Source organism: Neofelis nebulosa, chromosome 1 (genome assembly GCF_028018385.1).
Source record: "Neofelis nebulosa isolate mNeoNeb1 chromosome 1, mNeoNeb1.pri, whole genome shotgun sequence".
NCBI lineage: Eukaryota > Metazoa > Chordata > Mammalia > Carnivora > Felidae > Neofelis > Neofelis nebulosa.
Window position 1 is genome coordinate 209,889,330 of NC_080782.1, and position 288,358 is coordinate 210,177,687.

Below are 288,358 nucleotides of genomic sequence, written 5' to 3' on the forward strand. Positions count from 1 at the left end.
TATTATATAATAAAACAGCTGAATGGAGCAAAGAATAAAGCAAAGATAACATCAGAGTGTTTCACTATATAAGCCTCAACTTTTTTCTTGAAATTTTCTTTTTGTTGAAATGTGTGCATGTATGCTGGTTCACAAAACAAATATATTTCTAAACTATAGGTCTTAGTTTAAAAAGTTTGAGGGGAGCCTGAGTGGCTCAGTTGATGAAGCCTCTGACCCTTGATTTCTGTTCATTCATGATCTCATAGTTTGTAGGTTCGAGCCTTACATCGGACTCTGCACTGATGGCGAGGAGCCTGCTTGGGATTCTCTGGCTCCCTCTCTCTCAAAAGTAAATAAACATTAAAATTAAAAAGCTTGAAAGCTACAATTCTATAGAACCAAATGCACCATTGATGACCTTATAAAAATTTAGTAAGCACCTGCCATTTGATTGGTTGAAATGACTCCTAACTGATATATACAACATGTACAATCAATCCATGGTAGGAAAGTAGGTCTGGACAAAATAACCATATCGGCACTAAAGCAGTGTACTAAATATAATTTATTTAATTATTTAACAATTGCAAAGGAAGATTTAGGTTACAAATATAATATGACTTACTCAGTATTACTTAAAGGTTCCATCGACCCGGTTTTTAAATTTAATCTCCTCTCTAATGAAAAATCAACTCCAGGTTGTGTATTTGACAAGAACAGGAAGACTAATGAGCTTGTGTTATTTTTTTAAGCAGTAAGTGAGAAACAGATTTAAAGTTGACCTAATATGTTTTAGTTTAATGAGTTTTAGACTTTGGAGCTTTATTTCACCTCACCATAAACACTTGAATTCTAAATCTAATACTTCTCTTCATGGGATTTTCTATAATCTAGGAAGAAGAATAAAAGTTTTGAGCTTTTGGAATTGGTATAGAAAGTGCTAATTTCAGAAATAAGTCACCACTGAAGGCTGAATTAAATGGAATCAGTTTATAATAGAATCTACATCAAGCACATGTTTCACTGGCTTATGTTTTCAGCAGCAAACTTTGAATGAAGCAAAAAAGATGGCAAGAGGATAAAGGCAGGTGTTTATTAACTATTATTTGGTAATATATGGCAAACTATGGAACAGTATCAATCAATAGCTTCTCTGAAACACAAGTGAACGAATTATAATGACTACAAATCTTGTCACAGTTTTCTATTCAAAGTCTTTTTCAGCATTTTTAAAGTGATAGTATTTGCTGGTAATCTTTCCAACTAATGTCAAAACTGTTTTTTTTTTAAGAGAGAAAAAAGAGGGGCTTTGTTGGTTTGGTTTTCTTTTCTTTTGCTTTACAAAGTGAAAAGGGAAGTCAAGGCAACACAGAGCTAACCCAAAAATCGCAAATGCAGCAAACGCGAGTTTTTTGAGAGCAATAATAACTTGTAAAATAATGATGGTATTAAAGTCTACTGAGTCAGGGATGAGAGGAAGTAAGACTAAACAGGGGTGGTGAAGGCATCCACGGTCAGCAAAAAGGTTTTAGATAACCTGGAATGACCAAACACAGGGAAGAGAAAACACGAATCACAGGTCATATTTCACTTGGGAATCTGAGAGTCATAAAGCCTTTGCATTTTAAAGCTGGGAAGGACTTAGTTCAACACTCTCATTTCAGAGAAGAGGAAATTGAATCATGTTCTGCTAAGCTATATGGTATGTATTCTGTGTTTGTAAAAATTGCAAGCAACTTTTCAGAACCAGCCTTACACACTAGATAAAATAGATATTTGTCTCCCTCCCCCACATCCATTTCCACTGTTTACCTGGAAACTCTCTTTATCCTTCTTCCCCTCTTGCTTTCTGTTCCTATATTTTTATTTTATTTTTTTAATACACTGTCTTCAAATTTTCAAGCGGGGTGCTGGGCATTGGAATTATGTGATACCTGCCTTTAGGAAATTCATGATCTAATGGATTAGAAAGATGATAAAGAGACAGTAACACTGCAGAAATACGTTAAATAAAGGGGGACTAATGTATGATTCTATAATTTCCCATTAAGCTAATAATTCAACCATTCTCTAGATACATGGAGAATTTGATGGTTAAGCTGAATTTTAAAGCATTAGTAAGAGTTAATCAGATTTTTATAAAGTATATGTAATGGAACAGTGTTTTGTTTATATTAATATGTATATGAGGTGAAGGAAGGAGAGAAACTGTTTTATGGGTAGTGGTTTAACTATAATATTCTGGGTAAAGTCTACCTTATTAAATAGACTTGTTTTTCTACCTATATTTACTCCTCAAGTGACCCCATCCTGCCTCATGATTTAAATACCATCTACTACTTTTTTGCAATGGGTTTCCCACTAGAACACAGGTGTCATGAAAAGCACCACTAATCCTAAAAAAAAATGGTAAAGGAAAAAAATCGTATCAACATTGTCATCATTGGACACATAGATTTGGGAAAGTCTACAACTAGTAGTCATCGCATCTACAAATTATGGTGGGATAGACAAAAGAACAATGGAAAACTTTGAGAAGAAGGACACTGAGATGGGAAAGGGCTCCTCAAGTATGCCTGAGTCTTGGATAAACCAAAAGCTGATTATGAACATGGTGTCACCATTGATATCTCTGTAGAAGTTCAAGACCAGCAAGCATCCTGTGACTATCACTGTTGTCTCAGGACATAATAACTTTATCAAAAGGAGGATTATAGTACATGTCAGGCTGACTGTGCCATCCTGATTGTTCCTGCTGGTGTTGGTGAATTTGAAGCAGGTTCTCCAAGAAAGGACAGACCCATGAGCATGCCCTTCTGGCTTACACCCTGGGTGTAAAACAACTTATTGTTGGTGTTAACAAAACGGATTCCACTGAGCCACCCTACAGCCAGAAGACATATGAGGAAATTGTTAAGGAAGTGGCACCTACAACCAGAAAATCGGCTACAACCCTGACACAGTAGCATTTGTGCCATTCTCTGGTTGCAATGGTGACAACATGCCGGAGCCAAGTGCAAACACACCTTGGTTCAAGGGATGGAAAGTTAACTGTGAAGACTGCAGTGCCAATGGAACCACACTTCTTGAAGCTCTGGATTGCATTGTGCCACCAACTCATCCATCTGACAAGCCCTCGTGTCTGAGGATGCAAGCCTCCAGGATGTCTACAAAATTGGTGGTATTGGTACTGTCCCTGGGGGCCGGGTGTAGACTAGTGTTCTTAAACCTGACGTGGCAGTCACCTTTGCTCCAGGCAATGTTACAACTGTAGTACAGTGTGTTGAAATGTACCATGAAGCTCTGAGTGAGGCTCTTCCTGGGGACGATGTTGGCTTCGATGTCAAGAACGTATCTGTCAAAGATGTTGGCCAGGGTGAGGTGGCTGGTGACAGCAAAAATGACCCACCAGTGGAAGCAGCTGGCTTCACGACTCAGGGGATTATCCTGAACCATCCAGGCCAAATCAGTGCTGGATATGCACCTGTGCCGGACGGCCACACAGCTCACATTGCCTGCAGGTTCACTGAATGGAAGGAGAAGACTGATCGTCGTTCTGGAAAAACACTGGAAGATGGCCCCAAGTTCTTGAAATCTGGTGATGTTGCCATTGTTAGTGTGGTTCACGGCAAGCCTATGAGTGTTGAGAGCTTCTGTGACTATCCTCCCCCAGGCCATTTTGCTGTTCGTGACATGAGACAGACAACTGGTGTGGGTGTTGTCAAAGCAGTAGACGAGAAGGTAGCTGGAGCTGGTAGGGACACCAAGTCCTCCCAGAAAGCTCAGAAGGCTAAATGAATATCATCACCAGTACCAGCCACCCCAGTCTTTATTTTTCAAGTTTATTTATTTATTTATTTATTTGGAGCATAAATGTGCAGGGGAGGGGCAGAGAGAGAAAGAGAGAGAGAGAGAGAGAGAGAGAGAATCCCAAGCAGGTTCCTTGCTGTCAGCACAGACCCTGATGCAGGCTCAATCTCACGAATCCTTGGGGTCATGACCTGAGCCGAAATTAAGAGTTGGATGCTTGACTGAGCCACCCAGGTGCCCCCTGCCACCTCAGTCTTAATTAGTGGTGGAAGAATAGTCTCAGAACAGTTTGTGTCAATTGGCCATTTAAGTTTAATAGTAAAAGACTGGATGGTGTTAGCAATGCATCATAAAACCTTCAGAAGGAAAGAAGAATGTTTTGTGGACCATGTGTTTTGTGTGTGTGTCATTTTTAGGTTATTGGTTTTTAAAATCAGTACTTTTTAATGGAAAAAAACTTGATGAAAAATCTGCCACAGCATTTTAATACCTATTAAAACAAATCTTAATGAGAAAATAATTAATAAATAAACACAAATACATCACTCTATATCTTAAGCCTATATTTCTTCCGTGATCTTCAGACTTGCGGATACCTAACTGCTTACTCAACATCCCCATTCAAAAGTCTACTAGGAAGTTTTAATACAGTAGTTCCCAAAAGAGCTGTGGTTCCCTTCCAAGCCCTTAATTACTGCAAATTCCCCACTTAGTTGCTGAGATAAACACCTTAGAGTCAGCCTACCTTCTTTTCTCATTCAACCCAGGTATCCTAACTATGTCTTGGCAAGGAATATCACTTGATTTTTATCATCATTGCTGCAACTGTTATCTTCCAAGCCTCCTGGATATCCTATCAAATCCTAATAGGTTTCTCTGTGTCTATTCTTCTCCTTTCCAATCTTTTCTCATTAACAGCCAGGTAGATCCTATTAAAAAAGGGATTCCGTGCATTTCTTTCTTCTCAGATCATCTAGAGTACACAGTTCTTACTGCAACCACAAGGCCCTCTGTAATCTGGCCATTTGTTATTTCTCTGCTGTGATCACCAACTCCTCACTTTTGTCTCACTCAGCTCTAGTCATATGACCCTCACTTTTCCTCCAACACAGCAGCCACACTCATACCACAGGATCTTTGCACTTGTTATTCTCTCTACTGGGAATATTCGGCCCCAGATATTCATAAAGCTCACTCTCTTGCTTCCTTCAAGTCACAACTCAAATGTTACATTGTCAGTAAGATTTCACTATCTATCTTACCTAAAATATATTGATATTTGTTATCTTAGTTTTACTTTTTGGGTTATTTTTGTTTTTGTTTTTGTTTTTTTTTGTTTTTTGCTTTTTGTTTTTTTAGTTGTTATTGATGTGTTGTTACCATGCACTAGAATGTAAGATCCACAGGGACGGTGTTCCTTACCATTAACATTCGGTTCTCATGAGTTGATACAAACCGGTTCCAACACACCATTCCTCATGGGTATCTGTAATGCTAATGGGAGAAAACTTCTCCTGCCCAAAGGCACTTTCTCATCATTGGAAATTCCATTATTCAAAATGCCTTAGAATGAGCATAGGTTTTCCATCTCTCTCTAAATGCTGACCTCTTGGGAAAAGAAACACATCAAGTTACAAGAATTATTAATACATTAGCATAAGATTATTAATTGTGTATTTTGCTTCTATGTCAATTTTTTTCTTAAATCGCTAAAAAATGGGGTTTTGCAGGGGCCCTGGGTGGCTCAGTCAGTAAAGCGGCCGACTTCGACTCATGTTATGCTCTCACGGTTTGTATGTTCAAGACCTGCGTCGAACTCTGTGCTGACAGCTCGGAGCCTGGAGCCTGCTTCAGATTTTGTGTCTCCCTCTCTCTCTGCCCCTCCCCCACTCTCAGTTTGTCTCTGTCTCCCAAAACTGAATAAACGCTAGAAAAAATTTAATGGGGTTTTGCAGATGAGGAGAAGACAAGGATAATTTTGAAAAATGTATCAATACCTGGGTGAAAGATACTGGACTGCCATAGGAATAAGGAAGCCAGGGCATATAGTAATGGGTAAAGAAAGAGTATGGTTGACATGCTGTGTATGGCATTTGACCTCTATGAGTCTAAAATAGCTAGGAAAGTAAGATTGTCAGGGCCTGAAGTGATAAAGAAGAACTTGCTTTGTTCCCGGGGTAAAAATCCTAACTAAAATACAGGCATTCAATTCATGAAGTTTAAGTTGTGTATCAATAAACTGGAGTCAGACTTACCTCATAGGTTTTTGTACTGAAAATGTATTAATCTGAATTAAATAATATTTTAAACATGTGCAGTAACAGGTACAGGCAAGTAGTAAAGGCCAACAGTTACGACGTGGTACCAGCTATCCGGGAACATTGAGAAGTCAGCTATTCATTGATGATATATATCAATACATTTAATTACCATCATCAAAGATACCAGATTACATACAGTTTCTATTTTTAAGCAGAAAGTAATATGGATGCTCCACAATGTGGCAATTTGGTATTACGTGATCGGGAAAGGAATCCCCTTCCATAAAATCACTAAACATTGGTGTAAAATAATTAATGTCTTACACAAATGTAGAGATATGGTCTTGGAAGAAGGAGAGTGTTTTATTTTTCTGTGACTCTTTGAAACTAGATGCCAGAAAAAGTCAATGTGTGATGGATACAAATGATTTCCTTTCCATTTAGTAAATACGTCACCCTTAGTCTAAAATGGCATACAAAACAGATGGACAAAAACTACCACAGATGACAAATACAGTTCAAGAAATAATTTTTAAATGGGAGTATATATATTTATTTTATGTTCTTTTTAGCTCTAGCAATTGACCATAGCAATAAAAGCGAAGTTCTTCCACTTCTCTGAACCTCTAGTCTGCTGTTTGAAAAAATAAATAAATAAATCAGTGGACCTTGTGAATTTCACATTATATGCAAATTTCACATTTTATGGCAAAGAAAAACAAGAAATCAATAATACTTGATGTAAAGAAGTCAAAAACAGCCCAAAGGAAGCAAAAAGGAGAAAGGCAAGTGATGGCAGAGATTGATCCAAATGAGTGGGCAATTATTAAGGAGTCTTGCTTGAGCAAGACAGAATCAGCATTGTAGGGGCATTAGTTGAACTAAGGAATCAGGACTGATTAAGAACAGCTGGCAGAGGGAGGGGCTGAGTACAACATAATCACCCTATGTGAATTCAATATAATTGACTCAGATTATCCCAGTAGCCTCAACTTCATTCTAGCTCCACAAAGCAGCTATTTCTTTTAGAAATAGAATTAACTCTTTCTGTCATTAATTTCTTTAATGTACTACAGAATTATCTTGCAGTAGCTCACAGATGCGTCTTTGCCAGAAAATGTCCAGATTCATCATGAAATACTAGAGCTAGAAATAGTGCAATTCAAAACAACTTGGAAAAAAAAATTCAAAACATTTCACCCCCCCCTTTTCTCCCCAACTTGCCAGAAATTCAAAAGTATCCATTTGAGAAATTCCATTACCATTTTCATATTTATAATACATTTTGTTTCCAAGAACTGTAAATCATTTTTCAGTGAAAATTTCACATTCCTTTCCAAACTCCAGAGTGAATAAGTAACTTTTTCTTTTTTTTGGTGATGTACTTAAGGCATCACTGATACCTAGAAAAATCTAAATTTAACTTGTGAGGATTATACAGCTTAGTACCTTGGCAGAGCATACATACATATACATTTGCTCTCAAAAAGAGAAATGAGCAGTGTGAATACCCACAGGGAATTTCTAAAGGGCCCATGCCAGTTAGAACATGTTAGCAAACCAATAAATAATAATTAGAAATTAAAGAATGCTTGAAAAAATTAAAGCAAATCTATATTTAAAATACAGCAGAAAAGAAAGCCCACACCAAACAACTACCTTCAGCATAGAAAAATGCATTCACAATTGAATAATGAATCGTTATTAAAAATTGTAATATAAAAAATCTTCACGTGCTTCCGAAATAAGAAAAATTGATGGCAGACTCTTTTCATTTAACGTATTTATTTCAAATTTAGATTCACCTGTTATAAAAAAGATTTTGTTTCTGCTTTGATCATTAGAAATATTGTAGAACAAGGTAATAAAAACATGCTGTATGACTTGGGCAAAAACTAGATATTACCACGTTCCTCTAATGAACTAATTACTGCAGTTGAAACATTTCGGTTGCCATACTCCCCTAAGAAATTCCTGCTCGTGTCATAGGATTTATAACTTCCAATCTGAGTACATAACACAAGTCTTCACATGCACTCATATTCTGTTGGCATGCTCCAGCACCTTGTACAATATTTGTGTACTTTGGCTTCTATTATTTTCTCGGCACATACAGAAACAAGCCCTATTGGGTCATAGGTAAACAGGATTTAAGGGCACCTGGGGGGGCTCAGTCAGTTAAGAATCCCACTTCGGCTCAGGTCATGATCTCAAGGTATGTGAGCTCAAGCCCCACATCCGACTCTGTGCAGACAGCTTCAGATTCTGTGTCTCCCTCTCTCTCTGCACCCTCCCCCAAAACAAATAAAACATTAAATATTTTTCTAAAAAATAGTATTCAACATGTGGCAAACTAAGGGTATTTTAGAGAAATGCTTCTCAAACTTGACTAAGAATTCAAATAGCCTGGAGCTTTATTAAAATGCCAACTATGGTTTAGGAGTCCAAGGTGGACTTAATTAGCTGCATGTCTAAGCTGTGCGCAGGTACGTAATGTTGATGCCGTTACTCCACGGCATAGTCTGTACAGCAAGCCTTTAGAATTTAGTTGCTGTTGACCTTATCGCTAAAACTGTTTCGTTTAAAGCATGAAATGCACATTGTCTTCACTTTAAGGCAATGCTCTGAAAAAAATTTAAAGACGACGCTCTGATATCTATGTCAGAAGCAGAGTTAATATGTATACAGAGAGAAGAGATTTGTGGCCAGAATCTTTGCTTCTCTGCCATTCTACTTGTAGATAGTTTATTGCTATTCTTCCTTGAAGCTAGAGAACACTCTTAACAAGAGTGAGCCCATAACAGAAAGTGACATTAATGAAGTTAAGCATGAAGCCTCCACATTACAGACTATTAGCTTGGTCTTTTGATGTCAGTCTCTATCACCTTCTCAATGTATCTGTGGCAAACAAGATTTGGTTCTACACGTCAACTATCATTGCATAATATAAGGCCAACATGGGCATTTTAGCATCAAATTTCAGATTTAGATGTACAAAATATTTTTTAAACTAAATCTACTAATTTTTTGGTTCAGGTTGGCACATGCATTCCTGAGACCCATTACATGTATTATACCTGTGCACTCTGAAAAGTCATATACAGTTGATTAACTTATACAGTAGTAAAAAATTCATGGTATGAACAAACTGTGCTGGTAATCAATGGTTTAGTATATTTTGCATCCTATCCATGGTCACATATAAAATATTGGTGACTGCATATTTCTTGCAATAGTATTTCCCTACAGTGGCATTTGCTAATGGATAAGATAATGTACTATCCTCACTGACCGGATCAACAGTACATTAAAATGGCTGCAGATACTAAGGAAAACCAGGAAGTATTATATATATATATATATATATACACACACATATATAAATATATATATACATATGTGCATATATATATATACATATATAAATATATATACATGTGCATATATATATACACACATATATAAATATATATACATATGTGCATATATATATATTCAGAAAAAATATGGATTATGGAGTAGTGCAGAAAGCAAATTATATGAACTCACATACTGATTGTAATTGCTAGCCCTTCAACAATTCAACCATCATCTTCATGTTTATAACAAAGGCATACTTCTATGTAAATAAGTCTTCTTTCTCCCCTGTCCTCGATTTATCTTTTACTTTGCATTTGAAGCCCTAAGGAGAGCAACATCATTAGATGTGCTAAGATTTTTTTTCACATGGAACAGAAGAGTGCCATTGTAACAAAATGGAAGAATACACAATGCCAACTGTGATCCAGACCATGATCACTTTAAATTAAGTGACCTCTGAAAACCAAAGGCAGGGTCTAGAGAAGTCAAAGTGATTGTTTTAAAGGCTTCATTTACATATCACCAAGAAAAGAGAGATGATCTCTCTAGCTGCTTGCTAAGACTGAACAAATCTCTGACCTTACATAACAGACCTGAGGCACTAACAGTAAATGTTCCAGCTGGAAAGACAGTGGAGGTATGTGCAAGAATATAATAAGTATAATAAAAACTTGAAAATGCTGTTTATCAGGCAGAAAAGATAGAGAAAATTATTGATTATTGTAAATAATGCAACAGAAAATAGTATAATATGAATCAAGGAATTAAATCAAAATTTAAAAAGAAAAGAACAGTTTAAAGCATATTTCCTAAGGATAGCAAAAAAATAGAAAGTTCTGTTTCTTTTTAACTGATATCATCAGAAATTTATACACACAAATCATATATAGCCATTATGTAAGTATATATTTATATGTATGCTATTTTAAATGTATGGAATGATACAAACAATTTAGAGTCTAGTACCTCTAGGATAGCTCAATTCAAAGAATAGAAGTAGCAGTGTAATGGTAAAAGAATTAGTCAAACTTTATACTATGCTCCTAAAAACAGATTTATTTTCACCACAAGCTACAACCTGCTTTGAATTTTGACATTGTCTATATCCCTGCCATAAAAATTGGTCAAGATGTTCCAGACAGGTAGGCACTTTCATGGTAGAAAAAGCACCCGAAACTTAATATTTAATATTGTCCCATCAACCTAAACTTTTTTTCAGCAAGATAAAAATATTAGCCTTAGGTCCAGCAAGGAGCAATACAAAGCCTAGTGTTTATTTAAAATGGAAGTTCATTTTAATGTTGAATTAACAATATTTTTTGCTGAGTTGAGTTGAATGTGGAGAATCTCTTTGTGCTGCATGCTCCTTAATTTTAATTGCCCAATTAGCTGGGGCTGCCTTGTTCATGCTGAACAGGAGCAAGCTGGACCATTCTAGCAAGCAGAACAAAGGTTAGGTCTGGCAGTTTACTCATGTGTAACTAGAAAGCAAATGACCCTGCATTCTTCATAAGCAATATCATAAGAGAACCGATATCTAAAAGTCTAAAAGTAATGAATATAAAAGATTGATTGTAGGATTGCATTACTACTTTACTCATTATTTTGCATTATTTTCTCAAAGAACATTATAAAATAATACATTTCATCACCATAGCCCACCTTGATTAAAAAAGAAGAAGCTGCTTTTTTAAAGAAAGATTTGTGAAAATTACTACCACCTTGGAAAATAGGGCCAACCAAAAGTATTTGACTATTTTTGCGAACATAAGAAGAAATCTTAATCAAACAGTTGGATATAAGCACTTTGGGTAAAATAAATAAATAAGAACAACTCAATTTATAAGATGCTAACTTTTACATTTTGCTATTTCTATTATTATTGTTCATAAATTTTATTATAGTGAAACAAAATTAATTCACAATCATGTGATTTCTTAGCAAATTTAAATATTCACATATACATTTTCCTGGTAATTAAAAAAATATAGCAAGTATTTATTATTTAAGGAGTGATGGGGGCACTGGGTAAGCAACCGACTCTTGACTTCGGTTCACGTCATGATCTCACAGGTTGCTGGTATAAAAAGCCCCTTGCCTCAGGCTCTGTACTGACGGCACAAAGCCCGCTTGGGATCCTCTCTATCCCTCTCTCTCTGCCCTTTTCCTGCTTGCTCTCCTGTGCTCTCTCTGTCTCTTGAAATAAATACATAAACATTCAAAGAAAGAAATGATGGCGAAATGTTCAAATGATACAGTTTCAAATATGAACATAATAGAGTAGATTTTTATCATGGTTAAAAATAAATCATAGAGCATTGAATTATAATACCTTATTTAATGAATCAATATCAAAGTTTTGCAAAGAAAACAACAATAAAATACAAACTTCACAAAGGATTCAATAAAAATTACAAATATCAGGAGCATGTTATCAAAAATCAAGGGAAAAAAACCAGCCACTAAAAACAAAACAACAAAACAAAACAAACAAAAAACAAAACAAACAAATAAAAACTTGAGACAAGAAAACAAAAAACAAAACAAAACAAACTGAGATAGCCCAGGCATTGGAATTAACAGATATTAGCTATAATAAGTTTGTTTAATGACTCAAAAGAAAATGTGATCTTAATGATTTAGCATACAAGGAATCTAAAAAAAAGAATAAAAACTATAGAAGAATAAAACAGAAATCTTAGATCTTAAAAGTATACAATATGAAATGAAAAAATCACTGCATGGACTTAACAGCAGATTGAGGATGATAGAAAAAAAGTTTAGTGATCTCAAAGAGACAATCATAGAAATGATCCAGTCTCAAGAATGAAGAGGAAACAATTAAAAATAAGAGAACAGAGGGGTACCTCCTTGGCTCAGTTGGTAAAGCACGGGACTATTGATCTTGGGGACATAAGTTCCAGCCCTACTTTGGGCACAGAATTTACTTTAAAAAAAAAAAAAAAAAAAAAGGATCTCAAGGACAAAGAGTCTAACATATGTGTGTTTTGGAAAGTATCAAAAGAGGAGAGAGATAAGGTAGCAGAAAAAAATATTTGATGAGTTAATGATTAGAATTTTTCTAACAGTTTTTTTAAAAAGCAACCACTTACATAGATCCAAAAAGCTCATGGGGTGGCTGGGTGGCTCAGTCTGTTGAGCATCTGACTCTTGATTTCAGCTCAAGTCACGATCCCAGGGTTGTGGGATTGATCCCCACACTGAGTGTGGACCCTGCTTGATTCTCTCTCTCTCTCTCTCTCTCTCTCTTTCTCTCTCTCTCTCTCTCTCTGTCTCTCCATTTGCCCCTCTCCCTAGCTTATGCTCTCCCTCTCTGTCTAAAATGAAAAACAAAAAAAAGAAAACTCAATGAAACTAAAGCAGATTAAATATAAAACAAAGTACATTAAGTAACATCATAGTTAAAATATTGAAAATAAAATATAAAGAGAAAACCTTGACTATTTCCAGAGAAAATAACATAATATATACAGAGGAACAATAATACAAATTAAGGCCAACTTTTTGTCAGAACCAATAAAGGTCAGACAAATAATGGCATTTAAATGTTGAAAAGCAAAAGTCTCCTCAGAAATCTATATGCTGTATAAGTATACATGAAAAGAAAGGAAAATATTTTTAGGTAAGCAAAAGAGAGAATTTATTGCCAGAAACCTACCTTATCAGAGATACTCCAGACCTCAGTCTAAAGGAAATGATACCAAATGGAAACTCTGATATACTTAAGGAAGAGATTTAAAAAATGGAAATGTGGATAAATATTAAGGATTATTTTTGTTCCTTTTATAATTTTCTTACATGGCAAGATTTAAAGCAAAAATATCGTTGTATGGTGGCGATTCTGTGTCTGAGGAGGTTTCAACATCAGTGATGTGATATATAAAGTCTCAAAATGGGCATTGGTATAATATTAAATCTTTTTAGATTGCTAAATTAATGTTTCCTGTTTTAGTTTCTGGAGCAATCCCTAAAAAGTCTTGAAATGTTGGTAAAATTCTGTAGCCAGGTTATTTGGCCACACTGTTTATTATCATCATGCATTTTTATATTAACAGAGTCTTCAAGGTTATATAATGTGTGTTTATTTCTATTTATTTAAAGATAGGTAATTGATTGGTAGATAACTGAAGATGATAGATAGATGGATACTATCACACAATTGTGGTAGACTGGTTAAGAACTTGAACTATAGAAGAAGACAGCCTGAGTTCAAATCCATCACTTCCATTTAGTCTTTATATGAACTTGGACACATTATCTAAACTCTCCTTTCCTGAGTTTCCTCATCTACAAAATGAAGCCGATAAAAATACTTCTTTTACGCTTTTTAAAAAAAAAAAGTTATACATATTAATCCATGTCAATTTCTTATACCAGTGCCTGGCATGTGATAAGCATCAGTAAATATCAAAGGTTTGTTTTTTGTTTTTTGTTTTTTGTTTTCAAGCCACATTAAAGAACATCACTGTTTGGCCTTAAATTCATGGCTTGCTTATTTGGTCTTGATTTTGTAGAAATATCATGTCAAACATTTTTAAACATTATAAACTTCTGAGTCCCACAAATCCCAGAGTCACTGAAGCTTTTCCATGTGACTATGGAGGCAGCAGAGAACCTGAGCCTTCCAGACCTGCTTCAACTGTAGCAGCTCATACACTGTACAAAGGGATTCAGGCATGGTCATGGCATTAGAATTGTTAGCTATAGATTAGTTATTAGTTACAGTTAGTTCTAGAAACTCTCTCATCGAAGTAACATTCCTTACATAAACAGAAAACTGTGAAAAAATATTCAGATATTTTAATAAACTGTCCCATTTATTATTTTTGACAAAGATGTGTATTAGAGAGAGTGGATACCCACATAAAGAAGAACATTTTACCTATAGGGCTATAGTGAAAATGTCTCCGTTAGATTTTGCAATATTCATGAGTTCTATATACACTTCTGAAGACTAAAACTGAAAGCAAAAATAAATAAATAAATAAAAATAAAAAGGTAGGGAAAATGCAAACACATGATATTAAAAGCCAAGAAAAATACGCTTTTTCTAAAGTTGAATTTAATTATGACAAATGACATCTATTAAATCACAGTAGATACTTAGTATAAATTTGTTTAATGACTAAGTGAATACTGTTTTTACTACTTCACTTTGAAAGTTAAAGTAGAAGTAAGGAAGAGCTAAAATTAATTAAGCTTTATACATTTAAATGCACTGCAGCAGGACATAAAGACACTGGGGCATTTCTTGCACTCCCCGCACCAAATCCAAGAAGTATCAGGGTAAGAAAAGCTCATGCAAAATCTATGAATATATAAATGATTTGGAAGCTTGAAGTGTAAAAGAAAAATACGATAAGAAAAGGCAAGGTGGCAAATGAAAAGGAGATTGCAGAAGACGTTAACACAAATAATAAGACATTTTTCAAGCATGGAAGGAACAAAAGGTCAGTGACAGAGAGAGTGGAGTTTCTTACAGATGGTCAGAGCAATTTACGGACTGAAAAGACAGGCATTGCTAAAACAAAAATCAAATGAGTTCATTGTCTTCCTATTCTCTCAGAGGGCTTGGGGAACAGAATCAGAAATAGACATAAATCTCAGGGGAATAAGAAACAAAAAAATACCACAGAAGGACTGTTCCGTGCTGAAACAAGTGCCTAAAAATAAGATCAGTTATTTTTTTTTAAACAAGAACTTAAAATCGCTTATATCTTTAACAAATTTATTATAGCTTTTAAGTGGAAACCTATAAGGAATTTTTGAGGCAAAAGTGCCGCAGAATCCTAGCAGTCCCTCTCCCAATTTGTGAGGTAACTGACTCCAAATTGGGACAGACATGAGTCAAATAGGATCTCCACTTGGGATCCATTTCCTAGTAAAACAAACAACACTTGGAACCAGTTTCTGTAGGAATTCCAAAATCTGTATCGACCACAATGAAGAGTAAGTCACAGGCGATGGGGCTTTTCCCTATGATTACCATCACGGCCATACAGCAAGACATGGCACCAGAGAAACAGTTTGCCTCAATAGAAAAGCCTTAAAAAAAAAAAAAGGGCCTAGACTAAATAGAAAATTCCATTTAATACGTGTGTGTGTGTGTGTGTGTGTGTGTGTGTTTATATCTCTGTGTGCATGTGTGCATGTATCTCACATCAGCACTTAAGTTTTACTTAAGTTTTTTAAGTTTTATTAAAAAAATGATGCTAACATAAGGGTATCTTGTTAGATTAGGACCCCAGTTCCCATCGCTCAGCCTTCTAGATCACTAACCTGACCACTGAAATGTCCAACAGGTCTCCAATGTTAAATACTGAGAAGTGGCTGTATAGCACATTCGGGGAGCATGAGAGCCAAAAAGGATTTCACTAATGCTATTTTGGAAACAAGTAATGTAAAATAAGTAAGGATGAGGGGAGATCAGCCTTGTAAGAGGCCTAGGAAGACTATAACCAAAAGATGTAGAAGAATAGACTATCCCAATTGTAGAAAAAAGACATACTTCGGGGTAGGGGGGGAGTGTGTATGGCAGGAAATAGAATACTTTAGGTACTGTTAAACACCATCTGATTTGTGCTTTGAGTGTGATGAATATAGCCATGAAGAACAGCACTACAATATTTTCCTCCCAGAGTCCCTGTATCTGTGGGACCCATATGCAGATAACGTGATTGGCAATTTTACGGGTCAACTTGACTTGGCCTGGGTGCCCAGATATTTTGTCAAGCATTATTCGGCATGTTTCTCTAAAAGTTTTTTTTTTTTTTAATAAAATTAGCATTTAAATCAGTGGACTCAAGTGAAGAGATTACCCTCCACCATGTGGGTGGACTTATGTGGAACAAAGACTGACCTCCCCTGAGCAAGAAGGAATTCTGCCAACAGACTGTCTTTGGACTTGAACTGCTACTCTTTTGTGAGTCTCTAGCCTGTCAACCTACCCCATCTGATTTTGGAATTGCTAAACTTCTACTATCACATGAGCTAATTCCTTAGAATGAATCTCTGGATGAAAGAAGGATGATAGATAGATAGATGAAAGAAAGAAAGAAAGAAAGAAAGAAAGAAAGAAAGAAAGAAAGAAAGAAAGAAAGAAAGAAAGAAAAAGAAAGAAAGAAAGAAAGAAAGAAAGATAGATGCTGATGGTTCTGATACTCTGGAAAACCATCACTAAATACATTGACAAGGTTAGGCAAACATTGTATATTAGTATAAATTTTAAATCCCTTTGAATAAACCTGGCTTCATTAACAGTTATGGTCCAAATGTGACTTATGATATTGCTGCCTGTCCAGGTAAGAGGACCCATTAACTTCTTTATCCTGGATCCCATTCCAGTTACTGCTTAGCCAGGGAATGAGATTCCCTCCAAAATCATAGGCAGCTTTAATAATCTTTTGAAACACTAACGAAGTAAGATTGTAAGAGAAAGTGTATCCAAGAGAGAAACTACAGTTTATTTCAAAGAGTGATGAGCATTCAAAGGGAGAAACAAAGTGATTGTGCAGAAAGAGAGAACTTATAGTCTAGACCATGAGGGTGTAAGAAGCATTAGCCCTTGTGCTTTAGACAGTAAGGTCCAACCCAAAGCATTCATGCAGTTCAATGGTCTTTTTAGTCTTCAATTGATCCATGTTAACCTTTTTCCATAAAGTTTGGAAAGACAGGTGGAGTAAAGGGTTGGGATTCTTCTAGAACATTGGTTCTGAAACAGAAAGGTGTATCTTATTTACTCTGCAAGTTTAACTTAGTAGAGGCTATAGTAAGTCTTAAGTGAGGCCCATGCTTTCATAATAAAAACAAAAAAGAAAAAAAAAAAGAATGTTGCCATAAGATTCTGGTGGTAGGATTTCTTTACAATATAATTTCAGAAAAAGATACTTTATGAAGAAAAAGATTACTAATTTAGGGAAGTAACAACAGATTGAAATTTAAAAAAAAGAGAATGACACAAGAATGGAAAATATATGACACATATTAATGTCATATTAGAAGTAAAATATGGAAGAGAATAATTCTGAGGTCTTAGCCATTAAAAGAAAAAAGGGAAGGGAAGGAAAGGAATAAGCCATAAGTTATGTCCCTCAATCACAAAGCAGAAAAAAGGTAACCATTAACCATTAAATCCACAATGGACTATAAATTATGTAAAGGAGAGAAAAATTTTGAGATATACCCTGAAATTTGAGCATTTATTTATTATGGTATCTAGCATTACTCTCACTAATAAAATCAGGAAGGATAAATAAACACTAAAAAAGTCAAATTATTGATGACTGCATATGGTACAGTATTTTCCTGTTTTTTAACTATGATAAAATAAAATTGTAATTTTAAAATAAAGTTGATCAAAGAAATAAGAATTTAATTACAAATATTCTGAAAATAATTATATTTAATATTTTGCATTTCAAAATGTATAAGTTATGGCCAAAGTTGTATTCATTAGAAAATATTTACTTAAAGGACATTTTAATTTTCAAATAAAATCAAAGTGTAAATAAATTTATCATTTAAACCTAACATAAGAAAAAATAACAAAGAACTTTTAACAATAGGAGGTAAAAGAGCCATAAAGATAAATGTAGAGATAATAAACTATATAATTAAAATATACCTACAACGTAGCACACAGTAACTTTTTTATGAAAATGATCAAAATTATAGTTACAGAAGGAAAACAGAGAAAGTACACAAACATGAAGAGCAAGAAAAATATATTAAAAACTGTAAAACCTTACTTTGGCAAATTTATGCTAACAAATTTTAAAATCATAATAAAATATATTACTTTATATTAAAAATGAATTTAGAAATTTATAATAGAAATACCATAAAACCGGAAACAGATTATTACTCATGAAAGACATCAAAAAGCTATAAAATAAAAAGAAATCCAAATATTCTGGTTCCATAAAGTTTTATATGAGGGCTCTGTTAAATTTTCATAAATATGATAATTCTCACTTTATGTAAATTAATTCAGAGAAAGCGGAACCTATAAAGTTTCCAATAAATTTTGTAAAGCTACTATGTGCAAAAACAAGGAAAAGAAAACAGACTAATCTCACTCATCCTACAAATATTCTAAGTAAACTACATGCAAATCCAGCCAACAGAGACAAACCATAACCAAAAAGAATTGACTTCAAGTGTTCAATTTTATTTCATAAAATTACATCTCTATAATTAATCAGGCTAGTGGGTCAAAGATGGAGAAACCTTATGGTCAACAGACATTCCAAAAATGCATTTGATAAATTTTTAGAAAGTCATAATTCCTATTGAAAACTACCACCATCAACAAATGGGTAGAAAATAATTTAAGTCATGGTAACAAATTGCATGTTACTACTCAAAAAAGAAAAAAAAAAAAGGTAACAGAAAGGGGAGAAGCAGGGAGGGAGACTCTTCAACTTAGTGTGAACTTCCCTGTATTGTAAACCCCCACTACCATTGACTGGTAGTAATACCCTTCCAGTCAATTGTCCTTCCTAAAGCAACTTACCTACTAGGTGATACCAACGCTTAGAACCATCTCACCTATAAACATTTTCCATTTTCCCTGAACCTCTTTCCAGTTTCTTTTAGTTGAAGATTTTACAATAAATGGACACATAAGTATATAAATAATTGGCTACTATAAAGAGGAAAACTATGGGAAAATATCTGTAGCATATTTGCAAAGTATTAATACTTTTAATTTGTAATAAATAACTGTACATCACAAACAAGGTAACAAAATAGATACTTGACAATGGCTGATGTACATTTGAATACCTTTTCAAGATAAGCAAGTAAAAACAATGAAAAATAATTTTTACTGAATCAAATCAGTAATGGCTTAAAAGTCATTTAATTCTCAAAACTGGCAGTGAAATAGGCACTCTGAAGCACTCACGATGGTGTGTAAATGAGTATGGCTTTCATAGAGAGTAAGCCAGCAGTCTAAAAAAAGAGTATATTTTCACATTGTTGTTTATTTATTTTTTTTTAATTTGGCGTAAGGGGCACTTGGGTGGCTCAGTAGGTAAAGCATCGTACTCTTGATTTCAGCCTCAGGTCATGATCTCACGGTTTATGAGTTCGAGCCTGGAGTCGGGTTCTGCACTGACAGTAGAACCTTGGGATTCTCTCTCTCCCTCTGTCTCTGCCCCACCTCCTGCTCTCTTTCTCTCTCTCAAAATAAATAAATAAACTTTAAAAAATAACAAAAATAGGGGCGCCTGGGTGGCGCAGTCGGTTAAGCGTCCGACTTCAGCCAGGTCACGATCTCGCGGTCTGTGAGTTCGAGCCCCGCGTCAGGCTCTGGGCTGATGGCTCGGAGCCTGGAGCCTGTTTCCGATTCTGTGTCTCCCTCTCTCTGCCCCTCCCCCGTTCATGCTCTGTCTCTCTCTGTCCCAAAAATAAATAAAAAACGTTGAAAAAAAAAAATTAAAAAAAAAAAAAAAATAACAAAAATAAATTCTTAACAAATTTTTGACTTAGGAAAATATTCACAAATTGTATTCCTCACAGCTATATTTATATATGAGCCCCCATTTGAAATTAAATCTCAATGATGGGCAAAAGGCTAAATTGTGGAAATATAGCCTAACTCTTTCAGCTAGTGTAAAGACAGTAAAAACTATAATTGGGAATATTTTTAATGCCCCAGTAAAAAGCTAACGCTAAAATGTTAAGCGAAAAACACATAAACACAAATATATATATATATATATATATATATATATATATATAAAGTGTAAATATGATAACTATTTCAAATATACATGCTTACACACATACATTCATGCGTATTTGCATGCCTACAGAAAGAGAGAGAAATATGACTGAGAGGAGGAAATCTATGCTAAAATTCTAACAGTGACTAATTCTGTTTATTCTAATTTGAGGTGATTTTATCTTTATATTTTACGTAGTTTCTCACTGTCTAAAATAACCTTGTAATCTTCTTTATAATCACGAAAATGGTTTAAAGTTGATTTCAATAAAGTACATAGCCTCTGAGTCAGTAATGACTCCTTTGAGATTTCACCCCAATGAAATATCTTCAAGGAAAATTAAATATATATGCAAAAACATGTTCATTAAAATATTATTTAAAAAATGAAAAATGTAATTAATTTTAAGGTCTTGACCATGGAATTGCCAGCATATTATATGATGAACAAAGATGATTTTTCTACAGCATACAGTGGTCAAAAATGGATTGTGCATAAGAGACTCTTAATGATAGAGGGCAAGCTGAGGGTTGCTGGAGAGGAGTGGGGAGTGGGCTAAATATGTGGTGGATATTAAGGAGGGCACTTGGGATGAGCACTGGGTATTTATTATATGTAAGTGATGATCACTAAAATTCCACTCCTGAAACCAATATTACACTATATGTCAACTAGAATTTAAATAAAAACTTGAAACAAAAAAACAAATGGGTTATGGATATGTAGAGCATAAATGTAGACCTTGAGGCTTGTCTATCCTAGCTGTAGTGATACCACTTAGACATTTGCAAAAGGCAAGGTTTCCTCCCCATTGTAGCATCTTTCTGGTTCAGACCACTTTCATTTTGTGCTAAAATCTAGAAGAAGCGTTACTAGGAGATATGGAAGGAGTGAAAACCAAATCCTCATCCAAGCTTTGCATTCATAGATAAAGCAGGAACTAAAATTACTTACATTTTTTATCTCTAACTGTATGTTAATCAAATCAAAGAAGCTGCAACAAGTTTGAAAGTGAAAGAAAAATCTTCTAGCCTGTGGAAATACCCAAAATTATGAAAAAGAAGCTTGTAGGAGTGCCACAAAGTCAAGACTGGGACCAGGAGAAGGGAGGTTGACAAGAGTCGTCTTCTTCCTCAGCTGAACTCAGTAGATCTTCCAAATTTCATTATTAGAGTAACCCCCTTTGAAAACCCTCCTCCTTATAAGTTATAATCATTAATTAAATATAAATCCATTGCAGGAAAAAAGTGAAGAATAGAAACATTTTACATTCCTAAAGACATGGGATGAATTTGCAAAATCTTAGCCTCAGTTGCTTCATCCCTAGAATGAGACAATAAATACTACTCCTCACAGTCTTTGTTTTCTGGGGGTGAAAAGTGATGCAGGACACAAAAACTCAACATTGTCTGCCACATAGTAGTTTTCACACAAATATTTTATTACTATTAATCTATTGCACATGTGCTGTTATAATCAGAGCCATCTTCTTAGGCATGAAATCTGTGCAGTCACGCAAGGAACCAGTCAGAAATTTTTCCATGTGTGGTTTAATGCTTTGCTGCTGCAAACTTCAAACTTTTTTTTTTTAATTTTTTAATGTGTATTCATTTTTGAGAGATGGAGAGAGACAGAGCATGAGTTGGGGAAGTTCAGAGAGAGAGAGACAGAGAGAGACAGAGACAGAATCTGAAGCAGGCTCCAGGCTCTGTGCAACCCCCAGACCACGAGATCATGACCTGAGCCGAAGTTGCACACTTAACCGATTGAGCCACCCAGGTGCCCCACAGACTTCAACTTCTGAATAAATTTTAAAGAATGGGCTTTAAATGTTCATTTTGCATTTAGGGTTTACAATTACAGAGCTGGTGCTGGTCAGAGTAAGGAATACCTCGACTTTATCAACACAATTTGATTATTTTGACTTGTCACAGTACTATTTTATGAGCTATCACTCTTACAGAATCCAGGACATGTGATTTGTCTCCAATTAATGAAATCTAAGGCTACCGCTATTCACAGAATCTCTTTCAGATACGGAAATATGTCGTCTATATAGGGTGTCTTCTGGATTCAATCTATTTTCAGAGGGGCACAGTCTTCACTTAGATCAAAATGATTTGGAATAATACTGAAGATTTTTGTGGCAATTTTAGAATTGCAATTTATTGAATGGAATGATGTATGCTGAAAGTACCTTGTATAGCATACAGCACTATGCCAAAAGTACCTTATTTATCTAATTAGTTAGGACACGAGGAAGGCTTATACGATTTTTTTTTTTACGGTAAAGCAGAACACCTACATATTAGCCATTATGGGAAGTCGTAATTGCGCAAGCTTCTGCAGTCAAAAAATTGGGTTCTAATTAATAATTGAATAATTATCCATCCACTTTTGTCACTTTAAAAAATGTCTACCACTGTATGTGTGTCTTGAAAACACGCCTTGTTTAAAAGCAGAATTCAGTAAAGGGCAGAACTTCTTCTCTGCCTTGTTTAAGTCGTAAAGGATCAGGATCAGAGTTTTGAATTGTATCTGACAAGAAATTGATAGCAAATACAGAAGAGAGGAGTGTTTAGTTCTGTTAGAAATCCATAGTAAATGATTTTTTTAGAGGCTTCTTTCTAGGTCAGCGCTTTACAAACAGTTTTTCAAACTTCTCGTTAAAATGTGCTAACATTAAGATATGAAATGGTATTAATCTGAACATCTTTCAAATAGATTCCAAATTCCATAGCTGTGAGTTGATGTCTATATCTCATAATTTGTTTTTTTTTTTTAATTCCTCAATGCATATAAATTGTAAGCAAGATGTAATGACATTTGGACAAATAACCTGAGTGACAATTCTTTTGGCAATTCCCAGTAATGATCAGTTACAGAAATTAAGCAACAGCTGTTCACTAGTGCTATCATGAAAGGTGCTACTTCCTTAAAAGCAGAAGACAATAGATGAATAAAAATAGTGCCACATACCTTCCAGCATTTTTTGGCCAATCTGCTCAGACAAGTAACTGCAATGGTAAGACATTAGTAAGGTGAATATTCAACCCATGCCTTATGGTGGAAAACCGAATGGGCTAACCAATGTGGTAAAATGAGATAGGAGAGCAGCAAAGAAGGCATAGAATGAGCCTATCTTCACACTTTACAACCAATTTAAAATAGACCCTTCTGTTAAATAGGTGATGGGGATTAAGGAGAGGACTTGTGATGAGCACCGGATGTTGTATGCAAGTATGGAATCACTGTATTGTACACCTGAAATGAACATTACACTGTATGTTAAGTAACTAGAATTTAAATAAAAGGTTAAAAAATAGATCCTTCTGTCTGAAAATTAGTAAATTGGCTTATTTGTTTTTCATATATTTTTGCCTATAAGGGCAAAAAAAACCCCACTGAGATACAGGGATTGATTCAATTTTTTTTCATTAATTTATTTTGAGAGAGAAAGAGAGAGAGTGTGTGTGTATGTGTGTGTATGTGTGTGTGTGAGTGTGTGTGTGTATGTGTGTGTGTGTGTGTGTGTGTGTGTGTGTGTGTGTAAGTGGGCAGGAGCAGAGAGAAGGAGGGAGAGGAAGAATCCCAAGCAGGCATTGCATTGTCAGCTCAGAGCCTGACATGGGACTCAAATTCACAAACTGTGAGATCATGACCTGAGCCTAAATCAAGAGCCAGACCCTTAACCAACGGGCGCCCCAGATTTTTTTTTTTAAGTTTACCATATGGCTGCTCTATTCAAACCACAGTGTAATGCAGTATGGAAGATTAGGATAATGGCTGGGGAAAAAACATGAATATGAAATATCAAAATCTTGAAAGGGTTTAAAAAATAATGTAATATTCCTTCTCTATTTTTTTTCCTATTTTTTGGAGAGAGAGAGTACAAGCAGGGGAGAGGGACAGAGGGACAGAATCTTCAGCAGGCTCCATGCTAAGTGTGGAGCAGGATGCGGGACTCAATCCCACGACCCTGGGATCATGATCTGAGCCAAAATCAAGGGCTTGATGCTCAAATGACTGAGCCGCTCAGGCGATTCTGAAGATGAAGATACTGTTTGACTTACATCTCGCTGATTGTTTAATATACATAAAAGCTGATGGTTTTGCATATTTATTTTATATCCAGCCATCTTACTAAATGGTTTGTATTAATTTAAAAGTCTTTTAATTGAGTTATTGAATATTTTATGTATGCAACCATATTAGCTCTGAGCAAAAACATTATTTTTTATTCAATAGTTACACTTTTTTTCACATCTTACGCCGTTGTCTACAAGATCTGAGACATGAATCGTCTACTTTCAACAGGTAGAGTAAAGGCTCTCTCTGTCTTATTCCTGAATTGAAAGGTAACTTTTTAAACATTTTGTTAGTGCTGTTGTCTTTCTTGTTTGTTCGGTTTGGTTCTGATTTCATCATGTTCAATTAGTTTCTAGCCTTTTCTGTTTTCCTTAGTTTTTGAATCATTAGTGCTTGCTAAAGTATATATCCACTTAAGCGTTCTGCTGATAAATCGTGTGATATTTTCCTCTGAGATATGTTGAATTTTTAGACGATTCTGATTAAAAACCTTGCTCAATTTGTGGGCAAAATAAAGTTGAATCTCTGACTTTCAGTATATACAAAAAGGTAATCTGGATGACTTACACGTTATCTTTGTTATAACCATTTTGGAAATAAATTTGGTAGTGTTTCGAGAAATAAAGTATACATGCATGTTACAATTCAGCAATTTGAAACCTAGCTCTGTCAGGAGAAACTCTTACACAGATTACTAACTATATATATACACAAAGTGGTTCATTGTAGGTTGGTCTACACCAGTTAGGAATTGGAGGGAACTTACTTGTCTGACACTAGGTGAATGGCTAGATAAAGCACTGTGGTTTCTTAGAAATACACTGGAACTATTAAAAGCAGTGAACAGCATGAATATTCATAGGCTTAAAATTAGTGCTGAGTTTTAATAGTATAGAATACTAAAAGGGATTTACAGTAAAATGCAATGAAAACATGCACATTTAGAACAACACTGTTTACTTTTTCTAACATATGCATCCAAACGGGTCACAACACATAAAAGGATTATCAGGTGTGTTAGTGATGAGTAGAAATATCTGGTGAGCTAGAGATCAGGCATGGGGAGTGGATCCCTTCTACAAAGTTTGGAAAGAATTTTTATAAAAAATATTTGGGTCTATTTACTTATGTGGTTGTATATTTGGAGGCATTTAGAAAACTGAGATCAATTTTATAGAAACATTTACAGAACAGGACAAAGAACTCTCATTTTTGCAATCTTCTAATATCTGGAATCCTCAATATTCAGTATTTTGCCATATTTCTCTATTATTCACCAGTCACGATGCCTCATCAACCCTTAGCACTTTTGTATGTATTTCCTAAGAAGAGCACTTTCCCAAAGAACCACAATGCAACCATCAATACCTAGAAATTAACATCAATTTAATACTACCACCTAAGTTACACATTTCGCTGATTGTCCTCACAATGGCCATCATAGAACGAGAATCTAACACAAGATTATTCATTGCATGTAATTATCACAACTCCCTGGCTTCCTTCACCCAAGATGAGTTTCTCAGGTTTTTTTTTTTTTCTTGTCTTTTATAACCTTAACATTTTTTTAAGAATGCAAATCAGTGGTCTTTTGAAAGTCCCTCAGTTTGAGTTGTTCTGCTGTTTTCGGATGAGCATCTTCACAATAGGCAAAATGGTAGAAATACTACAGAAAAGGTGGCTCTGTCCTTCTCCATGCATCAGCAATGCCAAACTTATATCACTTAATTTTGAGGTGTATGCTAGCCTTCTCCACTGCTAAGTGATTATTAGTTGCTATTCCACTGAATGGAAGAACTTAATATTTATACCATCAAGTTATTTGTACATGATTCTTTTACTTATTTGTTCATATCACTAAGTGTTATGGGCAGAATTCTGGCCTCCCCCAAATTTATATGTGGAAGTCCTAACCTCCAGGATTTCAGAATATGATTATATTTGGAGACAGGATCTGTAGAAGTAGATAAATTAAAATAAGGTCAGTATTGTTGGCCTTTAGTCCATTGTGACTGGTTTTTGTATGTGAAGAGGAAATTTGGGCACAGTCCCACCCAGGGAAGAACATGTGAAAACACAGGGAGAAGACGGCCATCCACAAACACACGAGATAAGTGTGAAACAGAGCCTTCCTTCATGGTCCTCGGAAGGAACTATTTGTGCCAACAGCTTAATCTCAGACTGAAGCCTCCAAACTGTGAGAAAATAAATTTAGGTTATTTAAGCCACCCAGTCTTCAGTACTTTGTTATGGCAACTCTAGCAAACTGACGTACTAAATGCACATGGTTTCACTTAGAATATGTTGTCTTTATCTTAATCTTCAAATAGCTCAGGTTTGATCAACAGTAGCCTCTTAAAGCCAGTTCCTGTGTTTTTTAGACACCTTCCTTCATTGAATCTTTCCTTAATTTGTGGCACAATAAGATTTTTTGGGCCCTTCTTGTACTTTACTTGACTTGGACCTGAAAGTCCCAGTTCTTTCTAGTGGAGAAAGTTTTTCAGAAACCATAATCTAATCACTGGTTTATTGGAATATTGCTATTCCTGGGACCTCTTTGTGGATAGAACCACAAAGGGAATATGTTTATGTGTGTGCATTGTCACTTTCTTCTTCTCTGTCTCTCTGTCTACTCTCTCATTCTCTTGTTATACATATGAAAAAATACACGCACATATATATATATGTGTGTTTGATAGATATTATTTTTATATAAGAAATAGTTTTGATTGGCAGCCTCCAAGATGATCGCCAGTGATCCCATCTTGTCTTTGGTCCTTTTTCCCCCTCTCCTGGATCATTTGCCCTGGAGGAAGCTAGTTTACATGTATCAGAAAGCCCCATGCAGAGACCTACCTGAATGAGGTTGGATCCCGTGGATTGCTTCACCTCCTAATGAAGTGTTCAGATGAGCCCTCAGCCTGGACCATCAGCTTGACTATAACTTCACAAGATACCTTGAGCTAGAGGCACCCATCGAAGCCGTAATCAGATTCCTGACCTCCATAAGATAATAAATGCTCATTGTTTAAACCAAAAAGTGTTAGGGCAGTACTCCTATGTAGCAATAGGTAAGCTCACATTATTGATGGTATGGTCACCAGATACCTTTTAATTGCAAATATCTAGTGCATTTTTATTTAATTTGAATGTTCTGAAACATAACATGGAAGAGTTTAAACTTGAAATTGTATAATGATAGGTTGAATCTATGCCCTGCTGTTTATTTGCAATGTTATCTTCTCTTACCGTACCACAATTTGTTAGTGTGTTAAGGATAAAAATAACAGTGCCTATCTCATAATTTTGTGTAGCTATTAAATGAGATGATACTTGTAAGCCGTTTAATAACAATGTCTGGCATACAGCAATTGCACGATAGATAAATATTCATAAATATTCATTGTACCTGCCACCATTATTACTTCTTGCCTGTTAAGGTTGTCCTCACCTTTTGCTTCTATAACATAATTTCTTGGTTTCATTCCTACCTCTGAGTAGCTACTTATCCTTTGAAATGTTCTCCAGGAAGTTTTCCTTGTCCCTTTTAACTTATCACTCAGAAAAAAACTAACCATCTATTGACTCACCGTTGATACTTCGCAAGCCCTTTAAAATTAATAATTTTATACCTTCAAGTCTACTTGTTTTATTATATTTCCTATATTCTCTATCCTCATAAAGAGTTTGCTTATCTACTTGGCAAATCGAAGCATAAAAATGAGTTTTAATTTAGTCCAAGTCAGTTAATCAAATATTTTGATTACCAACTACATATGTAGTTCTAGAATGTTTTTTAAAAGGAAAATCATATAAGTCTTAGTCTCTTGAGAAACATACTGTCTGCTTAGTCTTCAGATCAAGTAAATCATCGGTTCAGGTGATTTCAGTATGTCACAAAGCAAATGGGCAGTGGGTAACAAGAAATGGGAGTATAAAAGCTGGTAAGCCCAACTTAAAATGTCTTGGTTTACCTTTGTAACGTATTCAATGGGAAGACATTGAAAGATTATAATTATGTGATTGCAGAGATTTGATACACCCTCAGCTCTCCTTCGATCATAAATTAAAATGTTGCTAAGTCCCATTAGAAGTATTTTCTCAGTTATTTCTGCAATTGGTCTCTTTCTCTCCACGGCCACTCCTACTTATTTAAATTCACATTTATCACTTATTGCTGGAATTATTGCCATCACCCTCTAATTGAGTCTCATTTTTAATGTACTCATTCCCCTATGGAAGAGCCTTCAATGACTGCAAAGATCCTTCAGGTTAAAATTCCATCTTAGCTTACCTTCCACCTAAGGAAGGCCTTCCCTTGTTCTTCTCCTGCTTACCTCTGAAGATCCATGAACCACTTCACCCACACCAGCAACACAAGCTTTGTCAACTGCAATGAACTGCTTCAAATTTGCTTTAGGGACCATATATTTCTATACTTTCATGGCTAAATATATTCTATTCATTTTTCTTGGATTTTCCCTTTCCCTACTCCACGTTTCATCCAATTTTGTCCTTCAAGACCAGCTCCCACGGTACCTCCCCCTGCCCCCGCTACTTAGTCACCTCTAGTTTTTCTCAGGGGCTTTTGCCTACACTGAAACAACACCCTTCCTGTAATGAGAGTCATGCCTACCTAGTGAAATTTGGGTGTTTGAGGAATATTAAAATCATCTGTAGTTATCTACTGCTCCATAACTAATTACCCAGAAGCATAGCAGCTTAAAATTAAAACAAAAAACAAAAACAAAAACACATTTATTTATCTCATAGTTTCTGTGGGGCAGGAATTCAGGAGCAGCTTAACCAAGTCATTCAAGCCCAGGGTCTCTTATGAGGCTATAGACAAGGTGTCTTTTGGGCTGAAGTTATCTGAAGGCATGACGTGAGTAAGAGGATTCCCTTCCAACATGATTCACTCAATGTCTTCTTTTTAAATTCTTTGCTTCTTTTTTTTTTTAATTTAAATTTTTTTTAATTTAAATTCCAGTTGGTTAACGTACACTGTAATATTATTTTCAGGTGTACAATATAATGATTCAACACTTCCATACAATAAACGGTACTCTGCACTACAAGTGCACTCCTTAATCCCCATCATCCATTTAACCCATCTCCCACTCACCTCCCCTCTGGTAACCACCAGTTTATTCTCTATAGTTAAGAGTCTGTTTCTTGATTTGTGTGTCTCTCTCTCTTTTTCCCTTTGTTCATTTGTTTTGTTTCTTAAACTCCTCATATGAGTAAAATCATATGATATTTGTCTTTCTGTGACTGACTTATTTTGCTTGGTGTATTACTCTCTAGCTCTATCCATGCCATTGCAAATGGCAAGATTTTGTTCTTTTTGATGGCTGAGTAATATTCCATTATATATAAAAATATATATATTTCTTTATCCATTCATCAGTCAGTCAGTGGACATTTGGGCCTGTCTCTATAGTTTGGCTATTATAGACAATATTGCTATAAACATTGGGGTGCATGTATCCCATTGAATTAGTATTTTTTGTGTTCTTTAAGTAAATACCTACTAGTGCAATCACATACCTAGTAGTTCTGTTTTTAACTTTTTGAGAAACCTCCATACTATTTTACAGAGTGGCTGCACCAGTTTGCATTCCCACCAACGACACAAGAGGGTTCCCCTTTCTCCAAATCCTTGCCAACACCCATTGTTTCTTGTGTTGTTGATTTTTGCCATTCTTACAGGTGTGAGGTGATGTCTCATTGTAGTTTTGATTTGTATTACCCTTATTATCAGTGACATTGACCATCTTTTCATGTGTCTGTTAGCCATATAGATGTTTTCTTTGAAAAAAAAATGTCCATCAACAAAACTAAAAGGCAACCTATGGAATGGGAAAAGATATTTGCAAATGATATATCTAATAAAGGGTTAGTATCCAAAATATAGAAAGAGCTTATAAAACTCAACACCCAAAAACAAATAATATAATTAAAAAATGGTTAGAAGTCATTCAATGCCATTTGAAAGGAGACCTCAGTTCCAGTTATAGACAGAAGACTAGCTCCTTGTCCTTGGCCCTCTCCATAGTGATAACTTGAGTATCCTCACTACACATCAGTTGGCTTCTCCCAGAGCAAATAATCTAAGAGTGAAACAACTATTGCAATGTTTTCTATGACCTGAGCTGGAAGTCACATTTTATCTTTTCTGCAATATCATGTTGGTTACACAGGTAATCTCTAGCTGTGGGAGAGAGAACTACACAGGGGTGATGTGGACTATCCTGAAGGGTATAATACTGAAAAACTTTAATGTTATGTAAGGTTGTGTTAATCACGTGATGATATCTTAGACCCCCATAAATTATTCTAACTGTGGAAGAGAGTTTCCCTGAACATTTTTGCCTTCAAGGAGATTCCAATTTAAAATAAAGGGGAATAATTTTAAACATTATTAAGACTTTTATGTGATATATGCCTATATATGTTTTACATGTTTCACCTTTACAACTGTATTTTAACTTGTGAGTAGTCATATATTTAAAGAAAAAAACCTATCATAAAGAAAAAAGTAGTAAGAGGATGACATTTTCTTTCAAGTAGCTGTGTGGCCTTGGATCATCTCTGTAGATGATCTTCATTGTGCTCCAGCTTCACCACTCAGATGAGTAATATAACTAATTGTTTTTGTATCTCATGAGACTATTGTGAGTATGAAGAAGATTACTGATGATAAGCAGCAATGAAAAGTTAAATGACGATGAAAGGTAAGATATTTCCATTAAGTGATTTGCAAACATGCCTCATAACGGTGTTTGAACATTTGTAATTACCTAGCATGCCTTACATACAAATATTAACTAATATTGTACAACGCCAATTACAGGTGACTTACCAAGGCATCTTCTTTTGCTACAGATCAGCTCATCAAGGAGTTAGCTAGATTCACATTGCCACACGTAGAGACAATATTGATCTTCGGGTATAATTTATCTTTATGCAAGCTCAGTGCAGAAATGTAAGTGACATGGGAATAAAATTGGAAATGTATATAAAAATGCTCATCTGTGTGTCTGTAAGTCACAGTATTTTTTAAAGCCTTAATATTTCATTGATATGAATCTAATTAAGAATGTAAAATGGCAGACAGAAGAAAGCCATAGCGTAATTCCTGGTTCTCAATACAGCAAGTTTTTTATTTTTTTAAAAGTTCAATTTATGAATGCTCTCCCAAGAAAAAATAAAGTCAGTGATTGATAAGTTTTAGGGCATCCACAACTGGCACATATCTCAGAGAACAAGGAAGTACCTTTCAGAAGGAGCTCAAAATAGTGGCGTTTGCTACATACAAAATCTTAGTTGTCGTGTGGACCTCGATTGAATTTGTTTTTCTCTCTAAAATCATGTACTAATCTAGAAGCAAGTTTTGAGTCTACAAATCACCCCTTCCATAAAGTATTTTGAATTTATTTCACGAAGTATATAGTGACCTATCATTAAACATCATTTTTAATGATTTATCACCAGTAACTTAATTTGTTCCTCCTTTAATTATGTTTAGAGCAAAAAGTAAGAAACCACTTGAATTATACCCTTAATTTGAGTCATTGTGGTTGTAAGCCTCTGAAATTTTGGAAAATTTTTACTATGGAGTTTGTACACTCTAGTTTGCAAATTTAAAGAAAAAGTTAATTGAAGAAATGCCATATGCTCAAATTTCAGTGTTTTATTCAAATACTGAAGGTTTCTATTTAAAAAAAAAAAAAAAAAGACCTGATGTGACTGATGCAGAAATTGCAACACAGATGAGGAATATTATCAACACAGAAATCCAACACATTGGCTTAGAGGCCCCGTGATGGGTGACAAGGAAACTGATATTAAACATGGAAAGAAAGTGATTCAGTTTATGCAATGGTGAAATAATTATTAACAAGTCCCCCGTCATAAGTTAGAAGGCAGATTATGTTGATGTAGGGGAGGAGGCTGGAAAATAGAATGTTAGTGGCGTGTGCTATGTGTTACGGGGTGGACTCTATAAGACCTTAAAAGAAAGATAATTTCAAGAAGAATAAAACATTTCCAAGTTAAGAGAAGAAAGTGGAGTTAAAAAAACCCAACAATATCCCCATGCCAAACACTGAGCTATAAAATTGAAAATTTTACAGAATTCTGCTTGGAGACAAGAACCAAAACACCGTTTGCCCTTTTATTCATTTTCTTAAACTCTTTGAATGGCGTATAGCCATTTGGACAAAATGGCTCTGGAGAAAGAGAAAAAGGCTATGCCTCTCCCATGAAAGCTTCACAGACCAAAGCACCTGTAATTATTTTCAGAGCATGAGAGTAAGAGCTGTGGGGATGGTGAAAGAGAGAATGTAGGGAAATAGAACAAATTTAAGAAGTATATCCATAAAAGAACAGAATGTAGCTGTTGGCACATGAAGCTGACTGGAATCAAATAGATGAGAAGCCAAGTGTTTTAGGGAGTCATTCTGCCAAAAGGAGCACCAGCCTAAACTAAAAGATTGTGACTTTCCTGGAAAAAAGCCAGTTTCAGGTCTTCAATTTTTTTACAGGCAGAAACCAGTTCAGTTCTCAAGGAAGATATAGTCCATAATACTCAACTCTTTTATTTAAGAACTCTTTATTTTGGGGCGCCTGGGTGGCTCAGTCACTTGAGCGTCCGGCTTCAGCTCAGGCCATGATCTCACAGTTCATGAGCTCGAGCCTCGCGTCAGGCTCTGTGCTGACAGCTCAGAGCCTGGAGCCTGCTTCAGATTCTGTGTCTCCCTCTCTTTCTGCCCCTCCCCTGCTCACGCTCTGTCTCTCTGCCTCTCCTTCAAAAATAAATAAAAACATTTTAAAAAAGAACTCTTTATTTAAAGAACATAAGAAAGGAAAACCCTCCTGAAACAATGAACTGAGGGCCACTCTTTCTAGGGAACAGAACTGAGCTTCCTCAAAAAAGCACCTCTATTCCCCAAAGTGTGAGGCCCTCACCAATGTCTGCCAAAAAGGATATTGGAATTGACATTACTATTACATGTCTCCCACTCTTTTTTCTGTGTGTGAGTGCTTATTGTGACCACCTTGAACCGTTTATCCATTGTAAATTGTGTCTTTGAGATAGATCACTTGTCTTTTTGTTTATTATTCTCAAGAGAATCCTCACAGGGAACTATCCAGAGATTACCATTCATCATCCTTAACAAAGGGATATTAAGAGATCCTGGACATTAAACTTGATGCTATGGCTAGTTGAAACTTTTGGATTGTCTTTCCTGGACAAAAGTGAGAGGGATTTTTGTTTGGAAGTTAGAGTGAACTGAATATCTGGTCAACAAAAGAGGAAACCCTGGTGGTTATTAATACTGCACACAGACACCCTACCTTCCTCACCTCGCCACACAGCAGGATTGAAATTCCAGGCAGTTAAAACTAATCGTTTACAAAGATGCGATCAATTCCCATCTGTGTATACCTGCTTTCAGATTTTTTTTTAAATGCTCATATGTAATAATGCTTTCTGTGATAAAGCCTGTTTCTGTGAGTCACCTTTTTACTTTCCTTCAAATGGTGAAACCTTCAGCGTTCATCTGTGACCCTAAACTCAAGCTACCTACTCTCTGAGTGATCTTTTTTTATTTTGTGGCCTCAGCTATCAACTGCACTTTGGATGAATATTAAATTCCAGTCTAGATTTCTCTACTGAATTTAAAGCTCAAATATCCAATACCTAATAGGTCATTATTGCTACAAATTGAATTGATGGTCTCTATCACTGAAAATATAGTTGTCTTCTTAAATTTATCTTCTCACAGATAGTCACCGAAAGTCAAAAACTATGGAATACTCCTAGATTTTTTTCTCTGTATCTAATTGCTTACCAAATCATGCTATTACAGAATAGATACTTTAGTATCTACAGATACTTTATCTACAGATACTTTAGTATCTCCAGTTAATGTGTAAAGTATGAGTCCCACCCTATTCCAGTTGAACTGTTTGGGTCAATATCACTTTTTAATTTTCATTCTGACGAACGCATTAAAGTGTTATCCTAAGGGAAAGCCACACCTGCCTTAAACTGAAGAGATATGTCTTCTCTGTTTCTGCCATTACTTACTTCACTACCTCATGGCCTTGACATCCACTGAAGTCTCAGACCCAAAGAATTCAGAATATTATTTGAGAGAGAAAAGGAACATCGGTGATTATGGTAAAATATAATAATTCTGTAACAGAGGTTTACACCAAGTAATACTGGAAAAAGATATTTGGAAACCACCCCACTTAGGGAAATCAGGAAACCCTTTTAAGACTATTGTATTATGCTACTTTTCATTCATTTTACAGATATTTATGATGTGACTCCTCAATGACAAGTCATTTTTTTTCTTTTTCAGGCAACTCTGCTCTAGACTGGAATATAACTATGGAAAGGATCATACAGCATCCCTTTTGATTTCACTGAAGCAATAGGTGGGAAATAATAGTGTAGGGTACAATGTTGGGAAAAAAAACAACACCACCATCATTCTCTAGAAGAGTAACAAGACTGAATTGCAAGGTACCTATTGGAAATTGTGGAACATAAATCTGGAAGCATAAATGTTAGACTAGCTTGTAAAAGACCTTTTATACTTTGCCATACTTTTGGACCCTTCTCCTTGTAACAACAGAAACCCTAGGAAAGACAACCACCTTCCAGAGAAGGTGTTATCTGAGTTGGTAACTGAATCTCCCCTGTGTTCCAACCCTCAGGAGCAAACAAGTGTCTTTGGTTCAGTTTAGATAGCAGTGGCTTTCCCTTAAGATAATATTTTAATGTGAAAATTAAACAGTGAAATTAACCCAAAAACTCAACTAAAATAAGGCAGGAGTCAGACTTTACACAGATCAAATTGTGCCTTAGTCAGTTATGCTCAGAACATAGAAATAAGGAGAAAATGGGAAGGAATCAAGAGAGTAGAGCAAGAAAACATAACACTGTTTTAATGTTGGATTTTTTTATAGATAGAATAATCCTTTTATAATTTTTTACATGTCAGTTTTCCCAAATGCACATGTATTATTTTTTAATCAGGAGTAATAAAGATACTAATGAATGTGTTAGTGACCCTCAATGGGCTTTCTGGGAAAACAAGATGAAAAATAAATCATTTATTTGTATTTTACATATCTTAGGAAACAAATAGTCATATTAGAGAAAAATATATGTGCTTGTGGCCTTTAGCCCTCTCTATTGAATCATGAATTACTCACTGGAACAATGCCAGTGGTTGTTCAAATATTCAAATATGATGGGCTATTTGTCATGTTTCACTATTTTTTGTTAAATTAGGAGAATTCTAACAACCAATGGGCAGAGAAAGTTGAAATGAAGAAACAAGCCAAGAAAATGCTAATATTGAATGCTAATATTGAATCCACATGATCTTTTAAAAATTGAAAATGTAAAAAAACATTTCTCTTCAAATCGCTTTTGTTAGGAAAGAAGAAAGAAAGAAAGAAAGAAAGAAAGAAAGAAAGAAAGAAAAAGAAAAGAAAGAAAGAAAAAGAAAAGAAAAAAAGGAGAAGGAGGGAGAAAGGGAGATATAAAGAGAAAGAGAGAAGAGCTTATAACTATTCAGTAAATATAGTGAGTCTATACATACACTTTAAATAAATAATCACTATTTTTTGGCAATCATTTTCCTTGTACAGACAAAAGCAAAATTATAAAAGTTTAAATGTACAGATATTTTAAGTCATTCAAATTGGCTGTTTGCTATAATAAAGCCAAGCTACTTGGCTGATTTTTTGATACTTCAATTTTAACTGTATTCCAAAATACAGTTTTTGCAACACAAAAACCTGCACTTGGCTGGTTATAGCAGCTTTAATTATAATTGCGATTATAATATAATATAATAATGTGAATAGACAAATGAATTGTGATACACCCAGACATTGGAATATTATTCAGTGCTAAATGTATACGAGCTATCAAGCCATGACAAGACATAGAGAACACCTAAATGCATATTACTATGTGAAAGAAGCTAACCTGAAAATAGTTACATAGTGTATGATTTCAACTATATGACAAAACTATGGACACAGTGAGAGGATACAGGTTGCCAGTAGTTGGGAAGGAGGAGGATGGAGAGGAAGAGCACAGATGATTTGTAGGGTGAAATACTCCATAGGACAACATAATGATGGTCACGTGTCATTATACATTTGTCAAAACCCATTGAAAGTGCAACACGAAAAGTGAGCTGCAATTTAAACTTATGGACTTTGGTGATGATGATATGTCAGTGTAGGTTCCTCAGTTGAAAAAAAAAAATGTACCATCTGGTGGTGGAGAGTGGTGGTGGAGAGGATCTACACATGTGGGGGCAGGGAGTGTATGGGGTATCTTTGCAACCCCCCCTCACTTTCGCTGTGAACCTAAAACCTCTTAAAAATAAGTTTTAATTAAAAACCTGTAACTGCATTGGGGCACCTGGGTGGTTCAGTCGGTTAAGCCTCCAACTCTTGGTTTCGGTTCAGGTCATGCTCTCACGGTTCATGGATTCAGCCCCATATTGGGCTCTGTGCTGACAACAGAGTGCCTGCTTGGGCTTCTCTCTCTTCCTCTCTCTCTCTCTCTCTCTCTCTGCCCCTCCCATGTGTGCTCTTTCTCTCCCCACCCCTCTCTCTCAAAAATAAACTTTAAATTTTTTTAAATAGAAAAATAAAAACATAAAGAGCTTTATATTGAGCTCAAGTACTTTTTCTGAAGTCTTTTAATGCATTCTCATGTTAATAGTACAAATAAAATACTCAACATCTCAAAGTCTCTAAATATATTTAAAAAAAAATTTTTTTTTTGAGGATGAATAAAATCTGGACCACTTCTTATTGAAGATTATTTTATACCCTAGACCTGGAAAAAAGGACAACAGAAAGCAAAATGAAACTTGGGGTATACTTTAATCATACCTGTGATACCTTAACGAATATGAGACAATAGTAAGCTGTAAGTCATAGACCTCCTTGCAAGTACTGCACAGGTCCTTAGCATCTAGGAGAGCAAAGCAAAATTTAGCACAGTTACAGATTTCAAGCTCAGCATTATGTTTAAGAATTATCCTTTTTGACACTAGGCTGAAGAAACTAGGTAGAGAAAGTCTCCAAGGAACAGCCCTTATTCAGCCTGTGACAAGCAGGGAGAAAAACGTTATATATGTATCTTTGTATTTGCCCACACTTTGTAGTTCAGATCTAATTTTACTTGCTGCGCCCCAAGATGTAAAAGCAAGCAAACAAAATACACACACACACATGCCTGTGCGTGTGCGCGCACGCACACACACACAGACACAAAAATAAGAGAGAGGGGCGCCTGGGTGGCGCAGTCGGTTAAGCGTCCGACTTCAGCCAGGTCACGATCTCCCGGTCTGTGAGTTCGAGCCCCGCGTCAGGCTCTGGGCTGATGGCTCGGAGCCTGGAGCTTGTTTCCGATTCTGTGTCTCCCTCTCTCTCTGCCCCTCCCCTGTTCATGCTCTCTCTCTGTCCCAAAAATAAATAAAAAACGTTGAAAAAAAATTAAAAAAAAACAAAAACAAAAAAACAAAAATAAGAGAGAAAAGAGCCAAAGGATAGCATATCATGCAATCCTTCATATGTTTGTTCTTTACATTCCTTGTTTTCACTTACACCCTGGTGTCTTTTCAATTTTCCAGATAACAAAATAAGGCTTTTAAATTCTTCTTTTGTAAAGTATAAATGTTCTGTTTCTATTGCTTCCTTTTGCCTCTGTCTCAAGAGACAGCCACAGAGATAGAAATATGAGTTTTTCATCTTTGACTCTTCCTTCCTTCCAAAGAAAATGTTCACCAAGAAAACGTAAGATGAAAAATTCTCCTTATCCATAGTAGCACTGAATAATGATCTCCTGCTAACTTACTGTAGAATAATATGCTAAACTTTATTTTATATATCTATGAATACATTTATTCATTTATCTTTTATATGTGGTGTGTATTTTTAAAATGTGATTAGCAATAATTACTCATATCTAGGTTAATCACAAAAGCAATCATGAAACCAATATCCCTGTGAGCACACACACACACACATTTGTTTGTTTGGAGCTTCAACTATGAGCACAGTGGCTATCATTCCTGATGACCATGTCTTCCTTCCTTATCTGATTGAAAAGGGAACAGTAAGGATTTGCCTAATTTGTTGGCATCCGTGGCATCCTAGTTGCTAAAGGTGAAAACATTCAGTAAATTCATTATTTTGTTTCTGATTTTTTTTTACTTTTGTTTTTTATTTCACTGACCATAGTGATTTAATCAAATGAATTTGAAACTCACTGCTTATATCGCTAGCATGTTAATAAAATTGGATAACTGATAAAAAATGCCAACAAGTGTTGCCTGCTGCTTCTCACTGAGATATGTGTTGCCGTGTCACGGTAACCTTCATTTCATTGCCTCTTGTTCCTCACTTACTGCAGGACCTAACCTGCTATCTCCAGCATCTGGGGATTTAACAGAGTTTTAAATTCACTCCTAAGAAAGTACATTTACTTGTCACCTGTTCACAGAGGGCTCTCTCTCATACATGTGCATCCTCATGGTTTCAGTTTTGTTCGGTTATTATTCTGAGGAAAGGGGAACACTTTCTTTTTTATCTGGTCTGCCAAGGATTCTGAAAGCTATGCTGCTTTCCTCTACACCATTTCTAAATTCCAGTGACAACTGTTTTCTCAGGTCTTACTGGTGGATTCAACTGTGGGCTCAGAGACAAATCTGAGTGCTAGATAAACTATATTGTATTTAAAATTACTCCCTTTTGGGCACCGATGTGGCTCAGTCGGTTGACAGCATCCACCTCTTGATTTCGGCTCTGATCATGATCTCATAGTTCATGAGATCGAGCCCGCGTTGGGCTTTGTGCTGAGTGTGGAAGTTGCTTAAGGGTCTGTCTCTCTCCCTCTGCCCCTCCCCTGCCGCACATGAACTCTCTCTCTCTCTCTCTCTCTCTCTCTCTCAAATGAAATGAAATAAAATAAATATAATAAAATAATTTTTTAAAAAATAGAAAAAAATAAAAATAAAATAATTACTCCTCTTTGATGAACCTACTTCTGCTATTCTGCTAGGTTTTCTAACTTACCTCTTTCCCTTAGGAAGACTTTTCTTTCAGGGAGAGAAATACCAAAATATTTCTAGTTAGTTTATTCCATAAATTCTCAAGATATGAATACATACTTTGAATTTGCTTTGGTGGACACAGATGGGATTCTCTACTACATACAGCTGAGGTGTGAGATTTCTTAAATAAGGATGATGGTCATTTTTTCAAATAAATACGTGGTAATTTACCCTCCTCACATATGTACTCTTTCCTTTGGGAAATGTAGCCTCCCTCCTGAGTATAACCAGAATTGACTGGTTTTGCCTTATTATGTTCTACCTGCATTTTGTCTTTATTTACATTATCTCACTTATATTTAACTTATTTTCTCTGATAGCATTGTATATAATTTAAAGCTTTAAATATAATCCTAGCAAATAAACAGAAGAATGACGAAACAAAATCCTTAATTAATTTAGATAAGTCACATAATAAATAGCTCAATTTACAAACAGACAGTGTGTTGTTATTAATAAGTAGAATATAATTAAAATGTGACAATATTATTGCTTGGGATATAAACTTCCATATATGAACATCTCTCATTATATGATTAAGTTTAGCAGCAATGTGTCAGTAAATGTTTAATAACTGAATTTTAACGGGATAAAAAGCCCTGGTTTATAACATTTGCCTATTTCCGTGGTGTAAATACTTCCGCAGTGACTAATTTCAAACTTCCAGTAGGAAGCCACTGAACATGAAGTTGGGACAAAATGTACCAAATCAACTCTCTCACCAGCTGGTACAAGCCGGCGTGAGCCTGATGCAGAACACTGTTGTTTGTTTTTTACATATCCTATAATAAGTGTTTGTACAATTTCTGTTTCTAGGCTAATGTCTTTTTAATTTTGAAGTAAAATGCAGTATATTTATGGACTAGTGTTATATAATAGCCTTAAAATGTCAATCATTAGGAGCCTGCAGCTGCAGATAATAACAATCCTCTATCCTGGACATCAAAGATAAATATTTCTGTAAGAATAATAAGGAAAAATAATGGGAAAAAAACCTCTGTGAGTACCATAATGCATATCATGATGGAAACACATGGGCAGGGAGATTCTTTAGAAATCCAAATATTTTTCTTAACACATTTAAGAATGGCCTAGATAAAAATTACATTCCTTGGAAAGAATTTAATACTGAACTCAGTTCACTTTACAAGAAAAAATATTTACACTATGTTTGCTAAAGTATTATAAACTTCATTGCTCATCAAATTCTGGCTTTGACTTTTGAAAAATATACATATTTCAATTTTATGATTCAAGTGCAATCTTTCAAATATTTCTGTCAGAAAATCTATAATATATGAGATAAAACAATAAACTATAAACTTTTGTTTCATAGCCCACTCACACTCGCTTCCCTCAAAGAGTCTATTGTATAAGATATACTTGTATGGGATGTAAGGAATCAAAGAAAGACACCCCCAAAATAATGCTGATTCTGTGGTTCCATGGTAGGATCATAGACTCTCAGGCTTAGAAAAGGTCTCAAATTTAATTTATTACATCTCTTCATTCATATTTAAATAAGTTTAACAAAATATCCCTAGTTTAAAACACCTTTGTTGACTGGCAACTTATTCTATCTTCAAATGTCATAAATGTCTCACATACAATAAACAAAATAAGTTTCCATGCATTGTCTTCTTTTTGTTGTTAAGTTTTCCAATGGAGCAACATAAAACAGCGTTCTTCGTCTAAATCCTCCAAATACTGCCAATTGCTTAATGTTTAGTCTCACCTCATCCATCCAAACCTCTTTCTTCAGCCATTGGTCACAAAAGATAGATTTGTATTCTTTTGATATCCTGATTACTTTTCTCTGAGTACTTTTCAATTTTTCATATTATTTTTATTTTTATTTTTTAAAGTTTATTTATTTATTTTTGAGAGAAAGAGAGAGTGAGAGCAAGCAGGAAGGGGCAGAGAGAGACGGAGAGAGACAGAATCCCAAGCAGGCTCCACGTTACTAGTGCAGAGCCCAACAGGGTCTCGGACCCATGAACTGTGAGAGCATGACCAGAGCCAAAATAAAGAGTCAGATGCTTAACCAACAGAGCCACCCTGGACCCCCTTTGTTATTATTTTTAATAACTTATTCCCAGACAGAAAGTAATTTTCCAGATGTAATCCTGCCACTATAGATTTGAAAAGGACATATATATATATATATATATATATATATATATATATATTTATTATGACAAGTTCTAGCGATTCTACTTCAGGAAACGAATAGTGTGCAAAGCATATTTTAAGCCCTCATCATTCAAATACACACACAAACACACACCACATAGAAATTTATATTTGTGTTTCTTTGTGTCTAGGATAGCATGCACACCACACTCTTTTCTCTTGCAATTGAGACTTTCTAACAATAAAAATGGCCATAGTATCAAACCAAAGAGACAGTGGAAACTAGATACAGGAAAAAAAAAAAAAAAGAACAAGAATAAAGGGTTCTTTCCCTTGGATTACTTTGGTTTTTTCAATAATACTTTCTCAAATCTGAATCTTCCAAGAGCCTTCCAAAGAAGGCCAAACATTTTAAGTGGTTACTGTTATACTCATAATTTCCTTTATGCAAGAAAGGAAACAAATTGATGACTTCGCCTCCTCTATCCTAGTTAGCAGTTCTTCTGCTTGCTGCTTATTTGGATATATGAAACTATTTTTGAGGGGCTGTCTGTAGTTAGAGATCGTAAAACAGACGTACACAAAATTCTGGCCATTGGTGTCACAGCATATAATATATTTCAAAAAAACAGAATAATGTTATCACCCTTTTTCCCTCTTTTTCTTCCCTCTCCATGGCTCTGATCCTGAGAGGTCAGCTACGTGATGTGTGATCAAAGGGGAAAATTCCTGCTTCTCTCTCTTTCCTGCATTTCTCCCGTGGGATTCTTTACCATTACACCTTTGCTCTCCATATTTCTGTATTCTGTTTTCTCTTTAGCCAAGAGTATATCACCTCTACATATCCAGCTTCAACACAGTTTAAGTCAGACAAATACTATAATATTTCTCTTACGTGTGGGTGTGAGTGTGCTTAAGAAAATATGGCTGTCCCGTTAATAAGGTTATGTGGGAGATAATTTAAGAACCTTTGAAGGTAACAATTGGGAATAACCTATATACTTTCTTCTACTTGATGATTTCTGCTTAATATATGGACAATATAAGGGTGAGTTTTTCAGTAGGTAAATTAATAATACATGGGAGATACCTAAATTGCAGGATTTGCTAATTATTGCTATAAGATCTCAAATTTCCAACACAAATTCCAGTGGCTTTGATTACATTACAAACCCAGGATTTCCTGATTGAAAAGTGACCCTATGTCATTGACCTATTACTTGTAGCTAAAAGAAAGAAGTCATGGACTATAACTTTTCCTTCCACACATCCTGGAAATGTTTGCTTGTTCTTCCTGCCAATTCTCAGACAAAATTTCACCAAAATATTCCTACACAATTTATACCATGATTTTTAAAATCGTACAAGAGTTGACTGTAGTGTTATTCAATATATTGGTGACACTCTATGTAATGATGGAAATAAAGATGTAAAGGTCAAAGTATATTTTGATCTGTGTTTCTGGCACAATTAATAGTGCCGACTTTTTTAGTTTAAAAATTTTTAATCTAGAATTTTTCTTCATATTCTATTACTCTGTTGCAGTCCTGGTCAGCCAGTTCTCTGCACTGACCCTGGATAGATATCCTTTGAAAACTGGGAGGTTCAAAGAGAGGGTCAAAGACTAGAATTTCAAAAGGACGTCAGAGAAATGGCATGCTTCTAAGTAGTGTTGAATCTCACGCTTGCATTTCTCCCGACCCTTTATGCCAGTTTTTTATTCCTTGACTATTGATCCAGTCTCCTTTCTTTCTTCTCTATTTCTCTTACCTACTATCCAGCCATATTGATTACAAGTGTAAGTTTCAATCCATTTCTTTTCCACATTTCTGGGGTTGACATTCCTCACTGTGTTCCATGTTAAGCTTCCTACTGCCTGTATTTTCTGCCACAGGACACTTCTCTCATCTATACAAAAGCCAGTCATCTGTTCTTATTTAAGGGGACCCAGAAGGGAATAGTTGGGAATGACCGCAGAAAGGAGCAGAAAATGTCCTGTGACTATCCTGCATATTGTTGTGACACACAGTCATAATATACATCTTGCTCATGTTTTGACTTTGTTCATATTTCAACATCTTTACAAAAATGTTAAGATCAATTAAAAGCAAGAGGGAAGAAGTGAGACCATTAGGATAAATCCTATGTGACAGTAATCTTCAACTTTGAATTATTTTATAGGTAAAAATTCAACAACAATCATTGAAAGAATACCTAGAATGTCAGTTGAGTGTTTCACTGTACGTTGTTGTTTGGGGACTTTATATCATTTAATATATATGAGCCTAAACAGCCTTTGGCTAGAAAAGAAATTAAGAGTGAAAAATGGTATTTGTAAACTGAAAAAAAAAAAGAATATCTCTTCTTTATTTTCAGGGAAACACTGGAAAAAAATGTGTACTACGGATTACTCTCTGCTTAATATTTTTTTCTAGCATGATCTGTTAGCCTCAGTTATATAATGTGGTAATTTTTGCTAAAGTGATTCAACTGTTGAAATGTGCAGTCTGGGGGCTTATTTGTTTTTCTTTAAACAGCCTTATGTAGGCAATAGAATTACCTTTACCATCTCCTTACTAGTTTGAAACCTTAAAAAAAAAAAAAAAAAGGAAAGGAAAAGAAATTTTAAGCCATAATGGTAAAATGTGGTAAGGAAACCAAAGCAAAAAGCCAAATGAGGTGTAACATGTGCCGAAAATATAATATTCTTTGAGCCAATGCAACTCAAGCAGACCATAATAACCTGTTGGGGTTAGAAAAGTTCATGCCAAAAACGGATGATTTCCCTAGAGCCAATCAAAATGATGGAAACATTGGTGCAAAATCACAGCTGAGCAGGTTTAGTCCTCTCTTCACTAGCTACAGATGGCATGTAATTTAGGAATGCCCATTTGGTGAAATTTACCAGTTCCTCTAGAGATCACACATATGGGTTTGCATTTAAAAAGCAATTGCACCACGAATAGCTTTTTAAACAACAGATGTAAGTATTGACAGTAAAAGGATGTCCAAAAAGCAAAGTATGTCCACATAAGAAAAAAAGAGAGCTTATGTTATACTTTACAGCACTTTAAACTTTAGTTTGGAAAAACTGAAAGTGGCCTTTTAACATAAAAAAAAAAAGCACAGAAAATAATTATGAAATCAATGCATACAATGTTTGCCAAGCCATGAATTAGATAGGAGATTCTGTCTTGACACTATGTTACTTTATGGTGCTTTACTTTTTTTCCTCCTTCATATATTACAATCCACTCTTAAATCCCCAAAGAATGCACAAGTACCTTAGAGGAATTTGAAATCTGAGTCAATCTGAGCTCTCTGCTCTCCCCACACCATTTTATTGTTGCTGTTGTATGTTTGTTTGTTCGTTTGCTTGTTTTACAGGAAGTTTACAAAGAATCTGTGAAAACTCATTGTCATTTAAATGAATTCATTTATAATATAAATATAAATGAATTTAAAATAAATGAATGAAAGAACGTGTGTAAGCATACAAGAAGGAGGATATTTGCATTTGCAGATGTGTGCACCAGTTAGTAAAGGATGTTAGTTATAAGTTGTAAGGTTTCCAATTGCCTGTCCTTTATTGCTTCCTTTAAAGAAAGAAATTAATTGTGTGAAATTGCCTTGCTGGTAAAGTGATACCAGATTGCAATAGCAGCATTGACCTAATCTAGCAGTAAAACAGGCAATCACATCCTCAGTGAACACTCATAGAAATATTTGATTTCCGGAGTGTGCAGGACCAAAGTTTCCCTGGAGAAACACTCACATAATTTCCATTCTTGTATTCAAAGGTGGTTCTGTGGTGGATTTCTCCTGTATCCTGCAAGCTTTCTTTGTTTTTATTGAAGGATAAGCCTTTGTACCTCACAGTACAATCCCATATGGAAGGAAGCTATAATTAAAAGGTTAGGTTTGGACATCAGGCTTTTGACACTGATTGTTTCTTGATTGAATAAAATATGATGTTACTCCTTCTCTCATTCTCTCATGCAATGATGCACTGGAATACTAATAGCTATGCAGATGATGACATTAACAGGAAGATTTCATTTTTCGGGCTGCTTCATGACTCGCTTTAGGTGAAAAATTGCAGAAGATTGGATTGGTTTGTTTGGAGGTGCAAAGATGGGCGATTGGTACTATCCCAGCAAGCAAAGGAAAATGAAATTGATTGTACAAAGGGATGAAGGGTTCAGAGTAGTACTCAATTATTTATGACACCCTCAAATGGGCGTAGTGAGGATGCTGAATGGGTCCATAAAGTACATATGCAAATAAGAGAACTGTCGTCATCATGCCTTCATATTCAACTTCATCTTCAGTAGTGAACACTTACAAAGAAACTACAACATTACCTAAACTGTATTAAATATGCATATTAAATGAATTCAAGTGTTTTCTTATTTTGCAAAACAGAGTATGTTAGAAGTATAAATGCTTGTATATATTATACACATGACCATCAACTAATTATTATATTCCCACAGTGTACTAACTGCTACTGTGTAATTAGATAACAATTCTGATTTTAGAAATTTACAATCTGGAAAAAACAAAGAAACTAAAGGAGACTTTCACTTTAAATTTTTTTAATGTTTATTTATTTTTGGGAGAGAGAGAGACAGAGCATGAGCGAGGGAGAGGCAGAGAGAGAGGGAGACACAGGGTCAGAAGCAGGCTCCAAGCTCTGAGCTGTCTCAGATGCAGGGCTCGAACTAAGGAGCTGTGATATCATGACCTGGGCGAAAGTCTGGCGCTAAACAGACTGAGCCACCCAGTCGCCCCAGGAGACTTTCACTTTAAATGCAAAATTATCCATTGCTTTCATTAGATGTGAAATAATTTATGCACAATGTCCTGCACAGATGAATGTACATTAAAATCAGTTTTGAAGGAAGAAAGACAAACTGATAATTCCAGGTATATAAAAAGCTCCAAAGGTAAAACACAGCAACTAATGGCCTGAATAATTGGAGAGAGGAAGAATCGAGGGCATAGGTATAATAGAGTTGTTATACTGTGCTGGAAAGGACATTGTGGAATATCTGAAGATCGGATTTTTCCCGTGCTTCTGATTACTCTGGGTTCTATCCATTGCTTAGAGGCAGGCTGTCAAGGTAGACCATATACATTTTCTGACTTTAGACTTAAAAAATTGCACTTCAGATGTAGAAAAAGAGTAGGAAAGAGGCAGAACAAATATTTGCTACCGATCCTCTACCCCTTCCCACACACACGTAAGACACATCTAGGCCATTTGAAAATCATTTCACATAAAAGAGAATTGGAAGGGAAAGGAAAATCACATAGGCAGGTGCTGGGGAGTGTCCCTGAGAAGAGATCATGTCACCACCCACGCATGGAGAAGGGACACCCATGGCACAAGAGGATACAGTGGGCGCAGCACAGCCTCATGGAATCTCCCTGCCTCTTGATGGGGAACAAGAAGAGCCCTCTCTTTTGTGGCTGAATGTTTCCTAAACTAGCAGACTGTCCTTTTGGCTGAGATAAGGAAACCATCAAGTGCCCAGACATCTACTCCTCAGGTCAGATACATATCCCAGAATGGAGACCACTTCCTAGAGACAGGCTCAGAAGGTGTGGGGCTGTTGTTGATCAAATTTATCCTGAAACAACTCGAGAAACTCTCAAGCAGTTGAAATTATCCTGAATGAGTGACATTAATGTTGTCATTACCAGATGTAATGGCTAACTATAAAAATTTACTTGAGTTGGAGGGAAAAAAGATTTTTGCACATCTAAGTGCATGAATGGAGAATTTATACATACTGTATACATTAATCAGTAAATGAGGATTTTAAGAAAGAGCTGCGATTCCTATTTAAGATTTTTTGTGGAGATAAAATGTACATAAGACAATTAGTGAGAACGATCGCCGGTGGTAGAGAAGTAGGTACTGAAGTGATACAATCCACTAGACTGTGGCCACCTGGAGGAGAAAATATTCGTGACTATTGGAGAGGTCACAAATGACTTCCTGGAAATTCTGAAAATATGGATCTAATCTGAGAGACTATTTGAGGACAGAAGAGACAGAAAAAAAAATAACAGAGAAATTAAATTATAATCACCACGAGGAAAAGAGCCCTGCCTTCTCGTTGTAAACCAGAGTACTGTCAATACTCATCTGAGATGTCGTAGACATTCAATATGGAATTATTGATTGATGATAAATATGATCATTTTAAATTTCTAAGTATATGAGATTGACCCAGGGTTTCTCAGTGTGTGTGCTATGGACATTTTGGACCAGATAATTATTTGTTGTGTGCAGATGTCCTGGGTATTGTAGCATATTTAGCATTATCTCTGGCTTCTAGCCACGAGATGCAAGTAACAACCCCTTTCCTCACATCACCACAATCCAAAAATGTTATTACCAAGTGTCCCTTGAGATGCAAAATTGTCCCCCATTGAGAACTGCTACATTGGTCTGACCCTGCCCAGACAAGGAAATGAGGAAATGAGGTATGATAAGTAGGGTAACTGAATGTATTTTCATAGATACAGGTTTACATGTTTTATTTGACTGGGTCACTGCTTTGTGTTCTTCATGTTGCACCATACATTGAGTTCATTGTCTCGTTGAACATCGTATTAAGTACCGTATAGTAATTATTTAAGCTCTGAAATAGATATCACTAACTTTATTTTGTAGACAATGAATTGCCAAAAGTCACACAGTTAAGACTCGAACCCAAATCTTTCTGACTCAAAAGCCATATTCACATTAGGCTATACTATTTTTCCACGGTACTATATGCCTTTGGTATAGTCAGATTCTTAGGTAATATATTTATACACATAAGTATGGACATCTATAGAGAGATAGGTGATACAGACATTCATATATACACACATAAATATATTTGCTCCCCATGTCTTATGACATAGAAAACACTGATTACTTTGAAGAGGAGATTATCTGGAATGAGATGTGTATTTCAATTATTACCTGAGCCGTATTAATCTTGCTTTATTCAATTTGAGTACAGTGTTGACTAACATTTCAATTAGTTCCAGTTTGCTTGATTTCACACCCCATAAAAGTTAATGCTGGCTGTGTCTACACAGGCAAAGTGGAGATGAAGTGATTATTGCAAAATGGTAAGTGGTAAACACACATTCTGTTATTGAAAAAAGGTAGCCTGATAATCCTGAGCTCTTCAGATTTGCTTTCTACATTCCGGACATAATATTAAAAGACAGAGAAATGTTAATGGACCATTTACAAACTTTATTACGTATTATACTTATTTCACCGAAAGAAAAGAGGATAAACTGAAGAGTATTTCCGATCGTACCTACTTCCCAAGTATTTCCGACCCTACTTTACTACTAATTTTAAAGGACCACCACAGCTCTGAATCTCAATTTCAAATGCAAAATACAGTGACTGCAAGGAAAAAAAATTTTTGGAAGTCTCCCCTGAACTGTGAACTCCTGTTTTCCAAAATCTCCATGAAGCAAGATGGCTACCAACTCCTCTGGTTACTTTAGAGACTGCCACCAAGGTCCTCAGGACTCCAAGGTCTGACAGATTTAATCTTCTGATGAGGAGTGACAACAATCTCCTCTTTTGTGTATATGACACACTGGTCCATCACAGTAGAAAGTAGCAAAATGGCACTGGCCATCGCAACTCTCCAACTTGAGTTCAGAGGGCTCAGTTATGCTGCCTGTGGGTTCTTTGCAATTCTCCACTTTTGTTCCTTCAAGCAGAGAATCTGATTGGAATCTGTTCCAAATCCAAACGTGGCCATCTTATTTATCATTTCTCCTTTTTGTGGCCTGTTAGTCTAACCTGGTTATCATAAAGCTAATCCTTTATTGCCTCTCCTTCTATAAAGGTGCTAAAACAGTGGTTCAGAATGTGACGTCCTCAGTTTCACTGGTTAGATTCAAATTGTGCTTTCACCCTTACTATTTATATATCCTTGAGCAAGTTATAGAAGCTCTAAACTATTTTAAAGCTTATTTTATTTGTATCATTTTATTCATTGATGCAGTTAAGGTAATAATCATACATAACTACATAGGAATATTATAAGGAATAAATAGCTGAAAAATTATAAAGCACTTAAAACAGTGCCCAATACACGGTAAACCTTTACTTAGCATTTACTGTTTTATATCATAATATTAGAGAAATAGAATGTTTAGAAAAGAGATGCAGGACAGCTGGAGGGTTAAGAGGACAAACATTCTTATTACAAGAATATTAGGCTTTAAGCACATGCATTCCATGTCTATTCTTCCTATTCTAACAAATATGTTTGTGCAAAACCATTTTATAAACTTTAAATGCTATACAAGTTTATTCAAAAATACCAATTATTTTCAATTCCCTAGAAAGCGTTAACACCTAATGTTCATTTTTAAGTCACCACTTTAGTGGCATAAATAGACCCCCTTCATAGTGTTCCAAATTCCTTTAAAAGATCTATATTTTTTAGGGAAAGTGAATAATATAGGTATTTTGTTAATCATAAACTGTTTTTATTTACCAGGTTGTTGTCTTACTCAATGCACTGTTTCGCTAAGATCCAGTTTTGAAGGAGAAATTACAGCCCTTTTTGCCTTTGTCTGGAAGTTCCCAAGGTTACTGATTTCTATAAAGAAAAAGGAGAGATGTTGTTTATTCATGAAATAAATACAAGAGGAACCTTCATAATGCATGGGAATTCAGGTACTGTGTTGGTAACTCCAAGTCATGGCTCGCTGATATTGTTTGATGACCCTTGTTTCTCATCTCCAGCCTCAATGTCTCCTCTTTTTCCTCCCACTTCAAATCCTAAAATTTTTGAAATAGAAAAAAATTCAAATAATAGTATATGAAACACCACGTCCTTATATTTACTGATTAACATTTTACATTGTTTCACTGATATCTATCTATCTATCTACTATCTATCATCCCTATCTTGAATTTTTCAAAAATAAATTGTCGACATCTTAACATTTAATTCTAAATATACATGAAATCCAAAACATAATCACATTGAATTTGATTATTATGTCTTTTTGGCCTCTCTTTGACAGAAATCCTCACTAAAATTTTTTTTGCAGGGTATTGAATTTTAAAAAGACCAAGCCAGTTACCTTTAAATATCCCACATGCTGAATTTATCTATTTTTTTTTATGGCTTCATTGAATCTGTTTTTATATCCCTGGCATTTTCTGTAAAGTGAGTGTTAGTCTTGAGATCTTATTTTAAATCCAAATAAAGAATTCGGGTAAGAATATATCATACATAATTCTGGACTCTTTATATTATATTTATCAGGAGGCACATGACATCAGATTGTTTCACTAAGTGATGTTAAGTTTGATCACTTCTTTAAGGTTGTGACAAGAAGATCACTATTGAGAATATATTTTTCTCCTTTGCAAGTAGCAACTAATCTGAAAGATGGCGTTTTTCATTGTAGAAATATATTTTATTTTTATTGTTTAATTTAAAGTTTATATTTATTTTGAGAGACAAGAGAGTGCAAGCACAGGGAGGGGCAGAGAGAGGGAGAATCCCAAGCAGTCTCTGTGTGGTCAGCACAGAGCTCAATGCAAGGCTCAAACCCACAAAACAGTGAGATCTTGACCTGAGCCAAAATCAAGAGTCAGATGCTTAACCAACTGAGCTACCCAGGTGCCCCATAGAAGTATCTTTTAATGATTCTTGTTTGAATAAATCATTTCATTGCAAATTGTAGAATTCCTTTAATTTTATCATTTCTTCTCTATCTGTTGGTGTTCTTCTGTAGATACATGTTTCCCTGATACCTTGGGGGTAAACTAGTTACTCATTAAAATTAAAAAAAAATTAAAAAGATGGGAATGGGTAAATGCTTAATTCTTTTAACATAATTACTGATTTTCAAAGCTAGTGTGATAGTTACACCTCTAATAGTAGCTATTTTTTTCTTTCTCTTTTTTTTTTTTTTTCTTCGTATCACTATGGTCTCATGGACTTCATTTACGCAACATGTTACACTAATTACTGGAATCCATGATTCTTTTCAAAAGTTAAATTGTCCTGAAGTTGGTCAAGAGGAATGACTTCACATGGATCTAAATCCTTCATCAAGAAGCTCTGATTCCTTCAAGTAGGAATGGTTTTTTGAAACTAAGATCTAGGATCCAGCGATCTCAGTGCATCAAGTATAGCATAGCATCCAAACTCTTTCAGTTCTTAGAGTTAAGAAAAAAAAAATTTCCATTTGGACTATAGAATTAATGGCTTACATGTTAAAAAAAATAGTAAAAGCATTGGTATTGCATTAAATTTAGTATTAACTTGGTAGAATGGAAATTTTTATGAAACTGAGTTGCCCCATCAAAGAACATGGTATATTCTTTCCAGTTGGTTCAAGTCTTCTTTTATGTCTTTCAAAAGTATTTCTAGTACTCCAAGTATTTTTATATCTTTTAGAAATATTATAAGTATTCCAAGTATTTTTCCCCCTAGAGTTTTCCTACATTTCTTAGTTTATTTTGAAGTATTCTATCCTTTTTTTTACATTTACAAATGAGTTCTCCTGTTATGTCTCCCAATTTTCATTTATTTTATGCATATTTACTCAATGATTTTATTTTGTATATTAATTTTGTTTTTGTTTTTGTTTTAATTTTTTAAAAGTTTATTCATTTTTGAAAGACAGAGAGAGACAGAGCACAAATGGGGGGTAGGGTTGGGGGGGAACACAGAATCTGAAGCAGGCTCCAGGCTCTGAGCTGTCAGCACAGAGCCCGATGTGGGGCTCAAACTCACAAACCAGGAGATCATGACCTGAGCCGAAGTTGGAAGCTCAACTGATAGAGCCACCCAGGCGCCCCCTGTTTTTGTTTTTTTAATGTTTTCTTTTATCTTTTAGTATCTCTAGGTTAGGTATTATGCCCTCTGCAAACACAAACAATTTACCTTTTCCCTTGTAATTCTTATATGTCTAGATGATTATTTTTATGATTGCATTTGATCATACATCAAATATAATTTTAAGTAGGAATGGACATACCGGGATTCTGTTTTGTTGACTTTAGTAGGAAAACTCCCATGGCTCAATTTTAGATTATTAAGTATTCTCCATCCATCATATGAACATTTTAAAATTAGGAATGGATACTAAATTTTGTTGAATATATTTGCAGTTTTTAAGGAGTTGATACTGCTTCTTCTCCTGTATCCATTATGAAAGTAGATTATATTGTGAGGTGCCTGGATGGCTCAGTCGGTTAAGTGTCGGACTCTCGATTTTGGCTCAGGTCATGATCTCATGGTCTTGAGATCGAGCCCCACGTCTGGCTCCATGCTGAGTGTAGAGCCTGCTTGGGGTTCTCTCTCCTCTGCAACTCTCTTGCTTGCATGTGTGTGCACGTGGTCTTTCTCCTAAAATAAATAAGTAAACATTTTAAACAAAAAAAGATTATATTACAGGATCTCCTAATGTTAAATCATCCTCACAATCCTTGAATAAAAACCACTTTTGTGTTTTTTAGTCATTATATCTTATCTTATTGCTTCTCAAGATTTTCTTTGGAATTTCTTTATATGGATATTTATGAGTAAAACTGTAGCCATTTGGGGGTGGGGATTTAGTGATAGGTTTTAATTAGATACTTTTTCAATGTTTCAGAAAATGTTAAATAGCATTCAGAAGTGTAAAGTTTTGTATAATTTAAATAGCAATGGGAAATTCGATGTTATTTTTCCATCTAAATCTGCTGCTATTTGGGGGAGGGTGGCACTCTGATAACATTCTCTACTTCATTATTGAAAATTGGTCTGTTTAAACTGTCTCTACTGGGCTAAATTTAATAATTCAACATGGAATTCAAAAGTAACATGTTGAAAACTCTTACTACCCATGACCTCATCCTGTCTCTTTATTTTCCCCACTGCAGAAAATACAGCAGTCTACTGGTATTCACTAAAAACCTGAAAATTATCTTTGAATCTTTTTGTCTTCTTTGCTTCATGATTTTCTCTTCCTTTCACCCACCTGCCCATCAGTTATATGTTCATAATAGATCTCAAATTTGTCTATGTCTCTCGGTCTATCCAACATTCCTCTAATCTGGGCTATGATCACTTCTCTCATGGATCTCCAGTAGCCTATAGAGCAATGTCTCTATTTATATTCTCAATGCCAAATAAATCATTCACCTCATAAAAGAATGATCTTTTTATAATTTTAATTAAATTAAATTAAAATCATTTTTAAGAATTTGGTCTGGTTACTGTTTCGAAGATTATGTCTTTTATTAGTTGCCTCCTTGCTCACTAACTTCCATTCATTAATTTAATTTGTTTTTTCTAACTTAGCCAATCTTGTTTTCACCTCAAAAGAAACATTCTTGTCTTGGATTATGTCTTAGTTTTTCTTTCTCTTTCCTTTGATTATAGCTCAAATACTGCCTTCTCTGAGAGGCCTGACTTCATCAGTTGTCTAATATAGTAACCCCATCCCCCAAATTATTCTTCATTACATCACCCATTTTATTATCTTCATGGCATATATCACCATCTGAAAGTATCTTCACTGTTTACTTGATTATTTTACCTGGGGCATGTTACAATCTAAACTGCATAAAGAAGGGTTTTGTCTGTGTTGTTCACAGTTTTATCCCAGAGACTTAAAACAGTGTCTGACAATTAGGAGGTTTAATGTAAACAGTGATGGAATAAATGCATGACCTTCTGAATGAAGAAATCTCCACAACTGTACAAAGAGTTGAAAAACTGGAATGAGGAAGGGCCAAAACAGGGGCCTACAAGAAACAAAAGTAGAGCACAATTGTTCCTCAGAATTTTCTGCCTAATTAGTATTTTAATTATAGGCAAGTAAACCCTGAGACTCTTTATGAATTATGTCATATTCTCTCTGTGAGTTTGTTTAGTTTTCAAAAATTAAGGAAAATAAATATATTTTATTATAAAATAAAATAAATATAAAATAAAAAAATATATTGGTTCTGCTTGTTTGTTTTTAGTCCAAATGATGGGCCTGGTGAAATAAAAACAGAGAGTTATTCATGTTGTTCAATATATACATAAATAATTCAAACTCAATATTTTTAAACTAACTCTGTAAAAGAGAAACAAAATTTTAAACGTGTAAGACAAAGAGAGAGCAAGGCAACATCTAAAATTCTGTCTCATAATTGAGATCTAAAGGCACCAAGCCAAAAATGGCAAAGGTTATCATTTTGATAGCACACAAATATTTGGTAGAAACCCTCACGCAGTGTAACACAATGCACTAGCTTGGTATAAATATTTTTTTTCCCTAAAATATTCCCTTAGGGACGACCAGATCTGTTGTTCAAACACTGCCACCCACATCCATATGTATCATCTTTCCTGCCAATGTTTTTCAGTTAGTTTGCTTTGTTTTGTTGTTTTGCTTTTGGCCACCATGTAGACCCTAAACAACCAATGTATGTACATACATATATATCATGAGATATATATGGCACATGTGATAGAACTTCAGAAAACGTATTTGCAATCAAAGTGTATTATCAAATGCTTGCCATACTCAGAACATTTGAATTCATTGCTGGTTACAAAGTTTTTTAGCGATGTGAAATAAGACCTTCTAGAATCTAGATAATTAATACAAATAACGCATTTGGAAACATACCAAATTATCACTTCCTTTTGAAGGAAATCACTGATTTTCCTTGGGAAAAATATCTGTCTTCTTGGAATAATTCTTTTACTCTGGTTTTAGCACATTGTTTTGGCAGTTTATTAAAACTCCAAGTGGGAGTCATACAGATTAGTCTAAATATCTTTTTTGCTTTAACACTGGATTTCTGTTAAAAAAGAACCGATCATTACATTTATTCTTCACCATTTGATTGTGAGGCTGCTGTAAGCCAAAAATAGTCATCACTTGTATAATATATAGTAATTGAGAGCAACAGTAAATTACATTTTAAGGGCTCATCAAGGTGAGAATGAGACACTTCAATGCCACTTCTTGCTGCCTTGTTAGGAACTTTGCCAAAATGGAGAAATTTAAACATTTGTTAAGCAATGCCTTATCTCATTGACCTTTTTCATTTGGGAGGCTATCGTTTCACCTAAACTCATTGCCATGTGGTGGAAATTCCCTGGATGGCTATGATTAGCTTTTTACAAATGAGTTGTGTATAAGGGCATAAACTCTACTTATATTTATAAAATCAATTACTAGTGTTGGACCATGTGTTTCATTATGTTTCTATGGCACATCCTTTTGCCATTTCAAAATCGAATGCATATATTCTGGAGGAAAAAAAAAATATGAGGCCCAAGATAAGGAGAACAAAAAGAATTTGGACTAAAAAGTCTTAGGATAATAAATAAGCACAGTAAAAAAATCTTTCTATAGTAGAAGTTTCTCTTAATCAGGGCCCATATGTTCTCTGCGATATGCAGAGTGTCGGAATATTCTCTACCAGAGCTCTCAAAGTGTACGTTTTCATTTCTTAAATCATAAAAATTTTAGTCATTTAGTTAAGACCTATACCACACTATATTGCAGTAAGCTAAAGAGAAATGAATAGAGACAATTAATATGTAAATAAAGCATTCATTACAAAAGACATCAGGGTATGTGTACTAATGAATGTTTTACAATAGTTCTAGAAGAGGAAAGTGGTAGGAGATTTGTGTCATTATAAGATGCACAGTAGTTTAGCAATGCCTAGCTTGAAACCACCTGCAGTCAGTCCCTAAACAGAGCATTGTGTCATATTCTTATTCACGTTTCAAATGGCAGTTTAGTTTCAACAAAACACAACCATTCACCGTCTTAAATTCATTGTGGTTAACTTGAGTTTTCTTTGATTTGCACTCCTGTTTGGATATAATTTCTAGATTTCCTCTTTTTTATTCAGTCAAGAACTTTCAACGTATGAAATTCATACTAGTTTTGCGTTGATTCTTGGACACAACTAACTAACGCAATGATGCAAATAATTTGTTGACAACTGACGACTTTTAGGTATGTTCTACTTTAAGGAAGTAGAGATATTGCAAGGAAATATTGAGAAAACTTCCTCTACAATGTACTTGCCAAAAACTCATTCAATAGGCTGGTACGTTTTGACAGCATTCAATCATTATAGTGTAAAGTTTCCTACTGATATAATTTTGTAACCAAGTCACAATCTTTCAGTCATCCTGGTTTCGTATGTACTCCTTCCTTTTTCGAGAATTCCCTTCTTAACCAATTTCTCTATCCCTCCATTTATTTACTGACTTCTACTTAAATTTTAAAACAACTAGGTAGTTACTTTCTGTGGCAACTCTTTCGATGAAGATGTTTGGGAGAATCAACTTGTACATGCCTTGGACACAAAATTAATTCAGATTACGTTTCCCAGTCTGGTCCTCAACTGTCCCAAACCTAACTACTAGTAAACAAATTGGTCCTAAGCGTTGATAATATTGTGGTACAACACTTGCATTACTTGGCATTCACTAGCGAACAAATGGGACAGAGACAGATGATGGAGAGATGATAGATACATAGCTAGCACATGGAATTTACACATAAAATTGAATATCGCACCCCTTCGTACATCATTCAAAATAAAAATATTATGAACACAAAGCGTATTTGTGAGGAGATCCAATAATTATTTTATTCTCTTCATAATCAATTTGAGCCTTTAAAAAATACCAAACATAACAATCACTTTGAAACTTTACTTTTAAACCCCTTTTTACTGTGTTCTTAACATAATCTAGTTACTGGGAGATCCAGCATCGAATGGACCATTCACACCTTCAACTGATCTCCCAAATGTGGATTCAGTATATTCTCAGGTATTTAATATTAAATTATGAACTGCATGTCAAATTTAGTTATTATTTCCTGAGATCTCTGAAAGGTGAAAGAGTGATGAAAACTGAACAGGGATAGTTTCCCGAGAAAAAGCTTAAGCCAAGAAACTAAAATGGGATAAAGAAGACAACAAAAGTCTAACTTTTAATGAGATTATAGTATATGAGCTTTCTAGTAAATGACCCTGACGTTACCAAAGTATTCAGTAGAGTTTATTGGTGATATTTAAATGTGCAATAACACACAGTCTGTTTTTGTCATCATGTAAGGTGTGGGAGCTCTGATAATTACTTGTGACACAACCCCTTCTTCCCCTCTCCCAGGGTTCAGCAAGGGTTTTCGGCTGGCAGAGATAAGAGCGTTGTAAGAATTAAAGGGGAATCTTTCCAGGGGATTAGTTTTCTCAGGTGGTCATTTTTAAATTTTTTAAACTTGAGATTCGCCTTACAGGCATATATACATTGAGGCATTTATTTTTTTAAGAATAATTTGATCTTAAATTAAAAGAACTATTTTTATTGAGTAGAGGTATTATTAAAATATGTGTATCTCTTAAACCTAAATATTTTACATTTTCAGAAGATTTTTTTACACGTGATATCCTTTACAAAGTACTATTGAAAGTGCATGGTTACAGTCATGTTCCGTTTGGATTAAGGAATCTTCCACCAACTTTTCATTTTTATTTCAAGTGAGTCAGATATAAATTGTTTCAATGTGGTCTATTACCAAGATTTCTTTTTGTGGAATCCTAAGAGTTCAGGTATATCAAAAATAAGAAATTTCTCATGGAAGTTTTGCTGTTTCTGGATAAGACTGTAAGAATATTTTACTTTTCTTTGAAAAACAATGGGATAAGGCATTAGGTTTCAGGATTTCGGGAAAATCAGAAATTAAATTGCTTTTTCCAGATTAGATACTGATATATTTTTTTTAAATAATGCTGACTTTGCCAGTGGAAATTTAACTTGATCCTATGCCTTTGCTTTATTAGGCATTTATTTTTTTAAAAAATTAATGTTTATTTATTTTTGAGAGAGAGAGACAGAGTGCAAGCTGGGGAGAGGCAGAGAGAGAGGGAGACACAGAATCTGAAGCAGGCTCCTGGCTCTGATCTGTCAGCACAGAGCTCAACGCAGAGCTTGAACCCAGGAACTGCCAGATCACGACACAAGCCCAAGTGGGAGGCTCCACTGGCTGAGCCACCCAGGCGCCCCTTATTAGGCATTTAAAACTCTTTTAATGAGCTTTGAGAGAAGAGGAAGCTAAACACTTGCAAATTTGTTTCTTTGAGTTTTCTCTCCCTTAGCATTATTTATACCTATTTAAAAATTATCGTATTGACCTCTGAGAAAAGTTACGAAGCTCTTTCTTTAGAGTTATTAAAAAAAAACTAAAGAATGATTCCTTTTTCTTCTATTAAATCGCCTCTTCCTTAAGTGTTTTTACCCTCCCCCTTTTCAATTCAAAGCAAGCCTTTTCAAGTTCCTCTCACATTTGCCACCTCATTCAGTTGTGATCCCCTTGGAATTCTCAGGTGCTAGGTTTCATGGGTCGCAGTATGCTATGCAAAGCTGAAATCCCGTAGAATCAAATGCTTCACATCGTACTTTCACTGGAACACACCCATAAAATGATTTGGGGCATAATCTGAGAAAAGGTCAATTCATTATTTTGAATCAGAAATAGCTGCAGTGGTGATACATATTTTTTTCTGAAATTTCAATCAAATATTTTCTGCCTGTCGATTTAACAACGACGACGACAACAACCACCACTGCAGAGTTTTTAACAACCGTCTGAGTTACTAACAAGCCTCAATCACACCAGGTGGTATTGACTGATGTATTTAATAATGTAATAAAGATGCCAACCATGACAGGATTGGTTAGTTTGATATTAGGGCAAAATGCCATTTCTTCCACAAAGTTGTCTAATAAAAAATATTGCTTACAATGTGATGAGACCTGTCAAGGAAATTTATGGTATGCAAAATTCATAAGCTCTCAAGTATTTCTTTGGAGTTTGGCAGTGCGGGCAGTCTGTAGTGTGCTCTCTGTTTGTGTAAGAAACAAACAAATTGAACGCAGGGTGAACTGGCTAGTAAGCTGTCCACATTACAGTTGATTAATTGGAAATATTTCATGTTCTGTATCCATCTTTTATCTAGAATGTTCTTCGTTGGAGAGTTCTATATTTCACATTCAATTTTTATGTTCACTTGCAAGTTTCTCCCATCCCACAATTCAAAGAGAGTCTGTTGAAGGGGAAATTAGAGGCTGTGATTCAGAATTCAGTGAGTCTAGTCTCTGCAGAAACTTGGCAGAGGATAGAATCAGTTCTTGGGATGCCAAATTTAGTGGCCCTGGGCCAGGTGCTAATTTTGAATGCATGGCACACATCACTTTGTGTCTCGATTAAGCCATGTCTGTGAATCCCATGCAAGCCCAGCAACAGATTTTACGCAACGCATGTATTAACGTTCAGCACATCTTAGATTTAATTCTGGCTTTAAACATGTGGCAGAAATGACTTCTTTTACATTATAAATTCCACCTCTTTGAAAACAATTAATAAAGAATGTTAATTGACTTTTTTGTCCACGATTATTTTAAATTTAATAATATCAGTTTGGGTCATTTCTTATAAGGGCGTGTTCAGGAAGAAAAAGCGAATCATACATAAATACAAAAATATGGTAGCAATAGCATAGGATTATCTTCTCTCTCCACTTACTTGCTTCTTCAGTATATATTAGATCACGAATTTGGATTTGTTCGTTAAGCTAATTCAGAAGTCTTAGAGAAGACTAATAAAAATTATGGCATAAAGAAAACTAAATGTCAATGTATAAAACTAGATTCAAAGCTTTTATTTTATTATCAATATTTTACTTTATTTGAATCACACTGCTATTTTATCACCTGGCTACCTGACCAGAATGTTTCCCTTTGTTTTCTATACAGGGAAGCTAAAACTTTCAGGGTAGGTGAACCTGCAGAAACACCATCCTTTGCATAAAAGTTCGTCTGGTATTGTTCTCCTCTGAAATCATTGTAAGTGTATGTAAATATATATGAGTGCTGTCTATATAACATATATACATATGTATATATGAACATATATGTTATATGTGCAACATTCATATATATGTTTTTAAAATCAAACATTTTCTTTTTTTTTAATTTTTTAATCTTTATTTATTTTAAATTTTTTTTTAACGTTTATTTATTTTTGAGACAGAGAGAGACAGAGCATGAACAGGGGAGGGGCAGAGAGAGAGGGAGACACAGAATCTGAAACAGGCTCCAGGCTCTGAGCAGTCAGCACAGAGTCCAACGAGGGGCTCGAACTCACAGACCGTGAAATCATGACCTGGGCTGAAGTCAGATGCACAACCGACCAAGCCACCCAGGAGCCTCTAATCTTTATTTATTTTAAAGAGACAGGTGGGAAGGGGCTGAGAGAGAGAAGGATAGAGACACTGAAGTGGTCTCCCGTCCACATCCATGCTGTTAGCACAGAGCCTGGTGAGGCGCTGGAACTCACAAACCCGGAGATCATGACCTGAGCCAAGTCAGATGCTTAACCGACTGAGCCACCCAGGCATCCCAAACATTTTTTTTTTTACAGTTACTAACGTAGGTGTTTTTTTCATGGGTGTTGGAGCCACTGAGTGATAGAGGATAGATGTGCTGTCTTAATGTGCTGACCTTGAACTGTGCCAACCTGCTCTGTTTTCAGCCCAGATTAAAAAGACCGGGATGAATCAGATACAGCTGGCTCTGTGACGTAGAATAAAACGTAAAGTTCTTGTAAATCTATTGTGTGAGAGATGTACATAAGATGTACACAAGATGTACACATCTATACTAACATATATATATTTTTTATGTCACTCAATATATGAAATCCCTACCTTTTGTTCTGGAGTTGGGGGGGGGGGGAGGAATCCATTAGTTAAATGATGGATTGTGTTCTTTTTTTTTTCTCTACTGCATTTGATTTTGTTTCTGTGCTTCTTTTTAGTGTGTTTTATGCAACTCTGCGTCTTTAGTCACCATTGGATACTTAGAAGAGAAAGGAGAGGAAAAGGCAAGGACTAAATTAGAAACTCCTTTTGAATAGTTGGCTTTTATTCTAGCCATCTTCTGAGTCAGAAAGAATGTTACTTTTTTTTTGGAATTAAGAGGAAAAAAAAAGATCTCAATGTAAATTATATCGTTATTTTACAACACGCTTGCATTAGCCTAAGGGAAACACAAATTGAAACAGAAGAAACTTTTGAAGCACAGTATGAAAAAAACAAATCTTATTTTCATCCCACACTGGTTTGACTGGGAGTGGATCTGGTCTAAATTGTGGGTACCATGGTCATATATAATGGAGATGCGATTGGGGCGTCCTGACATCTCTTAATTTATTTATTCTACCAGTGTAATGCTAGCCACCTCCTGTTTTTATTATACCAATTTAATGCCAGCCATTTCCTGTTTTCATTAGACCATTGTAATGCTAGCCTCCCACTGTTCTCATTAGTGCAGGACTGTGTAATGGCAGCCACCTCATGTTTTCATTATAAGAGAGCTGTATGGTGCCAGCTGCCACTTGTTTAACTTTACTGAGAAGCATTTGACCATGGACTACATACTTCTGAAAGCTCATAGCAAACAAGGTAAAGGAGTCCAGGGTTCTGGTGGAGTAGTGGTGAGTGGTTAAGTGGCTTGTTTGCTATTCATGTGCGAGAAATATGGTCGCCTGTAATGGCGGGGAAACTACAATAAACAGGAAACCCTCGAACTGCTTTGTTATTGTTGTTGTTGTGTTTTGTTTTAGAATAATTCGTCTGACAAAGACCATCAGGAAGATTTTCAGACTCTATTGTGGTTATGCGTGGGTGGATTTATAGTATCAGGAAGAGTCCATTGCAACAATGGGCGGCATTCGTTGAGAGTTTACTATGTGTCCAAAGTGCTTCTAAACTTTCTATGTAACATCTCATTTATTTCTTTACAATTGTCTCATTGATTCCCATTTTACAGATGGAGAAACTGAAATATATAGTGGTTACATAATTCAGGCACAAGCAAATACCCTCTGTAAAGGGCCAGAGAGTAAAGATTTTCTGTTTCGTGGGACATACAGTGTATTCCTAACCACACAACTCTGCTGTTGTACTGCAAAACAGCCATAGACGATACGGAAATGAGTTAGTGTGCCTGGCTTCCAATAAATCTTTATTTACAAAAATAAGCTGGAGGGATGGATTTGGCTCAAAGGCTATTGTTTGCCCACTCCTGATATAAGGTCACATAGCTAGAGTGATGGAAGAGAGTTATGGCTCTAATTGAGGCAGTTCACCTGCTCAGCCTTTGACTTTAACTATCATCCTCTATTCCTTTCTGTACATTTGTAACTGGAAATAGTTCCATTTTCATTCATCTGGGAACCTTTATTATGCAATGATTAAAGTTTTCAAAGAGAAAAACGACTTTGCTTAATTACGTGCTTTAAAATCTTTTTTTTTCTGTTTTATTCTTCATATGTTCATTGTTTTCTCCCTAACGCTTTTATTTATGAAGCACTTAAGGATTCTTCTGAATAATAACATCAATATGAAATTTATTATGGAAAATAAAAGGAGTCTTTTCCTACAGATTAAAAAAATAAGCTATTGAATATATTTTGGCCTACATTTTTCTCTTTATGTAAAAATGTTATGGAATAATTTCTTTTTTAAACCCAGCACTTTGTCACCCTCAGATTGCTATATTATTAACGTTACCAAATAGGGTAATTGACAGATGTGTATAGTTTGCTGAAATGATTAAAAGCTGTTGAGAATTGTAACCTGTCAGTGTTCCCTGGGAAACAAAGTCCTATCCATCTGTTAGGGGACTCTCTAAATGACTGTAATGAGTCACCTTTAAAATGGCAGCTGTCACCCTAGGATATGAACCTTGAAGCATGAAAAAAAGAATATATTTATATACATAAAGATGCGTGTGCTTCAATGAGGAAAGGAAAATATATTCCCAAATTTCATGCTCTGGATCACAGAAGGGGGTCAGAAGGCAGTGCTTTGTTATATTAGGCTGTGGTGTAAGTTTGCATCCCCTGTGTGTCTGAGGCCAATATAAGTCAAACAACCAGGAGCATTGTCGAAGTTTGGAAAGACATTCCACGTCTGCATGTAACTCCTCACTTGTCTTTAACATTTCTCAAAATGAATATAGCCTCACAATGAACTCTGTATGGTTCAGTGTCACCTGTGGAAATTACCTTTATTGAACTGCAGCGGCAAAGACACAGAGAGAGAAGATTGAAACAGAAAGCCAGTACACTAGCTGTGAGGTTAGAAAATATCAGGATTTCTCATGTCCTCTTCTGGCTGCTGGGTTCAGTGTTGCCAAGTAAGGATGGATGAGTGAGACGGCTCTTATATTCATTCTCTCCTTTAACTGTTTCTATTTTATCTCTTGGTTTTGGTGTTTTATCTAAAATAGGGCAGGTGGAGTTATAACATTTGCTGTGAAATAAAATGCAAATTTCACTATGCAAATAGACCATTAGGAAGTAAATTAGCTTGAACAGTAGTGGTATTTCAGCAATTATATTGCTTTTTAATATGGAGAGATTCCAGCATAAATAAAACACAGCAAGTTTGTATACGAGCTGAGTCGGTGACTGAGTCTCCACTGGAAGGAAGTCTCCTGGGTGGTGGGGGGCGGGGGTGTGGTTGTGGTTTTCTGCTCTGTCTATCAAGTGGTTTCCAGCACGTTCCCGGTCCGTTGGTAGTGCCAGCATTCACTACAGTGTATAATAACTGTATTTTTTTTATTTTTAATGTTTATTTATTTATATTGAGGGAGAGAGAGAGGGAGAGGCAGAGAGAGAGAGAGAGAGAGAGAGAGAGAGAGAGAATCCTAAGTAGGCTTTGGGCTGTCAGAGCAGACCTGGATACAGGGCTCGATCTCACAAACCTTGAGATCATGACCTGAGCTGAAACCAAGAGTTGGACGCTTAACCGACTGAGACACCCAGACGCCCCAATAACCTTATTTTTCAACACACGTAAGGCACATCTAGGCAAGTTATACTAAATAATATCTCAAATGTGGATTGGCTATGGTAATTACTATTTACATTAATTGGCCTGTCAATGTGCAGACTTTCAACTTTGCCACTGGAGTTCCTGTCACCCTTTCAACACATTATCATTATTATTTTTAAACCAGAGTCATTTCAAGTTCAAATTCATAAAATGTGCATTGGAACCGCCCACCTTGCATTACAGATGGGTAAAACAGAATGTGTCAAGAGAAATAAAACTTTTAAGGAACCATTTGCTCTAACCTTCCCCTCACCTCATTTAGAAAGTCAGTCTGACATTTTTTGGCATTCCGCATATTACTTTGAAAGAATTAAAATCAGTATTTATGGTAGGAAGATGCCTAAGAGACCAATAGAGACATTCATTCTACAGCATCCAAGCATATTTATGGTCACCCAGCTTCTAGAACCCTGCCATCCCTTGATCTGCCACCCCCTACCATCATCACCTTTTCTAGTACCAGGCTCCGCCAAACTCCCAGTGCCGTGATAGAAGATTCTACATACACATTAAGGACAGGTGACTTGAGGCTAGAGGATAAGTTGATCATGCCAATGGACCTGTAAGGCAACAGTAGACTAGACCCTCAAGATGGTCCCAGAGGCAGACTGTTTCTCTCCTTTCCCAGCTAGGGGATTTTGTTTTGCCTGTCCTTCTTAGGAAATCAGCTTCAGGCTGCTTCAGGAGGAGTAAAGTAAACAGCTATCCCAAGAAACACCTTGCCTTTCATTCCATGGAAATTCTCCCAATATATGTGTTATTGGTATTGATTAGAATCTGAGATAGTTCTTTCATCTGCAAAAAGACACCACTGCTGCCACTCTCCAGAGCAGACTAGACGCACAAAAAGTTGAACGTAAGTCCTTATGCTAAGTAATTCAGAAGACTTTCCAGGATTTTCCTTAAAACTATGGGAGAAGTCTTGTCAATCCATTTAGTTTTCAGTACCCATTATCCAAAGCCTAATGTTGTTCACTCCTCTTTTCTTAACTGCATCCTTTCTCTCTAAGGCAGGAGTTCTCAACCTGGGCATTACTGTCATTTTTTATGGGGTAAATCTTTGTTGTGGAAGTCTGTAATGTGCAAAACAGGATATTGGTGGCTGGTAAGCAACCATAGCAACCCTACTCCCTTACCTCCTGACAACCCAAACCGTATCTAGATATTGCCAAATGTCCATGGGAGACAAAACTGCCCCCAGTTGGGAAGCACTAATCTAAGTCATGATTTCCTATTTCAGTGTCTAAATAATCAATAATTATAAACTCCTCTACTGATATGCATAGAACATTATGGAAGCAATAAGATAGGATACTTAGATCAGCCCTGGGGGTTCCTGGGACAACAGACGTAGACAAAAATTCTTAGGAATAGAATTATTCTGCCTCACGGCATTCATACTGCAGGTGACCAGGAGATGCCTGGAGAATTTGGACATGTGAAAAAACCACTTTTCCGGGGGATGATATCACCCATGTTCTTAATCTTCGTCTTTCTCTTCTGACTCTTTTTGCCTTCCAAACCTTCAAACATGATTACAGATTTCAAAGGAAGAATTATTTCTGGGAAGTTGGAAATATACACATAAATACTCTGCTGAGGGCTTGAAGCTGAGAATTGCAAGATTCAGCAAAGTTGGCATTGCCGCTAAATAGTTGGATGTGCCCCAAGAACAAGGTGCTATTAGGCAGCATCTTATAAAGAATGGATCACCAGGCAGCAGCAAGCTGTCCCAGTGTTATTTTCCTAAATTCGCTTTCTACTTGGCAGGCCTTTCACAGAACTCTCCCAGCTGGTGAACCTAATTCAGGTGGCTTCGAGCCTCTTCTTCCTTGGACTAGGCATTCAAGTGGCATCTCCTAAACTCAGCATTCACTACAATTCTCAGTGCGACCTAACCCACCTTCCCAACACTTCTAACTTTCTAATCAGAAAATCCAGACTTTATTTATGTGTGTTTTTGCACACACTGCAACGAATGGATTTTCCTGTACACCTCCACTGCCAAAAGCCGTTCCCACCTTAAATGCTCAATTCAGAGTTTGCATTTTTTAATTTTTTTTTAATGTTTATTTATTTTTGAGAGAGAGAGAGAGAGAAACAGAGTGGAGCAGCAGAGAGAGACAGAGTTACAGAATCTGAAGCAAGCCCCAGGCTTTGAGCTGTCAGCAGAGAGCCCATCACGGGGCTTGAACTCACGAGATCATGACCTGAGCTGAAGTCAGATGTGCAACCAACTGAGCCACCCAGGTGCCCCTTAAATGCTCAATTCAAATGCTGTTCTCTCCAAGAAGCTTCTCTGATTCCTTCCCCTGACCTCACTCATTTACCAACTAAAATCTGTATTTGTGTAAATATCTTCATTTCCTAGTATATCTTAAATTCCATAGAGGCAGAGACTATCCTTTGTTAGTATCTGTATGCTCGATTGTATTCGAAAACACAATACATGCTCCGCAAATCAGTGTTGAATTGAATTGGGATGTCACATTCTAAGGCGGAAAATCACCAGAGAAGCCACATTTGACCAATTCATTTATTTCCTTTCCTCCTCTTGGACATTGAACAGAAAGTAAATTCTAGTACTTATCCAAAATGAAAGAAATGATGAAATATGTATAATAGTTAAATATCAGAGGTAAGTGGGGAATAAATGCAGATTGAGAAATCATAGGCATATAATCTCAGAGGTAACGGTCTTTTCTTATCTTCAGTCAAAGCCAAACATTTCACATGAGATGTTAAAATGAGGATTTCATAACGTATAGGAATTAATAATAATAGCATAAGATTATTTACTTTCTATCTCTTTTTCAACCTTTCAATGAAATAGCTTGGCAGTCTTGCATAAAGATTTTTAAGTAAGATTCTGCATCCTGTTCATACTTCTGTTATATTTTAGTATGCATTTTGCATTTTGTCAATTTTCACACTCCATGTAGGTTACATCTAAAAAATATTATCAGTTTTCTTATAGGTTAATAAAAGCAGCTTGGACACATTCTACTTGAAGTAGTTATTGGGGGAGACATCACTACCTCCATAATTTAATGGAAAATAGATGAAAAAGACTAAATAATAGATTGAGAGAAAATTACGAAATTATGATGAAAATAAGCGAACGATCACATGTAAGACAGCAGATTAATATTGAATGTTTGATACTACAAATATAGACAAAAATCTAATTTTAAAAAGGAGAGGATGAAAGCTTAACAATCTTATCTCAAAGCAAATTATTACCTTAAAGATGTAGTCTCTCAACTGCAATGCAAGAAAGAATAGTATGAAAATGTGTTTTAATAACGCTAAAGAGGCAATACCGAGATATTCAGCAGATCAATAAAACCAATGAATATTACATCCCATGTATTTGAATTTAGATTTTCAAAACGTAAAATAGCTGATTAGTGGTAAAGAGATGTTAAAATTTATTTCTCGAGGCATGTGGGTGGCTCAGTCGGTTGAGCATCTGACTTCAGCTCAGGTCATGATCTCATGGCTCCTGAGTTTGAGCCCCACATCGGGCTCTCTGCTCTCAACAGTCTGTTTTGGATCTTCTGTCCCTCTCTTTCTCTGCCCTTCCCCTGCTTTCTCTCTCTCAAATAATAAACATTAAAAAATAAAATAAATAAAATAAAAATTTATTTCTGGACCTCTTGAGAATAAAGTTGGTTTTCTGTAAATTGTAAAGAGAGATATGAAACATTTTGATAAGATAATCCAGGCAGAATCAGAACAACTTCACTTTCGATTAACCAGCCTGAAAATGACTCCTTTAGCAATTGCAATCTCACTTTTTCATCTGGTCATCGAAGAAACCAATGATACAATATTCTATCGAATGCGGATGTGGCAAGTCATAAATAAAAAAAAAATATGTGTTCATCGCTTTGCCATACTGTTACCGCTTAAATTCCTTCTCACCTTTGTTTTGTGATACTGGCTTTTTCCATATTCGTGGGTGCTGTATTAAAAATGTCATGTCAAGATTACTAGTTTATGGAATTATTTATAAGAAACCAATAAGTAATCTTATTGGCTTAGCATATACAAAACTTCATGATACAAAGGAATGCAGTAAAGCCTCTATGATTGTTTCTAGGTGAGACTACCAAGTTCGAGAAAAATTAATATTGCATATTTCTCCAGAATATTTTGGAGAACATACCACCAATGTTATGAAACCTTTTTACAGACAGTAACAAAAACTTGAGAGCAATATTAAGAGAGGCATGATTTCTGTGATATCTTTTTGTTTTCTTGGAGACTATAATCCCTATTCCCTACTTTTCAAATTATTTAATACTATTATGAACTATTAACATAGACATCTATTAACGTAGAACTATCTAAATTATATGACTGCCAATTTAAAGGAGAAGGCATATTGCCGGCATAATTTAATTTTTTCAGACAATAACCTTAAGATACTAAAGAGGAAAGATGTTAGATAGGGCAGGATTGCAGCATGCACAAAATCTGGAACAGCAGAACTGTACTTTTGGTTTCAGTGTGGGTTTAAGCCTCTGAGCGAATTGCCATTGGATAAGTCCTTTTACCATTCTGAGTTACAGAATCCTTAATTCCTTAATGTCCTATAGATTTGTGAAAGTGCTCTGTGAATTGGAAACAGAATTTATCAGTATTAATTCAGGCTTGTGTAATTATTCTTTTATTTGCCTTGCTCGATCCTGTAAACCCTTAGGAAAGCAAGCGTGATTTTCACATAAGTAGTGCTGAATACCAATTTTTTAAACAAAATATAATGATAATCTGTATAAGGTAAACAATGAGAGTTCCAAACTTGGTTTTGTTTGTTTTTAGCAATCTTTGAAAATATTATGAAATAATTTGACTGAGTAACATAACTTCAGGAAGTGGATTTTAAAATATAAGTCATAATCACAATGTAGTTGATAAAAATGCTATAGGTAATGTAATATGTATAAGAAAAAAAAGGGAGCGAATGTTTGAGGAAGGAAAGTTTGAGGGAAACATTCCTCTCAAAGTGAAATCTTTTACTTGTTAGACAAAAAGGGGAATACATATCTTGACGAATGAGTGAGAAGTCAACTTCTATGATACAAAATTTGGAAAACATCACTGAAATCTTCCCTTTCTTAATTAGTCCTTGTAAGATACTCATTACCACTTAAAGTAGTTTTAATAAATGAAGTTTTTTTTTCAAATTTTATTGATTTATTTTGAGAGAGAGAGAGAGAGAGAGAGCAGAAGGGGCAGAGAGAGAGTGAGAGAGAATCCCAAGCAGCCTCTGCACTCAGCACAGAGCCCAATGTGGGGCTTGAACCCACGAACTGCGAGATCATGACGAGAGCCAAAACCAAGAGTAGGATGCTTAACTGTCTGAGCCACCCAGGTGCCCCTAAAGTTACTTTTTGATAACTCTCTGAAGTATTTGATTATTCTCTCTGAAACAGTAGAAGAAGCTGCACCCTCTTTTGAGAATACTGAGAATATAATCCCTAATGTCCAATGGGATATTCAGTACTATTCGTGTCTAAAATTAACAGAAAAGGATTGGTGAACCATGTGCAAGCATCTCCCAAGGCATGTAATAGAGAGTTTGAGGATGGTCCATTAACTCGCTGATCAATTTCTGTGTGCTATATTGATGCTATAGTGACCTTTAAGAACTCATTCTCTTTATATCCTACAAAGCATTGTTCTCAACAATTGTCAAATAATTGTATTTTGTGGGCACATTTATTTTAAAAAGCATAACAGTTTGAGGACTTGATACTTTAGCGGCATGGAAGAAGCCTATAATATGTGCCCCATTCCTGACTCTCTTCTGATTGCAGCATATAGCCAGACAGGATTCTTCATCTGAATGACTCTGGTCCCTCAACCCTGGTTAGATTGGTGAGTCAACTGACAGGTTGCTCTCCGCTCACTCTTGAAAGCAATGAATGGCATGGTAGGCGTAGGGATTCTGTTATTCGTTAAAAGAGAAATGATTGTCATTATGAAAAGGTAATGTCAAGGCAACATAAGGTCAATTCCTATGGTAGTCTATGCCACCTAGGCACAAAGTACAAGTACCCTGAAGGCAACATATTGTAATTGGCTTCGTTCTTTGTAACTTAGGGTCCTTGTATAACACTTCAGTGGTGCTCAATGAAAGAAACAGAGAATTCAACAAATAAATGAGCAAAAGAAGGAATAGGTAAGCCATTCAGTCTATCCCAATAAGCCTAAAACCATAAAGATCTTCTGAGATGTGGACAAGCTGTGCACCCTTCTTGATATGTATTACGCTGTCAGAAGAAAATTAAAAGAAAAATCCAATTGGGCAGATTATTGTGTTTTTCTTTTTAATTTAGGAGATGTCATTCACAGAGAATGAGATGGTAGAAATAAGGGATATGTGGAGAAACTAGGGAAAAATGCAAACTACTACATCCAAGTTATAAAGAGCAAGGTGCATTAGAACTTACCCATTTGTTTTAACTCACAAGACTGTGACCCAGGGGCCACTCCTTCGTTTACTGTCTGCTTCTGGGGCGTAGTAGCCCAGGGCAGACACACTGTAGGAACTCAGTCGATGTTTGTTGAATGAGTAGAAAGAGAGGCTTCTTATTTTACAATGCCATGGTAAGAATATATTGACTTTAAAATGCTATTTATAAATATGTGTTTTCACCCATCATGTGAGATTATGAGATGGTTTTTAAAAGGGACTTTTTCTGAAATCCTTTCAGTTCTCGCCCCAAATTAATTTCAAACCAACTGTAAAAATTAGAAGCCACAAGCATCTAGGCTATGACTCTGTGGTAACCATCTGACTAGCCAAAGTATCAAAGTTATCTGAAAGACGGTTAACCCATTCCTGTCGAGAACCCAGTGAGATTACTGTCAAAGAGATTTTTCAAAAATCTTATTTTACCGGCAAACAAATAACTGGCAAAAACAGTTGTGATACCACAGTTGCTTTCCAAAATAATCACGATCAGTGTCCCTGTGGTAACACATCACCTCTGTGTTAATGAATTCAAGGGAAGGCAACACCGCTATTAGTAATAGCTTTTTATTCGGAGTCCTCATTTTCCAGATAGGTCACATTAAACACAGCCATTAAACAATAGCGTTGAGATAAATCCATACAATGTATGCTGCTTTTGTTGTTGTTGTCCTTGTTCACCAATCGCTTGGTGCAGCTAAGAACCTTATGGAGTGATGGGGCTGATGAATGGGAATAGCCAACCTGCAAAACACTGGGGCCAGGAAAGTCAGACTTTAATCAGGTCTCATTCAATTATGTTTCAAATCAACACATCTTGATAGCCAAAACTCTCATTTGAATTAATGCTGTGATAAATGCTGTCTGTTGTCAAAAGAATATAATTAGACAATAATGAGTGGGCATATATTATGCCAGATCTCAGTCTACTTGTTGACCTCAGCAACTTCTACTCCATTAGGCAACAAACAGCTTTTAACCTGGTTCTAATAAAGCATACTGCCCTATTACTACATGACTTTTTTTCTGGTGTCATTTTTTAAATTGAGCACTACCTAAATCCTTTAAAGGGAAGTCATGTTTTACAAAATCTCAGGAAAATGAAACAGAGTCAATTTCCCAACTAGGAATTCAATTAATTCATGGAGTAGTGAGCCAATCTTTGTATATTGACTGCAATAAGGATAAGTATGTAAGGTTAAGAAGTAATATGAAAGCATTCTTTAAAATTGCATGATATGTCTCTTTAATGTTTACTTTGGTATAGGTATAACTAACACTGATTCTCACTACTTTGAACTTTGATGAAAAGATCTTTTATCATTAACATTTAATGAAAAGGTTCTTTCGTTACTGATTTTTTTTAGCTCATCAGTAAACAATTTTTAGAACTTTTTGACTTTCTTACAAAAATTTCTATAAATTCTTAGTCTGTGCTTCACTTCAGTTATTTAAGGACCTAAAAGACAAAGTATTATCAAATTATTCTTTTTGAATGTGTGGGATTTTTTTGAGGGGTTGGTATTTGGAGGATGTGAATTAAGACAAATTTTCCACATTCTGAATTATGCTGAAACCCCTTGAAACATCACTGTTGGATCATGCATCACCCCTTAAAGCAAGTTGCTCTGTAGCGGGGTGATTTTGGCATCTCATTGACTTCCTCGGAAGTGGAGCACCAGAGGTCTGTGATAAAGGCAGCCGCCAGCCAAATGAATAAAGGTGAGATTCCCTCAACTCAACTATAAGAGCTTAGAGTCCTGACTGCTGAAATTACCACCAACTTGTAAATAAATAATCACTACTAAATACAGATAATGTGTTAAACAGCTAACACTAGTAAATCACTGGTGACAGAGAGCCTAAAGGTAAATCCCTCACACATTGGCACAACCAATTCTTAAAATCTTATAGTGTTTTAATGTCTTCAGACATATAATAAATTGAACAACTGGTTACTCAGCGTTAAGAATGTTTTAAAAATAAACCCTACTCTCTTTGTTGATCTCATTTACATACTGCCTTAGATTGAACTACGCGGCTATCTGTCTAGTAAGAGAGAAGCGACACTTGTAAGACTAAATGGAAATTAGTTTTCCATCAAATTTCAGCTATCAAGCTAAATCAACCTGTAGTCTCCTGGCAAAAAATAACATCATATAACAGAGACAACACATTTCAGATACATAAATTGTCCAAAATATAGAGAGTCGATTAGGTTTCACATGTACAAGATCCCTTCTTTGCTAATTTAAACATTTATGAATAATAAAAACCAAGAGTAGAGCTTTGGAAAGGCTGTTACTAGGAACCAAATCCAGTTCTCGAGAGAATAAGGCTGATGGGAGTTGTCCGCTCTTCCCTTTCACAGCGGCTTTGCAAACGAGGTACAGTCTAAAATCTTGACGGCATTTGACGGAAATATTTTCAGTTGAATTTTTCGAGGTTTAAAATTACAAAACTTAATTCAGTTCATTGTTTGTTTTTGCTTTTGTTTTTGTTTTTAATATAATGGTTTTATGACATTTATGCTGTTTCTACACTGGCTTGGTGGCCAGAAAAGAAGGCACAGAATTCTCCACCAGTTTGCAAATAATGCATTTTTCTGCTCCAGTGCACAAACAGCCTTTATTTAACTCAGCACCACATTCTGTAAGGTATGGGCTGGAAACTGTTTGTCATGAAGCTGTAAAATGCCAAAAATTTTCGACGCTGAAGGAAAATGTCAATCAAGGCATTTTCCCATCTGCTGCTACTTCTGCAAGTGCTAATTTTGTTTTTCCCAATTCCTGAAATTTGAGGTTTCCTAGCCTCATATGGAAGTAAGTTTGAAACTTGCTAAATGTCACAAGAAAAGGTGTAACCAAAGGAAGGAATAGAAGGTGTATTGTTCTCGAAGGACGCCAATAAAAGGAGGCAGAAAAGTACTGAGAAAAAGGAAAAAAGCATTTTGCTAAGACCCAGACCTCTTGAAAAACACTACACAATGCAAGTAACCTTTGCTGGTACCACACATGCATTAAAGCATTTTTCATGGTTTTGAAATATAATGGGAACACACATTTTGAACCACGTAAGATACTTTTGAGAACCAATCAACGTTATGATATCTACATAGGCAGAAGCTGTATGTTATTGGAAAAACGTGAACAAGTTTCAGGTATTGGTACACATGTAATTCTTGTGACTTAGCGTGACTTTAATAAAAGCTTCTACAAGGACTTGCACGTAACCATGACTGACGGATGTATTTTTTGACCTTTCAGTTAGCTCCATCAGCTCACTCAAACACATTTTGAACAGATTATGTACTGTAGTACTTGGTAGACTATACATTAAACAAGAGACTTTGCTCTGAGGCACTGCTTCCCACATTCCATGGGGAAAAGGAAGCAGGAAAAAACAAAACTCATAGAGTTCGACAGCTACCGAGGCAACACTTGCCATTTACAATATAAGCCCAAATATTTTTGCAACACAACTATATATTAATTTAATAAAATACACAATATAGCTCTTATACACTCAACAATTTGGCTCATATGCACTGAATCTGCAATAAATCAATAAAAATATGTCATTTGATGTAAACACATTGAATCTTCTTACATTTGCACATTTAAATGGTCATGTGATTTGTGATGTCTAAGACATTTTCACTTTCCTGAGCTATTTTAGTGTCCAGAAACGAATGAAATATATTGATCGTGTTCATTCCCTCTGAATATTATCATTCAATAGTAACTATTCTTCAGGTCAAATTTAAAACATATCCATCATTATTTATATGTTTGTTGGACACTAAAATGCTGAAGAGGCATTTTAAGCTTTTAAAAAAATTTCTTCTCCTTTAATGACGTGAATTAGTCTATGTGTGTGCAGGACAAAATGGACTATATCTTTTTACATTTAACTTTTATACGACATGAAGTGTCTTACAAATGACCAAGTTTTTTTTTTTTAATTTTTTGTGACTGATGATATGGAATGTCCTTTGTGTTTATATGTGTGGCAGGTAACTTTGTACAGAAATGTTTACCACAAATATGTGTTAATGTTTGGGGTAGCTTGGACTACTGCAAGGTCTTTTCGGGACTTTAAGTAGAAGCCTGTGATGACGGCTAGAAATCCACCACAGATCACAAATTATGACCCTGCTTTGTATGGGGTTTATAGGTAAACAGTTAAGTCAGCATAAATCACGGAGGACAGTCTCAGAGTGATCAGAAATACTTCAACTCTCACGCTGCATACCTTCCTAACAGATTGTCAAAAGGTAACTCGCCTCCTCATCCTCCTTTGTCTTCTTTCCTTTTTCTTCTCTCATTTTCTTTTCTCTTTCGGCATCATTAATTCTGTCCTAATATAAGTTTGGTCAAAACAAAACCATTGTTATCTCTGAAAAAGAAACAGCAGTGAAAAGAACATACTTGTGGGCACTTCAGATGTTCACTAAAAGCCTTAAAGCAGCATTGGTCTTTCTTCGTCCCTGTGAAATGGGTTGTCACCAGGAGCGATCATTTTTAAATTAACAGAAGACACAAGAAAATGCCAATGCTTTTTTTTTTTTTTTCCCCTCACTTTCTCACAGCCACAGGGTCATTTCCCCGGCAGTCCTGCAAAAGCTTATCAATCTCTCTCACGACTTCCTCTGCATCCACCGATTCTCTGCCCAGATCCCTGTTGGGGTGGTCAAGCTGTTCAAGAACAGCACCCATCTCGCTGGAATCCCGGCTGGCTCTAGAATGCACATCTGCAAAGACCCTTGCCATCTGATCGGGAGCCATGAATGGAGGGTCTCTCGGTTGCTTACTGGGTGACAGATACTGACTGTCAGTGGGCAAGTACTGGCTGCTTGCTTCGGCCAGGCCTCCTGGTTTCGCTTCGCAACCATCCAGAGAGCCTTTTGTTGAGGTGCAAGGCTCGATGCATGCCTTCGTTGGGCTGCTTGATGCTGAGGGGACCTCTTGGAGGAGAGGGCTCAGGGCACGTTTGGCTTTTAAATAAGGTTTAACATTGGCAATGAGAATAGTGTGCTCTCGCTTGTCTTTTCCAAATGTACAAAAAGTCTTTTTCCCGGTGGGATTCACAGTTTCGTAAGTCTCAGTCTCAACATTAGCTTCAACTGTGGGTACAAAGAGATTTGTGCGGTAATCTGCATTTTCAGCCTGATTGGCTGCAGGGAACTGTGGCATCCAACACCTGTCAGAATGACCAAGCACTCGGCATTCATCTGTGCAATTAACGCACTCTTCTGGTTCTGCAAAACAAAAGAGAAAACAGCAAATCCAATCATTAGGGTTGCTTTTAAATTTCTACTGAGGCTGCGATCAGCTCTCAGTGGGCTTGTTTGACCTCTGGTCTCTTAATTAAAAAGGAAAAGAAAACAATAATTAAAACATTTCAGGATGGTTGCATAAACCTGCTGGTTGAGACAATGGTTTTATTTAAGTCTATTCTCTAGATATTAATGAATTCCCATAGCCTGGGAAGAAGTAAAAAGTGGCCATTGGAGAATCATTCTCAGTGGAATAGAACATCACTGTAAACTAACCTCCTGGAGATATCAGTTAGTCTTTGTTCTGTATAACCCATCCTGGAAACAGTGAACTTCAAAAAGGATTACCAGGATTAATTTTTCAAATCAAATAATGGGGCAAAAACTAGATCACATACTTCCATAACAAGCCCTAAGCTGCTTTTTTTTTCATGTTTTATCCCTATTTTGCTTGTAATTGTTATTTTGGTGACAGTCATGAAATAAAAGGTTTCCTTTAAAAGCCTACCTTTCCTACTGAGAGGAGCAAATGGAATTTTCTATCAGAATATGTTATGAATAAACTTGTCAAAAAGTGCACATTCCTATTTTATTAGATATGGGTATGGATTATGCAATCAGTTTTCTTCACTTCAGCTTTTTTTTTTTTTTTTTTTTTTTGGTGTAAGTAGGTGAAAATGGGTTTAGTCAACAGAGTTCAGATGAATGACAACTCATGATTTCCTGTTTTCCACGATAATGTCTTCCGTGAAAATGTTTGCTTCTCTCTTTTGCCAATAGGCATACAGAGAATCTAAATAAAGCAGTCTTTAATGACCTCTCTTTCAGAGATGCTGAACAGAAAACATGAAAGAAAATTCCTTCATTATGACGATAGCTGCATAATTCCACTGCCCCAATATTTTGAACTATAACTGAACTACCTCTTCCCAGTTGTCACTTTCATCTACAAATGATTGTTTCCCCTTATATTTAATGGTTCTTTTTAAATCAAGGACCTTTTTTTTTTCCAGGAGAGGATATTTACACTTCACCTCTGTGGGATGGGACTAGAATTCCCCACACATTTAGCAACCCTTGGGGCAGCCATTTAATTGATGTGAGAGGATCTCTACAAATTCATAGTGTCCTGTGCAAGGGAAAAAAGGCCACATGGAAGATACTTAAAATAGAAAGCACCATATTTAATAGCCCTGATACATTTATACAGTTACTGTTCAAAGTCATATGTAAAATCTGAGTTCATATTTAAAACATATAAATAATTCCTTATCCAAAAAAGAAAACATAAACTACAACTTGATTTATCTCAAAAGGTTTTAGGATAAAAGAATTTCTTATGAGATTAATTTTTTTCTCGAAAGAAGTTAGAATAGTGTCTTGACAGAATAAAAATATTGTGGTTTTTCATAACACGTGTCATTCATATTGGTGAAATGTTAAAAATGTATTCAGGTAGCTTGCCTGTATTTTAATTTTGTCGTGTTTTCAAAAATATATTTCCATATGAATGAATGAAATATATTAATTGTATTATGTAATGCAGGCAAGAATAGTGAACTCAAGTACTCATACCTATAGACTCAAATACTATCTGTTTCTTGGAAGATTGTTAGACGGACACAAACAGCAGCAGAAAAATCTAGCATTATACATTTTCTAGGAAGCCTTCCTGTATGGATTTAAAGTCAAACAGAAATTTGAAAACAAATGGATATTAGAAAATTTTCATATCAGGTATCTGTTTTCTCTACCTATTCTGCATGAATCATAAAAATCACCTTTACATCTGTGTCTGTTTGTGTTAGAAAGAAAATACGTATGATTTCATTCAACCAATTTTGTCCTCCACAAATATAGTAGAATACTGTCTATTTCATTAGATAATATTTTTGTAGCTTTTAGAGCCATGACTTCTAAAAAATTCATTTACAACCAATGCACTCTCTTCGAAATATGCTAACATAGTTTTATATTCCAATATTGACTGGCCTTCAATTTAAGCAATTTGGATGGCCTAGCACTGAATAAATTCAATATGAATTTAAAAAGGGAGTAAAAGAGACAGAATAATGCAGATGTATGAAAGTATAAATGGACCTTGAATTTGAAACCATCAACATGAAATGATTGTTTGCACTTCACAGCTGAAAAATCTGCAGCTTTTTACTTCACTCCTTCATGTCCCAACCTAAGGAGCAAATTCTAAGTATTGATCATGATACATTATAAGCTGTTCACCTTCTGATTAGACTGTAATTTTGATCACAGCGGTTCCCAGACAGTGAAGAAAATCTAATGGACACTTTTATACAAGCAGCAGAAACCATGAGCAAAAAGTGAACTATAATTGCCAAGGGTCAAATAAGAAAGAATTTATGAGAAAGTGAAATTATTTCTGAAGGAACATAAATAAAAAGATGAATAGGTAGGTACAAACAAAGAGACATAGGTAGTATATAACGAATGACCACATAGACATAGAAAGTGGACAAAATGAAAAACAAAGAAAAAAGGAGAGAAGAAGGAAAGAAAGCTAAGTGGAGGGAGAGAGATGGGAGGGAAGAGGAGCTGTACGGGAGGATTCCTGTCATGTACACCTTCTCCTATGTATTTTTAAGATCCCCTCGGTACACTAAGTATTTTTATTATAAAATAATAGTGTGGGGCATTTTCTCAAGACCTAGAGCTACAAAGGTAAATAATGAAACTTCTGTCTGTACCGTAGGGAAAATGGAACCCAGAATAGATATGTCAAATTATATACAACAGAACTGAAAAAGAAGCAAATTATATAGACAGCCACTATTTGCATAGATTAGATATTTGTATCAGAAACCAAACTCAGAGACCCTGGGTAGAAGTAAAAGTAATTGATCCTAGTCCAAGATTCACTTTTTTTCTTTCGGACTAATGTGAGATTACAAAGAAATTATTTACCCTCATTTAATGATTTCCTCAATATAACATGATTACCCTTTCACAAATGCACCCTTGGCCAAGAAAGATATCATAATCCAAATGGTGTGCAGATGAGAAACTGACAGATAAGCATGCTTATATTACAAAGAGAAAACTATTCTGAAGTCCAACAGCTGGAACTCTGGGCAATTCTGCCTGCAGGGAAGGTTTACAGTGTCACATTTTTAAAATGTATGATTCCTTGAAGGATCATGTGACAACCTGATAAATTTAAGTACTTGTTTAGTATTAAGAATTATTTTCTATGCTCTTATAGACACATCTGAGTATTACACAAGCTCTCAAAAAGAGGAATCTAAACATAGTCATCTTAATTATTTTAATTTTCCATCTTAATTTATATATTTTTGCAAAAGATATAAAGTCACACAAATGATTATAGTACTTGCAATGCAGCTGCACAACAAACCACACACACACACACACACACACACACACGTAGAGATCTTTATCTGTGTGTGTGTGTGTTAAATTTGACCTTTCTCCAGGATATAGTCCAAACAAAATTTTAAAACTGAAATGTATAGCCAATGTATTCCTGAAAGTTTACTAGCAGTTATTGCCAGAAGAGAAATACAGATGAAAAAATGAAATGCACAGAAATGTTCTATATAATTTAGGAGATAACATACATACATATAAAACGCACATATATATGTACACATTTTTATATAAAGCATTACATGTATAATGTACATAGGTAGGTATAAATCAATCTCTAATAACATTTTAATCTTTCCCTTTGCCCTACAACTATCGGTGCAAAATCCGTGATTGGATCAACAACTTGACTACCTCTGATTTTAGAACTTTATATAATTCAAATTGATTTAGACATAAAGATGTCTGAAATCTGCATATTCATATTGGCTGACATGTCTGAAAGCTTTCTTTTTAACCCAGACTAAGCAGTTTAATAACTTAATCTTAGCGATAGTAGGCAAGCAACCGTTTGGTGCGAAAATACACCTTCAAAGGAGCTGTCATTGTGGAAGTTACATCCTGCAAGGAAAAAAAAAATATTTAGGTAAAACATCAAACTACCTGCCCTTAAATTATTGGGTTTTAGCCATCTTCCATAAAGCTTTCCATAACTTCATGTTTACAATGTGATTTAAACATTGTGATGTCACTTTATCAATAGGAGTGCAGAGACATCTCAAGGATAGGTAAAAGGTACCAAACATTACTATGTATAAGATTATAATTTGAAGCCAAAGCACTATTTAAACCAGTAGGAACTAATAAAGATTAAGGGCGCATTCGCTAAACATGATTATTTTGGGAAGAGTCAGGGGAAACAATCCTTGCGTATCATGACTCGGTGGTGTTCATTACTAAGGGAACGTGTCAAGAAGCCAGCCCCCATAAAATTTCCTACTCCAGAGTACATCTACCCCTTTATTCTAGTCTCTTTCACTCTCAGGCCGGAATTTATCACAAACCAGAATCAAGCTTACCTTCCCTGTCTTCAAAGCACTATAGCACACTACCCAAAGAGAGATGCTTGGCAACTGATTTGTAACTACTTAAGGAAATATTAGAAAACATAAAAGGATTTCCTCCCCTCAGTTTCCATGTGACTGCTGCCTCCAGAGCCCAGATACTTGTATGAAAACATGCATATAGTTTCTAGCATAAGAATTTCAGATATGCTTCAGATAATTTTTTTTTAGATTTATTATTTTATAATGAGGAAATAAAGGTGTCACAGAAATCCAAAAACCAAACTCCACATATCAGGGAGTCAATGAGGAAGTTCTAAAATGCTGTGGCCATGGGGGAAGGGCATGTGAGACAGAGTTTTCTCTGCTTTTTGACTGTCAATAAAATGGCTTTATTTCTGCTTTGTAAACAGCTTTAAATAGGAATAGCTTTCTTCCCTTAGAGTGGTGGTTTCTAGCAGCATCTTAAAATTAGAGTTGTTTCCAAGTAGACAACTCTATAAATGGAAGTCCATTTTTTATTTGTTCTCGTTTTTCTTTTTTATTTCTAATTTACCTTCTTTCACCAATGTAAGCTTTCATAACACCTAATTAGCTGTCTGGAAAAGCAGAGAGCAGGGACCCATCTCTATTTATGGCTGGCACTGGTGTTTGGGAGATTAACTCTACGGAATCTAAACTAGGAAGCCATCACAGATTATCTACCAGGAAACAATGACAAACCAAGACCTTTGACTGGCAGTTTCTGTGTATCAGTTTCCTACTGAAAGGTTTTGCTGGTATGAGAACAGCTTGTTTTCGCTGTCTTTTTCTGTTCTTCAGCACACACACTCAATTTCGCACATGCACACACACTTCCTTATGAGTGCAACAAATTCCGATTTAATCCAAATATATTCTAACGTATCAGATAAAAAGTATCAATGCTAAAATAGAAACCTCATCAAAATACAGTCCAACAAATCTGTGATTAAATTTTCCTTTCAGTGAGTTGACATAATTCACAAGATCCTGTGAACTGACACTTTGCTAACATAAACAATTCTTTCTTTTTTTGGCGGTTGATGATTATTCACTTACTTTCCTTTACCATCCTATAAACCCCTTACACTTGTTATCATGATGGGGTGAATCATTCTGTATAAATGGCACCTTATCTATATTCATTCAAATTATTTCCATTTATGATTTCTATGTCTCATTTACTAGCCGATTAATTAAAAATAAACCTTCTGATTTCAGTCTATCTGACTACAAGAGGGGTAAAATTTCACTCTCGATATTATTTCTAGAGACAGTGTTGGAAACTTGTCTCAAAACTTTTTTTTTCTGTGTCAGATAAGAAAGAAAAAGAATATATTACAATTTTATCACACGCTTTTTTTTTCTGCCAGTGCTCACATGACTGCGAGGCTTAATTTTAGCACAATTTTTTAATAAGGTTGGTACATCCCTTGTGCAGGGAAGACAAGGAAGGAGTTAGGGAAAATGTGGCATCAGAGAACCAACCACTAAGATCACTGAGTGATCTTTCATCTACCGCATTGTATGATCCCCGCATTATGCACGGGGATCTAATGTTTTACTGATCAAGGAACTAACACACAAATACACCTGTGGGATGTGCTATTGCTTCTTTTTTTGTTTGTTTGTTTGTTTGTTTTTATTTTTTTAACATCTATGTATTATTTTGAGACAGAGAGAGGCAGCTTCTTTTGTTTTGTTGATGTCAACGGGACCATGAATCGCGTTATGTACGCTGATATGCTCATTTCGTGAGGATGTCTGTTTACACGTTGGCAGTGACACCATGAATAAACTGCAGGTTACAAGTCCAGAAACTTGCATTGTGTCCTAACAACTGGCCATCAGGAAGCAGAATTTGGACACACAGTTCACGTAATAAAAACACTGAGAGAGAAACGCATATATTTTTAGGTTGATCCACTGCCAATCAGGCTTCCAGGTTTTACTTCAGTTGTGAAATGCCATTCTAGCTGCTTTTGATAGGTGGAAAGCACATTTTGAAGTGGAAGTTATTATAATACTATCAAATAGTCAAACCATGGCAGCTTTGAAGCAGCAATCCTCCAGCGTGCACCTGCATTGCACAATGCTTCCTAATGTATTGCCACGGTTGCATTCAGACACCAGAAACCACTGGCCTATATCATAGTCAACCGAATCCAATTGCAGCTGGGTATGTGGGGCACTGGGAGCATTTGCACATACTATTCAGTGCACCTGCATGCCTTCAGGGATGGTTTTAAGTGTTTGTGACCCTTTGGACAAAACAACATGTCTACCAGAGTGAATTTTCTGGCATATATATTGACCACATATAGTAATGATCTAAGATGAAGAAAACTTAAATTAAACGGAAACTTAAAGAATGAGAGCCAAAGGATATAAGGAAATCTGATATAGAAGTAGCAAGAATATCTTATAAGTGAGAATCTAAACCATGCATTGGGAACCTATAGCACAAATATAATTGTGTCCCATAGTGCACTGCCCTGAGATTAACGTTCATATTTTAGCTGTCCCCCCTTCCCCAATCTGTAGGTACAGCCATCATCACCTGGGGCAGCAGCAGATGCTTAAAGTGAAGGCACAGATAAATGGGGCCATCTCTTTCTTTCTTTGCTCCTTTTCTTAATGTTTATTTATTTTTGAGAGAGAGAGAGAGAGAGCACAAGTGGGGGAGGGACAGAGAGAGAGGGAGACAGAGGATCCCAAGTAGCCTCTGCACTGACAGCAAAGAGCCCAACGTGGGGCATGAACTCACGAACTGTCAGGTCATGACCTGAGCTGAAGTCCCAAAAGTTTGCATGCTTAACCCACTGAGCCACTCAGACGCCCCAGGCCATCTCTTTCTTAACTGGTATGTTGATAAGAACTGGCTCTGAAACTTGATACTATACTAATGAAACAAAGTTTGCATTTTTTTTTTTTTTTTTTTTTGTGAGTGAGGGACTCTGACAGAGCTTCTCAAAGAAAAACAATACAACTCAAATGCACCAGGAGAGTAATAACAGCTCAAATTCAGTGACAGCATTAGATATGTACAGTTCGGTGGTTAGTTTGAAGAAGCTATACTCAAGAATTCACAAGGTAAGAACGAATCAAACACAAACTTTGTGCTTAGGCATTGGAGGTTTTCAAGCAAAGTCATCTTGAATAGAATGTTGTAGAACAGTAATGTATCAAGTAAAAGTTTGTCATAAACAAACCTATGTGTATCCACTTCTAAAATTCTCCAGTCTGTAAGAATTTATCTCTTCACTAAGGCATTTCCACTCTGACTGGAAACTAGAAACTAGGTTTAAAATCAGCTAGGGCAAATAACTCCTGATCAATTACATTTTGAACTATGTTACATGAGGGTCAAGCAACAGAAATACAGAGAACAGTGTTGACTACAATATTGTGAAAGGCTTTGTACTAGTCATAGTGCTTGATCTAAAATTCAAAGGACGATGAGTTTCAACAAAAAGAGAGCAGGAAGAGGATGATCCAGGTGAAAGGGTTAGAAAGTGAAACAGTAACCACACAGGACTGTGCATTTCACAAGATAGTAAAAGACCACTTTAGAAGTCAAAGGACATATGTGGCAATACCAAAAAAATAAATTATTAATGTATAGAACATTGACTAGGATTTAAAAGAGAATAGAAAGGCTCTGAATAATAATAATAAAAAATAATGAAGCAGACAATGAACCCTCAAATTATAGGTATTTGAATGTCCTATGTCTCAGAAGATTTTTAAAATATGTGCTTGATCAAAAAGGTATTAGACAGCACTTATTAACATACAAAACTGAGATGAGCCACAGGGCAAGCAGCATTCAAATCAGCATTATTTCTGGAAACAGATATATAGAGTTTTGGTCCCCACCAGGATATCTCCAGCAGAGCACAATAGGACATGACATGATTCACTGGCGTAGTCATTCAGACCCCATTGTGACCCCATTCTGCTAACATCTCATCCTACTCCTTATAAACTAGAGAAAGTCTTAATGCATGTTGACTCAACTGGTATTTTATATTAATAGGATAAATCCTGTATTTTATAATTCTGCATTAGAAAAATATTTCTTCTTCTTACATCTACTTTATCTGTCTTCACTCTTTCTCTAATTTGCTATTACTATTACCCAACCATAAGATTGCATATGAGCACATCTGAAAGATTAAAGGATTCTTTGAGAACACCAGAAGAGGAAAGGTTTGGAAGAAAGAAGATATGTTTGGTGTCTAGGAGAGAGGTAATAAATAATTTTACAAGGTAAGGAGAATGGCCACAAATAAGGTAGATGAGGAATCTCAGAAACTTTTCAAAGTTGGTTCCAGATATGAAGAATAAATTTCTACAGGAAATTCCTGAAAATGTCCAAAATAAGCATTCCTGTTTAGGATGAAGATAATGCCACATTTTTCCACTGAATTATATATACCAGCATTGCTTCGTAACTCATTATTTTTTAATCCATTTGCCTCAATGAGATCCTTACACACCTTGAGGATCAAGGTACCAATACTGTGTTCCATTCTTTCATTCTTTCATGCTCTATTCCTTGAGTACACAGAATACATTCAATATCTACACCTGAAAGCTACCATTGATGTAAAAGAAGAGTAAATTAAAAAGGCATCTAATACTATTGGTAATCTACAATAGAAGAGACTATTCCTTATAATTTACTTATTTCAAAATCATTCAAACTAGAATTTAAATAAAAAATTGAAACAAACAAACAAACAAAAAACCTCATTCATTTATGAGGTAGTGAGCTTAGCTTTCAGAATGATCCCAGGACCTAAACAATGTTATGCAAAATGGCTCTCTTTCACTGTGAATTATACAGGATTTAAAGTTCCATGAGATCTGGGGCACCTGGCTGGCTCAGTCAGTGGAGAATGTGACTCTTGATCTCAGGGTCATGACTTCAAGCCTCACTTTGGCCCTAGAGCTTACTTTAAAAAAAAAAAAAATGAAGTAACATCATATCTGTCTGTTAGATACCATGCTTATATAAAAATCTAAAGTTCTCTATTTATTATTGATAACCTATAGAGTTCCATATTATTATTTATTTATTATAATTTAAAATAAGATAAATAAATCTGCCTGGGATATATATGTAAACACAGAGGTCAGAATATTTCCCCTTAGGGTTTTTTTTTTAAATCAGTGACACCTTTATTGAAATTAAAGTCTAGATTTAAATAATCACCTCTTTATACTTTTAAATTAAAGAAAACAGCAAGTATCCTGAAAACCCACACCTCAGCATCTATAGGTTTTTTTCCTTCACTCCTGGGTTTCTCCTTTTGTCCTTTTTTGATTCTACTTCATTGTTGTGTCAAACGTGCCAGTTTCTCTGTTTTAGTTTAAGTTAGCTGCGTCTATATCTTGTACTTTATCTGATAGCTATCATCACATGTGAATTCATTAATAAGTCCCTGTAATTTTAGAGTCTTGAAAGGGTTAATGCAACTTCCAAAAAGAACCTGATTTATATACGGCGATAAACCTAGCTCTGGCATGAAATAGTGAAAGACGTTTGGTTTACAAGGACAAATTTAAAATTATAACAACTTAAACACTACTATGAATTTCAGGCCCAATACTATTTAAATATGCTACTATTCTTCATCTTTAAAGAGGATGTTTTCTTATGCTTTTATTGCCTCTGTTAGCTAACCCCATCTCAGATAATGACACCATTTTTGATGACATGGATGAATACATCCAAAATTCAAGGCATCCTCCCAGCAAAGTGCTAATCCTGTAAGGAAGGTCAATGAAAACATGCCTGTTAAGCTGAACTCCTTGCAAGAAGCAAGGAAGATAGTCTCATGAGCGTTTTTCTCTCAGGCTTGCTATCTGATTTCTATTGGGATATATATCTGTGTACCAGTTCAAATCCCGTTGTTCATCTCATTTCTAGCACTTGTTTTCAATTGCTAGAGACAAGTACACAGAGCTGGGTGTCATTTTTAACATTCTCAGAAAACAGAGTTAATTCAGATGCAACTAATCCTCTCTAGCTTATTATTTAGTGATCAACACCTGCCAACAGGATTTGGGAGTCCCAAAAGATAATTTTTTTAAGAAAGATTTTTGTGTTCTCATATTTTCAATAACATTCTAGTCTCTGAAAGCTTTTCATAAAATTCATAGGGCTCTACTCTAGAGATAGATCCAAAGTTTCGATTCACTTACCTTAAATTAGTTGGACACGGTTCCAAAAGAGCAGATCAGTTCAGGACTTTTTAAAAACATAATGTTTTTAAAGAAAGACGTAATACAAAATGTATTTATGGACATATATGAATGGGAAATATATATGAAACTATACTTCTCTATAAATGATTCCTCCAAATATTGCTTATATTACAACTTAAAAGTGAACCAAAGGTAAATGTTCTTGATGTTCATGCATACACACACACAAATGATAATAAATATGTATTTTTCACCAAAAATGCCTTCTGTGAAATGAAGTTTGTCTGAAAGTACTATTCAGATTGATAGTAGCCCAAAAGTAACTTTAGATTAATACACCGAGGGGCGCCTGGGTGGCTCAGTTGGATTAGCATCCGACTCTTGGTTTCAGCTCAGGTCATGATCTTGCGGTTAGTGAGCTCAAGTCCCTCATGCTCCATGCTGACAGTGCAGAGCCTGCTTGGGATTCTCTCTCTCTCTCTCTCTCTCTCTCTCTCTCTGTCTGCCCCGCCCCTGCTCATACTCTTTCTCAAAAATAAATAAAATTAAAAAATTAAAAAAAAAGAGTAATATACCAATAGTTTGAACCGAAACAATTTGGCCTTGATTTTATTAAAACAACTCCTACTACCAAGCTGCTCATGTTACCACAATTATTGCTACTATATTATAGATAGTTTTAAAATACATAAAGAGTAGGAAAGGAAAGAGAACTAACAATTTAAATAAAGCCTGTTCTTGGAATTACTTCTCTGAAACCATTCTGTTCTTATTACCTTTAGTGTGCTGTAAGTTTATTGGAAGCTGATGTTTTTTATCCTGTATGATTGGGTCATCCCAAGAATGAAAATTTAAGCAAAATCAATACACTCAATACTATGTTCTAGAGTAAATATACAAAAGTGTTTCTTGTAATGGATTTTACCGGCAATGACAAGCCATTTTTCTGTAACAGCTTTAATATTTTGTAATCATTAAAGCACACTGAAGCAATGGAGAAATTGGGAAAAGAGGTCTGGAAATTCATATATTGTAAGATAGGAGATGTGTCCCTCTATATCACCCTGCTATGTAACCAAACCGAGAGTCAACAGCTATTGGAGAAGGCTATCCTTGAATCACAGCAAAGATAAAAATGTATTTTTAAAGGATATGAAGGCTTATCCATCCATAATACAGTATTAACATCAAAAGGTGTCTACAGTGATGTTTTAAATACTTTCTTATCTTGGAGAGTACTTTCTATGATTTAATTGATAATCAGTCATACCTGGAGCAAAGAACAGATGATAAAAGTGAAGTGTAGTCCCCATGAGTAATATTAACGGGGAAATAAATATAAATATATGAAAACTTATTTTATTTTCAGACTTGCAATCTAAATCTAATCTAATTGGAAATTCATATTGATATCACAAGGAGAATTCATTGAATTCATTGAGACAGTCTTTTTTAAATTCAGGCATGTTATATTTGATTCCCCCCCCCCCTAAGAATATGTATGCTCAATTTCAGAAGAAGTGACCCTTTGTGTTGCCAAAGCTATTTTTGAGGAGCTGCCTAACAATTTCCATGGTCATTCCTGAAAAAGGTTATACAGTCGTCCTCCCTTTCCCATACAGATACGGTCCGAGACCCCCAGTGGATGCCACGAATAGCACCAAGTCCTATATACACTATGTTATTTCCTATACATGCATACCTACAGTAAAGTTTGTTTTTAAAAAGGTTTATTTTATAAATTAGGTACACTAAGAGATTAACAATATCTAATAGTAGTATAATGCAATTATAACAATATACTGTAATAAAAATTGTATTGTATGTACTCTTCTTGCAATAATGTGAAGTGATAGAATACCTATATGATTAGATGAAGTGAGGTGAATGATGTAGGCACTATGACGTGACATAGGCTACTATTGACCATCTGATGAGATGTCAGAGGAGGGTCATCTGTTTCTGGACCATGAGGTTCACTTCAGGTAACTGAAACCATGGGAAATAAAACTGTGGATAAGGGGGACTGCTATAATCTGAACTACTCAGCCTCGTGTTCAAAACCCTCTGAAATCTGCCCCAAATAAATTATTTAGGCAGTTATGTCATTAAAAAAACAAAAAACAAAACAATAAACTTAGATTCTAACAAGTAGAATTTGTATACTTTCTGTTCCAGCAAATATTTCTGTAATCTTTAGGAAAATGGTAGCAATCATCTAACTGAACCCTAAAATTCCTTTAGAAGGCTGTAATTATTACCTAGGTCAATTGGAGGATGTGGAACATGCTGGTGGACATATACTTGGGATCACAATGTGTCTGCTCAAAAGAGAGAACAACTTGAATTTGAGAAAGTGTCACTTTAACCTTAAATTTTTAGGTGACTTGATGGTTATGTTCCTTGATCTAAAATTATCTAATATTAAAACCCAAGGTGCAATGCAAAATGGAATGAAATATAACTATTTGATCTGGCAAATTTCTAATAAAATATGTACTTGTGTTTCTTCATTGAATTGAAAAAAACATGCATGACCACAACAGAAAATTACCTAGTTAATTATTATTGTAAATAAGGTCACTGTGGTAAGTATTATTGCAAAATAGAAAAATTATTAAGTTAGAAGTACTTGGCAAATGAAACTTCTTATCTATTAGGAATGATGCTTTTACGATTAAAAACATATATATCTGCACATAATTCTGCATAAAATTCAAATATAAATGATTCATTGTAAGATTAACCATTTATTTTAAAAGGTCATAGTCTAACACATATAACTCATTGATCTACTTATTATCCATAAACATAAAGGTTGTATCTATACGAACCATATAGTTGAGAGATAACAGTGATTTCAACAAAAAGCTAAAGTTATTATGATTGTTTTACAACACACACATGCATGAAATTATTATATTACATATAATCATTCTAGTATTTTAAAAATCAAAGAAATATATATGTACAAAAATAGGAAAATATTATATTCAATGAGCTCCAGTAACAGAGTTTTAAATTGAAGACTTTTATTGTAGCATATATGTTGATGGAAAATATTCATAAGCTTCACTATCTTGATATTTTAAGTGAAGGCAATATACGTTTTAAAATGACAGCTTCCAATACATCAGGTAACTATCAACAAAGGAATACAACTAAAAAGGCATGCATTCATTTCCTTATATAAGCACCCTTTGTACACATGATGAAAAAATACATTCCCATACCAAATGGAAATGAATGGAAGGAGCCTTGCCTAAGGACAAAAATCCTCTGGAACTATTTAATGGAAATAAAATAAAGACCTAACCTGCCTTACAACAGCTTTTGGGTTTCCTGATGCTCAGTGATAGCTCCCAGAGGGCCCAGTGTTTCAAGTTAACAGACAGTCATGGTGAAGCACAGGTGTGCACATGCACACACATGTACATTCACCAGAAGCATGCATGTGCACATGAGCAGAGTGTCAGTGTCAGATTAAGAGAGAGATTTTTAGGGACGCATAAAATAATGTGCAGACATTTACATTCTAAAGGCCAAAATGCTTTTTTTGCTATAAATTTTACCCTTAAATTTAGTTCTTACATTGAAGTTGAAAATAAGAATTGATAAATAAAACTCTTTTTCCCCCAATCGATTATAATTTAGTAAGTGTGAAATCACAACTATTTAAGGATGACAAGGATGATTTTATATAGATGTGTCAGTATATGTGTATGTACATGCACTCATGCTGTCAAACTTTCCACCTTACTTCCCCAAATTGGAAATAAGTAAAAATTTCCTCACTGAAACACTGTTTGAGGCCTTTTCTTGTATTTTCTCTTCAATTTCCATTCATTTCCATCTAAAAATAATGCAACCTCTTCTCTTTTCTTAGCTTGAGTAAAGCAACACAAATAAATATAACAGTAATAGATTACTGTAACATACATGTGTATTTTTCAGCCACAGCGACAACTTGATATATTAATTTTCTCCATTGGCTTGTTTCCCTCGTGTAGAGATTAAACTACCGACAAACCAATGAAATCTCTCAAAAGCATTCAAATGACTCAGACTTGGACTATATACAACCCAGAGTTAGAAGAATATCATGAAATGAGCTAAAATTTCACCTGAGATATATTCTTCTTTCTGTCTTTCACTTAATCCATCCAGTTATTTCAAATTTCAATGTGTTTTCCTAGATTATGTGAGTCACATGTAGAGCATACTTCCAAATTAAAATATATCGACAAAATTTATCGAGTTCAGGGGATTTTAATTTTGAGCTTCACTAGCTGCTGCAATTGACATGAACTTGGTTCCGCCCTGCCTTTAGGAATCTGTATTAGGGTGATGCGTACTGATTTTACAAAGTAATGTGTAAAGAAGCCTTTAATATATTTCCATAAAATAACACATCTAATTTGGAATGTAATTGCCTGTTCAAAGTGAAAGAAGAATTTATGGACCCAATTTCTCAGGTGAAACAGTTTCTTCTTCAGAATTCAACAGTGATGTACCTTGCTCTATACCAACAACTAACATTCAAGGAAAATAACCAATCCCCTCTCCTATATCAGCCCTTTCTCTATTCCACCAATTTCTTCCTTAGCATTTCCCTAGCACTAACTCTGAAGTGAAATTTGTAAAAGCGGTGATTTTTTACATTAAGCAATTAAGAATTGGACCACTTACACTCATTTAAGAACTATAAATGTGAAAAAAACAAACCCTGATATAAATGAATATGTAGATTCTCTTCTCAACCCTTAACCTTACACAGCTTTTCCTGAAATATTGAAAGTAGCGATGCAAATAAAATAGAATAAATTACTTATTTACTATTCTATTTTCCTTTAAAAGAATAAAGTCTACACATCCCGAATTTATGTGGATAGTCTTATGAGTGTCATCATGTAACAAGTAAAATTCGGATCACAGAGAAGAAAGCCAGCAGATGAAGAAATTGCTCACCTGGAGGAAGTAGGTCAACAGACTGAAGTCTAGTTGTGATGGTGTGTAGGGTGAGGATAGCAAAGGAAAGCAAAGTCGGGAATGCTTGAAAAATAAAATATTTTTAGTTAACAAATAGAAAAACCAAATGGGAAAAAAGGGCCAATTGAATCATGAATCCTTCTCTATTGATTGAAATTTTTATATTAAAATCCTTTAGATTGATCAATCCCTGACAGATACGGTCATTTGTATTTCCCCAGGTGCATAAAACTTAGTGTGACTGGAAGAAAATTACTTTGGGGGCGTATTTCCGTTTAGAGGAGATAGAAACAATGCAAAGTAACTATAAGAATGCCTAGGTCAATGGGAAAAATACTCCTGCGATGATGGATTCATTTATCCTAAATAAAATAAAAAACCTTTCTGTAGTAGTGGGTAGAATATGTAAAAAATCAGGCCACGAAAATCAAAGTTGCAGACTGTCTATTCTTTAATATCCCTAGACAACAAGGCTCTAATAAAAGTTTTCACTGCTAGTGAAATTTTGATGTGTATTGTCTGGAGCTTGAAACAACAAACTGTTTGAAACTTAGCTGTTTACTCAATCCCCTAGAAACCGTTGATTGTTAAAAGCGTATTGATTTTGGTAATAAGAAATATATATATTTCTGAAACAATTTCAACTCTTTTTTTATCCAACACATAACAATAAATGTTATTGTTATAAAGAAATGCTGCATTTTGTTTTTATTTTTGTTTTGCTTTTTAAGCACCTCTAACTTGGGCATATATGGATGTGTATAATTGATCAGTTTCTTAGACAAAAAAAGAATACTTTGTTTGCATCTAAATGCATAGTGAATATATGAAATCAATCGCTATCTAAAAGTCACACCAAAAAAAAAAAAAAGGCCTGTTGGTGAGTAAAGTAGCTTTATTTTTCAAATAGTCTCATTTTCTTATTTTCAACCTTTATTCAACATCTGTTGTTTGCCCCTCCCCTGGAATGTAATTATGCAGGATTCCAATGTAAAACAGGTTGAGTAGTTAATAACAGGCAGCTCAAACATTTTTCCACACTGTTTCCCTGCAGATGTTTACTCTCATTTTTTTTTTCTTTTCTCCCCTGGCTTTGTGTTTAATTTGTGTATGTTTCTCTTCTATTCTTCAAGTATATTCCCACAACAGATGGAAACACCTGAAAATAAGTCTGCCTCATGCACATGTTTAAATGATGTCTATTGTGATATTAGCACAGAAAAGAGAATAGAGAATATTGGTTTACAGAAAAAAATAATCTGTAAGTCACCTTGTTACTATGTTCAATTTAAAATTCTGAAGAGATGATCTAGTTTTTGCCAAAGACATTTGCCAAAGTTTATAGTCTACAACCTTCATTTGTTCTTATTTTGTTACCAAGTTCATTTGTCTTTTTTGCATTTGGCACAATTCTCTTAAATTTTCAGTCCTACCAGAAATTGCACTTTTTTCTATCCACTGACCATTTTACTATGTAAAAGGCACTCTACATTCCCTTGATAATAATTCAAACTCAGCAATCACTAACATAGTTTAGATATATTCAAAGTATATCATATATTTTTAAATAGTATTACCAGAGTCATATAAGGTATAGAATTCTTTTGTTCAGAAAAATATATTTAATTGAAATTGGAGGAAAAAAAAAAAGACAGGTATAGGCTGTGCACTGAGTTGGGTATCGACCCCCATATGTCCACCGGGAACATCAGAATATGACCTTATTTGGAAAGAGGGTCCTTGCAAATCTAATTACTTTAGATGAAGTCATACTGGATTAGAGTGGGCCCTGATCCAATGTATGATGTTCTTGTAAGAAAACTGAGACACAGAGACAGTTGTGTAGAGAAAATGCCATGCAAAGGTGGAAGTAGAGATTGGAGTGTTTTGTCTAGGATTGCTGGCAATGACCAGAAGTAAAGTAGCTAGAGGCAAGGAAAGATCCTCCTCGAGAGCCATTAGAGAGCACATTCCTGCTTATACCTTGATTTTGGACTTCTGGCCTTCAGAACTGGGAGAGAATAAATTCCTGCCATTTTAGGCCACCTAGTATTGCTCTTGTTATGGCAGCCCTCTGATACTGATTTTGGTATCCAGAAGTGATATGCTGTTGGAACAAATATGTAAATATGTGGAAGTGACTGTGGAACTGGGTAATGGGAATAAGCTGGAAGAGTTTTAAGATGCATGGTTTTTAAAAGCCTGGATTGCCTTGAAGGGACTATTGGAAGAAATACAGACATTAAAAAACTTAATTTAATGATTCTCCTCTGAGCTCAGTAAGAAGTAAGGGTAACTATAGAGGAAGTTTCTATCATGTTTGAGGATATACGTGTGGCTTTATCCTCAATAGCAGAATGTAGACAGAAATATGAATGTTAAAGGTGCTTCTCATAAGGTTTCAGGTGGAAATGTTATTGGACACTGGAAGGCAATGCTTGTTATGAAGTGGCAGGAAACTTGGCCAAATTGTTGGGTGAAAAGTAGAACTTGTCCTTGATGAATTTGGATATTTAGCTGAAATGCTTTCCAGCAAAGTGTAGTAGGTGTGAGCTGGTTTCTCCTTTCTGGCTATAGTAAAATGTGAGAGCAAAGAGATCAACTAAGGAATGAACTTTTAAGCAAAAAGAAACCAACAATTGATTTGGAAAATTCACTATCAAATCGCATGTTCTGGAAACAAGGACAAAGGTGTGGCTGGACAGTCTATTGCTGTAGTGATTAGGGTGTTATCTATGACTCCAATCAACCATCATAAGAGAAGTCAGGAGTAGAGATAAGGTTACTGAGGAAAGATCTGTGGAGAACACTCTTGTCTAATGGTGTGGATCCCCTCAAGATCCAGAAGACAAAGTTTTTGAGAATTTTACATCACGCTGCTAATGTGGACTGAAAGAGACAGAGATGAGACAAAATGAAGGAAAAATTACTCTGAAGTACAGCCACAGATACAGGGACCAGGAAGAGTGGGTTACTGCCCCAGAGAGTCAAGAAAGCTTAAAGGAGTGAGCACACAATTACTTTCAGGCCTTGAAACCTAATGGAATTTGCCCCTATGCGTTGCCAACTTCCTTGACTACTAACCCCTTTGTTCCTTCCATTTTCACCCTCTAAGAATAAGAATGTCTACCCTGTGCTTGTTCCATCATTGTATTTTGGAAACAGGTAATTTCTTTTCTAGTGTGATAGGTCTGTGAAAGAAGAGGAAGGTTGCCTAGGAGGGACCATACCCAGATTCTCCCCTACACCTGATTTAGCTGCTGAGATGCGAGACTTTCTTAGTTGATATTTAGATTTGATTTGGGACTTAGAGTCCTGCTAGAAAGGTTTGAGATGCGTGGATGATAGCGGGAGGAGGTGGATGGATTTTGTAAATGGGATGCATGTGAATTTGGGGGTTCAAAGGATAGACTGGGTTGAATACTGCTCCTTCACAATTCATGTCCTCATGGAAAATCAGAATGTGACCTTATTTTCTTTGCAGACATAGTTACTTAAGATGAAGTCAGGTAAGTTAATATTAGGGTGGGTCTAAATCCCATGACTGCTCTCTTCATAAGAAGAGAAACAAGACACAGCGATGGTCATACAAAGGAGAATACCATATGGCCATGGAAGCAGAAATGGGAGTGACATGTCTAGAACTGCGGGCAACCACCAAAAGCTAGGAACAGGCAAAGAAGAATCCTCACCTAGAGCTATGACAGCATGGCCTGGCTAATACTTTAATTTTGGACTTCTAGCCTCTAGAACTGTGACAGAATAAATGCCTGTGTTTTTTGAAGCCACCCAATTAGTAGTGTTTTGTTACAGCAGACCTAGGAAACAAATACAGATTGTCAAAACAAACAAACAAACAAACAAACAAACAAAACGAAACAAAACAACAACAAAACCCCCCCAAAACCCAAAAAACTTCAAAATATAAAATACCCAGATGGCAAAAAATTGCTATGGCGAATGACATGGGGCAAATAAAAAGCAGATTCTGGAAGAGTAAAACAAGATAGATATGAATGAATTAAAATGTTGTCTTCTGTATTATGGTTCATAAATAAACTAAATTTGGGGGGCGCCTGGGTGGCTCAGTCGGTTGAGCGTCCGACTTCGGCTCGGGTCACGATCTCGCGGTTCGTGAGTTCGAGCCCCGCGTCGGGCTCTGGGCTGATGGCTCAGAGCCTGGAGCCTGCTTCCGATTCTGTGTCTCCCTCTCTCTCTGACCCTCCCCCGTTCATGCTCTGTCTCTCTCTGTCCCAAAAATAAATAAACGTTAAAAAAAAAATTTAAAAAAATAAATAAACTAAATTTGGTGTAAGAGATGGGTTCATATGCCAGTAAGATTGAGTATAAGACCTAACTGAAATCATCCAAAAAAAAATATATGTATGCATGTGTGTGTGTAAGATAATTCAATTGTAGCAAGTACTTTGAAATAGAGTATTTTCTTTAAATGCCTGCAAATTAATAGCTCCTTGTGCTTATTTTCTAATTTTCTAAGTTTGCTTAACTACTCTCCTCAGTCTCCATTACTTTGATTTTTATCTCTACTAATCACATCTTCAGTACCATATGTAATGCAAACTTTGCTTAAAGTTTCCATCTATACTAGTAAGCTCTTGAACAAAATGTGACTTATAACTTAAACAAAATGCACATATGTACATATACATGCATAAGTGTTGGATTAACAAAAACAAGATAGTCTCTTATAAGGAGAAAACATCTCCATATATATAAATATGGCTTCAAATACATGCATGTTTTCAGTTAGAAACTTACTCAGCATTACCTGAAGGCATGTATTAATAAATGTTTCCATTTTATGGGAAATGAATGCATAAACATTAAAATAGTCAATTTTTATACTTGTTTTATTTTACTTGATTTTTAATTTAAGTGGGAAAAGTATGGCAGAAATATATTTCCCTTAAGAAACATGATACTAAGGGTGCCTGGGTGGCTCAGTCAGGTGAACGTCTGACTCTTAATTTTGGCTCAGGTCATGATCCCAGGGTTGTGGGATCCAGCCCTAAATCGGGTTCTGTGCTGAGTGTAGACATTGCTTAGGATTCTCTCTCTCTCTCTCTCTCTCTCTCTCTCTCTCTCTCTCTCTCTCTCTCTCTTCAAACACTAAATCTGCAGGTTGCTGGATTTTGGACTTTTTCTCAGCCTCCAGAACTGTAAAAAATAAATTTCTGTTTATAAACATCCAGTCTATCAAAACTTGTTAAAATAGCCCAAAAGGACTAAGGTAAGTATTTACAGAGAAAAGATCATTTAATATTAATATACTGGGACATAAAGTACAAAAGAAACACAATGTGTGTGTGTATGTGTGTGTGTGTGTGTGTGTGTACTAAATTAACTTAAAAAGAAATACTTTTGCTAATGATGCATATAACTATTGTAATATACAGTATATTTTGGTGAAATTTAGTATCACATCATGTTTTTTAATGTTAATTTGTTTTTGAGATAGACTGAGAGAGCATGAGCAGGGAGGTGCAGAAAGAGAAGGAGACAGAGAATCCCAAGCAGGTTCTGCACTGTCAGTGCAAAGCCCAATGCCGGATTTGATCCCACAAACTGTGAAATCATGACCTGAGCTGAAACCAACAGTCAAGATGCTTAACTGACTGAGCCAACCAGGCACCCTCATGAGTCCCATTCTAAAGAGCTCTATTTAGCCTTATGCCCTAGTCTTCTCCCAAAATCATCATACTGAAGAATAGGTTTCAGTCTATGAATTTTGAGAGGAAACAAACATTCAGTCCATAGCAGCATTCCACTGCATGAAGGAAATAAATGCTGTAGGAGGAGAGAAGACTACACGTCAAATAACTCTACGAAAGAAATCCAACCAGATCTCACAACTGGTCTGTTTTGGAAAGACCTAAAAATGAAAAAAAAAAGTGATATATATCAGTATATGTTAGTTATTGAGTATTCATGTGCTCTTTGCAAGTGCAAAGCCTAAGAATCGATCCGAGTTACGCATCTCTCGAAGTGATTGCATCTAATGGTGTGTAAAAACTGACATTAGTATCTTACACATAAATGCAAGAAATGTATCTCTTGCTGTTTTGTTATACTGTTCACAGTAGAATATTTCTTCCATGTTATTTCAGTTTCTTTAAATGAAAAATCAATGCATGCTTTATTGCAGCATAGAAAATTGCTCCCTGTCACTCTGTTCCAAATAATGTCTTCTAAGTACCGTGCCTCCCTCTTAAGTTTCAGTGGGTTCTTGGTAGGGATTTGAGCCACCGAGCTATGCTTTACAATAGCAAAGAGCTATTAAATTAATTTTTCCTTGCTATTTGGCTCTCAATCATTATGCTGACCCAGAAAAAGAATGCAAAATTAAATTTTAAAAACTGATTTATATTATCAGAACTGTAATCAAAAGGAAATAATACTTGATATACTTTGGGTTTTCTACAAAAGTTCAGCTATTATTAGGCTGCTTTAGTGAGCAGATTTTATAATCTGTAATGCTTCCCAAAAAGCCACGAAGGCATTATAGGCCATGTAATCATCATTATCTTTGACGATAGCTACAGAGAAGAGGGAAATCATTTAATCCATGTTACTTTGATGTCAAAACAAAATGGCACACTGACAGGTACAGGCCAGGTTATGATTCAATTTCAGAGATTACAAACCTATGTAGCTGAATTCTTATTCATTTTAGTTTTGATATCAGAGGACAGGTATCTAAGAATATTAAAACATCCAACTATGTCAGAAGAAAATCTTATCTGAAAATTTCTCTGTGAATTTCCTTCATTCAACAATAACAATGGCAGTAAAGAAAAAGATAAGTCAACATTCTTATTGCGACAGAAAGCAAACATCACTAGAGGGCTATGCAGGCAAAAATACTGAGCTTATATATATTCCACAAGTACAAATTAGTTATATTCTGAAAGTTTATTCCTTGTTCTTACTTTGGAATTCAACATGTATTTTATTGCATTAAAAGGCCATAGTAAAATAGATTCTTAGTTTAGTTTACAAAAACCTGCTTAACTCGCAGGGTGGCCAACTATAGTACTAAGAATACTAATTCTGGCTTTATTTTGAAGTCCTAGCAACAAGGAACAATAAAACATAAGAGGAAGTGGAGGAGGAAGGAGCTGGTTCCCTTCAGCCCAGACACCGGAGGGAGTCCATGAGGATATATGAGTAAGAGTTTGTTTTCTTCCAATCTCCTTTGTTCTCGCTTCTGTGTCTTTCCTCCATTTAACACTCTTTCTTCCACCCTTCAATTTATTAGACGTCCCTTCTTTCCCCAACTGAGAAATATCACATTGTCTGACTGACTCCCTCAATAAGTTTGCTATGCTCCCAAATTACCTAAAGGCTTTTCTTCCCTCAAGAAAATGCTCTTTCACGCCAAGCAGTTCATATCTGGTGTACGTTGCGCATACAAACATGAAAGCAAGCTGATTAAGTTTATCCAAATTCATGGGACTGAATAAACCCTTAATTCTCTCAAAATTTAGGGGAAAACACTGCACATCTTTTGAACTTTTTAATGGATTTCTTGGCCAAAGAGTCCATGTCCTTGCAAAACTGGTAACATTTACAAAACTAGGTAACGGTCTCATCTGTGAAAACTGATCAAAGTCAACCGGTGACATATAAACACAATTGGGGCAGCACACACAAATGAGCACGGGCACCTGCGTACACACAGATGCACGCACGCTCGTGCAGAGAGACAGAAAGGCCAGTGTCACATGGAGCCTGCCAGCATCCCTAGCCGGCCCTGCTTCTAATAGCTATTTCCTTTTCCCGCTTTCTGAAGGCACAGCCAGCAGCAGGGGTTCAGAATGTGGCAAAGACAATGAGGAAGGGAGAGTGTTCTGCTGTGTATGTGGGTCATTTATAAATCAGACACCGCTTGTCTTGCGACACGCAGCTGCATATCACACTGCAGAGTTCTTTCAGTACTCCAAGGGCGCGGTGCAGGCAATGAGAGGGCAGCCGTGTCCTAGAGCCTTTGACTCTAGCTGTCCGCTCTGGGTGGGCAGTTGAAAATTTCAGTCTTTAAAACTGTACTCCTACAAATGTAAATAATATTTGGCTTACAAATAATAACAATGAAGAAGGCCAGAGATGGAATCTGGCAAACCCCATAGCTGGGTCTGACGTCTCACGCTCTGTTCTGGGTCAAACCGCTGAACTTCTGCGTTCCGTCACTTCCTCATCTGCAAAATGGGGCTATCCTCATGGGGCTGTTGTGAAGGTTAAATGAGCACATGCATGCAAAGCACTTAGAACAGTTCACAGAAGCCACTCAGGGAATGCTGCCATTAAGTTGCAATGCCAGGGCAGTGCTGGCAAGTCCAAGAAAGTACAATACAACTTGTTCACAGACTGAGTGTGAATGTGGAGCCTGTTGGAAGAGAAAGCCACTCATCTTGGGACTCAGTGGTTTAGCATTCCCCAACAAAACATGCCATTATTGCTGTTGCTTTTATTTTCAATATACTCGGTAGAATACTTCTCACCCCAAATTCAAGCATAAAATGAGTAACATACGTATCTTTTAGGGGCGGTATAAATAACACACAGTTGCAGTGAAAAAGTCATAAATATATGTTTCTTTTCCTCCAGGGCATTTTTGGAATGAATGAAATCAGAACTCCAGAAACACTGAGGTTCTATCTCTATGCTTGGGTATTCAAGATTCACAAAAATAGACGAGGGACATTTTCCTGAAGGATAAAATGACTAGATGGAAAACAATTTAAATCATTACTTCCGTGTTAAAACAAATATTATAAAACAGAAAGCAAAATTATGGGTATTTTACAATTAGAACATGAGAATCCAATAACTCTAGCAGTTGTGAGAAGACTCCTATGTATGCATTTACTGTCCTCTGCCTTTAGGGATACTTTGGTGGAAAAATCTAGAAATGCCAGAAAGGTAAAGGATTTGACTTGGGCCGCACACAAACTAGAAGCAGATTGAAGGTTAGAACTCATGTCCCACATCTACCATACAGGTCTTTTTCCACACTCTACTTCTAGAATTTCTTCAAAAAAATCAGGGAGTCAAAAGAGATAAATACAGTGACAGGTAATTTGGTAAACTGGGAAAAGTGTTGTGCTTTTGTTTTCCTTTGATTTTTTAAATTAAAAATTCTTTTTCCCACCATATCTTAATGGTGGGAGAAAATAATGAGGAAGATTTATTTTTTATTCTTTTTTTTAATATTTCATTTTTAAGTGTTCTCTACATCCATCATGAGGCTTGAACTCACAACCCCAAGATCATGAGTCACATGCTCTAATGCTCTACCAGCTGAGCTAGCCAGACACACCATTTGGCCTTCTATTCGTTATTTACATGTGGTTTACTAACATTCAAAGACATGATGACTCAAAAAAATACATCTTTTTTATTCTTAATTAAACATTGTGGAAAGAACCTCATTTTCAGAATTACTTGGTCTGAACTTTTCTAAGTCAATTTCAGGTTTCCATGTATATGACTGTCTGCTCACATATAGAATAATAGCTACATTGATACAGTTATTTTATATTTTTTCCAAAGGTAGTTAGAAACAGTAAAACTGTTTTTTTGTTTTTTGTTTCCAGTAAAAACTGGAAACAAAAGAAAGCAGTATTTACTCCCACAGTCCCACAATCAGGCCATCTCTTAAATCAAGCATACACTCCAAACTTCTTTCCTTGTAACTATTGTTTATATGCATACATAGTCTTTGTGTAGTTTAAATCTCAAAGGAAATGTAATTATGTGTGGTAATTTAAGTTTTAGGGATGAGAGGCTTAGAGATCATGCAATAAAATGTCTTTATTTTCCAGGTAAGAAAACTGAAGTTCAGAAGAGCTAGTAGCAAATAAATAAATAAATAAATAACTCTACTGATCCTGAGTACAGTTCTTTTCCCACATTCTATGTATCTATATATTTTTCTTTTTATGTTGCTTTTCTGTAGTAGTCACCCATAAATAAAAGGTGACCACATAACATATTGCCCAAGCAAGGGTATTTTTGAAAGTGATAGGGACCACTATTAATGATTATGTCTGGACAACAGGTGTAGACAGAGATTTTTCCTGAGGAAACCATGACAAATGATAGTCTACCCAGAAAGGTCAAGGTTAGCATCCTAGGATTTGTTTCTGAAAAGGTCATTTAAGAAATAAAAGACATACAGATTTTATTTAAGATCAACAATCTTAACATTATTTTTCTAGAAACTAATATGAATTTTAATCCTTTAAAACTGGAAAACAATGATATATTTATTGACTGGATTAAAAGATGTTTCGTCTATATACGTAGAAGAATGCAGTAGGAAATCTTTACTGCTTTTGTGACAAAAATCGGCACCACCACAAACAAAACTAAGGGAATGTTAGGGAAATCCATACAGAATATTAAGCTAATCAAAAACCTTTAAACCAAATTAAGAGCTATAAAAAGTAGTAATAAAAATATGCTTTGTAAAAAAGCCTAATAAATATAGCAGCTAGTAAAACAGCAACATACAAAAATAAAAGAAGAATAAAAAGGCATTAGATCCTTTTTATATAATTGCATTCTACAAGTATATACATTGTCTTGTATATACTTTCATTCTACCCAGCATGAAAATGCAAGTATGTCAAGAGACTGTATGAATTAATCATACAAAACAGAAGGGAGAAATATAATGTGCAAATTTGATGAAGCAAGTCTGGTGGTGCTCACTTGAGTAATCAAAGAATGACAGATCAATAATTAAAATTAGTAAGATAACTGAAAGAATAGTTTCTTTAAAATTCAGGAAATGGATAGAAAGGACACTTGACCTCTTTTTTTAATTTGGGGAAGAAATAAATCAGAGATATGAATTATTTCACACACACACAGACATACACACACAAACTTTAAAAACACAAATCAATGTAACATAACTAAATATAGACTCTCTAATATCTCTTTTGACACAACATCAATGCCTACAAGGGAATGCACACGTTCCAATAATACACGCCGAAACCATTCAGATGTACCATGGCTAGTAATTATCTAGGACACTAAAAGATCCTGGCAAAAGTTAATCTAATAAATCTGTCATTATCCCTAATACTTCAAATCTGTGCCTTGAGCTAAACAGTTGTCAAAACGGAGCTCTGTTTACATAGAACTGAATCCGAGTGGGGAAATAAAGATGTCAAGGATTTTCTATTTTTTTTCCTTTCAGTTGTTGACATGAAATGATTAGCTGGTACATTTTATTCTGACTTTCCTCAAGGTGTCAAAGGTCAGTTTTCCCCCTTATAAATATATGCTACATAACGTGAAGGTGACTGCTCATTTGAGTCCTTCACCTCAGAAAACTGGCTTTGGCAGTGTTTAAGTGTTTAAGGCCATTCTACAAGGCAACATTTCTGATTATTATATCTCTGTGACCTGAATGAATCAGCTTCAGAGTGAGAGACAATGTGTTGGAATATTTTTCTAAAGGGTCACACTATTTAATGATATCTATAAAACAGGTGAATTCATTTCACCACGTAGTACTCAAAATTAGGAATTGCAGTAAACTGTTCAAAACACAACATGGTGCTCTTTGGTGTTTTCAGCTTGCTGTTTCTCTGGAAGATTAAGAGAAAGCAGTATGATATTTATAAAACACCAAAGATCAATGTTAGGACTCCGATTTTCCTTCAAAACTGTGACTGTGCATGTAAATGTTCTGTAACGTCAATTTATCTATTAGGTATTCTATCTATCAAGAAAAGTTTGTCCCTAAGAGTATCTCCCAGTAATGGTAATTAAAATAAGCACATGAATGATCATATGCTATTTAAAAAATAAGCACAACAAATAACTCCAAAACCCCTCTCCTCCTTCTATATGTATCCTTTTATATATTCTTTCAATATATATATGTATGTATATATATGTGTATATATATATATATATACATACATATATACACACACACACACAAAAGTGCAATATATATATAGTATATATATATACTGTGTGTATATATATATACACACACACACACACACACACACACACACAAAAGTGCAATCAATTCAGAACATTTTATAGGTCAATGATGTCACAAAATACATCAGATCAAGATAAAAATCCACCTGCTGAAATCTCTGTGTACACTGTTAACATCAAAATATACATTTTACTGGGGTTCCTGAGAGGCTCAGTCAGTTAAGTGACTGACTCCTGATTTTGGCTCAGGTCATGATCTAGCAGTTGGTGAGTTCAAGTCCCACGTCAGGCTCTGTGCTGACAGTGTGGTGCCTGCTTGGGATTCTCTCTCCTCCCTCTGTCTCTACCTCCCTCCCTGCCCTTCCTCAGTGCCCTCTCTCTCTCTCTCTCTCTTTCTCTCTCTTTCAAAAACAAAATAAGCTTTAAATATATATCTATATATACATTTTACTGCTTTATCAAGATTATGGATATTCACTGTCCTAGAATTTAGATGCTCCACTGTTATGACTTGATTATCCATGGAAGAAACTGAAGCATATCTGAAATGCTAATGTGTTTTAATATATTTGAAAGATTGATGGTGAGGTAAGTAGAATTATGATTTATTTGTTTTCATGTAACAAAGATAAATTCATTTAATGTGCAATATGCCAGACTTATAGTCTTGGTTCCATTTTGTTTCCAACTTTCTTGGTAGACTTAAAAAAAAGCCACTTTTGTTTTGAGCTGTAGGATAAGGATGCTAAACACACAGGCTGTGTTTTACTTCATTGTTAGTATTCTATGATCTTAAAAAACATTCTAGAATATTCTAGATAGAATATAGAGAATATATAAAGACAGTCGTTTTTATTCAAGAGGTATGATTTGGTAACAAGTGCTTCACAGTTCACTTTTGGTAGAAATGTGTTTATAATAAACTTAAATAGCAGATAATATGGTAACAGAGCTATTCATGTTAGATATAGGAGACACTTGGCTTCTTAACAACATTTTCCACATTTCGCTTTTTTTGGCAAAATCTTTGCATTTTTTTCTATATGAGTTGTATATAGTATATGTTATATTAACATAAATCAGATGATAGCTTACAAAACTAATTATCTCATCAGGAATAAAGAAAGTCATCTTAGATTTCTAGCATGAAATACTCATGCAAAAATTTGCTAAATTGCTTTTCTCCAACATGGTTACTCTGCATAAAAAGAATTGTATTTTATGAATAAATAGGAAATACTCTGCATAGCCATGAAAGTCTAGAAAGAGTGGGAAAACAACCTGAATTCACAGGTTTTCAGCTTAATGAAAACAAACTCAATGGAGAGAGGGGTATTTTAAAATATGAGCAGGTGCCTAAATGAACAGAAGATTGCCTTCATAAAAAATGGATCTTCCACTGTAAAAAAAAAAACCCAAAAAAAAGCAGATGATTGCTCTAAAAAAGTAAAGTTTTAATAATGAATAAATAAATAAAGGATAAAAGACCAAAAAAAATCCCACAAATGATTCCACTTGATGTAAGTATTTCCTAACGATTTAAGTCTACTTTAAAAAAAAATGAGAATTATTTAAAACAAATCAAGTGGGCAATTATCAGTTTGTTGAGAGTATGTCAATCAATTATGGACGTGGGAGGAATTTAAGCAGATGAGAGCACTGCCACCCTTCATATTTGACTCCTTTCTTCTACTAACACACATAAAAACTTCAGCAGTTTCACTGCCATTTAGAAGGAAAATGGTTTTTTCCTCGTTGTGAATTTCAATTTATAATTCTTTTCTAATCTCTATTGTTAATGCTTAAAATGTGTAAAATCTTATACCTTGCTTAAAAAAAGAGAACCACTAACTTCTTTTACCCAATGGAAATGATAAAAATAAATTTAAATCTCACTATTAATGCTTTGAAAAATGTAATATATTTTACTGGATACAGTTTAAGACAGTGCAAAGAACTGATTCTAAGACATTTAAAACAGTCCAATTATTTTCCTTATTTTCTTGTTTGCAAAAAATTATTTCTTTTGTTAAAATAATCTATTTGAAGCAACATTGACATTTTCTAATGATATTCTATTTTAACATGTTCTTCTATTCATATAATATGATATTCTTTCTTAAAGTGTCAGGGCTAAATAAATTAGTTTATGTGAAATTTTAAATCCACTCATAAAAATTAACAAAATAAGAAGGATTTAGCTGTCTAAAACTGAGGATTTAAATAATGTTATACTAGCTGCAGTTTCCTTTTTGTATTCTAGAATGAAATAATATTTTCATAAAATGTTGTCTGTTGAAAGTTAAAAATACCGGTTTAGAAAACCCAGGTAATAGTTACAAATAAATATAATTTTATCAACCATCTCTTCTTATTGTTAATAGAACTGTTACAATATCATATATGTATAGAGTTTACAAACTCTATTCACATATAGCAATACATTTGAATTTCATCTCTAAAGAAGATAGGTCATTGTTATTTTTTCAAAAGGGTCCCGAATTTCACAATTAAAAGAACAAGTGGCAAAACTAAATCAGAATCTAGGTTTTCTTCCCTCCTATTTACTGCTACAAGAAACAACATATCCTGAGGAGACTTAAAGTATAAGAATAATTGCAGAGCTATAATCTCTTTTTTAGTAATGTGGAAATAACATCTAAATTACAGAATTACAGGTTGTTGTTTTTTTTTTTAATTTTTTTAATGTTTATTTATTTTTGAGACAGAGAGAGACAGAGCACGAACAGGGGAGGGTGAGAGAGAGGGAGACACAGAATCTGAAACAGGCTCCAGGCTCTGAGCTGTCAGCACAGAGCCCGAGGCGGGGCTCGAACTCATGGACCGCGAGATCATGACCTGAGCGGAAGTCGGACGTTCAACCAACTGAGCCACCCAGGTGCCCCTGTTTGTTTGTTTTTATCTGTGAGGACATCGATGATATATGTAAAGAGTTCAATACAGAGCAGAGATGTGATAACTGGCAAAGAGGTATTCTACTGTATCGGTCCATAATTCTTAAATTTTGCCCAATTTTCCTATCCAAAATTAACTTTACTTCAGAAAAGCATAGTTTGAGGGAAATGAATGATAATCAGCAGGCCATAACTTAAAAATGGGCTGTTTTTTAGTACAATGTTTGGAGTAAATACAACTCCCCCTTAAAGACATAATTTATCTTTAGAAACCAGTCATTTCCCTTCCTTCTTGCTCTCCCTCTTTCCTCCCTCCTTCCTTCCTCCCCTTTTCCTTCCTTCCTTGCTTCCTCTTCACCCTTTCTTTCCTTTCCCTTCCTCCTCTTTCTTTTTCTTTCTTTCTTTCTTTCTTTCTTTCTTTCTTTCTTTCTTTCTTTCTTTCTCCTTTCTCATTTGTAATCTTACCTTTATCTTGTATGTTCGTTATATGACAAACTTGTTTCTAGCATCATCCCCAAAATAAGTTGTTAAGCTAGCACTGATAGTAAGATGCAAAAACTTACAAATAAACATGATCATGCCCCTTCTTTTTGAGAATTACTTGATTTTTTAAGATGAAATTATCAACGTACTTGGAGCCATCGTTTTATACCAGATACCCCACAACACAGAAAATGCAACTCAACGTTCTCTTTTCCATACATGCAATTTTAACTTATTTAGAACAGAAAAACGTAGTTAATTTCATTTCTTGCAGGCATTAAGAGACTGCATTAAAAATTATATTCAGTTGGATAATTGAGGCTTTCACTTCCTGGAACAAAAGTGTGTCCTACTTAGCAGGTATGCTGAGCAGCAATCAACTGGTTAATAACATACAAAACGCTAAAGTCTATATAGCACAAAGGCCAATATCTTTCTACTCCTCATCAGGGAATTATAGAAACATCCTGACCCAGCTCTCTGGACACACAGGAGTTGCCATCCTGATTCGGATCCTTGATTAATATACTCTAGAATGATACATCTGGCAATGGCCTACATAGGATCTCTCTGAGGACTAGGGAAAAAATAGACTCTATTAAAATGGAACAATTATACTACCCTATACTGTGACGGTGTTTCAGTTCACAGCAAAACAAAATGAAAACAAAAAGGGTAAAAATTTTTAAATAATCAAATGATGATCTCAGGAGACTTTAGGATAACATAAAAAGAAGATAAAATTTACCTACGTATGGTTTATTTTAGAGACTAAAACTACTGCTTAGCGTGTTTATTCAACAATAAATAAATTCACACAGACTTCATTTTGAAGGTTAAAAATTTGCTTCTAACTTCTGAATTAGCTAATGCTTCATGACACTTTTCTTAATACAGCGTATTCAGTTCCACAGGACGTACCTGCATGTAAGATGAAGACTGACACCAGGATAGTCCTTCATTCTCCTAGAAACCCTGTCATATTCATCACTTTTTGGACTCTAACAATTGCTTTCTATGATGGTAAGTATGTAAGGCTTGCTGACATAATTTTACAGATAAAAAAAATAGTAGCTATTATACTGTAGGAGTTACATTGTGCTCCACAAATATTGTGGAGAGAACCCTTCTCCAACAGGCATTTTTCTTTTTTCTTTTTTAATTTTTTTTTAACGGTTATTTATTTTTGAGAGACAGAGACAGAGTGCGAGTGGGGGAGGGGCAGAGAGATAGGGAGACACAGCATCCAAAGCAGGCTCCAGGCTCTGAGCTGTCAGCACAGAGCCTGACATGGGGCTCAAACCCACAAACCAGGAGATCATGACCTGAGCTTAAATCGGACTCTTAACCGACTGAGCCACCCAGGAGCCCCTCCAGCAGGCATTGTTAACAATGAACACCTTTGGCTGAGAAAATATAACATAAAGAGTCATACACTTTGGTTTACCTAATTCTAGCTTTTACAAAGTTAATAACTGAGTCAAGATTCAACTTTTGAAACATCAAGGCAGGATTGATTTCATTTCACCTGACTTGACCCAGAAAATAAATACATAAAACTTGACAATGAAATATCCAAGATGTGTTGTTATCAATTATCTGGACCTGATATGCCATTCTTTATGTAGATCGACTAAAAAATATACTTCACTTTATGAAGCTACAGTTTATAAATTGGAAGATTCTTACAAACTACTTTGACTTTAATTGGTCTCTGAAGACAGAGCTTAAATTGATATAAAAGAATATAGAATATGAAACTGTAAAAACAATTTTAATAGGTTTTTAGAATTCCTTCTTAAATCAGGGATTTATAAAACCATGTTCTTCTTTATTTTGCAATATGTATACCATCCAGAGACAATAGAAGATCATAAAATGTGAGAAAAGTAGCATAAAAAGCCTTATAAAATTAAGAAAACAATTATTTGACATATGTGAAGTGCTGTGTAATAATTTAATCCTTCTTATAAAAGATATTTCTGAGTAGTTCAAAATTAAAAATTAAACAATAATCAATGTTAAATTACTTTATCACCACCATACTATTTGAAATAATAAGATCCAAATGATTTTGCACAATTTAATTCACCACTGCCAAATAAAATATATAGGGTCCACCTCTCCTCTGATCAAACCACAATTCCTCTAATAAGGTCAAACTTAAAATACGAAAGAACAATGCACATTTTTTAGTAGGCCTGAATTTGAAACTTAGAGTATTATTTGAGAAAATATATTCTGTGTCCTAAATGCTTGATAGGCTTAATAAAAGTGAACATATCAGGTTCCTGAAAAAAATTTTTTTTCCTTAAGTGCTATTTTAATTCACAATGCGTTTATCACATTGAAGCAGAAAAAAGTGTCGATCTGTGTTCGAGTGTTCACTTGCTCCTTACTTAACAGCAGGAGCTTCCCTGGAATTTGAAAATTGTGGAAATACCTTAAAGAGGAAGTACGGACAACAGTCACATCCCTTGAAATGAAGAGTTAGGAGCGATGACCTCCAATCCAAGCTATGTCATGGGTTTCTTTTTGGCTACGGGAAAGCTGAGAAATTCCATTGCCTCTATTTCTTTAACTGAAAAAATCTTTAAACCTCTTAAGAGTTTATTTATTAGAGAAATGGACATGGAATGCTTTGATTATAAAACAAGTTCAAGTAAATATAAAATCAGATATTGTATCATATAAATCATCTTACTGCTGAGTATGAATATTCCTACATACATGTTTGTTTTTCTTAATTGGAATGGTAATTTGGAAAATGAGATTTACTTTTATAAAATGAGCTGGAAAAGTTAAACAAGCACTTTTTTCCTCTCCTTTGAAAGGGGCAGCATGAACAGGAGATAAAGAGAAACAAAGAAACGAGAAAAGTACTAATCTAGAATAAGTGAATGTGAAAATACAAATTAACTTGTGTTCTTCCCTTCTGCTCCAGATTATATTAGTTCATCCAGCATTGCCACTTTTAGAGCTGCATTCCTATAAGTGGATATGAAATGCATACAGCATTTTAGAATTCCCAGATGTAACTCTTTTATATTAAATAAAATATTTAAATTCCTATAGAAGAAACCAGCTGAACTAGTTTATAGCACATCTTAACTCATTTTAATAAAAGGCTTTCAAAGTTTTATTTCATTGTAAATAAGATTGCCAAATATCAGCCAGGTTAACTTCAAAACATATTAACAATATTACAAAAGTAAAAGTAAACTAATCCAGATAAAATTAAAATTGATAAATGAAGAAAGTAGCTAGTTAAAGTAACAGTCAATCCTTGTATAGAAATGAAAGCTGGCAGTATGCTTCCTGGGCATGGCTGAGAAATGGAGAATTTCTCATTTATTTATCCATAAAATTGCAGACAATTTAATAATAAGCATAGAACTGTTATTCAAAGCATGAAAATGCTAAATATCAATGTCTGGATACCAGAAAGTAGAGGATGAAAAGAAATAGTAACAGAAATTTTTATCAGTCTGCACCATGAAATATTATCAAGTTGAAATTATCTTCCCGAATTTTATAGGCCTTTTAACTTCCTGTTCTCACTGGCATTTATTAAACCATAAGTCACCTTAAATTGGTTTACTTGTATTAAAATTTAATAAGCTCCAGTATACATTCAAAATAGAAAGTCATAGTCTGATATGCCTTTAATTTCAAAATAAATACCTTTATTGGTTGGCATAATATTAAAATGTTCATTGATTTAGGGGAAGGTAAAATATGTAAGGACAATACACTTTCCCTTTGGTAGCAACTAAAATTATTCTAGATAAGCTGTTTTACCTATGAATTAAATTTTAAATGATTTTCTTTCTCATGGATTCTCTTTCAAACTAAACAGTTCCAGTTGTAAATACATAAGGGAGATGAGTAAAGTGATTTGTAAAGTTATTAAACTTTTAATTGATATGTGTACACACTACATCTATGAGAAACAAAAATAGCTTGCATTCTTTTTAAAAATTAAAATGCAAAAGTTAAAACCTTTAACATTAAAAAATAATCACACAGGAGCCAAGTAGACCAATATTAATTTTTATGTTTCACTTTTGAATCTCTCCATTGTTCTTATATTTCAGTTTTCCTGCACAATCACAGTTTATCTTATTATATTAAAAACTTCTATATAGTAAGAGAACCACAGGCTGATTTGCCTCAAAGAAAATATTAAAAGTGTCCCTTTCACTCTAAAATATGAGCCATTTTGGATAATAAATCATATGGTCATCCTACTAAATTCTGTCAGTGGTGTTAAGGTGGTTATGAGTCAATGAGTGAATGAAATTAAAATTAGCGAAATGCTTGTTTTGGTTCTCTATTTTTTTATTTAATAGAATTTTGGCTAACATAATTAAATGTTTATCTATAATTTCTTCATAATCAATTTTGGGAAACACTTTTGACTAATGAATTGGTAAACAGTTACCAAAGAATTAGTAACTTATTATTGAACAAGTGCAATTATTATTTGAACAAGTGCAAATAAAAAAAAAAACAATATTGCAGACATTTTTCAGAAGATATAATTTTTAACTCAAATGCATGTAACTTAAAAGGCTGCAAAGTGATTCTGCCAAAATGTTGATGCTGCATTTAAAAATCACAAGGGATACCATTTTCAAAGGTTATATAGTTATACTGTCAAATGAAGGGCATACAATATAGCTAGTTAGAGTAATGCAATTAGTGAACATGCTGTGGTTAGATTATTTTGAAAATTGTACCTGGCACAAAGTAAAGACTACACAATTTACACATCACACAGCATCAAACATAAATGATACTATAAAGGATTTGTAATATGGCTCATGCATTGAATTGTTTCTTTTTTACCCATGAGAATTTTCAGTTTTATTCAGAAGTCATATTCTCTTATCCTAGCTACATACAAAATATATTATTTCACCTACTAAAAATTCATGATTTTGCTCATTTCTGTCTTTTCCATTCAGTTTATGTTGCATAATTTGATAAAACAAGGTATATTTCTGAGTGAGTTATTATAGTAATAATTTTAGGTTTTCTAAACCACTGTATCTAAAACCTGAACTCTCTTACTTTGTTACATGATATCTTTACATTCTAATTGAATAAAAAATCTTTGAGCACAATCTTGTAAAGTCTTTATTGCATTAAACTGATATTATAGTATTTCTTAAAACTATTTGTGAAACATTTTTGCACAAATAATGTCAATAATATAATAAAAACCAAGAATGAATATGGTTAGGGTGCTGGTCTGAAGATTAGAATTATTTTTCATATATGATTTCTGAAACCTAATTAAGTATGAAACGTGCAAAACGAATTATATTTCCTTTTTAAGAATATTCCCTTTATGGATAGTTTATGGCTAGTTTTCTATGTGAAAAATTTAAGGAATATATAGCCTGTCAATTTTTTAAAATTCCTATGGTATCTGTATGTCTTCTTTGAAAAAAAATGTCTATTTGCAACAACATGGATGCAGCTAGAGAGTATTATGCTAAGCGAAGTAAGTCAGAGAAAGACAAATACCATATGATTTCACTCATATGTGGAATTTAGAAAATAAAACAAATGAGCAAATTGAAAAAAAGAGAGAAACCAAGAAATAGACTCTTTTTAAGTAAGCTCTACACCCAGTGTGGGGCTTGAACTCATGACCCTGAGATCAAGAGTCGCAAGTTCTACCAACTGAGCTAACAAGGCACCCCCCGAGAAACAGACTCCTAACCACAGAGAACAAACTGATGGTTACCAGAGGGGAGGAGGGTATGGGGATGGGATAAATAGGTGATGGGGATTAAGGAGTGCACTTGTGACGAGCACCGGGTATTGTATGAAGAGTTGAATCACTATATTGTACACCTGAAACTAACATTACACTGTATGTTAACTAACTGGAATTTAAATAAAAGCTTCAAAAAATAAAATTCTTATGGAAGTTTAGTTTTTATGAGGAACTTTAAAAAAATCCATGCTCTTTGAAACATTAGTAATTCTGCTTCTAGGATAAATTCTTAGAGAAATAATAAGATATATTATTGTAAATTTAAAAGTACAGTATTTGTAAGAGGAATTAAAATAGCCCATTATTTAGAAAAGTAATTTTGAAGTGTATGTATATGTGTATTATAATTAATTTTCCCCGAATAGAGGTGTGCTTCAATAAAGAATCGCTCAACCACAGTTTTGAATACTGAGTTGAATGCAACTAATGGTTTTGAAGATTTAGGGATCAGGGATTTGCTCAAGATATAATGCTAAGTGTCAAGGGAAATGCACAAATTATATATTTGGGACGAATCCAATTGAAATACATATGTGTGTATACACACATGTAGGTACACACACACATACACACACAATACATTCAAAGACACTAAAGAAACACAAATATGTTTACAAAGGTTGTCTTCAGGGAAGTTTGATTATAATTTAGAATTCCCACAAAGTTGTATATTTTAATGTAAGAGATCCCAATTTAAATGATTCTTTGAATAAACAGACCATAAGCATCATCAGTAAGATAATTAACTAGAAATTGTGTCCTTTCCATTTTCTATGACTGTATGGTGCTATTCTATTTATCTACCCCTTCTCTCTTCCTTAATGCCTCCTTCTACCTCAAACTCACTTCCAATCTTGACTTTGTGCTTTTTATTCAATATGCCAGATAAGCAGGGACTGTACTGGTGGTTCACTGCTTACAACTCTCTTCCCCATAGAGCAATCAGTCTGTACTTTCTCACTACCTTCATGGCTCTCCTCCCTCATGACTTTTATATGTTGACTAGAATGCGTGTTCTTGATGAATGCTCCTGTCTTCCCTTTCTACAATATATCTGGCTTAGTGTACATATTTCATGAAAAATTATTAAGTGAATGAACGTTACTGCCCAGAAATATTATTAATTATTAATAGATCATCATCATCATCCTTATTATTAGCCACAACAGGACTGCTGATAATTTGGGACTTCACAAATGAATTCTCTTTCAATGAAATCTTAGTTATTGATATTACATACATAGAATGAATCATATTTCTATACTGAGAAAATAATTGATGGAATTTGAATAGAGGCTACAAAATCAATCTTACAATGTCGAAACTTTTCAGTCTATCTATCTACCTATCTATCTATCTATCTATCATCTATATATCTTATCTCTACAGCATTATAAAGTGCTAAGGCATGTTAGAGATAATCTAGTTTGGTCCTTTTATATACAGGTAAGGTATTAAAAACACCCACCAAGTTAAAGTCATAGTAAACGACAAAGTATGCAACTAGTATTATTGCTGAGCCAATACCACAAATGAATGTACTAATTCCAGATCTAACATTCATTACAATGATATAAAAAATTTCAAGTCTTCTGTGTATTTGATGCTACATTAAAGCAACTGTATATAATAAATAGCATTTCTACAAATATTCATGCAACCATGGCTGAAACTTAAATGTCAGTAGGCGTTTGTGAAAAATCAAAAACAAAAACAAATCTTGTATTAAAGGGAGAGATCAGCTTCAGATATAATAATCACTAACCTTGCTTCTTTCTGACCAAAAAATAAAACACAATAAAAACTGTATTAGTATGTGCTGATTAGTATAAAACAGAAATTGTGTTATACTTGCTATACAGAAGCCCAATTTTTCATAAAGAATGTTTCAATGCAGTATCTAACGATCCAAAGAGAAAAGCCTATGACCTCTAAAGACTTCAGAGAAAATGGATTGGAGATACAGGGATTATTGTATTCAGCTTTTTTCAGCAGAGAAAAAATTTCCAAAGATGTTTGTACCTCATTGCAGTAAGGGTAATCTCAATGAACGGTCACCCTCTCCACACCTTATCCTGACCAAAATACTCTCACAGGATTCTAACCATGCTGAAAATATTGTACCTCCTGGGAAAAAATAAATCTATCATGTTCCAGGACTTCACTCCTCTAAGGAAGCTTCTTCCTCCTGTCAGCCTTAGACAACAATGACAGTGGAATATGAGAGAACAGTTCATCACAGGAGAGTTTGTGGTATCTGTCCTGGAGTCTGACAAAAATTCCAATATCATTTTCTGGTATCCATGGTCAACTTGGTGGTCAAATATATATACATCTTTATTTTAATCACAAAAATATAGACCACACTTTACTGAATCCAATGAAAGCACTGTACGGATCAACAATAAACGTGAGTTCCCTCTCCCTGACCCAGAGAACTATTTCAAACTATTCTTTTGATGATGCAATGTTAGATTTTTTTTTTAATGAAAAAATGGTTTCTTTAATAAGAATGACCCTAAAGAGCCGGTCACAAGTATAAAATGAAAATTTGAGTCCAATTGAGATTGTGTTTAATCTAATAGTTATTTCTAATTTGAACACTTCAAATTGCCTATAAAAAACATCCTTAGGAACCTCCATTGACTTCCAGGGTAACTGTTCCACACAATGGGAACAAATTCAGTTCTCTTTCTCTCATTACTAGTGTTTTGTGGGTCACTTTCAAATTTGATAATTTCAACCATTTACCCTTCTTTAAAAGTTTCAGAAGTAATTTATTTTGCACTTGTGAGATATGGAACATAAAATTACTTTAATAATCAAGAGTAGAAATGTAAATGAGAATAAAATAAAAGTTAACTACCTAAAATTTCATTTTATCAAGTGAATTTGGAATTGTAGCCATGTGCCATTTTTAGACTTCTATTAAAACCATTAATTAATATTCTGAATACATATTAGAGATTACTGATTAAGTGATAGCCTGGCAGCTAGAAATTTTCCCATTTTACTCCTGATTCTTAGTTTGTGCATTGAGAGTATGACTCACTGGGCACTTAATTTCAAATAAGAATACAATCATCATAACAAAAATTGTGAAACAGACCACAGAGACATTCTAGGCTCAAAAATTCCAAACATTCCTTGTTCACTATTCAAAGAGGATTCAAATTATTTAAACACAGGACATTCCTGGAAGAAATGATTAAACTTTCATTAAGCTTTCAAACTCAAATGTATCTTCTTTTACCCTGCCTAATACCATCAGCAACCAGTTTCTAAGTCTAAAATTATGTTACTTTCCTATCCTATATCCAGTTTATTATGCTATAAATCTCTTTTCTGAATCACCCACATTGCATTTCTCTGATAGACTTCATATCCAATAAATTGCCAAATACTGTTACTTTATTTGTACTGTGTCAAACCTGTGTGTTTCCATTCACACCGACCACCATCATTTCTGGTCTTTACCACTTTGTATGAAAGTTAATGAACCAGATTGGTCTCCTTGAAGCCACCTTTCCCTCTCTACAATCTGTGCTGTCACACAGAAAGTTTCCCTAAGTAGCTGTATTACTTTGGTTATGCTCCTACCCACACATTTTTAACGGTTTCTACTGATCGTTAAAAATGCCCAATTTTTATGTTAACATCAAATGTTCTGCACAATTTTGTCTCATTTTTTTCTACCACATTTAATAATGTTTTAGATAAACTTTTAAATTTTAGAATAATTTTGTTTTTTTAATGTTTATTTATTTAGAGAGAGCATGCACGGTAGGCATGTGCAAGTGGGGGATGGGTGGAGACAGAGAGAGAGAGAGAGAGAGAGAGAGACAGACAGACAGAATCCCAAGCAGGCTCCGTGCTGTCAGAGTAGAGCCCGAGGCAGAGCTTGAACTCACGAACCATGAGTTCATGACCTGAGCTAAAAAATCGAGAGTTGGACACTTAACTATCTGAGCCATTCAGGTGCCTGAGAATAATTTTAAATTTACAGAAAAATTGATACTACAGAGAGCTCCATGAATCTCACACCCAACTGGCCCTATCGTTAACATCTAATATTCATATAGTACATTTGTCACAATTAATGAACCATTACTTATACATTATTGTTAACTAAAGTTCATGCTATATTCAAATCTCCTGAGTTTTCACTGTATGTCCTCATTCTGTTCAAGAATTTCATGCAGGATATAGTTCGCCAATAATTTTATCTATAGGAGAGGGATGAAAATTCCATCCTACAACTTTCACAGCTGCAGATAAGATAAATTTTACTCTACCCAATTTTTAAAGTCAACTCTCATGTATATGCTGATTTCACATGGTAGATCTAAGGTGTGTTTTTCAGACTGACATGCTTCAATAACAAAAAATCAAAATGGATGTTGTTCCAAGAGGTTTGAATGATACAAATACTTACTGGGGTGAACTACTAGAGATCAGGACTTACATTTACTCCTTAGTGCCTTATACAGTGTTTGGCACAAGTAAATGCTGAGTCATCTATTGCAACTATATTTGAGAAGATAAAAGAGAATGTGTGTCACTGCGAAACATCAGTAATACTTTGTACATCAGTGTAATTATTACTAAGCAGATTTTTTACCTTTTGCAATATTTTTAACAGATATTGCACATTAAGAGCACAAACATAATTATAAGGGGATACTTATAGTATCAAGGGAACAAACTACTTTTAGTCTCCCTCAAATAAATTAGAAGCAAATTATAGATAACATACTAATTTCTATCTATCATATCTATTCATCATTGAAGGTTTCAATAAGGATTTTTATGGCGATATACTATTGGCTCAATTTGAATTTTAGTTGTCTTTGAATCAAACGAAAATAGAAATCTGACTTCTTTTTAAAGTAATTTATGATGCAGATAGGTTCCCCCAGAAAGAATTAATGACTATGTTGTATTATTAAAGTGAATTTGAGTAGTTTAACATCATTGAACTGGTATCAGAGAAAGACTATTTACATCCGAAGAAAATGATAGAATATCACTCAAACATTGATGGTGTTAATAAACGTATTAGAGTGTTTAAATGAGCTGATGGCATGTAAGTAATACATATACTGAAATGAATGTACGTATTTATATTTATAACACCATGCTTCCAAAAGACAGGTTAGACAAAATGTGTAACCTCTACTGATAAAACATTATTACTTATAACCTAAAACAAGTAATTTTCCTCATAGCTTTTACAAAGCTGTTTCTTTCACTTCTGAACAACTGTTCAACTGTTTCGTTTTCAACATTCAAAAAATTTTTAAAAAATTTTTTTAATGTTTTATTTATTTTTGAGAGAGAGACAGAACATGAGCAGGGGAGGGGCAGAAAGAGAGGGAGACACAGAATCTGAAGCAGGCTCCAGGCTCTGAGCTGTCAGCACAGAGCCCGACGTGGGGCTCGAACTCACAAACCGCTAGATCATGACCTGAGCCGAAGTCAGACGACTAACCAACAGAGCCACCCAGGAGCCCCAACATTCAAAAAAATTTTAAATGACGTTTAATAAAATACTGTCATGTGAACATGGAAATAATTAAACTGTTAATGGGTATTGAATACTCTTGTGCTAATAAATCTGTGTGAAAATGCATTATTATGTATTATTTAAACATTTTGTAATTTCAAGGACAAAAGTCTAGTAACCTGGTAGAATTTCCAGGCAATGTTACAATACACGTCAGAAGTTAGTGATATTCTGATGGATGTACCCTAAGTGTAATTAAATACATATTTTTAATGCTTTTGCCATTCAAATTTTGGAGATAAATGTATGTATATATGTAAACTCATATATGTTTTCATACATATATGTATGGGCATAAAACAGAAAATAAGTTTAGTAATCACATAGAAAGTCAAAGTTGGGGTACCTTGGTGGCTCAGTTGGTTGAGCAACCAACTCTTGATTTTGGCTCAGGTCATGATCCCAGGTTTGTGGGATCAAGCCCCACATCAGCCTCTGTGCTGAGCATGGAGCCTGCTTAACATTCTCTGTCTCTGTCTTTGTCTCTGTCTCTGTCTCTCTCTCTCCCTCTGCCCATCCCCCACGCATGCATGTGCACTCACACGTGCACCCCCTCTCTTTCTCTCAAATAAAACAATTTTTTAAAGAAAATCAAAATTAAATTTAATTAAAACAAATCTAGAGGGAAATGTATTTTATAAATTCTGGAGTTTGGTGTAGCCTAGGCTTTTAACATTTTCTTTCTTTTTTTTTTTTTTTTTTTAAATTTTTTTTTTTCAACGTTTATTTATTTGTGGGACAGAGAGAGACAGAGCATGAACGGGGGAGGGACAGAGAGAGAGGGAGACACAGAATCGGAAACAGGCTCCAGGCCCTGAGCCATCAGCCCAGAGCCTGACGCGGGGCTCGAACTCACGGACCATGAGATCGTGACCTGGCTGAAGTCAGACGCTTAACCGACTGCGCCACCCAGGCGCCCCAGCTTTTAACATTTTCAGTGTTTTATAGAAGGAAAGAAGGAGTAGAAACAGTATTGGTATCCTCAGTAAAATGCAAGGAAGAAATCTGGAAAACCCTGGCCTCTAGAGGGTTGTTTCTCTAATTTTTAATATTTGAAATGTATATTCTTTTTAAAGTATAAACTCAAGAGGATTTCACATCATGCTCTGAAGATGTACACTTACCCTTCTCTTTCAAAACTCTTCTATATTTGAGTACCTTACTACTCTTCTTTTTCCTAGTGTTGTCTGTTATTCCTTCTGACAAATCTTTCATTTTCACCACTCTGCTTTCACTCTAAATAGACTTATCTAATTATTGATGGCTTTTTAAATCAGTTACATGGATATGGCCAACTTTATCAGTATTTCATACAAAGAAATGAACACCACTTTTCTGTGTATTCAAATATAATGATTTCATTGCAAATATAGCTTCTCAGCCTAGTAGTAAGAAGGATCACTTCTGAGCTTTGTGGAATCTTTACCTGCCTCATCTAAGGTTCAAGATAAGCTTTCATTTTCCTAAGTTGTCTCCTGTGTTTCATAGCGGCAATTTGCTTTACTTTTTTCCTGAATATGTCGGTTTATCCACTCACTCAAATTTTTATATACACTTTATAGTCCAATATTAATAATGGACACTCAAAAGATAACCCAAATGTATCCATCTTTCCCTCAATATTATAGAATGATCTGAAAATCTGCAGTCAGATATTTCAAGTAGAATATCATATATTTCAAATAAATTGTACTTACTTTTTGCATTATCCTGTGTTTCTTTTACTCATTCCTATTGCACCATTTGCTTTCTCTGCACATCGTTTTAGCCAGCCAATATTATTCAATAACCCAACAATATTGTTACAACCTGATGGAAGTTTCTAATTTTGAAAAATTGATGGCCCTTTCTTGCTCTCTACCAAGATATTAAGGCTTTTAGTCTCCAAATATTGGCACCCCCAAGACTCGCTCTTATTTTCAATATCACCTAGACTAGTGAGAACTTCATTACTTCTCACATGGGCAATTGCCACCGTGAGATGATGAACAGACCCATGATAACCAAAATTTTGGTTCAGCCATATGAAAGCTTGAGGACCTTAGGTTGGTTATCTCCTCTATTCAAAATGGAAATGGCAATTATATCTTATTAAATTATCTTATAACTACCTTATAAAATTATTCAAAATTGTGTATGGTAGATGAGATAATTTAAGTAAATGTACATAATTCTGTTCTTTGAAGTCATTAAATGTTTGTTTGATCTGTTTCTAACTGTAACAAAATTGGCTCTTTTAAAGATTAATTCAATATCATATCATTTACCAGATCAAGATCTTTTAATATTTATCCTGTGACTTCAAGTTCTTTAAGATCTTCTTCATGATCTGTATTTATAATCTTTGATAACTTTTTGTTTTCTTTTTCTTTTTTCTTTCTTTCCTTTTCTTTCTTTTTTTTCCTTTCTTTCTTTCTTTTTTCTTTTTTTTTTTTTTGTAAATAAATACTGGGAATATATTGAGAATACAGGGAGTGTAAGAGAAGTATCTCCTTCACAACATGTCGCTTGCAGACTACTGGGGGAGACAAATTAGTGCAAAAAAGTTCTATTCACCAGGAGCCTTTTTCCTGAAATAGGGAAGAAGACAGTAAACTTGCAGGAGACTGGCACAAGGGCAAGGCTTATAGACCAAGGTTAAAAGTGCAGATCACCCCCCTCCCCCCAGAACTCTGTGAAAATCACTGAATGTTTATACTTGGAGGAGTGAAATGATCAAATTTATCTCTCAAGGGGATCACTGTTCTGCTAATGGATGGTAGTTAACTAACAGGGCATTGAGGGAAGCAGGTGGGCACCTGCCTAGGAGGTGTTCTGAGAAAGGGAGGCAGCCTGGACAGGGGAAATAAACTGGAACTAAGTGAACTGAAGACATTTCAAGACGAATTGGGTCGTGTAACAACAGGACTTAATAACACATACTGTGATGCTGAAGAGATAGAAAAGGAGTTCCTTTGCTGGTTTCTGATTAGAGTGACTAGGTAGGTAGATGGTGATGCCACTTACTGGAATGAGAATAGAGCTGGCTGGGAAAAGCTTGTGAAAGTAGAGAGAAAATATTGGCAGGGTTGAGATGGAGAGGGAACCGAGGTAAATGAAATTTTCAAGCTTTTTTGCTGTGTTTTAATTGTGTAAAACCTTTGATCAAATACCTAGAGAACTGTGAAATGTCTTAAGAATACATATGGACTACAATGTCTTACAAATTGTAGATCATCAGTAAAGTGGGATTAAATTTGTTTATATCACTTCAGTATCTCTGAGCAGTCTATCATAGTTCTAAAAGTGACACTGATACTAGCACTTAATTCATACATCCCTGGGTTGGGATTTATTCTTTGCACATGATTATTGAAGACTGTAAATAAGCAGAAGGGACAAGAGTGCAAAGAGCACAGACATGACATCAGACAGACAACTGCTACACAGTTAAGGGTCTCATCTGTGGGCAAGATCCTTCAGTTTTCTGATGCACGGGGTTTTCATTTATTACAGGAGATAACAGTATCTCACTGGCTTGCCATTAGGACAAATTTATTTAAAAGTGCTTGGTGCAGGGTCCCCAGGGTGGCTCAGTTTGTTAAGCTTGGTTTCATCTCAGGTCATAATCTCACAGATCATGAGTTCAAGCCCCGCATCAGGCTCTGTGCTGAAGGTGCAGAGCCTGCTTGGGATTCTCTCTCTTTTCCTCTCTTTCAAAATAAATACATAAATTAAAAACACAAAAGTGTTTGGGGCAGTGCTTGTCACATAACAGATGTTCAGTAAATATGTGTTTTTTTTTTTAATTCCTTATTACTAGTAGCTGATCTTTTGTTATCTGAATAAATTCACACAGTTTGTCAAGTATCTATGATCTTTTAATGGCTTCACTATGATTTATATTTAAGATAGGGTTGCTAGCTCTGCTGTAAAATAAAAGGGAAAGGAAAAAAATCAACTTTGCTTATTAACAAATATAAATAATAGTACTTTGAATTGAGTAATGTGTCTTTTGAATTAATCGTATTTAATGCTCAGAATGATTTCAATAAAATTTCTTGGGTATATGCAATTAAAGTGCATGACACGTTATATAAAAATGAAAGAAATATTAAACATACTTCTCCCTTTTTGAATTTTGGTGATGGATTGGTTTGGCCATTGGTTTTTTTCATTCCCAACTCTCCCCTGGTCTATTATTAATTGATCACTCTAAAAGAAAAATGTGACCAGGTAATGCCACTCAAAAGAGTTTTCAATTGCCTGTAGAATATGGTTCAAAGTCGTTAGTATGGAATTCGAGGTTTTTCATAATCTGACCCTAACCCATTCATCTGGTTCAATTTGTCTCCATTATAATTCTATATCCCATATTCAAATACAAATATTTCTACTTTTTTTTTGCCATTCTTGTATTATACTGTTCGGTTGCCACATCTCTAAATCTTTGACCATGTATTATCCCAGTTTCAAATACTTAATTCACCCTGTATCTTACAGTCTTAGTCCACTTTCAAGTCCAACATTTAAATGCTCCAAGATTACTCTTTAGCTTCCTAAAGTAAATATTTATCACATTAAAACTATTACAGGGATGATAGACTATTTTTTTTCTACATTTGAAGCAAGACCCCAACTACATATTCCTATAATGATTTAATAGAAGACAGGATTAAATAATTTCTTATGGTGGTACATAATAATTTTTTCATTATGTTACCACTTGAATCATCATCAGTATAACTGGTTGTCAAGAATTTAAGGAAGCAAAGCCCCGACATGCAAATTAAGTACAAGTCTATATAATTCCTTGCCCATAATTTTGAAACCCAAAAATATTTCAGATCTGGAAATTGTTTTATTACTCATCTAGTGGTAAAAAATGACTTGAACTAACATAAGCTATTTATAGTATTCATTTAGTCCATTTACTGCAAATATTCAGGTTTTTATCTACAAAATTTAATGTGTTTGATTGTGTGTATTGCCAGATTCCAGTGAGGATTTTATATAATATATGATATACATATTATATCACCTTTGTAAAATCTGAAAAATCCTTAATTCTGGAAAACATCTTGTTCTAAGAATTATAAGCATACATATCAAAACATCAACTTTCAAAAATTTATTCAAGCTATGAAATTGGAAAGTACCAGGGGAGCAAATTTGAATGTTAATATATTTGGTTAAATATAAATATATATATATATATATATATATATATATATATATATACATATATATATATTTAGTTTGCTATATAACTTGTTCCTATTTCTTTTTTTTTAACAAATATAAATATAAAATAACAGCCATCCATATTTGTTTTTGACAGATGTGCACTTTGGAGTAGAATATTTTGGTGATTTCATGATGTCCCTGGTTTTTCACAAATCTGAGGTCATTTATATACTCTAAAGGCTTATGTGAAATAATGAGATTGATGTCTTTTGCCTTGCACTTTATAGAGAAGATTGGGCCCACCTATAATGAACTCCCTATAAGTATTTTCCTTTCACCTTTACATTGATCTTTTTAATTTATTTCTCCTTTCTTTCCTTTACAGAAAATGAGTTGATCTTTACTTTAAGGCTAGCATCTCCATTACACTCCCATGCATATCCTCTATCCAGTCCTGTCCTTCAATATTTCCTTCTAATTGGATCCTCTGCCTCAGTATATTAATAATTAGTTATCTTAAATGATTAAAGCATTTTCCATTCATAATACCATCTTCCTTAGTTAGTATTTTCCCTGTCTTTCCCTTATTCCATTATTCGCCAGTCTTGAAATAAGAGAAATTGCTGTCTCCAATTCCTGACCTTACTTCAGAGTCTATCTTTCTGAAATCCCTTTTCTTTTTTCATTACTCCATTATAACTCCTCTCATGAAAATCAAGAGTGGTCTGTCAGTTATCAGATTGTATAGTTGTTCCTTGAGCCTTATTTTCTTGGATTTCTCTAAAGAATCAAAATGTTTGTTCTTATCTATCTCTGGCTACCATGACTCTATGGCTTCCCTACTTCCTCCCTTCCTTACTGATCACCTTTTTTTCTGTTTTCTTCAGCATTTTTTCCTTCTGTCCCTTCTCTGGACACACTGAACTATTCATTATCCCACAAATATTAAATCCACTTTCCATATCCCATGATTGTATTTATGTATTTATTGTGTTTCTTCTATCTCTCAAAGTAAAAACCTTGTTCATCCCTTAAGTCTTAGCTAAAATTTCATCTCTAGTATGAAGTCTTCATTGAATAATTATCAATATTCTATCCTCTTTTTGAAACTCTCAGACCCTTTCATTTACACCTAATCAATAGCACATATTTTCTACATTTTATTATATTAGGTACATGTTTCACTTCCTTTACTAGACTACCAGTTCTGTGAAAATGGATTTTGTGAGTCTTGGGAGAGTTCACTTGACTATTTCATCATCATTTGAATGTAAGCTCAGTGTGAAGGAATGTTTGTTTTGCTTACTATTCAATCCTCAACACCTGGGGGAGCGCTTGGCACATACCAGAAACCCAAGGAATATTTGTTGAGTAAATATACAACATAGCAATTAAGATAGTGCCATATATACAATGATACTATAGAAAGTGTTACTGAATTACATTAAAAATTCAGAACGTTTGATTCCAAGTGAATGTTCCTTCTTTCAAAGCAAGTGAGCTCCAGAAGTTATACATTTATCCCAGTAGTGCCAGGTCACAAGTCATGATTCTCAGACTCATTATGATACCACGTTCTACATTGCCTCTCCATTTTCTAAAAATTCTCTGGTTAGCTGAAGTTTTTTTTTTTGTTTCATTTCTGTTTAGTCCTAGCATCTTTATTTTTTATTTTTTTTCTATCATCTTTAAATGGTGAAGTTTTTTTAGTAAGTTGATTTCAGCATACAAATCAGTATTGTTAATTTAGAGAAAATGCTGAAACTTTCAAATATTTGTGTGTTATTTAATATATATGGTATAAATTACACAAAAAGAGACTTAAATAATTCAAGGTATAGTCCATTTATTTGGGTATTAAATGATTTTTTTCCTTTAGGAACCATTATCTCAAAATCAATTTCAAGTGAATAATAAGCAATTTTTTTTATAATCATAAAAGTACTGTCATATTCTAAAAAGTTTTTAATCTTTCACTTAATTCCATTCCTGCTACCTCTTTACTACTCTGGGTCTCATTTGCCTTGTCTTACATTACTTCCTAAGTGTATCCCTGTCTCCCCAGGCATTGACAGAAAATAATGTCTTTAAAATGAGACTTTGGGAGGGCTTGGGTGGCTCAGTAGGTTGGGCCTCTGACTTTTGATTTTGGCTCAGGTCATAATCTCAGGGTCGTGGATTGAGCCCCACGTCCAGCTCTGTGCCGAGCATGGAGCCTGCTTCTTTCTCTCTCTTCCTCTGCCCCTGTTTCCTGCTCGTGTTCTCTCTATTTCTAAAGAAATAAAAAAATAATATAAAAATAAAATGAGACTTTGCACTGTTGCCACCTGAACCTCCAATGGCTCCCTGTCAGTTGTCCCATCACTGGGCTTCTCACAACCTCTCGGTCTCATTTGCCCCATTTTTCATCTCACACCTCCCTACTCACATGCATCCAACAGCAACTTGCCATACATTACTCCATCTGTGTTTCTTAGAGTGCCCTCTTATCCTCCCTCCCCAAACAGGTAAACATTTTCTGAATGAACCAGTCAACTCAAATGTCTCCTTCCCCAGGAGTTTTCTTTGATCCCCTTAAATCTCAGCTGGGTTTTCTTTCTCATGACTCCATGCATACTCAGGGCATGGCTCACTACACCAACCCCAGAGCTTATACGTCCAATTCTCTTACTAGAGTGTGAGCTCCTGCAGAACCCAGCCTGTGCATTAGTTCGTCTTTACATCCCTGGCACAGTTGTTCATTAAAAGAAAAAAAAAAATAAGTGATTAAATAAATCTCTCCTTGGAACCATCATCCCTCGGTGCACTGAGACAATATCAGGGACTCACAATTACAAGTGTAGATATTGTGCCTAGATGAGAAATATATACGCCCTTATGCTTGGTGACAAATAACACAATAGTGTCACTGTCTACATTTGGTATGATACATCTTTTTGACTTTTTGGAGCTTCTATTCAATACATTTATTCAATGTATATATAATATATATTTATATACTTATATGTTAAATATTTACTCAATATACATGAAAGAATCGAGAATTAAGCTCTGAGGCATAACTGCTTACATCTTCAGATTTATAAAAAAATGAAGTGTTTTGACAAATCTGAAGTACCTGCTTGGAGACGCTGAAGTCTCTCTATCATGAATTACAGGAATGGCATGAAGGATACAAAGAACTCAAGACCAGCAAACGATAAACCTAGAACTAGCACTATCTCTGCCTCTAACTTTAAGACTCATTGAATCTGTTTTCTTACTTATAAAACAGGGGAATTATGCTTCAAGGATTCAAGGAATCTTCCTACCCTAACGTTTCCTCATATGGTTTTCAAAAGAACGGAGAACCTGCAATACTAGAACATGGGTTTAAAGTGAAATAATGGAAAATTTCTTGAAGAAGCTTAAGACCTATCAACATTAGTTTGTCACAATTCTTAATTAACAGATGAACTAATAACCATGCTTGATTGTCATAGTTTATCGTTTATGTCATACTCTTATTTTCATAGAAATGTACATAATATTAATATAGAATTTTATTTGTAAAAATGAAAAAAAAGTCCTTATTAAAAACCACACAAAAACCAAAATCCTCTAGTTGTATCCCAGTGTTTGAAAGAAACAATAATTCTAAGGCTGAGAAGTGTTCCCCTGCCCCAAGGCAAAATGAGATTCTAAAAGTTTGGGAACTACTGTCCCAACATTCCCCATTTGGAGTGTTTTAGCAAAGGTCATTACTAAAAGCAAGATAACCTAAAAATCACATTGAATCTATAGTAAATCATGCAACACTTGTTAGGGAGGCTTTACGATGAGAACAAATGTGAGGGCGATAAAATCTCTCTATTTTCATGATACCAGCTGCTGGATTCTAGAAACAGATGTTTGCACACGAGAAAGAGATGTCATTGAAACTTTTAAAGTTAGGTGAACTATGGGACATTTGCAAAGTTTGGTAATCAAAAATGAACTTAAGCTGCTCATAGTTTGGGGAATATTTTATCCAGTAAAATCTAAAGCCAGATGAATTCTGAAAGTCCTAAGACAGCACAAGAGAGGGAAAAAGTTGACATTAAGGTGCTCTTAAATGCAGCCGAATACAAACTTAGATGGCTTCATATAATAAGAATTCTTGGCAAATAATACAATTTCTTAAATGCCACACATTTGAATCATAAAAGCAGCAGTGCCTTTAAAAATTCGTAAGTGATTTCTTCCTGGTATTAAATAGTCAACTGTTCCTTTTGCTCTCCCCACTCCTTATCCCTCTATATGGCAGTGATTTTCCATTTCCTTCAAAAGACAAATTGATATTAATAAGTTTACAGCAGCATTTCTTTTTAAAAGTATTTTCAGAGATTGCAAGGATGGACGTCGTCATCACCTCTGTGTCCTTACTTGTGTAGAAGCAATTTGCTGATGCGTGTTATGGGAAGGTCTGGGAAGAGACATCGACTGATTGGAAGGGTCACAGCTACAGTAACCATAGGTGCAGAATAGAAAGCAGAACGGAAGCTTGAGAATATAAAAGTACTATCCAAGTACGGTCCTATTGCTAGTCAGTTCTAGGGGCAATTGCAAAGTAGGTCAAGTTTGCGTTCAGTGTCCTAATGCTTTCTCAATAACTCCCTTCCAAACCCTGTATGTATGGCTCCACCCCTACTCTGGTGGACAAGAGCTTCACCTTGTGTTCTCCCATTTCCCTATTATTTCTTCCTTAAGTTGTTCCTCCATGGTAAAGTATAGGTTGTACAAACCTTAAACTGTTTCCTTTCCAGACATAATTAGAAATATGGTGAAATTGCAGTCATTATGCAGTAAATTAGGGAGGGCGATGTTGAAAGAGTAGGGTTCAGAGCCTCGCCAAACTCTGAAATCACATAAAAAATACTGCAGTCTTTAAACTAGCCTAATCCTGTTTTAAATATGGGGCCCACAAGCAAAATTCAAACAGTGACTTGAAAAAAACAAAACAAACAAACAAACAAAATCCATTAGCTTTAGTTTTTGTAGTTTTCCAGAATGTCCTCTGGGAAGAGGGAAGGCAACCCTTAAGAATGTAATTTAGTTTTAAAACTGAATTCACTGGAGCAAACCTAGCTTATTTTGTATTTCTATTATTCTCAACTTTCTATTGATTTTATTTTTATTAGATTTTAATCAGAGATTCTATTCTGAAATGTTTTGAACCCAGAATGTAATTTAAGAAGTCAGATTTTCTAGCAGAAGAGAGAGGACAGAGGAGGCACAGAATTGAATAGGAAAAAAAGAAAGAAAGAAAGAAAGAAAGAAATTATAAGGCAATTAAATAAAAGGAGAAATGAGAAAGAACTTGAATGAAGCAACTTCTAAGGATCAGCAAAGTCCTGGAATCCAGTTACAGAGGAAGGGATGGACAGTTGGCCACCTAACAGGGCATTAGCTTCCCTCACAGTGATGCTTCTACTGTGTCCCTAGCAAAGGTTGTCAACACAGCAAATGCTATTCCACTAGCTTCTGGCTTAAATTCACGAACTTGGTTTCAGTCAACTATAAAGATAGCAGAAGACTGATTACCCTTGAAAACTTGAGAACAGTCACTGAGTTATCAATAAAGAGCTCAAAGAAATCACCAGACAGCATTTATGAAAACTGCACATTTATTATTTGGGAATCAAGAGAGACTACTGAATTTTAGGGAAAGTTTACTAAATGTTGTTAAAGAAGAAAGAGTTATTGCTCACAATCAAAATACTTTACCAGACTGCTGTAATGGACAGAAACTCCAAAGTACAGATGTTTTCTGAAAGAAGTTAAAGTGGATTGCTTTATCTACCTACCTATCTACCTAGGTAGATACCTACCTTCCTACCTACCTACCTACCTACCTATAATATTGGACAAAGGGAGTATGGAGAAAATCTAAGTGACAAATAGACTGGCAGGGCACAAAGATGCAATCAAATAGAAAGAAACTAAGTACATTCTTTGAGAATTTGTTTTAGTCCCACTGAGAGAAACTGAAACCACCTCTTTCTATTAGAGGATTTAACATAAAATCCTTAAGGCTATTCCCCAGCTGTCGTGCTATCCATCACGCCTTCAATTAACTACTGAACTCTTTCAAATATTTTTGCTAAAATAATGAGTAACACATACTACTGCTGTGTATTTGGGACGACTAAACCGATGGTAGCAATAAACATAATTATCAGGAATAGAACAAATGGAAAAAGTCTGCACAAAAGAGAAGAAAAAGTAATATTTGAACTAATAATAGAAGATCTCAAAGGCCTAAATCATTTGCAAAGGAAAACCATTATTAGTAGAAAGTTCCATTGAAAATGTGAAGATTATTTTTGGAACTAATTCTAATTTCTAAGCTAAAGAAATATTTTGAGTTAGAAATAGAACATCATTTTTCTTACTAGAGAAAATTTAAACAAGGAAAGAAATCAAATAAGCTAATACAAAAACTATAAAATATAATATGCTATTGATTGTTTTAACTGAACTGTGTTAAGGCACTACTACAAATTTTTAAAAGAAAAAAAGACTCATAAATGGATTTCTTTCTGTTTAGTGTTTGGTTTCTTTCTCCTAAGAGAAAATTTGCTTTTGATTCTTAGGAGATTTCTGAAGGCATTAAAGATTAGGGTTTAATATTTGAAATCTGACATGAGATAATTGCTTAAATACGGCTGTCATCATCTTTCATCTGTAAAGAAAATTATTCTTTATGGGTGTGCATTGAATTAATTTGGCTTTGCTTCTCTTGACGCTTTTCAAATAAATTAACAGAGTACATTGACCAAGACAATGGCTGATGGCTTCTTCAAACATTTTAAAATTATTTCTGAGTAAACTGTTCATTATGTGAATAGTATAAAGCATTGGGTAAGAGGGCGGGCTCTGAAGGCATGTCATTTTATTTCTAATGTTGACTTCACTGCTTATAACTGCAGAACACTGACAACATTTCTTAATATCTGTTAAATGTGAGAGTAGCAGTACTCCCTTATCTATAAATGCAATGAAAACTAAGTAGGATAATAAGTTTTAAGTACTGCATAATTCATTCAATGCATATGAGCTATTCTTATATTCTCCCGTAAGGTTTGCATACATGAACTCAGGTTTTAACTTATTCTTCAATGTTTATTTGATATCTAGTCATAGCAGTGAATCAGAATGTCTGAGCAAATTCTCCCATTTGGAGACAAAGTTGTGTAGAAAAGACACAAGTTTTAGCTATATCTAGATGTAGCATAAAATTCCAACCTGCTGAGCAGATTAATATATTTTCTATACGTTCAGTTTTCTTGTAAGTGAGACAAAAATGATTAAGCATTTTAGAGTTTTCAGGTTAAATAAGATAACAATGAAATGGAGCTAACACAGTTTATAGTAAATGGTAAGAACTCAGTAAATGCTAGTCTCCTTCTCTGAATCTATACAGGTAGATAGATAAGTATAAACATGGATAGATGGAAGAAAGAAAGAAAGAAAGAAAGAAAGAAAGAAAGAAAGAAAGAAGAAAAAGAATGGAAGGAAGGAAGGAAGGAAAGAATGAAAGGAGGGAGGAAGGGAGGAAAGAAGGAGGGAGGAAGGAAGGCAAAAAGGAAGGAAAGAAGAAAACAAAAAAGATGATATAGATGATGGAAAGAAATAGGGAAACTGAAGATGAAAAATGGAAACAGATGAGAGAGACAGAGAGGGAGAGCTTCCCCATCTCTACTAGTTACATACAGTTTCTTGAAGGCAGGCTCTAAGTCAAATTTATTTTTGATGTTCCTGAAGAAACTAACTTTCCTCAAGTATTGAAAGGATTTAATAGATATTTATTAAATACATGAACTAATACACTAATCAATCAGTCACTGAAATACTATTTTATCTAATCCTCCAAAATCATGTTTTAAAGTAGAGGTCTGTATTTCTTCTATAATTCATAGATTCATAATAACTTTCCCATATTTATTAAGAAAGATGTGTGGAAACTACTTGTTTTCCAGGACACATTTGTATTAACATTCTCACTCTTACACTAGCAATTATTTTATGTAGAATGTTATTTACAATATATACCAAATATATGCTCTTCTAAGAATGGCCTACTTTTTTAAGGTATTATCTTCTAATATCAAAATTGAAAAAATAGATTTTCAGTATAAATTACATCTTTAGGCATAAATAAAACCACTTCCATTTTCTATAGGGGCCTTTGCTCTTTCCCATCAAATATATTGCTCAGTTGGATAAAAATAATTTAAAGAGTTAATGTGAACAGCATATAAACTTTTCTTTGATTAACAAAGTTTCTCATGAAATATGATAATAAATGCAAACTCTTTACTTACTCTATGCAGCTTTGCAAAAAGTAGCCAATGTATTATCCATCAATCACTTTATTACACACAAAGATGAGTCTATGTTAGGTTCTGTATTCACATATCAAGATGCAACAACCCACTATTTAAAATTTGTCTAAAAAATTCACATATTATAATATGACATAGTTAAAACCCATCATTTAAGTCACTTAAGTTCATTTAAGTCATTTAAGTTCATTTAAGTCACTTTAAGTAAACATTCAAATTTGTAGGAACTATGAATATTCTATAAATATTCAATTCAATATTCAATTGTAATTAAATTGAATTACAATTCAATTACTATAAAACACAGTATTGCATTGTTGGACAAAAAGTTGCTATGGTGTATATGGCGGTTATGACTTATCAAAAAAGGCTTTTTTGGAGGCCAATCTTAAAATAAATTCAGCATGTTGTATTCAGTACAGAAATATAAATTATATTTTATTGTACATATGTATTTATTTCTGTATCACATATATATTATTATGAACCTATGTATTTATTTCTGTATTGAATTCACATATGTGTGAATGTGTTTGCATTAAAATGAATTTTAATTTTAGATTAGAGAAATTAATAATATCTATTGACACATATGTAATATGTCAGGCTTCACTACAGGCAAAAGGTTACTTTCTATGAATTGACAATCAATAAGTGAATTAGAAGAATAAATGACTATGTTCACAAAGTTTAAATGTAGTTTCTCCCTAAAAAACTGAAATAATAAATATTAGATAGATTTAAATACTATTATACTTTGAAAACTAGTATTAACTAACATAATACGTACTTGCAATTCTGAAACCCGAATTATACAAGTTTTCTTCATTTTTTATAATTAGACATAAAAACCTATTCACATTGCCTAAGTCTTATATGTCAGAGTAGCTTAATTCTCTGGGTGAATCATTAGCAAATATTTCATTGTGCTTGAAACAATAAAAGCATCAAAACTAATAAAAAGGCATATCAAATGGATAAATTGAAGATAGACTTTTAGAAAACATTTGTATTATTAGGAAGTATTTCTTTTTTATCTCTATCAAGGTAAACAAGTACATATTTATTTGACACCCATGCACATTTAGATGTAAATCAAAAAAAGGAGCCAAAATTCTGGCTTGCTCTCATTTAACTCTTGAAAAACTACTTTGAGGCTAAAATGCACGTTAAAAATAAACAAACTCTGCTAAGAGCTATACAATTCCAACCCGGTTTTCATTTTACCTAAACGTGGTGAATTTACTAAATTTGATCTTGTAAGTTAGTATATTAGAATGTGCATATCTAGCCAACATATGCCCTGCTTTCCTTGCTAATGAAACACAAAATGGGAAAGGTTGGGGAATGTCTGTAAAGCTAAGAACAATCTGGTGACTTTGGTCAAGTTTGTCATTTTAAGATGGTTACAGACTAATATCCATGGCCTTCCTTTTTCTGTTGTTCCTGAGGTGTTGAATAGTTGCTTTCTGTCTGGGACAAGCTCGGGATCTGCTGTTTCTTTGATATATTATCAATGGTCCGTTCCACCGTGATAAACTGCGACGCTAGTACTAATAGGTTTATAATGATTGCTTAAGCTTTACACGTCGTAAGCATTGGAAGGCTTCACTCACCTTGTTCAAGTGGTTGGCTTTTAGTTGAAGTAGTTTTCATCTTGAGTGCCTCCCTAACAGACATGTCACAGCAGGAGCCTTTGTTAGTGTCTTGGTCACTGTCAGCCTGATCACTGTCCCCGTGCCCACTGTCTCTCAGGCTGGCTCTTTCTGGGTCCTTAAACGTGGAGCTACTGAAATACATATAAAGAAAAAGAAGAGAAAGTGTTGTCTCTACGAGTTTGAATCTGAAGTGTAGTCTCTTGCAAAGCAATTTTGACACGAATGCAAATGGGGAAGCCGAGAAAGTTATTTAATAGGCCTTACCTTTGAACAAACTGCTGCCTGCTGCCCATGTAATTGGGCTCTGCGGGAAAATTGTCTGTCTGCGAAAGAGAAGGAAAAAAATACGTATAGTTGTACACTGGACAAATCTCCTGCAGAGCAACAAGATTTCCTAGTGGAAAAATGATTAATAATTCAAAAATTCCCTTAATCTTCAGATTTGTAAATTTTAATTAAATTGGAAATTGCTGACATGTAATTATGTACTCAGAACAATTAAATGATTCCGGTCCACAAATTACCTGTTAAAGTAAACAATGAGCCTGTCATAACTGGCATTCTCTGTTCCTACCAGGATGGATAACACTGTCTGCGTTGTTTCATTACCTAGATATTAAGATTGAACATTTGTGGGAGGAGTGAAAAAATGACCTAATTTCTCCATATTAAAAGTGTGAATTATTTAATAATACTCATTTTTAAACATAATTGCATCATCTGCTGGGATTCTACGCCCTCCATGTAGCATCACTTAAAGTCATCCACTCCTCAATTAAGAGATGCAGGGCCTTTCCTTCAAATTTTGCCAATAACAATTACAAGCATGGAACATATGGTTGAACTCCTCTCTATAATTCATTCTCATCTACATTCCTATCATGGCATTGAACTCAAACTATACAGTGGAAAGGGGTATTACCACTGGTTATTGAAAACAAAGTGAAATAAAAATAAGAAATAAAATGTCACTTAAAATATTGAGAGTAAAGACGTTGAGAAACCAGGCTTGTTTTTGTGGTTGTTTTTACTGCTTCCAAACTGATGTGGAGGTCTGCCAAAAAGAACTGAATTCTCCTTGTATCATGGAACAGAGTCTTTTGGGAGAAAGAGACTAGATCTTTCATAGATCTCCCTATACTGTACATTCATACACATCACTTCTTCTTGCAGCTGACTCGGTGACAAAGGTTCTCCTGTTTTCAGCATCACTTCATATCACACCATTGTGCCCTGAAGCAGCTATGGATTCATACAAGATCATCCAGCATGTAAGTATCAGTGACACAGGAGCATGCGATTCATGAAGAAGAGGGCTCAAGGTAAGGCTTAACGTAGTGCAATATGTGTTTCCGTATAAATAAAGCTAAATTAAACTAACAGTACTCTTTTTTCTTCCCATGAAATAATTTTAATTATGTGGCTTTTGGGAACTATTTATTATTGGGGGGAAAAGGACATGTTAAGAGTAATAGCTTAAACTACTAAGTTTCACTGTCTGTTAAAAGCTTGGGGACAGGAAATAGCCTCATAAATTTCTGAATCTATAATCTTCTGTCGGTGCTCAAATGACCTTTATCAAAATGCAAAGATGAAGGTAAACAAGGTCAATGCATTTCTCACTTCTAATCTGCTTTAACTAGCATTTGGTAGCAGACATTTTTCATTAACATGTTTTATTAGTGTTTAGGTTCTGTGAAGCACCTTAATTTTTGTTTCCATAATGGCAAACTATCAGTTTTTAAGGGTGACAATCTTCTAGTAAAAATAATAGCGGAAAACAACACTGGGGCAAAAATGTTTGCAACAGAATTTTGCTAATTTTTAAAACTATAGTTATTTAGAAACTTCACATTTTAGCTTAATAAAATCAAGTTCCTCTTTTGAATTGGTCAAAAACATGTATGCAACCTATTATTGTTGTCGGTTACAGACTAGGCCATGAGTATCTTAGAACACTTCGGAAAAACAGAATCCTGAGTATTACGGAGAGAGTAAAATATAAAATCAAAGTAGAAACTCTAGTTAGAAAACATAAGTGCTATTGTAAGTAACTTTGTGATTGTAATGGCTTTAGTTAGGTGGAACATCACAGGATAGGATCCCTATTCAGTTAAACACAGGGAAACAGACAAGGAAACTTTCCTTCCATTGTTCTACTAGGGAGAGTATCTAAAAGTGTTTGCCTATTGTTAAAGTTCTAAACAGCTCTAATAAAATAAAAGACTTGAACTAAGAAATAGAATACGTTTTCCCACCGAATGAAGAGCTATTTTTAAATTATGTGTGTGTGCACGTGCACATGTGCATATGTATGTTTGTACGATGTCTGTTTGCATGGATGCATCAGAGTGTTTGATGACCACCGAGCGATGGTGTTGCTACCAAATGTTATTTTGATGAAAATCGAAAAACGAGAGGAAGTCATAAGAGAAGGGATTTTAGAAGGGGAAGAAAGAGGAGAAAAATATAATTACAGAGAAAGGCAAGAGAAAAGTAGAGAGGAGAAAGAGAGAAACAAAAAGATACATATACGCAGGAGGAGGAATGACGTGGAGAGAGGTAAAAAGGAATGTAAAAAAGAAAGAGAAAGAAAGAAAGAAAGAAAGAAAGAAAGAAAGAAAGAAAGAAAGAAAGAAAGATTGGTTTATCGTTATAGAATTTCACAAAATACAATTGTTAATAATCTGCAGCTTAATCAGTAGCAGAGTATCAGAAGTTTACTAATAGTGTCTGCATTTATCCATTAAATACGTAGAAGCCTGAAAGATTGTGTGTGTGTTTATGATTACCATAATGAAATAGCCATTTGGCCTTTAACAAACATATAACTAACTCACTATAAAAACCACACTGGTTTTAATATAGAAAATAACATTTTCATTATCCAGGCTCCAAGGGTGTCAGAAAACTCATTTAAAATAATCTGAATATAAAATAACTGTATTTGCATAGGAAAATGAAAATAGACCCAAAACAAAAGCCATATGTACCACAGCATCATTTAATTTAGAAATGGAAGGGTTTTAAGATATTTCCCAATAATGTACTCTAAAAAATTCGTTCTACCTTGCATATCTATAAATCTTAACTTTCAAGTCTAAGAAGAAGGTAAAACTTGAGGTCAGACACTTGTAGTTTTTTAGGACTCATCAGTCATTAAACATGAATATTTATATCTTTGAAAATTGTATCCTCTTCCATACAAACTAATCGTAAACACTAATGTTTTCCCTTCAAATTCAACTGAACGCAGTGACTTTTAACTATTACTTTTAAACATATAATTCGTTTATTATTTTGTAAAAGTACTCGGAATTGGTGGGTAGTTACAGAAACTTCCAAGATAGACACTTTAAAAACTTTAGAATGTGATCATCTTTTTAATCTAGTTCAGTCTGGAATACAAAGACAGAAGTTTGGCCATTTTTTACTGATTATTTGCTCATAAGAAAACAGATCTGAACTATCTTATAAAACTGAGTCCATTCTCCTAGTTTCATTTTTTTGTTCATTTCTTGTTTTTTTGTTTGATGAACATGAAAACTTAGTATTCATTACTTTCCTTTGTACTGAAAACACAAATAAGCAAGTAATCAATTAAACTAACATACAAAGTGGATAAGTCTGCATGATATGAAGGGTTTCTTTGATTACTTGCCTTTATGCATTTCTCCAGGAGTACTCAGCAAATTGTAGTCAATTTATAAATGACATTCAAAGTCAGAATTTTTATCAGGAGTACTCAATAATAAGCTATTTCTCAGGTATATCCGAAGATATATTTACATACTCTACAATTTGCTTCTTCTGTTATAACTCTAGAAAACAAATCATGATTTTAAAAAAGCATCTATGAGAAAGACCAAAAGAAGGCACCTACTGAAACTAAACCACGTTGGCTCAAATTGGGTAACTTCTTTATTTGTTGAAGTAGATTAATTTGATATGACCACTTACATATGCCTAAAGAAGTTGAATTGAAAGTGGATAGTAAAAGGAGTCAAATAGATTATTTTTTACTAGTAAATAGTAAAAATAGCAATTCTTAAAATGATCAAGCATTTGACATAAGTCAACATCTATGAATGATAAAAATTCTCAGCAAAGGCAGAAAGAGAGGGAAACTTCTTCAACTGTATAAAGAGCATCTACCAAAAAACAAACAAACAAACAAACAAACAAACAAAAAACATGTATAACTAATATTATATTTACCAGTGAAAGACTGAAAGTTTTCACCCTTGCTTTCACCACTTTTATTCACCATTGTGCTAAAAGACCCATTAAGTTCAACAAGGCAAGAAAAATAAATAAAAGATAAATTAAAAAGGAAGGGGAAATTTCTCAGTTACTATACTCGCAGATAATATTACTGTTTAGGCAGGAAATAAAAAGAAATTAAAAAAAAACAAATTGGAAACAAAACTTCTTAGAACCAATAAATAAGGTTGCCGTATTCAAGGTCATCACACAAAAATCAATTATATTTCAATATTCTAGCAACGAACTATTGAAAACCGAACTTTCAAAAGCAATCCATTTATCATAGTTCCCTACGAATCAAATGCTTAGAAAAAAATATTTTCAATAACAAGTACAGAATCTGTGCCCTGAAAATTACAAAAGTTGATGAAATAAATCAAAGAAGATCTAAATAAATGAAGAAATATATTGCATTTATGGAGTGGAAGACTCAGCAAGGTAAAGCTGTCAATGTTCCTCAAATAATCTATACATGTAATATAACAACATTCAGATTTACAGCATGATTCATTGTAAATACAGACAAGGATTCTAAAATTCATAATGGAAAGCAAAGTGACTATAATAGGCAAAAAAATTTTGAAAAAGAAGAATAAAGTTGAGGGAATCACACTATCTATTTTAAGAGTTATTATGAAGCTGCACTAATCAAGACAGTGTAGTACTGTAGACAGAAAAGACACATAGATCAATAGAACAGAGAAGACTGTCCATAAGTAGCCCACAGAAATACGGCCAATTGATTTTTGACACAGTTTCAAAAGGCAATTCGATAGATAATTCAATAGAAATGAACCTTAAACTACACCTCTCTCCCTCTCTTTCTGTGTGTGTGTGTGTGTGTGTGTATGTTATACATATGTATGGATGTATACATATATATAATGTATGTATGTATCAAATGTATGTATCAAAATGGACCACACCTCTAAATATAAATGTAAACCTGTACATTTAAGAAAACCTAGCAGAAAACCTTTGTGACTTGGCAATATGCAGAGTTGTTAGACATGATACCAAAAGCATAATCCATAGCCAAAAAAAAAAAAAAATCCAGACTGATGCAGCCATTTGGGATTTACTTTAAAGCAATGTAAACTATGTTCACACAAAGATTTGAAAGATTTGTACATAAATATTTACAGAGCCCTCTTTGTCAAAACTGGAATCAGCCCATATATCTTTCAATAGGTGAATAGATAAACAGACTGTGGTACATGCATACATTGGACAACTATTTAGCAATAAAAAAAAAAAAAAACAAACTAGTGACGCAACAACTTAGATGCACCTCGAAAGCATTTTGGTGATTGAAGGAAGCCACTCACAGAAAATTTCACACTGTATAATTCCATTTATAAAACTTTTCAAAAAACCAAAAACTATGATGACATAGAACAGATCAGTGGATGGCAAGTTTTAAAACTGCCTAGGGAGATACAGCATGAAGATTTTCAACTCCTGAACTGTTTACTAGCCTGATTGTGGTGGTGGTTTCATGAAGCTTTTATATGTACATGATTAAAAATACATGGAACCCTACATTCAAAAAAAGTTCATTACTATATGCTCAAAAAGGTAATTCAAAAATTAAATCTAAGGTGATATCTGCCTGTCATATATGCTGAAGATCCTTCTGCCTCACAGAGAATTATAAAACTATAAGCTCTTTTATTAAGTTTCTTCAATAAGGAGTGCTTCTGAACTTTTAAAAAATTATACAAAGCCAACTTATAAAACCTTTGTAGAAATTCCGTATTCATTTGGACAGACTACGAATGGATTCAGGATATAAAGATCTATTCAGCCACACTAGCAAACCCAAGCAACAGCTCTGTAAGACAGTCACCTTAATATGAATTATTTAGCTAAATTTTCATTTCTTTCAAAGATGTTTTCCTTGTGTGCAGTTCCTGTTTACCCAACCATAACATAAATACTTCAAACGAAGTTTGCAGACACAATTTATTGCAAAGGGATGGCTTTTCTTTCTGTAAAAATAGGTCCCACACCCAACCTGGAGCTTGAACTCATGACCTTGAGGTCAAGAGTTGCATGCTTTACCGAATAAGCCAGTTAGACTCCCCAACAAAGGAATGGCTTTTTATTTCAATGCAGGAAACAAACATGGCTATATTGCGAAGAACAGGGATCCATCCTCAGAAACGGTGAGTTGTTTTTGTTTTGTTTTTTTAAGAAAATACCTTGTGTATTGATTCTACATTTGGGAGTGAACAGAATATATTTGTAAAGAGTGTAAACACATTGAATATGAAATGATTAGCATCTAAGATATACCAAAGTGTATTAAAATACCCTCAAAATAATTTTACAACTTTGGTGGTAAAATTAGGATATACTATTTAAAAGATGTTGTTTTATACTTTATATGATATAATATATGAAAATTTCTTAGTTATCTAATACAATTCCATTATAACTTTTACATTTTTTTAAGTCCTGCATGCAGCACGGTAATAATCATGAAATAATGATAACTGGAGGAAAGTCTGAGCAATTTTAAAACAATATTTGGATTTCTAGGAAATGAGACAACTATGGATAAGAAAATTAAAGACATCATCATTTTGAATCTCATTTCTAATTAATTTCTAAGAAAGAAAACATCAGAAACTATTTTCAAAGGTATCCCTGCAAAAGGAAGAGAAAAAAAAAATAATTCAATCATTAAGAAAGTGGATTGTATTGTTTAGTCTTTCTCATCACAGATGAGAATTTCTCAGATGCTATTTCAGTAAATTCTGGAATTCAATCTGTGATTAATCCAATCACTATGTGATAAATATGTCCACAATACCTTGGTGCTAATTTGCCAGTGTTCTCTTATATTTCCCATTACAGACTCATGGGGCAGTCAGGAAATTTCCTATGGAGAGAACAATTTTTGACAAAACAAACAGCTCTCGCATTTCCAGAATCATTGGTGTGGAAATGTAGGAGGCAGTGCTTTATAAACTGCTGGCATCCTTGCTATTCTTTTACCTTTCTATGTCTGTTTCTTTACCAGAAAGTAGACCTTTGAGACAGAGGCTCAGTGGGTAAATTCATTCCACAAACATACGTTTAGCTCAGACCTGAGGCAATATAAAAATTCCAGCAGTCAACAATATAAAATTCACAATTGCTGAGACCCAATCAAGAATTATAAGGTCTGCAACAAGTTAAGAAAATATAACCCATGGCTGGGGGAAAAATCAATCGATGAAAACAGATCCTGGCATGAAAGAGATGATGGAATTAACCAACAAGAATCTTAAATATTAGAATATTAAAAATATGGTCAAGAACATAAAAGCCTGGCTTTGAGAGCAAGTGTCTTCTTAAAATTTGAGCCCGAAGTACCTCCCTTGTATCATTTTCATCTTGGGCACGAAGGAGAGAAGTAGATGATATAGAAAAGACCCAAATGGAACTTCTAAAAATGAAAACTACAACATTTGAAATTAAAAATACACTGAATAGGACCGACAGCAGATTAGACACTGAGAAGGAAAAGACGCAGCATTTTGTACCAGGTTCTAAAAGCGTATTTGCCTCAGTGTCTTGATAAATTTGTAATATATTTATGTCGAATACAAGAAGACTCTCCCAAAGGTTGCGATACAAATATGAAGAAAGGTTTCATTCTAGAGGTATTGACTTAGCATAGGAATTATTAAAGAGAAATGAAAGTATGTCTTTGACATACTTCGACTCTTTAAAGTCATTATTATGAGAAAACTGGCTTCTCACACACGAATTTGGGGTTGGATGTGTAGTTATGGTGTTAAATCATATCATTACAGCTTCAGCTATGCTAAGATGATCAGTGTTTTCCTCATCCAGGGGCACAGGGGAGTGGAATTTTGAAAATTCTTCTGAATTACGGACATAAGGTTGACTGCACATATTGATGCCATTGGGGTGAAAACAAAGCCAAACAAGTTGAACTTTTCCCTTAATTCAAAGGCACTGCTTTTCACATTGATAGTAAGCATTCTCTTTGCAGCAGACTGAACACAAGGGAGTGTTAAGAGGTGAATAATTCACTTTAAGCCTTTTCATACCGACATCGCTTCTGATAGCTTTGCCTTCAACAGAATATATGGTGTGGTTCTTTCTACATTGCTGAAGTAGGCAACAGCACTTTAAGCCACCACTTATAAAGTTATCTGACAGCACCTATGGCTTTGGAATTTTCAAAGTGCATGAGGTATGGCAATAACTGTATTTATCAATGATTTTCAAAATAATACATTTTATACAAGTATAGTGTGGTCGACATTTGTGTTTTGCTACTAAAGGCATAATAAAAACATGAGAAATTCTTACCACATTTAGCAAAAGCTAGCATTACTTTAAATTAGAAATGAGAGAGCAAGAACAGCCACATCCTGTAAGCAAGCATTTTAAGTCTACAGCTCAATTAGGATGACTTAGATGATTTTGTTCTGAAAGTAATGAGTCTGTATATTAAAACCTTTTGCAAATGTTAACTCTTTCATAAACAACACTGATAATTTTAATAATAACTTGTATGCTGGAGTTTAGTCATTTAACTTATTAATCTTAAAGAAAATCAGCTTTGAGAAGAAAGAAGAATGTTGAAATAATAAAAGGTAAGAGGAGTGCTGTTTGTTATCTAGAAAAGCACACAAAGTAGAGAATGCTGTGCATTCTCTTTTTTATTTTTGCTGAAGTTTGGAGTCCATAGGCCACCAAGGTGCCCCTGAATGCTAGATGTGCTTTCTCTCTGGCAATGGCATAGAGTTATGCCATAAGTTGATGTCTTAGGGAAAAAAAATCAAACTTTGAGTGGCTGACTTTAATACCTGCAATTAGTCCATTCTCTTTAGTAAGGTCAGTCTCTATCTCAACCCTAGCTTATACCCAGTCTTTTTTTTTTCTTCCAGTGGTGGTAGTGGTGGGGAGAGTTGGGAGTTCTATTCTTTTCTGTTTGGTTGTTTGTTTGCTTGTTTGGTTGGCTGGTTGGTCGGTTGGTTGGTTTTGGCTATCTCTCAGCCAGATGTATTGTCTTAGAAGATTCTTCTCTGCTTTCCTCCTATAGTGCTCTTTTTCTCTATCAAGAATATGGAAGATTCATCCCACCAGAGGGAATACCTACAACTGGATTCTCTGCCATCAGGCCTCCAAACTAAGAACCCAAAGGTAAATGTAGCCAGGGAAAATTCATTAGAAGTCTGTACTTCTAGAACTGTCACATATGAAGAGAAAGAAAAGGGAGGGAGACAAATTGGTGACTCACCATTTTATTTATTGTCACTGTGAATGCAAGATACATTTCTTAAACTCTTATTTCATTAATGTTAAAAACTTGCTAATAAGTGAAAGAAAAATTTGATAAATTAATTTATTTAAGATTCAAGCCAGTTTTCAGTCTAATTTATTTAGCTAATATGGACATGTTTTGAAACTATACTGCACTGAATCTAAATTTATGGAAACAGAGTCATTGTGTACTTTCTATGTTAGGAGGCTTGGAGTATGCTGTTCCATTTTAGTATCCACACAACAGTATTATTGATATTTATTATTCATTTTCCTTAATTGCCCTAGGACACATACTAATGTTACTGTCTACATTTTTTTAACAGAGAAATGACATTTAAGAGAAATGACAGCTAACTAACTTTCATAAAGTTACCCTTCATATACCCAATTCACTGCAGAACAACGTACTTGCCGGGAACCACCAGGACCAGTCAGTATCTGTGCTACCTCTCTGGCAAATAGAGAAAAATCAGGATCCATCCCAACATTTTCAGAACTAAGTTAATGAGAAATGAATGTAACTTGACTTGAAATGCTTTTAAAAATTACGTTACACACCAAGCAAAAATAGTATTACCATCCCCCGTACTAATAAGACAACTCACTGAAAGAGTATGCACGTTTACCTTTCCATACTTGCACATTAAATTATTTGAATATGCTGAGCATTGCATATAACTCCAATAACTAGATTTTCTTCCTTTGGCCAGTAACATAAAAAGGTAATAATGGCCGTGTATTATCAAACAGTCTAATGCAAGCAGTAGGCTTAACTGTATGATTACTTACCATCATGACAGTCATATAAATTGTCAAAATAGGCACTTCTGAACACTTACCTTTTAAAGTGCAAAAGAAATTCAAAGTATTACATGTAGCCAATCATTACAGAAAATTCCCCAAAAATAACTAATTTAAAAGATATAAATAACTAATTTAAGTAACTAATTTAAAAACCAAACTGTCTGTCACATATCATCAGTTTGTTTTTTTTTCCAAAATACACTAAAGTTTAAAACATTACAGATACAATGATTTTGGTACACACAGTTCACCAGTCTCCCTCCTCCAAATAACATTGTTGATCAGAAGATAAAGTCTATTATTATTCAAATAATCAGTTAAATTTTGCAAATGAAAGAAAAAAAAATATCAGCAAGATCAGATTCCTGTCTGATTTTGCATCTGCCTTTCAACTCACCACCTGTATAGGTGCATTCCAGTTCCTAATAGTAAAAAAAAAAAAAAAAAAAATAGAAGGAATTCAAGGTGAAATTGAAGGATGAAATACCTTTCTTACTTTTTCCTTCCTCTAAAATTTAAATTTTTTTTAATGTTTATTTTTGAGAGAGACAGAGACAGGATGCGAGTGGGTTAGGGGCAGAGAGAGAGAGGGAGACACAGAATCCGAAGCAGGCTCCAGGCTCTGTGCTGTCAGCACAGAGCCCAACGTGGGGCTCAAACTCATGAACTGTGAGATCATGCCCTGAGCCGAAGTCGGACACTCAACTGACTGAGCCACCCAGGTGCCCCTCCTCTAGCACATTAATAAAGAATTTTTAACTCTTTACGAAAGGAAGTTTTTTTTTTTTTTTTCAAATTTATTTACTTTTGAGAGAGAGAGAGCGTGCACAAGCAGTGGAGGGGCAAAAAGAGAGGCAGAACACAAGCAGGGGAGGGGCAGAGAGAGAGAGGGAGACACAGAATCCAAAATAGGCTCCAGGCCCTGAACTGTCAGCACAGAGCCCAACGCAGGGCTCTAATTCACAAACTGTGAGATCATGACCTGAGCCAAAGTCTGATGTAATCAACTGAGCCACCCAGGTACCCTGAGAATTTTTAACTTTATGAGCAACAATTCATGCAAACAGCCAACCAATCAATTTATTTTATAATAATTAGTAAATATTTATTTTAAATAATTACTTTGGGGGAATTTTGTGGTCCTGGTCTTTTGCATGGGTTTCAAAGATAAGTTACTAACCCCTTCCAAAACAACAAAAAATATATACAAATTTAAATTTTCAGGGGCACCTGGGTGTCTCAGTTAAGTGTCTGACTCTTGATTTCGACTCAGGTCATGATCTCATGGTTTGGGAGACTGAGACCTGTGTCAACAGGAGCCTGCTTGGGATTCTCTCAGTCTCTCTCTCTCTCTCCTTCTCTCTCTCAAAATAAATAAATAAGCTTTAAATTTTCCAGAAAAAATTATCCATTGTAATGAAAAACAAAATGAGTAATGTAAGAGTACAATTACAAAAACTTAGGAGATAATATACAGGGAATTTGGAAGATCTGCCCTGAGATATGACTTTAACAAAGTAAAGGCATTCCTAAGTTTGAAGAAGAAATTAATTATTAATCAAATTTATGAGTATTAGATTACTAGAATATTTATCATTTTTCCCTCTGAAATACAGGAATAAGTATCACATTCAAAATGTATGATTCAATGGAAAGAGTCTATTTTAGGTTGGTATTCATACCTGAAATTAAAATAAAGCTAAGTGTCTTTACTAATGCTAACAGATTTTTAATTAAACATTAGCACAAAATGAAATGAAATATGTCTAGTCTTTATCAGACTGACACTTAATACCTAATTCAAGTATCCCCAGCTTTCTTTGCTTGGACACTTCAGTGCTAAGAATTTTTCTCCTCTCGAAAAAGCAGCGGGCTTACCCAGACAATCATTTCATGAGATAATAGGCCTGCATTCTTCCATATCTAGTTTGAAACAACAGACAAATATCTTGATCTTGTTAGAGGTTATTTGTAATTTACATGGTACAGGTTTTTTTTTTTTTTTTATAAATACACAAATGGAAAGAAATTAAGAAATGTTAACAGTTAATCATACCTTACAAAAATGGTGTAAGGCCCACTATCTGTTTTTGAAAATCAAGTTTTATTGGAACTCAGCCATGCCCTTTCATTTACATGTTGTCGATGGCTGTTTTCATGCTTCAATGGCAGAGATGAATAGTTTTGATGGAAACTATATGGCCCACAAACCCTAAATATTTACTATCTGATCCTTAATAGGAAAAGTTGCAGGCTCTTGGCTTAGAAAAACTAAGTCTCACCTCTTAATGTTATAATTAAAATTTTTAGTCTACTCACTCCTGTAGATAAAATACTAATGAGGCATTTTCACATATACACTATGTTTAATTAGGTCATAGTTTAAAAAAAACAAGAAAACACACAAGTTATTTTCATCTTCTGTGGGACACAGACTTCTCTCCCAGAGTATGCATTTGGAAACTGCCTGATTGAAAAATTGTTCATATTTTTTAAGTGGATTTCAGTGTTAGGTGATTTGCAGCATGTTTATATTCAATTCCAAACTACTTAAAACTGTGCAAACAGTACCATCATGGGAACACCTGAAAACAAAATGTACTTAGGCACATTAAGTTTCCTGAAGTGTATTACAAGTTCCTCTAGAGTGTACTTAGATTAAGAGTAAGTAACCTGTTCTTTCCCAGAGAAAAGAACTCTTCCGTTCTTGGTCCTTTGTCTCCTGTGCTTCCTTACATATTTTACAGGGTGATTTTGTCAGTGTTTCTCAACCTCTCCAAATCTAAACTTCCTTTCAACTTCACCAAGTGGAACCATTATAATTATTTCTATTTTATGGGTGGAGAAACTGAGGCTGATGGAATTCATGAAAGGCTAGTTGGAGGTCCCTTTATGAGTAAGTAATAGGAATAAGTTTCTTTTGACTGAAAATCTCACACTCTTTCAAATAAAATCCTGCAAGTCCTGTATGACCCATCTCCCTTTTGTGAGTATTGTGCTTTGCTTTCTAGACTATTTATCACTGTCTGATGTATTTTACAGATTTATTACTTTCATTCTAATAATGCTTGTTAATCAATGCTCCCTACAGAGTTCTGATACCAGGTCATACCACCCCCCCACCCCCCCGCCCCGTCCTGAATGGCTTTGTTCCTGCAATTGTTCAGCTCTGAATCATAATAAACACAGAGGAAAGCAATGAGGTCTACTGGACAGCTTTGGTTCAAATACAAGAATCAAAGCCAGTTCTATGATCAAATCTGAGAATCTGAGAATCTGCTTCTGGAGTCTCCAAAATCTGGAAATATTTTCACTCTATAAGACCAACTTACAGAACCTCTTGAAACTACTTGCTGGCTATCAATTTGAAAGATCTTGTGGCAATGTGTCGTACGTACATAGGTCCCAGCAGAGATGTGAGGCTTAATATATGAAGGCCTTAAAGAATTCTTTTCCAAATTGACCTGCCTTCTAGGAACTAAGTTTCACTACTCAAAGTAGCAATTATTCATGCTGTAGGATGTTTTCATACTCCATCAATACCTCCATAGGAATGCAGGCCAAACATGATATCCCAACTGGTATAGAAACAAAAACCCTAAACTCTGAGTCACATGACATTAATTTTCTATTTCTTGCTAGCTGTATATATGTGAGTAATATTTCTGTGCTTCAATTTTCTCACATGAAAAGAAGTGTAAATGAAATCAGATGTTATCATATGTCTCTAACTCTCTCGTATTCATTGCTCTACAACAGTTCTTTTGTGAAAACTTCTCTTCAGTTTCTACCTGGGGTGAGCTTTACTTACCACAAGTTCTTTCTGCATAAAAAGCACTGTTCTGAAAGAAGACTTAACATCTTTCCACTTCAGAGTTCACTTTGGTGGTTTAAGAAGTTTAAAATATCTGCAAATTATTTTTTTTGCAAGACAGTCTATCAAAAATTGATCACTTTTTAAAATGTCTATTTAGCATTTAAAACAAGGGTGCCTCGGTGGCTCAGTCAGTTAGGTGTCTGACTCTTGATTTCAGCTCAGATCATGATCTCACAGTTCGTGAGTTCAAGCCCCAAATCAGACTCCATGCTATTAGTGCGGAGCCTGGTTGGGATTCGCTCTCTCTCCCTCTCTTTCTGCCTCTCCCCTGCTCTCTTTCTGTCTCAAAATAAATAAATAACCTTTAAGAAAAAAAGCATTTAGAACAAAGTAACCAATCTTGGTTTAAAGAGGTATAAACTGAAATTTGGAATAAAATAAATTAGCATTCAGGGCGCCTGGGTGGCTCAGTCTGTTAAGAGTCCGACTTCGGCTCAGGTCATGTTCTCACGGTCCGTGAATTTGAGCCCCGCGTGAGGCTCTGTGCTGACCTTTGGGAGCCTGAAGCCTGCTTCGGACTCTGTGTCTGACCCTCCCCCGTTCATGCTCTGTCTCTCTCTGTCTCAAAATAAATAAAAAACGTTAAAAAATAAAAATAAATATTAAGTATTAAATATTAAATAAATATTTAATATTAAATATTTTAAAAAATAAAAATAAATAAATTAGCATTCTAATAAAATTACTTTTTTTATAATCGTAAGTATTCTGGTTTAAAATTGTACTCTTGCATAATTGCTAACATGAAATACTATTTTTATGGAGAATATGTCTGCATATCAGTTACCTGCTTCCATGTGTTACATCATTTGCTGTTAATAATAATAATTGTATGTGTTAATATTCATTCAAAATTTAGTATTGATCATATCCTTTATATGCATAATCATATTTCATCTTTAATTCTTATGACAATTTTATGAGGAACAAATATTATTACACCTAATAAGAAACCAGAAAAAAAAAAAAAAAAAGGTTAAGCATCTTACTCTGGACAGAAAAGCTAATTTTTTTTTTTTTTTTAGACCAAGAACCTTGGGAATTGAATCTCAGTGTAAAGACTCAAACCATCAAACAGGGAGGAACTGACTAAATGAATTATCCATTAATTGGCCCAGAATTCCATTATTGTTCAGATAATATGAAACCACATTGTTGACATGGAATAGTGTCTATGTATGAGACATTTATATTTTTAGGCAAAATCTAGTCGTGTGTCCTGCATGTGTTTGCACATTACAGCATGGGAAGATAGACAGGTTTATAATCCCTTATTCAAAATCCTTGCACTCAGACATGTTTTGTAATCCTTAAGTCTTCCATATCTCAGAATGACATTTTGTTCTACATGTCATGTATGGCCCATCCCAGCAGAGACTGATACAATACCTCAAATTTAAACATATTAGTATTTCTTCAGTAAAAAAAAAAAAAAAAATGTTGATATTAACACTAAGTGGGACAAGTAAAGATTAAAAATAATCTTAAATCAGTTCAGATCTAAGTTCTTTGGATTTTTATTTAGAGAAGGGATTGTGGGTCTGAACAACAAAAGATTAGCAATAACTACCTCTGAGTACTAAATTATAAGCAATTATAACTTTTTAAATGCAACTTTCTCTATTTTCAGTCCACAAACATGTAATGAGTTCTTACTATACACCAGGTGCTGTTTTAGGTATGGTTTTTTAGTGGAAGTTTTGCAGTAAAAATTCCTCTTAAAATTAGGAAAAAAATATAGTCATTTAAGTTTGGGAAAAACCAGAAAGAGAGAAACTCAAAGACACACATACTGGACCGAAAACCTGAAGTTATTTTAAATGCAAAAACATGGATCTTCTTGCATAGAAGACTTTTGGAATAGTTGCAGTTATTCCTGAGAGTAAAATCTCTTCTAGGGAAACTATTGACTTGGTAAAAATCAAATAGGAAAGGAGTAAGTGGCCCTGCAGTCAAATGTAGCCAATTCATCCCTGGAGGCTGACTACAAACTCCCAGTTCAATGTTAGAGTAGTTGAAATCCAAAAGGCAATAGACTAGCAGTGCCTGACTCTCAACTACACAGGTCCAGAGGCACAGTCTCAATGGAGTAGCTTCATCTTTAGGATATCTGTCACGGAGCCAAAAATTCAAGGGCCCCCAAATCTCATATATTTACATTTCAATTGTCCTTGAAAAACTATTCTTTAAGGGTCACTTAATCCTAGGTTTAAAGAAATATTATGTCTTCTTCTTTTACGTGCACTAGACATATTATGTATAAATATGAAACACAAAGTAGATAATTTGTCCCCCAAAGAAGTGAAAAAGTGGAAGAATTCTTCTCTTTGCTGAGGGCCTGCATTCTCCTTCCTTCTTGTGAAAATGGAATCAGGCTGTCATACATAGTTTGAAAAATAGGTTTTTCCTGTCTCTGAAGGAGCATGAGTTTATTCAAGCAGAGTGAGGTAGTTTATAAAAGCTATACACTTAATATAAAAAAGACAAAGTATAAAACTCTTCCTGTAGTCTAATTTGATTTAAGGTTCCTGATACCTCTTTTCTTGAGAGGACAGAACATAACAATATGAAATGGTGCACCTACTAGCACTGTGCATAAATAGCTCAAGCTGAATGTGTAACAATAAGGTCTCCATCTATTATTGCAGAACCAATAAATAAGCATAATGAAAATCATGACATACTATTACATTACTCTGTGTTGCCTCTATTCATTAAAAAAAAGATGAGCGCATTTAAAATAATTTCACACGTCAAATGACAGTAAGCCTTCCAATCGAGATAATGTTGAAGGGAATATTTGTAAAGGGCAGATGCACGGTCTTATGTGGCTTATATCAACATTACAATAGAAGCATGAAGAATCTGATAAATAACTACTTCATCCCAAATGATAGTAGCATAGTAGCCCAGTTACATCATTTGCCTGCGCTACGTGTGTTCTGTTATTATGAACTCAATAAAAAACACATTAAAAAGCTGTAGAACAGACTTCCCTGTCAATTAGCCCTTGGATGGATTCTACTTTTTCTGTTTCTCTGTTGATTTAATATACTAGATCATATTAGCAGCATTGGCTTGTAAACAAGGAAGATCTGAATCCTATTAATGGAGATAACGCTGCCAGAATAATCAGCTTCATACTTAACAAGTTTCCAAGTATTTGGAAAAGCTGTGAAATGGGATTATAAGGTTAATCTGTGTACATCTGGCTCGCCACCATATAAATATTTCAGAAACTTGATCTCATAGGCTGAAGAAACACCTGTCTAATCATGACTCTTTTCCAAGTTACATGAACTTCAGCGAGCAGAGCAGTACACAAATGCTGACAAGAAATGATGGTCAATTTACATAATGTATCTCTCGTGTTATGCATATAATTTTATCATGTAACTCTTCTGAATGAGGACGTAGGCAATATTCGGGGAAGATTCTGTGCTGTCATACTTATGTTGCCAAGAGGGAGTGAGGGGGAGGAAAAATTTTTTAAATTCAGGATAACCACCTGAAATACTATATATTGCTTTTTTTTTAATACCATGGTATGTAATTTTAGCATAATTGGATGTTGTAAGTATAAATGTAGTATAATATGGACCCAGAGAATAATTAATGAGAAGCAGGAGTTCGTGCATAAAATAACAGTAAAAAGTTCAGCAGTCCCTCTAGTTAATTGAAACCTTAATGAATTTGAACATCAGTTATTTTAACTAGATCCAGGATTAAATAACTATGCTGACTCTTTGTCATATATACACCAGCACATTAAGCCTGATTTTATTTTTTCTAAATATTGTTCAAAAACATAATTGGGTTAAAAATGTACTGAATATGGCTCTTATCAAATTAACTTCAAATGTCCAACTTGAAAACATAGATTTTGAAACTGTGGTCCAAAATGGCAGCTAAAGGTCAATGAATCGAATTTCCAATTATATTTCCTGGGAGCAGATGGGTGCAATGAAACCTAATGATTGAATTTTAAATGCTTTCTTGCACCTTTTATCTGTTTCCCAACATGTTGATTCTACCTTAATGCTCTAACAAGATAATAGGTTTATTACAATTAACCAACTGAAATGATATCTCCATTTTCCAATTATTCATATCATATTACCTGGGGATATTGAATCAGAGCTCCTTTCCTCTCCCACCCCTAGTGCCTTTCCATCACAATCCTACACTTACACCAAACAAAATCCAAACTCTAATATCATTAAGTAACAGATGTGTCCTGGAGATTTGATTTCTCCAGTTAAATGATAAGTACTTAAAATGAAGCCCAAGTCCACTGAGGCTCAATGGGAAATTTGTAATGAAAATAATTATAAGGTATTTGTTGGATAAGATTAACTATAAATTTATTTTCCTTATGCTATAAACAGATACATTAGTCTATTTCTCTGACCTGCATAAGCATAAATAAATATAGAGGAAGTTTTATCAAGAGGACAAAAAATGAAATGGTCTAAGGGTACCTGCCTGGCTCAGTCGGTAAAGCATTCAACTCTTGATATTGGGGTCATGAGTTCAAGTCCTAAGTCAGGCAGAGAGTTTACTTAAAAAAAAAAAAAATGAAATGTTCTGTTTTCAGGAATTGTAGATGGAGGATTTTATCTCTACTATATCTCAGTAGAGCACATTTTTGCATGAAGAACAAAAAGAAGGAATTATGGAAAGGTTTATTTAATTACTTTTATAAAAAAGAAAACCAATATTTCATCTTTTTAAAATATTTTTTCATGTTTATTTATTTATTTTGTGTGTGTGAGAGAGAGATCGAGAGTGAACGGGGAGGAGAGAGAGAAAGGGAGAGAAAGAATTCCAAGCAGGCTCCGTGCTTCCAGCAAAGACCAACATGGGGCTCGAATCCACAAACCATGAGATCACGACCTGAGCTGAAATCAAGAGTCCAGTGCTCCACCCACTGAGCCACCCAGGTGCCCTCAATATTTTATGTTTTTAAATCTAGAACAAAGGAGGGGGGCCTGGGTGTCTCAGTCGGTTGGGCGTCCGACTTCAGCCCAGGTCACAATCTCGCAGTTCACAATTTCAAGCCCAGAATTGGGCTCTGTGCTGACCACTCAGATCCTGGAGCCTGCTTCAGATTCTGTGCCTCCCTCTCTCTCTGTGCCTCCCCAACTGATGCTCTATCTCTTAAAAATAAATAAAAACATTTATAAAAAAGAAATCTAGAAGAAAGGGAATCCAAGAAGCTTTTTATTTTAACTAACCAACAAAAGTTTCTCATTTATTAAATGCATTTTAATAATGTTAAACATAATATTGTTGAATCCAACCCATTTTAATCCAACCTATTCCTATATTGCTCCACTATAGGAATCAACTCTAGGCACCTCAGGTCTGAATATATATATCTGAGTTCTTTAAAAATATTTACATTCGATGTAAATATACAAGGTTCCTAAAGTATCCCTGAAAAAATATATTTTCAGAATGGATATCACAGAAAAGAGACCAGATGGCAAGAATAAGAAGAAAAGAATCAGAACAAGTCATGTGAGTAAGGCATATGTAACAATTCCTTTTCTTTTGTTTCAAATTATATGTTTTGATGATACTTTCCAAATATTCAAACAACTTTTTGGAATTTTTAAACAAATGATATATGTTTTCAGATCATATGGTTTCATGTGAAGACTAACATAAATGCATGAAACCTGGTAAACCTGTAGGACATTCCCATTTTACCAGTATTGTTTAGAAGTCACATTTCTAGTAGATTTCTAAACTGTATTCCTTAAAAGAAAGCATGTGTGATAGTTCAAGAAAAAATACAAAGAAATGAGTAAAATTCAGAGAGATTATGGAACATTACAGGCCCAGTTTCCCATTTACTGATCTGCTCCTGGTTCTCAGACTTCTCTTAGTAACAGGACAGCAAGACCCAGACTGGCATCCGGTCAGGAGAAAGCAGCACCCACTGTCGCTATGCCTTCTTTCCCCAACATGCCAAATATTCCAGAGTAAATTTACAGATGGGCTCAAACTATAATGTTTGGGTAATTGTAGATATAAATGTCCCCTTTGAAAACTTATTATTCGTTGGTGTATCTTATATGGTATTTAACACTATAATCTCTCAGAAAGTTTTCTCCTCTTTTCGAATGGTAATTGACAATGAATCCTAAACTTTTTAAATGTCATTTCTCTGCTCCTTCCTATTATTTTTTTCTTTAATGTTGTATCCCAACTATCTGGCTAGTGGAGATAATTAAATTTTTAATACGGTTTGAAAGCTCATTCTGCTTGAAGGCTTTATTCTATCAAACCTTCTTATTGTTTGATAAAGATTTTGCAGTTAAAGTTTAAAATTCAGATAAAATAGTAAATAAGTCCTAAAACAGCTTAAAAGTAGTAAATTATTTTAATTAAGAGCTTTTTAATTATTTTTTAATTGAACTGATGATTATGTATTGAACAGCTCTGCAGGTTACATATTTTAAATAACAATAATGAAATGGGTAGCATACTGTTTACATGAATGCTTAGCTTATGCTTCCTCAATATATGCATAAAAATTTCATACCACCTACATGAAATAGATTCTGAGATTTTGAGAAAAGTTTTGTAGTTGGGTTATTATTATTATTATACACATTGATAATTGCCCATGGTGATTTTCTTTTTGCAATATCAGATGGCAACTGGTTGGTACCAAAGTGATTAAATCATAAAATTATATATTAACAAATACAAATAAATGTAATCCCGACATTACTATTTATGGCTTATAATTTCATTTCATTAAAAATGTCATATAGAAAAAAGGATCACATTAGTTACTTAATAATTTGCTAGAGCTGTGTGATTCTTAAAGCCTTAACAAAGAGACATAATATTTGAAGTGTGTGGTTTTAATACTGTATAAAGCACTTCAAGGAATAAGACAAAAGATAAAAGATATGCTCTTACCAACAGCATTTGTTCTTGATATACAGTATACATCTATATACTATATATCTATATACTGTATACTATATACTGTATATATGTATATCTATATACTATAAATATCTATATACTGTATATCATATACTGTATATCAAGAACAAATATATTAATGCACTTATATATACACATATATATGTGTGTGTGTTATATACATTTCTAGAGAGAGAAAGAGATACAAACAAATTCAGAACTTATGTCACTATCAATAGAATTGTATAGGAATTTTCATTGTAGTTATTACAAAGGTAAAAATTATACATAAAATTATCAAAACATGCCACCTTCAAATAAATTGTTTACCAGCATGTTTATATGAATAATATCTTCAGCTTTGGCCTCCCTCATTTCTAGGTTTGAATCTAAACTCCAGCTCATGACTGATTAATGATTATAGGATTACCAAGAATCCGTATTTTTTAAGTGCTTTCTATGTATTACAAACCATCTTAGGTTCTCCCGACTACAGAAACAAGCAAACGTATATGGTCTCTGTCTTCCAATATTCTTCTATTTAAGTTGCTTTGTGATAAATTAGCTTTGCTAAGAGAGACTTATAACACTGAACCAGAGTTTTAAAACTGTTTAGACTTACTAATATTCATCATTTTGTGTGTAGATCAATTAGATCTTTATAGAAACAAAGTTTACATAGCACAACCAAAGAAGGAATGAATGAAAATAGGTAGGGTGTTAAATCTGTTAGTCTTCCAGTTTCTCTTATGCATTAAGTAGCTTTAGGATCAAGCATAGAAGAAAAATATTTTCGTTGACTTCTGCTGACTACACAGTATTTTATAGTTCAAAGAAGGTGCTTTTCTTTTTACCTCCCGACCTGTCCTGCTTTCTCCGACACTGCCAAATGGTCTTACTACCATTTACTTCAAACTTAACCAGCCAACAGAGGAGTGTGATGGGAAATATTTTCTACCCCTTCGCTAAAACGTTACATGTCAACTTTTCACCTAAGGCAAAATTTAATGGCTGACTTGTGGATCTTTATTTCTAGAGATTTACTATGGAAACACTGACATAACCTTTAACCAGAGCAAACAGAGCCGCTCTAATAAGCAGGTAACACCAAACCTAAAAATGCAGGAGGAACAGAAAGATCCTGGCAGGAATTAATCTGCCATTTTCACACATCTGCCCGAGGGAGGTATTGTAATTGCAAAAATTTACTCTAAGACTGCTGAGACTCATAGTAATTATGTTTCTTTCTTTTTTTTAATAGAAATAGCCACAGGTGGTAACAAATTGGGTTTTGAGATGGGGAACTAGGCATGCATTCTAACCCAAATTACTATGTAATTGTCTTGATTATAAAAAAAAAAATCGTAAAAAGTCTATTGCTCAAAATCAGAAAAAAAAAATTCTTAAATGCATTCACTGTCTTTTAGTTCTTTTAGTTTCTCTCCACTTAGGCATATAGCCTCATTTGTTGTTACTGGCACATCTGATCAGGGCTACACTGTAGAATAGGCTTTTGCCAACAACCCTTATAAATTCCTCCGACTGGGATTTAATAGGATAGTTCACTTATTTCTTGTCTTATTATCATCTAGAGATAAATACTAGCTTTCCTAGAAGGTCAGGATCTGGAAACGTAGCTAATAATTACAATTATCAATGCATCTGCCAATACTAAAAGTGCAAAGTTATAGACTTTTTATTTCAATCTATGTGTTGTATTAAAATGCTATTTTTCATACACACAGGCACACACGCACACACACACACACACACACACACACTCGATAATCTTCTTACTCTACAACAATTCATGCATTAGTACCAACATATTATCATTGTTTTTTTTTTTAAATTGCAAACCAGGCATACCGTGCCAAGTAAGAGTCAATTGTCAAGTGTATTGCCAAACTTTCTTAATCAGAAAATTCTTATTAAATCAACTAAGATTAAAATAAGAGATTAGGCACTGGCTTAAAACAAAACACAAATTCATTAATGTGACAGCAGGTCACACAAAGCTTAAAATAATAATAAAAATAAAGCAATCAAGTATCTTGCCTTGAAATTATATAAATTATAGATTTTATACAAATTATATAAATTCTATGTAACCTTTAATTCTATTTTAATGATAATGATAATAAAGATAAATGATTGATTTCTTGTTTATTTTTCATGACTTATAGATCCTCTTATTCACCTTCTTAATGCAATAAGTTGATTTGGGATAAACTACTTTAAAATAGATGCAAAACTGCAAAAGTGAAATAGAAAGCAAGACTTTGTGCCCCAAGAAGACACCACAATAGAATTCACCAATATTTAGACAATATCCTGGATTTTGCTGAGGAACCATGGAAACCAAATTATTTTTAAGGTTGTTTGGAAAGTTTCTACGACAAATATTTCTATAAAGATGTATCATTAAGTAATAATCAGGCTTGAGCTGGAAAATATCCCCTTTTGGAGCTAACTCCCTTTTTCCTCCAAACACTAAAAGAAAAAATGTTTTTTTCTTAGTAAATTTTGCTGAGATTTTAAGTATGTTATGTCTCAAACATTCTATTTCCTTATCGTGATCTCATCTACTGAAATGGAGATATTGGCAAAAAGCACATGCTGGCCACTTTACACTCTGGTAACATAATGCTTCGCATGGTAATCATAGGTGAATTTCTTGTATAAGTATCAGTTTTGCATATGGAATTGCTCTGGTGAAATAGCAAAAAAGTCTATTGAATGTTCAATCACAAAACAATCTCAGTATACTCTGATAAAATATGCTGTGTGAAAAATAAAATAAACAGCTTTAAGCAAGGCATTTATACTGGGGTCGGTGAATTGAAAAGTAACATATCTTGAGGGCAAAAACTATCATTTCAAAACTGATGCAAGTGTTCATACTGCAAATAAATATTTAAGAATTTATCTAAGACATTGATAGTGTAAAATTGGGCTATAGAAATAAGAAAGACATTTAAACCACTGTGACCATTTCTGCCTACAATAAAATACCTGTTGCATTTCTGCTTTATAAAAGTAAGCCACTGGAATTTAGGAAATATGTGTACATTTCAACTTGGGTTTTATTGAATGTGAGGGCATGGAAAGTCTAGGTATAATTGTAATCTAATCATTGCTCAGCAATGATTATTAAAGATTCAGGAAGAAATACTGGAAAGAGGTATACCAATTGATGACTTATGTGTAAATCACATTTTTTAAAAGTCTTCGCCAAGAAGAAAGAATATATCTTTCTGAAGAAAATATATCTAAAGAACCATACTTGTTAGAAAGAACTTATTTAAGGATACTAGTGTGGCTCAGTTGGTTAAGCATCTGACTCTTGACTTTGGCTCAGGTCATGATCTTATGGTTGGGTTCATGATACTGAACCCTGCATTGGGCTCCATGCTGACAGCACAGGGCCTGCTTGAGATTCTCTCTCTCTCCCTCTCTTTCTACCCCTCCCCCACTCGTTCTCTCTCTCTCTCTCTCTCTCAAAATAAATAAATAAAAACTTTTTAAAAAGTCACATTGTAAGTTTAATCTGTTATTTAATATATATATATATATATATGAACTTTTCTGACTATAAACTCATTATCTACAGTATGTAGTATTAATATAATTTACAAACATGTAACCGATGTCTCTTAAAAACAGTATATATTTACAAAACACAAAGGCATAGCTTTGAAAACTTTAAATAGAGTTTTAATGCTCTCACTATCAAATTCTACAAAGGCTGCTTTTAGCTGATAAAGAGAGTAAATAAGAAATTGTCCTTTATATAGTCCCTTTAATGTGTTCCACTAATTAAAAATCAATCAGAAACATTACTTGTTTAAAAAATATTAAATATTGTTCATACAGGCTTACATGATTACTTTTATCTGCATCTTGCTCATTTTGCATCTAACATAACTATGGTTCTTGACTATATTATTGAACAGAAATATAAAGAAAAGAATACAAGTGTTTAAATATTTCAAAATGGCTTAAAAATGCATTTTAATACCATTAAATTATTTTAATATATTCTATTCCTCTAATCAAACCAAAGTCTATTTATGTAGATTAGCTACATCTAAAGTCTCATTTATCCAACCTGTATTTATCCTTTGATCACAAAGCTTGTTAACTTAAATGGTCTTTTATTGTTATGATTCATTTTCCCATAATTATGCTGTTTAACTGCCTTATTTTTTGAATAAATATATGCAAACGCGCCAATCATATTCAGCACAGTTATGCTAGATGTTCAATGAACTGTAAGAGCCATTTCACTACAATAAAACTGCCTGGAATAGATCCAGGGGAAGGCCGACAAATACTAGTAATCAGAATGTCAGTAGGACCAGAACAGATAGAAGTGTGTCACATGTATATCAATAGATTCTCTCAAACACTATCTGAAACCAATTTTACAGTCTATCGCTGGAAGAACTTTGTGCATACAAGTGAAAGAGGCCACCCACACAGTCACAGTTTTGCATCTGTATTTTTGTCCTTTTTTTCCCTTTACCTTAAAAATACTGAACTTGTACTTCTGCAGTAGCAAGGAAGCACAAGCAAACTTCTGCTTAGTCACAGCAGGGAAAGTTGATGTCATTAAGGACTTCTTTATTATAGATAATTTATTTCAGGAGACCAAAGGATAGCAATATATCACTGTCAAAGCTAGTGGTGAAAGCTATGACTAACTGTAAAATACCGTGTGCCACTGAAGGAAATTCTTGTCAACGTCTCCTTTACTAAAATAGGTTGACAATAGATTAGTGTAGGTCTGATGAACTTTGAAAGTGTTTTGTAGGTGGGTGGCAGAAGTCACAGTGTCTTCAAATTGATGGGTAAAATGAACTTCACGCCATTCTCTAACAAGTATGCAGTCATTGGTTAAAGGAATTCGGTACAAAAAAATAAATAACTAAAACCTTCCCTAATGACTTTGCTAAAATATGACTTTAAGATAATTCCCTGTGGGATTTATTAAACAGAAGTATCACTGAGGGGAATACATTCTGGAGCAATGAGTAATATCATAATTAGCAGGTGCATTTGTAAGAATTTACCCATTATTGAGTGTATTGCAAGACACCTCAGCATAAGGGGGTTAAGTTTTACTTCCTAACTGGCATGAACCCATTTAAGTGGCTTCATCTTCCTCCTGTGGTTGTTTCATTATCAGAGCTCAAGGTGTATATTCTCACAATGCCTCCAGCCATCCCACTATCGTCCTGGAAGACTCAGAACCTAGATGAATTTTTTTTCTCTTAATCTACATAAACTCCAACCTATTGTCCATGGAAGACCAGTAGTTCTTCAACTTCTCCTCTGTTCTAGAATGCCTGGCTCTAATGAACTTCAAAATGTTTGAAGTTTGAAAACGGTACAATCAAGTTTACATATATTTCCAAAGAAAAAATAAAGGTTGGTGCTCATCCTTAAAAAGAGGAGAGCTGCCTTTGAATTAAAAAATATATATAAAATGGGCTAATATCTGTGCTTGAGTATTTATATATATTATTTGGGAAATATAAAGACATATATACATGGATACACATAAATTTTGCCAAGAAGTTTTATTGTTCACATTTTCATAAATATAGCCAGAGCCAACCTTCACTGTAATAAGTACATGTAAACCTTTATTACTCTTAACATAAAATAGTTTCTTAATTTATACCTTTTATTTTTATAGATATATTTCTATTGCATTGTATTACATAAGCAGCACTAACTAAGTGCTGCTTAATAAGTAAAAAACTTGAAACCTGACAGTGGTAGTGAAACATAAGAAAATATAAATATTATATTTGTAAATAGTATTAAATAATTATCTGGAGATTTTCAAAGTTTTTTTTTATTTTAAAATATGTATATTTCTTAAGTCCCTTAGGAGAGATATTTGAGATTATTTAAAGGGTAACCAATTTATTTTAACCACATATATACATCTATATGCACTGTAAAATGCGAATAATGTATAACTTCAACTTTATTAAGAAAAGTTTCTAGAAATTACCTTCGTATTTATTTATTTTAATTTTTTTATGTGGCTTGAACAGTGTAGTCATAGGTGACAATGTTTTAAAAACTGGAAATTTTTTTGTGTGTGACTAAAAAATATGATCAAGCAATTGAGATTGGAATTTTAGGACATACTCTTTTATGCTCTGATAACTTTCATGATCACACACAGCCTTAAATAATATTAAGATGCCAAGAATAAAATTCAAAAATCTTCCATGTAGGCTTGAATATGATAATATTTATTGAAATTATAAAACTCACTCACAGAACTTAAGTAAAATTATAAACTCACTCATACACTCAATTACCTTACTCCTACATTTTAAAAAGACTGATGAATAATCATCTCAGTGTAAAAATGATGAAGTATTTTACCTGGCTGGAATTTTGGAAATTTTATTGAAAACTAAAAACTAATGGATGAAGAAGTTATTACCCATGAGTAGTTATATCAACCAATAGTAAAACTAAGATTATCAGGTTCCTAGCTCATATAGTTAAGAAACTTTTGTGTTTTCATTTATTATAAAATAAAGAAATGTACTCAAATTTACAATGGAGCTGAGATTTTCATGGGTGCACACAAAACTTACATGAAAACTAAAAATATATTAAAAATGATAAAAATAATTTGAATTTTAAACTCTTCTGCAAAGAAACTCAAATCACCTTGATGGCTGATTTTTTTAATCAAGTATTTTTGTACTTTATACTATTTCAATATATGGTAGCATAGAAAAAATGTTTTATGATTGTGTACTCATGTTAATTTAAAGTAGAAATTTAAAGCTATCATCTAAAAATTACAAAAAGAAAGACAAGTGGACAAGATACTCTTGGAGACATGCAGTAGGACAGAGACATCCCCCTTCCTATCCAGCCCACCATTACCCTTATAAATAGAGATGTATAGAATGTTTATGGAAATGAATGCATGTAACTAATCAAACTGTGTCCTCTTAGAACAACACTGTGGACAAATATCCTCAGAATTTTAAATGAAGAAAGAAATTGCTCACACTTTTCATGTTTGTTATTGAAATCACTGACATACTAGAATATGAAATTTTAGGATCATGGTCTTGGGAGCTCATTGGAGTTCCTATAGTCAAGAATCTCTTGTATTAGAGAAGTGGGACTAAAGGCAGACAACGGATAATGTTGCTAGTAAAGATATACTTTTTCTTTCACCTTTTCATTCTAAAATACTGAGTTTATTGTCTATGCTTTGCTACTTTAGTCCTGGATGCTGCAATCTCATTTTTATATATTTGGATTGACTATATTCGCCATGTGTTTAATTCCTTTTTATTGAAAAGGCCATGCATATATATCAAAAGGATTTTCTCTTTCTAGCACAAAGAGCCTAAGGTCAATCCTAATGTGAATCTTTTGAAATTGAACTGTAAAACACCACGTGAGAATGTAGAATGTATTATTTTTTAAAATGTATTTTAGCAGATCTTATTCTGCTGGCTCAACATATTTTCTTTGAGATCATATTGAAATGCTTTCAGTAGTGCCATAGAAAAATCTGAAAACACAGATGTTCAAACAAAACTGGAAATTCTCCCAATAGTGAAGAAATCCCCAGTCTCTTCTCAGCCAGGCCTTCTTTGAAAACACCTGTTGAGAAGTTACCCTGAGACTGAACAAATAATTCTTGATAAGCCTCGATATGTAGTTACTCGTGACAATTAGCAATGATCTCTACTTGATTTTAGATTCTCATATTAACATATGAAATAATTCACATGGAAATTACTCCTATGAAAAGCACATTTATAAATTTGTATAACAATCTATTTGCCTTACCTCCCACAAAATCTGTGCTATTTTTCGAAATCTGTGTTATAGCTTTAAAATGAGTAAAATATTTCATTACAAGAATGTTGTATTATGATTCACATTATTGAGGCTATTTTAATCTCTAGTCTGTTATTTAATACTTCATAGACTGACTTTACTTCACCTGAAAAACTTGGAGAAAACCTGAAATAAAACCCCTTTTCACAAACCACTGTTTCTACAGATGGTTACATGTGTAACCAGCTTACCGGATTGTTTTGCATTCATTTTTAATAAAAATACTCTCATGCTCAAGAACCTACAGATCTCATCCTTAAAATTTTAGACCCTGAGACTCACACAATATCATTCGATACTTAAATGAATCTTAATTTAAGCTGTAATATGAGTCTTTTACATCTTGAAATATTTAAATTTCGTAACGCCCATCTTTACCAGTGTATTGCAAAACAATTACAAAATACTGTCATTCCATCAATGAAAATACCCGGCGTGCCTTCTAAACAGCACGAAATTGCTGGGAAGTAAAGGTAAACGAGACCTAGCAGCTGTTTGTCCCAGTACACTCTGTGGATTAAAATACTACCTTCAGAAATATGTGTGAGATTAGCAGTGTGCTTCCTTAGCAGGCTGTGTTAAATGCACACACTAATAAATACACTCTGAAACAAGATTATGGATACCTGAACACTTCAATTTAAGCATGTCACTTCAGCACAAAGTGTTTGCAGTGCACTAGTTTAAAAAGAAAGAAAAAAAGGAGGGTCACTATAGTTAATTTACTCTGTTCTCTATAATAGGCATTGAGGAAAGCCTGATATATTTAGGAGGAAGTTAACATATTAGGAACTTACAAAGCGTTCTTTATAAGACTGTAAAAACTCAGCAGAAAAAAAGAGAAAGAGAGACTGCCTGTTTTAACAGTTTATAGCAAGGATATTTCTAGGGCGGAAACAATATGGGAAATCGAGTCACCTTGGAAAAAAATGTCAAGAACTCAAAACTGAAACTTTTTCTGTGTTTTCATGGCATGGACTAAAATTCTAGAAAAAGGGAATGGCAAGAAGTGTGCCCTTTGTTTTACTTTTAAATTATCTGTCTCTTTCCCTGCATGTACGAGATTTTCTTTGGCTTAAGTTTTATTGCTAGTAGGAATCATCACCATCATCCATTTCTCAAGCAATGAACATCTTAAAGAACAGCATGGTGTAAATACAGTATAGGCACCCCTGTTCTTCAAAACCTTCTGGATACTTCCATCCAAATTCATGTCTCACTAATCTGACCAAGGAATCAGGCTTGCTGATAATTCTACTGTACCAACTTCATTATTACTGGAACCTAAATAAGAATTCAACTACCAGCACTTGGAATGGAAGATTAAGCATTAACCCTCTGTGATAACTTTACAATTGTCAATGACAAGAATATAAGAAAGGTATATAACATGTGTATACATAAAATGATTGCAGAGGATGTATGGCTATATATTTTAACATACCTCCCTAAGGAGATTATCATAAATAAGTTTTACACAGTCACGGGAGACTTTCATAGAAACCACAATATTTTCCAAGGGGGATATTTTTCGTTCAGTCTTATATAGACATCAAAAAATCATAATAAATGGTATATAGTAGACACTGTAAAAAGTGGGATTTAATACTACAATCAATACTTTAGTATTCAGTAGCACCGATTACAAGAGTCTGCTTTACAAGGACATTAACTATCATAAGAAAATATGTTTTGCCAACTTTTAGCATTTGTCACACTTATCATGTTAGAAAAGATAAGGTTGTGATATTTTACTATTCATTTTAGTAATAAAAACATTACTGAGTCAAGTATCATTAAAGGGTATTTGCTTTTCAAAGCATAAAATTATGAACAAATTAACTTCATTTGCCCCAAACTAATCTTCCTCCCAAAGTGTCACTTTTAGTTAAACTCAATTTTGAATTTCAAGTAGTGCCCATCCAGAGTAATTTGTGGCAACATGCGTTTATAATAAGCAAGAATTAAGTTTTTCCTGTGACACAACTTAATAGTTGATAAAAGAAGTTAGGCAAAGTATAGTTACCTGCTATTGTTAGAATCTATGATGGGTCCGTCATTTAGGGTTTTGAAAAAATACATCAGTAACTTTGGATTATACAATCTAAAATATATTAAAGATCACTTAAAAATACTGAAAATACACAGTATGCAGACTACAGGCATTTTTGGTGCATCAAGTGCCTTTAATGCCAACTTTGCCTCCTGTTTTCAACCGTGTAAAATGAGTCTGTGACTCTTGGGTATACTCTGTTGCATTCTCAATGAAATAGATCGGGAAAACTCCAGGACAAAATAATTATAAACTTTTCATTGACAGTTACTGGTCATGATCCAGAGCCTACCTCAACTCGAATTTTTGAAAGAGCTTCAGAGCAAAATTGGCATATTAAAAGTTTAAAGCACACTAAGGCGTTATGCTGCAGTTTCCGCTGAAGAAAAAAGTATGACTCATGTTCTTTAAAACACTTTTTAATATGTAAAACTGACTTTTGGGGGGTGGGGGAGGAGTGAAAACTTAGCTCAGATTCAGGCTCTGGAATTCTGAGCGGTTGCTATTTTGTACTTGAAGAAGAAGTTAACTTCTGAATATTGGAGCGTACATTTCTCTCATTGTTGGTGTCCGATTTTTAAATAGAATTCAAAAGCAAATTTAACTAAAACATGTTTTTTTTTACTCTAGGAATCCTTTGTTACTGAGAGAAATGTAGAGCAGCGAATAAAAAATAAACTCTAAATCCTGAACACTGCTAACATTTTTAAACCTATAAAAATAATCTTTAAAATACAACCGAAGTAAGACATTCACATCTTTGAGATTTTAAACTATGAACATGGGAGGGGCTATGTATAGGGGATGTCATGCACGGAGTGGCAAAAGCGGGAAGCATCTTCATTTAAAAATTTCCCCCTCACTGCTGCTGGCAGTGCGGCTTGTCCTGTTCCAAAGGTTTCAGGACAGCTCCAAAATCAGCAATAAAGTCAAGTCCGAGTTATGCTAACAGCCTCTTACCTGAATTATGGACATCCGAGTAGCAGGGGTCTCGCTTGCATTAGTTCCTTGTCCCGTGAAGCTGGTGTGGCAGCCCGCGTGCCCCTGAGGAACAGTCAGGTTGTTGGAGGCCGGTTTGAGATACATCACCTCCGACCGGGGCGAGCTGAGGGGCAGGCGGGTCTGGTAGTCGAAGTACATAGGGGAGGTGGCCAGGGAGGGGCTGCTCACCACGTTCATGACGTTCATGGCGTTCCTCTCTTCCACCTCGCTCTGCACCAGCATGATATCATTTTTGTTGATCTTTTTCTTCTTGCCCTTGCCCCCGCCCAGCTGCGGGTGGCTGTACTCGGCGATACGGCAGTTGTAAGTGCGAATCTCCTTGTTCTCGCGCTTGCACTTGACGGCAATGGTGATCATGGCCGCTAGGAGAATGATGGAGATAGTGCTTAGAGTCACGATGAGCGGCAGCGACATGTCCCAGTGGTGCTGCTCGCCGTTTACCCGAGGAACCCCTTCGGGCAAGGAGCCGCTCACCGAGCGGATGATAAGCTTGGCCACCGCGGACAGGGTGGGCTTCCCGTGGTCCGTCACCTTCACTACCAGCTCCACCACTGGCGTCACGTCCTCCCAGAAGGGGTGCAGCGTGCGGATCTCGCCGCTGGAGGGATCGATTTCAAACAGGTGGTCGTCGTTACCATCTACGATCTCGTAGGTGAGGCGCCCACTCTCGCCGAAGTCGCTGTCAAGGGCGCGCACGGTGCTCACCAGGTAGCCCAGGCCGGCGTTGCGCGGCACCTGCAGCTCAGCGGTGTCGTTCTGCAGCGTGGGCAGCACGATCACCGGCGCGTTGTCGTTCACGTCTAGCACGGTCACCCTCACCGTAGCGTTGCTCTCCAAGTGCGCGGGGGCCCCCGAGTCCTTCGCGAGCACCTTGAACTCAAAAGCCTTGGTCTGCTCGTAGTTAAAAGAGCGCAGGGCGTAGATGGCCCCGTTGGTGGGGTTCACAGACACATAGGTGTAGATGGACACGTCGCCGATGTGCGAGGGCAGGATGGAGTAGGACACTGTGCCGTTTTGGCCCAGGTCGGGGTCCTGCGCGAGCACTGAGCCCAGGTACTCTCCTGGGATGTTGTTTTCGTGCACCTGCAGCACATACAGTCCCTTGGTGAAACGAGGAGGGTTGTCGTTCTCGTCCAGAATCTTGACAGCAAACGACTTGGTGGAGTTGAGTGGAGGCGAGCCCCCGTCCCGCGCCACGATTGTCACGTTGTACTCGTCCTGTGTCTCGCGGTCCAGCGGGCGGTCGGTCACCACCGTGTAGAAGTTGTCGTAGTTCTCCTCAAGCTTGAAGGGCACCGAACCTCCGGGCCCGCCCAGGCCGCCGCCGCCGCCCGTCCCGCCTCCGCCCAGTACCCTGCACTGCAGCTGCCCGTTCTTGCCCGAGTCCCGGTCAGTGACCCGCACTAGGGCGATGACGGTGCCGGGCGGGGCGGCCTCGCTCAGCGCCCCCTGGCGCACGGAGACGAAACCGATGGACGGCGCGTTGTCATTGCGGTCGATGAGCTTGACAGTGACCTTGCAGTGGGCTGGGATGGGGTTGGGCCCCAAGTCTCGGGCCTGCACGTCGATCTCCAGCATCCCATTCTCCTCATAGTCCAGGTTGCCCTTGACACGGATCAGGCCGGTCTTAGGATCGATGGAGAAAAGCTCTCTCACGCGGTCAGGCACATAGCTGCTGAAGGAGTAGAGCACTTCGCCATTGGGACCCTCGTCGGCGTCGGTGGCGTTCAGATCAATGACCACGGTGCCCAGCGGGGCATTCTCTGGCAGCTCCACCAGGTAGGAAGGCGCCTCGAAGACCGGGCTGTTGTCGTTAGAGTCGATCACCTTCACGTTGATTTGCACGGTGGCGGATCTCGGCGGCTCGCCGCCGTCCAGGGCGGTCAGCACAAGCGTGTGGTGGTTCTGCAGCTCGCGGTCCAGCGCCTTCTGGATAACCAGCTCAGGGAACTTGGTACCGTCGCCGCGGGACTTGACGTCCAGCGCGAAGAGCCCGTGGTCGTCGCGCGTGAGCAGATAGGTGCGGAGCCCGTTCTCGCCGGCGTCGGGGTCATGTGCACTGGTGAGAGGGAAGCGGGTGCCGGGGGCAGCGTTCTCCGAGATGTCCATCTCGATCTGGTCCGAGGGGAAGGAGGGGGCATTGTCGTTGATGTCCTGGATCTCCACCTTGATCATGCAGATCTCCTTGTCGTTGGCGAACACCTCAAGGGACAGCTGGCACTTGGCATTGTGGCGGCACAGGGACTCACGGTCGATGCGCTGCTTGGTGTAGAGGAGCCCGCTGTCAGCGTCCACGTCCAGCAGGTGCGGCGCTGAGTTCTCCAGCACACGGTAGCTACCCGACTTGCTTCGCCCGCCGCCGCCGCCGCCGCCGCCGCCGCCGCCGCCGCCGCCGCCGCGCTCTGCGGGCGGAAGCCCTGGCTGCAGTCGAGCATCCTTGCCGATGTTGCCGATCACCGTGCCGGCCCCTTGCTCCTCCGGCACCGAGTAGTTGAGGTTTTTGAGCGTCAGGGCAGGGGCCCACAGGAGGAAACAGCAACAGATGGAAAGGTACATCCCAGACCGGTGGGGTGGGGGCAGGAGCAGCCGAACTGGAGGGGCGAGCGAGTGGGTGCGCGCCAGCCTGGGGCTCCGGCGCGGCGTGCGCGCGCGACACGAGCCACAAGTCTGTGGGTCCTTCCTTCCCTCTGCTCCGGGGCTGCGGCACCGGGTGGTCTCCTTATTCCGTTCAAGTTCCCCGAACCTGTTGATCTACAGCATCCGCACCGGGCGAGAAGCGGCGGCGCAGCCAAGCTGCAGGGGCGCGGAGCAAGGCGGCGGCTCCCTGCGGCTGGGGGGCGAGCCCGGGGCTTTGTCTGTTCCGCCGGGACTTGGGGCCACTCGAAGTTGAGCGATGAGGCCGGCGATAAGACGGAAATCGCGTTTAGAAGGGGTGGTCGAGAATCCTTAGCTTTTGCTGGCTCCCGCCAGGGCGCTGCAAATCCACTCCCGCGGCAGCCGCCGGAATACTCTTCACCTCGGGTGGGGGAGGCAGCGGGGAGGTGTGTCTTCAGGCAGATGGGAAAGTGAAATCCTTACTTGTTTCTCGTCTCCTGTGATGAAACTGGTAGGGACGCGGAGCCACGGAGACAGAGTCAGATAGATTTTGAAGCTTCGCCGGAGCCCTGGGAAATGTCTGCTGGCTTCGCGGGCTGTTGGGTTTTCAGGCAGTGTTTTGCTGCATTTAGAGATCTAATCTTGCATTGCTGGCGGAGGCAGAGGCGGCGGCGGACTGCATCTCCCAGCCAAGCGTATTTTCTCTCTCTCTCTCTCTCTCTCTCTCTCTCTCTCTCTCTCTCTCTCTCTGTCTCCTTTCCGAGCAGCCGAAGGGAGGGGAGGAAATGCAGCGCAAAGAACTAGTGTCCCGATTTGTAGTTTCCTCCCTCCACCACGCTCCTCCCTCTCTTCCTCGGAAAAGGCTCTCCCCGGAAAGCCACAGCCTGATCGGCGTTTGTGGTGTGAGTCCGTTGGGAGGGGGGTGGGGGGCGGATATATAGCTCTATCTCCGCCTCTGTTCGTGGAACACACACTCTGTGGTTTCTCTACGCCGAGCCAGGAGCCGCCGCTACCATCCCATTCTCTCCCCGAGAGCGAGGACTTGTCTCGACGCAGTTTAATTCCAGTTTGCTTTTCTTCCCAGGCGAGAGGAAATCAACAGGCAACTCATGGTTGGATGTGCTGATCTGGAGGGGGAGGGGGAGGCGGAATAAAAAGGAAGGGGGAGCCACCCTCCCAGGGCTCGCACACACACTCTCCCTGTCTCTCTCGCTAGAAGGGAAACAGTCTCTGCATTCACAGGGCTGGGCTGTCAAGTGCCTCTCTTTTCTTTCTATTCAGCATCTCCTTCCAATGGCCCTGCCTCCCAGTCCTCTTCATCTAGAAAGGAAAACCTTGGCGAGGAATAAAAGTGGTGGATATTCGAAGCGAATAAAGTGCGGGTTTTGTTTTGTTTTTGTTTTTTTTTTTTTTCCTTCCCGTCAATTTTTTTTTTTTTTTTTAATAGTAGGAGTGGGCTGGATGAAAGAGCCACATCAAGGTTTGGCGTGATGCGTTCTGCAGTCTCGCTCTCACAGTCTCTCTGGGCGGCTCGAGGAGGGCAGGGAGGGGGCGAGGCGCTGCGGCCGCGGCCGTCCAGCCAGGGGCGCCCACCGCCTCCCCCGAGAGCTCCCTCTCTGCGAGGGGATGTTAGGCACGGGTCTGTCTACACATCATCTCGGGTTCTCGAGGCGCCTCGACGCACGGGAATGACACATCCAGAAAATGCAGGTGTTGCGATCTGCCCGATGAGTCACAAGCAGTGGAACGAATCGTATTCACTCTCGCCTCATGGTCCTCCCTTCACAGACATTAGTTGCGGCTTCTTCCTCCCGCTTTCTCTGACTCACTCTATGGAAAGAAAAGCCAGATCCACGTTTTGGAGGAAAAGAAAAAAAAAAAAAAGCGAGAGAGAAGGGAGGGAGGGAAGGAGGAAGGTGTAGCTGAATCCAGCAGCACTTTTACTCTACCTCTTTCTGCCGGGGTCCGAGGCTCTGGAAAACAAGACGTCTGTTTTGCTAGGTGTATTTACTTATTTATTAAAAAAAAAAAAACCCAAAATAACAAAAAACCTTTCCTTTTGGTTAGGCGTGAGGAAACCCCAAATCTTTCAGAGTCTTAGGGGGAAAAAAAAAAAAGAAAAAAAATCAGGATTCCAGGGACCGTTCACAGCTTAGCCCCGCATCATAGTTCACGGTTTTCCTCTCAATGTTCTCTATTCACAAAGTCCAGCACCGGTGTGCATAGTTAATTGTGCAGTCCGTTGTGGAGGGCTTTTTTTTTTTTTTTTTTTTTTCCTCCTTTTCTGTCACGGGTGGTCTCGTTTAATCTGGTGCCTGTCAGGATCAGCTCATAGCCTGCGAAAGACGTGCGGGTTTCAAAGCAAATAAATCCATTTCCGCAAGCAAGGCATCGGAGGAAATGAAAGGTGAAAATTCAACAGTTGGAGTAGCGTCTCCCCAGCCGCCCTCCGCCGCTGCCGCATCCGCCGGGCTCGCAGTCCCAGCTCTCTCCCCAGCGCCTCTTGCTGACTGACTCTATTCACCTCACGCCGCCGCTTAAACATTGATACTGATTCCCTGCCAGCCAATCAGCGTGAGGAACAAGGCCCTGCCTCCTCGGCCCACGCCCAATAGAAGGCGGAGAAGAGACAGGCGGGGGCGGAGCCAGGAGCCCCAGCTCTTCAGAGTCATTGATTAGATCAGTTAGATGGGAGACCAGCTGGGCTACCCGAGCCCAGCGCTCCGTCTCGGCAGCGGCGTCCAGGGCCTCGCCGCCGGGTCTCCCGAGCCCTTAACTACTGGGAGAAGCTCTTCCACCGTCTTCCTTTAGGAGAAGGCGAATTAAAAGAAAAAAAGTTTGACAGCGATTTATTTATTTATTTATTTATTTTTTGTTTGTTTTTTGTTCCATGTACACAGGAACCGGAATCGCAGCGTGCTTGCAGAATAAGGTAGCTGCGGTCTTCCTGATGGGTTTCTGTACACACACTCACACACACACACACACACACACACACACACACACACCGGTACCAAACACACACCTATGCCAAGAGGTGCAGATCTGACTGCGTGTGGATCCTTCTGATTGCAAGTGCAGAGGGGTGTGTGTGTGTGTGTGTGTGTGTGTGTGTGTGTGTGTGCGTGTTTCTGGGGTGTGTGACGTGTACTTAAGCGAGTGTGTGTGAATGCGAGGGCGCTCGCGCTCCCGCTTCTGCAGGAGCTGGTGCAAACACACGGGGAGCAACAGCAATCAATATGTAACTTTCTTTATCCTCAGAGAAAAATCAGCTGTCCCCAGGCACCCATGCAAGGAAAGTCACTTGATTATGAAAGTGTTTCAGAAGAAAAGCAAAAGCCCAGTGAAAGAGAGGCCGTGTCTCCCCAGAGGAAAAAACTCCTCTCCTCTCCTTTAAGGAGAAAGGCTCACTGTCAATTCAAGCTTTGTAGTTTGTTAAAGCTTAAGTCTGACTAAATAATACTTAGGACTCTACCTTTTTCTGTCTCCTGCAGCTCAGTCCAGATTTAAAGTAAAGGGGACATTTCCCTCCCCCCCCCCCCCACAATACTTTCCCTGTTTTGTTACTCTACTCCATCTTGTTATTGAAGTTCTATATGGCAATCTGAATTTCATCTCAATACAAAATAAATGTTGATAACCACATTTGCTAAAGCTCCAATGCATGAAAGCTGAACCATAAGACAGATCAGTGGGAGATCCGTTAAGATTCATGTTTAGTAAGTAACACTACCACCACCACTATCACCATCGCGCGCGCGCGCGCGCGCGCGCACACACACACACACACACACACACCCATACACAGAGGCTCCTGATTCATTTACTTCCTCAACTTCAGTTTCCAATCTCAGAGGTTCTTTCTTCCCAAACTATTAGCATAAATATCCACAAGTGAAGACTGGTTTGCTGGCGATCCTGTGGTTCTGGGAAAGAGTTAAGAAGGAAAAAGAAAATTGAAGTATTGAAATAGAAAAGGTGAGTGTTTTGATTGCTAGAGTATTGATCGCAATTCATAAATACTAAAGTTAAGTTGCCATTTATAAATTGTGAATGACTAACGTACAAGTCTGTTACATGAATCATTCAGGATTCAAAGAAAATCAAATCCAGACAATTACAGAAAGTTCTGGTGATTGTTGTTGGGATAATTGCTTCAAGATTCAAGTAAAGGAGCTATTTATTTCCTGGAGGATTCAATGAAATAACCTATAGTCTGAGTTTATAATCTAATCTGAATCCAAAATTCATCACTCCCTTAAAGAGATGATCTTTAACAATTTAATAATTTGAAGAGGAGCTATTTACAGCCAGACCTTCAAATCCTAAAGTGTCTTTGTATTTTCTAAATAGGTAGCTTGTGCATGTGCTTTTGCTAGGGAAACTAAAGCTTTGTAGAAATCTGGGTTGTTTTGCTGAGTGGGTATCTAACCATGGTGCTTTGTGGAATTTCACCTTTACATCTCTTTGGGCTTTGTACCTCTGTCCCAAAACATGTATCTTGGCAGCTAAGGCTTTGATGCTTTAAAAGCAGCAGTTAACTTAAATAAAGAGTAGTAATTACACACTCACTTATTAATCATTACTTTTTTTTTAATATGACAAATCTATGGCTATTTTGCATCATATACTAATTCAAGGAAATTCATAAAATATCTTTACTTGAGGTTCACTATAAGGCAAAAACAAGAGAATGAAAACATTTCACGGAAAGAGTAATATGGCTTATTGATTAGCCTTAATTGATTAGAAATGCTGTTACACAAATGAGGGAAGAAAACACAGTGTCTAAGGAGAAACCAGTGATAGGAAATACATCCCCACAGACAGTTTGCCTACCACCCTCCCAGAGTAACTATGTCACACTTCCCCCTAGTGTATAGAAAGAGAACTACCATGCCACAGGGCATCTGTGAAAGGGAGTAAAATGAAACTTTATCAGATATCTTACTTATATTTTATTTAAGTTGTAGTATTGAGTTCAATTATTAAATACTGACATGTACCCAAACTAATTAATGTTTATCCTTATGTCTCATCCCTACTTTATTTTTAAAGGAAATTGAATCAACTGATGTTTTCAATTCTTTTGCTTCCTCTTAACCAGACACAATTTTTAAAACTATAATCACTACTATTTGCTTTTGCCATCTCATAAGTTTTATTTTTAATCCCCAATATTTTTGCTTGGTATACAGTTATTAAGTATTTACTTTTAACTATGCTTATATTAATCTCATTTTAAAAATCAATATACATATGATTAAATAGTTCAAAGATTCTGTTGGATTTTATACCATAGTAGGCTATGAACATATGTACTAGGGTTGAAGAATCTAGAAGAATGTAGTATTATGCATAACGAACAGTACCTACAATCTCAGATTTATCAAGAAGAGATTGGTTGATAATCATAATTTATAATTACAGATGGTAGTCTCAACCTTAAACCAAAACTGTATTATTCTTTCTTTACCAAACATATATTGAATATCCAAAGATTTCATTGATTTAATCAACATATGATGTGTGTGCACACTTATTGAGAAAAAGTACTTGGAAAAAGACTTACACTATAAATATAAAATCTTTTAGTTAACAAGATATGCTAGTCTTAGTGAGTTTTAAAATAAATGGATTGTTATGTTAGAATAGCTTCGAACAGAGGCATTATGGTCTATTTTATAGATGAATAAAGGCTGATTAATGCTTCTATATTAAATCAATAATTTAATATTATTAATAAATAATCTTAAGGATACTTTTTAAGTAAATCTCATGTTATTTAAGTTATTTAAATTTGTCTCTGACTCTTTGTATTTCATTACTTACTAGTTGTAGCTATAGTTCTGAGAATTTATGCAGGCAGCCATAAAGGCAGCACTTAACATTTTCAAAAACTTGTCCTGTTTGCTGTATTCTTGAGTTCAAGAAAATACAGTTCTGAAAAGAAATTTTAAGGCTGATGTTTTCAACACAACCACTGTTTATATGAATGAAAAATATCCTGTCTACTATTTCCTTCTCCATCACTTTTATCATTATCTCATTTTTATTTGTTTATAGAAAATCTTCAAAAATAATTTTAATGATTAAACTGTTGTACATATAATAAGTTTCAAAAGTTTCAATATCACATTTAAACCCTAAAATGAATAACAGTATTTCATTAACAGCTACTTCTCCTAATTCCCATTGCCTTTTAGAGATGTTTGTGGCTTCCCTCTAACACACAGCAGTTGGCCAATTGCTGACTTTTAGCCAAAGCTTTCTCTTTTAAGGAATGACACATTGATGCCGCTAATCAGATAATCACTAAAACATATCTTTCTCTGTTATGATAAATGTGAATAATAATGAAAATGCAAATTAACTATAATTGTTAAGCTTCAGGGGAAATGTTTTGTAATTTAAAACGTTTATGAGGCCTCAACCTCTCCCACACAACAAAATAAGAAAAAATATAAAATATCTTCATAAAGAAACAGTATTTTAAATTGAATGCTATTTTTTGAATTTTTATTCAAATTATGAAATCTTGCTATTAGAAAAATATTTGTTAAGAAATAATATATTTTACTCTTATTCTCTATTATATGTTATGTTATGATATAATAATATATACGTATACATGTGCCCTCCCTCCACACATACGAAGTGTGTTCCTATTATTGAACATCAAAAATAAAGTTACTAACCCTACAAAAACATAAAAGATTTATTAATTTGAAATTCACACAAGAAATGAACTCAATTTCCAACTGGTGTTCATGTATTTTACATACATTTTTAAGTATGTTAGTCCGAAGGATATATTCATAAATTAGTCATCAATGATCAATTTTGAATCATGATACATATTTCAGGATGTTGTTTTTTAAGTACTAAGACAAATTTAAAAGTTAATTTAACAATTCTGCGTTTAAATTTGACAGTTTTAGGTTATTTGGTATGGTGTAAACAAATTGTGTGTGTACTTGTGTGTAGAGTACTTGAAAGAGACCACACAGAAACAAGAATTGTCACGTGAAAAAATATGTTACATCTAACGTATTAAGTAACATATAATTAAGAGAGGGAAGTTGGATTACATTGTGCAAAATGAGATTCCGAGAAAGCTTATCTTCAGCTTCATAAATTCCAAATGTCATATTTATGTCCTCTCACGACTTAACCAGAAATACAATGAATGGTTCAATTAATTGTGAAACCTCAACTCTCCTGCCCCATGAGACGTTACATGCTAGCTCCCCCTTGTGGTCACTTCGACAATAAAGACATTCAGGCATTTGTTTTCAAAATTTCCTTCGTAGGAGAGTTAGGCTTATTCAATCTTTGTATACAACTTTTTAAAACAAATGAAAAGTTTATGAATGAAATAGTTAATTTATATATGTGAATGCTGGATGGTTAAAATAAAATGGCTAAGGTGAGAAACAAAGATAGTAAGTATTTCATGCATGGTGCAGCCATCCCATTGTTTCTTACAGTTAAGCAAGTCAGGACAATTCTAAAGCTGCAAGGCCAGCCCTTGGTGGGAACCTGGGCAGTTTGATTCAGTAGGTGGCACTCTTTCCTCAGAGTCAGTTCTGCTATGATGACCTGAAATGTTTCAAAAAGCTTTGTCACTGGAGGTCTTGCCTTTCAGGTGAGGCAAAACCCAAAAGCTTATAATCACTTATTGTTATAACAGGTCACACCTTTCTGTCTATTATTCTGAGATGTTTAAATGTCCTGTTATATAGCTATCACATAGAGAACTATGAGAAGAATATATGGGAAGTACACTGAGCTCTTCAGAAAGCAAATAAGTGCTCTACAAATCCTGTGCATTTTAATTATCATCATAATCATTAACCCTCCCAAGTCTCAGCGACAAGGTCTTCCTTGGATAATTATGTGCTACTTATGTAAATTCCTCTTTTCAGTGAGCTAAGCATATTATTTCCTCTTATCTTTTACAAATTTGGAGCAGTTCAATTGAAAACCAAGCGCTATTAAACAGCTATCGCCCACGTCCCGAGAAGTAGCACAGTTTTGTTTTAGGTAAAGCACCTTTGTTTAGTCTCCCCTACCCCAAAACATACATAAACAGGTGCATAACATACTCACTAAAATTATTTCTGTTGTTAGTCAAGAAATGGTTTTAAAGTCATGTTAAATGTTAAATAAAAGGAATCGCTGGATTGAATTATCCTTAAAATTACCATGGCTCAATTGATTTACGTAGCTACCTATGAAACCTCATTTCTAACCTCAGATTCTTAGAGAGTCCACAGGTTTCTGACTCAGTGTCACCTGTTTCCAGAAAAGAGGAGAACAAAATATACAGAAAAAAAGGACATGGTCATTTACACGTTGCCAATACTAAAAGACATATAATGATTTATAATATTTTAAGTTGAAACATTGAAGAACGTAAGTCCAACTTTGGTAGTGAGTGAGATATCTTTATCAACAAAACTAGTTATTGTAGTATGAAAGCAAAAAGAAGTTAGATATTTACATGCTTATTTCAATGTTGGCCAGCTCATCTTAGAAAACCACAAATAAATCTGAAATATATTGGCTATAATAATTAGATGAGTCGGGATGATTTATTTTCTCCTTCTAAATGATTTGATTGGGGCACGAGAGTCAGAGAAGAGCCTCAGAAAGAAAGCGTTTAAAGTTTATTGTACTGCTCAGCCATTTATATAAATATAAATTAACACTATTTTGAAGGTATATCAATAATAAACAGTGGTAATTAAAATCTTTTGTGGCAGGATCCTTTCAAGAATCTGCTGAATGCTACAGAACGCCTTTCCAATAAATTTGATGGTGATCTATAAATTCAGTTTGTATAAATATGTTCATGAACACTTGCAGGAATTGTATATACATGATTTTGTACTCATGTACAAACACTGAAGTAACTCTGTTTTGGAAAATTATCAAAAAGTAGTTTTGCTCTGCTGATAATAATTTTTTTTTCATGTTTTATTTTTTGGGAGACAGAACGAACAAGACAGAGCACGAGCAGGGGAGGGGCAGAGAGTGAGGGAGACACAGAATGCAAAGCAGGCTCCAGGCTCTGAGCTGTCAGCACAGAGCCTGATATGGTCTTGAACCTGGGAACGCGAGACCAAAATTGGGCCAAAATTGGACACTCAACTGACTGAGCTATCCAGGCACCCCGATACTAAATTTTTAAGAGAGGTGAGATGAGTTTGTGTGATGCACTACACTGTATGAGATATATTTTAATAATTAAAAAATTCATTTTTTAAAAGAAAAAGCTTCCTGTACACTAATCAGAAGCTTCATTTGCAGTGGAAGCTTAATTGATTATAACTATTGTGATACAAGTAAATCTCATGACCATTAGGAAAGGAAAAGATTGCTCAGGGGGCAGTCTTTTCATTTTACTTTTTGGGGTTAGTGGCAACAGGTTTATTGAGATTAGAGAACTTTTTTCACTCTGACGGTGAACAATGGACATATAATTCCACCCAATTAGAGGTAAAGGGCCCTGCTGATCTGAGCAGGCAAGAGCAATCAGAGAGAGACATAAAAATGGTGAGGATTTAAAAAAAATTTTTTTTATGGCTTATCCATTTCAACAAGTATAAATTAACAATATTCTAAAAGTGGTAGCTAGGCTCTTAAGCCATAGATCTTTCCAAGAATCTGCTGAATGCTTTGGAACTTATTTCTAATATATTCACATATAAAAACATAGATTGAAAACATTACATAGTTTTTAAGGGAATATTTGTGAAGAAGCAACCCATAGAATTCCTTGTGCTCTGTGGACTCCTGATTAGAGAAATCTCAAGAACTGTGGGTAGCTTAGGGTATCTCTCCAAGTAGTTTATGTTAAGAATAAAACCATTTAAGGAAAGAAAATCAAAATATTTGGTTTTAAATATGTACATACATTAAAGGAAAGCAATATTGATAATTAATCATAGTCTAAAATCTCATCCTAGCTTCAAAGTGAATTGGTGATATGTAGATGTCACTAATTTCTCTCTTGCCTCAAACCTTGCTAAACTGCCACTGAAAACGTCATGGAGGGGCACCTGGGTGGCTCAGTGAGTTAGGCATCAATTCTTGGTTTCAGCTCAAGTCATGATCTCACCGTTTGTGGGGTCAGTGGGTTCGATAACCCGCGTCTGGCTCCATGCTGACTGTGCAGAGCCTGCTTGGGATTCTCCCTCTCTCTCTCTCTCTCTCTCTCTCTCTCTCTCTCTCTTTCTCTCTCTCTCTCTGCCATTCTTCCACTTGTGCACAAGGGCTCTCTCTCTCTTTCTCTCAAAATGAATGAGTAAAGTTAAAAGAAAAGAAAAGAAAATATCATTAGAAAAGTAAAGGAAAATATAGAAATTCCTGCATCATTTTGGAAAGGGCAATAATGACATTTGAATAATTATTCAAATAATTTTTATTTTATAAATGTTTTATAATGTAAACATTTGTATAATGTAAAATATAAATATAAACATTTATTATATAAATGTTTATAAATGTGTTTTATAAATGCAGTTGAGATTGGACTAGATTGAAGGAAACTTCTCGATTGTCAACTTCCTAGAGCCACTTTTCTAGGAAAAAGAGGAAACGTGGAAAAACGTAAATATCATGTATCCTAGGGAGAAGAAGACAAAGTGTCAGCTGTGGAAAATTACATGAAAAAATTTAGCTATTTCCTATAACTCAGAGGAAGGGGCCAATGAGGGGAGAAATAAAATCAGAGAAAAATAAACACAATGACAGGTGCAGGGCATCCATTAACAGAACACAATAATAAATAACAGAAAGTATAAAACGGAATGGAGGAAATGAAGAAAATCTATTACCATGAAAATATGAGAGCAAGGTGCCCCGGGGTTAAAAAAAAAAAAAGACCAAGACTTGTGAATTTAAAACAAAAACAAAAACAAACAAACAAAAACCACATAAATTGTTCCTTGATTTTTGAACTTCAAGGATAATGAAATATATATATATATATAATATATATATTATATATATTATATATATGTTAATATATATAATATATATATTAATTATTAACTCCAAGTTATCCTCTCCAAGGCTGCTTCATCTGGGCTCTGCCCTGTGGGCAGAGAGAGCAGGATGGACAGAAGCAGCCTGCTGCATTTCCTCATGCCCCAAACGCACAGGACAACGCAGTGTAGGGCTCCTACCATCTCCAGGACAAGTGACATTTTCAGGGAGCAAGCTGATGAGAAGATAAACAATACAGCTTGCCTCGCAGGCAAACCATTGTAGCTAAACTGTGAAAGAAACCACAGGGCTACCATACCCCTGAAGCTCTTTAGCACTGGGGCTCGATATAAGATTTCTATAAATAATATACATTTCTCCCCTCGTGACTTCATTCTATGCTCCTTCCTGGAACCGGGAATGCTGGTGTATATAAGCAATTTCCACAGTTCTGCATGTTTCTTCTCCTTATTTTGTTTCTCTGTCCATAGGATAGCTGAACAATATAGAATTTTCTTGATTTTATTGAATTATTTTTATTTTTAGTAACTTATTTTGGTGCATTTCTTTCCTCCTATAAAATAGATTCCTCTTCCAACTTTCTCATCCTAACAATACTACAAATTTAATACAGAGCTTCTAGCTCCTACAAATCAAGAAAAATGGAATCATCTCTCAGGAGACCAAATCAAGCTAAACTTACAATACTAAAGCGATAGTAACAATCTACAAAAGCAGAAATACAGTTCACTCATTCTTTTTGTTTTAACGTTTGTTTATTTATTTATTTTGAGAGAGAAAGAGAGGGAGAGCGTGCACAGGGGAGGGGCAGGGGAGAGAGGAGGGAGAGAATCCCAAACAGGCTCTTCACTGTCAGCGCAGAGCCAGATGCAGGGCTTGAACTCACGAGCCTCGAGATCATGACCTGAGCCAAAATCAAGAGTTGGACACTGAATCGATTGAGCCACCCAGGTGCCCCAATTCATTCATTCTTGATTTGGCAAAGGAGAGATACATTGTAGATTCTGGAATTATAATGAACAAGGAAGACAAGGAAAGCTCTTTGTCCATGGTCCAGGATTGTTGGTCAAATTCGGTTGTGTGTAACTGTAGGAATGAGGTCCTCATTTCCTCGCTGGTTGTCAGTCAGGAGATTTTCTCAGCTCCACAAGGCTGTCTGCATGCCTTGTCATTTGCCCTCTCCATCTTCAAACTAGAAAAGCCAGATGTTTTTCCAACTTTGAATCTCTTTGACTTCCCCTTCTGCTGCATCTATTTTGACTCCAGCTGGAGAAAATTTCCTGGCTTTAAGAGCTCATGTTATTAGATTTGGTCCATTCGGATAACTCAGATGATCTCTCTAAATAAAAGTCTGCAACCTTATTTACATCTGTGAAGTCCATTTTTCCATGTACTATACCGTATTTGCAGATTTTCGGGGATTAGGATGTGGATATCTTTGGAGGGAGCATTTTTGCTACCACAGAAGGAGTGGATAAATACATTATACAACAGCTATCTGTTAACATTCTATTCAAATGTTAATAGAAGAAACATTAATAAAATGGAACATTAAAAATTTTAAATTAAACAGCATTTAATAAAAGCAGTGTATACACTGTTAGAATTTTCTTACAACCTATGTATACACATTTGTACGTTAAAAATAAGTGGGGATATAAGCACCAAGCATTTATAAGGCTATGTCCTTTGCGTTTAATTCTAGGTGGTAGGGTGATGGGTGACTTCTTACCTTCAATTTTATAAATTTTCTATTATGAATACATAATAATTTATGTTAAAAATACATAAATAAACTAACGGTACCATTTGCCCTCACTAACACATTAATTTCAATCACTTCACTATCTCTCATATAAGCAATATTAATTTCTGTGTTGGCTTTTGTTCTTCTCCCCACCAGGCAAGTCCTTTTTTTCACAGAGATCACTCAGTTTTCTAAAATGCCAAAGTTCCACAAGAAACAACTGATTGCTTAGAACTACTTTCTCTTGTTTTTCACTGTTACATTCATCATAAATAATTTATTCCCCAAGTAGAATAACAGCATCCTTGGTGTGTGTCCATGATTAACATTCTTTTTTATTTTAGTGCATTGCTGGGAAACCAAACAATGCTAAAGAGGGGAATTAATTTATAGGTAAATGAAATAAGAACCCATTTGACTTGGTACACCTTAACATAACATTTCAAAAGGAAAAGATTTATTAGTACTTCCCATTTTTATTTATGTGACTTAACTCTTTAGAGAAGGCATACTAAATTGCTATGTTTCAGTGTTGTTGTATATGTGAGGTCCAATATCTGATAGGTTTCTTTAGTGATTCAATGAGATTAATGCCATTTTAGTAAAGTGCTATTTTTCTTATAAAAGTGTGGATTAGTTTATTGAAACTTACATTTGCCTTCATTTCTGCCTAGTTGAATACATTTATCATTCATCCTGATGAGTTTAAGATACTTATGACACAATGGGGAGCCTGGCTGGCTCAGTCAGTTAAGCGTCCGACTTCGGCATAGGTCATGATCTCACGGTTTGTGAGTTCGAGCCCCGCGTGGGGTTCTGTGCTGACAGCTGGGAGCCTGGAACCTGCTTTGGATTCTGTGTCTCCCTCTCTCTCTCTGCCGCTCCCCTGCTCATGCTCTGTCTCTCTCTGTCTCTCAAAAATAAATAAATGTTAAAAAAAATATGTATGACAGAAGAACAAAGCTAATTGGTTTATGTGGACTTAATATTTTCAACAAAAGTATTAATAAATAAATTTAGTCAACGAAGCATTTATAAAATATTACAAAATACAGAGCATAGGATCATTGGCAGTCTTAATTACACCTAAAATTTTCTGACAGTCTTGGTATGGGGCATGGGTGGTTTGTTCAGGGTAACATATGTCATTCATGATGCTGAAAATGTTATCGGAAGATTTGGGTTCATCTCATCCAGTAGACAAGTTGGTCAACCTCCCAGAGACTGTATTTTATCATCTCAAAAATACTAATAAAATATTTGATGTTCCTCTCTCCCAAATTTATAGGGACCAGAGGAAATTTGGAAAAGATTTTGCTAACTCTAAAAACCAGTTCACTGTTATTATGGTACTAGTCCGTTTTGCAGCTAAAATATGACAAAAATGGGTATAATGAAAATTTTACGAATTGTGAGTTTTGTATTTATAATTACTCATCACCTGACCATCATATATGTCATTTGTTCTCAAATGTTCCAAAAAGGTTGATATCTTATTTGATTACTCTACTAAATATTTTACATATTTGAAATTAACTTGCTGTTGATTTACATGTTTATCTGAAAATAGCTAACTAGGTCATATTTTCACTTTTGTTTACCATTTCATTTGTTTGCTTCTGAATGTGTGGCAGTATAAACATAACTGTAAAGAGCACAGATAAGCTCTCAAAATGTTACATGGCATTTTACCCAAACATCTGTCAAGTAAAAGGTTAGAATTTTCACGTCCAGAAGAAAAACATATACCAATTAGCAGCAATATTCTGCTGCCTATTGCATGACCTGGGAAGGGGGGAAATTGACATGCTTGTTGATTTTATGGAAGGCATTTCTACATGGGGCTTATTCTGTTAAATGTCTTTAAGTTTATTCAATAGATAACTTATACACTTTATTTAGATAGATTATTTGATGCATATACATTTAGCTTCAATGTGTAATTTGACTTTATACTAGGTAGATTATAAAATATTATCCGCTAAGTTAATTAATAATACTTTTACATATTCCAAAACACTATTGGATATTGTTTTTCTGAATATATAAAGAGAATTTGCTATTGGAAGTCCTATCCTGAATAAAATACTAGAAATTATAATAATAGTTTTAGATGTTACTGAAATTCTAATAGATACCTAACGTCAGAAATCTGATATTCAACAAAGCATTTATAAAATATTATAAAATACTAAAATATTCGAATAGGAGAGGGTTTAATTATTTAGATTCATATTGAAATATAATTTGGATATTATTCTAAATTTGTGTTTTATATGAAATAGTATTTAGTATAAAGTAATATTAATATAATGTTTTCAAATGTGGGTCAGTTATAGTATTTATAAAAGTAACAATACACTCCATGCCACTTAAATAGAGTATGTATGTGATAAAAGTACTAATCACACCTTTATATAATTTATTTTTTTCTCAGTAAGGATAAATCAAGCACATCTTTCTATACCAGAACATTATGCTTTTGAATAAATATGTAGAATTTTATTGTGTAGACACATAATCATGTAGGTAACTAATTTCCTCTCAATAGGTATATAGATTACTTCTGATGTTTTTACAAAATACTGAAATTGACACAATTATTAGCATATTTTTATATATGTGTGGAAACCTCTTTCACATGAAATTAACTTACGAGAAAGTAATTAGCTATGTCAAAAGAAATATATATTTTAATAACAAATCGATGTATTCTACTAAAATGTTAAAGGAACTGTATTCTTCATAAATGTCAGTGTCACAAAGGAAGGCTTTGGAAATAAAATATTTCAGATTAAAGGAGACTGACGAGGCATGACAATTTATTGTAATACCTGATCCTGGACAGAATTCTGTACCTAATTTTTAAAATGCTATAAAGGACATTATTGGATAAAATGACTAAATTGAAATACATATAGGTGATTAGACAAAAAAAGTATCAATGTTACTTTTTAATGCCAGTAACTGTACTGGGGTTATTCAAGACAATACTCTTATCTTAAGGAAATATACACAACACTATTTAGTAGTAAATGACCATGGCATAAGAAACTTACTTTCAAATGATTCTGGAAAAAAGCGTGTGTATACACAGATCCGTATGTGTATGCATATGTGCTTACATAGATGCATATTTATACAGATACATGCCATATAGAGAACAGAGAGAAGATGAGAGAAAGAGAAAGCAAAGTGGTAAAGTGTTTATAAAAGGTAAGCCTAGTAAAGGATTTATAGGTGTTCTTTGCACTACTGTTATAGTTGCAACTTTTTGGCAAGTCTGAAATTATTTCCAGGTAAAAACTTGCAAAAATCAATAGATATTCACAAATTGCTCTCACAAAAATAGACCTAACTATTCTTGTTCCTCTTTCTTTTACCCTTCCCTTTTAACAGCGCTTACAGCTTTTCTCCATCTATGTTCTGCTCTCCTTTTTCTCCTTCCTTCTACTGGCAAAAGTCCATCTGGCAAACTCAAATGAGAGAAGCAGCCCCCAGGGTAGGGGAGGTGTAAGTCAGTGTAGGGGGCCCCTGTGTGGGGGTGCCACAGCCTGGCAGCGATGGGAAATTGGCTACAATCAAGAGGGTGGAGGTGATGAGAGCAGTATTTTTCACTCCACCAAGGGAGGCACAAACTTGGAAGTTGGTAGAGGCAGTGTGAACTCTGTAGTTTAGCAGTGGAATTGGAAGTACTGGTATATATACCTGGTTATCAACATACATGCATAGATAAAGAAATACATGGGAATGTGTGTGTATACATGCACATACATGTATTTTCTGGCTGTTTCCACTGAAAGAGCCCAGGACACGTGACAAACCAGTAGCAATGAGCTCATCTCGTGCCCACTTGCTTTTCATATATCACTCTCCAATTAAGGAAGCAGGTATCCTTGAAGAAATCGTTGCGTCTAGGGCTAAGGTAGAGAAATGAGTAAAATGAGCCTGAAAAATCTTGTTTTGTAAAAAAGTTAAAAGATGTTCAAGAAATAATAGGGATAGTATAAAAAAAAAAAAAGACAACCTAAAAAAGTTTTCCACTGGCCAAATTGACACATTAGAGTATCAAAATGACACTGGTAGATTATAACCAATTGGACGATATAGGAAACTACAAGTGCTCACTGATACAAATATATAAACAAGGAGGAGCAAAAGTGCTACTTAGAAAACCAAATAATAAGTGTGGAGGAAGTGATGGTGTTGAAGATCATCATTTGGCAATTGTCTGAATGATCATTCATTCAAGACCCAGAAATGGATCCTAAAAGGAGTGAATGAAAGTGAAGAGGATGGAATATTTACATAATTTCAAGAATCTCACCACAAAAATAAGTATTAAATGCAAAATGGGAAGAAGTTACACTACAGTGGAAAAACCTGGCTGATTTATAATCATCAAATGTTAAAATTGCCACCATAAAGGGACAAATAGACATTGGGTGCTACTCATTGGTATGCAATAAAAAGAAACCGTGTCAGAGTATTCCTGTTGAAAATAATTAAAGAAACATCAGGGAAACCCCAAATGAGAGGCTGTAGTCATCAGAATAATGGCCTCCCTAAAGATGACCACATCCTAATCCCAGAATCTGTTGATAGGCATGGTTACATGGCAAAGGAAAATTAAATTAACAAATGGAATTAAGCCTGTTAATCAACTCACATGGAGAGATGACCCCGGATTATTTCAGTGATACCAATATAATCATTTGTCCTTTATAAGTGAAAGAAAGGAGTCAGAAGAGAGAGTACCAGAAAGGTGGCAGTATGAGAAGGCTTAGTGCAAGGTTGCTGATTTCAAAGATGGAGGAATGGAACACAAGCCAAAGAATGAGAGTAGCTTCTAGCTCAAAAAAGAAAGGAAACAGACTCTCTCCTTGGGACTCTAGGAAGCCACAGTCAGGTTGGCACTTTGGTTTTACCTAGTGAGACTCATTTGTTCTGACCTCCAGAACTGTAAAATTTATATTGCTTTAAGCCACTAAGCCTGTGGTAATTTGCAACAGCAGCAAGAAACTTACATAAGGGCATTCTAAAAAATGACTGACATATAATACACAAACATGCTGAATTTGGAAAAATCAAAGAAACTGACAGACTGTTCCCAGTTGAATGACAGCAACACATGGGGTGCATTGGTAATTCTGGATTGGATCTTTGACTACAGAGAACTTTACCAAGAAACCTGGGCTTACTGGGTAAAAGTACATGGTGGTTCTTTGTGCTATTCTTGCAATGACTCTTTACCTTTGACTGTCAAAATAAAAATTAAGAGAAATAAAGCAGGGCCAAATTATAACCTCACTGGGTATTGACTGTCTATTTCTGCATATTTTCCCATTGGTAGATATTACAAAATATTTTTCTTCGTTGCCAAACCGACAAATGAAAAATTATAATTTGATTATTAGCAAATTATATTTTTACATATAAATGGCATGCATTTCTAAAAATCAAGCATACACTTCATTTTTAGGAAGCTTGTTTTTGTTTAGTCAAATGTTTGTCTATGTAAGACACAATACCTTGATAAAGCAGAAAAACATAGCCTAAATCAAGTGTTTTGCTTATACACCAATACATTTATTGAACTAAATACATATATGTATTGAGTTTAAAGACATGAAATAGGAAAACTTTAAAAGCATTCAAAAATAGTTTGTTAAATTTGACCTAAATATATGTTTAAATACAATTACTTACTTCTTAAAGCCAAAATGAACTATTTTTCCCCAATAGAAATTTGGGGTTGGGGCACCTGGCTGGCTCAGTAGGAAGAGTATGCAACTCTTGATCTTGGGGTGGTGAGTTCGAGCCCCACGTCGAGTGTAGAGATTACTAAAAAATAAACTTTTTTAAAAAAGAAAGAAACTGGGGTTAAGTTGCAATTGTCTGGGTCTAGTGGCCTAGTTTTTATTTTTATTTTTATTTTTATTTAGAGGCCAAGAAAATGACAAAAGCAATGCTAACTAGAACTTCTATTCTACCTGGCAGTTTATAAAACACTTTTATAGTTCTTTTATTCTAATTATGCAATACCCTTCTGAAATAGATAATGCCATAAGTCATCTTTCTCATTTCTTAAAGAGGAACCTGAGGATCAGAGAGATCAAATGACTTTCTCAGGGTTACAGGGCTATTAAATGCAGAGTTAAAACCCTATTCAGTAAGTACGACTAAGTTCATATCACCAAAGGATCCATGGTCTTTTGAATCTATTTTATCTTACTCTGCATTAATAATGTAAAACCAGGACTATCTGACAAGACAGCTGAGCTTTGCATTTCAGAGTGAAGGTTACAAAGTCAGATTTCCTCAGTTCAAATCCTGGTTCCAGCATCGACTTGCTGTGTTACTCTATACCAGTTAAAAAATTCTGTCTGTGCCTGTGTGTTATTTATGCAGTTAATGAGCTAATAGATGTAAAAGCCTTGATCCAAGTCTTGAGAAGTAATAAGTACCAAATAAATGTTTTTTATTATTACTATTGCTATGATTTAGAATAAATGACATTGATCTAATGAAATAAATCAAATCAACACCATTGGGAAGAAAAAGTAGCTCATGATATTCCAATGTTACATAAGCTATTGAATGTAAATCTCCTAGCTCAGAACCCATAATAAGTTCAGTTTTTGTCATCATCATCATCATCATCATCATCTTTATCATGATCTGTTATAATCTTTTAAGGAAAAGGTATATGATATGCCCAGTCAATACAAAGGAAAAATGTATACATGCAGAGTGCTATTTAGATCTTTTTTCTGCTTTCTGTTTTCCAAGACAAAAACAAAAACAAAACCCCAATTCCTTTCATAGTTGATGTTAATTTTGTCATTGGAATGATGCTTTTACTATTAAGCCGAGAAATGTGTTTGTTTTTTGTGCACTACCCTGGTTTGTACATAGGCTCAGGCAAATGCTAGATGTGTGTCTTTCGGCAAGTTACTTAAACGTTTCTATGTTCCTATTTCCTCAACTGTTAATTGCAGACAACAGAAATATCTACTTCAAGGTGGAGATTCAGTGAGTTTGTATCAAGTGATTATAACACATGGTCTAGTTCAGTTCTGGTGTCCTAAGAATCACAACTGGAAGAAGCCTAATATTTTTTTTAAATTCTGGTATTCAAGATGGCTTAATAATTGAGACAGACTCATTGGAATTTGAAGTGAACAGTAGAAAAAATGACAAACTATTATTAGTGTCATTCCCCCCCACTTCTTCACAGAAAGTTCATTTTAAGTAAAGGCGAAACAGATCATCTGACCAAGATGGCCTTACATTCCCCTCAGCTTGACTAGACTTCAACAGGCTTCTTACTGACTCCAGGCCTCTGACCTCTTTTTTCTTAGAGCTTTTTAAAACTTTAGAAAACTTGAAGTTGTAATTTTTTATCTGCTCCTATGAGATGTTTATTTTCTATGACCAAAGAATATCTTTCTCAAAATTTTGAGAGTCATCTCTTTGAAATGAAACCATCTAGAAGGATAAGGACCCCCATCTCCCAATTTCTGTGCTAGTGTAGAGCCTAACTTCCATAAGTGACAATTAACAAATACAGATAAATCACATTGACCAAACTACCCCATGAATGTCCTCTAGTAATTTTGCACTAAATCACATTGGTATTTACAAACTCTCCTGTCTTTTGTTTCAGTGAGGTTGAGTTCAATGTTTCTCCCCTATTGTAATAATCTTTATGAAGTTTTCATTTCCTATTTAACTAGTGTGGTAGAATTTTTCTTTTATACATCTGATCACAGAAATTGTCTCCAGAATTAGAGAATTTATTACCATTTTGTGTGTAAAAAAAATTATAGCAGTCTGTTAAATTTTCAAAGAAGAGACTCATCAAAATTCAGTAAGAATTTTTATTTATATTTTCATTTTAGGTAGATAGTTATCAATTTTGACATCATATGTTAAGTATATGACAGGATTAATTTTGGAATCATTTTACAATATGTCTTTTAACTTGCTTTATTGTTTCAATTATCTTTATGAAATTAATTTCATTCTTTACTGACGTGTCAGATCCACAAATTTTAGCAAACTACTTTACTCATATGAGTCATACATATAAATGATTTGATGTTATAGTATAAGATGTGTTATGATAATTAATCAAGGACTTAATTCTACCTTAAGATAAAGACTCAAGAAAGCATTTCTATTTCTTTAGTTACTAGCTTGATCTTAGAGCCGAAAAAAAAAAATTATGAGACACGAATTGTCATAAACACAACAGCTTGCTGTTAAAGTTTGTTACATTTCTATGGTTTTAATTTATATAATGAAAAAATATGCACATATTCTACTTTTATATATATATTCCATGTGATAAATATATAAAATGAGTTTTTTCATTTACAGTATGGTGAATGATTTGATAGGTAGGTTAAATGAAATGATGTACATTAAATGCCACACATAAGGCATTTAGTAGACACAGTAATACTGTCTACTAAACAGTAGACACAGAGGGAATGACATTGATCTCAGCTTTTCTTAAATCTTTCCCTTATTCAAGCATTGAGAAGAATAGAAATGATTGGAATGACACAGGTTAGGTTGGAGTGGTACATTAAATGAGCATAAAGTTGGTTGGATATGGATAAAAACAATATATGGGTTGAACTATAATAATAAAACAGTGTATTGAAGATTAGTTTGTCAATCAGTGATATCAAATCTTGAATGAGCATTGTGTTATTGGATTGCATATGGTTTAGGTACTAATGGTTACAATGGAGGAAAAACATGGCAATAAGAACTTCCCCGAATAAGCCAACAAGTCTTTGTCTTTGTGTCCAGTTAGGATTATACCTATTTTTTAATGACCCAGTTAGAATAACCATTATCTGTATCCAAATTTAGGAGAACTATAACTAAGTCTAACACTATGATCACCAAAATAAAATAAGTGCAATGGAAAGCAATATATAAAAGAAAACTGAATTTATAATCAGTGATTTCAATGTACAATAAAAGACAATATGCCTTCAAACCTAATAAGTATAAGAAATAATGTGGGAATTTTAAAAAATATTATATTTTGAAATATTTCTGAATATAAGCACATGATATGTCATAATGATTTGACCCAAATTGGCATTTTTCTCAGAGCTTGATTTTATAAAAATGAGCCTACTCTCTTTTATTTCAACTTCAGAATATACAGTTCGTCCAAAATATCCTTATTAGCAGAAAGAGAAAAACAATATAAAAATATAACTTACAAGTGATTTTCAACTTTTAAGCAAACCATAGTGATTTGATATAATTTGCAGGTGTCATTTTAGATAGACAATATACTATGTACCCAATTACATCCCTTTTTGAGACAACAGTTTGCAATCAGGAGAATGTGTGATGAGGTTTAATCAAAGATTAGAACTTTTTAATTAAATAGGGCCTTTTGTGACTAGTCATTTGACATTAATTACTGTTTTAGTTGGATTCCTTTTGATTTGTAAAGGGCCCTGAGCACTGCAAAAATTATATCGCATCACAGAAATTGTTGATAATTAAAACAAAAGCTTGTCTTCATCAGCCCATCACATACCTTAAAAAGAAACATCATTTTAAATGTTAAATGGCTGCCTTAGATAAACAGACTAGAGGGTTTTAAAGGAAAAATAACAGATGGCACGTCAAGCCAGTTGCTTTGGATGGGCAGTTTAAAAGTTGTTAATTGTAATGATTTATAAAGTGTTTTGAAATGTTCAGCCACACTTTTAGGACTTACTAATGGTAAGAAGTATATGTGTAGTCCTAAAAGCCAACACCTCCATAGGAATCATAAGCCTAACTCGCACCACTACTATGAAGAGAAGTCATCATTCCGACTTAATGCTAAAACAGAAACTGGCCTAACATGTAAAATAACATTTTTATTTGTGGACTCATGAAGAAAGAAATGAAAGTTGAAACTATTTTTGTAAGATGATGGCTCTAAATCCAGATAGAATACCCATACTAAGAATGGCCATTTACTTGTTTGTGATTTGGAGTTTATGTGCAAAGGTTAATCAAAATAAAATGTTTTGAAAATCAATGAATTTGTTTCAAAAGAATCTGAGAAAAAAAAAGTAAAAACTTGTGCATGAAAAGGTAATTTAAAAAAAATAATAATGCGCTGTGTTTATGTAAGACTACAGTGATTTGACTTGTACAGACATAGATGCTAAATTGTTTTTCCAGATGGAACAAAGGAATCACACATTTCCCTGTGCTGGCTGCTTTATAATAGAGGGCGTTCAATTTTTGTACAATTTGCCTTAGGTTAGGGTTACAGTCTGTGGACAGAGTAAAACTAATTGGCCTGAAAACGGATATCACCCAGGCCCTTGGCTTCATTAGCAGCATGAGCTAACCAACGGAGTTAAATAGACATGGTAGTAATAAAACAGAACTTTAAAAATACATGGTTGTATGAACAAAGGAGATACAGAACTGAGAAGGGAACATGTTATGATTAATTTTGCCTTTATTAGACCATGTGTAAAATCTAGTCAGCTAAATTGTGGTTGAAATAATTGTACTGAAGAATCTTAAAGATAATAATCTCTCACAACAGTAAAAACTACTTAAATAATATCAATAATTGAGGCTACTTCAATCTCTATTAAAATAAACATTATAAATACAGATTTATAAGAGAAGATAATCTATTTTGTCTGTAGATGTATATTTACTTAGACTTTTTATTAGCTAACATTTCAAATTTATAGTTTATGCTCTTTTTATGTCCAGTGGAGACTTATTACGAAAACATCAAGAGTGAAAATTAATTGCTCATTATGGTGAATTGCTTCAGGGTGCTAAGGAGACTTTATTGACCTCACCCTTCTCTTCTCCAGCACTGGGATAAAACAAACTGGCCCCACAGTAGAGGATAGCTACAATGCGAAATTTCCCAAGACAACTAGGAAAATGGGCTGTGTCATTATGAAATGCCCAAAATATCACTAAAACCAATCTTACACTTTGGGTTTTCCTAGCAAGTTGAAGAATTAAAGAAGTATAAAATTAAGAAACTAGACAGAACTGTACATTTAATGGTAATAAATTTGTATTATTGCTGACTCCCAGAAAATCACATGTCACATGCTATTTAATCCTCCCAAAGCATGTTGCATAATTATCTTCATTTTACAATTGAGAGATTCAGAGAGGTTAGAAAACTTTTCAAGATGACAGGGCTAGTAATGACCTGGTTAATAACATTTAAATCATGGTCATATTTGGAAAACAAATCTAAGGTTAAAAAGTAAGATTACAAAAAGATTAATCTTAAATGCTCCATTTGCCATTTTAATAGGCAAATTCCATTTCTCTTAAAAGCTGAGGTATCACAGAAACTATGGAAAACTAGATGTTGGGCAATAAGAAAAATCATATGAGTGAAAATGGACATTGGGAATGTGTTTTTACATTGAAGTTCCACAAATACTGACCAAGAATACCTCTCCTCAGTATCTTTCTCTGTACTTAATCACAGTCGGTCCATTCTAACCTGTGCCTCAGTACCTCCTGGCCAACCTTAGCCCTTGGACTCCATTTTAGTTTTTGGTCTGGTAATAGAATCAAGGATATACTCTTTCAAATCTTTCTTTCTCTCTCTCTTTCACAGAAACAAAAATGCTTCTGGAAAAATCACTCTGCCAATTCTTTTTTAACCCTTAACAAAAGAACCCCACAACTTAATTTAGTTCAATATAGACCCTGATATGAAAGGAATTCTGTGTCCTTGGGGATTCATTTCTATCCTGTTCCTAGACTCTTCCAGGTCTCACAAGCTCCCTTTGTAATTATTTGCACAAGTTCCTCTTTCCTTAAACAAAACCAAAGCTGTTGTATTAATAACATTTAAGGTCACATGCCGTTCAATAACTATTTTCAGGAAATCTGTGTTTTTGTTTTGTGCGAGAAACACAGTTTGTGGGCCTCTCCACAGGCTCTTTGGCCCTAGATGAAGAAAGTAGGAGACAATGGGGCACCTGGATGACTCAGTCTGTTGAGCCTTGGATTTCATACCTCAGCTCAGGTCGTGATCTCAGGGGTCTTGAGTTTGAGTCCTGCTGTCAGCACAGAGCCCACTTCAGATCCTCTCTGCCTCTTCCCCACTTATGCTCGCTTTCTCCCAAAAATAAATAAACAAAAAAAAGAAAGAAAAGAAAGAAAGAAAGAAAGAAAGAAAGAAAGAGAAACTGGGAGATAAGAGGAGTAATCTCAACAAAAATGCCTATGCAATATGCCAGTTCTCTAACTCCTGTTGTCTATAGCTAATCTATAATCTGATATTTACTCTTGGGGTTGAGGACCTTTCTCATTTCTGTTCTAAGTAAAGGGAATGAATGATACCAGAACCTCTCTATGGCAGGAACAATCTTTGGCCTAGCATGAATCAGACCAAGGTTGGGACTTAAGAAAAATTCTTTATCTTGGTCTCCATAGTTTACACCACTAATTGCCTTTTATTCTGATGAAATCAGGAGAATGTTAATGATCTTAAACTTTTTCTTACTTTACTCCCCAACAAATTTACTAAAGCTAAAAATTATGTAAGAATTATGGAAGTTTTTAAAGAATCTGATTCATATTCCTAAGAAGATATTGATGTTATAAATTTATAGCTGAATAATTTAATTATTATTAAAGGAATAATTCTATTCCTTGTACTCATGAAAGACAGGCTCAAACTTAAACAATGAGACTTAGCACATCAAACATGAAGGAGTTAAAATTACCATTCATGGTTGCACTGAATTTAGAAGAAGAAAGGTGCTATTTTTTTCATTCAATGTTTTTTAAACTCAAAAATATATCTAATTAGAATGAAATATAGAATCAATAATTATCATAAGAAGCTTATTTACAATTGAAATAATAAAATTATTTTTCCCCTAGAAAATGTTTTTGGGAAGACTGTAAAATTAAAACTATATTTGGTATTCTTTGCATTGCTTATTTTCCCATAGAAAGCCTATCAGTTAAAATGATGAATTTTAACCTTTTCCATTTCTCCCAGAGAACATTTAATTCATATTCTTCAGGTTTTTGAAACTGGTTCCCCATACTGATGAAGAAGTTATTGTTTTTATAATATTTACTAAGGCCCAGTTATTGAACCTTCGTCAAGGACATTTCATTTGCTTTTAATGTGTAAATTTCTGAGAATCATTTTGGGAAAAAAGGCAGGCAAAAAATATTAATATATGCAGCTAATTGTATAGTTTAATGAATTCAAATTAAGTCATAATATATTATATTAAATACAATGCATGTGGTGAATAGGAAATAAAAAGGTCATGACATCTAAGAATAGTAGGAAAAAGAGCTAGAATACTAATGGATCAAAAATGTCCTGTATAAAATATTCTTTTACTCTGAGGCCTTTTTTTCTTCTTTTCAAACTAACTGTTCTCAAAACTACTCAAAAAAGTCAGAAATATGATTTTTCTGTGTTCTGTGACTTCAAGTAAGTGCAGGATTATGCTATACATCAAAATGTGCTATTTTCAGAAATAATTGGTTAAATCACAATGTTCTGAATGTTAATTATCTGACAATGTGCACAATAAGCTATAATTTAAGAACAACACCTTGACTCTCTTTGCAATGACAGATGCTGAAACATGTTGCTTAGAAGATGTTGACTCATCTAATAGAAAGAACCACTACTCAAATGGTTGCCTCAGAATCGTTACCTCATGTATGCAGACCCATGGAACATGGTACATGATATACATAGAAACATGACTTTTTCTAGTTCCTTCCGATCTAAGGAGGTTGTCATTGAGGAATAAGGGGAAAACATCTTCAGCCTCTTCGCGTCATGATCCCTCAGTTGTACGATTTGATAGTTTCTATTGTGTAGTTTAGTGATACAGAATTATGCTAAATATATTAATCTCTTCTTCAAAATCACTTCCATAACCTTACTATAGTAATAACAGACTAACTCATGCTATTGTTCTATTAACAGTTTGATGATGTAAATTTTAGGCTATGAAAGTGAGTTAGAAATTTTCAATATTCCAACTTACAGTCTGCGGTGACAATGCTGCTTCCCAGTTTCCTTTGCTGATTTATCTTGGCATAGAGATAGGAACATGAACTCCAGGGGAATACTACCTGGGTCAAAACCTGGTTCTACCCACTTGTTAGCTATGTGATCTTGGAGAAGTTACTTATTCTCTCCGTGGCTTGAATCCTCATCTGTAAAATGTGGATATTAAAAATATGTAAATAGCAATTTTTGTTACCCAGTTTATAAGGTAGGAAGCCAAATCTCACACAGTTGATAGCAAATTCACAGATTAGCTAAAATCAAATAACTGGTACAAAATTGTAAATTTCTGGTTAGTAATCAGTAAGTAGCAAAACCAGGATTTGAAAACAGAATGATTTTTTTCCTCTTTGTTATTGCTGAATTGTGTTTATTCATTTTACAAGTGAGTAAAAATTCTTCAGTGGATCTCTTCCTCCATGTATATAAACGTTAGCTTAGCAAGGGATTATATTCATATTCGAGTAACATTTAATTTTGATTCAAACATATTTCTCTCAGATCTTTCAGAGTAAATCACTGAAAGTAAGACCACTTTGAAAATTCAGTGGTCTTCAGTAATTGAGTAGTGGACAAATGAAATGGTTAGTAAGTAAGAGCAGACAAAGCTTTCTCCCTTCACTCACCATGCTTTGCCATTGTCCTTCCTGGATATGACTGCATACAAAAGGCAAGTACAGGGGCGCCTGGGTGGCTCAGTCGGTTGGGCGTCCGACTTCAGCTCAGGTCACGATCTCGCGGTCCATGAGTTCCAGCCCCGGTGGGGCTCTGGGCTGATGGCTCGGAGCCTGGAGCCTGCTTCCGATTCTGTGTCTCACTCTCTCCCTGCCCCTCCCCCGTTCATGCTCTGTCTCTCTCTGTCTCAAAAATAAATAAACGTTAACAAAAAAATAAAAAAAAAAAAAAGCAAGTACAGGGGCCACTTAAAACCTCTTTGATGTGACCAAATTTTTGGAACCTGAAGAAATAGCAGAGCCTCAGAATTTGAACACCTTAATGATGTCTGAATAACTCTGCATTTAACACTGCCATTACTTTATCAGGACTAGGAATAATAGTAGCGTTCTAAGTATCTTCCCTTAATTATCAGCCAAGTTTCTCTCTCAAGCAGGGTGATAGAGTGGCAAGGACTGTTCCCCTCATTCACTGTATCCAGTAGGCACTCATGGAAGTTTCTAGAAAGTACAGTTGACCCTTGAATGACAAGGGGGTTATGGGTGTCTACTCCCCACATGGTGGTAAAAAAATATATAACTTTTGACTCCCCCCAAACCTGACTACTAAAAGCCTACTGTTGACTGGAAGCCTTACTGAAAACATAAACACATATTACATATGGAAGTATACGTATATATACATGTACATATATATGTATATATATGTATATTATATAAAAAAATTTTAATGTTTATTTTTTTAAAGAGAGACAGAGACAGCACAAGTGGGGAAGGGCAGAGAGAGAGTGAGAGAGAGAAGGAGACACAGAACCCAAAGTAGGATCCAAGCTCCAAGCTGTCAGCACAGAGCCCGAGGCAGGGCTCAAACTGATGAGCCATGAGATCATGATCTGAGCCGAAGTTGGACACTCAACCAACTGAGCTATCCAGGTGCCCCAATATATATATGTATATCATATAAAATATACTGTATTCTTACAATAGAGCTGGGGGGGAAGGTATTAAGAAAATCATTAAGGAAATGAAAATACATTTACAGTATTCACTATAATGTGTATATACATATACTATATTTATATATTAAAAAATCTTCATATAAGTGGACCCATGCAGTCCAACCCATGTTGTTCTAGGGTAACAGTCATGGGCAAGTAATTGTTACTCCTCCATTTATATATTTTCTTGTTTATTTTTTGGAGCATCTGTGAGAAGTGTAGACAAATAGCTGTATCACATTACTGTTGAGCATGAAAACCTTACCAGAATACTGAGTATATATTTATATACCTCAGAGATGAGGATCTCGCAGTTAGGGTTGACAACATAAGGGAAGTTTTTCCTTACACACATGCACACACACACACACACACACACACACACACAAACCCTGGAGGACTGTAGTCATAGAATTGAGAAAGGATTATATATGTGGCCCATCTTCAGCAGGTTTTGCTTCTCGGATGCAATTTTGCTTCTTTTAAAGTAATAGTGATAGATAATCAAATGGTGAAATAAGGCAGTGATTGGATAATACATATTGTGCTTACATGCATTTCTGACTCTGAACTATTTGCCATTCCTTAAACATGCCTTATGTTTTCCTAAATATTTTCATCTTAATTAGGTCTTTAGCACCTCATCTCTACCTGTTGAAATCATATCAGTTCTTTATATTCACATCCCATAAAGTCATCCATTAATATCCTTTAAGACCCACTTAAAAAGCCCACATCTATGTAAATCCTCTTTTGAGTCCTTGCAATTGGATGTGATTTCTCTTTTTTTAGACCATTATAACTATTTATAATTTTTATGACCTACACTGTGTCCTATATTGTCTTGTATTGTCATTTCTGTTAAACTGTTGTATTGTTCTTCTCCGTCCGAAAATTGTAAAGACCTAGAGGCGAAAAATGGTTTATCCATCTCTGTGTACCACACAGTGTCTAATACGTTTTGCAGATAGCATCCCCTCAATAAAAATTGAAATAAGTTTTATCCTTGTATCCTTTATCAAGTTATCCTTTCCTGGTAGTACCTATATCTGTGTTTTGCTACTTCTAATAGAATACTTTGTTGAATATCTGAAATTTCAGGAATATGGCACTTCACTTATCTTAGGACACAATAAATACAAGAGAAGAGTATGCAGTTACTGCTCTCAATTGGCTTCAGCTTGTCTGATACCAAGTCTGAACATCACTTAATACAGCTGAGTTAACAACAGAGGAAATGCTTAATAGCTGTTGTGTGTAAAATCTGAGCCTATGAATTAAGAAAGAAAAAGTGTATGCAAAACTTATCACTTATAAATCATCATAAACAAATGGCATGAAATAAATATAAATACATCCAGGATACATAAGTAAATTTATTTAATTATATAAATATTTTATTTATTTATATATTTATATCTATATAATCTCCAGGGTACATAAACAAATAAGATATACAGTGACCATTAAAATCCATTTTCTAAAGTCATAGCTCACATAACCCCTATTTTGCAAGTGGAATGTCCTAGTGTATTACTTTGTTGTCCTAAAATTATTGCTTAATTTTAAGGGACTTCATTTAAGCTTCTTAAAATATGACATGGTAATCATTAGCATAATTTGTATGAATAACAAATAACAATGATGATACTGCAGTTCTTTTAATGAAATAATTCGTTATTTAAGCCGTCTAAGCATTATGCATGACAGCTACCCTATCAACAGAGGAGTTAATTCAATGCACATGGAAGAATAGTTTAAATATTAAGCAATCAATCAATCATGCTCTCATCCTAGTTAATGAATAAGACTATTACTTCAGTTGTTTCTTTTCTGCTGAAAGGATGAACATAATCAAATTGGAATTTTGTAGAAAATGAGGTGAATTAACATTTATACTCCATATTTACATATGCATATGATAGGTTGGACTTACTTGGAAATAATATTAAATAGATTAATGAAGATCAAGCTTATAAAAATTATTTTAGCTTTAGTCAGTCTTTGGTAATAAGGATTGAAACTGTTAATGTATTTTATGAACATGGCAGGTTCCATTGGTGACTAACAAGTAATTTACTGATTTTTACAAACATTGTAAGTAGCAGAGAAATTTTACTGTGTTTCACACCATGAAAGAATAATCTTTGTTACCACTTGATTATGGGTTTATACTAAGGAGAAAGAATAGTCTTTGTTACCACTCGATTATGGTCTTATACTAAGGAAAGACCCTAGATAAAATATAGAACAAATTCATCTGTGTCAGAGTAGGTTATGAAAACAGGGAAGGTACACCAAGATTTTTACTTCACTCTTGCAAATATGTAAGCAGAGAATACTTGTTGATAGCGACAAGATGTACTTTAATCAAGTAAGAACTAAGAAGATTTTGACAGAAAGAGATGGTATGCTGTTACCTCTCAGGCCTCCAAAAGTGTCCAAGCAATTAACATATATAAAGTATCAGACTAACAAAGTATGGGACCTTTTGTGAATCGTAGGTAGGTGAGAATTAGAAAGTCTTATGGATAAGAAACTTCTACAAAGAAAGCAACAATCATTTGGTCTTATCAAAAAGAATTTATGATGAGTAAATGTTTGGGAAATCTTTTTAATAAAACAACATTTTGGCGTGTATCTTCCTAAAAGTGAGGGTGCTTTAAATTAAGTGCTATTAAAGAATATGTGCATTTATAAGAAATGATGGTGAATATTGATGATTAATTAACACATTAAAATTAGGAACAACTGTTAAGAGTTTATTTCTGAATTTTTATATTGAAAACTTATCATTTGTGTAACTTGAAATAGCATTATAAAAAGGACTGTACGAAAAAATATTCAACAAGATTTAAATAACTACTTAATTAGCAACTATTTGAGATCACTGATTTTTATGGAACACAGAAAATGGTTTGTAAGAAAGAGGAAAATATCCCAAATTTCGAAACTAAAAATAAAGGGAACAAAAGAATTTTTAAAAGCTCTTTCATTCTATTGAATTGATGAAATATACACACAGGTGCTCTTCTAGAGTCTTCATTGGTGGAGCCCCGGGGAGGCTGCGTATGGAAGCAAAGTTGTCATAACCAAAAAACTGCTCATAATATGATGCCAAATATTTTGTCCCATTTAATGCCAACTGTTCTTTGTCTTTCTGCATCAAAATTTTGTTAGCTATTTTCTCCTTCACAGTCCTACATTTCAAATATCCCATAACATAATGTAAACTGATATGTATATTTTTAATAATAACAATTGAAATGCCAAAGAAAGATGCAGGGTTTCCTGGAAAGCAATGGAAGATAGTGAATTGCAGTGGCTGGAATCCAGCACAAAGTCACACAAAACATGTCAATGTGAAGACAATTAGCCCCTGGGGTGCTTGGGTGGCTCAGTCCATTAAGCATCTGCCTCTTGATCTTAGCTCACGGCTTGGTCTCAGGGTCACAAGTTCAAGCCCCGCATTGAGCTCCGTGATGGGCTTGGAGCCTACTTAAAAAATAAATAAATAATTAAACACTGATAAAGAAAATTTGACAAAGAACCTTGACAAGTTTTATTTATTTATTTTTTTTACTTTTAACGTTAATCTCCCAAACCTTATTTTGTCCTTTCTTCAAATAAAATTTTGGTCTTTGCTTTAAAGGGATTTACTTGGAGTGACTTTTTTTTTCCTGGAACTGATTAACCTTAGATAATGAAGCTTGTTTTTGTTGTTGTTGTTGTTGTTTTAATGTTTATTCATTTATTTTGAGAGATAGAGAGAGAGATTTACAGCACAAGCGGGGGGGGGGGGGGGGCAGAGAGAGCAAATCCTAAGCAGGCTCCATGCTGTCAGCACAGAGCCCGATGCAGGGCTCAAACTCACCAACCGTGAGATCATGTCATGACCCAAGCCAAAATCAAGAGTTGGACGCTGAACCGACTGAGCCACCCAGGCACCCTGATAATGAGTTCTTATATTAAAACAAAATACAGTGCAACCATAAGTTGGTCAAAAAAAAAAAAAATACAGCAGTTGATTGGATAGTTCCTTGAATAAAAAAAAAAAAAATGGATTTGGACTTAGAAAAATGAAACAGGGAAGCAAATAGCACCTGCAAATAACCAGAGATAAAGTTTCCTTCCCAAGCAACCTCAGATGAGATCTAAGTTCGGGGTCAATAAATCCAAAGAGCAGAAGATGAGAAGAAGAAATGGTCTAGGTAATTTATTACAGAACTTTAATTAAAACATCTGAGCCAGCCTGAGCTTCCCTCCTCCCATCCCCTTGTCCTACATAGAAAGTACGGGCGGCAACTGTTGTGGCCTGATTTACAACTGAGATCCACTCTTTAAATTAAATGACAGTTATGCCACAGGAAGTTCCAAACGTTAGTGTCAGAGCCTGAAGAAAAGAAATAACTTCTGAGGGGAGAAATTTAAAAACATGGAAGACCCTTTTTGCCTAGTTTTATTAAATTTACTGAAGTATTTCAGTCAAAGAGTAAAGTCTTCCTTACTTTGTGAATGGTGCTATGGTCAGGCATTTTGCAGGCCATCATCCTACCTACAGGCATCCTCTTGTGTGGAGCTGCTCATCACCCTTCCTTACAAAGGAAGTCATCTCCTGTGGAAAGAGACCCATAGAACTAAGAAAGAAACCTGTATCAGCTCCATATATTAAACAACATGGTTATTTTCATTAAAATGAAACCAAAAACCCCCCAAAGATTACCAGACATATATAGAATGACAAAGACATGAAAATACCACATTGTTACCACATTACTCAGGAAGAAAGCTTGGAAACAATAATCATAACACTATTTGCTAATAAATTTCTATGGAGAGATTGTGTAGGCTAAATCATACATTGAAAAATAGACCCAGCTGTAACAAAGCCAAGAACAAAGAGAGCAAGTAAAATTTACTTGGCTTTTGAAATAAGAAAAAATTAATGAATAAACTGAATAATATATTACCAAGGCTAAAAACCAAATCCTTGATCAAATAAACAGATAATGTTTACTTAGTGGTTATAATAGGTTAGGTATTATTCTATAAAATTGGTATATTTTTAACTCATACGATCTCACAACAAATCTATGAATTTGAGACTCTTACCATTTCTATTTCACAAATGAGGAAACTGAGGCAGAGAGAGACTGACTAAGTAGCAGAGACTCTATAGTTATTAATGGGCAGTTACACTTTGTTTTTTAAATTACTTATTTATTTTATATATTTTATTTTATTTTTATAGGGTTATATTAGTTTCAAGTGTCTAATATAGTGATTCAATAATGGGAGCAGCCATATGCTCCAGGTGGTCTTGAGAAAAAAACACACATCTAGCAATTGGTCTTGAAATTATAGACTATAAAAATACAAAAGAAAGAAAAATATGGAGTTAAAAATACTATCCATATCTATATCTATATCTATACACACACATATATGAAAAAATGATATGAAATCTTGTTAATTTTCAGAAAAATTAGTGTAAAAATAGCTGTGTTCAAACCTTTCCTGCCAAATGGGCAGGAACAAGTCTCTTAAAATGACTTTAATAAGGGGTGCCTGGGTGGATTAGTTGGCTAAGTGTCTTACCGTGGATTTTGGCTCAGGTCATGATCTCACAGCTTCATGGGTTTGAGCCCCACCTCAAACTCTGTACTTTCAGTGAAGAGTCTGCTTGGGTTTCACTCTCTCTAATCTCGCTGCCCATCCCCACTTGTGCTGTCTCTGTCTCTATCAAAATAAATAAATAAACTTAAAAAAAAAATGACTCTTTAGTAAGAAGAAGAGTTTAGCTTAATAATATCTTAAAAACAACAGTAACGGCAACAACATCAAATGCCATTTAACAATAACTGCAATATTAAGTTTTAGGGGCAATTGGGGGGCTCGGTTGATAGCGTCCTGATCTCATGGTTCTTGAGATTGAGCCCTGCTTCGGGCTCTGTGCTGACAGTATGGAGCTTGCTTGGGATTCTCTCTCTCCCCCTCTCTCTGCCACCCACCCCCCGAATAAATAAATAAACTTAAAAAAAATAAAAGTTTTAGTAAGGAATAGAAATGCTAACACTTGTGGAAATAATGAACATTGGATTTAGAATGGAAAGGGGACAGAAGCTCCAGTGGAAATTCTGTGTGATCTATAAGGGGTAAAATAAATTACATAAAAATTAAAAGGGCTAATTTGAGACATATTTGAGCATGAGCAGAGCAGTTTATCACTTTGGCCAAATCAATTCTTTTCTTTGGGACCAATCATACCCCCTGGATCTCTGCAATAACTCATATAAATGTGATGCTGCAAATTCTACATATGTATCTTATAATTGAAAATTGACCTGTAAAATATTAATAAAATAGCTTTACTACAGAGTATAATTCAGTATTCATATTTATAGATAATATAAACTTAACAAAATCCTTCATATCCTTCTGTACAAGCACAATTTTCTACTATTATTTCAATTAAAAGAATTGTATGTATTATTACTCTAATCAAAAGAATTGTATGCCTTCTAAATGTTCATATTTAGACCCCTCAAATTTTATTTGTGTTTTTTTCCCCTATATTCAGACACAGCATCACATAATAAATATTTATCTTCTTTGTCAAATATTCTATGTATGACTAAAATATTCCGGTGTTTTTCAACATGTTGATATTGAAGGATTTTGTCTCCTAAAATACTGCAGGGCTTATATGGTATTTATACATGGAAAGAGCTAAATTGGTAGGCAATTTAACTCTGGTGCATTTTTGTTCCATTGTAAATGCTTTCTCTATAAATGACTAACATGATTTCTTTCTGCTTTCCCTTTTGCTTTCATTCCTTTCCATCCCCACACCCTAAGTTAGGCTAAAATAATGGAATGAAATACATGTACATGAAAAAGTTGGTAGAGAAGGCTGTTGGTTCGCTTATTTATTTATTTATCATATTCCTGACTTCTTAGGTAAATTATCTCAATTAACTTTAACTCTCCAAAGTCAGTGCGGAGACCCAGGCAGTTCTCATTCTATTTCAGTTGTCAGCTGATAATCCTTGTTTTTTGAACAAAGATGTATCTCTAATTGAGGGACTAATTGCAGTAATGGAAATAGTAAATATTATCAAAATGGAATAAGTTGTTTCAAGAAATCCAAGAATGGTTAGATGATAGAAGGAAAAATGAGTCTAATCATTTGTATGGTGAGAGACTAAGAGAAAAATTACCAGGTGTATTCACAACTGCAAAGAAAAACTCCCCTCCTCCCCATTCCCCCGTTCCCGAAACCAGCCAGGGCGTGCCTGGTTGTAGTCTGACATAAAGGTGGGAACCAGTCAAGTTCTGCTGAATGGTTTGAAATAAAGGCGGGAACCAATCAAGTTCTGCTGAGCATTCAAATTTAAATGTTAACCAACAACAGCTCTGTAACCTCTAAAAAAGGTCCCTAACTTGTTTGTGCGGGGCTATAAAAGAAGCTGTAAGATCCTTGCTCGGGGCCTCTTAGCGTCACCGGCAACGAGTGCGCGGAGGACCGGGTTCGAACCTGCAATAAACGACCCTTGCCGCTTGGCTTTGATTCTGGACTCTGGTGATTTGTTTTCGGGGGGTCTCTTGAATCAGGGCATATCAATGGTCATCTATACATTAGACCAAGTTCAAGTTGGTTAACCACAAAATAATTTGAGAACCATGACATCTTTGGTTTGCTTTTATTTTCAGCTCTCTTCGTAAAGATGCAGTCTGTCTAACTGCCAAAAACCAGACGCTCTTTGTGTTTCATGTCTTTAAAACCGTAGGATATAAGTAGGATTCTGTCAGGTAAAATAAGTGTAGGAACAAACAACAGAATCCACACCTTTTGAGCAGCTACATATTGCCACATTAAGCATTCCAGAGCCTCTCTCTCCTCACTCCATGAAAATTGCAGTTGAGTTTAACATACCAAAACCCTTTGACTGCCAGAGGCACTGGAATTGCTCTGCTGAAAATACTTTCAGAATCCTTAGGGGGTCTAATGTGGGGTGAGCTCCCCTGGTGCTTGATTAATACTTTGTCTCCTCACACACTGCAAGGCTTACAGGGTATTTATACTAGCCATTCCATAAAAAACAATGCAGAATCAGCAGAGAACCTTTGCTTTGAATTGCTACATCCACTTTACAATAGTGGTAGTGACATAGCTTCTTAACATTTTAGCAACAAACAATCTACCGTGGGGCACTATTCCATTCAAAAGTAAATGAGATTGCTTCGTTTGCAGTCAGTCCATATCCAGTTTGTGGTGGTGTTTTTGTTGTCGTTTCCTTTGGGAGAGGTAGGAGATACCCCGGGAGAAGCTTCTGTGAGAACCACTCGCTGGAGGAAAACATCTGCCCTACCAGCCATATAACCATTCATACAGAGATTAGAATTCCCCTGTTGTGGTTTGAACATAAACTGTAATTGCAATATTACTTTAACGGAGCTTTCAACTATGTCTTGTTCCAAAAATGAAATTTAATAAGTACGACTCCAAAGTGATATGTGTTTGGTATTTTATGTTTCATTATAATGTACACAGAATCGGAGGTAGACATCTTATTGTTCTTGCATCTAAGAAAATCAAGTTAAAAACTGAATATACTTTCCTGTCAGAAAGAAAAACTAAGCTTATTTTAGGAAAAGAGCTTCACATATACTCTAATAATATAAGAAATTCCTCATTAGGTATACCAACTCTATATGAAAAGTAAAAGTTTGGTTAGCTTTTTCATTTAATTTTAATTTACTTGTTCTGAGGTAAGAAAAACTTGTGTGTAGTTTGGAAAGGCTTTGAAACATTTTCTATATGAAATTTCTATAATGTCATTACTTTTTGCTCTAACACCACTCTCCTTGTTAAATCGTGTGATTCTCTTAACGTCCTAGCTGCAAAATGAAAGTCATGGTTTTCATAACAGGAAATTTATGCATTTTCACATTAGCTGATCAGTTGAATGGATCATAAAAATACTATCTGTGGACTATTTCATAAGTCAGTTCAGCATTGTAAAGGGTGTAATTAATACCTTCTTTATTGTACGAAGAAAACTCTCCCTAAATTTTAGCCATGAAAGATACAGACTGTGGTGTATAAAGATGCCTTAAAAGTTGGTTTAAAAACGTGTACAAAAACAATAATAATACAGGCACCTGGGTGGCTCTGTGGGTTAAGCGTCTGGCTTAGGCTCAAGTCATAATCTCACAGTTTGTGGGTTTGAGTCCTACCTTGGGCTCTGTGCTGACAGCCCTGAGCCTGCTTTAGATCCTGTGCCTCCCTCTCTCTTTGTCCCTCCCCCCATTCATCCTCTGTCTCTCTTACTCTCAAAAATAAATAAACATTAAAAAAAATTTAAAAAACCAATAACAATAATGTTTCATTTATTAAGCACCAGCTAGGTAGGCTTCAAACACTTTGATATGAGAAACAAAGGCAGAAGGAAATGGCAGATAAAATTAAATTTCCTTGTAACCTGCAGCCCGTCGACAAATACTTGAGGCTGGCAGAGTAGAACATTCCTCCAAGAACTCCCTACTGTCTTAATGTTAATGCTTTGCTGGAGGGAGAAACAACCTCAGCTTGACAATAGCCAGGCCTCTGGGATCCTGGGAGACTTCTTTAGCATATGAAAATCCTTTTGGAAAGTCCCTTGCCTTTTCCTCCCCCAGCTCCCCAGTATATGATCAGTCACTTCTCATTATCCCCGGGGCAACTTTATCTTCCCACGGATACTGGATACTGTCCCCATGCTTTAATAAAATCACCTTTTTGAACCAGAGATTCCTCAAGAGTTCTTTCTTGCCTGTCAGCTCCAGACCCCCCACCATCACCCCAAAACCGCAACAACTTTGCTTACCTATTCCTTCCTACTGCAATTGAGTCAAACAAAGATAAAGAACAAAAACAACAGAATCCACTATCTCAGTATGGTCTGATGTGGACATAGCTGTGTAAATAATTGAATTTTTTTTAGTTTGTTTATTGTTTTGAGAAAGACAGAGGCAGCACAAGGGGGGAGGGGCAGAGAGAGAGATTGAGAGAGAGAGAGAGAGAGAGAGAGAGAGAGAGAATCCCAAGCAGGCTCTGTGTTGCGAGCACAGAGCTCGATGCAGAGCTCGAACCCTGGAAACTGTGTGATCATGACCTGAGCAGAAGCTAAGGGTTGGACACTTAACCCGACTGAGCCACCCAGGTGTCCCTAAACAATTGATTTTAACTGTTGAAGGAGGTGTGAATAAAAAAAATTATCGCTGGAGTTGAACCATAATTTGAGCCCAAATCTTCTCATACCAAATTCAACTTTAAAAAGTATACAGTGCCAATATTTCATAATACAAATAAAAATAAAAAATAATACTGTAGCCATTGTTGGATATCATTCAAATTTGGTTTCAAGTATTCCTTAATTAAAGTCTCCTATTCTTTATCAAGAGTGCTATTTTAACAGAACTACCTCTGCAGGTGGTAAATACACCCCTTCCAGTTTTATAAGACACACTTGATTAAAAATGGTTTTTAATTCTAAGAAGCTTTGAACTAATATAAATTTTGCTAAATAATACTGCTGGTTTTATACTAATTTTACTGAAGCTTATCAAATCCTTGATATAATTCTTATTCTTTTCTCCAGATCCTTAAAAAATTTTTTTTTCTTTTCTAAGTGCTGATAAACATTTCAGTGAACTATTCTTTTTACAAGGAAATGAGATTAGCTCAAGAAAAATTTCGTAGAATTTTTTTCTCACTTTGGTTTCTTAGTATGGAATTTTCCTGTTTTTAGCCTGCTGAGGGGATAATTAACTAATAACTCTGAATGGCATAATTATAACTTGATGGTTTTGAAATATCACCTACAATACCAATGCCATCCTGCCAACATGCATACTTATCCATAGCCTTTTTCATATTTCCTATAGCAACTATTCCAAACTTTTACTCTGCACATTTTCCTTACTCACCTTGTCCCAGAGCAAACAAACAGAGTAAATACAGCGCTCAGAGCTTTAACTTTCATTGGTGCCCTGGGATCAAATCTATCTGTTTCTGAAACTTTTTTTTTCTTTTTTAAACTTTTTTAATGTTTATTTATTTTTGAGAGAAAGAGAGAGAGAGAGAGAGAGAGAGAGAGAGAGAGAGAAGACACAGAGTAGGAAGCAGGCTCCAGGCTCTGAGCTGTCAGCACAGAGCCCAATGCCAGGCTTGAACTCACGGATCGAGAGATCATGACCTAAGCTGAAGTCTGATGCTTAATCAACTGAGCCACCCAGATGCCCCTGAAACATTCTTTACATTCCTCTTGCATCAGCCTCCCTCCTTATCTATTATTTTCTCTTTTGGTTTCTTGTCACTTCCAACTTCTTTGAAAATAACAAAAACAAGAATAAAAAGTTTCCATTTCCTCAAATCAATTCACATTTCCATCACAGCTTTGGACTTCCAGTCCAAATGAAGTCTCCCACACAAAAGCTTAAGTTTTCGTTTAATGTGACCTACTGTTAGCTTTTGACATTGCTACTGGGTATACCCTCTGTATTTGTGAAACTCCCCTCTCCCTTGGATCTCAGGAGTTTACTCTTCTGTGTTCTTTTATCATGACTATAACGACGTCTCAGAATTCTTAACACATCTCTCTCCTTCCACACAATAAACCTTGGTGCTGTCTATTAGACATTGGCCAATCTCTTGTTCCAGATGCTGTCCTTGAGTGGAATCATCTTTAGAATCATCCAGTCTTATAATTTCCAGTCTATGGATGATTGCAATATCTATGTTCTTCCTCTGTTCCGAGATCCATTACTTTCAGTGTATCTCATAGATGACTTGAAATTGACATGACTCAATCTAAATCGATTAGCTTGTACTTCTAAGTCTTACTCCACCTGTGTTGTCTTGGTTAATGATGTCATCATTTACCTAATTTTACAAGAAATATTAGAGTCAACTTCAACTGCTTCCTTTCCCTAAATTTCCACTTTTCCTATAATCAATGCATTAATATGTCCTATTATTTTATTAGTTAGAAATCTATTCTTAGGGGCGCCTGGTTGGCTCAGTTGGTTAAGCATCGGACTTGGCTCAGGTCATGATCTCGTGGTCCGTGGGTTCGAGCCCCGCGTCGGGCTTTGTGCTGACAGCTCAGAGCCTGGAGCCTGTTTCAGATTCTGTGTCTCCCTCTTTCTCTGACCGTCCCCTGTTCATGCTCTCTCTCTGTCTCAAAAATAAATGTTAAAAAAAAAGAAATCTATTTTTAAATAGATTGTGAGATATAGCTTAAGTTTGTCATTAAGGCATTGTGTAGACATTGAGTTCAATTTATTTTTTTTATTTTTTATTTTTTTTCAACGTTTTTTATTTATTTTTGGGACAGAGAGAGACAGAGCATGAACGGGGGAGGGGCAGAGAGAGAGGGAGACACAGAATCGGAAACAGGCTCCAGGATCCGAGCCATCGGCCCAGAGCCTGACGCGGGGCTCGAACTCACAGACCGCGAGATCGTGACCTGGCTGAAGTCGGACGCTTAACCGACTGCGCCACCCAGGCGCCCCGACATTGAGTTCAATTTAGATTTTAGAATATGTAGTGAAGAAAAAAAACTAAGAAACATAAACTCGGAAGAAAATCACATGATGCATTTGTTTTTAAAGAATTAACATGAGGTTTGATAAAAATATTCATTAATCACACAGTTATTTTTATGGTCTTTTTTAAATCACAAAACCATATCATTAAAAATTAAAATATTAGAATCCATTTTAATCCATCTATTTTCATTATTTTTACAAGATTTTTTTTTTTTTTTTTTTTTTTAGTTCAGATTCTCATCATAATGTACCAAATTTCCTAATTGTTCTACCTGCCTTGGAGATTTTCCCTTCTATTCTTTTTTCCTCCTGCTTTTGTTTTTGTTTCATTTAGGTTTAGTTTTCTAAAAGTCAGAAATGCATAATCAACCACACTATACTGAAAATACTGACACGTGCAAGGAAAACTGAGCTTTTGTACTTTAACTGATTCAGTCCTGTAAGCCCTTCTACCTATTATGATAAGGAAAAAAACCCCAGTTTTTAGTTTGGTATTGAAAATTTAGTTTTGTAATAATTTAAGTAGTCTATCTTATATGTTCATTCTTCTTAGGGAAAAATTATCAGTCTCTAAAATTGTGGTCACCCAAATTCTTTCCCCTTTCCTCTTATTCTGTACCAATAGGTATTTCAGACCACGGAGGCAGGTATGGTTTATTTGGCCAAGTGGCCTCTGCTATCATGGGTCTAGTAACTCTTGTCTCTCTTCCCTCACAGTTTATGAAGATACTGTTGGTCCTTCTTTTTTGTAATGCAAGTGCCTGACCTAAGCTTTGATTTCATTCAAAGGCATTTGTTTCAAAGAGGTATCCACTTCAAAGACAGCTGTATGGAATAACACATTGCCAGCCACAGGACTAGATAAACATCAGCTCCCCTGCCCCCTCTCCCCTCCCCCCTGCCAGCCTTTTTTGTTTTCTAGAACTTGGTTGATTTCAATAACTGAACATTTAGTCCCCTTGTTTTTCTCTGCCAGTGCTTAAATTCCCACTTTGGAGTTTTCAGTTTACCAATTAATGGTGAATCCTAGAAAACCTAGACTCCTGTCTTATACCCCAATTAAAGCAGAACCCCAGGTTTGTGCTCCTTCTCTCTCTCTCTACTTGGGAACTCACTCTGTGATCCATCATGTATCCTCCAGAACTTGTAAATAATAATATCTTGTGGGCTTTTTTTTTTTTTCAAAGTTTACTCATAATAGTTTTTGCTGTAGACATCTTGTAATCATAATAACCACAAGAGCTGGTCCAGACACAACATTGGTTATTAATAGGCTGAGATCAGCACAAAACAGAGGTAAAGGGAAAGATCAAGTGAATGTTTCAAATTGTTTTCCCTATAATACTTCCTTAATAAAATTTGATGATACTTTTTTTTCCCCCAGGTCTTGGGAAACTACAGATCATTTCTTGTTTTTGTAAATAAAGTTTTATTATGACAGAACCACATCCATTCATTTACATATTGCATATGGCTGTTTCTCACTACAGCCGTAAATTTGAGTAGTTGTGAATAAATGTCCCACAAAGCCTAAAATATTTGTTATCCAGCCCTTTACAAAAAAAAATTTGTTGAGCTAGTTTGCTAGCTAGAGACAAAAATTCAAAAAGTATTTTGTAGTCTGGCTCCAGATGATCAATCCAAACCATCACTTGTCCATATTCCTAATAATCCCTTTCATAAAAACCAGTTTACAGTTTTTTCCCCCTGAACACACTGTATTCCTTCATACCAACATAATAGTTTCTTTTATTGTATTTTTTTTTGTCCAAAATATCCTTCACCCACTTCCTCACTCCTTTGACATCTATTCATGTATCATTGGCCTCTAAGAAGTCTTTTCTAAGACTTCCAGGTCTTGTTCTGTGCTTTTTTTCACTTCAGGAATATCATTTTAAAACTTAGCATAATACTTCATTATTCCAAAATTTTTTCTTCCTCCATACTATGACCTCCTGGTAAATAGATAGAAAGTCTAATTTACCTTACCACTTCTTGCTGGGCCCTGGCCTGTGGAACACAAAATAAGTTTCAGGTTAATTAATTAAACATTTAAAAATAATACTGGCCTATAATAATACTGACCTATAATACATATACACCTATATATATGTATATTTTCATAAACAAATATGTTTATTTGCTCAACAGTGTGCTAATAAACTCATTCAACATATATGTATCAAATGTTCATCATATGTCAGGCATCATATTAGGTGCTGTGGATCTAATGAAGATTGAGGACGTTTTTGGGAACACATAGATCTTACCCTTAAATAGTATTATTATTTTTTTGTTTTGTTTTGTTTTACTTTGCGCTTGATTATTTATTTATTTGTTTGTTTGTTTGGAGCAAGAGAGATGAGTGAAAAGTGGGGAGGGGCATAGAAAGAATCCCAAGAAAGCTCCACTCCTAACATGGGGGTTGACACTGGACTGGAACCCACTAAGCACAAGATCATGATGTGAGCCAAAATCAAGAGTTGGATGTTTAACCAACTGAGCCACCCAGGAGTCCCAATAGTATTGTTTTTGTATTCTGAATTTTTACTTGCAACAAATTGTTTCCACTGCTTAACTCCCTGTTCAGTTGTATAAATCAATCTCCAACCTTCAATTATCTAGAACTTTTTTTATGACCACTCATTCAATTAAATGTCAAAATTTAATTGTTCTATGGTAAAATGAATGTTTTCATGATAAAGTATTTAATTTAACTGATATATACTTGAATGTCAATATGTATATGGATATTCTTATATGTTCTAGCTATTTAATATAATAAAATGTGCACCAATATCTCTGTCTTCTTAATGTGGTTACTTTACAATTCAATAAAAACAACACGAGAGCTTAAAAAGTAAAAACAAAATAGAGGTTATATTATAATATGTGTTTTCTTGTGTGTTCTTTTAATGGTTATATTCATTAACTTTTAATATTTAATTTCCCATTTTCACAAGCATATGAATATTCTTGAAGCTAATTTTTCACAATTAAGGTATTTTATTGATTAATAAACATATTACTTTATCATGCTGGAATGCAAGATTTATCCTGCCCCCTAATTCTCATGATTAAACACATTTCCACATTTCCTCTGATACATAATTTTAATGTTTATTTATTTCTGAGAGAGAGAGAGAGAGAGCGCGCGCGCGCGCGCGCGCGCAAGTGGGGGAGGGGCAGAGAGGGAGACACAGAATCTGAAGCAGGCTCCAGGCTCTGAGCTGTCAGCACAGAGCCCTATGTGGGGCTTGAACTCATGAACCATGAGATCATGACCTGAGCTGAAGTTGGACGCTTAACCAACTGAGCCAGCAAGGTGCCCTAACGGATAATTTTAAGGTAATAATAATAATAATTAAAAAATTGGTGAAAAACTTTGGTGACATTTAAATTAGAAGGTACTCTTTCCATGATTTTGTTCTCACCTCACTATTCTTCATAAAATTCATAAGAACACTTAAAAAAGGGTTGAGCTAAGAAAACAACGACTGTAAAGGCAGTTTGAGAAATTTATCTCTATTTTAATTAATGTGAATGAAATAATTTTACAAATTTCTCAGTATAAGTATTGTTCTGTTCTCATAAACTGAATTTTGTCATAAGCAGGCCATTGTTTTATTAAAATATATATATTTTTTTCTACATGTAGTTATTGAGTGTCTACTATTTGCCAACACGGTACCCAGTATGGAAGATTTAAAGATAAAATGATAGCCTAGAGAGATGCACTAAATAGAGTTGTAAACATTGATAGAGTAATAAACACTCAGATCACAGATAGTCTCCTTACCAACATGTGGATTTGCTAATGTACTTTAATGAGCTATTGAGTTTTTATACTACAAAGCACTAGGAGTTTCAAATCTTCCTTATGGCTGTATCATATAAATCTACCACTGATCTTTTTCGAAATGCCACTTAGTGTTAATTACTAGAATTGGGTCACCAACAAGCAAACTATTCGATTCCATTTTGATGACAACTCACTTCAGAGTAATTCTACTAATATTAACGTTGCCCTTCAGAACACTACTTCCTTCCTGACATGCCAAGATAATAATAATTAATAACATGTATTCAGCACTTGCTATGTGGCTTCCATACCATGACTCAGTTAAATCTCAATTTTATGTTATTCTTTGAGGTATGCAAAATTTTCAAACCTGTCTCTGCAGGGGCCCACCAGGGGAACCTGGTGCTGAGGGTGCCATCTGGGGCTTCTGGAGCTGGCAGGCACTGGGGAAGAAGGGGAGGTTGGTAGATAGGTGTGGTCTGGTTGTGTTCATGTGAGTCTGCTGGCAGCCTGGTGTCATAGGAGCTGCCTGTGGTCATCTGAGTCTGCAAGCACAGGTAAGATAGAAGACTGGGTTCCCTGGAGTCTGTGGGAAGCCCAGTGCCACAGGATCCACCTGGAACCACAGGAGTCCACCGACTGTCAAGGTGAGTTGGACATAGGCTGGAAGAATCCTGTAGGGAGTCACCTAGGCCCACAGGGGTTGGCCTGGTACCAAGGTGGGCCAACTCTGAGGTGGTCTGGTGCTGGGGTGAACTGGCTTTCAGATCTGTAGTGAAATCAAGCTCACTTTATTCTCCTCCCACGTGGAAGGTGACCCTTTCCACCCTGGGCTGCTCCAGTATGAGGGAAAGATAATGGAGATGGTGTGCATTTATCTTTCTTACCTTCCTGAATGCATTCTTTCTTATTTCTGTGCTTTACGCAGGTGCTGTAATCTCTCACCTGTAATTTTTGCTCTTGTGAAGGTGTATTCATGTGCATATAGTGCTTCAAATTTATGTTTTTGAGCTATTGAGTTTTTTAGATATTCCTATGCCACCACTTTGCTGGCATCACACTTGCGTTTCGACTTTGGACTTTAAATGTTACAGTTGATGCTAGAATGAGTTAAGACTTTTGGTGCTGTTGGGATAAATAAATAGATTTTATCTGTGAGAAAGACATGGATTTTGGGGGTCCGGGGTATAATGTTGTAGACTGAATGTTGGTGTATCCCCAAAATACGTGTGGTGAATTCCTAACACCAACTGTGATGGTATTTGATGGTGTGGCCTTTGGGAGGTAATTATATTTTGATGAGGTAAAGAAGATGGAACACCCATAATGGGATTAATATCCTTATAATAAGAGGAAAAAAACAGAGCTTGTTCTTCCTGCCTTGTGAGGACACAGAGAGAAGGCAATCATTTGCAAACCAAGAAGAGAATCCTCACCAGAACCCAAACAATGCTGGCTCCCTTATCTCAGACTTTTAGCTTCCAGAACTTTAAGAAATAAATTTTCTGTTGTTCAAACCATCTACTCTACGGTTTTTTGTCATGAAAGCCTGAGCAGACTAAAACATTATGCTGCTGCTGGTTTTCAAAATTGTTCTTTAAGCTTCACTCAAGGATGAATAGACATATATTTATTCTCTCCAATACCAATATAAAAACTAAATAACATAAAATATAAATTATACTAGCATCCAAAAATAAGGAGATGCTTTGCAGGGAGAAAGATCACAAAGAAGAGACACGTCTGTTAGAAGTCTGCTTTTGGTTACTAATGAAATTCAAGAAAATGTGTTTGGACAAGGAAAAGGAGAAGACAAAAGATGTAACGGAAAAATTAGTAAAACAATAAATTGAATTAGTAATTGTCCCCTTGAGAAGAAAAGCAAAAGAAAATAGATCACTAATGACAGAGACAAAATATTGTATCAGAGTACAAGTCATCGTGAATGATGCAAATAACTGAATCTACATGATTGGGTAGGAAAAATATGAGAGATTATAAATTTTCCTGGAGAAGAGAAGAGAAAGAGAAAGCTGAGTAGAAACAACATTTAAAGATTCTGTGAAAAAATGAGAATATTCTGCATTAAAATGTTTCTATAAATCAAGACTTACTCTGTGTTAAAGGAAGTTAACTGAGAATCAATCATTAGGTAGAAATATATTGAACTAAAATATTTTCTCATATATTGTTAGAGAAAAATAGACCAATCTAAAGAGCTGAAGTGAAAATGTATAACTGAAGAAATAAATACTGAGCAACTTACTTTTCTTGTAGGGATTGTGGTACTAGTAAGGTAGTAAAGAGATTTAAAAAGGTAAATGGATCCAACAAGTATAGTTACCTATATAACAAAACATAGATCTTCCTCAATTTATGATGGGGTTACATCCCAGTAAATACCGTAAGCTGCAAATGCATTTAAAACACCTACCAATCATCATGGCTTAGCCTAGCCTACCTTAAATGTGCTCAGAACACTTCTATTAGTCTACAGTTGGGCAAAATCATCTCACACAAGGCCTATTTTTATAATAAAGTGCTGAATATCTTATGCGATTTTTTGAATACTGTACAAGAGTGAAGAACAGAATGATTGTATGGATACAGAATACCTGTAAGTGTATTAGCTGTTTCCCCTCATGATTGTGTGGCTGACTGGTAGCTTTGGCCGAATGCCACTGTCCAGCGTCATGAGAGAGTATCATATCACATATCGCCAGCCTAGGAAAAGATCAAAATTCAAAATTTAAAGGATGGTTCCCACAAAACTGCTTTGCTTTTGCACCATTACAAAAATAAAAAAAATCTTAAGTTTGAGTCACCGTAAATTAGAGACCATCTGTACTCAAAGATTCAACTAATGAAGAGAGGGGTCTAAATTAAGCATTCACAGAGGTGAGATTATGGTATAAAATAAACGTCAAACAAAAATAGGAAAGAGAAAATAATAGGGGTAAAATTAAAAATTAGTAAATTAGGTAGCAGAATTAAAAACAATTTATTTTATCATTATTAAAACATATATTCCTAGTTAATTTGAGGAAAAGAAATAAAACAAATGTACAAATTTAAAATAAAAATTTTATAGAATTATAATTGAACTATTTAGCACATATGTTTTCAGAAAGCATTTGAAAAATCAGAATAAATGAAAGATTTTTAGTAAATATAAATGATCAGTAAGTCTTACAGAAGAAGTGGAGAATGAAATTAGACCTACAGCTCTGGATATAATAAAATAATTTTTTTCTAATAATTATTAGAAATTCATTAACTTTTGCCAAGAGTGGCTTTTAAAAAATATATATATATCATAGGGCTGTCTGAGTGGCTCAGTCAGTTAAGTGTCAGACTCTTGCTTTAGGCTCAAGTCATGATCTCATGGTTTGTGAGTTCGAGCTTGCTGTCTGGGTCTGTACTGACAGTGTGGAGCCTGCTTGGGATTCTCTCTCTCCCTCTCTCTGTGCACCTCCCCTGCTCTCTCTCTCTCTCTCTCTCTCAATAAATAAATAAACAAATAACATTAAAAATTCTTAAAAATATATATATTGCAAAGGTGTTCCAGTGCATAGACTAGAATACAGTATCTCTAAGTCACTTTACCAAGGTAGGAAACATTTGCTATGAAAACTTCACAAAAATAGTACAAAAAAACTACTAAACACAAATCTCATGTTTGAACATTAAAGGGGACATCTTAATTATATATACTGTGTATATTATATATAAAACATATGTATAAAACATAGATATAAAACAAAACTAGCAAAACAAATCCAGCAATATATAATCAAATAGGATTTTTTATGTGAATTCTCAGAAAGGATAACGTGATCAGTTGATGTTTCAATGTATAAACATAATTCATTTCACCATAGGTAAAGGGAAAAATATATTTATATAGTTGATAAAATTTGATAAAAATTAAATATATAACATTGAAAAAGTTGTTAATAAAATATGAACAGAATATGTTTTCATATGTCATGAGGATATCGATTGTCATTCCCATTTAATTTTAAGATTTTTTTCTGCTTTTGCAAGAATATTGAATTTTCATCCACTGTAATAAGATAAGAAATAAAATAATAGGGCTCTTGTGGGAGAAAAGCCTATTCCTTATTTCAAAAAACTATGTCCTATCTAGAAAGGACAATACATTGATCAAATGCCCTCAGGAATAATGATAGATCAGTTAATAGGATAGTTTTAAAATAAGAATTTAAAAATCAATGATTTTTCCCATATTTGGCAATTACTTGTTAGGCATATTTGACAATAACTTGCTAGGCAGAGTAATAGAACAGGACCCCTTTTTCACAATTAATGAAAAATGTACATTTAAAATGACTGATTATCCAGAAATCTAAATCCCAGTAGGATGCAAGCATTAAAAATTTTTCTAATTGGGTTTTCCCAAAGATGGCTCATTTCTAAAATCCTATGTTTATAATAATGGAAGAATAATTTAATAAAGTGCTCAGTAAATGACATGGCTGTGATCTGCTCTGTACAGATGAGCAGGTGGTCAGGTCTTTCGGCTCAATTCACATAACGACATGGGCGGTGTGGGTTGTAATTAATGGGTGGTAAATGGCTCTGTCAGAAGCTATTTCATGTGGCTAAAAAATGTCACACATTTTCTAGGGACATAGGTTTTGAATTTTTGACTAGAAAACTCCAGATTTATACACTGAAGTGGAGATATTAAAAATTAAGTGGTAGTTAAGCTGATAGGATCACAAATGCATAGTGTCAAAAGTGCTGTTGTTTAGTCTTCACGGTGATTTTCTGAAGACTGGCAAAATAAGCTTAGTTGAAAAGGTATTTTGTAAATGACTTAATGTAGTCTTTTTTGTTAAACAACATGCATCACTAGATCTTTAAATTTTTAATGAAAATCAGTGAATTTTGCAAAGCCTGACTCTTTATACAACTGGTACAGCATATGCATTATTTCTGCTTAAATCTATAAATTCTAGTTTTTCATACAACATGCTATATTTTCCATTTCCAAATAAGGCAAATTACTTTAAATGGATGCAAACATGATTGAACAGTGCTAATCTATTTTTTCATTGAATGGCATCGTTGCATAAAGGAGGGTGGTTCACTGACACCCCACTGCTGCCAGCGTACAGGTATAAAGATTTGGGGGGGGGATAGTTTACAAGTCAAAAAGTAGCAGAGAACATGCTGTCCTCTGAATTCTCATTATTTCGCAGTATGGAGGGGCATGGAGCTGTTTTGTTCATGTGATAGCCAAGGTGTCAGCAGAAGGAGGGCCAAATTGCGTCAAAAGACTTGGCGTGGGACCAGATCACACCACAGGAAAAAGCAGGGAGAAACACACCCACACCACATTACATATTTACAAGTTAGCAGCCTAATATGAGCCAAGGAACACCTAGTTTCTCCATACCACAGGAGCAGCACTAGGAGTGTGCATAGTGAAAATCAAGACTACATATCTAGATCCTGGGAATAGGTCTGCCAAACAGGAATAGCAACAGTAGTTCAGCTAATTTTGGGAAGTGCTTTAATAATCTGAGATCCACTGTTACTCCAAAAATGTGTGTTGGCTGAATTTCAGCCTTGTCTTATATACTGTATTAGGTACCATATGTTTGTGAGGGAGAATTCCCTTTTTCACTATTTCAATGTGAGTCTGTAATGGAATAGGAGTTTGGAAGTCTTAGGAGGGGACAATTGTATTTGATATGTCAGAAGAATGCAAATAATTTAGAGCAGTGGGCCAGCTATGGTGGATTAAAGATAGCCACAACTTCTTTGCCACTTTTCTTCTAGGCAGTGGGATCTAGTTTTATTCCTCTTGCATCTTGGCTGGCCTGTGACTGCTTTGACCAGCAGAGTGCGCCGAAAGTGACTCCTTGCTAGTCCAGATCTTTAAGAAGCTGGAAGTTTCAGCCTCAGTCTCTTGGCCTCCTGATATGGCTTTCATGAGGTTTGAAAACCCTCACAAAGAAATGATATGGAGAGGCCCAGAGACTAACTGGAGAAGGAACTTTGCAGCCATCCATGTTCGAATTGTGGTTATATAAATTATTAAATTTGTGTATTGTTAAGCATTAGGTATGTAAATAAAACCATCTTGGAACCTTCAGAGCAGCCCAATCAGATCAAATACAGTAAAACCTTGGTTTGTGAGCATAATTCGTTTCAGAAACATGCTTGTAATCCAAAGCACTTGTATATCAAAACAAACTTCCCCATAAGAAATAATGGAAACACAGGTGATTTGTTCCACAACCCAAAAATATCCATATAGAAATGATTACAATACTGTAATATAATACAAAATAATAATGAAAATACAAAATATAAAAAAATAAGCAAATTAACCTGCACTACCTTTGAAAATGTTTGTGGCTGGGAGACAAGAGAGAGGAGGGTTATTGTGTAGGACGACTTTCACGATCACTAATGGAATTACTGCTATCTACTGGTTCAATGGAATCTTTTTCTGCGTAGGGCCATTGCATACGGTCTCACAGATGTTGACTATAGTAGAGTATTAATAAACTCTTGTCATATACTGTATTTAATGTAACTGGCAATAAGGAAAGGGTCTATATCTGCAGGCAGCCTGACCTAGAATGAAGCAAAGCTTCATTCCTAAGCTTACTCTTCTACGGACAAGCAAAAGACTGTCCATAGGTGCTTTGAAATGACAAAATATATGCTAGGTGCCAGTTGTGGGCACCTTCCAACTTTCTGAAAAATCACTGATTTCTGCCAAACACTGCAGCCTGAGACCAAGTTTCTGAGCATGGGAGATCATCTACAATCCTGCCATGACAGAGAGAGGACCATTGGCTCAGTTGTGATCATGTGGCATGTGGTGTCACATTACACATGTCACATGTCACATTTGGTGTTGCATTACTCGTATTGCAAGAAATTGCTCATTGATCAAGTTAACATTTATTAGAAATGTTTACTCATCTTGTGAAACACTCACAGACAAGTTACTTGCAGTCAAAGATTTTACCATATTACCAAGTGACTCTGGTCAAACCTGTGTCAAGCAGAATTGCCTAGCCAAGCCTTATCTACATTCTTGATGCAAAAAATCATAGAATATGATAAAATGTTTGTCTTTCCAAGTCACTAAGTTTTGGGGTGTTCTGTTATACTTTAATTGGTAAAATTATCTTTAAATGAGTGTCCCATTTTTTGTGCAACTTCAATAAAATCCCATTTTTTAACTAATGGAAATGTCTTACATAAAAAAAAAAACTCATGTGAAATCCAAACAAAACAATATTGTAAAAGAAAATTAAGACTAATAAAATATATTCTACATTTTAATAATTTAGGAGAGTGTGATACTGGTGCTATAAAAGACAGCCAGAGCAATAGACTTAAACCAAAAATGCAGAAAGAGATTTCAGTCTACATACTTGATTTTATGAAAAATTTGTCATTGGTGAATAATTCTTTCATAAAGTATCCTATACAGCACTGTGCATGTGATAAGCATTTCTAAATTGAACAAAACTGAAATCCAAAAGAACTAGAATAAAATAGGCCTGGATATCAGCTTGGAATTTTCACAATTATTTAAAAAGCATGTTTATTCCTGCCTTTTAACTTTCTAAGCTACAAATTCTTTGTGGGCAGAAATCATATTTGTCTTTTAAAATCTCTCACAGTGATTATCATAGTTGAATATTTTTCATGAAAAATTTCATACTTTCTTCTAAGTATGAATGTTTCTCCCAAAAATGTATTAACGTGATGATTTAGCAATAATCTTGGGTCATATTATTAAAACTTAGACAACTCTCCCTCACTAGTGTGAGAAAAAATTGCATGCAATCAATTTCTGTTCTCCTAAAAAAATCTTACTTCCTAGAAATCAGAGTATAGAAAGCTGTTCTTCCAGTTAATACGTTGTCATAGAGGAAAAATGTATAGTTTCCCTCCCATGTGCAAGAGCTCATGATATTGTCAATTGACATTTAGCAGCATTTACCTCTTGACTGCCAGTTCTTCATTTTGCATAACACACTTTTTCTTACATAAAAACTGAAGCAGAGGGAAATTTTCAGTTGGCATGCCCCTGTGGGATGACAGCATGATCGACATCTGTGTAATAGACGCAGACTAATAATGTACAGAGACAGTCACACTTTCACACTCTGACATTTTCCCACAATTCAGACTTACATGCTGAAATGCTGAACAATTACAGAAGAAGAAACAATGCATCATGGTAAAAAAGTAGTATAAGAAAAGGTAACACTAAGTAGAGTTGCCAAATGGTATTCCATTCACTATAATGACAGTTCTATTCTTTCTGAGTAGGTACCTAAAATTTCATCCAGTGAACAAGGTAATATATGCATTTTGGAAGAAAGTTGTACTTCTAGGCAATATTATAAAACATGGTTTAAATCATAAAGATTGGCTATATAGCATTTCAACTTGAAATCTTTTTTATTTTTCTTGACATACAGGAAATAAAATTATATTTTCTCCAATTTTTCCACTACATAATGTTCTTTTTTTTCTGCATAATATTCTTAGGTGTTGTCATGTGAATGTTAGTTGTTTAAGTCAGTTACATTTTATTAAATTCATGTGAATATCACTGCTACTCTTACTTTCTCATACATATAACAACAAAGCTAGGGATGGAGTTGAACATTAGACCTCATAGACAGTGAACAATCATTGAAGAAACAAACACTATTGAGCAAAAGGGGTAGATCAGTTAAATACAGTGGAAATATACACAGCAATACTAGTTAATACATAGTAGAGTATTACAGTATATTAGAAATAAGAGGATGTTTAAAAATTATATATCTACTGCTTATTAGTCTTCACTGCTATTAAGACTGGAACCCACACATTCATTTACACAAATAAAAGTATTTATTGAGTATCTGCTACCCATAGTTAATAAATGATAGGTAACAATTTAGTGAGAACTTAGACCCATTAAAGTCATAAGATTTGTATATTCTAATACTACTATTTTACCAATGCTATAAATAAGATACATGTTTAAAAGGGATATAGAAAGAAGGAATGGAAGGCTTTAATCTAACTAATCCTCTCAGTAGAGGTTTCCCTGACAATATTAAAGAGCTGAACCTTAAAGGCTGAGCCATGGGAAAAACTTCAGCAGGAATATCTATCTATCTATCTATCTATCTATCTATCTATATACACACACACACACACACACACATATATATATATATTATATTTATATACAATATATCCTATATTTTATATGAAATAAAAAGTGTTCCAGAAAGAAAGAACCACCAGAAAAAACAGTATTTAGTTTATGCTAAAAATCAAGGAACATTGGGTTTAATCCCTTGAGATAAAGCTGTAATAAAAACCAAAATCAGGTGATGGAAATCTGGAAATTTTATCCTTAATTTGCACTACATTTAGATTTTTAGTAGAGGTGTGGCACTTTCAGATTTAGGTTTTAGAAAGAAAATATTGATAAAACCAGAATGAATTGTTGGGAATTACAAAGTCCAGTTAGGGAATTATTGTACAATCCAGAACAGAGATAACAAGCATAAAATTTAAAGTACTGGGAATTAGGGTTGTGAAAAGGAGAGGACTTACTGAGAATGTAAAATATTCAAATTTAAGCAATTTGAAAAAATTATGTAAAACTATTAACTAAGAAAAGGAACTCAAGTCTGCAGGGGAAAATGCTGAGTTTTCTTTGGGACATATTGAGATTAGGTAACTGTGTATTCTGTGTAACTGGAATATGGGGTTTGGGAGGGAAACCACACATGTTTGCAAATCACTTACAAAAGCATTGGCGTGGAAGTCATGTGACAGGATGAAAGTGACTTGGTAGAGTTTAGGACTCAGGAGTGAAAATGGACATTGCTGGACTTAAAATGTTCTCCGTTAGTGGAGAGAGAAAAACATTCAACTGAAGGAATCTCATCATAGGCTTGTGGGGAGTATAGAGACATACTATAAAACCTGCGTTACAGAGACCAGGAAAGAGAAAAAACCGGGTCATGGTAAGAGGTGGTGGGTGTCAAACAGGTAAACTCACAAGAGTTGATTAAACATCAAGTAAGTAATTTGATAATCCTTCAGAAGGCAACTTTATCAGAGTTTTGAAATGAAAATCTAATGCCAGAAGGTAGAAGGGAAAAGGAGTCAACACAACGTGATGGAATTTGATTTTATACTACTCATCCAAATAAGCTGGAATTTATGAAAAGAGGGAAGAGAACAACAGCATGATATACAAGTTGATCTGAAAATATACTTTCCCAATTAAAGTAAAATTCGAGGGGCACCTGGGTGGCTCAGTCAGTTAAGCATCCAACTTTGGCTCAGGTCATGATCTCATGGCTCATGAGTTGGAACCCTGCGTTGGGCTCTGTGTTGACAGCTTGGAGCCTGGAGCCTGCTTCAGATTCTCTGTCTCGCTCTCTCTCTGCCCTTCCCCTTCATGCTCTGTTTCTCTCTATATATTTCTCTCTCTCTCAAAAATAAATAAACATTAATTTTTTTTTTAAAAAAGGCAGAGAGATGTCAACATTAAAAAAAAGAACAAAGTAAAACTTGAATATATTCTTACATCAAGGAAGTAGCTAATGAACATCAATTTAATACATGCTTTGATTTATTATAAAATAAAATTAACCTAAAATAATGTGTGTTTATTTTAAAGTCTACAACTTGCTCTTGCTTTCTTATTGTATTTAGATCTATAGTAAGTGTGGGAAAAATATAATTTCAGGTTAATCTACATTTTGTGGGTCATATACAACATTATTAAACTGTTGTGATAATTTCTGACTTCCTTGAGAAAACACATTGTAATTATGTAATTTTGATTGGCTAATGTGATGACAACATTGTCTGGTCAATAACTAAGAAAAATTGTCATAACATTAGTGATAGGCATTAATTTTAATCCTATAAAAGTGAGACAGAGAGGCTGTTTAATAGCAACTTCATCATCTTGGAACAAGAATAAATCTACTTTTTGTCATTGTTTTTAGCCACTTTGGGGTCTTTTATACTACTTTACAGATGTTATCGATAGCAATCTAGTTTTCATTACCATATTAAATGAGTTCAACCAAAACACATTCATCCATTGCCACCTCCTAACATTAAATTGTTTAATGCTACCTCAAGCATCCTAGTCACTTGCCAGATACAAGGTAGTGAGGAACTGAATATTTCAATACTATTCATCGTGTCTTCTTTTTCTGCACCCTGGTTGTATATTTATTTGTAAGGAAGACATTCTTCCATAGTGCATCTACTATGCATCACAGAAGAACTGGATGGCCTGGTAGAATTTGTAGTGAGAGGTATCCACCCATGTAATTATGACTTTTCCTTAATGTTATTCCCATTATTCAGAAGATCGCTTTTGTTGTACTGAATGATAGCCACTGGTGCAGTGAGACTTCATATTAGCTTTCTTAGGATTTCTACACCTCACTGCGTGCCTGATCTGTAGGTTTAGCCTGTTCTGTTGTACTGCAGTATATTTTCCATTCCGTGGTTTCTCACTGTTTTGATCATTTTGAAGCATAATACTTTTCTCCCTGCTGAGAAATTTCTTACAATATTTTATCATCAACACAGTTTCTTATAAACTCCCAGAGAAGGTGGGATCTGTCTATCTTAAATAAATACACACACACACACACACACACACACACACACACACACAGGAGTTTTGTCCAGTGTTTCTGCCGGGTTGTGCAAAGAAGCACCGGATGTATGTAGGGTCAGTGTTTGAGATCTTGTATCTTCTTTGTTACAGTGTCACACAAAATGAAGGCCTTCATAATCGCTGGGATATTTTGGGATGAAGAAAATGATGCAATCTGTCTCTTCACAGAAGAGGAGCCGAAATTGGTGAAACGAGTTTGAATAATCACCCAATTTTATAACTGGGAAACTCCATTCTGATAATTCCATTGTTACAAAAGTGTAAGAATTAGACTCTGCAAGAATCTCATAGAAATGATCTTTTTTTTTTAATATAAAAAGGATATTGGGCATATTTTGTCTTAACTGTGAGCAAATAAAATACCCTCTTTAGAATAATTTTGATTAATTATGGATGACCATTGTTTTAGTGTTTGCTCTTGGTAAACATCTGCAAAACGTTTACCATCACCTGCTGCACTCAAGGTCTTTAAGGGGAATCCAAACAAGTAAATGTGTTTGCTTTGACATTCTAATTATATTGTAATTGAGGCTTGGGTTTTGGTTGGCTAAACTTTAAATCTCAAGTAGAAGTAGCATGCGGAAAGGAATATAACTTAAGTGAAAATGCATTTATTTTCTTAATCTACACTGGAGAGAATATTCTCTTCATACACACAAGGAAGCAATTGAATTATCTTAAATATTGACTTTAAATCTGAGAGCCTACACCATAACTTCTATTTTGCTTTGTTTATCTTTTCGGTCAAGACATTTACAAGTATTCTGTTTTCTAAAACTGAAAAAACAGGACTAATATTACAGGTACCAATATACATGTTATAAATTCATTTTTTTTTTTTTAAATTTTTTTTTCAACGTTTTTAATTTATTTTTGGGACAGAGAGAGACAGGGCATGAACGGGGGAGGGGCAGAGAGAGAGGGAGACACAGAATCGGAAACAGGCTCCAGGCTCCGAGCCATCAGCCCAGAGCCTGACGCGGGGCTCGAACTCACGGACCGCGAGATCGTGACCTGGCTGAAGTCGGACGCTTAACCGACTGCGCCACCCAGGCGCCCCATAAATTCATTTTTTAAAAATTCATTTATTTTGAGGGAGAGAGTGCAAGTGGGGAAGGGGCAGAGAGAGAGGGAGGAGAGAGAGAGAGAGAGAGAGAGAGAGAGAGAGAGAGAGAATACCAAGCAGGGCTTTAAGCCTTATGTGGGGCTCAAACCCATGAACCATGAGATCATGACCTGAGCCAAAGTTGGAGGCTTAACCACCCAGGCACCCCTGTTATAAATTCTTTATAAGAAATTAGTACTTGAGGGGCGCCTGGGTGGCGCAGTCGGTTAAGCGTCCGACTTCAGCCAGGTCACGATCTCGCGGTCCGTGAGTTCGAGCCCCGCGTCAGGCTCTGGGCTGATGGCTCGGAGCCTGGAGCCTGTTTCCGATTCTGTGTCTCCCTCTCTCTCTGCCCCTCCCCCGTTCATGCTCTGTCTCTCTCTGTCCCAAAAATAAATAAAAAATGTTGAAAAAAATTAAAAAAAAAAAAAAAGAAATTAGTACTTGAAAAAAATGAAGGCTGTACACTTTTTCTGTGTCTGAAATATTTCATCTTTACCATCATAATAAAGAAGTGAAAGAAAAAAGATTTAGAAGAATTCAAATGAACATCATACTTATTTATAGGGACAATATTATAACGGTATAATGTTTATAGGAATTTAGAGTACAAAGAGAAAATCACTAGGAACCAGCATGTGGTTTCTAAAAATGAATCACATTTATAATAGATCATTGTCTATGATGCTTTTGCCTCATCAGTATTTCTTACAGCACCTTACATGTAACAAATCCTTTCTATTTCTGTGATATGGTGAAATTTTTATCATGTTAGTGACTGACGATTCCAAAGAATATAACAGACACATTTTGTGATTTTAGATGTATCTTTGATAATAACATGTTGAGTATTTATTCATGTTTATCAAATATTTGTGTATCCTCTTTGGTGAAATTCTGTCTCACACTTAGCTATTTATAAGTTGTATTTTACTGATATATGTATAATTTACATGGGATTTTTATACTATAAAAGAATTAACACTCTTCCTTGCTGTTTTTATTGTATTTTCGATTTTTTTTTGCCTTTTTAGTTTGTTTGGCTTGAATGTTTTAAATTAGGTAGAAGTAAAACCTACCAGTATTTTTCTTTCTGATATTTTTTATCCTTTTGAAAAATTTGTTATTTTTCCATTCACAATTTATAAAAATATAATTACAGTTTTCTTTCTTTTTCCTTTTTTTTTTTAGCTTAATTCTTTCCAAGTGTTGCTGATTATAGCTCTCGGCTACTTCAAGTGCATTTACAGTGGTCTTACTTTATCCAAGGAGGATACATTCTAAGATCTTCGATGGGTGCCTAAATTTGCAGACAGTACAGATAGTACTGAACCCTACGTTTATTATGTTTTTTCACATACATACATACATACCTATGATAAAGTTTAATTTATGTGAGGCACATTAAGATTAACAACAGTAACTAATCATAAAGTAGAATAATTATAACAATATACTATAGTGAAAGTTAGTTAAAAAAAAGGTATTTGAATGTTGTCTCTTGCTCACTCTCAAAATGTCCAATTGTCCCATAGTCACCCAGCTTCTTGTGATGATGTGAGATGGTAAAATGCCTATGTGATGAGATGAAGTGAGGTGAGTGAATAGGCACTATGACATTGCGTTAGGCTACTAATGGACTTCTGACCATTCACCACAAAGAGGATCACCTGCTTCAGGGAGATGGATGCCCACAGGTAACTGAAACTTCATAAAGGGAAACCACAGGTAAGGGGGTACTTCTGTCCATCCATTCTGCACTGTAGTGCATTAGTCAACTGCTATAGATGACCTCATAGATTATTGCATCACTTACCCCATCATTCTCTCAGGCTCCAGGTTTTATCTCTTTCAGTCCATTCTCCATGCTTCAGGTGACTTGATCTGTTCATTCTGCCTTGATCCTTAAAATCTTTATTGGTTTTCTGATGCATAGGCACACTTTTTCTCATGCCCTTTGTGGTTGCCTGCTGAACTTTGTAACTATTTTCCAGCACTAGTCTGTTTGCATATTTCTCTTTACCCAAATGGAATGTCTTTTACTTTCATGAATTCAATAAGCTCTCTCTTTTGAGGCTTTTCATACCTTCCTGATAATTTTCTTTTCAATACTCACCTTGACCCCTTACCAAGTTAGGTCTTACTCAGCTTGTTCAACCAATGTTCTTTCAGGGTTATGTCAATCAAAATAGAACCGGTGTCCAATTTTCAGAACTTATATTCTATCTGTGGAGAGAAAGAAAGAAAGAAAGAAAGAAAGAAGACATGCATGTAGATATAGAATTACAATTTTTGACAAATATTATGAAAAATAGGATCCAATGAAATATAACAAAGGGTAAATAATTTTTATTAGATGATAGCACAAAACAACATCTGCAAAAGTGTCAGCTAAATTTAGAATTGAGGGATTAGTAGGAGTTAACCAGGATGAAAGTAGAGTAAGAGTATGCTTGTGACTCAACTAATCCTTCTGATATCACTATTTCTAGGAAACTCTGTGAGTGCCTAAGTGGCTTAAGCTCTGTGCTCATAGAAAGCCTCCATCTCCTCTTATCATAGCTTGTTCTTATCATAGGTGGTTATTAAATAATAACAGCAATGTGCTCTTCCATGTGACTCATGGATTTACTATTTTTTTTTCTATTTCTGGCTAAAGCTACTGCATTGTGCAGTCTGATTTTATATATGCATATATATTTTTTAATATTATATATATAAATTCATATCAATTCACACCCGGAAGGCTATCACATTCTCATGGAAACCTAACTCAGAACCATATACTTGTGTATAAGAACAGGGTAATGTGTATTCAATTCTTACAGGCTCAACTGGTAATGGTCACCAATTTCTTTCCCAGAAAGCATCTAACCATAAGTATTCCAAACTTGCATCCTTGTGTTTGAAAGTCTTGTTACCATCCATAACATTTAATCCAGAAGCATATGCAGATAAGCTTCCTGAATTCTGAATGGTTATATGCAAGCTTCTCTGTATATCACTGATCACTGCCAAAGGCTAGGTACATCACGTTCCCTGCATTCACCGCAACTCCTGGCTGGTTCCCTGCTGATCTAGTGCTGAATGGATAGATTTAAGCCACATTAATAAAGTTTGGTTGCACAGGCATAATCTTTTATAAATCCACCTGAACTCCTTGCTATAAGCATATTCCTATATTGCATTTACTGTTTTCTAGGTCCAGCTTTCTTTTCCTCCCCAAAATTGAATGACTCAATCCATCACTGTATCATGTGTCTCCTTAAATGTCATTCCCTCAATGATACTTTCTGTGGCCACATTATTTTCTATAGTACTCTCTGTCACCATCTATTGCCTTCATTTTTCTTAATAGCAGTAATCTTAATATTCCAAAGTTGATAGGATAAATTCAGTAGGTAATAGCAGTAACCTTAATACTCCAAGGTTGACAGGATAAGTTCAGTAGGTGAAAATCAGCATCTTTTGGACCTGCCACTCATCCCTTGAAGATGTTGTGTTCTACGTGCCTAACTCAGAAAACACTGTCATTTGTCCACTGAGAGTTTCAACTCTGCCTCCTTCAGATTCATAATTACTTTAAGCAGTCATTTATCACATTTCTCCAAAGTCCTTTCAAACACAATATTGTCCACATTCAGTGCCTCAAAATAGTTCATTTCCCAAATGTTAGAAGATGGTTTCCTGTAGCAGATGACCCAAGCATTTTCTCTATTGTTATGACCCAACTGGCCAAGTGAAGGCAATTTCCGCTTTCCTTCTCCACAATAGGATGCCTGCTACTATTCATCTCCTGAAGTCTAACTCTGACCAGACAATTCAAAGCTTTCTGTATTTAGGGATCAGAATATTGCTCTTTGTTTAGTATTATTTAATTGACATGGATTCTAATATTCTAGACTTTTAAAGCACTGCCACAGTCAGAAATGCATACAGACTCTGACAAGAGGATATAGCACCATAAATTAATATTTCCCTAATATTTCTCTTAAATCATTGGTCACAGGCCTGTAGGTCTTCTGGATTGTTTACTAATTGCCCTTCAAATATCCCATGCTGCTCATTTCACTTCCCATTCCAGAAGGCAGAACACTTTGCTCCTAGTGCACACTTTTCCTTCATCATCCCTTTTTTATTCCTCTGGCATCAGTGAATCTTCAAAATCAAAAGTTTCTGAACTTAGAGCTCTCATGCCTCTTTCCCAGTCTTTTGACTGTGCCTTCTATAACCCTCTCCAAAAACTTCTTTATTACTACTTGATAGTCCAAGTGAGCAAACTGTATATGGATGAGTGAGCAGAAAACTGCTCTCTTGTCTGTTTCGACTTCAAGCAAGCCTAGACTTACGGCTTACTTTTGACCCTCAACTTCTTTCTGAGACTTTGTGCTTATCGCAAGATTAGCAAGATTACATAACTTAGAGTAGTTTGGCCAAAAGGGCAATGTAGGGAAACATGGCAAATCAATTGTTAGTAAAATTAAGGACTGAAATTTATTGCTACCTGAAGTCCATTGCCAAGGATGGCTTTTGTCTTCTCTTTTTTATGAATATGTACAATAGTGGTCTCTGTCACCTTGAAGAGATAGGCTATGAAATGGGCAGTTCTTCTGTTGGATGTGCATCAGTTTTATTGATCAGAATTGAGCCAATTGTTTCCTGGGACGTGGCTGACTTTTGCCCAAGTCTGCAGTTATGTTTCCTAAAAGCCACACAGAATAACTACGTTTTCTCTAAAACTGGGTTGATGTGCCATCAGGCAAGATCATTCTTAAAGCAAATCTGCTGTCAATCAAAAAAAAAGCTTGAAGAACTCCCATTCCAGTTTTCCTTTGTCTCTGCCCCTTACCTTTTCCCCGAATCCTGAGAGATCAATATGTGACTGCAACAAGCAGTCTGATTGTTGTTCAGAGCCCCACGTGGGAAGAGCCATATTGTGATGTCAGCTTGAGTCCTCTCTGCAGCTTGACCATCTAATTATTTCCTGTTCCTCAAGGAATAATCGAGTTTTTCAAAATTATTTTTAACTGAAAAGCATATCAAATGTATAGAAAAACAGAAAAAATATAGTTTAAAAAATCACTTTTAACTGAAAAGTATTTCAAGTGTATAGAAAAACAGAAAAATATAAGATATACTTGTATACTTTTAAAAAAAAAATTTTTAACGTTTATTTATTTTTGAGACAGAGAGAGACAGAGAATGAACGGGGGAGGGGCAGAGAGAGAGGGAGACAAAGAATCTGAAACAGGCTCCAGGCTCTGAGCTGTCAGCACAGAGCCTGACGCGGGGCTCAAACTCACAGATCGCGATATCATGACCCGAGCTGAAGTCGGCTGCCCAACCGACTGAGCCACCCAGCTTCCCCGCTTGTATACATTTTTAAAATCACTGCATGTCAATGCAAGTACTCTCCATGAGTCCTCTTTTCTTGCGATGGCCTGCAGAATATTTTCTGAGGGGATCGTGTTGTTGCATTCACACAATTTCACATGAAAAAACAGGTCTCACATTTCCTGTTCACACATCCATTCTTGGACCTTCCAACCTTCCAAAATGATCACCATAATGAAACCTCCATGAGACAGCAAATGCATGTCTGGGATGAAAAAAATTAGTAAGTACTAGGTAAATGAATAAGATAAGGGGCGCCTGGGTGGCTCAGTTGGTTAAGCGGCCGACTTCGGCTCAGGTCGTGATTTCGCGGTCCGTGAGTTCGAGCCCCCTGTCGGGCTCTGTGCTGACAGCTCAGAGCCTGGAGCCTGTTTCAGATTCTGTGTCTCCCTCTCTCTGACCCTCCCCTGTTCATGCTCTGTCTCTCTCTGTCTCAAAAATAAATACACGTTAAAAAAATTTTTTTTAAAAGATAAGATAAGCTTATCTCTTCCTACTTTCTCTCCCACTTCCTGGTACTATTTTTATTTTTATTTTTATTTTTTTTTTTTTTTTTTTTTTAAATTTTTTTTTTTTCAACGTTTATTTATTTTTGGGACAGAGAGAGACAGAGCATGAACGAGGGAGGGACAGAGAGAGAGGGAGACACAGAATCGGAAACAGGCTCCAGGCTCTGAGCCATCAGCCCAGAGCCTGACGCGGGGCTCGAACTCACGGACCGTGAGATCGTGACCTGGCTGAAGTCGGACGCTTAACCAACTGCGCCACCCAGGCGCCCCCCTGGTACTATTTTTAAAAAATCCTGTTTAATTATCATCCCCATTCTATGTGTGAGGTGTCAGGGTTATTCCCATCTTCAGAGGCATACATCTAGATTTAAGGTGACTTTTTCAAGGTCATATGCTATCAAGCAGTTTGAAAGTAACAAGTTTGAAATACCATGTGACTGACTTGGGTGCCTGGGTTCCTCATTCCATCACCATACCACAGATATTTGCATACAAGGTATTATTTTATTTTCAGAGAGTCTGTCTGGTACCATCAACACGATATTATGTATAAAGAAACGGAAGTCTGAAAGGTTAAGTGACTTGTTTGGGTCTACAACAAATTGGTGGTTGGTTTTCTTTCCAAATCTGTTCCATTACCACTAATACCATGCTGCCTGAGTTGAGAATGGGCCTATCAAAAAGTGGTTCAGTCCTATGTAGTCCAGGTAAATAAATTCTGTCAACTCAATATTGCACTTCTGTTCATCCCACCTGAGTATGAAAATGGTCAGATGAGGCAAATTTGTTCTCTTCTAGGTGAGGTGATGTGGAAAAATGAGACTAGAAGAAACTTAACCATATCGAGGACAGAACTAAGTGCTGAGCAGAGAGCTCTTACATGAGGCTTCATCTGACAGAAGGGAGGAGGAGTATTGATGAACAGAAGGCAGAAGAAAGAGGAACTGTTTAGTATGTGGGGAGAAAATGATAGATGAAGACTAGAAATGGGAAGGGACTGAAAAGTAGGTAAGGGAATCTACTGTATACTAGACAGCACAGAAATTGCTTTGACCTAAGCTCAATAGAGAATGGAAACTATATACTCAGAATAGAACTGTCCTAAATTATTGCAAAATTACCTGTTTCACTCTGCATTATAGAACTCTTTGTCTATTCTATGTTACAATTATTTTTTTGATTGTAAATTTTTTTCAGTGTGCTTATTTTTGAAATATCTTATTTATGACCCAAGAATAATGTTTAGGCGGATCCTATATCTAAAAAGAAAATCTGCATGGTAGGACTGTGTATAGATCTCCATATCCTTAATAAATGCTAACTAATGATGGTAATGCGAGCTTTGATCATATTTTGATGGTTTTATGTAATTTGGAATTTTATTTTGACACCACTTATCCTTCTGGTTGCTTATCAAAGGGATCTTGTGAATAGGTGAACCCTAAAAATTTAAAAGGGGAAAGGAACAAAGCACAAAGGCTATAGGTAAAGCACGGATAATATAAGAAAAGATATGCACCCTAAGATTTTAGAGTATGTTTACTTTTATTTTCCATTACAAAAACATATTAAAATAAGCTATTTTCTTTTTAAAAAACACTGGAGTTGAGCCAAACTGTATCTATATGCATATACATCAGAATGGAATATTTATTACGAACGATTAGTTAGTACATTCCAAGGAGTTTTTGTTTTTTTTACAGATCTTGTTTGCATTGCTTGTCATAAAATCAGAAATGATACAGCCGACATGAAGAGAGTGTGCTAAATTATCTTATTTGATTTCATTTGAATAGACGATAAGGCTTCTAATTCTTTTTAAAGTCAAAAACAGAATAAATATAGATTATGGAGTCTCAATTTGGTAATACTTCCTCTGCTTGTACATCCTACTGAAAGTATCGGCTAATTATATTTTACATGAAACAAAAACATAATTTCCAATGTTTTGACAAGCAACAAATTGCACATTAGTTTGCAGTAAATAAATTTATTAGAAATGGCTGTCCATGTTTGTAGATTCTCCTTTGAAAGAGTAAATTAACTTAAGGCTCATCGTTCACAAGAAATGTATTATAATATCAAAGCAATAGTTACAGAAAACCAGAAACAGAGACCAAAGCATACCTACTAAATAGCAGGAGAAATGTGATATTGCAACAAGATGAAAGAAGAAAGCATATGAGGTCTCTGATATCAGCATGGTGCCTTCTGGTAATGAGATTTTCAGTCATGATTCATTTGGCTCGATTATTCTGCTAATAATGTTATCTGTGCTATAATATAAACATAATATTGGTTTCCCCTGAGAGATGTAAATTACAGATTGTTACGCATTTTTTTTTCTTGAGGATTTTTCAATTGTCAATGAATTGGTGGAAATGTTAGCTGTTGTAGACTTCAACATGCAGTTGAAGTATATTCACATATTCATATTCTTGAAGTATATTCACAACAAAAGGTATATAGGGATTCTAATTTTCCTAATAAGATTTGAATAACCTAATAGAAACAGAGAATTTACCTGGTAACGATCAATTTACATGAGTAATTATTTAGCTTGTGCATAAATGGCACAATTCAGTCATAAATATTATTTTCCTACATGTGGGAGGATAAGTCAAAACTTGTCTGATTTTCTTAACATTACTATTTGTTAAGTGTTCTCTAGTCATCAGAAATTGAGTTAACTATCTTATATGTACCTTTTCATTCAATCCTTCCAGTTACCTTAAGAAATAGGATTAATAGGGGCGCCTGGGTGGCTTAGTCGGTTAAGTGTTCGACTTGGGCTCCGGTCATGATCTTGTGGTCCGTGAGTTCGAGCCCCATGTCGGGCTCTGTGCCGACAGCTCAGAGTCTGCAGCCTGCTTCAGATTCTGTGTCTCCCTCTCTATCTGCCCCTTCCCCACTCGCACTGTCTCTCTCTCTCTCAAAAATAAATAAATATTAAAAAAATAGGATTAACAGCCTAAGCTAAGAATGAGAAAACTGAGGCTGAATAAAGGGAAGTTAGGCAATCCAGCCAAGTTCACACAAGACAGTACCTGTAAAAACGTCAAATTTTAAGGAAATGTGAATAGTTATATTCATTATCATATGTTAGGTACCTCAGGAAGTAGGCTTTGAGGCAGATCAGTAGGCAAGAAGTTAACTAGAAAGGTGTTCGTGAGGGGCGCCTGGGTGGCTCAGTTCCTTAAGTGACCAACTCTTCATGTCAGCTCAGAGCCCCCTCCCCTCCACTGTTGAGCCCTGCTGGCTCTGCACTGACAGTGCAGACCCTGCTTGGGATTCTCTCTCTCCCGCTCCCTCTGCCCCTACCCAGCAGGTGCCCATGCCCTCTCTCTCTCTCTCTGTCTCTCTCTGTCTCTCTCTCAAAAATAAGTAATGAAATAAACTTAAAAAAAAAAAAAACAGAAAAACAAAAGTGTTCATGAGATCACCACCTTTGTAAGAAAAGGGAAGAAAGCAGGACTATTCTTTTGGGTGCCTGGTTGGCTGAGTCAGTTAAGCATGTGATTTTTGACCTTGGGGTTGTGAGTTCAAGCCCCATGTTGGTTGTAGAGATAATTTAAAAATAAAATCTTAGGAAAAAAAAAGTCAGGGCTAAGATGCACGCTCCAGAAGGCAACCTCATCACATACACCACATGGATAGGTAGATAGATAGATAGATAGATAGATAAGGAAGTGTGTTTTCAAAGCTCTTCTACTTCAGAAGCTCTGATTCATATTAGACTAATAGTAACAAGAAGAAAGTAAATTAATGAAAATATTAATAATACTGTTGTCATGACTGGAAGATAATTCCTTTTTTTAAAAAAAAATTATTTATTTTTGAGAGAGAGAGAGAGACAGAGTGCAAGTGGTGGAGGGGCAGAGAGAGAGGGAGACACAGAATCGGAAGCAGGCTCCAGGCTCTGAGCTGTCAGCATAGGGCCCAACGTGGGGCTTGAACTCACGAAACATGAGATTATGACCTGGGCTGAAGTTCCACGCTTAACTGACTGAACCACCCTGGAAGATGATTTTTTTAGGTGCATATTATTTGAAGTTCAGACTTTAAAATAAAGACAACGACTTTCACATATTAAAAAAACAATGGCTTGCTATAGACAGCTATTGGTATATTGATAGTGGAATTCTATGTTCAAAACTATAAATTATGTAAGTTGAACTAACTACAAATTCACTGTATTTCTTGCTGCTCCTTTGTTGTTCATAAAACAACAACAACAACAACAACAATAATAATAATAATAATAATAAAGGTTTTGGATCATATGTCTGCATGTATATTTATGGGTTTTATATAAATATAAAATATTAATAAAGACTTAAGTATTACTTTAATTGCACAGAATGTTAGAGGAACTATAAATTGCATTTTTAAATATAGAGGTAAACTTTTACGACAGGAAAACTACTATTTAAGCTAAAAGGAGAAATGTATATATAATAGATTGGGTGTGTATGTATATATGTATACATATCATCAATTTCTTTTTTTTTTTTTAACATTTATTTATTTTTGAGATAGAGAGAGACAGAGAATGAACGGGGGAGGGGCAGAGAGAGAGGGAGACACAGAATCCGAAGCAGGCTCCAGGCTCTGAGCCATCAGCCCAGAGCCTGACGCGGGGCTCGAACTCACAGACCGCGAGATCGTGACCTGAGCTGAAGTCAGACGCTTAACCTACTGTGCCACCCAGGCGCCCCATACATATCATCAATTTCAAAGAAAAAGTGTGATAGTAAGAAATATAAATACATGTAATATTAAAATCTATGATATGATGCATATTTTAGAAATATCCTACAGGCAGGTGAATGAGATTATATTAGTGAATATAATCTATATTTAGGTGAAAGATTATATTAGTGAAAATGGGTTATAATGGGAAGTTCCAATAATAAAAATTGGTTCTTCCTGCTTGCGATTTCCAAGTCAAAATACTGTATGTCTTCTGGAGAAAGGCTAAGAAAAAATCTACTTATAGTCAAATGACCAGATTTTCAATGTAGAACATGGGCTTTGCAAAATTAAAAATATGTTTGAAAGCAACAAGACAATATTTTATTTGATTTTATTAATGTTTATTTATTTATTTTTTTTAATTTTTTTTAACGTTTTTTTATTTATTTTTGAGACAGAGAGAGGCAGAGCATGAACGGGGGAGGGGCAGAGAGAGAGGGAGACACAGAATCGGAAGCAGGCTCCAGGCTCTGAGCCATCAGCCCAGAGCCCGACCCGGGGCTCGAACTCACGGACCGTGAGATCGTGACCTGAGCTGAAGTCAGCCGCTTAACCGACTGAGCCACCCAGGAGCCCCTATTTATTTATTTTTGAGAGAAAGAGCGAGCACGAGCAAGTGAGGGGCATAAAGAGGGTGGGAGAGAGAATCCCAAGCAGGATCTGCTCTGTCAGTCCGCCCTGTCAGTGCAGAGTGGGGTGCAGGGTTTCAACGCACCAACCACGAGATCATGACCTGAGCTGAAATCAAGTGTCGGATAATTAACTGACTGAGCCACCCAGGCACCCAAGCAGCAAGACAATATTTTAAAACAGAGTAGAGTTTTATAAGTATAGAGATCATATTGTGAGTAATATAAAGTGTTTAATTAAAAATATTAATAAGTTATTGCATTAATATATATTCTACAGATTTTATCTTTGCCTCAGAAACCAGCACTGTGCAGTAGAATTTTCTCCTATTCTCGCCTTAATTTAATTTACTTTTTATTTTAATATAAAAATCTACATGTGGCTTGTGGCTACTGTACTGGATAGCACATGCATAGACCTTTTCTAAGACAAATGTAGACATTGTAATTGCAACGAAAACAAGAAAACGGACTCATATACCCAAGAAACTATCAGGTGAGTAAAATATGGTGGGTCCCAGATCAGTCATGCAGATCTAAACTACATTAGAAGGGTCATCAAGCGTACTTTAGCAAGACAATGCCAGAAAAGGTGTTATGACCTTTTCTGACCACTAGGAGGCACTGATTTGATAGCACATAAAGAGCACAAAGAAAAGCCACTCTAAAATAAACCTGCCAGGTTAAAGGGTCCTGACAGTGACAAAGGGAGAATAAAGATAAGTATTGCCTGTTTGACCACTCACTCTTTATGTTTAGGTGAATAGTGTCAGTGAGCCAGAAATAAAGGCCTTAAGTAGTATGTGTATTCTCAGACAAGAAATCCTCCTACAATATTTCTGCTTTGAATGCTTGTCATGAACGTGATAGGCAGGAAGCCATGGCAACTAGAAATGTATGAAAGACATCAGAGAGCAAAGCTAAGCCAGTCTGCTATGACAAATACTATATTTGCATTTTCCTGATTTACCTAAATTAAAGCTTTCAAATCCATCTGTGTAGACTCTTTTTTTAATTAATACTTCTTTTTGAAAGATAAGTACACCCCCTAGAAGACTGGGGGAGAAACTGGAGGAAAAAAAAAAAAGAAAATATCCCACATATACTAATTTAGTCTTACAAATACTCTATTTTCACAAGTAATTTCTAAAGCAAAATAAAGCTTTGAATAAATACAATTCTAGTTGATTTTATTTATTTTCTAATAGTAACACATATTGTACACAAAACCTTATGTATATTAATAAAATAAACCTTTAAATGTCTACTAGCCATAGTTTGAAATTGCGTGTGTTATTTCTGCAAAATTAAACAAATGCTTGATTGACCTTAAACTCAGACTTAAAAAAACAAACCGAAGAAAGGAAATAAATCAAAGATGTAGAATTTCACAGAAATGTTTCCCCTTTCTCTCTAGTCCTTTTTTTTCTCCTATGCCTAATTCAAAGCAATAATTTGCTCCTTTCTCAACCCCTTTTTAGATGAGGTTGATTTCTGATACAATAGTAGCCCAAATCAGCTTATTTGTGGAAGGATTTTATGTTCTATGTTACATGTTAATAAACATTTTGGAGACTATTGTATACTGAATAGGGCAGTAGTCTCAATTTACAACTGAAATAAAACAACAGCATACAAATTAAAAAATACTGTCTTTGTTCCGAATATAAAAGTGTTGAGTCTTTGGTGTGAAGACAGGTGACCCTCGATTTTGCGTTTTCCCCTAACTGGAGGACCATTCGGCTCTGCTCATTTTTAATTACAAGTTTGCTTGTTTTTGTCACGAATAATACAAATGAGTTTCTGATGAAGAACCGCAGTCTATGATCCAGCATTTTAGGAAATCTTTACCTGAAAAGAAACAGATTTTATCCCAGTTGCACGGGGCAAATATACCAGAGTGGTTGAGCATGGGAGCTCTGAATTCAGTTTGTGTGGGTCCCATTTCAGAACACTCTCTTTAGTTACATTAGCTTTGTATAATGTAACTATATATAATGGAGGTTGTAATCATGCCCACCATGTAATGTTGCAAAAGGAAAATCACTTAGTAGATGGCCTGGCACACAGTAAGTCCTTGATAAATGTTAGCTGGGATCTTCAACATCATTATCATCATCATCATTGTAACCATGGTCATCTTCATCAAAGCAATTCTTAGCCACTTTAGTTCAGGAAAAAGTTCTTGTTGACCATCTCAGCTCTTTTTAGTGACTTGGCAGTTACAAGTAGAAAGGATTTCACTGGTATAAGTACTTTCACAAAAAGTCTACAAAAAAATTCATGTATTAAAGTTTTTCTGAGTTTTAATTATTAGTTTCTAAGTTTATTTATTTATTTTGAGAGAGAGAGAGAGAGAGCGAGCGAGCAGGGGAGGAGCAGAGAGTGATGAGAGAGAGAATCCCAGGTAGGCTTGTGCTGTCAGCACAGAGCCTGATGTGGGGTCGAACCCATGAACCATGAGATCGTGACCCGAACTGAGACCGAGAGTCCGACACTTAACCGGACTGAGCCACCCAGGTGCTCCTCGTTTTAATTATTTTTAAGAGGGTAGCACCAATTTAACAGTCGAGGTGCCATGGACAGCCTATGGTCCAAATTTCTTTCTTATTTCCCTCAATTAGCTTAGCAAAAATATTTTTAGCACCTCTAATAGATTTCCTATTCTAGTGCTGGAGATTACCCCAAACTTAAGAATGGTTCCTTGGGGAAGTTTGGCAGGCTTACATCCCATCATTGTTCACCGAAAACTAGCATCATGAAGGACAAAATGACTCTTTCAAGGGTACAATAAAGCGTTTCCTCAGAAAACATACGAAGTTAATGAATGAATGTGTGTTAAAACAAAACAAAACAAAACAAAACAAAACAACTGTTATTTGCAAAAATAAGAAAGGTAGGAGAACAGAGCAGTTCAAATTTCAGGCTTAGGAGCCAGACTGGATGGACTCCCCTTTTTACTGGGTGTGTATATCAGTCAGAATAGGGTAGGTGTGGTTGTGATAGCAAACACATGCCAATTTTTGTCTTGATTTAAGGTAACTGTTTGTTTCTCATTTCTCACCTCATTTATCATTATTGGTTGCTAAGATAATCTTCTCCATGTCTTCCTCACTCCTGACCCAGGCTTCCACTTGACACATCCTTCATGACGATAGCAGTGAGTGAAAGAGAACACGGTGAATTTTATACTCATTCTGAAAGCTTATGCCCAGAAGTGACAGGTACTTCTACCCGAATAAGCCAAATTACGTCACCATTTCTGAATGTCCCAAGAAGGAGATACATCATTCTTCCGAAGAGAGAGGTTCAAATATTAATGAAAGAATATGACAGTCTATCATATTGGGTGACTATGTAGCAACAAGTGACATTTTCATCTCTTGACCTTTCTGAACAGTAAGATAGAGAATCATAAAACCTATTTCATAGAGCTACTGTGGGGACCAGATAACAAACACTTTTAAAGCACTTAAGATATTTAGCAGCACATGACAAGTGGTTAATTAGTGGTTTTTAGTTACTCAGATAGTATACAAGAAAAACTGTAATTTAAATACTATGGTTTCTAAAAAAACTAATATTTTAATAATTATTTTACAAGCGATAACCCATTGTGACAGCATTAGTTTTGAGGCAGAACAGGTAGTATTATTTTCATTAGACAAATGAGATACATGGTTACAATTGATCAAATCATGGTTCAAATATAGCTCTTCTGATTGGATAATGATACATGTAAAAGATGGGGAGACCCAAATTTAGAAGAGATCTAATGAACCATCTACCCAGAAAGATGTATATATGCAAAATTTTGCATAAACCTCAAAATTTTACTGACTCTCTGAGGTTAAAAACCCCAGTCCCTTCTGATGGAAGCTTAGCCTCAATCAGAAAGTTCTTATTTTAATATATGTTGTCAAGTCTTTAAAAGGAGAACATAAATACTTTTCATTATTTTTCAAAACAATTGGAACACCAAATTATAAATTCATGGGCTGTCTAATTGGAGTAGCTTCATTAAAAAAAAAAAAGGCTAGACAGTTGGGGGTATGAGTGGGACATAGCATTGACTGGGGTGAGCCTAATTTTACATTTAAACTCGAGTTCTGAGACCTTATCACTGGCTGCTACAACTTACATGTCCAGTTCTGTCAGTAATCTTCAAAAAGAGTTTTCTAATACTTCAGATTCTGCTATTAAGCTATGGATGGAGGATTCTTAATTTCATTGGAAATAAATTCTGCCTATTATACACTTACTGTAGTAGGTAATGACCAAGGATACCCAATATCAATATTTTCTTCCTCCTATCTGAATGTGAAGTTGTTATTTCTAACTTTGAATACGAACTGATCTTGTTTTGACTTAAAAAATGTGGCAAAACTGATGGTTTTAGTCCCTATGCACCTAGTCTTTAAGAGGCCTGGAAGCTTGCATCAATGTATTCTCTGGGTAAATGAGGCCTCATGTAAGAATGACCACCATGAGACCACTGTGCTGTAAGAAAGCTCGAAATTGTCATGTAGAGAGGCCCTGTGGAAAAGCACTGAGGTACCAGACATGTGTGGAAAGCTGTTTTGGATCTTAAATGCAGCCTGCTTCCCTGATTCGTGCAGCAAGTGAGTGAACTCAGCTGATGCCTCATGGAGAAGAGGCCTTCAGTAGAGCCTAGTCACTCATAGAAGGGTTAGAAATAGCAAACTGTTATTGTTTCAAGCCATTAAATTTTGGAATAACTTGTTCTGCAACAATAGATAATTGAAACATCTATTAAATATATACAGTTTAAATGATCTTTATATATAGGGACTTGTTATTTAAACAGAATGAAGCGAAAAGCTTATTTTGGTTATTCAGCAAGATAGTTGATTTATTTCATGTTGTTATCAATATATGTATTATGGGTCCGCAAGTTCTTTTTAAAGCGATTTAACGAGAGAGAAAGCTTGGAGCTGTTTGGGATCTCAAATGTTGTAAAGAGAGGGAGTTGGAGTCAGTTAAGTTCCTATGTCCTCCCCTGAAATTGCTTCCCTATCAAGGGGGCAAATGAAAGCACGAAGCTCCTCTAAACCCCAGAAGTACTGCAGAGTGTTGCCAGGGGGAAGTCAGGTTTGGGATTGGAGAGAAACGAAATCTGAGCATTATCCTTGTATGCTACCTGCAGGTGTGGAGGAAGTTATCAAGAAGGATGTGCAGATGCTTGCGATTGACCAAGGGATGGGTGAGGTCTTAAAGGTGACTCCATCAACTGGGGAGTATCTCGAAACACAAGGAACTGGTGTGTGGATCATCCAGACACAGCTTGGCTGCCCAGGGTGTTGGGCGGGAGGGGTCTTCTATTCCACCTGCTGATGGAGACTCAGCAGAATAAATCACTACGCGATGATGGAAAAATATATATATATAGCTATATAAAGAATGATTTTTTAGTTTTTACATAGTTGACTTAAACATTTAAAAATATTCTATTTAAATGAAACCTGGAAGAATATGCTTTTTATTTAAAGAAACAGAGTAAAATAATGGTTTTTATATATTTAATCCATGATTATAAATATGTCACACATTTATTTACTCCCAATCCTTCTATGTCTCTTTAGCTTGGATTTTAGACAGATCCTCTCACATTTCCTTATATGGATTCCTTTTTTTTTTCTACCAATGTTGACTACTTCTGTTTCCTTCCAAACACATACTTTTATTTTTCTATGCTTTATTTTAACTCCCTTCTCTTCCATTCTTGGTTTTCTTAAATATTTCTACTTATCTCAAAAATTGTACTTAGGTCCAGCTTTCTATGACATCACCGATCAAGAAATTAATTACTTCATTATCTGTACTTGTATCATTATTTATTACTGTGAAACAACATCACCAAAAATATAGTGGTTTGAAACAACACACATTTATTGCCTCCCAGTTTCTGTAAATCTGGCCTTTGGGTACAGCAGGATTCTCTGCTTCAGGATCACATAAAGTTGAAATTAAGGTATTAACCATGGCTGCAACCTTGTCTTTGCTAGTGGGGGGAGGGGGGGAGATGTGCTTTCAAGCTCATATGACTGTTGATAGTATTCATTCGGCTCCTCTCAGGCTGTTGGACTGAGAACTATGGTTTCTTTCTTCCTCGATGTCTAGAAGTCACCCTCATTGCTTATTATCTGGTCTTTTATGTAGGCAAGCTTACAACATGCACCTTGCTGCTTCAAAGACAGCAAGGAAGAGAGTCAGTTACACAGATAGTTACAATCTTATGTAGTGTTATCGGTAACTGATATCCATCACTATTATGGACTAAATATTTGTACCTCCCTCCACACACCAATTCATATATTGAAGCCATAACCCCTAGTGTGAATGGTATCTGAGATAGGGTCACTAATAAGTAATTAAAGTTAAGTGACGTCATAAGGACAGAGCCCTAATTCCATAGAACTAGCTTCCTTCTAAGAAGAGACAATCAGAGAGCTTGCTCCCATATTCCCTCTGCACACATGCAGAAAGGCCATGTGAGTATGCAACAAGAAGAAGCCCATCTACAGGCCAGGAAGAGAATCCTCACCAGAAACCAAATGGGCCAGAATCTTGATGATGGACTCCCCAGCCTCTAGGAATGAAAGAAATAAGTTTTTGTTGCTTAAACCATCCAGTCTATTTGGTTTTGTTGTTGTTGTTATGATAGTCCATACTGACCAAAGACCTTTAGAATATTCTTTTGGTTAGAACCAAGCCAGAGGTCCTACCCATACTCAAACAGAGGGAATTTACACAATTATGAAGACCAGGAGGTGGGGATCATGAAAGCAACATTAGAATCCATCCACCAGCCCTCTTTTTCACTTTGTGTTATTCTATTATGCATACATCCTGCTTTAGGACCAATGGTAATCATTAAACCTATTCATATATATTCCCATGGTGCTTCTCAGAACATGATAAACTTGTTCTTTCTGGCCCTGTTTATTAATTTATTATTATTTATTTTTTAATGTTTCTTTCTTTGTTTTGAGGGGGGAGAGAGTGAGGAGCAGAGAGAGAGCAGAGAGGGAATCCCAAGCAAACTCTTTGCTGTCAACGCAGAGCCCAGCGTGGAGCTCAATCCCATGAACCGTGAGATCATAACTTGAGCCAGAACCAAGAGTTAGATGCTTAACTGACTGAGCCACCCAAAGACTTCTTTCTGGTCCTGTTTAAAGTTAGAAAGGTTCATGTGACTTTCTTTGACCCGTGAAATGTGAGTGGAAGGTATTGTGTTATATGCGAATAGAAGATTTAAAAGCAGTAAGTGATTTACTTTGCTTCTTTCCCTTTGCCTTGGTGATCGTGGAAGCATAACACGAAATGGATCTGTCAGCCTGGATCCTTGAGCCACTATGATGAGCAGAATCTCACTTCTAAATTTATTGGACATGTAGTACGAACAAAGAAATACTTTTTACTGGGTTAAGCTAACAAAATGATAGAGATGTTTGTTATGCCAGCATAAACCAGGTTATTCTGATATGGAGTTTTATACATGCTTTTTATTTGTATGTGTCTCCCCTACTAGATTTTGAGGTCAGTAGGGACAGGAATCACCTCTGCTTTGTTTACTCCGTGATATCCAGTTGTTAGTAAGTGTTTGACATACAATTGGAACCACACCTATGGTTATTACGTGAATGATTAAGTAAATAAATGCATCTGACTCTATTTCACTAATTCCTTTATGCATTTGACTCTCTTTTCCTGGAATGCAGTAAAGTAGGATAATATTAAATATGGTCTTAATATGTTACACATACATTTGTTCTTTCACGTAAATTATTAAAATACATATCTTTGGAAGCTCGTAATTGTTTGATAAGGCTGAATGAAAATTTAAGCAGCTGGAGATGAGCTAATTTTTTGCACTCGCTAGAGTGTCTTGACCTTGGTCAATTTGTTTAACTCTTGTGAGCCTCACTTTTCTCATACATTAAACAGGAAAAAAGTGATTATTGAATATGCCATTCAGTGTATATAAGAATTAAATGAGATATACTTTGCACATTCTTAGGAACTGTCAAGTCCTAAGCAAACATAAAGCAACATAAACCAGTTTTTTTTTTTTTAACATTTTGCAAAAACCAGCTGTCTCCTGAGTTAAGTATTTTTATTACCATTGTTCTAACGTTTGTGAATTTTCTGTCATCTCTTCTTATAGCTGAATAGAAGACACAAATAGCAGACACTAAAGGTATGTGTCCCCAAATTTTGAAGATCTGGAGGTAAAATTTTGAGAAAACGTATACAGAAAACAAAATATGACAGGATAATTATATGCTCTCTAATATTAGCTTCAAAAATGTGTCAAGAAAAAAATAAGCTTGGGAGAATAGGCCTATAAGTTCAAAGAGGTGGTTATCTTAATCCTATATTTTGAAGAGATTGTATAGAAATAACTCATTTGTGAGAAAATGTAATCCCTCTTGTATTACAAAGGTCACAGAATCTTTACACAGTGTTGTAACAAAAGTGGTTTTATTTCTTGGTGCTCCAAAGACTGTATTGTTACCTTCCTGATTACTCTAAAACTCATAAAAACATGTTAACATATCCATTTTTAACTATCCTATATTTTCAAAATTACAAACAAAACCCAATTCTATCTTTGTTTCAGGGACTAGATAAATTATCCATGCCATGCAAAAGAATATCAAAATAGATTACTGAATCAGTTGCTGATGTGAGAAAATTGCATATAGAAAGTTTTATTTTGATATATTTTCATTATATCTAAGTAATAAAAGCTGCTTAAGGATACAACCTACCATTTCTTGCTGTCAGGAATTTTGAGAGGCTATTGTGACAAGTTCTCGAAAGCTTTCTCTAAAATGTGTTAAAGAAATTCAACTTAGGCAAATTTTAATGAGTCATATTCTAAATTATATATTTTATCCATACATTTATATTTGATCACAACTATGAGCTTAGTAGCTATGTAGCTGTTTTAAATATATATATATATATATATATATATATATATACACACACACACAGTTATATAGTTATATAGTTATATACCATATTGTTTCTCATATATTGGTTAAAGATGAAAATATAATATCTTCACCATATTGGGATAATTTTTGGATTCCTTGTTTACCCTTTAGGGTACTTCAAAATAACTTTAATACATGTACACAGAGAAGGTAAGGAATATTTAAGGAAAAGTGAAGCAAGTCACTTCTGTGGTAACCAACACCAGTCTGAGCTTACATAATTTTATGTAACAAGTTTTAAATATATCAAACTTCCTCAAAGTGAGCCCAATTCCCTGTGATTTTATGCTTTTCTAGTAGCAAAATTATACTGATTTTAAGGTAGATGTCTCAACACAATATAGGTGAAAGAATTCAAAACAGGAAGTTGAGAATCAAGCACACTCATTTTTGCTTTGTCACTGTCTGTGTGATTTGGGGGGAAAATATTTCTGGGCTTTTTCCTTTAACTACAAATCAAAGAGGTTATTTATGCTTCTAACAATTCACTTTTTTCCACTAATGATCCACTGCTTTCAAGTTCTCTCAATAGTTTGGTTATTATGAACCATGGAAAGTTTTGTGGTTGTATATGTAAGGGGAAGTTGTCAAAAACATACATCTAGTTTGATCACCATTCATCATGATGGAAGGCAATACATGACATAGGTGTGAAGGAGGAGATTAGAAAGGTAGAGATCATGCCAATAGAGCAGAAGTTGCTCTTGAATCAGTTTGTGGGCAAGAATTGTCATTGGAGATTGACAAACTTGGCCTCAAATAGCACTGTAGGTTTCAATAGTTAACTATTTCACTTCTTCCATCTTTATTTCCCTGATTTTAAAAGCCCATATGATGGTCTCTAATGACGTTATTTTGAGGCTTTCATGGTACATATATGTATGTATATCCTTATGTATATGGACAGGAGAAGTTGCCTTTACTAAGCACACATTATTTTTGTTGGCTGTGTAGACATTAAAAATTTTAATAAGTATATTATTTGATAAAACATGGCAAATGAACAAAGGGAGCCATTTATTTATGCTGTGATCCCAATATGTTTTATTTTAAATGTATTTTCTTCTTCTTCTTCTTCTTCTTCTTCTTCTTCTTCTTCTTCTTCTTCTTCTTTTTCTTCTTCTTTATATATATAGAGAGAGACAGAGTGTGAGCAGGGGAGGGGCAGAGAGAGAAGGAGACACAGAATCCGAAGCAGGCTCCAGGCTCTGAGCTGTCGGCAGAGAGCTGATGCGGGGGTCCAACTCACTGGGAGATCATGACCTGAGCCCAAGTGTGATGTTTAACCAACTGAGCCACCCAGATGCCCCCCTCCTTTTTAAAAATTTTTTTTCAATATGTATTATTTTAAACATCTAAACTATTTTCAAGTGCTGTAAATACCACAGAAGATACAAAAACAACTCCTTATAAATCATGGATTGCCTCTAGGAAAGTATAGTTTATTTGAGAGTCAAAAGTAATTAGGGTCTTGAATTAGATTGTTAAATAGTAAATTATCTCCAGATTAACTATAGGGAGATCTAGCAACCTTAAAGAACGGGATAATTGTAGTTGCAAGTGACTTGAGATACATAGACTCATTGAGCATTAATAATGATAATTGAAATAATTATTATTTTACATACTGCTTCATTAGCTATAATTCAACATATAAAAGCGATACTTGAAGGAGGAAAGATGGGAGTGGATAGTGGCATTGAAGTTATGTCAAAATTTAGCCCTCGTACCCTTCATTATTCCATTCTCCCAGTCACTGATCACTCTTCAGGGCTGACATTTCTATGCAATTCATACACTACTCTATTCTTAAGATTTATTTATTAAAGGCCTTGCATGAAACCACATAAATTTGGTCTCTTTAGAAGCCAGTCAGATTGAGGAGGGCAGTTAAAGGGATAAATGTCATGTAGTAAGTTTTAGAAGGCATTGTCCCTGAGAATAAATAATTTTTAAATTTATGGTTATAACTATGCTTTCCACTCAAGGTTAGGTTTTCTCTCCCTCTCACCTCCGTGAGTTCAGTTATAATTTACAAATGTTTGCTGATATGAAGTATCGTCCATGAGCGTGGTTTGGAGTGATCTTCGACCTGATCCATCCCTCCCAAAGCATTTGCTTTCTTAATTCCTTAACTGGAAATTATGGAAACTGTAAGATTTTCTTAGTTTCAAAAAGTAAATACTCGAGTGGGAAGTGAGGCTCAGGAAGATCGTTATTTTTGACCTGGGCAACGTATAGCAAGTGATGTATATCTGCAGTATCCGTTTTTATATATTCTATCTACTTTTCCACCAAATCCAAACTGGTCGGTACAGGGTTTCTGGAAGGGGATGCACAAACAAGAATCAAAGGAAAACAAAACAGACTTGTAGGAATAAGAACCTGCGTATTTAGGGCTCTATACTTTTTATGGAATTCTGAGTAACACTTGAATGAAGATATTATGGACAAGAGAAAACGAATGAATATGGTATCAGGGAAATCTTTTTGAAACAATCAATCTTCTGTTAAGTACAGTGACTTTTTAAAATTATTTTGCTATTTTAGAAGTTGAAACTTATTTTCCCTTTTTTAAATAATCAAAATTGGTTATTTGGTACCTACAAACCACAAAATCTTATGTACTGAGACACTGTGGGACTCTTCTTTTTAATTATAACATAAAGTTTTGCAAATTACACATATTCATCATGTTTATTGTCATTTTTGAAGGGTATGTGGCTTTATACAATTTTGCTTCCCATGTTTTCTCAGAGTTGTATTAGTATTAGTCAACTGAACAGACTTGGCGTTTTTCTTAACGTATGATTCTTATTCCAAGTGATCACTAAATGACACCAGTTTTATTTTCTTTTTAGAATGCATATTTATGATATGGCTAGCTGAAATGAGAAAGTTTTTCATAATCTTCAAATAGATAATTCTTGCTCTATTTTCACTTTATTAGAGTGTTTCATAAATTATAATAATTAGGGAAGGTTCTAACTCAAACATACAAAGCTAGAAAATTCATAGTCAGACTTGTCAGTGCATTCTAAGTCACACGATGTGTTAATTAGGATCATTTGAGTAATAGCGTATTAACTGAATTTACTTGCATAAACATTGTACTATTTCACTGAAATATAAGGAGAAAAACAATAAAAAAAGATTTTGTTTAAGTAGAAATGTACTTTTTGTATATACTGAACTAGTATTACTCATAGCCAGTCATTTTCGGTTTTTTTTTTTTATTATTTTAATGTTTATTTTTGAGAGAGAGAGAGAGAGAGAGAGAGAGAGAGAGAGACAGAAGACAGAATATGAGCTGGGGAGAGGCAGAGAGATGGAGACAGAATCTGAAGCAGGCTCCAGGCTCTGAGCTGTCAGCACAAAGCCTGATGCGGGGCTTGACCTCACAGACCACAAGATCATGACCTGAGCTGAAACTGGACACTTCACTGACTGAGTCACCCAGGCGCCCCACCAATCATTTTCTTAATGTAGCCATATGTACTTATATTTGGAGAATAGGCCAGTTGGCAATGTATAACCTTATTGTTTTGGTAATTTATCACCATTTCAATAGAATTTATTTTCAATCATTACTCAATTTAAAAGGATTTATTTAATAAAACAAGTAATTTCTGTGCTGTAAGATTCTGCCTTTGCCCTCTCAGTGACTGGGTGTTAGTATTAGCACATCACAGAACTTTATTTAAAGTCTTTGCAATTGTTTTTAAAAGCCCAAATTGAACTGATGAATGCTATTTCCAAGATTCTTCATTATATCTGGAAGGGATTATTAAAAACAACTTTATTTCCAAAAAGAAAAATACATATCATTTTGTATAAATTACTGGGGATACTCATTAGGAGTCAAATAGAAATATATCCCAGACTTTTATTATCCAACAATAGTAATTTGAGACAATATTATATTTTTGGAGATTTTTTTCCTAAATCTCTGTGCTTTTGTCCACATCAGTTCCATTTATTTTATAATACATTTTAAACTTGTCTTAGTAATTTTATTTTAAGATTGGTGACTGTAATAGAACAGTGTTATCCCAAGTATGATCTATTAATGGTTTAGTTCTTTGTATACAACTTCGTGGATTATAGTAATTTATACACCAAAGTTTCAGAAAGCTAAAAGTTCCTTTAAAATCATTTAAAGGAATGGGGCGCCTGGGTGGCGCAGTCGGTTAAGCGTCCGACTTCAGCCAGGTCACGATCTCGCGGTCCGTGAGTTCGAGCCCCGCGTCAGGCTCTGGGCTGATGGCTCGGAGCCTGGAGCCTGTTTCCGGTTCTGTGTCTCCCTCTCTCTCTGCCCCTCCCCTGTTCATGCTATGTCTCTCTCTGTCCCAAAAATAAATAAAAAACGTTGAAAAAAAAATTTAAAAAATAAAAAAAATAAAAAATAAAATCATTTAAAGGAAGAACTGGGTAAAATTCAAGAAGATCAGTTCTCTATTCTCTGTGTAATTACTTAGTGAACAGATAGATGGCAACTTTTTCTTGAATGCCAAGCATCATTATGTCTTTGAGTAATTATGAGAATTATTGTTTGTATCATATAATTCAGGACTTTATTCTCAAACTTCCTTGTACTATTTTGTTTTGGAAATATCCACAGTTATTGGAGTAAGCAATTTAGCCATAGAAACCATGGCTTGTATATTTTCTCAAGAGCCCACACATCCTTATTCATTACCTAGATATTTAATACTTATGCTGCATAATATAAGTGACTGATAGACTCTGAAGATAGAGGACAAAAGACAAGGTTATAGCATATAAATCAGCATGTTCCACGTTAGAGACTCTTGGAATTATAATCATATGAGATATTTCATCAAAACAGTATTCTGTGGCCTGTCAATTTTGGAAAATGTTGCATAAAAGATGTCTAATTCAGAGATTAATAATGAATGGACTGAAGGCATTAGTATTGCTGTATTAGGAAAATGATATACCCTCATTAATCTAGTATGCCTCAAACTTGTTTGTTCCTAGAACTTCTTTTTCATGTAATCACAGTAGGAAGATTCTGCTAAACATCTTTTCAAAAATACTAATAAATTTATGAAGTATTTCATCTTTACTCTCTCTCCTTTTTTCTTAGAGCCAAAAGTTACCCACTTTTTTTTTTCCTTTTTCAGACCCAGTACTCTCCTTTTGTTCCTGCTATTGAAACGCTTTCTTTTCAGGGGCAAGGCATTGATATTATCTTCTCCACTTCACCCCTTATATCTTCAATTTCTCTATCTCTGTTGGCTCCTTCCATTTAGTCTATAAACATATGTAAGTACTCTCATCCTGAAGAAAAAAAAAAAACTATTGGGACTGATTCTCTTTTGACGTTTTATTCCCTCTTTTATTTCACACACACACACACACACACACGCACGCACACACACACGTAAGGACAATTCTAAAATTATCATCACCAAGTTTTCACCTTTTAGTACACTCTTCACATTTATATGACTTGTCTTAAGCATGTTTCACCAAGATGACTAATGATCCTCAAAAGGCTTTCTTGAATTTGCTTTTACGTGGTACCTAGAGACCTCTATTCTAATTTAAAAAAAAAATTTATTCATTTTTGAGAGACAGAGACAGACATAGAATGAGTAGGGGAGGAGGGTCAGAAACAGAGGGAGATACAGAATCCAAAGCATGCTCCAGACTCTGAGCTGTCAACATAGAGCCCGATGTGGGGCTTGAACCCACAAACCATGAGATCATAACCTGAGCCCAAATCCAATGTGCAACCGACAGAGCCACCCAGGTGCCCTGACAGACCTCTATTCTAAGTCTTCTCCAATCTCTGAGATAACTCATTCTCCCATCTCTACAATCTTTATGCCATGGTTCTCTCCTCAGTTCTCCACTATTCTTGCTCTAGAATATTCACTCGATTCCTTTATCCACATCTATGAAGCTTCCCATCATCCATCAGCTGCTTTTCTCTAGCTTTGACTTTGTCCTTTCAGTGATAGGTAGATCTTCAATTATACATTGGCTTCGCTTTGGAGAACATGCCTTTTTGCGGCAAACCATCCACATTAGACTACATCGCTTTTCTTCCCAAAAACTTTCACCTTTTTTTTTTTTTTTCTAAGTGGTAGCATTATCGATTTATCAATGTAAGTAATGTAGGAACCTTCTTTAAATGTCCTTTTCCTTATTTTCTACAAACAGATACTGTCATTTTCTTAAGGGCCACAAAATAGCTTTAATCATTACCCTTGTTTAGTATTAGTGGAGCAGTCAGTCAGCAAGTACTTACTAGGTACCTATATGTACTAGCCACTGTGATAGTTTACACGCTCACTATCTTTTGCCTGCACTACTAAATGGCTTATTAAGGAAGCTTACTAAGGTTTCCTGCTGCCTGCGTCTTTACATTTCTAATTATTCTATAAAATATTTTTAGAATTATTTTTCTATTTTTTTTTCTAAAATATAAACTTGATTCCATAATTATTGGAATTAAAATTGATTCCATAATATGTTATGATCCAAATTATCAAAATGATAAAACAACTCCCTAGTAAATCAAACATATCCATTCATAATCTGCCTTTCTAAAGCTTTGCCATGTTCCTTCATGTTCCCATGCTTTAACTACATAGCAGTATTTCTGTATACATTGTAGGTCTCTCTCTCTCTCTCTCTCTCTCTCTCTCATTCTCTCTCTCTCTCTCTCTCTCTCTCTCTCTCTCTTTTTTCCCCTATGCTATCTGTTCTTTTTGGAAAAATCTTCTTTTCTTCTTCCAGGTGATTCAATACTACTCATCAATCAAACGTGTGCATATATTTTACCACTTCTAAGAAGAGTTCTCTAAACTTCCTTTTCACCAGGAGTAATAAATTACTTCTTTCTCAATAACTTATGGTTCTTAGGGCATACTATTTTTGGTCAGTATATATGTAACAGAATTATTCAAATATCTTGTTGATTTCCATCTCTTCAGAGGAAAGAACTATAGCTTACTGTTTTGTAAAGCCAACAATTATTACTGGACTTGAGACTTCTAGATCAATAAAGATTTGTCGTTATAAATAAAATAAAATAAAATAAAATAAAATAAAATAAAATAAAAATTAATTATTAAATGTGCTGTTTTGAAATCCAAAAGACATATTCTGTGCTATGGACTATATGAGAAAATATTAACATCTGCTCTTTCTTGTGTGTTTTAACTTCTTTGTTAAGTGCTCTTTACTTCAATTCATTTTTTAGTTTATAAAAGTTAACTCAAAATGGATTATAGCTGCAAAACTATAGAACTCCTAGAAGACAACCTGAGAGAAATTCTAGATGACCTTAGACATTGAGAAGACTTTATAGATATAACACCATAAGCATGATCCATAAAAGAAATAGTTGATAAGCTGGACATCATCAAGATGAAAATTTCTGCTCTATGAAACACAATGTCAAGAGAATGAGAAGACAAGACACAGACCTGGAAAAATTATTTGCAAAGGCACATCTGGTAAAGGACTGCTATCCAAAATATACAAAGACCTCTTAAAACTAACAAGAAGAAAACAACGCTGTTAAAAAATTGGTCAAAGACCTTTAACAGAAACATCACCAAAGAAGATATACAAATGGTATAAAAGCATATGAAAAATGCCCCACATCATATGTCACCATAAAAATGTAAATGAAAACAACAAAGAGATACCACTAAACATCTATTAGAATGACCAAAATCTGGAACACGGACAGCATCAAATGCTGGTGACAATATGGAGCACCAGGAACTTTTACTCATGACAGGAGGGAAAGCAAACTAGTACAGCCACTTTGGAAGACAATTCGTTGGTTCCTTGTAATTCAGTCTTACAATCACACTCAATGGTATTTAAACAAAGGAGTTGAACACTTACGTGTATTTAAAAACACACAGAGATGTTTATAGCAGTTCTATTTATTGCTGAAAGGTGGAAGGAAGCAGCCAAGATGTCCTTTAGTAGGTAAATAATAAGCAAACTGGTACATCCATACAATGGACTATTACTCAGTTTTAATACAGAAATGAGCTGTCAAGCCATGAAAATACATGGAGGATCCTAAAATGCATATTACTAAACAAAAGACATACTTTACAATTATGCTTTAGATTTTGAAGAGCTTTTATATGTCTTATAAGTGGTAAAGGACCATAAAAGTCCATAAAACAAACAAATACAAGAAAACTATGTTACCACATTTTCAGAGAGATAGTATAAAGTCATAAGTTTTATTCTTTATCTGGAACAAGTCGTACATATAGAATCTTTGAGTTGGGGAAGCACATTTCGTGCTAAATGATTCTATGTTCAAACATGGTTGTTCTGAAAATCGGTGTTCTAAGTGTCTTAGATTGGACTCCCCAAAAGCAGATCCTGAGGCAAGAATTTCTGTGCAAGTGATTTATTAAGTGATCCCAGCCAAATCCAGTGAGAGTGGCAGAAACAGGACAGAGATAAAGAAGAAGCCAAGGAAGAAAACATGGGTACAATTTCAGGAAAGATCTTACGGAGCGCAGCTTAACCCTGATATGCCAGAGAAACTTTAGCATGTAAATTAGGCCTTGGAGGCTGTCTCAACCAAAGGCCAGTAAGTTGGGTTTTCATTTTACTATACTCATCGGCTCTTAACGCAGGACTACTAGGATTGTGCTTGTGGGGTGATGGACTGTATCTTCCAGGGGTGATGTAGGCTATGGGAAGCAAAACCAAAATTGCAACGTTGCTGAAGGAACTGAATACAGAAATGCTACAATGGATCCGAAATGGTCTGTTTGGAACAAGTGTCTATTACTAAAGAACAATGCCATCTGCCTCTATAGGTATGAATCTAAAACGTTGACAGAATAGTGATTTCCTCACAACCATAGTCTCACACGTAATGGGGCAGGTGTTAAAGCATGAGTCTTCTGAGTCCTCTGTTTTGTGCAGGCTACTTAAAAGTATACCTTTTAGGTATCTGGCCATGTGATTTATGTCCATATGTAGGAACAAAGGGATGTACATATTAATTAAGCACCCTGTGAAGACCAAAATCTCTGCCCATCAAACTCAAAGAGGTATGTCACTGTCAGCCATTATAAATAAGTCCCTGACATAAGTCTTGAATTCTTTGGGCTGAGAATTTAGTTTCAGAAACCACTCATTATCTCCTTGGGTCCATGGAGCGTCCCTGTTCTCAAACATTTTTCCCCCGAAATTTCTGTTTTTCACATGGTGTCCTGATTCTCATCGTTTCATGCTCCCTAATCATGGACAGCTCAATATTTTCAACATAGAGAAGATATCAGGTTAATGCCATTTTCAATACATTGTGAATTGGAAATTTAGGTAACATAATTTTATTTCTAGGTAAGATATATATATATATATATATATATATATATATATATTAATCCAGTGGTTAAAATAATTATTTTATCCCCAAGATAAATTGAGTCTTTAACATATTTGATATTGTGCAAATTTATTTGAACATCATCTCCCTCTCCCCCAAACATTAAAATCTTGAAAAGTTTCAAACTGGCTACCTTTGATGTAGAACATATTCTGATTATATTGTCTATTGTCTCATCCCCGGCCCCTAGAAACCTATAATTTTAGTATTTTCTATTTGCTCCAGATACGATGTTAAATTTATCGTGTCATACTGTTTCTGATATAGTTAGGCTATGAAGTTTTGTCTTTCTTTCACAAACTTCTACGAGTTCTGATACCACTCATTCATTTTGGTCTCATTATTATCCGGAGAATGAAGCAGGAGTGATTCACAGGGTGACTGAAGGCCCAAGCTTGTGGCCTTCTTCACAGTTTTCCTGCGCCTGCTATGTGGGTATATATAGATCACACTGACACTTTTTACAAGGCTAGGCATTTGTTTATTAACACCTAGTTTAGAATCTCTCTGTGATGGTTCTGCAGCAAGACTGAATTAATTAGATTTTTTTTAACCATTAGCATAGAAAAGTGATATTGGAAATTTGCTACTGCTTTTTAATGTCCTTAAAATTGTTCCCTGTTTGTATGGGAAGGTGGAACAAAGATGAGTAATTGTCATGCAGCTAAATTTAGTTCATGTTGCTTCTGTAAACCTAATAATCCATCACACTTTGGTGTTTACTTACATTTGAAAAATACAGTCCTCTACTTTCTAATAGTTGTGAAATGTTTTTGCTGTTACCAAAGTGGGATCTTGGTGATAACCATTAATTATTTGACAGATCAGTGAAAATAAACAAGTTATTCGAAAACATCTTTATGTACATAATCATCTCACTGTACAAAGATAAGGACTACGAAAGAGCAATTTTTGTCTAATTTAAACTAATCTGAAAGAAAATAATAGTACCTCCCACAGACACCTTACATTATTTATTTATTTAGGATCGGGAGCATTGAAATTAGATGGATGTAAAAATTGAAGCATTACATTCCCACTAGATGTCCAAATATACACCTAATGATTGCTCCAAATGAATATCAAATTAAGAGATTCTTTTAATTCAAAAGGATAAATTAAAATTATTAATCATTTGACTTTCATCAATTAATGGTCTTAAGATCACTGACTGTATCTTAGTATATATTAGGCCAGGCTACTTAATTTCTCCAAATAAAATATTCAGTGATAGATTTAAGGTAAACTGAAATTGTTGGGAGTCCTTTGTTAGGTTGTCGTTTATTTTTTTGTATCTTAGATATTGAACTAATGAAAAAAAGAGGAGGCAATTAGTAAACATAACTGTATACTTACCTCCTGTAGCATTTTGCTCTCCCCTGATCTATTTTATCCAATGTCTTTTAACGATTTGTCAAAATAAAACTGACTTCTGAAGGCAACTCTATCTACTATAGCAGCAATTTTCAAATTTTATGAATAAGGATCACTTTGGAAGCTGGTTAAAAATAGAGTTTACCAGACCATACATGCCCCTCCCCTATTCATATTTAGCAGTTGGGGACAGTCTAGGAGATGTGTATTACTAACAATCACACTAAGCCTCTCTATTGTAGATGACCCAGAAATGAAACCTACACACTAGGATAGAAGCTGATAAAAATTCAGAATTCTGAGTGCTATTATGTGAAAATCGAGTTCTTGGCTTTCAGATCTTATATAGAAGAAGCAGCTACAAGGGAAGTAGAGAAAAGCAGAGGTGGTCTGTCAGGTAGCTACGGAGTTTTTTACCTCTCAAATCATCACCGTGACCTTATTATGGGTGCTTCAGGTTTCCTGTGATACAGGCCAAGTGTCCATTCTCTCTCCTAAATGTTGCCTTATTTATACCCATTTCCTCTCTTACCTTTTGCTCATGAATGCTGGGGTAGACATTTAGTAGGTATTGTAGACAAAATAATGTCACTCTAAGGAGGTCCACGCCTAATCACCTGAACCTGTGAATAGACTACTTTTCATAGCAAAATGGAATGTGTAGATATAATTAAGGTAAAGACCTTGAGATGATAAGATTGTCATTGATTATCCGAGAAGGCTTAATCAATTACAGGATTTCTTAAAAACCAAGAACTTTCTTGAGTGGCTTAGAATAAAGAGATTAAAGAAGGAGGAAGCATGTTGGAAGTTTGACCTGCTGTTGCTGACTTTGAAGGTAAAGGAAAGAGGCCACAAGTCATTGGAAAGTGGCCCCTAGAAGCTGGGAATGGCCCTCAGATTCATAGTGCAAGGAACTGAATTCTGTTCTCAAATGGGCAGGAAACAAATTATCCCCTTACAGCCTTCAGAAAGGAACACAGCCCTGCTAACGCGTTGATTTTAATAAAGCAAGACCCTTCTGAACTACAGAAGGGTAAGACAATAAATTTGTGCTGTTTTAATCCACCCACTTTGTGGCGATTTGTTACTGTAGCGAGAGGAAACTAATACAGAAGGAATATAAATTTATTTTTCTCATAATTGTGTTCATTGTATTTTTTTTTTTTCTGTTAAATTTCCAGACTAAGGTCTCTTCTGTTTTTAATTTGATTTTACTGGTTTCTTTTAGGGGCTAATAGGCTTTCCACCTGTTTATTCCAAACATATTAGAAAATACCATGGGACAAATATGTGTCAGCTATTAAATGCAACTTATTCAGCAAGATTCAGGGCACTAAAGTGGGAACTCACAATGAGCTCCTGCAAAGTATTTTTAGCAATTTATCGACTAAGTTAGCTGATGATTGTTTTTGGTGCAAAATTCACAGCTCTGCCTGCCTTCTAAATGAGCCATGATGACTGACTTTCACAGATTCCTTTGTCTTCCTCCTTGGCATATACAGCCTGCTTCAGTATACTGCCTGTTGACATCACATATTTCAGACTTTGACTGGCGTTCCTATTCTCAAGTTCTCTTTGCAGAGATTATTTCTTCACATATTCCTGTAGCTCTTCAGGGAGGTCTTCTTATTTTTTGCTGTACATTTTTCCCAATAGAAAGCTCAGATGGTTAATAGTCTGGCTTGCACTTTTGCTTAAATATGAGACCATAAATCTCTGTTGCAACTTTTATTTCAGGTTTTAGAGCTCAGCATCATTAAGAAGTTGTTTTTCTTAGGAATAACTAAGTCTTCATTTGTAAGATGTTGGTGCTATCAATACTCTCAGAGGAGAAATATAGTACAGATGGTTGGAAGGCATTGTTTGTCCTCACTTATCAAAAATACAAAAAGGCCTATTTTTCATGTTTTATGATTATTTTCAAATGCAGGCAATTTGATCTTCCTATCTTCAGTTTAAAAAAAAACAAACCCAGAAACAAAACAAAACAAAAAGCACTCAGTGGCTTGCCATAACTTATCAGATACAGGTTGTCTGAGTCTCTCTTCTATGTGTGTTCTTTTTACCACAGCCCAGAAGGAAGAATCTACCTTTATTAGAATAAGATGTTCTTGGGATGGAACTATGCAAAGACCGGTAACTTCCGTTTTAAAAACCTTGACTATCATTGACACACAATGTTACATTAGTTTCAGGTGTACAATACAGTGATTCAATATCTCTATACATTATGTTATGCTAGGTTCACCCCAGGTGTAAATACCATCTGTCACCATACCCTGCTATTACAATATCATTGTAATGTAAAGTCAATATCATTGACTATATTCCTTACACTGTATCTTTTATTCACCTGCCTTATTCATTCCATAACTGGAAGCCTGTACCTCCCACTCCCTTCACCCCTTTTGCTCATCCCCTTGTCCGAATCCTCTCCGGCAACCATCAGTTTGTTCTCTGTATTTTTAAGTCTCTTTCTGCTCTTTGTTTGCTTAATCATCTGTTTCTTAGATTCCACATGTAAGTGAAGTCATATGGTGATTTGTCTTTCTCTGAAATAACTGGTAACTTCTGAAGGATAATTTCATTTCATCCACCTTTAATTGGCCAAATAAATTCATACGCCAAAATCAAACATCCATGGGGTGGGAAAGATTCCTCTCATAGAAGGTGCTGGAGATCATCACATGGCTAGGGGTTGAGATGTTATAGAGAGGGGACTAAATGATTGGTAAAGTAATAAAAATCTAGAATACTATATTTATAACACATTTTTAAAAATTGTATATTTCTATATAATGCCAATTTTCCCTTTCATTTATGAGTAAAGAATTAAATCCATCTCACCTCCTGGAATGAGTAAACCCTGTGGTAACCCAGGTTGTTATTCTCTCAGATAAGACAGAAGCAAATACTTCTAATCCAATTTTCTCAAATTCTTTAAAATCTAGAGAATAACTGTTACAAATATGAAATAAGGTATTAAATTAGTCAGTGTCATTCTTAGGTATCATTAAAACTACTAAGATGTATTGAGTGCCCCCTGTCCCCCGTAAGACGTATTGTGCTTCCGTGCATTTGTTGTTGGCAAAGTTCAAATTCCCTGTTTCTCTGGCAGGAGTGGGGAAGAGCTAGGGAAGAATTTATGCATTTCTCCACCATCATTTTATCGAGGAAGAAGCATGAACAGCAGAGCAGTGCACAGGAGGTTAAGATGCACATGGACACTTGAGAAAGCAGAAGATTATATCTTTTTCTTATTTTTGATTGAGAAGATAGGAGAAGCTTGGGGTGAAAATATGTTACTGAAATTCAAAAGTCAAAGAAACTCACAAATCTAAGATATATGCTGAAGGCTGATTCGTTTGCCTCTTGAGACCCTTGCTTTGTCCCGTTTGTTAAAAAACTGATAATTTTTTCGAATAGAGACTTTTTTCCAACCTCATTTTCCCTTATGGGATCTATGAGGATGAGTGCTTGTGTCCTGAAGACGCCGTTCAGGGTAGCCCACACAAAATTCTCCTATTTACTGTCCCTCAAACATATATATATTGGTGGCACATGGCACAGCCAAAAAATATTTATTACTTTTTAATTTCATTAGTCTATACTCTATGAATTCATAAAACACATTAATAACATCAATTTGCATATAATAAAAATTATAAAGTAAACTGAAAAAATAAATTAAAGTGTCATAACCTATTTCATTCATTTGCTTGTTTTTTGTTTAATTTTTAATCTTCTCTAACTCTATGGGAGAATTATTAGGCAGGTATATTATTACCTTACTATATAGCATGGAACAAAAAGCTAAAGCAGGAAGACGTTGTGTTTTCTAAATCTAATGAGAAAGTTCTTTTTTAACCTAATAAACGTAATATTGCATTAACCACTTCCAATTATTTTCCTTGCTTTAAAAATAATTATAAAAGTAAAATTAAAAGGTAACTGAAGTGGGGGGCACCTGGGTGGCTCAGTCAGTTAAGCGACCAACTTCAGCCTAGGTCATGATCTCCCCATTCCCAAGTTCAATCGCCAAGTCAGGCTCTCTGCTGTCAGCTGGGAGCCTGGAGCCTGCTTCAGATTCTGTGTCTCCCTTTCTCTCTGCCCCTCCCCTGCTCGCACTCTGTCTCTCTCTCTCAATAAATAAATAAATAAATAAATAAATAAATAAATAAATACAAGGTAACCAAAGTGGATATGGATATTTAAAGTCGGATCTCACTGTGATCAATGTTGTAAAGGCATTGTTTATTTTTTGCATTTTTATTTTGAGGATAATTCCGTTTTGAATTACATCCAAGTGGCTATATATTTTGAAGATCACCATAGAAAGAAAGAAAGAAAGAAAGAAAGAAAGAAAGAAAGAAAGAAAGAAAGAGGGAGAGACGGAGGGAGGAAGGAAGGAAGGGAGGGAGGAAGAGGGTTTTTTTTTTCCCCCCCTCAGGAAATACTTGTTGAGGAGGAGAAAGGGAGGGAAAAGGAAGAGGAAAAAGAGGCATGGAATAGGCTGGGGAAGGGAGGAGGGGTGAGGGAATGTAGGCAGGTCCCTGAGCCCCCTTGGCCAGGCCAGCCAGCTGTCCCCACAGCCCAGTCTTCCCAGCTACAGGCCAGATCATGTTCAAGTGGGCGGTCGCAAGGCTTGATAGTGAGTTTTCGGGCCTGCCTCAACTGGGAAGCCAGGCAGGGGTCTCAGAGGAAGAGTGGTCCAGGGGGCAGGGATGGGAACACCGCAGTAGGGGTATCATATCAGGCAGACAGCAGCATGAAAGGGTTAGAGGTCATGCCAGGCCTAGCTGGCGCACAAGGAGCTTCCAGAGCTACGGGTCCTGGCGGCTCAAGCTCAAGCTCACGGGCCACGCCCAAGGCTGCCCTTCAGAGTAGGGCAGGGGCGGGGCAGTGGGCTCGCTCTGGCCGCAGGTGCTCAAAGCACCAGCCGCCGCCTTCTCACACGACGACGTGGGGAGGGAGTCCCAAGTCCTCGGGCCTCCAGCACCGTCTCTTGCTAGGGTGTATGCCGGAAGTGGACTTCCACTTGGCTGGCCTGGTCCCGTGCATGATCTTCCGAAAAGCCTTCAGCCACACCCGTGGCGACGTTTTGCAGGCCCGCAGAAACCTGCTTCAGCACGACCGTGACGGTGGCTTGCGGCCAATGGTGGCCCTGGGTGGACAATGCCTGCCCCTCCAGCACAACGTAGCCGCGCTTCCTGCTGCCAGTGAAGATTTCCCCGCAGGCCAGAGTGTCCTGGGGTGTTTGAGGTACTAGAGCCTCGGGTCGTCCAAGGTGAGCCCGTGCTTCCAGAAGCTTTCCGTTGGCCGCGGCCGCATTTTCTGCGTGTTGTCTTCCTGACGGTAGTTCCTGGAGAGCACCCACACCGGCAGGTTGTGGAAGCGGGCCCCGCGGGGAACGCTGACCCAGCGCACCACCTCCTGGTCGAGGGTAGACGAAGATGTTGCAGGTGCTGTTGTCCTTAAGGTAGGTGACCCACAGGCCATTGGGGGGGGGGGGGTGGCATATCTTGGCTCTTTTTTTTTTTTTTTGAGTTTCAGGTGGCTTTTATTGAGATAAATTAGCAAAAAGAATCACACAAAATCAAGGTTTTACCAACCAACTTTTCTGAACCTTTTACGCTCATTAGAGACTGTGATCCATGATGGTGTGCGTCCAACATAACACATTCCAACAAGAACAGAACCCCACTGGGGCAACAACAACAACAAAACACCACGGGCATGGTTTTGGTTTTGTTTTTTGCTGCAGTCAAAAAATGTTGAAGGGAATGCTGAAATTTAAAGCGTTCGTAAAGATGATATTGTTCAGGCGTGTTCTTGTTTATTTCGGGTATTCGCTTCTTTTATTGACTGCAACTTTCCTGAGTTGTTGCTTATGTGTTTCAATGATGTTCACCAGTTTCAAATGTCGTCCAGCAGGGGACGAAATAACATGTGGTGGCTTGTTTGGAAATTATTTGAAAGAGAAGTGGTTTTACATACTGATTAAACAGGAGTTATCATCGGTTGTTAATGTTTGAAACTAGGTGATTGGTGTGTAAGAGTTCATTATACATTTTTGTGTATATCTGTGTATGTTTGAAGTTCTGCATAATAATTTTTTAAAATTGCACAGAGCTTACCTGTTAGCTTTTACTGTGGGGGAAAAAAATCCAGAATTTGTAAAGTTGAAACAGCCGTCACTCGTTCATTTATTCTTGTTCATTTATTATTGTTGTTCATCTATTGTTCATTTATTTTTGTTCATGAGTCTAAAGCCGGAGGGGTAGTTCTGCTAATTATTGGGGGGAAACAATTAGAAGATTTTCTGCCAATCCAGAAATTCCGCTACACAAATACAGGAAAGAAAGAAAACAGTTTTATTATCGAATAAGCATTAAACCAGACTGAGATATGCATCACAGGCGATTGCCTAAAAAGATTTCAAAAACAGAAAGAAGTCTCACCCTTTTATACAGCTGGGTAGATGCGCTTAATTGCATTTGTGTTCTCAAGGTTAACTATAACTAGTCCTCAAGAAAGAGGACTCATAGAGGAGCCCCATGTGTCACTCATAGAGTGTTGTAAATTTGCCTGGTAATTGGAATGGCCATCTGTGTTAGTTAATTGCCTTTATCCAAAGGGAAAAATAAACTTCTCATATCTTGATGATGACAGGAGCTAAATTCTGCAACTTGGAGCCAGGAGCAGAGGTTAAGCTAGTTAGTCTCTTTCCATCCAGTGTCTCGTTGGAGACTAGGAGATAGATGTACTGTTTTCCTTAATGATTATATTTCAAAGAGTTGGCTTGTAGGTCCTTAAGGAAAGCATGCTTGAGTGGTAAAACTAGCAGTAGACTTTTTTTTTAAAATTATATTACATCTCAAAGAACAGAGAATTTACAATTATACGTTTTCAAAGGTAATACTATTAAAAAAGGGAAGCAGGAGCTCTTTCTCTTTTTGTATCAGGGAGAATTAAATTCTTTTCTTACTTTTCATTTGTGTTTCACCTTATAAGATTCAAGCCAGGTTCATCTGATCTTGTCTGGACTGGCTCATGAGTCTGCCATAACCTGACCGCTATGCTGGGGGCTGACTCACCTAGGGAGTTCTCACTCACATGTCTAGAGGCTGGCTTTCTGTGGGCTGGTTATCAGGGATAGCACGTGTTCCTCATGCCCAGGCTTGTTCACATAGCAACTGCGGGCTTCCAGAAGCAAGCAGAGCATGCCCATTTCCTTGAGACTTAGATTGAGAACCAGTACAATATTTCTTTCACACTCTGTTGGTCAAAGCAGTCACAGGACGGTCTAGATTTAAGAGATGGGGAAATACATCCCATCTCTTGATGGAAAGAGCTTTGAAGTCACATTCCAAGGGGAGCATGGATACTGAAAAGAGAAAAAAAAATGTTGCCATTCTTTTGCAGACTACCCAACACATAGAGAAATATACAATTTTCAAAGAAGTTTCGTTGTGGTAGAGATAGTGATTATAGTTATTTTATGTGATTCTTAGAATTCTCAGGCTTCCTTGCAGTGAGATTGAAACCACTTGCTTAACTCTGATGAATGGCCCACTTGAAGTAGCATGTCTGTTACAGAGAGTCAAGTTGAAGATGTGCCTTCTTGATTCCTCCCTTTCCCTACCATGGCAGCTTTGGAGGGCACGTGGTCCAGTGAGCGTAGCATCATGATTGGAGGAAGACTTCTCACTTAATATGAGTTGGTGAGAGATAAATACTTATTGTAAAAGCCACTGAGGTTTCTGAACTTGTTGTGGCATCTAGCATTAATTAACCTGACTTTTCAGAAAATATCTCTTCAACATATTTTTGCAAACATGAAATTTATTAGACCTTTCCCCTTTCCTTTTCGTAAAAATTCACCAAGAGATGTTTATCACGGAATCCCACCCAACTTGCATTTAAGTCTTTTCTTAGTCAAATATACGACTGTGTGGGTTACCGTACAACCTAGTAAGTGTACAGAGTAAAATTCCTATCTCCCTTTATCTGCCTGATAAACTCTATGTGCCAAATTTGACTTCCTTATCTGTAGTTGTTCCATCTTACAAATACTGGTTCTATGGAATGTGTCATCCAGTTTTGTATTTGTTTATGTGCCTGTCTCTGTGTTAAACCATAAGCTCTTTGAGAATGAGAACCAGTCTTATTACTCTTTGGGCCTTACTAGTCTTTAATTCCACATTACATAGATCAAGACTGTTATGTAGGAGATAAGATACCCAATAAATGAATACATTTATTGTGTTTGAAGGTAATTGTAAAGTGTTAGACTATAGGTCATGTTACTGTTCTAATGTAAGTATAATAAAATAAATTCTCTATATGTGCAAGATGTTTAGGTGTATATGTGTATATGTATCTATCTATTTATATATGCATCTAAATATATAGAGAGGTATATATAAGCCTAATCTAATCTACATATATTATATTTTAAATATACATGTACAAATGATTTTAAAATAGTTTTGCTAAATTTGAATTTAGAAACATGAGTATTAATGATGAAGCGATTAATTATTGGAATAAACAGCCTTCTATATAATAATCAGAAATTATTAACATCTATTAACATATGAGGCATAAAGAAACAAAGAGGTACCAGCTAAAGGAACAACAGTTAAATAGATTTTATCACCAGACGGATAATCTTCTAATAATCACTAATATAGTGTTTGGATAAAAGCTGAATTAAATAACAAAACTAAGGCCGGGAGGCTCCCTACTTTGTCTTCCCTTTCTTCTTTGCAACAAGTAAACAAAAGAATGGCTAGCCTTTTCAGGTAGGCTGAACCACCTTTGGTCTGCTGACCACATGGGGCATCGAGTGATTTTTTAATACATTCACGGAGTTCTGCAACCATCACCATTATCAATTTTAGAACATTTCATAATCCAAAAAGAAAGCCCCAAAGGCCATACCTATTAGCAGTCATTTTCCATTTCCCCTCACTGTCCTAAAAGTTTCATGCAACCACTAATCTACTTTCTGTCTCTATTTAGTTATTCTGGAAATATGGTATAAATAGAATCAAACAGTGTGGGGTATTTCATGACTGGCTTTTTCACTTAGTAAAATGTTTGCAAGGTTCATCCACCTTATAATTTGTAATAGCACTTCATTTCTTTTCATTTTCAAATAATATTCTATTCTGGACAGGCCACATTTTACTTTCCATTTGTTAGTTGATGTATGTTTGAGTCTAAAATTTGGTTATTAAAATTAATGTCTGAGGGGCACCTGAGTGGCTCAGTCAGTTGGGCGACAGCCAACTTCGGTTCAGGTCATGATCTCAAAGTTCGTGAGTTCAAGCCTCACGTCGGGCTCTGTGCTGACAGCTTGGAGCCTGGAGCCTGCCTTGGATTCTGTGTCTCCCTCTCTCTCTGCCCCTCCCACACTTGCTGTCTGTCTCAAAGATAAATAAACATCCAAACCAAATTTAAAAAAATGATATCTGAGAGGTTTCTTTGTTTGTTTTGTTTTTAACCTTTTGATCCCAAATACAGGGTATTTTTCCAACACCACTTCAACTCTCGGACAATTGGGTGTCTGACAATTCAGTTCAATTCTAACACTATCTGGAGTTAGCTTCCAATCCCACAAATTAAAGGGCTCAGTCCCACAAGACTGCCCCCACTTCGGATGCCATTTGCAAGTCTCTGGCCACCTGAACTGTCTGGCTGTAAATCAAGGGTTCCCCTGACATCCTTGTCTGGTTCAATAATTTGCTAGAATAACTCACAGAACTCAGAAAGGGATCATACTTATGTCTACCAGTTTGTTATAAAAGATAGAGATAAATAGCCAGGCGAAGAGTTAAATAGGGTGAGGTACACAAGGGTCCCAAGTGCAGGAATTTCTGTTCCTATGGAGTTGGAGTATGTCACTCTCCCAGAATGTGGATGTGTTTGCCAATGCACAAACTTCACAAACCTCATTGCTTAGAGTTGTTTATGGAGGTTACATTACGTAGGCAAGATTAATTAAATCTTTGGCCATTGGTGACTAACTCAATCTCAAGTCCCTTTTCTCTCCTCAGACATGGGGACTGGGGCTGAAAGTTCCAAGCTTCTAGTAAAGGGTTTGTCTTTCTGGTGACCAGCCCCCATCCTGAAACTGTCTGGTGGTCCATCAAGAGTTACCTCATTAGAACAAAAGACATTCTTATCATCTTCATCACTCAGGAGATTCCAAGGGTTTTAGGAATTTTTGTGCCAGGAACCAAGAACAAAGACCATGTATCTTTCTTAGACGACAGTGCTGCTTTCAACATTTGTATACAAATTTTTTGTGCCAATGTGGTTTTTATTTCTTTTAAAGATATACCTTGTGTATACATGATATGATAATTCTATTTTTTTTAACAATTTGAGGAACTGCAAAACTGCTTTCCAAAAGCAGCTGCACCATTTTATAATCCCACCAGCAATGTGTGAAGAGTTCCAATTCCTCCGCATCCTTGACATTATTTGTTAGTGTCTTTTCAATTGTACCACCTTAGTGGCTATAAAATAGAATTTCTTTTTTTTCTTTTGTTTTTTAATGTTTGTTTGTTTATTTGTTTATTTATTTATTATGAGAGAGAGAGAGAGCACACAGATCGGGGGAGGACAAGAGAGAGAATCCCAAGGAGGCTTCATTCTGTCATCGCAGACCTGGATGACACAGTCTTGATCTCAGGGATAGTGAGATAATGACCTTAGCTGAAATCAAGAGTCATTCACTCAACTGACTGAGCCACCCAGGTGCCCTGAAGTGGAATTTTTTTATTGCTTTGATTTGCATTTTCCTAATAACTAATGATGCTGAGCATCTTTTCATGTACTTATTGGCCATTTACATATCTGTTTTGGAGAAATGCCTAGTCACATCCCCTTGGCCCATTTTGTATTGGTTTATTTATCTTTTTTTTTTATATTTATTTATTTTTTGAGAGACATAGAGAGACAGAGCACAAGTTGGGGAGGGGCAGAGAGAGAAGGAGACACAGAATCCGAAGCAGGCTCCAGGCTCCAAGCTGTCAGAAAATATGTGTGTCAGCACAGAGCCTGATGCGGGGCTTGAACCCACAAACCGTGAGATCATGACCTGAACTGAAGTCGGATGCCCAACTGACTGAGCCACCCAGGCGCCCCGGTTTATTTGTCTTTTGGTTATTGAGTTGATTGTTATGTTCTAGACACAAGTCTCTTATCAGATATAAAATTTGCAAATATTTCTCTCATTCCATAGGTCGTATCTTCACTTTCTTAAAGGTATGTTATATAGCATAAAACTTTCTTTCAGTGAAGTGCAGCTTATCTGTTATTTTCTTCTGTAGCTTGTGTTTTGGTATTGTATTAAGAAACCATTATCTGATCCAAGGTTTACAAAGATTTACTCCTATGTTTTTATTTTAGTTCTTGCAGTTATGTCTATGGTCCATTTTTGTGTTAATTTTAGTGTATAATATCAGGAAGGGACCCAGTTTCACTTTTTTGTATGTGTGTATCTTGTTTCCCAGTAACATTTGTTGAAAAAGCTGTTCTTGGCATCCTTATAAAAAATCAATTGAATGTAGGTTCTTCAAAAAATTGAAAATAGAACTACCATATGATCCAGTAATCACACTACCAGGTATTTACCCAAAGACTATGAAAATACTAATTTGAAAGGATATATGCACCCCTGTGTTTATTGCAGCATTATTTACAATAGCCAAATTACAGAAGCAGCCCAAGGATCCATTGGTAGATGGATGGATAAAGAAGATGTGGGAGATATGGATATCTAGATATATCTATATCCAGGCATAAAAAAAAAAATGAAATACTGCCATTTGCAATGACTTGGATGGATCTCGAGAGTATAATGTTAAGCAAAATACTCAAAGACAAATATCATATGATTTCACATATATGTGGAAGCATAAACAAATGAACAAAGGAACAGGGAATGGATAAAACAGGTGAAGGGGGTTAAGAGTACACTTATCTTGATGAGCACTGAATAATATTTGGAATTGTTGAATCACTATATTGTAAACCTGAAGCTAATATAATACTGTATGTTAACTACACTGGAATTAAAATAAAATGAATCAATTGACCATAAATGGTTTATTGCTAAATTCATAATTTCATTTCACTTATTTCATTTATTTTTATATAAGTAAAAGGCTTTCTTGATTAGTGTAGCTTTGTAGTAAGTTTTAAAAATGAGATGTGCTAAGTCTTCTAATTCAGTATTTATATTTCAAGATTATGTTTGTTAAACAGAGTCCTTTGTAATTCTGTATTAATTTTAGGGTCAGCTTGTAAATTTCTGGACAATGTCATTGGATTTTGATAGGGATTTTGTTAAATGGGTATATCAACATGGAGAATATTGCCATTTAACAAAGTTCAATCTTCTGGTCCATGAAAAATGGAATGTTTTTCCATTACTTCGATCTTCATTAATTTCTTTCAACAATATTTTATAGTTTTCAGTAGATGTTTTGCACTTCTTTTGTTCAGGTAGGTTGCCCAAGTAGTTTATGCTTTGATGCTGTTATAAATGAATTCTTTTCTCAATTCACTTTTGGAGAATTCATTTTTAGCGTATAGAAATATCATTGGTTTTTATATATTGGTCTTCCAGCCTGCATAGTGTATAAATTATTTATTCTAGCAGGTTTTGTTTGTTTGTTTGTAGATTCCATTAGGTTTTGTGTATAAATAGAAAAAAGTCTGCAAATAGATATCTTCAGGGAAAACTTTCACTCTTTCACTAACATTCAGCATATTAACTGTGTTTTGTTTTGTTTTGTTTTGTTTTGTTTTGTTTGGTAGATACCTTTTATCCTGTTAAAGAAGTTTCCCTAATTGTCTATTTCTAATTAAGTCAGTTTCAGTTATTTGTATCTTTCCAGGAATTTATCCATTTCATCAAAGTTACCTAATTTATTGGCATACAGTTGTCATAGTATTCCTTCATAATTTTTTTTTTCTGTAAGATCAGTACTAATGTTCCCACTTTAATTTCTGATTTTAGTATTTTAAGTCTTCTCCTTTTTTCCTTGTTAAATATAGTGAAAAGTGTGCCAAATTTGTTAATTATTTCAAAGCATTAGCTTTTGTTTCATTTATTTTCTTAATTGATTTTTTAATCTCCATTTGATTTACTTCAGTTATAATCTTTGTTATTTCCATCTTTTTGTTTGATTGCTCCTTCCCCCGCAAGCATCTTAAGGTGCAAGGCTACGTTATTGATTGGGCATCTTTCCACTTTTTAGCTGTAAGTGCCCATTACTTTTTAGCTTTCTACTTTTTAGCTACTTTTATAGCTGTAAATGCCTATACAGCTATAAATTTCCCTCTAAGCATGGCTTTAGCTGATTCCGTAAGTTTGCTATGTATCCATAAGCTGTATCTATTAATTTTGAAAATGTTTTAATTTTCATACATCTTAAAGTATTTTATAATTTCTCTTATATTGCTTAATTTCCATATATTTGTGAGTTTTCTAAATATTTTTCTGCTGTTGATTTCTAATTTTATTTCATTATGTTTAGGGATCATACTTTGTATTCTTTCAATCCTTTTAAATTTATTAAGGTTATTTATGCTCTAGAATATTGTCTATCTTGGGGCATCTGGGTGGTTCAGTTAGTTAAGTGTCCGTCTTTGGATCAGGTCATGATCTCAGGGTTTGTGAGTTCGAGCCCTGCTTCGGGTTCTGCGCTGACAGCTCGAAATCTGGAGCCTAATTCACATTCTGTGTCTCCTCCTCTCTCTGCACCTCCCATGCTCATGTTCTCTCTCTCTCTCTCTGCCTCTCAATAATAAATAACCATTAAAGAAATTAGAATATTTTCTATCTTATTAGAGAGTGCTCCATGTGCTTTTGAGATGAGTGTGCAGTTAGGTGTTTGGAGTACTGTGTCCAGTAGATGTCTGTTAGGTCTTGTGGGTTTATAGCACTGGTCAGGTCTGTTTCCATGTTGATCTTCTGTCTCCTTGTTCTGTCCCTTATTAAAAGTGAGGCATGGAAGTCTCCAACTACTATAACTCTATTGTCTATTTTCCTTTTTATTTCTGTCCTTTATTTTAATATATTTTGAGGTGCATATGTGTTTATGATTATGAGGTGTTTATGATTTTCCTGATAGTCTACATTTTATTATTATAAGATGGTGCTCATCATCTGTAGGAGCATTTTTATTTTTAGAGTTCATTTTATCTAATGTTAGTATAGGTACTTCAGCTTTCTAATGACTACTGTTTGCGTGATCTTTTTTTTTTTTAATCCTTTCAATCTGTTTGTATCTTTTCATCTAAAACATCAAAAGTGTGTCTCCTGTAGACAGTATATATTGTTTTTAATCTAGTCTGATGATCTGTTTATTGATCACATTGCTTAACTCATTCACATTTAATTTTATTATTGATATATTTGGACTCACGTTTGTCTTTTTACTTAAAAAAATTGTCTAATATCTAATTTGTTCCTCTAGTCCTCTTTTAATGCTTTCTTTTGCATTAAGTGAATGTTTTCTAATGTAATATTTAATTCCTTTAATGGTTTTTCACTGTAGTTTTTTTTCAGTTATGTCTTTAATGGTTGCTCTACATTTATCTCAATTTATCAGAATCTACTTCAAATTTATACTAACTTAATTTTAGAGAAATATAGAAATATTACTCCTACAAAGCTCTATCTTCCCCCTTTTTATGCTATTATTATACATAGTACATCTAATTAGTTTACAAACCCATTAATGTATTGTTCTATGTGTTGGTTTTTATAATTTTATGTCTTTTTTTTTAAATTTTTTTAAAACTTTTTTAACGTTTATTTATTTTTGAGACAGAGAAAGACACAACATGAACGGGGGAGGGGCAGAGAGAGAGAGGGAGACACAGAATCGGAAGCAAGCTACAGGCTCTGAGCCATCAGCCCAGAGCCCGACGCGGGGCTCGAACTCGCGGACCGTGAGATTGTGACCTGAGCTGAAGTCGGACGCTTAACCGACTGAGCCACCCAGGCACCCGTATAATTTTATGTCTTTTAAAGAAGTTAAGAAAGGAGAACAAGTATATATTTATAATATTTGTTATATTAAACTTATTTTCCATTTCTTATCTTTTCATTTCTTCCTGAGGATTTAGTAACCATATGGTGTCATTTTCTTACTCCAAAACAGCTTTATTTTCACCCGCCCCCTTTAAGCTGTTAGTGCTAAATATATTACATTTCTACATGTTATAGGCCCAACAATATAATAATATGTAAATTACAGTTCTGTGTGTAATATATAGCCACATCTATCTGTGTATATATAGGTATATCTATACATACACATACAATTGCTTTTCAAATAAGAGAAAAGAGGTGGAATAATAAGCATTTATACTGTCTTCTATAATATTACACAATTACCTTCACTGGGGGGTGTTTCTGTTTTCATGTGCATTTGAATTTCTGTCTGAGTTTACATGCTTTCTGTCTGAAGAACTTCCTTTAGTATTTCTTGGAAGAAGGCTCAGCTAGCAATGAACTATCTCAGCCTTTGCTTCTGCGGTTGTCTTCTATTCACCTTCACCTTCATTTTTGAAACATATTTTCCCTGGACGTAACATTCTTGACAGCCTTTTTTTTTTTCTCCAGGTGTGTGTGGGGGGCATTGATTATTTTACGCACTGCCTTCTGGATTCTATTCCTGATCAGAGATCAGCTGTTGATCTTGTTGGATGGAGTCCATTGTAATGATAAGCTATTTTATCTTGCTGCTTTCAAGATTTTTTCTTCATTTTTTACTTGTTGATATATTTATTCTGATATATCTGGGTGTGCATCTCTTTGAATTTATTCTACTTGGAGTTCGTTCAGTCTCTGAGATGTGTAATTTAAACTTTTTCATAGCATTTGGAATTCAACTATCATTTCTTCAAATATACTTTTATGTGACTGTCTCTCTTGTACTTCTGGCACTCTTGTTACAGATATGTTGATGTAATAGTGGTTTTCCACCTTCTTCTGAAGGTCCTTTTATTTTCCTTCTTTCCCTTTTCTCTTTGTTTTTCAATGTGTAATCTTTGTAAATCATCAAGTTCACAAATTCTTTTTTTTCTGCCACAATTCCTTTTTCTTCAGTGGAGCATATTTAGTAAATTTTTCATTTAAGAGTCTGTACTTTTCAATTCGAGAATTTCCATTTTATTCCTTTTTAAAATTTCCATCTCTTTATTGTTCTTGATGAGACATTGTCACAATGCCTTCTTTTAATTCTTCAAACATAATTTTTTCTGTATTTTGAACATATGTATACAATCTGCTTTGCAATTTTTGTCTGTTAAACCAGTATTTTTGTTTCCCTCAAATGCAAACGATATTACCTGTGAGTCACATTTGTGTGAGTCACACAAATGTGTGAGTCATATTTACCTGTTTCTTTGCAAATCATACATTTTTGTTGAAAAATACGCTTCAATGCATTTTAGCAACTCATGACATTGATACCCTTCCTCAAACCCTTAGGTCTTTTTGTTGCTGTTAGCAATATGTAGCAACTCTTTTGCTGCTGGTTTACCCCATCTACATTGAAACTAGAGCCCTAGACTGGGAGGTGTGGGGAAAGGGAGCCCCACCTTTCTGATAGAATCTACATAGAGTGGAGCTTCTGTCATACTGATCTGTGCCTGGGGATGTGAATAGCTCATAACTAAAATGCTGTAAATTCACAGTGTTCTTACTGAGATTTATTAGTATTTTTTTAAAATAATGCTTATTTATTTTTGAGAGAGAGAGAGAGAGAGAGAGAGGGAGAGAGAGAATGAATGAGCATGAGCAGGGGGCAGGCAGAGAGAGAGGGAGACACAGAATCTAAAGCAGGCTGCTGCCAGCACAGAGCCTGATGTGGGGCTGGAACCCACAAACCATGAGATCATTACCTGAGCTGAAGTGAGACCTTCCACTGACTGAACCACCCAGACACCCCTGGTTGTTTTTTTGTTTTTTTTTAATGAAATTTTGTCCATTTCTTATATGTCAGTAGGTTACCTTACAGGGAATTCAGTGGTTGTTTCCCAGGAAATAATTGCTTACATAAGAACAGGGTTTGCCAAGCTCCTAACACTGCTGTTCTGGAAATCCCACCACCTTACTTTTCTTATATAAAAGAAAACAACTATAAAATTCAAAGGCATCTAACGCTTTCTTCCCTTGCTATTCTAAAATGAGTTTGCTGACTCCTATTTAAACTATTTCTTGAAGTATTATTAGTTGCTACACTGCAGTAGCTATTTTAGTTTGCTAGGTAATCTCTGGCAAATTAATATTCTATAGAAAATATTGCTATTAGGATACTTGATTATTTAACCTACACAGTATTCATATGAGTTTCATCAATTTTTATTAGAATGAATACCTTTTGGTCTTTGGCTTGGTTTTCTAAATAAGACTTTTTTTTATTTTTGTGTTTTTGGGGGCTTGCTCTTATTATACAAAGCAGTAGAAAAAAGTGTATGTATTAAATCTGTTTGTTAAAATGTTTATATTCTCACTTCCAGTATGTGTCCATTGAATAGAAAATTCAATAAAAATTCTAAAAATAGAATGTTTATCACAACAACATATGCTAATCTTTTCTAGATACAAATGTGATATGGGAAAGAAGAATATTAAAAAAAAACCTCTTTAAAAGTGTTCATATTTTAATCTATTTGAAATTAAGAAATAGGCCTCTTAAGGTTACCTGCAGGGATTTCTACCCTCTCAGGATATGAATGCCAATTTTAGGGCAAAAAAAAAATTTTCCTAAAGGAAAAAGAAAAGTTGTAATTAATTAAAATGGCTAAATTATTTGACAACTTCTAAAGCAGTTTAAATTAAAATAATAAATTAATAAGATTTTTAAGAAATAATAATTTAGAAGTCAGTATAATTACTGATGTATAGAAACAGGAAGTTTGCCTTTGGTTCCACTTTAACATGGAATGTGTATTTATTACAGACGTGTATTTTGACAAATTAGAATATCAGAACCATAGAATTTTAAGAACCCTGTAGTACTAGACAATATAATGTCCTCAATGGTTACCTCTTTAACAGAAAAACCCAGAAATCTCAGTGCTCTAACAAAATAGACATTTATTTCTTATTCATGTGAAGGAGGCCAAAACAGGAAGCTGATATTCCTACATATGGTTATCTTTACATGTTGTTGTTTTACTTACTTTTTTTTGACCAATAATTTCAGTCTTGAACATGAGGGGAAAAGAATAGGGAATCATGTTGGAAGGTTTTATGGTCAGGCATAAAGCGACCCATTTCCTTTATGGTCACATGCTACTGGAACAGAGTCATACCCAAATTCAAAAAAGAGGCTGGGATATAAATTCTATTTATGTACCCTAGAGGAAAAGAAAATAGATTTGGTGAGCAGTTATCCAGTCTGCTACACATTATGCCATCCGGTGGCTTGACTTTTAAAAAGAAAAATTTTAAGTCATCCATAATTCAGAATTTGCATTCCACAGGAGACTGGAAAATGGTCGTGATGTTTCCTTTCTGGCTTTTATAGGCTTCTGCATGCTTTAATTGAAAACTGTTTCCTAATTTTGGTAGTTTATAAGCAGGGAGCCATGAAAACAGAAAATGTGACCACTGGAAGTCATGTTCCCACCTTTTGCAGATGTGAACAAGATGACCTGGAGAGACAAAGTGACTTGACCAAGTCATAAAGCTAACTTATGAAAGATACAAATTTTTAAAATTCCCAACTGACAATAAGAAGACCACAGGGGAGGGGAAGGGGGAAAAAAAAGTTACAGAGAGGGAAGGAGGCAAACCATAAGAGACTCTTAAAAACTGAGAATAAACTGAGGGTTGATGATGGGGTGGGAGGGAGGGGAAAGTGGGTGATGGGCATTGAGGAGGGCACTTGTTGGGATGAGCCCTGGGTGTTGTATAGAAACCAATTTGACAATAAATGTCATAAAAAATGAGTAGTGAGACAATATATGATAAAAATAGAAAAGTAGATTGGCCCCAGGAAACATGGATTGTGCACTTGGATACACCAGAAACTTGGTGCATGAATGTGGGTAGATGATCTTAATTTTGCAATCTCTTGTCCCAAGACCTCATCTAGGGACAAGAGATCAGTACTTATGGGGAATCTCCTTTATGAAGTCAAAGAATCTGCAATTGAGGAACACATTTTGGACTGTGGCAGTATTATAGCAGTAAGGATTATGACAGATCAAGTTACAGTAGGTGGCAGAGGGTTTGATATGTGCTCTTGGTATGTAGATGCTGTTCATCTTGCCTAGAAACTAAATGATTCTAAAATGTTGGGAAAAAAACTCACTTATGTGTTCTGTTAATAAAGAAAAATTAAAATTGCAAAACCCAGTTGAAGAACATCAGTAAACCTAAGCAGAGACCTAATTTTGCTTCAAAAATGTAGAAGGACATTCTAAAAGTTTATTTATTGGAAAAAAAAAACTGTTCCGTGAAGAAGAAAAATAAGAATAGAGGAAACACAGACAAACTAAGAAACAGAAAAAAATAGAAGTTGCATCTCAAGCTTATTTTTTTTCTCACTGAGTACGGGTAATAAAAGTGTGGTGAATCACCCAACCTCCCAAGAAAAAAGGTTCTTTTTGAACCTCATCTTCTTCGTCAGTAAAATGAAGGATTTGAGAATTTCTAAAGTTCTTTCCAGATATTTCATTTTATTATCTCTAAACTTAATTGCCCATATCTCAAACCACAAAAATAGTGGCAGGAAGCATGAACACAAAGTAAAATGTATTTATAGTCTCAAAAGTTACCTTCTCATTTTACCTAGCTTATCCGTTATTCTTTCTGTGTTTTGGTATCTTTTGAAAATTGAAGGCATGTTTAAAATTTGATTCATTTCTCAGTTTTTTTCATCTTTTCCCATTGTGAATGATCAGGGCAACTCCAATTCATATCTCCTGTGAATGGAGAATATTCAGGCTATTGCTTTCTCAAGTTATCCCAAGAGATGTGCGTACTATCAAAGAAATACCCATTGAATTAGTTTCTCCATTCTAAAGTTTGAATTTAAAGGTGGGAAACATTTATAATATACTCTATAGGAAAGTTTAGGTTTATGAGTTAATATAGAAAAAAAGCTGACAATGAATAGTCTGTAGTGAGTTTAGTATAAAAGCATATTCAATAATGATATTTTCTCATACTCTGTTTAGTTTTATAGTTAGATTTTAGTATTGACTAGCTCTTGTGGCTTTTAGCAAATTACATAAGGGGTTAATACCTTCTCCTTGATCTCAGGCTTGTGTATTAAAGCTTGAAATTTGATCATCCTCATTATTTTTGGTTGGTGTAATTATGTGAGGAGTAGAAATAAAATATAATCATACTGTTTATAAAACCAACCAGTGATTTTTTTTTTTGTCCTCAAAACTTCACCAGTTGACTTCTCTGAGCAAGGCACTGTTTATATTTCTTTTAATTCTATTTTTTTTCCAGTTACCCATCCCTTTAAAACCCATTGGTCAGCTTATCACTTCCCTATTCCATCTCTTCTTTGATGCGTTTAAATTGTCTCAATATTAAATCAATACTAAATCAATATTGAAATTGCTGGCTCCATTATTAGTAATTAATTATGGTGAATTATAAGTTTTATAAACATTTAGTCCCTACAGTTTGTTACACATTTGGTGATACCAAGATAAATGAGAGATAGTTTCTGATGATTCAACTGGATCCACATAGACATTTTAATAGATAACTACAATAAAATGTGGTGAATACTATGAAATATCCACTCTCAACTATGGAAGTATCTGGGATTGCTACTTGGACAATAGTTTCCCAGGTGGATTATTAGTATCCCTGCTATGAAATAATCAGAGAGAAAGAAAAGTTCTGCATTCCGGGAAGGGGGAGCAAGTAAAGCACAGATACTAGCAGTAAATAATATCATATGAGTGCAGTTTAGTAGAAGTAGAATCACCTAGGTGCTGTGTTGTGCTGGAGCTGATTGGTAGCTACTGGCTCACAAAAACTATGTCCATCTTTTCCCAACATCGTCTCCATGATAACACTTTGTTAACTTGATAAAGGCAATGTTGGGAGTATGCACCTGATAGAAATTGGCAGATTTCCAGTGTTGTCCTTTTTCTTCTTTCTACCTCCCTTCCCTCTCTTTCCTTCTTCCTTTGTCTTTTGTTCTCACGTTTTTTTCCCCCCTAGAGAGTTGTTAAACATTTACCAAGATACCACTGCTTTGGTAGTAAAATGTTTTTAATGGAATTACACACTGAATATATGCAATAAACATGTAAACTATGACTGAGCCACTATGAGCATGAGACTGAAAGTCTGTGTTTCTGTCTACTCTAAAGCTTGGGAGGAGCACCTGGGTGGCTCAGTTGGCTGAGTGTCCAACCTCGACTGGGGTGGAGATCTCACGGTTCGTGGGTTTGAGCCCCGCATTGGTTTGGTGCTGGCGGCTCAGAGTCTGGAACCTGCTTCGGATTCTGTCTCCCTCCCCGTTTGCACTCTGTCTTTGTCTCTCAAAAATGAATAACCGTTAATTTTTATGTTTTAAATTTAAAAAAGTTTGGGAAACACTGACAAACATATGGGAAGCCATTGAGGATTCTGAAGTGGAAAGATGACTGATGATTTGTAGTGGGAATGTCGGTTACTGGTTGGTTACTGGTCGACTAGGAAACCAGTAATTTTGTGTGATTTGAGAAACAATGGAGAAGGTCGTCTATTTTGGGGGAAGTCTTAAAAGTGATTGCTAGAGAGGCAGTGAAAAGAAAGGGAACACCTCAAAATCAGATGCAGTGCCCTTGTGCTCTGGAGAGTTTCAGGGATTGAAAAGTAAGGTAATCTGGAAGAGAGTTACTTTCATTTTTCCCCAGTTCCAACAAGATGCTTCCTGTAGCATGAGGGAGGAAGGAAACATTTGTCTGCTTTATTATAATATAATGGTAATGAGTGTCTACTATTGTCACACTCTGGAATGCTCATAGAAGGAGAATTTCAAGAGAGGAATGGAGGAACTTCAAATTATGGGTACAGAATATACCCGGATGAACTACACAATGTATTGCTTTGGCAATATGACAAGACCGTGCTTAAGCTAAGCTGGAAAAGAGCTGTCAACACTTTATAAACTGTTGAAATAACTTCTATCAGTAGAGCATTGCATTGTCTCGCCACTTAACTTTCATAACTTTATCTTCTTTGAACTATTTAATTTCTTATTAAGATCTTGAGTGCTTGGCAGATAGATGTGTGTAAAATGACATAATGGACCTTTTATGGGCTATTCAACTGGTGATCTTTGAACTCATATTGCTAAGTAGTCTGTGGAAAAAGAAGCCATTTTAGCACAATTTTAAAAGCAATCTGCATTTCAAAACCACCCCGATGGTGTATTTATTGGTTCTAGTAAGACATTATACATTGTTAAACTTTTAAAAAAATGATATGAGAATCTGTCAAGTTTAGAAAGGAGCAATTATATTCCATTCAGGTCACTGGTCATAAATTTCATGACTGAGTTCTGGTATATTACCTTTCCACAGTCATTTTGGTTGTACTCTAGGGGTCTAAAAAGATTCAAATTAAGTAAACTGGTAATGTAACTATACTCCAGATGAATTGGTTTAAACAAGTAAAGCCATAGTTCGAAGAACTTTTACATAGGTAAAGATTAAGATGTCAAGTACCAGCTTCCAAATGTACTTGTCCTTATAAGTATAAAGTTTCTGAAGGTAGTAATGCGTATGGAGATGCTATGTAGTTATATGAAACTCTTCTTCTCTGGATAGTCCTCCACCACTAAGAGAGGGAACAGGTCAGGATAGTATTACTGTATACTCTCAGTGGCCTATGAATATCCAGGAGAAGATTAGAAAAGAAAAAAAAAACCTGTTAAGAACTGTAAAGAATTTTATTGTACTTATAAACTAAAAAGTTGTCCTGCCACAGGTTCATAGATGCTGGCAGAAGGTAGCTCCTGAGTCGTGTCACCCCTGTAACTACATTACCTTCAGTAAGACCCTATCTTGGCAAATTGGAGCTGGAGACTTACCCAGATGATAGTCTTGATGAAGCAAATCACCATGTTGGAAAACCCACTTGGCAAGTAACTGCAGACGCCCTTTATGAACTGTGGATAGCCTCCATTCAACATCATGTAAAACCTAGGATCTTCAGTCATACAACCACAAGTATCTACCAGTAACTTGAATGAAAGTAGAAGCAGATTCTTCTCTAAGTGATAAGGCACCCTGGCGGGATTGCAGCCTTGTAAGACCCTGAGCAAAGGACCATCTTAAGCTCTGCCTGGATCCTTGAGCCATGGAAAGTGTGAAATAATAACTGCATGTTATTTTAGGCTACTATATTTCTGATAATTTGTTATGTTAGTATAGAAAACACTGCTGAAGTCCCAGAAGGTCTTCAGAAGCAGAAGCAGACCTAGGTGGATGGTGCACACATAGTGGGTTCCTGTCACAATGGATGAACCCTGATATTAGGAAACCCTGATATCCATGTAAGGGACTTCTAGCAAACCTGCTTCAGCTTTCTCTTTAGAAGGACACATTACCTTTATAATTCTGGATGGTAAACAGATCTGCCCTGTGGCCACATGAAGATACGACCTTCATTTTCCAAGACTGTTTGCTTTTTTCTTGGAAAAGTAGCCCAGGACAACTGTTGTCACAAGTTTCACCATATAGAATTATTGCCAATAGCTCAGAGGTTCTTTTAGCATTCTAGGAGAAATTCCATACACTTAGTGGTATACAGTTGTGTGGAATAGACCACTGTTATGTGTCATCGATGCCAAAAGGTCCATTTGGGGCAATAAAATGGGAGAGAAATAACTGAGCCCATTTCATAAGATAATATTTAGGTACCTATAATTTTTCCCTTGATAAATTTAAGTTACAGTCACTGCTGCTAATGTGCAGGTAATATTCTATTTTGGTGTAGAGCAGCTATGGGAATGTACATGAACTTAACGTGTCCATAAAAACATAAAAGAATTTTATGCTCTCACTGCCTCAAATGTAAAGGAGATATAGATGTATTATCCCCTTTCCAGTACTCAAAATATTGGTATTTGAGATATATAAACACAAGACTCTATGGGGTGCCTGGCTGGCTCAGTCTGTGGAGTGCATGATTCTCGATCTCAGGGTTATGAGTTCAAGCCCTACATTAGGTGTAGAAATTACTTAAAAATAAAATCTTTTTTAAAAAGACTCAAGATATTACAGATGTTAATAAAATTCAGTCGAATCATTTCGGTTAAAATATTTTTACTTTTTTTAATATTTATTTTTGAGAGAGAGAGAGAGAGAGAGTACACACAAGCAGGGGAGGGGTGGGGGGGGGACAGAGGATCTGAAATGGGCTCTGTGCTGACAGCTGAGAGCTCCATATGGGCCTCGAACTTACAAACCATGAGATCATTACCTGAGCCAGAGTTGGACGCTTAACTGAGCCCCCTGCCCAGGTGCCCCTCAATTAAAACATTTTTAAGCTATAGATATTTTTCAGTTTTCCAAAAGTTTCTAATATTTTTAACACAGAGAATTAGTAGATCATGATGTGATGGATGAACTTAAATTCTGGGGTCATGAGTGTTGGAATATTAAACTAAATGAATGAGAGTTTATTGGTTTGGGAGTCTTCACTCATGATGCAGAATTTAAGATACTGTGAGGATCTCAGGAGGTGATTTGAACTCTATAGGAATAACTTTTGAAAGTATGGAAAAGAGTTATGGCCAAAGTAGGTAAACACCCAAGAATGGAATTATTCAACTTGTACTCTCAGAAGAAATTTTTAAAAATGGATGATCTGGAGGCTAAGGGAAGTTGTCCACTAAAAATGTTTAAAATTATTTCCTAGTTTCTGGACCTGAGGAAATATTGATTCAAGATCCACTTGTTAAAGAGAATGTTAGGTCCTTTGACAAAAAGATTCTTTAGTAACATGGCAACGTGCAAGATAATGATTCACTCAGTCTTTTCCCTGTCATTTACTCAATAAAAATTTACAACGAAAAAAGAAGAATTTTCAAACATTTTGAGGAATAATGAACATTGGTATTCAGAGATTTAAAGTATCACCATGTCTCCTTTTTTTTTGAGTGAAGCATATGGGGGCTAGTTAATAAGTGGAACACTGGGTAGTATGTACCTCATACTAAATTTACAGACCCCTCCTAACGGCCTAATGTCAGGTGAGGATAGACATACTTGATTGTTAGAACAACCCCCACATTGGGTACTTGGCCTATGAGCTGAGAACCATACAGTGGGGAAGACCAAGTAGAAGCCCCTGCAACTGCAACCTCCATGATGCACAAGATAGTTTATCAGCAAAAGTATCATGGCCTTGGAGAGGATGACAAAAATTAGTACCACCTTTAAGGCTGGGAAGTCTTAGTCCTCTTCATATCTCCATTTAATTCACCAGGAATCATCATTATTTTGCTAAACCAGGTGGATCCTCAAAGATGATAGTGTATTGTTGGGAACTCAACTAATAGCAGCCTCCAGTGCAACTGCAATTACCAGGCATGGTATTTGTGCTACAGCGGAGTCATCTGGCATCAGTACATGAAGCAGTTATAGATTTAGCAAATGTGCTACTTTTCATCCATAGTAAACAAAAGTTTTGGAAACATTTTGCGTTCACCTATGGTTGCCTTTGGTATATATTTACAGTTTTCTTCAGGTCTATGTTAACTCTTATGCCTGTTAATTGTACGGCCCCAAAATATTTGGGCCATCTGGATATCTGGCAAAACTTGATCCATTGAATATATGACAATTTGTTAAAGGTGCTAGGTGAACAAGAAGTAGCTAATAAATTGAAGGTCTTGCCAACCCCCACGTATTCTAAGAGTGAGAGATAAATTATTTGAAGTTTCAAGGACTTGCTATACTAGTAAGCTTTTTGGGTTCATTGGCCAGAGGTTTTTTGGGATATCCCATCCAAAATAAGAGCATTTTGCATCTCTGTATAAGCAGCCCTGAAACTTGGAACAAACAACCTGACAATTTCTGTGTTATCAGTGTTATATTAGTGACATATTCTGTGTTAGTGTTATATTAGTGATGATATTCTGTGTTATTAGATGTATTAGTGAAGTTTATGGCAAGTGCCCATGAGAGAATCACAAAATAATCTCCTGGGGTTCTAAATTAAGGTCATCTCATCTGCCATAGAGAATTTTACATCTGTTGAAAACAACTCTAGAAAGTGAGCCCAAGAAGAGATGGAGTGTCTAGCCATGGAACATGTGATAGGAGTCTGGAGCTGTCTATAATAAGCTGGGTTCTGGAAAATCCACCATTTCATATAGTTGGTTGGATTCGGCAATAATACAGTGTCCGTTGGAAGTGGTATAAATGGAATTAAGCATGAGCATGGAAGAGGACACGACCAAGTTCCATGAACCAGTGACCTAGAACCCATGCCACCGACAGCTCATGCCTCATTGTCACTCTCTAAACTCACACCTATGGTATGCAGACTTTTACACATTCATCTGTTGAAGCAGGAAGAACCTTGAGCTTGGTTCCTGGATAGGTCAGCTTAGAATGTAAGGCAAAAACGGATGGCAGCCTCTCTCATAGGTGGACATGGAAAACTTTGTAAAGGAAATTCTCTCAAGGCAGCATACCTGGTCCTCTAGTTTGTTTCAAAGTGGTTAGAGGTGAGAATATATACTGGCCTGTGAATATGGCTAATAGCCTGGCCTACCACTCAGGGACCTGGAGGAAGACTAGAACTTTAGGGACAGACAGAAACTTACAGGCATCAACAGGTGACAGAATCATCCTAACTGGTTGTATAATCAGCCTCCTGTAGTAGACGCCCTCAGCAAACGTTAGTATGATACAAAGAGCTTTACACATTCTGCTCACTCTTATATGTACATTTGCATACATTTTTAATGTTTATTTGTTTTCGAAAGACAGAGACACAGAGCATGAGTGAGGGAGGGGCAGAAAGAGAGAGAGAGACACAGAATCTGAAGCAGGCTCCAGGCTCCAAGCTGTCAGCACAGAGCCTGACCCGGGCCTTGAACCCACAAATTATGAGATCATGACCTGAGCTGAAGTCAGACACTTAATTGACTGAGTCACCCAGGCACCCCTTTGCCTTTATATTTTCTGGAGGCAGTTACTTTCAAAGACTCTGCTCCCTCCCCAGGCCAGCCTCATATCTATATTCTAGCCTAGTCACCTCCATTCAGGGGCCTCCTAATCAGGAACCTCAACTGAGACACTTTTCCTTCACCTCCTTACCAGGAGATCTTGACCAAGACACTTTTCTGCACTCTCACTCAGTACTTTTGTACTCCTATCCCCTCTTCCTCTACTCTTTTATAACCCCTAGTTACAAAAAATGGCAAGAGCATTTTGTTTAGGACTCCTTGACATTGAGACAGTTCCCCCATCCTCACTGATTTATTTGATTCTCACCTGGTGCCATTGTGTAGGGGAGATATGGAACATTGGGAAGCCAGCACCTACTTTTTCTCTTGCTTACACTGACACAGCCAGTGAATAAAGGCTTGATTATTACTTTCATTTTGGCTAATTGTCCGATGACCATGTTGACATCTGACAACTCAATACCTGAGCACCTGAGACTTTATGCAAGGGACTCAAAGGCAACAAAAGGAGCCGACAGTTTGTCAGGTCTAACTGACCCTGATCATCCATAGGAGGTAGATCTGCTGTTACACACTGTAGTCATGGAGGAATGTATTTGGTACCCAGATAAACCATTTGAATGCCTGTTGTTGGTACACTCTTGCCCAATTTTGATGGAAAAAATGGATATATACATTAACTGGAGCCTGAGAGGGGTATGGTGACCCCCCTGGGCATAAGGGCCTGTCATACCATCAGGGAATACTGTAAGACTGGCACAGCAAAATACTATAAGCTGAGGGGGAAAGGGATTGAAGAAGAATAGGGAGAAAAGCATCCGTTGCAACACCAAAACCTTGGGAAGTAGAATTTGTCTTATCTACTTCTTTGTGAACAAAGGAATGTTCACTAATCTTCTTTGTGAACAGAGGAATGTTAGAACCCTGGAAAAACTGCTGCCAACATGTGTATGAAGTGGGTCCAGCAGGGCAAGGGGTGTACTGTGTTGGAAACTGTGATGTGCCCTAGATTCCTATGAAAAGAAGAAAATTGCAGCTGAAAGTTCTATCGGAAGGTAGCCTTCAATTCCCTGCTCCTCCTGGGGTTGCCTGGCTCAAGGATCTGCGTCTTCCAGGTTACACTGCTCAGACAGCCCATATCGAATGACTTATATAGGCACAGTATAAAGGCCTAGCTATTTTGGCCCCAAATAGGATAACTTTGATGGGTCATATGAGTTCCAGAGATGGCCATGGGTTGGCCTTTGGACTATTCCCTCTGAACAACACTGCTTTTTCCCTCTTTGTTCTGCAGTCATTGATTCCATGGACACTCCCTAAATCACAGTCTACACAGGCATCTCCAGTCTGCTTGTTGGAGTGCCCAACCTGTGTCATTTTTTAAAAATTTTGAATGACTAAAATTCTAATGACCCATAGGCTCGAGAGTATAATTTACCTTAGTTCAGTTACTTCTTTTGAACTCAAAGGAACTCATTTTGCAAGCAAAAATGTCACTTTACAAATCAAATGTTATAAATTGGATTAGTTACTTATAAGATTGATAATGGATTTGCATTTTGGACTTAAAATTGTTGAAGTAAAACGTTTCAGCTATTTGCTTCTGGAAAAATTCAGAATTCTTGTGAATAAAACCGTGAATAGTTGAGGATGTATTTTAACTGCTCTGAAAATAGAATTAAGGAATGAGGAACTCCAGTTGATTTATTTTACATATTGAGATAATTTACTGAAAGTTTATAGTTTATAAACTCATAAATGGCAGATTCTATAGACTGGATGTATGTCTCCCCCATATCCAAATGTTGAAATCCTAAGCCCAATATGATGGCTTTTGGAAGTGGGTCCTCTGTGAGAGGCTTAGGTCATGAGGGCAGAGCCCTCACAGATTATGCCTTTCTTAAAAGAGACCTCACTCTCCCTCTACCATATGAAGTAAAAGCAAGAAACAACCATCTATGAACCAGAAAGCAGGCTCTTACCAAATACCAAATCTGCCAATACCCTTATCATGGGCTTCCCAGCCTTTAGAAACTGTGGATATTAGTTTCTGTTATTTATAAGCCACCCAGTCTATGTTATTCTGTCATGGCAACATGAATGGATTAACACAGAGGTTATACTTTTTTATTGAGATGATGAGTTCCAGACATTTCTTGTAGATAAAATTAATTGTGATTATAATAATTAAAATTGTAATAATTAAATAATATTTATTTAATAATAATAATTAATTTTTAATAATTTATCAATATTAAAACTTGATTCCACTGGGGACAAAGTTTTGCCTGTGACAAAGTTAACTTTTGAAAAATTTTTGGCAAATCAGAGGAATTAAATTTCAGGAAAATGTCAACAGGGATACACTTTTATACTGTAATATACATGTCATACACACAAACAACAATGAAAATATTTGTAATTGATTCATTCTTATAATTTTAATAGGGAAACCCTCTGTAGTTCAGATTTTCACAAATTAATCTTATCAGAAGTTGAATCTTGACCAATATGTGGGTTTTCAGGTCCCAATCCAGACCCACTAGGAATTTATGTCTTTAATAAATGCGAATGTAATTCCTGTGAGGATAAGAGGTTGTCTCCTTTCCGCATGGCTTCTTCCTAACCATAGTCTGGAATTCTAGTACACCCATCCTCCCTTAAGACGATGCTGATCCTGCTTCTCTGACCTGAGTACAAGGGTGACTTAAGACAATGCTAAGGTTTCCTTTTCTCAAACTGAATCATCCACCATAGCTCACCAGTGTAAGAGTGTTATATGTGCAATAATAGCCTTTTCTGAAACTTGGGAATTATCTTAAGAGAATTATTATTTAAGGGAAAATATCTTCAAACATATTCCCAGCTGTTAGAAATCAGTTCCTAATGGGGCGACTGGGTGGCTCAGTGGGTTAAGCGGCCGACTTCAGCTCAGGTCATGATCTCGCAGTTTGTGAGTTTGAGTTCCGCCTCGGGCCCTGTGCTGACAGCTCAGACCCTGGCGCCTGTTTCAGATTCTGTGTCTCCTTCTCTTTATGTAAATAAAACTTGTACAACTAAAACTTGGTCTCCTAATGGGGGTACCTTGTTCAAAAATTGATTTTCCCACCTTGAGATCTGCCTTCTCTCTCTACTTTGTAGACAGACTTCCTTCTTCATTCTCCATATTTTTATTTTTTCCGCTCTACATTGAGAAGATCTTGGAGTTTGTGTATCTGCTGCATTCACTTTTACCTACTAGGATTATCGGTAAACACCATAATCTGTAACAGTATCTGCCCCCGCTCCTCTGCCATTCACAGTGTGTAGTGGGCAGAGTAGGAATATGCTTCTACATAGAAAATATGTTTATCAGGTTAACTCATCACTATCTCACATAGTTTGTGTTTCTAACATTCTTCAGCAGAGTTGCATCGTGAATCTAGCTATAGTTCCTTTGTGTTGACCATACAATTAAAACAAACAACAGGCCAACATTGAGTATCATCCTCAAAGATGAACTCTAAGAAATAGCATCATTAAAGTCAGGAAAAAAATAAGGATGCTTGTGATCTTGAACAGTATTTAATATTGTTTTGGAAGTACTGACAACTGCAATTAGGGATACAAGGAAATACACTTTACGAGAAGAAGGAAAAATTTCATTACTTCAAAATGTTATTATAACCTGAAA

The 288,358-nt window shown here is 35.5% G+C and overlaps 2 protein-coding genes and 1 pseudogene across 6 annotated transcripts; 2 read left to right on the forward strand and 1 right to left on the reverse strand.

Moving 5' to 3' along the window:
* The first annotated feature begins 2,388 nt into the window (after window positions 1-2,388).
* On the forward strand, window positions 2,389-3,780 carry LOC131497532 (elongation factor 1-alpha 1-like; annotated as a pseudogene).
* Window positions 3,781-71,572: 67,792 nt separating this feature from the next.
* Window positions 71,573-171,154, reverse strand: PCDH17 (protocadherin 17). 5 transcript variants are annotated; one of them, XM_058683589.1, is made up of 6 exons: window positions 170,577-171,153; window positions 165,991-170,457; window positions 134,153-134,211; window positions 133,847-134,019; window positions 91,932-92,015; window positions 71,573-76,281 (listed from the first exon to the last, which is right to left on the reverse strand). In XM_058683589.1, exons 2-6 carry the CDS (start codon window positions 168,586-168,588, stop codon window positions 75,599-75,601), a joined length of 3,597 nt encoding a protein of 1,198 aa, XP_058539572.1. In that variant the 5' UTR covers window positions 168,589-170,457; window positions 170,577-171,153; the 3' UTR covers window positions 71,573-75,598. The 5 variants fall into 5 exon arrangements, with proteins under 5 accessions (XP_058539572.1, XP_058539582.1, XP_058539562.1 ...); XM_058683599.1 differs by having other exon boundaries at window positions 133,847-134,016; window positions 165,991-171,153; XM_058683579.1 differs by having other exon boundaries at window positions 165,991-171,153.
* A 71,517-nt stretch (window positions 171,155-242,671) lies between these two features.
* On the forward strand, window positions 242,672-243,016 carry LOC131491944 (mth938 domain-containing protein-like). Its single transcript, XM_058695525.1, has one exon. The coding sequence runs from the start codon at window positions 242,672-242,674 to the stop codon at window positions 243,014-243,016; it is 345 nt and encodes a 114-aa protein (XP_058551508.1).
* Window positions 243,017-288,358: the final 45,342 nt, after the last annotated feature.

What these genes read in the sequence shown, in the direction of transcription:
- PCDH17 (XM_058683589.1), bottom strand. Translation starts at nt 168,588, where the DNA reads ATGTACCTTTCCATCTGTTGCTGTTTCCTCCTGTGGGCCCCTGCCCTG. An exon ending in CTCGGATGTCCATAATTCAG is followed by an intron (nt 134,212 to 165,990) that starts GTAAGAGGCTGT and finishes TCTCTTTCGCAG; the next exon opens with ACAGACAATTTTCCCGCAGA. An exon ending in AAGCCAACCACTTGAACAAG is followed by an intron (nt 92,016 to 133,846) that starts GTGAGTGAAGCC and finishes TTATTTTTCAAG; the next exon opens with CATTCCCGACTTTGCTTTCC.
- LOC131491944 (XM_058695525.1), top strand. Translation starts at nt 242,672, where the DNA reads ATGTCCTCCCCTGAAATTGCTTCCCTATCAAGGGGGCAAATGAAAGCA.